Below are 288,358 nucleotides of genomic sequence, written 5' to 3'. Positions count from 1 at the left end.
AAAGAATTGCCCCAAACCTTCTCTTCCAGGGTTGATAATACAAATGGAGTTATAAGCAAAGGATATTATAACAACTTATGTAATACTCTGAATTCAGAGTTGCCTTTGGCAAAATATTCAGGTAGACAAAGCCTGTTTTCTTACCTTGCCTTTCAGTTTTCCACTCATCTCTAAATACCATTCAAATTTGCAGCCATTGTTTGCCAGAAGGGATTGGAAATGCAATCATAGCATGTCGAACGTGGCTTTTGACAATATACTTAAGGACAGCTGTATTTGTATCCCTCAGGAAATACACCACAAGAAGTTGTGTTTGCTAAGCAACTTTCAGCAGTCTGAATGTTGCATGCTGGTAGCTTCTCAGCCTTAGCCTTTTACTGCCACAGTACAATCTTAAACATTAAAAAAGATTAGCGCATAATACAATGGCGCCTGGAGAAAAATGGGCAAGATGTTAGCAGTTTAGAAGACAGTCTCTGGATATGATAATCATTCTCTGTTCTTCCTAAAAGCTCGATGATTTTTCAGAACCTTAATTCAAAACAATATGAATTTAGAAAGTACATTTGAATGAACTGTGATTAGTTTTCAAGTACTTTCACTTCAATTTCAGTTCCTAAATGTCAATCTAAATTCTTAAAGGAGACCTATAGAAACACACCTTGGTTCAGGCCTGAAAAAGAAACTCCTTTTTTTATTTTTGGCAGGAGGTAGATGGGGAGTACCGGGGGTTGAACTCAGGGGCACTCGACCACTGAGCCACATCCCAGTCCTATTTTGTATTTTATTTAGAGAAAGAGTCTCACTGAGTTGCTTAGTGCCTTGCTTGTGCTGAGATTGGCTTTGAACTCGTGATCCTCCTGCCTCAGGCTCCCAAGGCACTGGGATTACAGGATGCACCACCATGCCTGGTGAAAAAGAAACTCTTAATACCAGGGAATCACATTAGACTTTGGATCAATAGCATTAGAATTACTGGGAAATGTCTTTGAGCGGGAAGTCCACCTGCCAACTTCCCGCTCCCACTTTTTGGCTCCATCTGGGCCTCCAGTCTATTGGACAGTGCTGCCTACATCACTAGATAATTGGAGTCAATTGAAGTGGAATGGGCCTAGGCATCTGTGTTTTTTTGGAGTTCCAGATGTTTGTCCATATCTACTGGTGGGGTATATTGACCATTGAGGGGTATTTAATTATTTCAGGCCTATAGTGGAGAGTTGACAGAAAATTATTTGTGAAAGTCAAAATCCTGGCAGAGAAGACAGCACATTCAGATTGGGCAATTGGAAGAAATTAATAAACAGGAAAGTTACAAATTCATGGGTAGGGTATAGGGAAACCTACAGGGGATAGTGTAGTATCCCAAGCTAGCAATAGTAGGGACCCACCACCATGGAGGCCTAGAGGGTCCAAGAGAAGGAGAGGTCATTGGAAGGAATGGGAGTAGCTATATGGAAAAATCCACCAGAGACTTAGGACCTTGGAAAAGGAGATAGTCATTATACATCAATGCATCATTCACAACAGCCAAGAGGCAGAACAATACAAATGTCCATCATTTGGATTAATGAAATGTAGTATACAATAGAATATCATTCAGCCTTAAAATGGATGAAATTCTGATACATGCTATAACATGAACAAACCCTGAAAATACTAGGCTAAGTGAAATTCCACAGACACGGAAGAACTAGCGTATGCTTCTCCTTTTGTGAGGTACACAGAGTAGGCAAAATCAGGGACAGAGAAAGTAGAATAAAGGTTATTAGGAGACAGAGAAGGGTATTGGGGCGTGATGGTTTAATGGGTACAGACTTCTGTCCGGGATGGTAAAAGGTTTGGAAATTGACAGGAATGATGGTTGATGACATTGTGAATATACTAATCACTGAATTAAGCACCCGGAAGTGGTTAAGATGGTAGATGGTATGTATGTTTTACCACCCCCTCCACACAAATGCAGATAAGGGGGACAAAGGAAGTAGCCAACCTATAGTATATTCTTCAGGGAGTAATCTGAGGGATTACAACCCGGTTTCTTCATCCTCACCCCTATTCCTCAACCAGAGTCTCAAATTGATTGAACCCAATTAGAAAGCAAGGGAGTCTTTGTATGCAATTCAGAAGGTCAGCCACCCAGGACACAAAGCAGGGTGGTGGTATTAGTCGGCAACCTCCAGAGGAGCAGAACAAATAGAAGATAGATAGATAGATAGATAGATAGATAGATAGATAGATAATACTATATATAAAAACAAAGATCTAGCTCTCTTGATATTTACATAAAAGAGGATTTATTAGCTCTGGCTCACACAGAAGCGGAATAGTCCAACAATGACCATCTGCAGGATAGAGAGCTGAGAAGCCAGGAGCTACTCAACTCAAGTAACTGGAAGCTTCAGATCAAGAGGGACCAATGATACCAGCCCACATCCAATGCTGAAACCCCGGAAGCTCCCTGGAGAATTGCTGGTGCAAATCCACATTTCAAAGGCTGAAGAATCTGGAGTCTGATGTCTGAGGGTAATGGCGCCAACAAAAAATGCACCTGTTTAAGAAGAGACAAGCGTGTTCACTTGCCAACTTCCCGCTCCCACTTTTTGGCTCCATCTGGGCCTCCAGTCTATTGGACAGTGCTGCCTACATTCAGGGCAGGTCTTCCCCACTCAGTTGACTGATGCACATGCCAATCGTCTCACAGACTCACAGACTCACCTAGAAGTGTGCTTTACCAATTTTTGAGGCATCTCAAAATCTTGCTATGTTTCTAACCAAGATTAACCATCATGGTGGAGAAGATAGGAAAAGATTTGAAAGGATGGCATGGGTCTTGTGTCCCATCATCTCCTCTCTAGAGGAAACTCTGAACCTACGATCTTATTGTCAAAAAGTGCTGGCATATAGCTGGGCGGGGTGGCTTGGGAGGCTGAGGTAGGAGGATTGCAGATTGCAAGACGGCCTCAGTAACTGAGTGAGGCCCTAAGTAACTCAGTAAGACCCTATCTCTAAATAAAATACACAATAGGGCTGGAGATGTGGCTGAGTGGTTAAGTACCCTTGGCTTCAATTCCTGGTACAAAAGAAAAAAGAATAAAAAGCGCTGGTATAAGAAAAGCTGGTGGCAGGTGTTTTTTCCTTACCAAGAAATAGTAGTACACAACCAGTAACCACCGCAGTGTATTTTCCAGTTAACCCAGAGAGTATTTTTTTTTTTTTTTTGTTAAGTGCATGATGTTCATTTATTTACATCTTTTCATCTAAAACTTCACTTCCAGGAATCTGCCTTAAGGATAAGAACCAGAGAAGTAGACTAAAAATTGCATACTAGGATGTTCATTGAAACAAAATGTCTATTCACAAAAAAGAAACAACTAAATGTCCAGCATGTGCAATATGATATTGAGAAAGCAGAGTATGAACTGAATATATGGTAGAATGTCATCTGTGCAAAAGAAGGGTAAAAAGTACACCAAATTAATAGAGCTGTTATCTTTGAATGATTTTTTTCCAAGATTTCTTACTTTTCAACATTTCTTTATTGAACATGATTTACTTAGATAATCAAGAAAAACCAACAAATGCTTTTTAAAACTTCATGTTCACCTCCCATGATAAATATTCCCAACATAGAGACCTGCAGAGTCTGCTCTGCCATTCTGTATAAAGGCATTGATTTACCTGCTGGCTGCCTATTAATTTGAAGGGAAGCAGGGAGGAGAAGGGCAGGCACCTCCCCTGAAGTAGACGGCGTGTGTGGCTGAGGGTGCAGCTTCCTTTGATGGAATATTGCTAAACGACGAAATTCTATCTCCCACAAGAAATTATTTCTGCTGGCTGTGCAAACGTCAGGCTGGAGCCTGCCCTGGGAGAGGCGGCTGCATTACTAAGTATTTGTAAAATCAGCAGAGCCTATGCATGAACGGTCACAGTGGCTGATTTTACAAGCTACTCACGACGGGCGTCTGCACATAGAGAACCGTAGCTCAGAGCGCATTTAACCTATTGTGATTCCTCCTCATTTCATGTTTTGCCATTTTGAAAGGGTGTCGTTTTACCCAAGGGAGAATGCTCTTTGTGTAAAATGGCTTCATAGACATATAAAAGTACAATATGGTAGCCTGACTTTGGTACAATCTTGCTTATCTTTTCTACCTTGTTTTTAACCACTTCTCATTCTGTACTTCTCACATTCTGGGACAGTGGCCTGTCCCCTCAGCAATGCCAGGTGTGTGGGGAAATGTGTTTCCAGAAGGAACTGAGTTCTGGTTTGGAAGCTCTTCACCCCCACCCCACCACAGACATTTAGTCCCGTTTTCCCCAAGGTTTCAGGAGTCCTCTCCAGGAAAGGGACTCCCTTCATGGGTCAAAGGCCCTGCTGACTCTGCTCGGTGCTGGACCTCTATCAGACTGCCTATTAGTGACAATGGCCAAGTCAGTATTTGGTGGCACAGAGGCACCTGTCTTCTGCTGACTTGACATTAGTCACTTCACACAGTCACAGATAGGAAGAGATTTTAACCCACAACAGACTATAAATCCTTCAAATAATTCTTGGTGAAATCCCAAACTTTATTCCATTTCCTGAAGAATCCTTTGCTGTTCGTTTCATCCTTCAGATTATCTTCTGGAGTGGTAATGTTTTAACTAGAGAAATTAATTTTGGCAACGGAAAAATCAACATATCGTTACAAAAAGATATGAGAGTGCTTTAAGTTTTTTTTAAATTATAACATAAAGGAATGAACCATTGAGAATAGGCATTCTCAGTCAATTAGGGTACATACAGCAAAAAGCCCTGGAAGTCTTTTCGAGATACTGCTTGGGCCACATCCCTGAAGGTTCTAAGCTCGCAGGTCTTGGGCGGGTACTGGACATCTGTGCATTGAGAATGCCTCACTGCAGAGCAATTGCATTAGAAAAATTATCAGAAGAAAGGCAATTCTGATAGCATTTTTTCTTTCTTTTTTTAAATTTATTTTTATTGTAAACAAATGGGGTACATGTTGTTTCTGTTTGTACATGGAGTAACAGCATACCATTTGCATGATCATACATTTACATAGAATAATGATGTTTGATTCATTCTGTTATTTTTTCCTTCTCCCCCACCCCTCCCACCCCTCTTTTCCCTCTATACAGTCCCTCCTTCCTCCATTCTTGCCCCCCTCCCACCCCCCATTATGTGTCATCATCCACTTATCAGTGAGATCATTCGTTCTTTGGATTTTTGAGATTGGCTTATCTCACTTAGCATGATAGTCTCCAATTTCATCCATTTGCCCACAAATGCCATAATTTTATTATTCTTTATAGCTGAGTAATATTCCATTGTATATATATACCACAGTTTCTTTATCCATTCATCAATTGAAGGGCATCTAGGTTGGTTCCACAGTCTGGCTATTGTGAATTGAGTAGCTATGAACATTGATGTGGCTGTATCTCTGTAGTATGCTGATTTTAAGTCCTTTGGGTATAGGCCGAGGAGTGGGATAGCTGGGTCAAATGGTGGTTCCATTCCAAGTTTTCTAAGGAATCTCCACACTGCTTTCCAGAGTGGCTGCACTAATTTGCAGCCCTACCAGCAATGTATGAGTGCAAATCTGATAGCATTTTTTCTTTTATACTTGGTCACTGCTACAGTTTGGATCCTGAATCTCCCCCAAAGCCCATGTGTTAAAGGCTTGGTCCCTCACCTCTGCTATTTGCTTGGTGCTATTAGGAGGTCACAGAACTTTTAAGAGGTGGGGCCTACTGGGAGGAGGTTAGGTCACTGGGGACATGCTCTCAAACAGTATATTTGGGCCTCTGGTACTAATGAGGTAAAAGAGGTCTCTTCCACTACCTAGTCCCTACCATGAGGTGATGCCACCGGTCTGAGCACCGTGGACTAAAATCTCTGGAACCAGGAACCAAAATGAATCTTTCCTCTTTTTAAATTGATTATCTCAGGTATTTCATCACAGTGACAGAAAGATGACTAAAACAGTTGCATTTAAATAAGAGTTCTGTTCCAGACTACAGACATTATGATCTGAATGAGGGCTGGGAATGTAGCTCAGTGGTAGAATGCTCGCCTAGGAAGCATGGATGGGGCGCTGGGTTCAGTTCCCAGCACTGAAGACAAGGAAAAAAAAAAAAGATTTGGAGGAGATCCAAGAAGATAGCCACCTTCACATAAAGCAGAATTTGCCTCCTCTGTTAAGTGTCTTTCATATGTAAGCAGCACATTTTCCCCATGATTGTCCAAGTTGTGACTGAGAGCTTTCTGATCTCCAGCCAGAGTGAGAGAGAATTCACATTTCTTCATGACTGGCATGGCATTATTTCTAGAGAGAAATTAAGTGTGAGCCTGAGTAACTTGGCCAAGTGCACAAAAGACAAAAGGCAGACATATCTGAAGATGCCCAGAGTGGCCGAAGCGTGGTTGTATTTGACTCTAAATATAATGCATCTATTCAGAGGAAGGGGAACACTTTTTTTTAAATCAGTATTGAGCTGAAACTTAATTCTTTGATTTTTCTTCAGTCTGACATAGAAGTATCACACCATCAAAGTTATCAAAACGCCATCGGACAGGGCCAGAGAGGTTGGCAAGACTGCCTCTGTTTTTTATGCAAGTGATCAAAGTTAAGAAAAAGAATTGTTAAACCACCATGTCAGGTAGTAAAAGTTCACACCAAGGAAAGTGTTACAATTGAAGACTCATTTCTATATTAACTTAAAAATACAGAGCAGTAATTGTATGTTACTATTACTTCATGGCCACTTATTCCATCATCTGTTTTGAGCCCTTAGAAAAGGTCTTAATAGTGCCCGCTGCGAAGGAGGGGACACAGATTCATTTTCAAGCGGCAATGCTTTCAAAAACAATGACGCTTTGTGAGCGCTCTCCAAATACAAAGTGATCCATACAGAAGAAGTCAGGGATTTATACTCCCTGAAAAAAAAGAGATATTACCAACTTGAATGACCCCTTCAACCTTTCTCAGGTGGTTTGGATTTTCGATCCCCTATCTCATCAGGGTGGGTTATAAGGACAGGCTTCCAAATAATATCCCGGATAAATAATAGTAACAGCTGATAAGACATTCCCTTGAAGATGAGGCTCAGTGAGATTAATTCGTGCACAGAGCACCCTGCAGCTCAGATTCTGAGCACCCCCCCCCCCGCCCTCCCCGCAAAGCCCTCCGCTGTCACCTGGAGGTGTGTAGAAGAACTCTGCAGCATCTGCCTCAGATCTTCCCAGAGGAAGGATTGCTACGCGGCAGAATGATCACATCATTCACACTTGAACTCAATGCGATGAGCACATTTGTTTGTCCTCATTAAGCTCAGTGTTGCAGGCGCTAACTGACGTGCGGAGGCAGCGTGCTGGGGCAAGGCCAGGGAGCCAGGAGCTGGTAGAGTGCCTGGCTCTGTTCAGAGTCCTCCCCCAGACAGGCGCACAGTCTTGGGAACCCAGCTGCTTCTCTGAGATCCTGGGTAACTCCATTACAAGAGGCATTGAGGTAGAGGTTTCCCAGCTGTGATTTCTAAAAGCCCCCCAGGATTCCAGGAAAAGCCCCAGGCCACTTCAGGGGTCAAGAGAAAGTCCAAATAGGGATCAAGACTACAGGCTCTTGTTCCCATTTCAAACAAGGCTTCTCTGATCTGATACTTTATATATACCCAATTCTAAGTAAGACCGATTTTAAAGGTGTAAAAACCACAAGACTAGCTAACCTTCACATTTTTTTAACTTAGAAAAGGGCGAAGGGAAGTGGCTGATCATTTTTCTACCTCAGGGTCAAGCACAGTAGTGGTTCCAGGCATGGACTTGCCCTGAGCTATGTGACTTGGGGCCAGTTTCTTAACTTGGTGCCTCAGTTTCCTCATCTGTAACATGAGAGTAGTAACCATACTGATATCGAAGGTTGTCATGAGAATTAGGCAAATTAAAAGATAAGAAACGCTTAAAACAGCATTTGTACATCAACAAGGGTTCCTTATCACTATTGACCCAAGTCAGCAGTGAGCTTTGGACTGAGCATCATCAATAAAACCACCGAAGTAGACACAGAAGAGCTCCCTGGTTCTGTATAAAGGTGCTTGGGAGCATAATTGGATTTGCTGAAAGTGCCTTTTTCAACATGTGAGTTTCTGATTCACATTTGGGAAGAAAAGCAGAACAGAAGGTGATAAATTCCTTTATGGGAGAGCTTGGCAGGAAAGGCAGATGTAACTGTAAAGTTAATTGGTGACTGGGAGGTGGAACTCCAGGGCAAAGGAGGCTGACGACATGAGCATGTTCCCTTCTCCCTCCCTGGTTTACGGTGATTAATTCATTAGGGATTCTGAAAGACCATTCTTGGGTGGTTGCTGGTCCTGTCTTTGCCCAGACAGGGATGATGTCAGCATGTAGTTTATGGAGTTCTGCAGGCCTCCGGAGGATTCCAGGAGCATATAGAGCTGTCTCCAGGCTGCTTGCCAGCCCTCCCAAAGCTGAATCCCACTAGAATCTTGTGTGTTCCAACTTTCTTATCTCTGTCATGACTTTTTGTTGTTCTCTGTATAAGTACCAGGGTGTAAGAAGCAACCCCCAAAATTCCTTAAGCAAGGGTCATTTTTCTAACCCTCCTAGTCTGCATCTCTGAGAATTCTGCTCCATTTCTTACGCTTTTCTTGCAAGGGATATGGAAAGAGGTAACACACGGGAATATGCTGAGTTTAAGATGCAGAACTTACGCTCGTAAGAGATACCATTATTTTGTGGATCACTAAGAACGAAACAGATATCTGCTAATTAAACTGGAACACAAGCTTTTTTTCTTTGTAATCAGTTTGAAAATGCTCCTTCAGAGTCAGACACAGATTTTTTAAAATTGCATCTCACCCTTATGTATACATAAAAAGAAAAAAAAAATCTAAGGACAGGGTATTCCTAAAACTTTTAAATACGTGGAGTCTGTGTCTTCTTAGTCACTTTTAAACCCAATCTGTTTTTTTTAAATATATTTTTTAGATGTTGATAGAGCTTTATTTTATTCATTTGTTTGTATGCGGTGCTGAGAATCAAACCCAGTGCCTCACACATGCTAGGCAAGCGCTCTACCACTGAGCCGCAACCCCAGCCTCCCAATCTGTCTTTTAACCCAAACAATATCTGGGTCTCTTCATATGCTGCCATCCTTGGTGTCCTCAGCCAGAGGACAATTCAGACAGAGAAGAAGAAAAGGAAGCACATGCTCTGGATGGAAAAGACCCCACTCAGCATGCAGCCTTCTTACCCTCTGTCTCCAGCTCCTCCTTTCCCTCCCTATAAAAGCCTAAAAAGCAAGGCTGACTTCCTGAAGATGAAGTTTGAGAACAATAGCCCCTTCATCTTCTCAGGTTGCTGCTCTTGAGTAAAACTGATCTCCCTCCTCCAACAGTCTCTCCCAAGTATTGGCTTATAAGTGGTGAGTTGCCAGACTTGGGTCTGGAAACAGATACACTGTTAGAAAACATCGTAAGTGACCTGGGAACTCACATGGACAACCAGGCCCACATCTCAGTGAAATAGCTCTGACAGGTTTGGCCTTGTGCCAACAATGGCAGCTTCTTTGTGACTGCCAGTAGGCCAGCAGCAACTGTAAGATGCACCCCAATTGGAGGACCTTATAAGCATCTGAAAAATGTTCAGTGGCTTGCATTTCTAATCCTAGTGACTTGGGAGACTGAGGCAGACCAGCCTGGGCCAATTAGTGAGACCCTGACTCAAGATAAAAAATAAAAAGGGCACGATGTGGCTCAGTGGTAGAGTGTCTCTGGGTTCAGTCTCCATTACTATGTACACACAGAAAATGCTCACCTTTGAAATTGGTAATCAAGGTTTATACTTGTTACTTTAAGAATTCCCAGAAACAGTTTTAAGAGTTATTGAAAAACTCTCACTCATTCTATGAATGAGAAGGTACACAGTTAATTTTGGCCTTTTCCAATAACTTGATCATTCTTCCAAGTAGCACATGCGGGAAAATCAAGAGTCCAGAGGCAAGAGTCAGCCTGCAAAGGAGACAGCTGTTCCATGATGCGTTTTATATTCTCCCCAAGCTTCTTTCTCCTAAATAAGAGTTATTTATTTGTGTGATGGTTGTTATTCCCTTTAAAATACAAATCCCCTTAAAAAGGTCACTCGATGTTCCTCCTTCTTGATTGATGACTTCTCCCTTTGAGAGTGGATTTTACCAGAGATTTATTTAAAGGAGCCAACCTTTTAAAAAGAAAAATCTCAGTCTGTTACAACGGCATAAAACTTAGATTACAAAAGACCATATATTATGTGATTCCATTTCTATGAAATGTTCAGAATAGTCAAATTTGTAAAGACAGAAAGTGGATTAGTGGTTGCCAGGGGCTGTCAGGGGAGCGGGGGTATGTGGAAATGCAGACAACTATTAATGGGCACAAGGTTTCTCTTGAAGAGACAAAGCTATTCTAAAAATTAGATTATGGTGATGGTTGCGCAACCCTGTGAATATACTGAAAACACAATTGTACACTTTTAATGGTGACTTGTACAGCATGTGAATTACATCTCGACAAAGGCACTTTAAAAATATTTAGAATGTGTCATGTGTGTATTAAATAACCTAAACAGAAATTCTTTAACACTTATCCCAGTGATATCTGTTTAATCCAAACCTAGTGAGAATTATTTTGTTCAAGCGACTCAACAGATTCAACAAGCAAAATGCTAGGGGTTGTGACAGATTTGATTCCTCCCTTGAGGAACCTACAATCAAGGAGGAGCAGGGAAGAGAGACTTATGCACAAAAGACTCTCAGGACAGAGGAAACGTTCTGAGAGGCTCTGATGATGCTTCTTGGTGAACTTAGGATTTGTCTCAGTCTTGAAGGCATCAGTCTTCATAGGTGTGGGAAGGTGGGAGCAGGGACAGAAATAGATAACTTTCAAGCTGACAATGGCTTTCATGGAAAGAGATCCCAGTTCAAGTGAATTTATGGGTCTGGCCTCAGAGAGCTGCTTCAGGCAGAGTTTGAGAGTTGGTGAGTCACACAGTGGGAGCGGGAGGAAGCCAGCCAGGGAAGGCCGTGAGAATGAGAGATGATTGTCAGCAGAAGCAGACTACGAAGGGAGGGGAAAGGACCAGGACCCTTGAGCAGGGTTACTCAGCCGGTTGCTAGTACTTATCATGAATTCAAATCTAGTTCCCTCAACTCTGGGCTCAGCTCTCACTCCCCTGGAATGAAGATGCAAGTTCTCCCACGTCGCCCGCGCTGGCTGCCAGTGGTCTCGCGCCACCACAGCCTGGCTCCTAAGAATAAAAACATAGCTAGAAAAAACGAGAGACAAAAGTAAAGAGACAGAGAAGGGGAACTCCCCACTAGTCCTTTCCTTGCTTTTCACCTTATATCAGATATTCTCATGTTTCATTACCATCAGTTCCGTCTGTGCAAAGGAAAAGCCATCAAGGAAGGAACCCTCCCTTTCATCCCTGTTCTCAAGGGGCGCTGCTTACTAGGCTCCGCCCACCCGGAATCTTGATTGCAATTGGCCGTTGAGTCGATGAAGGACCGCTTCCTTTCTTTAACAAAGCCTCTAGGGTTTTTTGAAATCTTCGTGGTTTTTTTTTTTGTGTGTGTGTGTTTTTGTTTGTTTGTTTGTTTGTTTGTTTTTAATACAGGAGATTGAACCCAGGAACGCTTAACCACTGAGTCACATCCCTAGCCACTTTTTATATTTTATTTAGAGACAGGGTCTCACTGAGTTGCTGAGGCTGGCTTTGAAGTCACTATCCTCCTGCCTCAGCCTCCAGAGTCGCTGGGATTACAGGCCTCAGACAATCTTCGCGCTTTATAAAGATCCCACCCCCAAATTAGTAGAGTTTGACTGAGTTGGGTTGGCAACTAACAATATAGTGAACCAAATAGTTAACCTAATCAAAATGCATATGTCTATGCCTATAAAATAAATGAGAAGTTGTGGTATTAACCTTTGACTCCCCTCACTGAGGATTTAATGTGATTCTTAACTGGATTTCACCGAGATTGCAGTGCCTGTATTGACCTCTCAGGATTTTTTTTTGCTTCCCCTTGATGATTCCATTAAGAATCCCTTACTATGCCTCGTGCTGTTCTGCATCCGTGCTTGCTGTCATCAAAATGGTTATTTCCTTGCATGAAGGCTTTTCATTAATTTTCTTTCTCCATCTGCAGTTGCCCAAAGTGCTCTCTTGAAGAGCAGAACCTTCATCAACTGTTTTCTGCCATGGGTCAGATGCTATGAGTGGGTTCAGAAGGCAAGCGGGTCCTCTGTCCATGCCCAGGTTGCCAGTGCCTGCAGCCGCCACCTGTAACCCAGGAAATTCTCTCTCTCTATTGATTCTCTGCTCTGTGCTGAGCTATCCAGGCAAGCTCTCAGGGCAAGAGGATGTTTACAATGTCTGGTTTTAGTACTCCTATAAAACAAACAAAAACAAAACACCTCCTATCCTTCCCAAACATCATGGTTGATGTAATCACTTCGGTTTTACTAGTCAACCTTCTTTTTATGTTTGCAGTGTTGGGAATTGAATCCAGGGTCTCCGGCATGCTAGATAAACACTCTACTTTTTTTTTTTTTTTTTTTTTTGGGGGGGGGGCAGGTACGGGGCTTAACTACTGAACTACATCCCCAGCCCTTTTAAAATATTTGACTTAGAGACAGGGTCTTCACGAGTTGCTTAGAGCTTTGCTGCTAGGGTTGGCTTCGAACTCGAGATCCTCCTGCCTCAGCCTCCCAAACCTCTGGGATTACAGGTGTGCACCACCATGTCCTCCTGTTCAACCCTTTCATATGGAGAACCTATTCAATTTTGAATCTTAGTTTGGGTAGGTATGCTCTCATGGGCCAGTAACATTGCATTTACCAAGTCCAAGAGGTTGGGAGGACCTGCTTCTCTCTCAGTCCAGCTCTCCTTTGCCCTGATTCTGTATTTGAGCTGTTTCCTTCCTTGACCAAGTTGACACATGCTAATTAAATGCCGTAGGCAAAAACATATGCATACATTATGTATGGATTATAATTCAAACAATAAATATTACCGCCTATCTCTGCCTTCATGGTCAATTTGCACACTTATGTTTTTTTACAGAAAATATAGGAAGGCTGGGGAGATAGTTCAGTCGGTAGAGTGCTTGCCTTGTAAGCACAAGGCCCTGGGTTCTATCCCCAGAAAAAATTTTAAAAAAAGGAAGAAAATAAATGAATATTCTAAAATTAACCTTCCAGTTCTATAATGTTGCTTGCTGAACACTCTTTTTCTTTCAAAACATTTGAAACATTTAATAGCTAATTTGCACAATGTGATTTTAAAACTGACTACCAAATTGACAAAATGGAAAGATGGAAGGAATTCAGACCATATCTTTTCCTTCCTTTCTTTTTTTTTTTGTGCAGACAGTCTGTCTCACCCAGGGCCTCCCACTTGCTGGGCAAGTGCTCTACCAGTGAACTACACCCCCAGACCTCAAGCTAGATATTTTTTTAAATGTGTTTCTCATGAACCAGGAATGATCCCAAACTCTTAAGAGAATCCCAGATGTTTGAACATCTTATCTGAACCAGTTTCATGATGATGAAACCCTTTTGTCACTTATTTGATCACATCAAGTGACTTCTTTATTGCTACTGCTAATTGACCAAGAGCAGCCTTGCCCAACACCATTATTGACATTTTCTCTTCTCATAAACAGCAGCAGAGGAGCACTCTGAATTCTTAAGGATGTTCTTGCTCTAATGACTCTTCTCTGACAATTCCCACCAGCACCTGCACTTCTGAACAGGGGAAATGCCAGAGAGGGGGTTTGGTAAGGAGGGTAAATAGGTGGGTACATGAGCTTCAGGGGGAGGTCCGGAGAAGCGTTTGAAACCATGAGAATAGATGAGGTGCCCTAGGCAGAGGACGTTGTGGAAGAAGAGAGGAGAGCGCTGGAAAACTCCATCATTTAAGAACCGTGTTGTGCAGGAGAGGCCAGCAAAGAAGCCTGAGGAGGTACTGCTGAAGAAGCAGGAAGGAAACTAGGGGGATCTGGCAGGCAAGTACACGGGAGGTGGAGATGCTCGCTCCTTTCCAGAGCAGAAATTTGAATGGAATGGTAGAAGTCAAAGCCAAATGGAAGCTTGGTTTTAAATGTTCTTCGGCAGGCATGGCACATGCTTATAATCCCAGTGGCTTGGGAGGCTGAGGCAGGAAGATCACAAGTTCAAAGTCAGCCTCAGCAGCGAGGCCCTAAGCAACTCAATGAGACCCTCTTTCCAAAAAAAATTCTTTTTTTTAAAAAAGAGATTGGGATTTGGCTCAGGGGTCAAGTGCCCCTGGGTTCAATCCTCAATACAAAAAAAAAAAAAAAAAAAAAAAAAAAAAGTTCTGTTTAGTCCAACTGTGTATAAAGGTTAGTTTATAAGTAAAATCCCCCTGATTGCCAGGCATGGTGGCATATGCCTTTAATCCCAGCAACTCATGAGGCCAGCCTGAGCAATTCAGTACCACCCCATCTCGAAATAAAATATGAAGGAGGTTGCAGCTATAGCTTGGTGGTAAAGTGCTTGAATAAGGCCCTGGGTTCAAACCGAGCACCACAAAATAAATAAATAAATGAATCCCACTGACGGTAAAAGTTTCAAAATCCCAAAGTTAAGCAAAATGTCTAATATTCTGTAAGATTCTTCATTCCTGGAAGAAAGATAATAAAAGAATTCATGCAGAACTTGTAACATAAAGGATTTGGCAGCACATATAGTAAATTTCAGTAAACAGATCAAAGAACAGGTTTTTGTACTAGTGGGTGGATTTATTTACCATTAAATATTTCTGCACAAGATGTATGTACACTATAAGTGCATCTATATTTGAACTGTGTGTGTGGGAGGAAGCAATCAAAATGAAGGAGTATTTTTAGAGTTATATTTGCATGTTTTTTTTAAAAAAAATCATGATTATATTGTGGCACTATTATTTTTTTTTTTAAATGAATTGTTATGGTTTGGATCTTAAATGTCTCAAGGACCATGCTTGGTTGCCAGTCTGTGGCACTATTGGGAGGTGGTAGAACCTTTAGAGGTGGGGACTGATTGAAGGAAATTAAGTTACTGGGGGGAATATTGGGACCCCAGCACCTTCTTTCTCGTCTCTTTGCTTCCTAGCTGCTTTGAGGTGGGATACTTTGTTCCACCTAGGTTCCTTGTCCTGTTGTTCTACCTCACTCCAGGCCTGAAAACAACAGAGCCAACCAACCAGGGACTAAAACCTCTGAAACCATGAGCCAAAGTCCATCTTTCCTCCTTATAAGTTGTCAGATATTTTGTCCCAGTAATAGAAACCTAACACATGAATGAAAGGAAAAATTTATTTCATGTGACATGGAAAGAAAGGAACTCCAGTTTTTGTAGTTTCTGCTCAACAGGTGTACATTTTTTGCAGATGAGAAATCCCCAGGGCAGATGGGCCATAAATGTCCTCAGGTCACATGATGAATCAGCATGGGAAGAACAATAATGGGTCCCTCACTATCTTGCATAATTTTTGGGGGGGTGGGTAGTCCTGGGGGTCCCAGGGGTGCTTAACCACTGAACCACATTCCCAGGCCTTTTTAATTTTTTTTTTTTTTTTTGAGACAGGTCTTGCTAAATTACTTTGGGCCTCCCTAACTTACTGAGACTGGCCTTGAACTTGCAATCCTCCTGCCTCAGCCTCCCAAATTGCTGGAATTACCAGCTTGCACCACCACATCTGGCTCTTGTGTAATTCTTTTTGCACTGTTGCAAAATAAGCAATCCTAGTAACTCCAAAATCTATTCCTTACCCCATTCCCTAACTGCTTCCTCACAAAAATGTCAGAGTTGGCCATCAGAGGACTATCACATTTTCTACATAATTTTCCTGTTTGAATTTTACAGGTAAACTTGATTCTGTGGGTCTCTGGGCAGCTGTCCAAGCCCCACCTGAACTAGCTGAGGAAAGACATTAAGGGGCAGTGACCTTAATGTTATCAGCTAAATCTCTGATATTTAATTGCAGACAATTCCTTATTTATGATAGTTTGATGTAATGATTTTCAGCTTTAGAATGGTGTGAAAGTGATGTACCCATTCAGAGGAAACCATATTTGAAATTTTGAATTTTGTTCTTTTTGATACTCTCTGCAGGTGCTGGGCAGAAGCAGGAAGCTAAAGCTATGTGATCAGCAGGGGAAATACCCATGTTCCGCAGCGTGCTCTGTTGCTAAACTGCAACGTTTGGTAGGTTAGGCAGGCTAGGTTATTAAATGCAGTTTTTACATAAGGCTTTTCCAAATTAATGATAGGTTTACAGGGACACGACCTCATTGCCAGTTGAAGGGACATCTGTATTGACCCCCACCACCACCCCTACCCCTCCCATCCCCCAACCCCACCAGCCCAGAGAGAGAATGTGACTAGTTCCTGAGGTCAGAGGTGGGCCTGGAGGAAGGAAGAGAGGAGTGAAGGGAAAGTGGACAGGCGACAGTGGAGAGTCACTGGCCTCTTGGTGTTGGCAAGAGTGGTCTTAGCCTGGTGCTCGTGGAGGGCTCTCTTAAGATCAGTTCTTAATTAATAAGCATTTATTGAATGTTTTGGGTGATCGCTGTGTTTGTTGCTGGGCAGAGTCTTAAAGGAGCTTAATACAATAATCAATGTGAGAGAAAGAACAATGTCCTACCAGGGATTGAACCCAGGGGTGCTTAACCATTGAGCCACATCCCCAGACACCACCACCACCCCATGCCATATATATATATATATATATTTTTTTTTTTTTTCCCGTACTGGGGATTGAACTCTTAACCACTGTGCCACATTCCCAGCCCTTTTTTGTATTTTATTTAGAAACAGGGTCTCACTGAGTTGGTTAGGGCCTCACTAATTTGCTAAGGCTGACTTTGAACTTGTAATCCTCCTGCCTCAGCCTCTCCAGCTGCTGGGATTAGACGTCTGTCACCATGCGCAGCCCTATTTTGATTTCTAATTTGAACTATAGGGTCTGTGCTGCTCTGCTATATGGCCAGTTATATGTCCTTTAGAAATGCAAATCACTCTGAGAAAAAGTAATAAACATTGCCATGGCTCTTGTAGAATTTAGAAAACTCAGACCATGCTTCTCTGAGCCCCATCTAACACCTCTGGCACTCTGTACCCACTCAATTAGAGGAAACTGACAAGAGGAGAGGCCCAGGGCTTTCAGATTCAAACGAGTCTCAAGATCCCTTTCAGTGCTCCAAGATAAAAACTATTCTTAGAATTGCAGATGAGCAAAATCTCCCTCTTTCATACCTAAAAAACTGTTTAGGACAAAAATCTTTCTTTTTGGCTATATTCAAATTATTATTTCTTATCCTTTCTCATTATTATTTGTTTTATTTCAGAACCAGCTACTTCTTACAGTGACATTCACTTATGTTTGAAAGAATATAATCTAAGATCAACCAGGAGGGATGTTATTTGAAAGGATGGTCATTTACTTGCATTAAGACAAGACGTATTTTCAAATGACATGTTCAAAATGGGTGTAGACATCTTAAAGGAACTAGTTCATTATGACATTCTGCATTCCCTTTCAGAATAAGTTGATTTTAAAACTCATTCTCCTTTTCCACGCCATTTCTCAATGCTGCCTTTGCACAAAAGATTCTCAGGATGATGGCGAGAAGAAACATTTTGAATTTAGACAAGATCTTCAAGAAAGAGTAGTGTAAAATAAAGGTGGCATAGTCTAGGGAGAGCTAGATCAAGTCTTTCCAATCCTCATTTTTCTCTTCCATGAAATGGAAGATAGTAAGAGTTCCCATCTCCTGGAGTTATTATAAGCTGTGCAATTGATGGCAGATATTATTACGAGAGTGCTACACTTGAAGCTTAGATAGTGATGTGTTTGGGGGGTTTGAACCCCAGTTGGGACCCTAGAGATAATCCAAATCTTAGGGTCCTGAGATTCAGTGACAAATTCACCATTCAGTGTTCTAGCTTCCAAGGCATGAAAGAAAGTTCAAAGTTTGGTGGGGGGAAAAATAAATCTTTCAGAAGTCTTTTTAAAGAGAACATTCACTTAGTCATTCAGCAAATATTTATTGAAACCTAGTGTGTACCAAGTATTGTCCTACGTGCTGGGAAGTGAGTTAAACAGTGTCAACCCTTGAACTTAGAACGAGTGGAAGGAGATCATGATGAATCAAATAGCCACAGATAAATACTACAACCTAGAATAAAAACTAAAAAGGAAATGTCTGACTTTTTCTTAATCTTAGAGAATAAAACAGATGTCAAAAAATCTTATACTTGGGAAATGCGATTTTGTCATTTCACAATCTCAACCTATTTTGTAATTGGTAGTTCCGACGTTAGTACTTGGACTCACTTGTGTGGAGTTCTTTAAAATAAACTGTACCAATACACGCTGAATTTTCAAGTTGGATTAAAACTTGGAATTGTTAGAATAGCAAACCGATAAGGATCTGAGGCTACGGTGTCACATCATGGCATGCTCTCATCTCCAGGGCCTGGAATCCCTGCACAGCAAGTCTGGGGTGCAGCTGGGCCTGGAGGCCTAAGGACAGCAAGTCAAAGGACAAAGCAGCCGAGGAGTCCTGAGCCAGGAAAGTCTGGGTCAGAGTCGTGACACAAGAGGGACTGGAGGACTAGGTCATGGTCTCCAGAAGGCAAGTCTCCAAGGGGGCCACTTCTACAAGTTGTGGTTTGTAGTCAAAGAATGTATCCAGAAGGTTTTGTCCTGTATGCTCGCCACAAAGCAGGAATTTTCAAACTGTAGGTCATGATCCACATGGGGGTCACCAAATAAATTGTGTGTGTACTAACCAGCATTTTTAAAAATGAAATAGAAAAGGTTCAAATAGAAGATGTAAGTTTGGAGAAGAGGTGAGGTGGTCTGCATTTGGGTGTATATGCTAAGTGGCCCTGTGAGACCCAGAGTCTGTTTGATGGAAGGAATTCCTCAAGGAACATCCTATTCCCTATTTTTCTCTCAATTTCTCTTCTAAATTTAAAGCCTGCTCTCAGGTGAAGTTCAGGGATCAATCTGAAATGTACCCCAAAAGTCCATGTGTTAAAGGCTTAGTCCCCAGTCAAGGCACTGTTGGGAGGTGGTAGAATTTTTAAGAGGTGGGGCCTAGTGGAGGGAAGTTGAGTCATCGAGGGCATACCCTTGGAAGGGACATTGGGACCCTGTCCCCTTCCTTTGTATATCTCTTTGCATCCTGACCACCACAATGAAGTAAACAGCTCTGTTCCACCCCATATTCTTCACCATGATATTCTGCCCACATACCCAAAAGCAAGAACCAACTGACTATAGACTGAAACTGCTAAAACCAGGAACCAAAACAAACCTTTCCTCCTTGTAAGTGCACTCTACCAACTGAGCTATATCGGCAGCTCCCTTGTAAGTTTTTAATCTCAGGTATTTTGTCATAGTAACAGAAAGCTGACCAGCACAGATGGTGTCTAGATGTGAGATTGGCACTGAAAATCAACAATCCCTATGAGATATTCTAAGTAAAGTGAAGGAGATAGAGACAATTCAAGACAGAAATGTAAATCCCACCTCTTGTATGAAAATGGAAAAGGAAATGGATAGGCTGGGATTTCATGTGCTCTCAAGCCTTACATAAAACTTTTGTGTCGTAGAAAATGTGAGTGCTCATAAATTATACTGAGTGGGCTAGCCTTTTTTTTTTTTTTTATGTTCATTGTTGACTACTGTGAGCCCTTAGGTAAGATAATAAATTAGGACCCTCCAAGGACTACCATTTCTTAACCTGGAAATAGAGGAAAGAATACATTGTTGGATTGTTGTGAGGATTATATAATATAAAGTTCATAAAGTGCAAGGTCATTGCTGGCCATTTGATTATCATATTTGTGTCACCATTCCAACAAGCAGTTATAGGACAACCAGATCAGAATTTGCAACTTTTTAAAACACCAGTGTTGGTCATAATATAAATATTTTGGAAAATATTTATAGAATTTATAATTCAAGATGGGGTTTTTAAGAGCTTTTATAAAAGTGGTGCATGAAGTTAGTTGCTTAGACAACTGTGTGAAAACTGTGTCAAAATCAAAGAAAAGGGCTAGAGCTGTGGCTCAGTGGTAGACTGCTTGCCTGGCACGTGTGAAGCCCTGGGTTCAATTCTCAGCACCACATATAAATAAATGAATAAAATAAAGGTCCATCAACATATGAAATATATATATTTTTAAAAAATCAAAGGAAAGGTCAGGCACAGTGGTACACACCTATAATCCCAGTGACTAGGGAGGCTGAGACAGGAGGATTGCAAGTTCAAAGTCAGCCTCTGCAATTTAGTGAGGCCCTAAGCAACTCAAGTGAGACCCTATCTCGTAATAAAATGCAAAATAAAGCTGGGGATGTGGCTCAGTGGTTGAGTGCCCCTGAGTTCAATCCCTGGTACCAAAAAAAAAAAAAAAAAAAAAATCAAAGGAAATACTGCAAACTCAGCTTTAATTCTTGAGTGATTATGAAATCTAATAATTATCCAAGCATTTTTGCTTTTCTTCCTTTCCATTTCTGCTATTTAACCTTCATCTGTTTTATTTAATTTTGGTTTCTCTATTGAGGTTAATGTGAGCAAAGTTTGGAAGAAAGGCTTAAAATATTATAAACATTTTAGATTTAGAGCTGAAACATTCCTTAGGGATTATCAGTCTAATGTTTTCTTTCTTTTTCTTTTTTTCAGGCTGTGGATTGAACCTAGGACTTTGTGCCTGTTAGGCAAGTCCTCTTTCACTGAGCTGCAGCTCTAGCCTTAGTCTGATATTTCCCAAATGTTGTTTATTAAAACAATAACATCACTATTTTGTTATAAGCTTATGTCATTTACCTGATTTTTAAAAAGTTGATTGTTTTTTAAAAACAACTAAATGCCCAATTTGCTTCTAAGCAGTAATATTCTGCGATATTCAGAAACATCACAGGTTTTAATGGACTTAGTAAAACATAACTTAAAACAACTGCCCATGTGCCACTGAAAGTGGCATGGGTGATACACTTGGATAAACACTAATCACATGCATCGCATTTTTTTTCCTTTTGTATTTGGATTAAACCCAGGGGCACTCAACCACTGAGCCACATCCCCAGCACCCACTTTTTTTTTTAGAGACAGGGCCTCGCTGAGTTGCTTTGAACTTGCAATCCTCCTGCCTCAGTCTCCGGCGCCGCTGGGATTACAGGTTTGTGCCACCTCTCCCAAGGTACCCTCAGTTTGCTGATGAAGACACTGAAACCCAGTGGAAGTCATTTGCCATGTCTCTGTATGATTGAAACTCCAGTAAAGGACTTGATGTATTAAAGAGTTTTGTAATTAAAAGCCATCTATGTTGGCTAGGGATATAGCTCAGTGGTAGAATGTGTGCTTAGCATGCACAGGCCCTTGGTTCAACCCTAACAGCCAAAAAATAGTAACAAGAGCTAGAGCGAGAGATCAGAGATAGAGAGAGGGGGTGGGGAAGGGGGAGAGAAGTGAAAAGAAAAAAATCTAGGTATTTTAATTGTACCAACTCTTCATTTTCGGGTTTCCAAGTTTCCTGTGTAGTCCCCAAGATTCAAGAGAGTAGGCCAAATAAGAATTGGCCTTGGTAAAAGAGAAAACACTACATGTATGTAGTCCCTTCCAAAAATATATTGAGGTGGGTCTAAGCACAAAGAACTAGCTTTGGCAATTTTTTTCTCTCATAAAACAACCTGAATAACCACATGTGCTCACCCAAAAGTTGAGAGACATTTACCTTGTTGGTTATGCTGTTTTCGGAGCGTGTTCATACTGACCTGATTAAGGTCAGCAACACCGGCCTCTTCCTGACCCCGCAGGCCTTGTGCATTGAAACCCGAGTGTTAGTTCCTGTTTGCATCATTGTACCTTGTTAGAGAAGGTATTTCTATTCTCTGGGGACTGAACAATAAGCTACTGTATGTTTGGTCTCTAGAGTTCATTTCTTCATGTTTTCATTAGCTTTATTCATAAGATTCTATTAGAGTCAATTGTTAAATAGCTGGAAACATCTCCAACAAAGGACAAAAAGGTTCTTCAATAAAACAAGAACGGCCCATCCCCTGCCCAGGCTTGAAGGACCATAAATTAGTGTAATAAATTGCAGAATATAAGCAAGTAACTTTTCTTCTTACTCTCCTAGGGATCTGGGGTTTGTTAAGTCTGTCTGAAACTAGGTCAGCACCATAGTTAAAACAACAACAACAACAACAACAAAACCTACTAAATATGAGTCAAAGTTTACTGTTTTGAAAAATTATAACCCATCTAAATCATCGTTCAATGTGTTCATTTTGATGGATTCAGATTACCTTGCATAACCTGGAATAATTTTTGTTAAAAGTGTTAATAATAAATGACTCATTTGAGATGTTCCTGTTGAAAAAAGTTCTCTTTCCACTTGTGGAGTTCATGATTAGAACATTCTTCAGTTTGTCATTTGACACAATTTCATTGTGGGACCCCATTTCCTTCGTGCTTTGAAAATCCTAGAATCCCTTTCTCTGTTTTTCAAAGAAAACATTCAAATATAAATCTGTTTTAATTCATTATTAGGAAAAGCTCATTAGCCCCAAAGTGCAAAATTTTAGAATACATCTGGTCATGTAATTTGCAGCCAAGAACACAAAAGCACATACATCACTTAACATTTATTAAGAATTAAGTACTCAGCAGGGGGTAGTCACTAACAAAGACTGAAGCCCATACAGTTCTCCAACCACATGGGAAACCTGGCCATATACATTGGAGCAAGCACCAATCTTTTTGAATTGTACAATTTTAAATAAAGCAACACAGAGGAAAGTATAATAGGTTGAAGAAAGGGGGCATTTTGGGGTAATTATGATGTATTGAAAACACATGCTAGATACTTTCCTTGATACTGACAAATGGGATCAAACCATATTCTCTCAGAGTTCTGCATTGTTTCTTTTTTTTTTTTTTAATTTTTTTTTTTTAGTTGTTGATGGACCTTTATTTTGTATGTGGTGCTGAGGATGGAACCCTGGGCCTCACACATGCTAGGCAAGTGCTCTACCACTGAGCTACAGCCCAGCCCTAGCATTGTGTCTTAATCCTACTTTCTAACAGTCTGAAAACGCATAGGTAAGGAGGAGGTAGGGAAGGGAATGTTGTAAAAAATATTTGTTTTACAGCACCATGTGGGGGCCGTTATCTTGTTTTGAATTAAGTGCTCCCTGAAAGACAGCTGCTCATTGATTCTTTTCTTTTCTTTTTTTCTTTTTTTTTTTTTTTTTTTGGTTCCAGGGATTGAACCCAGGAGTGCTTAACCACTAAGCTACATCCCCAGTCCATTTTATTTTTTACTTCTTTTATTTTTTAGGATTGAACTCACGGGAACTCAACCACTCAACCACACCCCGAGTCCTTTTTGTATTTTATTTAGAGACAGGGTCTCACTGAGTTGTTTAGGGCCTCACTAAATTGCTGAGGCTGACCTTGAACTCACAATCCTCCTGCATGTGCCACTGCACCTGGCTGCTCATTGATTTTTACACACCTGCCCTCTCCCTGCCCTCTGTAATGTTTGCCCATTCTCCCAAAATGCTACAGTAGCTTTTGCTATTCTTTAAATTCTTTAAAACAAATGGCCGACCATCTCTCTAAGGCATTGGAAGAGCATCCCCAGAACAGTTGCAAGTCCCTCTATTACACATCAATGCCCCGCTCACTCCATAAACGTCAGGACAATTTCCCAACTATTTATTTGCTTTTAGCATTTCCCCTGCAAACTCAGAGAGCAACTGCCATTTCCTCTGTACCCTTAACATTAGACTGGAGTGTGCAAAACAGTGAATGATAGAAGAAAAGGACTTCTTTCCTTCTTTATGTCGAAGAACGGTTTTAGGAAACGTGGGACCCTCTAGGCAACCTTGTCCCTGCCTGCCCTGCAGCCCTGCAGAATTCAGTCTTGCTGTGGATGAGGACACACCTACCAGGCTATGCCAGCCCTCGTTGCTTGCATTTAAAAACCAGACGGAAGGATGAGACCTCTGACTTACAACCAAGAGTCATGTTCTGACAGTGCCTTTGTGAATTACACAATTTTAAATAAAGCAACATGGGGACACTGCAATGGAGGGAAGAAAAGGGTGGTTTTTTGGCAATGCAATGTATTGAAAACACATGCCAAATATTTCCCTCAATGCTTGGAATCAAATACTTCTCTCAATGCCTGGGATGAACGCTCTGCTTATCCTTCTGGTCCCTTGGGCTGGGCTGTTTTTCATCTGTTCTTGGGCCCCTCTTGGACCCCATGCTTACTTTTGCCTAGTCAGGACCTTGAGTTTTCAGTAGCTGCTCTGCCCGCTCAGAGACCACACTTTGCCATTTCTTCTAAGTCAGTGGATATGTCCAAGTTTTCTATTGGCTAATACCTTCCTCTCCCTCCTCCATTGCTGGTCTCTCATGTGCTACTAACCTGGGTCAGCCTGGGGCATTGGGTCCTGATTCTCTCTGCCCTCCCCTCCACTCTCTGCAATCTTGCACTGACTCCTGCTCAGTTCCCAAATTCATGAATTAAAGAATTCAAAGGTAGATTCAAAGTCTGGATCAGAATGAGAAAAGAAGAGTCTAATTCTGTGGAAAATGTATTTAGGTAATCGATATCCTTGAAAGAAATCATTTACTTAGAGGAATTGATAGTTCATGCTAATGGGTATTTCTTTGTATTGTATTAGGGAAAGGAAGTATTTAGAACCTTTAATCTAAGGGGAGAAATCAGAAAGGGTGGCAGAGGCCAGAAAACACATTTAGAAGGTTTGGAAAATGAGATCAATAAGAAAGATGAGGCTGTAGGATATTTATTTGTGAGAAGAAATTAATTTGCAGTGCATAACCTCCGTTAAGAAAGGGATACCACGATTTGAGCACTGGATTGGGTTGCTCTTTCATTTCCTGTGTTCTGTAAATATTACGAAGGTACAAAAAATATTAAAGAGCGCATCTTCGTTCTAGCACTTCCTGAGGATAGAAGAGGTGATGACGTAAAACAGCATATCTTGGAGATAAGGAAGAGTTCCTTGCGAGTTGCCAGACCGGTATTTCCCAACACCCTCTGTCCTCGTGTCCTCAGCACGGCCCAGCTCACCGTGTCTGAGGAATAAACCACCAAACCGGTCCGACTCTGGGGCCCAAGCTCTACCTTGAAGAACAGACTCCAAAAACAAAAGGAAAAAAGTCCCTTCTACACACTCGTCCACAGCAGCGGTACTCAGATTGTGACAACGTGGTTTAGGGTCAGCAGGTCCCAGGGCCCGCCCCCTCCTCCAGGCTCCTCCCCTTCCTCGTCCCCGGGGCGGGGCTGGGCGGCCAAGTCGGTGCAGGACAGGCCAGCTCCCCATCCTCATGCGCAACCAGGAATGAATGCATCCAACAAAAAGTGGGGTGTGGAAACTGTGGGGAAGCCCCATTTCCCTACAGGGAGAGGAGAATGAAGCAGATTCACCAAAAGAAGCATAAAAAATGGACGGGCTGGGGCTGGGGCTGGGCTCAGCGGTGGAGCACTTGCCTGGCACGGGTGAGGCACTGAGTTCGATCCTCAGCACCACGTATAAACAAATAAAATAAATGTACCGTGTCCATCTACAACTAAAATACATATTTAAAAAAATAATAAATAATATACAGGCTGCCGATTTTCTGGTTCTTTCTAGATTCTCGCCTGCTTTTCTACCCTTTGACTGCATGGCATACCCCCCATCTTTAGAACCAATCACACTTTTCAACTTAAAGCAACTTGAAATACTTTTCATTGTTTACAACTGAGTCTTAACTAAGAGGCAAAATTGGAAGCAACTCAAATATCCCCAATAATAAAATGATTAAGTAAATTATTGTATGTCAGCATGATTTCATTATTTTTTTATTTTTTATTTTTTATGTGCCAGGGGTGAACCCAGAGCTACATCCCCAGCACTCTTCCCCACCTCTTTCTTTCTTTCTTTCTTTCCTTCCTTCCTTCCTTCCTTTCCTTTCCTTCCTTCCTTCCTTCCTTCCTTCCTTCCTTCCTTCCTTCCTTCCTTCTTTCTTTCTTTCTTTCTTTCTTTCTTTCTTTCTTTCTTTCTTTCTTTCTTTCTTTCTTTCTTTCTTTCTTTCTATCGAAGCAGGGTCTAAGTTGCTTAGAGCCTAGCTAAGTTGCTGAGGCTGACTTTGAACTCAAGACCCTCCTGCCTCAGCCTCCCAAGTAGCTAGGATTACAGGCATATGCCACCGTTCCTGGCATGATTAAATATCTTAAAGGCCAAGTTTCAAATTGTTTACATGAAAAAAATATATACCATCAAGCTATATGAACATATTGTTTGCATACTGCTAAATTGTAGATATAGTCAACAAGGACTGTAAAAGTATAAAAGGTAAATAGTTACTGAGTATATGAACATTTTTAAAACATTATTTATACTTTTTTTTTTTTTTTTTTTTGGTGCTAGAGATCAAACCCAGGGCAAAGCATGTTCTATGTCACTGAACCACATCCCCTACTCCCCAAGATTATCTTTAAAATGAAATTTAGGCCACCGGGGTTTTGAAGTGGGTATTTAATATACCACTTTAAATCTTTCCCAGAATGTTCATTATTCTGATAAAGATATTCCCTACCAGGCCTTCCTCAAAATATAGATGTCATCCTTGAATCCTTCTTTTCTTCCACTCTCCTTGTGTAATCCAACAGCAAGTTCAAATCAGTCAGTTTCACTCAGATCTTTGTTAATAACTGAGTCCAGATGCCATTTTCTCTCACCTAGACTGCCACATGTCTCTGAACCAGTTTCTCCAGTTTCTCTCAGCTTTCTTTTACTCCATTCTCTGCATAACAGCAAGAATGGTTTTAAAATAATGCCCAGAATTGTGACTTCTCCCTATAATTTTCCAATACAAGAAATCTGAGCTTTTTGGAGATTAACGTGATTATAGTTCTGGGGTAAGAATTGTAAAAGCTTAGACTGGAACATCTTGTCATATCAGATAACAGTGAAGGAGTTCAATACTTCTGAGGTTATCTCAAAAGGACTCAGGAGGCAACTTAAAGAGACTCCTATTGGCCCCAAAAAGAATCATTTAAGTGTTATTTAAAAATTGCATGAGATCAAAACAGATCAAAGTGTTTAAATCCTTGCATTAATAATGATGTCCTTTAAAATAAAAAGTTTTGAATGGCAATATTCTTTGAAGGGTATTAATGCCAAAGAATCATATATTTTTTAAACCTTATTAGTGATAGTAGCGAGATTTAGGATACAAAGTCAATATCCAAAGTTTGGTCAGTTTGACTTTCTCATACACCAGCAATCAAATAGAAATTTAAAATGCAATGCCATCAATATTAGCACCAAGAAATGAAAACAAACAAAAACCCTGGGGCATATATTTGATAAAATATATTCAAGACCTATAGAAGAAAACGACAAAACTCTGATGAAAGAAATCAAAGCTATAAGCTAGACCTGGTGTCCTGGGTCTGCAGTTCCAGCTACTCAGGAGGTTGAGGCCAGAAGACCCCTTAAACTCACAAGTTTGTAAACTAACCTGGACAAGAGAGTAAGATCCCTTCTCAAAACAGAAGAAGAGAATGAAAGAAGAAATCAAAGATATAAACAAGTGGATAGATATTCCATACTCATGGATAGAAAGACTCACTGTCAAGATGTAAATTTTTCCTAAGTTGATCTGTAAATTCAATGCAATTCTAATCAAAATCCCACCTAGTTATTTTATGGATATCACAAACTGATCATAAAGTTTACACGTAAAGGATCCTAAGAAGTTCGCTTCTTGTTCTGAAAATTGGTAAGTAAAGGGAAAAAGTGAAGCATCAATAGAAGTAAACCAAATCAGATGAAAACTTTTCAATGGTTTCAAATTATACTTTGGGGTGAGTGCTGTAGATTGAACCTAGGGACACAGTTCTCTGAGCTACACTCCCAGGTTTTTAAAAATTTTAAATTTTGAGACAAGGTCTGGCTGAAGAGCAAGGCTGCCCTCAAATTTGCAATCCTCCCACCCCAGCCTCCCATGGCTGGGATTATAGGCATGTTCCAGAACCCCCGGTTTAAATTACACTTTAAATAAGAGCCAGACACCTTTTCAGGACCTGTAAGGCCATACTCCATCTGACATCTTGCAACCATATTCATCTTATTTCATGCCATTTTAACTCCCTGCTTATGATATCCCAGCTATATAAGTTGTCAAATAGTCTGTGCCTTTTCTTGTCCCAGGCTGGCCCTCTTCACACTTCAGATCTCTGCTTAACTTTTCAAAGGAATCTTCTCTGACCATTTTAGCAGGATATCCTATTTGTTTCCTTCTGAAACTTACCAAAAATGTATTTATTTTGTTTACTTGTTTTTGCTTGTTTCTCCCAGTATACTCTAAGTTCCAAGAGGAAAAAATGCTTTGCTTATGCCGAGGATCTGGTACTCACAGGCACTCGGTAACTGTGGAAAAAGTGAATGACGTCATTCCTCAAGTGGAGACTAGAAGGTTGAAAAAGAGGCGAAATTCAAATCAGCAAGGGAGTTTGTGAGACCTTTGAAAGGGCAAATATACCAAGCTCTGTGTATATGACAGGGTGTGGAGAGAACCTGAAAGGAAGAGAAAGGTGATTTCCAGGAAGAAGGTCACTGTGGAACTGAAGAAACAGCTGTGTTCACCTTAGGCTTTCAGAAATTTTTATGGAGCATCTTGGTCCATTCCTGCTGCTATAACAAAATACCACAAGCTGGATAACTTATATATACAGAAATGTCATCCCCATAGCTGTGGAGGCTGAGGAGTCTAAGATCAAGGTGCAGCAGATTCAATGTCTGGTGAGGGCTGCTTTCTGTTTCCAAGATGGTGCCTCATTGCTGCTTCATCAGCAGGGAATGAACACTGTATTTATTAAAGCACTAATTCCATCCAGAAGGATGCGGCCCTCATGGTCAAATTGCCTCCTGAAGTTCTCACCTGTCAATCCTGTTGCATTGGTAATTAAATTTCAATATGAATTTTAGGAGGGACACAAACATCCAAATCATAGTATGGAATGTCAAGTTTAAAAAAATTGTAAATACCGCTTAATAATGAAATTTGTAGTTTCTGGACCATAGGCCTTTTTACTACCAGGAGACAGTAAATAAATCACCAACACTTTTCATCATGTGCTTGGTTATGGCATCAGGTCAGATAATTCTAACATTTATTATTGCGTCTGATCTTTGATGTGTCTTGATGTGGGCTTATGTTTATGTATAGAAGCTCACCTTGGTTATATTTTGTGCTTTGGCAGGTTTAACAAATGACCCAATGCACGTTGCATTCTTCATGATAGGACATTCTAATGGTCTATCACATTTACTATTCCATTTCTCCCTCTTTCTTTCTTTCCTCATTCTCCATCTCCTCTTGGGTTTTTTGAGGGTAGCAGTTGTAGTTTCTGAAAATTAAGACCAGGCTAACTGAAATCCTTCATAAAGATGCTAGAAAGCTCACTGGATTCCCAAGAGCATATGACCCCCCCCCCCCCCCGTCTGTGTCTTATTGTAGAAAATCTGGAAAACCAAGAAAAGATATAGGAAATTCATACATAATGAATCCTCATCTCCCCAGCTTTATAAACCTATGTTTTTCTCAGGTGCTCAAGATTTCCTAGTTGTAATCTCAGTGTACACACAAGTTTTTAGCCCAAGTTTTTCCTTCATGCTAATACAGACAGCAGATAAGAAACAGCAGGTAAAATAATTTATGATAGACATAAATACTGGTAAGTATAAAAGAGTAGTGTAGAGTGAATAATCAGGGAAGGTCTCACCAGGGGCTCATTTGAGATGAGATCTGCTTGACAAGAAAGAGGCAGCCCTGGTGAAGGTCTGGCTTAGAGCATTTGTCACACATCAGACAAGTACAAGGACCCAGGATGGAAATGACTTTGTTTGAGAAACAGAAAAGTAGCCAGATAAGCAGGGCCTGGCAGGGGTGGGAAAGAGAGTGGGAATCCTGTGTGACCTCATGGGACACAGTTAGATTTCCTTGTGACCTGAGGGCAATGTGAAGCTATTGCCTGACCTAGATTTTTAAGAGTACTCTGGGGGGTGGGGTTGTGGCTCAGTGGTAGAGCCCACCTGAGTTACTGGGTTCATTCCCCAGCACCAGATTAAGTAAGTTAAGTAAATAAATAAATAAAGGTATTGTGTTCATCTGCAACTAAAAATATTTTCAAAGAAAGGGTGCTCAGTCACCAAAAATATGGTACAGAAATAATTTCTGCATGTGTATAGACACAAATACTAAGGAGTGAATCCCCACTGAAATCTATTTAAATATTCTTTACCATGTGTTAGGAATGCTCTTGTAATTACAAGAAGTGTGTGGGGCTTCTAGTAGGGACATCCCTAAAAATTCTGGGAAAGGTCTGTAGGTCAGACATAGGAAATGTATCCTTCCTTTGACCCATTAAGTGACACAAGTCCAACCTGGGCCACGTGCTCACCTGCTGCTAGAGATGAGTGTGGGCCTTCATGACCTAAAGTCCCATAGGAGTCACACAAATTTGGAAAGAAATTCTTCAAAGGGAAGCGATATTTTTATCAAGACAAGATGGTAAGTATGCTGTGCAGAGGAGGAAAACCATCTAAAACAACAGAGGGAATGTAGAACTTTATATTTAGCTGAGTGTGGTGGCGCACACCTGTATTCCCAGCTACTTGGGAGGCCTAGGTAGGAGGATTGCAAGTTCAAGGTCTGCCTGGGTAATTTAGCAAGATGATGTCTCAAAATAAAATAAAAAGGCCTTGGGATATAGCTCAGTGGTAGAGGGTCCCTGGGTTCAAGCCCCAGTACTACTAACAAAGCAAAGCAGAACAACAACAAGATATGAATGTGTATGTGTGTGTGTGTTATACTACCTTCCTTTTTGGGGTTTGATTTGGTTTAGGATTTTGGTGGGGGGTATATTCTATCACATGTATGTTTCCGTGATTCAAAGTTTTTCTGTTTGTTTGTTTTGGGTTTTTTTTTGTTGTTGTTCCAAATGACCACTTGCTGAGTTCTATGCTTTACTGAACCAACTCTTAGTTATTATATAACTTGGTTCTTTTCCATCTTTTATACTCATAAATTATTTTCTATGACTTCCCTAGCGCAAATGGCTTTTTCCATATTTTTTATTCTTTTCATCCCCAGAAAAGCGACTCCTTGATAAAAGGGTATAAGGTATGTTTTTCTTCTTTATGTATTTTTATTGCTTTCTACAAGACTGTTTACCTATAAAATGCCACTAAAAACGCATAAGTTTATCAATTTCTCTGTACTCTGTATGTTATCATCAAAACTTCTACATTTTGCCAAACTTAGTAAGTAAAAATATATCTTTGTAGGGGCTGGGGAGATAGCTCAGTCAGTAGAGTGCTTGCCTTGTAAGCACAAGGCCCTGGGTTCGATCTCCAGTGCCCAATAAAAAAAAAATGTATCTTTGCTTTATTTTTTTTTATTTTTTTAAATTTTTTGGTACTGGGGATTGAACTCAGGGAACTTGACCACTGAACCACATCCCTAACCCTATTTTTTGTATTTTATTTAGAGACAGAGTCTTCCTGAGTTGCTTAGCACCTCGCTTTTTTTTGACGTTGGCTTTGAACTCACCATCATCCTGTCCCAGCTTCTGGAGCTGCTGGGATTACAGGTGTGCGCCACCACACCTGGTTCTTTGCTTTATTTTTTGCTTTTTAAAACCACAACTGAAGGAAACAATTTTTATTTAAAACTAATTGTAGTAGCTCTGGTATGTATGTGTGTGTGCCCTTTGCTCATGCATCTCTGAGGTCTTACTATGTTTTTCTATTTGAACTTTGAAGAGTTATTAGTCCCTTCTCTTAAGTGACTATTTCCTAGTTTACTCTTTGTTTTTTTAATTTTCAAAATTACATCATTCCTATGTTGTTATAACCTTAGAAATACAAAATTTTCCCAGAAGTTCTGAAAATATTTAATGCTATTTTCTTTTAGCTTATCTAAATCTGAATTTTTTTCTTTTCTTCCTCCTCCCCTGCACCTTTTTCTCCTCCCCCTCCTTCTTCTTCATATTCTAATTTTATAATTTACACTGTGATGATATGAATTGATTTTTTTTCCCCAGTTGCTGGCTTTTCATTCCATTATACTTTATGGAATGACCTTTCCTTCCAAATTGATTTGCGATGTGATTTTACAGTGCTGGGGATGGAGCCCAGCGCTTCATGAATGGTAAGCATCTGTCCAACTCTATACCCAGCTCCTGGGCTATGACTTTCCACAGGTTTGGTATACATACTAGAATCCAGTCATAGGCTATTATGTTTTGTTGAGAAGTCTGACAACTTGATTCACATAGCAGTGTCACAACGTTTTAATTAGTATTGCTTTAGAATATGTTTTTGTATCTGATAGAGCTAGCTCCCTACCTTATTTTTCTTTGGAATGTCTATGTTTATTTTCATTTGCTCCTTCTTCCAGAGGAAGATTGGGATAACTTCCAGGTTTTAAAAAATCCTTTTGAACTGTTGACTGGAACTGCATACACTTCATGGGAGGAAACTTCTGGAAAATATTCAAGTGCTAGGATCAGAGGTTCTTGCCATCAAGTAGATCAGCTTCTGGTATCATGTTTTCCTCTTTCCAGTTCACCATTTATCTTTTTGAAATTCATTTGCATGAGGAAGAAACTTGCTGTTCATAGAGCTAATATTTAGAATTTGTATTTTAGGAGACATTCTGTTGTGGCTCATCTCAGAAATGAAGGTAGAACTTAATATATTTTTAACATTTTCTGTGTAGCAAAATATGATCATATACATTACAAAATAAGTGACTTTTTTGGTGGGGGGGTTTGAAATTCCTACACTTTTGGTTGTTCACTTTTAGCCTCAGTATTTGTATCTATGTTTTATCACTTGGGGAAAAAATGACCTAGCCAAAACTTCAGAATGGGAATTTCTTTTGTTTATGAGATGTTTATGAAATTTATTTGAAAATGTGAGGGTCACATGCCACCTAGTTGTCAGCTAACTATCTGATTCACTTAACCATGTATTTATTATTATGGAAAATAGGATCTGAAATTTTTACCTCCTAATCTTCAGTTTTCAACTGCAAGTCCCAAGTTCTAAGAACAGAGTTCCCTGGAGTTGTGCAATGTGTAAGTCCATGAGCTGCAGGGGCAATGACGGACTGCTGAAATTGAAGACAGATCTATATATTTCCAGTCTTCCAAGGTCACAGTGAAGGTTGAATTATACCTTGAAAATATTAGGCGCTTTCCTGGATACCTCCTGGGCAACGTGTACTTTTCCTGGGATGTAAGGAATAATAATGATAATACTTCATACTACTTCTGCTTACATTTATCTCATTTAATCTTTTCTATACCTGTCTGTTGTGAAGGACAGATGTTATTACAACTTTTATATTGTATTAGAGATAAAGTAAATGACACACTGCGTAACTTTACTGACAGGTAAGTAGTAGAACTGTGCCTTTGGACCCCACAATTCTCCTGCCTCATCCTCATTTGAACTCCCTGAATGTCCCTAGTCTGTGGTAGACCAACTCTTTTTTTTTTTTTTTTTTTTTTTTTTTGTATCAAGACTTGAATTTAGGAACACTTAACCCCTGAGACAAATCCCCAGAATGTTTTTATATTTTATTTAGAGACGGGTCTCACTGAGTTGCTTAGGTCCTCGCTAAGTTACTGAGGCTAGCTTTGAACTCTCGATCCTCCTGCCTCAGCCTCCTGAGTTGCTGGGATTCCAGGCGTGCACCACCAAGTCTGGCTAGACCCAACTCTTTAAGAAACTTTGCCCAATGCTTGGAATCTTGTGAAGTGTGTTTGTGTATGTGTGTATTTATCAATCTCCAGTAGGCCATAGCTCCCAATCCCTAAATTCAAGTTTTGACTCTTGTGTGAGGTGGGATTTAGGGAAAATCATATTACTTTTGTTTTGTCATCTTTCTTTACCACCTGATGCATCGCAATTGATGAAGAGATAAAAAAAGCTTAAAATATACACCCAGCCCAGATTTGAGGACTAAAGGAAGTCACAAAAGGTCAGCCAGAGGAGTAGGTGTGGAAGCAGGAAAGGGCAGAACTACCACTCCACCTTTTGGGTGATGAAAAAGATGTCCTGATTGTAAAAATCTGCGTTGGCTTTGTTTTACTTTAAGCACCAGATAACTTTCCTACCATGGCTGCATTTCAACTGTCTATAACTTAGAGATCCTTAGAAGAGTACAGTGTGTGCATTTGCATGTGTGTGTGCATGCCTCTTGTGTGTGTGTGTGATTTGAAGGAGTCCCAGAGTTCTGTCCTCTTTTACAACTCCAGGAGATGACAGTGTGTCTCGTATGACAAAATCAGACATGCATGGGCTTTCTGAAGGCTTCAAGAGTTGCTAATTCCCATATCCATTTATATTCAACATGGACTATTTCACCTTCATTTTTATTGAGATGCTTTCCCAGTTTTTACATCGTTAGCTAAAACTAGAACTTTGTTGTTGTCGTCTCAATCAATGTTATTTAAATTCCTAGTTCATTGTCACACTCTCTAAATTGTTTCTTTTTTCTTCTTTGGCAGGTAAATATTTTCTCTCCTGAAAAATCTTGTGCTCAAGAGAGAAAAGAGCTCTTGCTTGAAGTTCTTAGAATGAGGAGCAGGTTCTTTTCTTTTTATACCATACGTTGCCTCCCGCTCCTTTAGTTGGCACTCAATAGCTTTTATTTATTTATTTACTCTGGGGTGCGGTGCTGGGGATTGAATCCCACTTGCTGAGTAGGCACTGCACCCCTGAGCTACATCCTCAATCCAAAAATAAAATGGATTCTAAAAAACATATTTTCTTGAATCACATTCATTTTTTCATTCATTCAACACATTCATTTATTCACCTAGCTTACAATAGCTCCTATTATATTATCCCGGAATGGAAGGCAGAGGCATAACAAAGCTCCACAGACTTTTTTTTTTTTTAATTAATGGATTTTACTTTTTAGAGCAGTTTAGGTTTACAGAAAAATGAGCAGAAAGTACAGAGAGTTTCCATATATATGCCCCTACCCTTGCCAGCTTCCCCTATTATAATATCATGCATTAGTGGGACACATGTGTTACACTGATGAAACAATACTGATACCTTATTACTAATGAGAGATCATAATCACGTTAGGGTTCAATCTTAGGGTTGTATGTTCCATGGATTTTGATAATATTTTATGACATATATCCACTACTACAATGTGGTATGGAATAGTTTCACTACCTTAAAACCGTGCAGGCACCCTCCCTCTCCTGCCGAATGCATGGCAACTATTGATCTTTTACTGTCTCTGTAGTTTTGTCTTTTCCAGAAGGTCATATAGTTAGAATCCTATATACTCTTTTCAAATTGGCTTCTTTCACTTAATGATATGATACTTTCTCCATGTATTTTTGTGGCTATAGACTTAAAAATTCAACAATATGTATTAAAACACCTACTATGTAACATATAGTGATAGGTGCTAGGTAGATGATACAAACAAGATTGCTATTTTTGATCTAAGCTTCAATATTCAGTATCCAGCAACAATGAATTTCTCAAGGCAATAAGCACTGTAACTGCTGAAGTTCCTTTCTTTCCCTGAGGAAATCACCTCCTTACAAAATCAACCATGAGGAGGCCAATAGCATCCACCACTGATTTGTCACTTTCTAGACTAACCAGTTCTCTCTTCTTAGTGTGACAGGAATGAGCTCTCCTGGTGTACAATGCACATCCTGTTCTAATTCTTGACTGCAGACTTGAAGAAGCGAGAGAAAGGCCACCAGGTTATGGATGTAGATTAGTGGTAGATTGCATGCTTACCATGCCCAAGTTCTGGGTTTTGTTCCCAGCTCGCGCACACACGCACACACACACACAAAGAAAGAAAAAGAAAGAAAGAAAGAGGAAGGCAACTAACCCAAACGTGGTCTCTGTTATACTTTTTAATTTTTTTTTGAGCCAAGAGCATATCTGGATCTTGCTTCCTAGTAAATAACTAACACACCAATTCATTTTTACCTATCATCAGCAATAAACGTCTAAAATTGTAGTTAAATTTTCAGAAGGCAATTTATGAATCATCAATACTGCTGACACAAATAAACATATAAGGCTCCTTCAAGTCACTGGACAACTTCTTCCCCTAAGAGAGGCAGGACATACATGCACCTGATTTCACAGGAGTAACACAAGAAATACAGTTGTAGGCTCTAAAGACGCTTATTCCATCTAAAATATTTCATGTTTTTAAGCTTTTTTTTCTTGTCCATTATTGTTCACTCTTAAGATAGAGCTACAGAGATAGCTCTCCATTATAGTTAATGGCAAATTTTAAGTTTCCAGTGAATGTGGGGCATAATTTACCCGAATATAAAGAGCAAGAATTAAAGCTTTTATATGGGGACTACTTAAGCCATCTGAACTCTGCTTGCGTTTATCTTCTGATAAGACAATAACGTTAAAAATAGAATATAATTTAATTTAATTATACAAACAAAGCAGTGCATAAATCTATTTAGAGTTAGAAACAATACTACTAGAACATGTAAATGTAAGTTACTCCGGGTTTCATTGTTTTTCCCCTTAAATCACTGAGGCTTTCTGTACTATACATGCATTTACGGTCATAAGAACAAAACTGGCTTAGAAAATAGACTACATCGGATGATATCATGATGCCTGAAGAAATGAATTGAATAAATTAAATCTCTGATTAATACACGAACACAATGGAAATACTGAGATCCCTACTCATTGCTGAATACTTTCATAGATTTTATTTTAAAGTCTTAGGCCTACAAAAGAGGACTGTCAAAATGGTTATTAAATCACAAAGAATGTGAACGCCCACAAACAGACAATTCTTTTCATCCAAGCTGCAAGAAAGAAATCTATAACTGAAAGATAAGAAAATGTGGAAAAAGGGCTATATATATTTAATTTTGTATCAAGAATGTGCATCTGTTTATGACAAAAAAATTCTACACCAAGGATAAAAAGGGGAATGATGATTTCAGTTATTCAGGATGATCATTATTGGTATAAAAAAAGCTCATTTTAACCTGAGAAATATTTAAGATAATAGCCCCCTGCTTTGTGGTCTGTCTTCACATGTAGGATGCAGCTGAAATTCTTTGTCTTGAAGACAATTCTTATTCTTTTTAAATACAAACCTGTTAAATACTTTTTTTCTCTATAAGTCTTCTATCCTTAGATGTCTCATTAATCGCTACTGCTGTTTTCATTGCACCTTTTAATGAGGGAAATAATATGTGGAAGGAGCAGAAAATTGTGGTCAAATGAAAGTGTGCCTGTGACTTGCCTAGTTGAGGTGCTGCAGGGGACACAGGATGAGTGAGTTCTTGCATTCAGGCAGTTTCAAAAAGAGCCAGTGCTACTTGGAGCCATAATGGAACTTAAGGCTCAAGAAAAAGAAGGTTAAAGAAAAGAAAAGAAAAGAAAAGAAAATCCTGCCTTTATTTAAAACTTTGATATTTTGTTCATGAATGTGTTTTCATTAATTTCAATTTTAAAAACATTTATTCAAAATACTACATTACATAAAATCAGAAAATGGAGTTATTCAAAAGGTATTGAATATGGTACATTCTGCAATATACATTTTTAGAAGGTGGGGGAATGTTCTGGATGTAAAGCAACTACAGACATAACAACATTCATTGAGTGAAACTTGGTTGGATACTGATTTGAAAATATTTGATTTGGCACTCACCCCCAAACCCCTTTTTGTTTTGGTGACAGGGTCTCACTATGTTGCCCATGCTGCCCTGAACTCCTGGGCTTAAGCAATCCTCCTGTCACCACACAAAGATACCCCCTTAAAGTTTGCATCTTCCCCTGGTCCCAGCCATGGAAATAACAGGAATAGTACGAACCTCAGGTCAAAGTTCTGTGGGGTAAAAAGGAGGGAGACCATGGGTCTTACTGGGGGAGAGTGATGAACAAAGTTTCCAGTAGAAGCCTTAAAGGGTAAATGGGATCTCCATTTGAGATAGGTGAAGGGAGAAGGATGCCCATGTGCAAAGGAGGCATCTCAACACCTCAAGCAGAAAGCACAACTCTGACAAGGGCATCGGCAGTGCAGGATTGAGGTCTCAAAAAGTGGGCATGTTGACGGACCTGGAAATGGGATGTGCACAGGTGGTCATGGGAGGAAACACTGAGAAGAGAGATGTAGACTCTTTTGTGATCTCCCTTTATGGTTAATTCAGGAGGCAAGGGGGAACCCCTGAAAAACCTTTTAATTTTTCCTTTTGGTTTTAAATTATTGCTTTCTTAAGTTCTTTTCAAAATTTTCATAGAAAGTAGTTTAAAACTTAAAAGGCTTGGTGAAATTCCAGTGACTAGAGAGGCTGAGGCAGGAGGATTGAGTTTGAGGCCAGTATTGGTAACTTAGTGACACTGTGTCTCAAAATGAAAAATAAAAGGAACCAGGGATGTGGTTCAGCATCTTAGCACCCCTAGGTTTAATCCCTAGTACCAAAAGAAAAAAGAATAAAACTTAAAAGTTATTGTTTTTAGTGTTTAAGATATATGCTTCTATATGCAGATGAGATATATGCAGATGTGAATGGAGGAGAATATTTTAACATATTTTGAAGCACTTAGGGGTAAAACATCATGTTTTCTGTAATTTATATTTAAATAGTATAGGTTAAATTCAAATAACTAAATATAGCAATCCAGAAACACTTTAACAATGGTTGAATCTGTATGGAAGGTATATGGATACTTATAAAAGTTATTTTCAACTTGTTTATATGTTTGAACTTTTTTACAATGTAAAAAGGAAGGAAACAAGAACAGGAAATTAAAAATTGGGACTGTCTTGGAAAATCTGGGTTATAATCAATCATCAAGTTTTTTTCCTACTTGCTTTTACCTTCTCATTGATATTTTCTTTATAGACAAACTTATTACTTTGCATCTGATTTAGAACAAGCATAAATCTTAAGTGTAAAAATTAATCTGGATCTTCACCTCATACCATATACAAAAATTAATTTAAATTTGATCATAGGCCTATGTGTGAGAGCCAAAGTATAATTTTTTTATTTTTTTATTTTTTTATTTTGGGTACTGGGGATCAAACCCAGTGACTTGCATCTGCTAAGCAACTGCTTTATCATGGAGCTACATCTGCAGCTCTTAAAGTATAAAATTTTTCGAGGAGAATGTCTTAGAAACTGGTCTTGGCAAAGGTTTCTCAAACACACACACACACACACACACACACACACACACACACAAGCATGAACTATAACAAGAAAGAAAGTCAGTAAATTGAACTTCATAAAATTAAAATGCAAATTAAAACCACAATGAGATACCACTATGCATCTGACAGAATGGATGCTGTTAAAAAGGCATCCACAACAAGTATTGGCCAAGAAGCAAAGCAGGTGGAACTCTCTTGTACTGCTAGTGAGAATGTAAAATCATACTTTGAAAAATAGTTGAACCAGTTTCTTAGAAAATTATACTTACCAGATAAACCAGCCATTCAATCTTTAGGTATTTACCCAAGAGAAACTGAAGTAAATGTCCAAACAAAAACTTATCTGCAAATGTTCACAGTAGCTTTATTTGTAATAGTCCCAAACTGGAAACAACCCAAATATCTGTCAACAGATGAATAGATACATACAGTGTGGTATGTCCACACAATAGAACTCGGCAATGAAAAAAGAACAAATTATTGACACAGGAGGGGAAAAGAACCTTCAAAATAATTATACTATGAGAAAGAAGCCAGACAAAGATTTGTCTGATTTTTTTTCCTTATAGAAATGTTTAACTTATACCTCTATGCTTTGGAGGTTAGGTCTAAGAGTTGATTTACTTTTGGCAAGAAAATAAATTCTTCATAAGTCATGCTTTGTACTTCATATCACATCACATAAGGAAGTCAATAGACTGTTCACTGTGTGATGCTAAATTTGATCATTTAGTTTAGGTAGTAATTGCCAGATCGCTCCTCTTTGAACATATCTACTTGTTTCTTTTATAATTACCAAGTAATCTGTGGGCTACACATCAGCCACAAGTGAATATCTGGTTCACCATCCTCTTCATGGTTTTAGCGAGCATCCATTGATAATTCTTTTCTAAATTTATTATTTTGTGAGTTTTTTTAAACAACTTTTTTGGGGGTGGTTTACTGGAAATTGAACCCAGGGGTGCCTAACCACTGAGCCCTTTTTGTGTTTTATTTAGAGGTAGGGTCTGAGTTGCTTAGGGCCTCACTAAGTTGCTGAGGCTGGCTTTGAACTTGCTATCCTCCTGTCTCAGCCTCCCGAGCTGCTGGGGATTACAGGAGTGCACCATTGCGCCTGGCAAAAGCATTCATTTTTTAATTCTGAATTTTTTTCTCAATGAATTAGCTGTTTTCTTCTTAGTCAACTGAGGCCAAACAGTTTTCTTTTCTTTTCTTTTTTCTCTGAAAAGGTTTTGAATGGGACACATTTGATTTCCTTGACAAATTCACGTTCATCCTTCATGGCCCTACTCAATGAACCGCTCTTCTCAAACCCTAGTTTCCTTCTATTTCCTAACTACAGAGTTGTTTTGAACCATATTGCAAACATCCTGGGTTTTTTTTTTTTTTTTATTCACGCATTCATCCAAACACATTTATTGTCTCCATACCATGTTTTAGGCAGGGTTCAAGGCATGGGGATATAGTGGTAAATAAATCAGATGAAGTCACTGGCCTACATGCTAGTCGCTTGTGGGGGGCTAGTATAAGTAAATTAATGTAAATATAATAGCATTTCAAGTAGAAATACACTGCGAAGAAAAAGAAAGCAGCTGAGGAGGAAATGGTAACTAAGGGCATGTGCTATTTTAGAAAGGGAGCCAGGAACATGTACAGCTGACAGCCATCAGTACCCTGCACACAACCCCAGGCACTCTGGGATGTACAAACTAGCCTTACTGGGAGCACTGTCTGTCTGTGGCCTCAGGGCTTCTTTCTATCTATTCATGGAACAGGCCCATGCTGGGGAAACATCCCCCAGCAAGGTCAAATGGAAGTTGAAAGACAGCTATCCCAGCTTCCCTGCCTTCTTGGTTGGGACAACGTTACTGTGTGTTTTGTAAGTCTCTCAGAGGTTCCTGTGAGATTGAGCCCCCTTTGTGTTCAGTGGTAAGCAGGTAGTGAAATATGTCTCTATTGGGTCCTTCCCTTTGTTGTCACACTTCTCTACACTTCTATCAGTTCTTCCTGGTATCACTTTCATAATGTGCAAATATACCACTTGTACTCAAAATCTTAATTTTATAGGAACACAGTCTAAGTCAATAGGTCCAAAAAAGGAGACCCTCAGAATGAGATTCTAGAATTGGATCATCTGCTGATCAGCAAAGACCGATGGCTACAAAATTCAGTTACTGTTGGTAAATGGGGCAGTACCTCTCTGGCATATTGGAACATCACTACTACTAAGAATCTCACCTGTGGTAAATCAGAATAGTATTCAGGTAGAAAAAAGTACATTGGCCAAGAGTAGCTCCTGAACTGAAAGCTATGGGAAACAATGGCCGTTATGAGACTCATGGAGCTGGTTTGTTATTGTTAACTGCTAGAGAAGCCATGAAGAAAGAAAATAACAGGCTCAGGGCAGGAAGCCATTAACACAGAGCCTGGGTCAATGGCCAGAAATCTCCCATGACATCATTAAAAAGGAGTTTCATCTCCTTTACAGAGTTGACTCAGCTGAAAAATAAGACCCCAAATATGACGGTAAGTACAACAGAACTAAAGAGCAGCTTGAATTCACAGCCCAACGGGTTTCTTTTGCTGCAGTCAGTGACCTGGTTAGGAAGGAGAGCAGCCCCGAGAACTCTGACAGGAATATTTGGGTGGATGAGCTTGAAAACGTTAAATCCTCATAATACTCTGAGTCAGAACATTCTAGAATCTTCCCCCTTGTCAGGGGAACAAGATTCCTATTGCTTAGAGATTGCAAAGGCCTCACCTAGGGCAGATGCCTTGCAAGATGATGCTTGTCTGTGTTTCCCTGTCTATCTCCACTGCTTCTAGACCAATAATTACAAGCCTTGTTATGAGCCAAGCAGGGAAATACTGTTACATGAAGAAAGGAATTATTCACCCAAAGCACTGCAGAACCTGGCAAGTATGTACCAACAGGAACTAGGAAATGTGCCTGGAGGCAGATCTTAAAGGTGCTGGATCAGGGAGGGCAGAATATAAGGTTCAATAGGGGACAGTATATTTATACAGGTGTAGTACTTAGTAACTCAGGACTTAATATCCTGGTAGAATGCTAGAACTATCTTATGCATGACAGGAACAGTTCCTTGAAATCTGAAAATAAGGAGATGGAGGTGCTGGAACTTCTTAGAAGAGAGATGAAGAAGGGGTCAAAAAATACAAAGAGGTTAGATGAAGGAATACATTTACTACATGAGAGAACCCATCCGCTAACTATGTTCCCTTGGAGGGCACAGAGGACATTCCCTTCATTAAAATCATAAGGAATGTGCTAGGACATTCTGAGAAGTGCAGAATCACTTGTCCTCTAGATTGAGATGAGTGGTGAGAGATGCCCAGAGTCAATGGGAATAACAGGATTCTAGAGGCCAGGTTGGTGCCACTAGACCACCAGAGGGGGCAATTATGGGTACGGGCTTCAGCCTGAATAAATCTTAGGGACCTAATATTCAGAAGGGAAAAGGTGAGTCACAGAGTCACGAATCATTTAGGTTTTTTAAACATGCAAAATGTAATTGTTATTCTCCAGGCACATAAATTACAGTTTTTTGAATGCACTTAACATTGGAAAATAATTCCTTTTTTTTTTTTTTTGTGGTGCTGGGTATCGAACCCAGGGCCTTGTACTTGCAAGGCAAGCACTCTACTGACTGAGCTATCTCCTCAGCCCCTGGAAAAATAATTTAAAGAAATAGAACCTACCTATGATTCCTCACTGGTTGTGACTTTGTAGAGTAGTGAAGGAATATGGGTATTGGACTTGGCAGCAGGCAGATCCAATTCAAGTCACTTATTGGCTGTAGTAAGTTTAGGGATAGTACTGAGTCTCTAAAGTTTCTCACTAGTAAAATGACTTTGGTAATATCTATCCAGCAGGGTAGAATATGGAGTAAATGATAATTTACCTGAGTCTTCTAGTCAGTGCCGGCTACATATCAAGTATTTATGAAATAATAGTTGCTATTCTATAACTTCGTCCATGTTTCTCCTTTTTTTCCTTTTAGAAAATTTCCATCTTCCTCATTAGACTTTTGATTAAGTTACTTCCTGCAGGCAAAGTATTATGTGGGTAGACTGTGCCTTAATTAAAAAAAAAAAAAAATTAAAGTGAGATTTCAAAATGCCGTTATCTCATTTGACCCTCAATGTCAATCCTTACTTCTTGGCACAGGTTGGAACATGGAAGGAGACCAGTCTTAGTAAATGAATGAATATAATAGCTAAGCGTTATGGGCTTAACTGTGTTCCCCTAAAATTTTTGAGTTGAAGTTCTAACTCCCAATAGCTCAGAATCTTAGAAGAAGTGATAAAATTAAAAGTAGGCTATTAGGGTGGAGTCCTAATCCAAAAAGACTTTATAAGAAGAGGAAGTGACACCAGGGATACACACATGCAAAGGAAAACAGAGAGATGGCGGCCAAGGACAGAGACCTCAGGAGAAACCAACCTGCCAGCACCTTGATCATCTAGTTCTAGTCTCCAGAACTGTGAGAAAATAAATTTCTGTATTGAAGCCACCCAGCCTGTGGTATTTGGCATGGCAACCCTAGAAAACTAATACAGTAGGGCAAGTGTAATTATTACCAGGTTTTCAATGAGGGAAACAGTCTTAGGGGTAAGACTTATGCAGTTATACTAATAGGTAATAGGCAGAATTGGCACTTGAATCTAGGTGCCAAATTCTGGTTCTTTTCACTACCGTCTGCTTCTTTTTAAGTTGTGCTACCTTAAGATATATCAGTCTGTACAAACTTAATTTTTACATTAGATTCCTATTTTCATCAAGATAATATAAGGGCTTGTAAAGAAAATCAAGAGCCACCTGCCCTTTTCCCTCATCTAATATGGCTTCCTTAGAGACAACCACTTTCAATTCTCATGGTTCTTTCCCCTTTGTATTTGCATCTCAATGACACGCCTGGACACACAGTTTTTTATATCAGGACATTATCTATTAATTTCCTGCTCTTAAAAGATGAGTCTCTAATAGTTGTAAGACATATACTCCGAATTTTTTTTTGTTTTAATATCCTTGTATCATATACCATCAATGATACTTTTTTCTTCCATATTGTTTTAGTTTTCTCCAGGTTAAATTCCTTCTTTTACCTTTCTTATTAGGGTCTCCTCAAGTACCATGTGACCCTTGGCTGTTCATTTGCATTTGAGAGAAGCCTGTTCTCTGCCTTACCCTGCATATTTGGTGGCAGCTGGTGACTTGGATTTCTGGAGTTCTCTGGAGTTCCACAGCAGGAATTGGCTTGTTATTGCTGCTTGTTGAACAGAAGTGTAGGTCATGGCTTCTTTTTCTCTAAGTCAGTTATTTTTTTATCCATCTCCTTTCCTGACCTCTCTTCTCTGCTCTCTTTCCTCTCCTGTTCTCTTTGTAATCTCTGTACCTTTTAAATTCCTCCACTGTTATCTTAGGGGTTTTTAGGAGGAAGTAGAAACAAACACAGGTTTCTAATCAGGAGTCTACAATTCTAATTTTGACTTCTCTTGAATTTTTGTTATTAGTCCAAAAATAATCATTACTATCAGCTCAATGCAAATGAATAAAAATATCCCCAGGTAACTATTTTTCCAATTACTTCTGTCAATGTCTCTTTTACTCTGGAAACCTCGGCTTGTACTATTAGCATTAGAGTCGTATAATAGTTCACACGCAAGTATCACTTATGTAAGTCTTTTTTGTGCTTAGAGAAGGATGTTCATGGCATCAGTTTGGTGACATTCCTGTTAAACACGAACATACCAAAATCAAGGATGTTCCACTGGGGAAGGTCAGGTGTGGAGAGTCAGATCCTGGGCAGGATAAGGGGAATTTCTGTATGGACGATGGCTTGGTGAGTAGTGACTGAGCCAGATCAGGGAGAGCAGAGGATCTGTGCAGAGGAGCAGCCTGCCATTGTGTGCCAGACCCCAAGCAGGATGAAGAGGGCGTCCATACTGTGGGTTTCCTGGGGGGTACCTCAGAGCCCAGGATGGGCAAAAGGGGTATGAACAGGTGGGAATATCCTGGTGCAAGGGCAGAGAACACACAGGCCTGAGGAGGGCAGTGGGAGCAAAGCAAGTTTGGTCACATACTAAGGGATTGATCAAATAAATAAATAAATAAATAATAAATAAATAAATAAATGTATTACAGACAATGGGAACCAGGAGTCATAAATATGGAAAGAGAAAAAACTAAAATAAACCCTGTAGCATTGGATTGCAGTTAGAAGTTATCAGTGTGACCTCATGGATTGCAATGTGTCAGTATCCGTATGACGTCAATATCAGAATTAATTGATTTAATTGTGTGTGCGTGTGTTCCCTACTCTGCTGAGAACCTATGAGCTGTGAACTCAAAATACAACCGGTAGATATAGTCATATCATGGCTTCTGAATACTATTTGCCACTTAAAGGAACCAGGGTTTCTTGACCAGGTGTCAGATTTAGCAAAAACAAAACAAAACAAACAAACAAAAAACAAAACAAAACAAAACAAAAAAACCCACAAAAAAACAGCAAGTAGGAAATTATTGCATGAAAATTTATCTATATTAAACATTTATTCATGATTCATCTGTAATTTAATTTAAATGATTATCCTGTTTTATTTGGCAACCATTCCTTGGAGAAATGACTGATTCTAACACTAGGGCAAGTACAAGATGAGCCTGGAACATTTGCTATGAGAAAGAAAGTAAATATTCAAAGGATAGTGGGACAAAATGGTACAGAAGCCACTTTAAAGGGGCTTGCTCTAGCCAAATAGAAGCCGACTTAAGCATCAAATCAAATAGTAACAGTAACAGATTATAACCCATTGAACAAAATAAGAAACCATGCAGATAAAAATAAGAAAATGAAAGTTTTGTGAGACATATTTATCTACATCTGAAGTATCTCTTCGCTAAATACTTACTAATTCCAAAATGAACAAACAAACAAAAAAAGTCACTGCATTTTGGAGTTACTTCATTATGGGGAAACCTGACAGACACCATTTTAAAGGAGGGGTTCAAGTGAGCACCATCAGTAACAGGAGTCAGTTGATGTGGCACAATGTCACTTTGGTGATATTCCTGCCGAATACAAACACAATGAAACTGAGGGATGCTCCACAAAATAACTAGTTGTAATCCTCCAAAGTCAAGGACTAGGGATAAGTTTCAGATAGAAGGATGTTAAAGATTTGTGACAATTAAAAGTAACAGTCTGAAGTAGATCCTTCATTTTTGCTGTAACTGATGTTATTGGATCAATTGATGAAATGTGATAGGGTTTCAGGATTAGATTGTATTAATTATCAATGTTAATCTCTTGATTTTGATGGTTGTATTGTGAAACGTAGGGGAATATTCTACTCATACCCCTTTAGGTTCTTGGTGATGATGGGGTGATATTAGCTTGGCAACCTACTCTCAAGTGGTTCATATAAAGTTATTTGTATCAGATTTGGGACTTGGTTGTAAGTTTCAGATTATTTAAATATGGATAAAAATAATTCTTGCTTTTGGTTTTAAAAGGAAAGGAATATTCAATTATTCTTATACACAGGTCTAAAAAAAAGAGCTTACAATGTCACTAATGAAATGTGTTTTGTGATGATGATGATATAAGAGTCTAAAAGCCAACCATCTGGAGAGCACATATTCATTTATTAAAAATTGCTCCTGAAATTAAATAAAGTCTTTAAATTTCCATGCTCGCGCGTGAGAGAGAGAGAGAGAGAGAGAGAGAGAGAGAGAGAGACAGAGAGGGAGAATTCTACATATTTCTGATATGTATGTGCAAAGTATTGGAAGAAAACTGTTATTTGGAACAAAAACCAATAGTAGCTATTCCTGGGGTTTAAACAAAACAATGACATTTCATTTCTAGGGGAGATGGGTCTTTTGTTTAAAGAAAACCTCATATATCAGAAACTGGTAATTTTCTATTCCACATCTATTCTTCCTGTTTTCCTCATTAACAGAAATTTGACTCACTTTGGGCAATAATGTCCAAATAAAATATTTCTCAGTCTCTCTTAGAGCTGGGCCTGGCCTCAACACACCACTGTATCCATGAGACCTCACCTCAACAGAAATATTCTGAAAGTGTTGGGAAAGAATCAATGTGGTCATGACTCCAGGAGATCAGCAGTATTTGTGACTTGTTAGAAAAAAGACTCGATAATAAAAGTTAACATGACACAGATGGCAGTAAGGATGGCAAAGGAAGAGCAATTGCCTGGGTACCTGATGACATCAACTTTGGACTCCCTCCCAGCTGACTTTTTATTAGAGTGACCAGTTGGATTTTCTGTTATTTGCAACTCTATACGTTATTAAAAGTCTGATGGGCTCATTTTGCAAAATGTGGGAGGCCCAGGAGAGTTGAATTGTTTGCTTAATAAAGTGAAAGGAATCCTGTGTTTAAGATGACTGATCTGGAGCGAAGAGGATGTGGGGTTTAGAGTAGCAAATGCAGGGTGCTCAGGAGACATAATGACAGACATAATCAGTGAGAAATTCCAAGGTTGTACGATTTAGGAGAATTCTATAACATAACTTTATAATTTGCTCATGTCGCTAATTAAAGTCAGCAACAAAGGAATCTGAATTCCTTTTATCATATGATTCACTATCTTAACATCTTTTGCTTTTAGCATTGTAGGTAGGGGAGAAATCACAAACTGATTATTTCATGGGAGGGCTAGATATTAAGCCTGAAAGTGACATACATTACTTCTGCCCATGTTCTATTGGCCAGACTTAGAACTAATAGCAAGGTCCCAGCATAACAGCAAGGGATGCTGGGAAATGTAGTCTACCTTAGCGGCCTGAAAGTGTTAAGAATGAATGCGGGGTGTCATCTACCTATTTTGAATTATTTTTTAAAGATTAAATAAAATAACATTGATAAATGCCATGTTCTTTCCTTCCTTTGAAATCAGCTAAATACAGGAATGGCGTAATGGTAAACTAATGGTGGCAGGTGTTGGTGGTGGGTTACTGTGGCAAATGGCTTCTTTAAAAGGACTTGGGTAAAGGAAATAGTGTGCAGATTCATGTAGAGCTAAACAGAGGCTCTGGTGGCCCAAAAGGTAAGTAGAGAGTAAGACAACTATGAACTTAGGCAGTGCTCTTGAAAGAATTCCTTTCCAGTCAGGACAAATTCAAAGAGTGGAAAGAGGTAATAAGGGTTTTGGCTGGAAGAAAGAGCAAGATCTTGGCGGGCCGGCGATGGGGCTGTGGAATGTTGGGCAGAGAAGGAAGGAAGCAGTGTCTAAAAAAACAAAAACAAAAACAAAAACAAAAAATAGGTTCCCTTTTGAAAATAGGGGAATGCTCAGTATATTTCTGTCTCATCTCAACTACTAAAGTACATTTAAGTTCGTCAAAGATGAGTTAAAAAAACTGCTTGGGAAACTGAGGCAGGAGGATCGCAAGTTCAAAGACAGCCTCAGTAAAAAAAAAAAAAAAAAAAAAAAAAAAAAAAAAAAAAAAAAAAAAAAAAAAAAAAAGGGCTGGGGATGTCTCTTAGTGGTGAAGCTCCGCTGGGTTCAATCCCTGGTACCATAAACAAAACAAAACAAAAAGAAGAGTTAAAAAACTACTGAAGTAGGTAATCTTTCCCTAAAAGTACAAAATTCTTAATAGACATGAAGTACATTTAAAAAATATGTGAGAATCACTTCTAAAAAGTATTGGAGAGTTCAGTTTTAGTTTCTCCAAAAGTATCTAATTTAAATATAATTGAAGAATGCTATGTGAACCTTAGTTGGATCCAGGTTTGGGATGGGTACAAATCATTAAAAATATTTTGGAACACGGGAATTTAAATATGAACTGAATTTAGATAAAGAGTTTTGTTGCTTTTCTTAGGAATGAGTAAAGGTTAGGGTTAGATACAGATATATCCTTTTTCTTAGTACTTCCTGCTGAAGTACCTGGAGAATTGAAGTACCATGATATCTGTAACTTAGTTTCAAACAGTCCAGAAAAGTGTAGAAAACAAATACAGCAAACTGTTAACAATAACTGAATCTAAATGGAATGTGTATAAACATACATTGCACTGCCCTTGCAATATTTTTGTTATTTTAAAAAATTGCCCCAATAAAAATTTGAAAAATAATAAATAGGATTAAGAGTCTCTAGTACATTATTTGCGTATCAAGAGAATAAAAGCAGTAAACTTTTATCTAAAGAACACATTATCAGACAACGTAAATCAAATGATTTCACATAGTGGTGGCTGGGGTCAACTATGGGGCCAAACACGTATTAAGTGTTAGACTGTGAGCTCAGAGATGCAAGGGACACGGTCTGTGTTTTCCTTTCACTACAATATATCCAGCCAAGTGCTCTAAGAAGTAACTGAAACATGTCATTTTGTTGATTGAAGGGTGAGGTGAATGTAAATATTCTATGCTTATGATGTTCTAACTCCTTTACGTTTATATATCTCATTGTCTTTTGGAAGTTAGAACAAAAATATTTGTATAACTGGTAACTTTGACAACTCTTTATTGTTAATTCAGTGACAATTTTGAATTTCAAGTCAGACATTTTAAAGCCTGAAGTTACATCTAAGCCTACTTTAAAATTTTTATAAAGTGCTCGGCATGCCTGTAATCTCAACCACTCAGGAGGCTGAGGCAGGAGGATGGCAGATATGAGACCAACCTTAGCAACTTGGCGAGACCCTGTCTCAAAAATAAAAAGGGTTGGGGATATAGTTTAGTTGTAGAGCCCTTCTGGTTTCAACCACCCCTACCACAAAACAAAACAAACCCCCCCCCCCAAACGAACAAAAACCAAACCAAACCAAACAACAAAAAAAGTTATTTTAAGCCTGTTTTAGTAGATGTTTATTTCAAAAACAGCCAGATTTTATTATGTAAATTACTTATTTGTGACAAAAATCAAGTGGCTTGTATCCTGAAGGAGACTTCTTTGAAGCTTTAGGATTAAATGATTGACAATTACAAGTGGCTCAAAGTTATTATTTTTATTTTCTCTCAAAATCAGTAGTCATCTATCATTCATTTTCAGAATTAAATTTTTTTTTTTTTGGTGGGGGGGAACCTAGATGTTGAGAAAGGCACCACAGGGGCAGTCCCATCACGCTGTAGCTTTCTAGATTGATTTGCTCTTTTATCTCAAAATGTCACTAAATGCTGACATCTGGCTGGCCATGGTGATATACTTCTACAGTTCCAGCTATTTGGGAGACTGAGGCAAGACTGCTTCAGCCTAGGAGTTTGAGGTCAGCCTAGGCAACATAGCACCACCCCATTCCTTAAAAAAAAAAAAAAAAAAAAAAAAAAAAAGAAAGAAGAAAAATCCTAATATCCTCTAACATTTTTGATAGCTTCATGAAATTATTAGGCTTCTGATCACTACATTCAAGGGCTTTTTCTGAAACATTTGACAATACCCACTGTGCTCTTTTGTGAAACCCTTCACAGGTATCCGGGAAGTATAGTGCTACTTTGAAGAGATAATGGGGATAGTGACAATGGCTAGAAGGGAGGAAGGAGAGGGTAGAGAATCCCTATTTTTTCAAAATGTTTTCTCCCACCTAATCCCTTTTTAGCACTATTTTTCATATTACTCTTAAATGGTTTATTTCTTTTATGTCAATCTTAATCTGATCCTAAAGCTGTTAGGCTTAAAACGAAGTAACCTTATTCAATCGAGAATAAGAGGAGTGTGGGGACCGGTGCGATGTGCTACAAACCCTGGGAATTCCTTTACCTTATTCCTCCAGCAGGCTGAGTCAGTGTGATAGAATGGTAAGTGCTGTACTTGAAGACTTAGGGTGGAGTCCAGGCTTCCTATTTACTTGCTTTCCTGACTCTGGGTAAGTCACATAATTTCTCTGGTTCTCAGCTTCTCTAGTTTTAGAACACCACTGGCTCTAAACAAAGAACTGAGAGATAAGAAAATGATAACCAAATATAGTATGTTGGGAAACATTGCCAGACAGTGACATGAATGGTATACATGTGATATTAATGAGTGAAATTTTTAAAAAATCCATGTATTGTAGCAGGAACTTTAGGAGGAAAGAAAAAGCCATTGTGACTTTTATGAAATCAATGAACCCGGGAAATGAAAAAAGTCTGTGGTGGGGAAACAATTTCTTACTTGGTTGACTGTGAGAAAAATACAAAGCACCAAAGACAACAAAGTTCAGTTACACAGCTTCAAGAGAATAAAAATTGCTTTTATATATTCAAGGGCAACTAAAATACAACAAAAATGAAAATTACCCTGAGGGATTCCAGCAATAGTTTAATAGTTGGAAGACAGCATTATTCTGGAAGATAAAGAATAAAAAAAAAAAAAAATAGTCCTAAAGACCTACTTTTAAAAACTTTATAATCACACTCATAAAAGATAATGTAAACTATATTATTCTTATTTTGGAAATAACTTGTCCCAAATTCATTTTGTGGCATTACTTTAATTGAATTTTATTATTTCATTGTGGACTGCCAAAAGAAAATGGAAACTTGGGCATCTTAGAGACTGGGCATTAAAAATAATTATACATTCATAAAAGAGGAATCCAAATGGCTAGTGATATATGAAAAGGTCCTCAACAGCATTAGTAATTGGGGAAATTCAAGTTAAAACCACAATGTGATACTATTCCACACCCATCAGGCTGACAAAACTGAAAAGGCCTGACAATACCAAGTGTTATGAGGTGTGAAGCAATGGAACTCTTACATGGCTAGACTTAGTGTATCACTTTGGAAGACAATGTGCCATTATTCATTCAAGTTTATGATACACACTCCCAAATATAGGCTATACAGAAACTGATACAGATGTGACAAAATACATAAATATATGAGCAATGTTCACCAAAGCATTTCTAACAGCCTTAAATTGAACAACTCAGATGTCCATCAACAATAGAATGTCTAAACAAACTGTCACATATTGCTACAATGTAACAGCGACATGTAGCAACCAAAATGACCAAATTACAACTGTATGAACAACATATGGATTAGAACAATGTTGAACAAATGTAGCAAGTGTAACAGATTACATACTACATTGTTCTATTTACATAAAGTTCCAAAGAAAGGACAAAAGTAAACCATATATTGCTTAGGGATTTATGCCTGTGATAAAACAAAGAAAAGCAAAGAAAATGATTATCACAAAAGTTAGAATAATGGTTATCTCTAGGAGGGAGGAAGAGTTGTGTTCAGAAGGTCATGGGGTGCTGGGGTGTTGGCAATATTTCATTTTTGACCCGATCGATTGCTTACATGGTGCCTTCTTTGAATTGCCTTATGCATTTAAAGTATATTTCACAATAAAATGCTGAAAGTAATTCATATATTTTCCAGAAAGAAAAGAAATTTCTAGATGATTCAGCTCATGCAGTCTTTGACAATAGAAACCACTCATATGGGATAATAAAACACTGATTAGTTTCTCATAAGAGTCACTTTCAGGAGTAGGAGGTATGAACCCTATACAAATATCCTTTTGTTATATTTAACATAGTATGCAGATCTTTATCATAAATTGATGAACCAGGGAAAGAACTGTTACCTGAACTTCAATTTTTTTTTTTTTTTTGAATTAGCTATCTTTTTACTCCTCTGGCTTAACAGGCAATATAAGGAACTAAAGAGATGCAGAGCAAGTTGGAAATGGATGAACTTCCTCCTCTCCGGTGGCCAGTTCCAGCTGTTTCCTTCTCTTTTCAGGCTGGGGGATGAGGTGGGTGGTTCTTGCCCAGTAAGGTTAGTACAGTTGCTGCTTTATAACTAGATGGCTCAGGGGGCTCCTGACTGCCATTCTGTCCCTCAGTACTAAGGTTTGAAGGTAGAACTATTGACTGTGCAAATAGACAAGGCCTTTGAAAAAACCCATGTGGTGCACACTTTTCTGGAAGTGTTGTCTATTGGGTTGTAAAGCTCTGATGTTTATACGCGTTTCATTCAAAGCTCACAAAGCTTAAACCATGAGGTGTTCAGTTTCACAAAATTCCCTTAAATCTGTGTATTTTACTCCTTTAATTTCTATCAGAGGAGCAAAAGCAAGAAATATTTATTTTGCAACCCAATGAGGTCATCATATATTTATCTGATTCCCTGTGAGTCTTATTTGGAAAGACATTGCAGGTGACTGGGTCATGTAAAGATAGTCAAATGCAGGGTAATTAAGGCTGACTCTTGGGCAGTAGGGTCAGGTGCAACTTTTGAGTCTTTCCTCACATTTGTGGCAACCTCCTCCTCCCCACCTTTGTGCCCAGAATTTTAATGAAATGAGCCCTCCTCCCTGGATTGGACGGGGTGGGACGGGAAGTGAGGGGTGGGGAGTGGGATGGGGTAGAGGGGGGTAGGAATGGGAAAGACAGTAGGATGAACTGGACATACCTTTGCTATGTTCATATATGAATAAATGAACAGTGAAACTCCACATCATGTACAAGAATGGGAAGTTATACTCCATGTATGTATGATAGGTCAAAATATATCCTACTGCCATGTATAACTAATAAGAACAAATTTTTAAAAATGAGCCCCCTTCCCATGTTTTCCAGCAGAATTTTAATAAAAATGAGTGCTTGGGCTCTGCATGCTGGTGAGCTGCTGTAATCCTAGTGGCTAGGAAGGCTAAGGCAGGAGAACTGCAAGTTCAGTTAGCCTCAGCAATTTAGGGAGACCCTAAGCAACATAGCAAGACCCTGTCTCAAAATTAAAAAAAATAAAAAGGGCTGGGTATGTGGCTCAGTGGTTAAGAGCCCCTGGATTCAATCCCTAGTACCCAAAACAAAACAAAACAAAACAAAACAAAACAAACACCAACAAAACCGAGTCCTTGGATTTATCCTTTTAGAAGCTTCCTGGATTCACTGTTTGCATATGATGGTGGCAGTAGTGGCAGAAACTCTGGGCTACCTAATTTATAGTACACTTGCTCTCGCCCCGGCCAGTTAGAAAGACTTGTAACATACATCACCACTGCTTCTAGAGAAGGTAGGGTGTGCCAGGGTTCAGCCAGAGCGGTGGAATCTGTTTCCTTTCATATTACTGATGCTTTAATTTCCTTCTCACTCTACTCAGCAGGACAGGTTCAAGATAGAGTTCTGAGAATTCAGGTTCTTTTATCTTAAATTTTCTTTTCCTTGGGAACTACACTTTAAATTTCCCGAGGTTTTAATTGCCTTTACTGCCCAGCAGAATATCTGTAGTTGCATTGTAGTAGTAATATCTGTTTCACAAGGAAATTGCCTTTGACTTCGACCTGAATTCAGGGCAAAATTTCTTAATGACGGTAAGGGACACTGATCAACAACCAAACCAGCTTTCCAAAAGTTCCTAACCAGAAGCAAGAATGATTCTTGAAATAGAGGCACTACTAAATTCTCCCCTTGAAAAAAGTACAAAATCCCTCAACAATCTGCCGAACCTTTCAATCCTCCCTTCCCCCGCCCCGACAATTCGCCTCCTTTTCCACTGAAGACTCAGGTTGTGACACTGTACTCAAGCCGCACCCCACGCCCGTTTCCTTTTGTGGCTGGAGCAGGGAGGGGGGCGGGAGGGAAGGCGAGGAAAGGACGTATTACAGTTCTCACTTGCATCGTCTCCTCTGTGCCACTCGAGAGAGGCATTCATTCATTCATTCATTAAACATTTGCTCGGTCCGACCACACGTTATCCGGTGCTAGGTCTCACCCCACGCTACGGGAAGGGTGGGGCGCTCGCTCCCTCGAGCAGGTGCAAGGATCCGGCTGCAGGACAACTTCTCGACCAGTTCGGTTTTTCCAGGGACCGTCTGGGCCAAATGCCTCACCTTCGGGTGCTGCGCGCCGGAGTCTGGTCGCGCGGGCCTGGGCCTCCTCTTTGCTCCCAAAGGAGCAGTCCCCACCTGCCCTGGAGGAAACCGCTACAGAGCAGGCTCTTCCCGCCGCCCTCGGGTCAGGGGTAAGATCAGGCAGCAGCTTAGGCTCGACTGGGCTCCTCCCCTTCCTCTCCTCAGTTCTGACGCGGTCGTAGAGGCGGTGGCGGCCGCGGCGGCGGCAGCAGCGAGTCCCGCGGCCCGGGGCGCACCCACCCGCTCGCGGATCCTCGACTTCCTCTTCCCTCGAAGCGTCATCAGAGCGCGCCAGAGTCGCCCAGGGCTGGGTGGTAGGACGGGGGGGGAAAAAAAAAAAGGCCAGCGGTGGAAGCCTCAGAGCGGAAAGAAAAGGGCGGGGGGAAGGAGAGCGGTTGCTAGGTGACTTGCGTCATCAGCAGGCGCCGCTCTCCTCCCGCCCCTCTCTCTGGAGTGAGGCGAGAGCCCCGCACAGAGCGAGCGAGACAGCGAGCTGAGCTCGGGCGCTACCGCCACCGCCCGCCGAGAGAGTGAGAGCGAGGGAGCATCCAAGAGACCCAGCCCCCGTGCATTGGCCACCGCCGAGACCCTCCGCCCCAACCTGGGCCAGTGGGAGCCGCGGCCGCCCTTCTCTCCCCCCCTCACCTTCCCGGCCGGCAGCGGCGGCTGCACACGCCGGAGCGGGAGCCAGAGCCAGGAGCCGGAGCCGGAGCCGGAGCCGGAGCCGGCGGCTAGGGGGCAGGGAGGCGGCCACCGCGGGCCGGGACTGGACTGAGTAGCTGCTTCCGCGGTGAGAGGACGCTGAGGAGGGGCTGGGATTTCTGCCTCGTCCGGGGCGTGGGGCGAAGGACCCCCAAGGTGTAGGGAGGGGGGTCCCAGCCGCAGCGACACATGCGGGAGCCGGGAGCGGGGGCGGCGCCGAGCGGAGCCGGCCGGGTCCCCTGCCTCACCGCCGCCTCGGCCACCCTCCCGGGGCCGTAGCATCTCGCCCGGGAGTGTATGAGCCGGGGCCCCAAGCTCGGCAGCCACCCCCCGCCCGGGGGGGCGGGGACCCCAATGTGAAGCGGCGGCTGGGGTGGCGGGGAGAGCAGGACCCGCGCCGCGGTCCCTTCCTTACCGTCCCCCCTCCCCTCAGCCCCCTCGGGGGGTCTTCTCCCTTGGCCAGTCGCCGGCCCCCCGGCTCCTCGGCAGGACTCCGGGAGTTCTTAGAGCCCCCTCCCCCGCCCCAGCCCCGAGGGCGGCGGGGCCGGGGGGGACCCGGGGGGCCGGCCGCAGCCTCCGCCCAGAGGAAACTTTACAAAAACAAAATCGTGACTGTCCCGGGACAAGTGGCCCTGGACGGGCAGAAGCCACAGCCTGAAGAGACCCCAGGAAGAGGAAAAGAGGAGGTGAGCGGGGCCGCCGCCTCCTCTTCCCCGGCAGCGCGGAAGAGACCCGGGTGGCCGCCTGGTTGAGCGACACTAGCACCACTTCTTCTCAGTTGCGCGACGGAGCCTTCCGCAGCTGCTGCCTCAGTCCGAAGGAGGAAGGGAACCAACCCACTTTCTCAGCGCCGGCTCCTCTCTAAAGCGTGAGTGGCCGGGAGAGGGAAATGAGGGCTAGAAAGCGGGAGCATGCTGGCAAGCGCTGGGTTCTGGAGTTTCGCTGATGTTTTCCAGGAGTGCTGGGAGTGTATAGATGACAAGGTTTTAAGGACCTTTATTTCTCGGCAGGGAGAGGATATATGTCTTCAGTGTTTGGTAACCTTTTAACTTGCAGGAGTTGTGCAAGTATACAGGTTGCTCTTAGAGGAGTTCTTATCTCCAGAGTGGATACTTGCACCTTTCTGGCCAGTAATTGGCAAAAGGAAATTGAGGAAGCCCGAGCCTTATGTGCACACAAAGGATATCTCTGTAATATACCTTTTCCTGGTAGACTGGCTGTGATACAGCAGCGCTGCATTTTTTGTTTCTGGGGAATGCTTATGAATTTCCCAGTGGGAACCACTTATTGAATGGACCCTGAAAGTAAAATTTCTTGCCTTTCCTTTAGTCTTCACGAAAGGAAGACTGATTGTCATTTTAGTACCTATTGGTACAGGAGGTTGTTTCCTTCTCATTTCCTGAGTCAATTCCTGTGTGCAAGGACACTGTAACAGATTTCTCTTGCTAAGAAATTCAGAGTTCTTATGAATCACACCTTACTTGGGGAGAGCACCTACTGCATTAACTATTTTATAACAGTTGCATTTTTCCCTTTGCCCAAATGCTTAAAAAAAAAAAAAAAAAAGAAAGAAAGAACTTGGGAGAATGACTTTATCTTTACTTTTCTATCAATTTAGGAGAAACTTTTGATACTTGATTCTTTCCAGAATGACCTTTTCTATTATTTTAAAATTGAAGTCTGTAGAACCTGTGAGTTGTATTTGGTTATCTTCTCAGAGTGTCAAATAAGAGATGCATAAAATAATTAACATTTCATATGTTATATGGACCTTAAAAGTTAAACCTGGAGTGGAATTTTATTTTGTATGGCACAGGCAGTACTAGGCTAAGACCAAGCATTCTGGTCCATCTGCTCAACTAACTGTGGACTTGCTCTCTGGAGCCACTGCTTGAGATGCTTTGTAGGAATGAATGAATGTAAACCTGGGGTTACCTATCCTAATTTCTTGGTTCAGGATCGTGATTAAATGATTTAAAAGTTTCTCAAACTTAATATTTTGATCCTATTTTTTTTCTCTTTTGAAGTAATGAGTTCTGCAAGGTTATTAGCTCTTTATTATGTGATTATTCATTTACTTATCTCAAAGCTGTCTTCTATAAAATTCCAAGACACATTCAGAGTTTGTGTTTTTAGAAATGCTAGAAGAGTCCGAGTTTATCTTTTCCTGGTTTTAAAGATTTTGATTATTCCTTTTTACTATAATCTTTCCCAACTCTGTTTTAGGATAATTTCTTCCATTTCTTTGACCACTTGTCTCCTTTGGAACTTCATCAGTTTTGTTTTTCTTAAGGTGCCTTGTTCTTCTTATGCTTTTTGTAAGGAACCTTAAATTCTTTTATGTTAAATGGGAACTGACATGAAAATATTGAATGGTGGGTGTAAGGTTAGATTTAGAATCAAACAAATACTTTTGGATCTGTTACCTTATTTTGTGACCTTGAGAAAGTTCTGTATTCAGTTTTCCATAATGATGATGAACAGAAATGTAGTCTTGCATAGGCTGATTTTTGGGAAGGAGGGGAAAATGAGCCCCAAACTGCTTACTAATGGTAGCACCTACTTTATTACTTGACTTTAGATTGGTTAAAAATTATAAGCTTTTATTGTATATCTGGATAAAACTGACAAAGTATTAGGGTGTTCCTGTCTTTGAGGTGCTTTTACTTATGAGTGTCAGAGGCAATCAAATACAAATTGCACAAAACTGAAGGAATATGGGAATGGACAATATTAATTAAGACCACTATATGCCAGATACCATGTATAGTACCTTATATCTTCGAATGAATTTGTAGTTTTCATGAAGGAAATGTTGGTTTTGGACTACACAAAACTAATTGGCGTGTCTGAATCAAATCTGGGAGGGTCTCTTTCAGGAAAGAGACAAGATAAGACTTTTGGAATTGGAATGTATAAGGGACAGATCTAGGTATTAAGGACGTGAACTTGATGGCAGTACCTACAGAGGGAGGTTGTTGAATAGGGTTAAGATGAATTTGTTTGTGTAAGTGCATGGTTACAGTGCAAAGAAGCAATTGAGGACAGTGTTCCTGAGAGAGTAGTTTCAGATGGTTGGGGAGAGATTACATTTTAGGCCAAAGGTAGTGTGCCTGGATTAGGATTTTGTTTTTTCTAGGAAACGTTTTTGTATTGTGGTTATGAAGATGCTATGCAGAAGGAGTGAAAAAGATGTAACCAGTGTTTCAGTATGGTATTAGTGATTTGTCATAAGAAAGAATTTGGAAACAGGGCAGTAGACTTTGTTTTGGATGTTAAATTTTGGATTAAGAGTTGGATACTAAGATAATTTCAAGTCAGCAAAATAGTTTACCAGATGATATACCAACAAGATGGAGTTTGGAGTCATTTTCAAAGCATTTAGGTTTCTGAGAGTGCTAATGGAAAGTGAAGAGCTGAAAAATGGGTGTTTTATTTGCGGGGTTGTGGGAGGATCTGTGTTAGAATAAGCAAAGATATAGTAAGAACTGAGAAAGGATGAGGCTGTTCCTGAAAGAGATGTTTTTAAAAGTAGTTGAAAAGAGGAGCAGTCTTTAAATACATGGTTACCAGTTTAGTCCAAAGGTATATGATTCTGTATTTTTGAAACAGCTACAAGTTTTTAGTAGATTTTGTAGGTCCCTTGAGATTATGTTCAGAAGAATACATAGGATATCATGGTTAAGGAACTTATAAAAGAAAGGACAGATATGTTTATTCGAATTCGTGTTTTGAAAGTTTGCCCTGCATTATTATTATTAAGTTTGGTCTTACTACCATGAAATGGGGCTAAAAATAGCTGACAGAGAACCGCTGCTTCCCTTGCTTGCAGTTGGTGTGCGTCTTTGTGTCCCATACAATGGAGGGGATATCCCTGTGTTGGCACAGCGAGTGCTGAAAAATTTTTTTTTAGCCTTTTTATAAAAAACAAACAACTTGGCACTTAAAAATAATCAGACTTCTTTGTCGCTAACATTTGGTGTTGACTTTACCAAAGATTAAGCTAATGAGTAGAAATATATATTCAAACTTTCTTGTGTTCCTTAGTTTTGAATTCAGCACCTTCCAAGAGCTTCTTGGGCTTCTTAAGAGTATCAGTTGGCAGAAACCTCTTGAGAAGAGGTATTTATTTGTACAGGGAGATATGGTGAAAATGATTCTAGGATAAGAGTGTAGGGGTTGAAATATATGCAATGTTCTCCTCTCTCTATCTCCACTTTCCACAGCATTACACATGCAGATGAAACTGATGAGTGGATTTTGTCTATCTATCTATCTACCTATCTATCTTTCTCTCTCTCTCTCTCCTCTCTCTCTCTCTCTCTCTCTCTCTCTCTCTCTCCCCCTCTCTCCCTCTCTCCCTCTTCCTCTCTCCCTCCTTCCCTTTCATGTGGTGTTCTGGTGGTGGGTGTGGAGGTAGGGGTGAATCCAGGATCTTGCATATTCTAGGCAAGTGCTCTGCCACTGAACCACCACCCTAGACCTTTTTAAAATTTTGTTTGGAGACAGGGTCTTTTTAAGTTGCTCAGGCAGTCAGTTTTCAAACCTGAGATCATCCTTCTTTAGCCTCCCCAGTAACTGGGTTTATAGGTGTAGGCCACTACACCCTGTAAAAGACAGCCTTTCATGATTAACATAATTTACTAATAAATACAGAGTGCTTTTACTAATAAAGATGGGACTCTGATAATAGAGTGATAGTTTCCATATACTTTGCTTGTTAACTTTGAGATTAATATGAGATGATTTAGAGACCTCGAAGGGTCTGGTCTTAGCACCAGATGACCCCAAAGTCTATGTGTAGGAGAGCATCAGCCTGCGTCATTGTAGTTTTAACGATGGTTCTTGGAGAAGTCGTGTAGAAGAAGGGTTGGCGAACTTTTTCTTTGCAAAGGGCCAGTTATATTTTAAGTTTTATGGGTCACTCATTCTCTGTCACAGTTTTCAGCTCTGCTCTTGGAGTGAGGAAGCAGCCATAGACAATATGGAAGTGAATGTGTGATTTTGCTCTGATGAAATCTTGTACATAAAAACAAGAAGTAAATTGGATTTGGCCTGTAAGGTTGTACTTTACAGACCCTGGTATACATGACTTCCAGATTTACCAATGTAAGGTCTGAGCTTTACACTGCAGAGCTGGGACTGGGCTATTTTAGGGGATCTCTGTTTTCTAGATGAGATATCCTCCTGGATGTCTTATTCTACATAGTGTCTTACTGTTCAAAGTATGTTTGTCTTCCTAATTATGAAAACTATGGATTAAGGGGCACGTGTGATGCCATCTATAAAGGAATGCAGCTAAAAAGTAGGGTCCTTCTGCATTTTATTCAAAGATGCCATAATTGGCCTGTAATGATATACGGGTTTTGTATCATGGCCTAAGGTATCTGTGAAGAAGCTTATGGGCATGCTTTTGAAAGGTTCTGAAAATAAATTGTAAAGCATTTACTTTGAATATAAAATTAAAAGCATTTATGGTTGGGTTGAATCAGATAAAATATTAGTCAAATTATAAGAACATTAAGGTTTAAAACTTCTATCTCTTAAAGTCTTAATCTCTTGAATGACTAATTCACTGTGTGAAATTATTGGTTCCAGTTATTTTTGCTTTGTTAATTTCAAGTAGTATTATGTCTTAACAAGTCACTTAAATCATTTAAATGTGTACTTTAAACAGCTTTGCTTATATTCTTAAGGATGAATGTATCTTAAATATATTGTGTAGAAAGGACAATTCACTTTAATTTTTACATTGTAGCTAATATAAAAACATTTGTTTCATATGTCAACAAATACCTGTATTGGATGATGGCATATTTTCTCTGGCTTCATAAATCTTATCTTAGGATTCCTCTTTTTATTGCAGGGAAGGAGACTACTATTGCAATAGAGATTTCTTTTTAGTTAGTTTAAAAATCTGTTTTTACTTTACAGTAGTGTAGTCATCCCTTTGTATCTGTGGAGAATTGATTCCAGGACCCCTGTGGATACCAAAATCTGAGGATACCTAAATCCCTTATATAAAGAATTGGTGTTTGTGTATAACTATAAACATCCTTCTATATACTTTTTATTTTATTTTTTGGTACCAGGGATTGAAGCCAGGGATGCTTAACCACTGAGCCATATCCTCAGCCCTTTTCATTTTTTACTTTGAGACAGGGTCTCATTAAGTTACTTAGGCCCTTGCTGAGTTGCTGAGACTGCTTTGAATTTGTGATCCTCCTGCCTCAACCTCCTGAGCCACCTTCTTCTGTATACCTAAATCATCTTTGGATTACTCATAGTACTCAATACAAATGCCATGTAAATAATTGTTTTACTGTATTGTGTAGGGAATAAGAAGAAAAAAGATCTGGACACCTTCAGTACATATGCGCTTTTTTCCCCCCAGATATTTTTCATCTGCATGTAGTCATATCAGCAGATGTGGAACTCACAGATAGGGAGGGCCACTATATTTCTATAGGCATACTTAGAACTTCAATTTCTCTTCTTTCCTTTAAAATATATATATTCTGACAATTTTAGTATACCTTTTGTGTAGTCACTGTAAAGTTGGCTTCCTATTCTTTTGGTGAAAATTATTATCTTGTTCTAAAAATCTTTTAAATTTTTGTCTTTTCAAGTGATTTTATCATTTTCTCAAGCCTGTAGTTGGTCAGCAACTTAAAAAACACAAGGTGTTCATCTGTTATCTGCAAATATTCCAAATTGAAATACTCTATTCAGTGATACTTTCAGTATACCAGGGGGAAATGGATGGTGTATTATCCACCCCCACCTCCCACAGCAGAATTTTTATTATTAATAGATGAGTAAAGTTGCTTTCAAATAATGAACTCTTGATATTAAATTCTTCTATTTTGAGTCTTTTTTTTCCCCATAAAGTAAAAACTAATCTTATACCTTAATGTACTTTTAGGTTTTTATTACTTTCTGATGATACCCATTGATACCTTCATACCTTTCGCATCATGTTTAAATGGAGTGTTATTTCCTAAATGTATATGATATACAATTGGATATATATTTTCTAGTAATTACATTTTTACAAACAAATATATTAAAATTTCATCCTGTTACACCTTCAGATTTGTGAAATATTTGAGGGAACATCTACAGTTTCCACTGGGTATTTCACTTGAATCTTTGAATTGCAACATAATGTAAAACAAATTTTTCTAAAATGTTTCTTTAAAAATTTTGAGCAACATATGATTTCTCTATAACAGTAAGTTAATACAAGAATGTATGAAAATCCATGGAGGTAGTTGAAAAAGAAAAATAAACAAAAATGCACAGGAGACCTTATTGTTTGAATATCTTATCTTTTGTTCTTTCCCCATCAGACCTGAGGGACAGCTAGTGGATCAGTCAGATATTGTGCAGTTTCTGTTGCTATGCTGTGTCGCCTCTGCCCTTTCCAACTGAAATACAGCTACTGGAAATCTGGGTGGCTCTTGAAAGGAGGTAGCACTTTTTTCCTCTGTATTGTGTGTGTGTATGTTTCTGTATCTAGTGTATTTTGCTAGATGCTTTCCTCTGTATGACTGGAATTTAGGAAATATTAAAAGAGTGCAAAATATTTTTAATGTTGCTAGACTTTTCTCTGAAAAGATCGCCATAGAATATGATACTTACTATATTTTCTTCTGGCTCTTTCATTTCACAGTGTCTTGAATGAATTCATTAAAATATAATGACAGTATCATACATGAAGTCTCAAGGCAAATTACGGGCTTTGAAAGAATGCATGTAGTTTATCAGTCTTTTAAGATGGCGTGTTTTTAGGACCATACCTTTGCATCATGTATTAGTCAGCCTAGCATTGCTGTGACCAAAATACCTGACAAGAACAAATTAGAGGAAGAAAAGTTTATTTTGGCTCATGGTTTCGGTGGTCTGCCGACTCTATTACTTTGGGCCGGAGGTGAGGCAGAGCACCATACGTGGAAGAACATGGCAGAGGAAAATGCTCACCTCACGGCCACCAGGAAAAGAGAATGGGGGGAAGTAACTGCAGGGAGGATGCACCCTTCCAGGGCACACCCCCTGTGACCTATGTCCTTCAGCCATGCCCTGCATGTCTACAGTTACCACCCAGTTAGCCCATGCAAACTGGGATGGACTCGTTAGGTTACAACTCTCATAATCCAATGACTTTACCTCTGAGCATTCCTGTGTTAACACAGGAACTTTCAGGCAACACCTCGTATCCAAACTTTAACACATGGCATCCTGTAGGAGTTACTTCACCAAAAATAGTACTCATAACTACCCAGTGGTTGAAAAACATGTGTACCTGGAGTCACCAACAGGTTGCTAATTCATGTCTCGTTTACCTTTATAAAATACATTCATGTTTTCAAGGCAAAAGACAAGCTACTGACCCTATAATTAACATTTTTGTTAAAAGTCTTAAAAACTAGAGTATTGATACAACTGTTGTTGTCTTCATAGAAAGGAAATACTGATTTGAACAAAACTGAACTTTGAATTCATTTCCAAAGACCTCAGTTATGCAGGGACCAGAAAGGAGTCATTTTTAATAATTAGAGATTATTTTTGATAGTGAGTGTGGTTTAAATTGCCCATTTGGAAATATCAGAATATAATTCAGCTTTCAACTCTTTTAAATTGTCCATCTCTTTAACCTTTGAAAATAAAAAACTTTAAAAAAAACATGAAGTCAAATAGAATTTTTAACTGTGTCATTTGTTTTTCAAATTAGGATTGACAATTTTATTTAGGTGATCATTGTTTAACTATTTAATTTTAGTTTTCTTTTTTCATAAAATGATTAGTTTTTTTTTTTTTTTTTAATGTTCCCTGTTTTTGCTTAGTTTTTTTTTCTTAAAACCTGGTACAGTGTTTTATATTCCAAGACAAAGAATAAATGCTTCTTGATTGTTTCTGTATTTGGACAGTATTTCTGTTTTGAGAACAGTTCGGCTATACCTTCATAGTTTGTTTTATTTAATAGAACTGTAGATTTTAAAAATAAGTATTTTAAAATCCATAGGCAAGAAAAAAATGATTGAAATATATTTGTTAGAATTGAAATTGAAATATATTTGTTAGAATATATTTGTTAGAATTGATTATCTTTGTTCTCTAACTTCTTTTAAAGCAAGTTGGTGGAAATGCAGAAACTAGGTTGGTTTATCTGCTAGTGAATCTCTGGTTAGGTGGTTAATTTAATGAATATTCGTTTTTAAAAAATTTCAATATTTTATATATATTTTGTTTGTCACAATTATAGGTAGGTGTCTAAGAATCTTTCCATTTCAGAATTTTAAAAAAGGATTTTATAATTATGAATAGATTACTTAATAGAAGGAGAGAAGAGCCATGTGCTTGATTTCCTTTTGTTTATTTATTATGTATGTAATATCAGAAAGTTATATAGCTAAATATTTGGGTCATTGGTTTTCTTTTGCTTGTTTGGTGGTCTCTTAACTATACTGTGAATTTGCTGATAAAATAAGTGGGGGGATTTTTTTTTTTTTTTTGTACCACAGATTGAACTCAAGGGGCTCTTGATCATTGAGCCACATCCCCAGCCCTATTTTGTATTTTATTTAGAGACATGGTCTCACTGAGTTGCTTAGCACCTCACTTTTGCTGAGACTGGCTTTGAATTCAAAATCCTCCTGGCTCAGTCTCCTGAGCTGCTGGGATTATAGGTGTGCACCACTGCACCCAACCTTTGGGGGGATCTTTTTTATCCTGTGTTACCAAGGTAGAGTCCCCCCCCTCCCCCCATTAGAGAAATATAAAATTTTACTATATAGAAATTTTGAGTAGGAAATATAAAATTTCAAATTTGTTATAAAGGTCATCCAGTAGGAGGGGAGAGACTCTCAGAGCAAAGGAGGGAAGGATGAAGAAGCTGATAACCAGGGAGAATGGCTCCTGAAGTTTTGAGGTCAGTCTTAGTCAGAGGTCACACCCTGTTATTTCTTTAGGTTGTGGACATGGGGTGTTACCACTTGTTATCTACTACCCTTTGAAATGTTGATTATACGATTGATTCTTGTTCATAACTTTTCAACATCTGGATTCTTTAAAACATTGAACTTTGTATGGGATAATCACTGTATCCTAGGGTGGGAAAATTTCCTGTTCTTGATGGGAGAAGGGATGAACAAGGGGTTTTTGATTTATAGTGGAGTTTCTCTTTTGTTTTGTTGACCTTATTTCCCTAGCTTTGCCTTAGAGGGATGTTTCTAATTCTGTTATGGGACATGGTAGCTGAAAGGCAAGCTTTAGAGTTGATAGACCCAGGTTCCACCTCTGCTGCTTTGTGACCTTGGACAAGTTATTTATTTGTGTGTGTTTCCTATAAAACTGGGAGGATAATAATAGTACCTACCTCCCTCATAGGGTAATTAAGAGGATTGAGTGAGATAATGCAGGTAAGCCTTTAGCACAATAACTGGCTTAGCGCTTAGTAAATAGTAGCTGCTGCAATGATAATAAAGAAATATTGTAGTAGTAAGTTACTGTTATTTCTGCAAGGTTGCTGATTTTCTTTTTTTTAAGCTGAAGGCATTTTGTGATCTTTGCTCCTGAATGTGTCTGTATTTTGAATACTGCCCTAATTCAGCTGAAGATATTTACTGAACAATTACTATGCTAGGCATTGATCTGAGTGAACAGAACATAAAAATACCTGCTTGTCTTAAACTTAACACTCTGGTTGACAGAAACAATACACAAAACAAGTCAAAACAGATGTTCTATCACTTAGCTGATGAAATTTGGTTGTTGGACTTTGTATGTTGAAGCTGCTTTTAATCAACTCTACTAGTCTACACTTTAAATCTTTTTTTCTTTGTTTCTGTTGCTATGTTTTAGTGTGTTTGGTGGCAGGAGTCTTATAGTCTCCACCACTTCCTTGACTTACTCCTTACATTGACTGGCTCAAAACTTTCCTTTAGTCCACAAAACTTGTGTTCCATTGTACCCAGAAAGGATACTTCTCCCAAACTTCTCACCTTTGACTCATCCTTTTTTTTTTTTTTTTTAAGTATATATCTAATTTAAAGAGGGGATATTCTAAAAACTTTTCAAGGTGTATTACCTGACTAATCTAGCTGTATACTTTTCCCATTTTGTGTTTCCTTCCCTCTAAGTATTAACAACAGATATTTATCTTTCTTAATCTCCTTAAAATACATTTAACTTAAATTAGGAACCTTTTTAGATTGGGAATCACTTTGCTATTTCTCATTTGAAGAGAAAAAAAAAAAAAATACCTGTCTCCCAGGGATGTTGTGAGATTTCAAAGAGATAAAGCATGAAAAGGTTCTGTAGCCAGACCCTTAACAGATAGTAGTTTCCTTTTCTTTGAGCCACTTTAGTACCGGGCAGTCCGTGCTTAAAGAATGCTTGTTAATTTATCCTGAGTTGAGTTTGGGAGATTTTAAATTTCACTTCCACTCTATGAATAGTTTTAGTTTTTACTTTGAGATAAGATTTGAATATTACTTTTGCAATATCACATGTTAAATGCTAAGATATTAGAATCGGCGTAACAATGCTTAGGAGCAGGAACTCAAGCCACCATTATATGGATTAAAATACAGATTACCATAATTTACTGTGACCTTTGGCAAGCAATTTTTCTGTCTCAGTTTATCTGTAAGATGGGGAAAATAATATCTACTGTGTTAGGATTAAATGAAATGAAAAATGAGAAGCACAGAACAGTGCCTGGTACATAATAATCTATAACTATCCCCAGGTAATATTTGGCAATATTTAGAAATATTTTTGATGGTTACTACTACAGGGAGGAGGAGAAAGGGAAGGATACTACTGGTAGTGAGTAGAGATCAGGTATAAACAATGAGTAGGACAATACCCCAAACAAAGAATTATCTCATCCAAAATTTCAGTAGTGCCAAGATTGTGAAACCCTGTTGTTTGCAGTTAACTCTGTTTCTCATTTGGATATCTTCTTATTGTATAAGGTACTTCATCAGTTAGATTCTGTGAATGCTGATTATTTTCTTTAAAAATTTTTTTTAGTTGTAGGTGAACATAATACCTTTAATTAATTAATTAATTAATTAATTAATTTTTATGTGCTGTTGAGGCTCGAACTTAGTGCCTCAAATGTGCTAGACAAGTCCTGTACCACTGGACCACAACCCTAGTTCATGAATGATAAATTATTGATAATGATAAGTCATGGACATGGATAGGCCATATAACTTTTTGGGGGGGGGGCAGGTACCGGGGATTGAACTCAGGAGCATGCAACCCCAGCCCTATTTTGTATTTTATTTAGAGATACACTGAGTTGCTTAGTGCCTCACTTTAGCTGAGGCTGGTTTTGAACTCTCAGTCCTCCTGCCTCAGACTCTGGGGCTGCTGGGATTATAGGCATGTGCCACTATGCCTGACTGGATAGGCCATATTTAACATTGATTCTTAAAGACATCTGTATAGGAAAATGAATAGATGTCATTTTTTAAAATAGCTTATACTGCAGTTTCTTTAAAAGTAATTTTAAAAGAACTTAACCTTTTATAGAAACTGGGAAAGGGTTCCACATGGATTTTACTAATTAAATTCCTTTGTGTGTGTATTTGTGTATGTGTATGTATGTGGTACTGGGGATTGAACTCAGGGCTTATGCATGGTAGGCAAGCAGTTTACTATTGAGCTATATCTCCATTCCTAATTTAATTTTTTAATTGGCAAACTATTCTTGTAAAAAGTATATCAAGAATAGAGGACTGTGAGATGTGAGTGTTAGAATGTATATTTATAAAGTTAAAGGTACACTGAAAGGAAAAGCAGATAGAAAGGTTAATGGGATCATGAATTGGGGGAACTTTGGATCATTTCTGATCTCTTTCTCTTCCCATGTGTTTTATTACCTACCAAGTCGAGGACTTTTTTTTACTTAGGAACTTGTTTTTCTGTCTACTATTTTTTTTTTTTCTCACTGTTAAATTGAACTTTGTTATTCCCTGTCCATTTCAGGAGTCTTTTAATTGATTTCCTTGCTTCTCTCCTTTCTCTGCATTTCCAGAAGTATTGACTCTTTGCTGGTAGCCTTTCTAGATCCAGTGTACCAGTCAAACCTCCTTCCACTATTCCTGTTTTCTAGGAGAGAGTTGAGCCCTAATGCCCTAAGGCTATAATTGGACTTAACTAAAATTTATCCTCTACATGGTATTATGTGGATAATTGGGGAAACAGTCATTCATATGATTTTCTGTCTTTGGTGGTTCACATGATTTCCTTCATTTGTATTCAAACACTGTTTTCTCCTTGTAGATATAGCACATATATATTTTATAATAATGTGTGTATATGTCTGTATATACTGTCATCCTTCAATATCTGTGGGAGATTGGTTCCACTGGATACCAAAGTCTGTAGATGCTAAAGTCCTTCCTATAAAATGGAGCAGAATTTGCATATAACTCATATATACCCTTCTGAATACTTTCAGATATCTCTAGATTATTTATAGCTAATATAATGTAAATGTTATATAAATAATGGTTATACAATATTGTTCAGGAGTGATAAGAAGAAAAAGTTTGTACATGAAGCAACTTTTTTTTTTAAATTTAGAACTTCTTCTTTCTTTCTTTTTTTTTTTTTTTTTTTTTTTTTTTTTTTGGTGGTTCTGGGAATTGAACCTAGGGGTATACTTCACCACTGGGCCATCCCCATCCATTTTTTAAATTTTATTTTGAGAAGAGGGTCTTGCTAAGTTCCCAGGGTGACCTTGCACTTGTGATCCTTCTGCCTCAGCCTTGAGTTACTGGGATTACAAGCTTGTGCCAAAACCCCTGACCTTTTTTAGAATATTTTTGTTCTGTACTTGGTTGAAACTGAGGATTAGAACCTGTAGATGTGGAATCCACTGATTTGGAGGGCCAAGTATATTGTTCACATATATTTGTCTGTTCACCTTACTCTTTCTTCTGCCTAGAATTTCCTTTTTCTTTCCTCTGGGAAGCATTTAACTCTTAATACTCTACTTAAATATCATCTCCTCAAGGAAGTGTATTTTGGTGATTAAGTGCTATTTTTCCTGTAGTTCCTCAGTAGTATCTCTGATTTTTATTATGCCTAACATCATTATTTGTATATTTCTCTTTTACTGGTCTAGTTCTTTGAGGGAACGGTCATGTCTTATTCATACTTTTAGCAAATACCTCTTCCCCAAAATGGCTAACATTCCCACCTCATAGCAGGCACACGGTATGTGAACTAATAAATGGAAGAAAACAAAACAGAAACTTTTATAATAAACTCTACAGCAGGGGACATTATCTTGTCATCTTTGTTTCCAGGTGCTTACAATAGTGTCCATAGGTGTTCCCCAAATATTTACTGAATGACTTGGAAGTAAATTTCAGTAGTTGATAATTCTCATGTAAACTCTTTTCCTAGATTTTTAGAAAATATATTTCTAGGAGTAACAGCCTAGATATTTTGGTACATCTGTTGTTTTAAGTTGACCTGCTTTTTCTTGTTTTAGTAGTGAGTTTTGTGATCCAATAAATATGTCCTGAAAGATGATTTTGGCTGATTTCTTTTTCACGGGCACATGCTGGTATTTTCTTGGAAAGATGAATGTGTAGTATCATTCTTACATCATTAGGAGCTGTGTTAGTCAGCTTTTCATTGCTGTGATCAAAATACCTTACAAGAACAACTTAGAAGAGGAAAAGTTTATTTTAGTCTCACTGTTTCAGAGGTTTAGTCCTTAGTCGGCTGGCTCCATTGCTCTGGGCCAGAGATGGGGCAGCACATCGTGGTGGAAGGGTGTGCCACTCAGTTCATGGCAACCAGGAAGCAGAGCGCAGGGAGCCAGGGACAAACTATAATCCCCAAGGCATGCCTCCAGTGGTCCAGTATCCAGCAGGTCCCACCTGCCTACAGTTACAACCCAGTAATCTATTCAAATCGTTAATCCAAAAAATGGATTAATTCACTAATTAGGTTACCACTCTCATGATCTAATCACTTCATCCTTTGTATTAACCCAGGAGCTTTTGGGGAACAGCTCATATCCAGATTATTACAGGAGTTATCATTAAGTAAAAATGTTTGCTGACTTGGTGTTCATTATGTAGAAAAAAAAAAAAGAAAGAAAAAGAAAAAAAAGAAAAAAATGTCTTTTTTTCTTCTTTCCCATATTTTGTATAGAACTGTTCCCTACTCAGTTGGTTTCCTTGTAGATGTCTTGCATTTAGTAAATGGTTTTGACATCAGTGCACTATTATTTTTACATGTTCATGAGGAGATTGAGTGGTTGGAACTAAGGAGCGAATGTAGGGGTGCTCTACCCTAAGCTATGTCTATAGCCCCCCTCATTTTTTGAGAGAGGTTTTCACTAAATTGTAGAGGTTGGCCTTGAATTTGTAAACCTCCTGCCTTAGCCTTCTGAGTAACTGGGATTACAGGTGTGTTTCATCACCCCTGGCTCATGAAGAGATTTAAAATAATTTTCATCATTTTGTATCTTAAAAAGATCTAAGTGCTGGGTATGGTGGCACATGCCTGTAATCCCAGCAGTGTGGGAGGCTGAGGTAGGAGGATCTGGAGTTCAAAGCCAGTCTGAGCAAAAGCAAGACCCTGTCTCTAAATAAAATACAAAATTGGGCTAGGGATGTGGCTCAGTGGCTGAGTGCCCCTGAGTTCAATCCCCGGTACTCCAAAAAAAAAATTAAAAAATAAAAAAAGATCTAAGCCTAGTTATTAGCTTTGAAAAAATGTTTTGTTTTGTAAAAGTTATTTCTTCCTGGTTGTATTTTAAATACTATATTCATAAACTATTGTGGTATACTTTTGATTTTTGCTCATAGGCTCTTTAGACACCCCCTGACATTATCTACCACTAGTAACTTTTCTTACAAGTGAATGGTAATGATGCACAGTTTTAGAAACAAATTGTATCAACATTTGAGTGCTTAATATGTGGAAGACACTGTTCTGTGTCCTGTGTATGTATTAATTTATTCACTCCTCACAATAGTTCTGTGAGGTGTTAAATATTCCTATGTTATAGTTGAAGGTTTGGCATAAAGAAGTTAAACACGTTCAAGGCTCCACCTTTAGTTCATAGTGCAACTGGGATTATATCCTGGCAGTCTGTCTCTAGAGCCTTAATCACTGTTTCATACTATCTTTGTCAGTTTATTTTTTATACATTATTTGTAGAACCATGCCAGGCACATGATAGGAACTAGAGAAGTGCTGACTATTTTCAGCAACATTTAATTATGTATTCTATAAGGTTGGCAGAGCATGTAACATTATTTTTTATTTATTAATTTATTCTTACTATTAATTAGGCTCTACACTTTATTTATATTTCTACTTTTAAAAAGATAGCTGAGTTCACTGATGAGATTGTCCAGTATCATATAGTTCTCCTAGCTTTCAAAATTAGCTTTCTCACTTCCCATCCAACTTTATTTCCATTCCCTTAGAAATGTAGATAAGAACTAAAGCAGGTAGCCTGTCTTTCCTTTTCTTTCCTTCTCTGTCTCTGTCATTGGTTTAGAAAGGCAGAAACAAACATACTAAGTTCATACTATTGTTTGTATATCCAATTGGAGGAAGAAATACGATCTTAAAAGTTATAAAGTCTTCAGGCTGGGACATAGCTCAGTTGGTAGAGTGCTTGCCTCACATGCACAAGGTCCTGGGTTCAATCCCCGCACTCCCCCCCCCCCCCCCCCCCCCACCCCCCCCCCCCCCCCCCCCGGCAAAGTTATAAAGTCTTTTTTTATAATCTGTAAAGTTTTGAGAGTAGCATTACTTTACTGTGCTGACTTGGGAAGTTGAACTAATCATTTATAATAATGTGAAATATCAGAAATTGTTTTAATGATAAATATTAGTAGTGTTTAAAAGAAATAATGTAAACCACATTTGCTCAACTCTAAGAAGTCAGCTGTATTAGTTTTCCTTTGTTGCATAGAAAATGACAGCAGATTTAGCTTGCTTATCTTGCAATTTCTTTTAGATTCTGGGCATGGTTTAGCTGGGTCCTTCTTCAGGGTCTCACCAGACTGAACTTGAAGTGTCAGCTGGGGCTGTTGTCTCTTCTGATGATCTGGGTTCTCTTCAAGGCTTACTGGCCATTGGCAGAATTGGTTCCTTCTGGTTGTAGTACTTGTGTCCTTGTTTTCTTTGTAGCTGTTAGACAGTGACCATTCTGAGCTCCCATTTTTGCCATGTGGCCCTCAGTGGTATAGAAATCAGTAAAAGTTAAGGTGATACAAACTTATCATGACCAAATTTGTTTGTGCACAGGAATAGCGACTGGTTTGTGATGTCACAGGGCAGATGGCTGGTGACAAGCACTGTTGCCTTTTTTGTTTGCTTATTCCCTGCTTATTTTCAGCTAACTTTTTTGAGATATAATTTATATAAAATAAACTTCATCTGTTTAAAATGTATGATTTGATGAGTTTTGACAGTTGCTTCTACCTGTGAAATTGCTTCTGCAGTTGAGATATTTTATCACCCTCAAAGGACTCCCTATGCCTCTTCCCAGTTCGTTCCTCCCTGAACCCCTGGCAATCACTCATCTTCTTTTTTTGTAACTATAAATTAGCTTGCATTTTTCTGGTATTTAAGCCGTGAGAAAAAAAGAAAAGATGGGAGACAGGCTATTCTTTATTTTTGTGTTTTCCTCAGATCTCTTGTTCTTGGAGAAAGTTTATTAGACTTTCAGTGTGTGGGTAAATACTTCTTGAGGCTTTTTGAACACAATTCTGGGGTGTTCTTGACTCATGTATGCTTGTGTACCTACTTCACCCATTTTTCTCCTTACTGTCAAGGACTATAAACAGGTAATTTTCAATAAGAAATTCTAAGCTCATTAAAATACTTTCAAAGTGTTAACTGTTTGAAACTGAAAATCACCACAGCCCCTGACAAATCTCAGAATGTACTCATCTCAGTTTTTCTTGTTATGAACTCATATTGCAGTGTAAATTTTAGGAAACACATGAAAGATGTCCCTCTTAGTCACTTCTTATTGTTGTTAATGCTAGTTTTGTGCTGCTTAGTGTGTATAGTGTTTTCCAGGGCATGAAATACTCTGGGAAATCTTCCTGGAGCATAAGAAGAAGGGAACAAAGGTCTCAAGTAAAGTTCCAAAAAGCTCTTTTTACTACCATCCAAAACAACATTGTCCAGTAGAAATGGAATGCAGGCCATATAGCTAAATTTAAATTTCCTAGTAGCTATGTTAAAATAAAAAAGAAACAGGTGACTTTGCTTTTAATATATTTTATTTAATAAGATATATCCAAATATCATTTCAGTGTGAAATCAGTATGTAAAATATGAAAACTTATTGAGATATTTAAAAATTTTATTTTAATACCAAATCCTTGAAATTCTGTTTATTTTATACTTACAGAACATCTCAATTTGAATATAGTCATATTTCAAGTACTCAGTTACCAACAGCTACCATATTGGACAGTGCAGATATAGATTATGAACTATCTTTTGTTTTGTTAAAGACAAAAGCATGTTAATTCCACAGGAAAATTGACTAACTAATGTTTGACTCTCAGTTTAGGGTGTGTCTCAGGATGTGCTATGGTTGAGATACAAAGGTTTTTTTTTTTTTTTTTGATACTGGGGATTAAACTCAGGGGCGCTTAACCAGTGAGCCACATCCCCAGACCTTTTTATATTTTATTTAGAGACAGGGTCTCCTTAGTTGCTTAGGGCTTTGCGAAGTTGCTGAGACTGGCTTTGAACATAGGATACTCCGGCCTCAGCCTACTGAGCTGCTGGGATTACAGGCATGTGCCACCATGCCTGACAAGGTTTTTGATTTTATAAGGATAAATACATTTTTATTATACAAGTAATGTCATTGCTGAAGAGTTGGGAAAGTTTGTGAAAGAGACTACAAATTGTCCTTGCTTCCTCAATTCCAAGTAACCAATGGTAGACATTGGTGAATTTTCTCTTTGTAAATGTTTCATTTAAATCAAAGACAAAACATTCCTTTTTTTGTCTTAATTCCTTCCTCTTCATATTCAGACATTTATTAAGTGTTGTCAGCAGTCTTTTACCTCTTTGCTTATTGAATTTATGTGTTCTTTTTTCCCAGGCTGCATCATCCAACAAGACTCTGTGAATGAGGTTCTCTGGAACACAGTAATTTGAGTGGTGTTTCCTAGCAATAGAAAACATGATGATATTTTTTTACTCATTATTAAACCAGTGTAGTTGCTTGCTAATAACTTTTTTCTGTCTATAATGTTTTATATATCCCTTAACTATTTTTGTTATTGAAATCTACCTCATATAACTGAAAATTTATCCTTCTGAAGTGTACAATTTTATGGTTTTAGTGTATGCACAAAGTTGTGCAGTTATCACCACTAATTCCAGAACATTTCATTACCCCAGAAAGAAACCCATTGCTCATCAGTAGGTCACTCCCCCCTTCTCCACTCGCACCAGCTTCTGGAATCAATAAGCTACTTGGTATCTATATAGACTTTCCTATTCTGGACATTTCATATAAATGGAATCATAGAATATATGGTCTTTTGTGTTTGGTTTCTTTCACATACTATGTTTTTAAGGTTCTTTAGTGTTATAGCATGTATTAATATGTATTAGTTTGTTTCTTTTACTATAAAGAAATACCTATGTCAGTACTTTTTAAGGAAAAGAGAGTTATTTAGTTCATAGTTCTGAAAGCGCAAGGGCATGGCTCTGGCATCAGCGTGGCTGTGGTGAAGACTTTAAGATGGATGGCATCACAGCGGCAGGAGCACATGTGAGGATCTTCCAACCCCTGCCTTTTAAAGGTTCCATACCACTTCTCAATCCTGCCATCCTGCTATCTTTTTTTGGGGGGTGGGTACCAGGGATTGAACAGGGGCACTTAACCAGTGAACCACTTCCCCAACTCTATTTTGTGTTTTATTTAGAGACTGGGTCTCACTGAGTTGCTTAGTGCCTCACTTTGCTGAGTCTGGTTTTGAACTCGTATTGCTCCTGCCTCAACCTCCTGAGCCACTGGGATTATAGGCATACATCACTATGCCTGGCCCTATCCTTCCTTCTTGGTGCTCAGCTTCCCAGCATGTGAAACCTTTGATGACAAACTCAAACCGTATCCAAACCATAGCACAGCTCTTCATTCTTTTTCAGGGCTGAGTAGTATTCCTTTGTATGGAGATGTACCACATTTTCTTTATATATTCATCACTTGATGGACTTTTAGGTTGTTTCCTCCACTTTTTGGCTATTATGTACAATTCCCAGCTTTTGAAATCACCTTAATTCTCCAAGAACATTACTTTTTTCATATCATCTTCCATTTTTATCAAAACTTTCAGTGGTTCCCTATTATCAATATAACATAATAGTTTATATTTGAAGTTTGAAAATGTAGCCTCCAGTTACTTTGTTATCCACTCTTTTATTTTTAAAATATTTTTTAGTTGTCAATGGACCTTTAGTTTACTTATTTATATGTGATTTTGAGAATCAAACCCAGTACTTCACTCATTCTAGTCATGTACTTTGCCACTGAGCTACACCCCAGCCCACTCCTACCCACTCTTATTTTCCACTGTATTGTTCTATATTGTTTATAAAGTGTGTGCTACATAGGAATTATGGAGTATGTGAACAATATTGATAAATTTGTCAATTAATTTCATATGATCTAAAAGTTTTAAAATGAAGTTTTACATTGATAAACCAAGGACCTTATAGTCTGGAGAATTTGAGAAAGGCAGGTATGAGAACAGAGTGAAAAAGAAACATAGTAAAACAAAATTTTTTCTGCATTTGTTTAAAATGTCAAATAGAGAAATATGATTTTCATCTAATGAAAAAATACAAATAAAAAATAAAAAGCTAAATTACTTGAATCTGTCTTTGGTATACAGGCACTCATTTAAATAATTCATTTTCTAGTAGTTTGCTTTTATTGAAGCTTCAGTTTTTTTCCCTTATTTTCTTTTTGACATGTCAGAGATAGTAAAAATGAAATATTGACATGTACTTCCAAAATATTTCCAGAGTGTCTTACACACACACACACACACACACACACACACACACACACACACAGAGTATAGCACCACATAATGTTGGTGGACCCCCATCCCTCTTAAGTGACATGTGCCATTATAGTGATATTTTTATTACATATTACAGAAAAGAGAACATAGTATACTTTTTAGATTCTTATTTCACTGTATGTCTTAGAGATCTTTTAATATTAGCACATGTAAGACTTTCTCTTTTTTTCCACATAAATACATTATTTATTACATGGTGATAGATATGCCATTGTTTTTGAAACTAGGCCCCTATTTTTTTGATACTGATTATTGAACCCAGGGGTGCCTAACAACTGAGCCACACCCTCCCCCTTTTTTTTAAATATTCTGTTTAGAGACAGGGTCTCACTAAGTAGCTAAGGCTGCCTCCTGAGCCGCTGAGATTAGGAGCTAGTCCCCTATTGATAGGCATGATAGGTTGTTTCCAGTCCTACTCTAATATAGTATTGCAGTGAACATATTTGCACATACATGATTTCATATGTATACCCCTATTTATTTCTGCAGGATAATTTCCCAAAAGTGAAATTGGTAGGTCAAAAGACCAGGTTTACTGGGTACAGTGGTGCACACCGATAGTCTCAGCTACTTCAGTGGCTGAGGCAAGAGGATTCCTGAGTCTAAAAGTTTGAGACTTGCTGAGATTGGCTTTGAACTTGCAACCCTCCTTCCTCAGTCTCCCAAGCCCCTGGGATTACAGGTTGTGTCACCACACCCAGCCGAGGAGTGTTTTTCTTAATGACTGTATTTAGTAAAGTCTGCTTTATCTTCATTTTCCCTCCTGATAATGTTAAGCAACACTGTTCTGAGAACTCAGTTTAAATCACAGCTCAGTTGCCTAAACTGGGGTGCAACTTACAAGTCTTGCAAACCACCTGAGGAGGAGGTTCTGCGGTTCTGGGCCTCCTGTGCTGTTTTATAGTAGTAACAAATGGATCCATTGTTGACCTCTGTCACATTCTTCACTGTCCTGTAGGGTGGAATTGGTGTTTTAAATGGGACAACCCACTGAGTGGTGGTCCTAGCTTTGCTAGTGTCCCTCTTCCATCGTGGTGACGTTGTGTGAGAGCTGTGTGTAATTACTGATTTAAAAACAATTCCAGCATTCATCAAGGGAGTAATGCTGCTTCCAGTTGTGAACTACTATCATACAAATTTTGGCAGGAATTATATAAGATTATTTGTGATTTTTGTTGACTTTCCTTATCCCTTCTTCTTTTAGCAGGAAGCAATAATCGTTTTAAGTCTACTTAACCTCAATATCTACTCTAAAACATGTGATTTTGGTTATTATCACCACAATGTCTGGTTCAACAGTAGTTTTTTTCACAGATAACTAATTATTTAATATCATATAAAAATAAGACTATTCTAATGCACCAGCCTTGTTTTATTTAATTGGTAGTTTTACTTTTTTTACAGACTCATAAAAATAGCAAAAGTAGTACAAAGAGTAAATTCCCATACACCCATCACCAGGCTCCCCAAATGTTAGCATCTTATACAATGACAGTAGAGTTACCAAAACCAGGAAATTGATATGGATGTAATACAGTTAACTCCAGGCTTTTTTCAGATTTCTCCAGGTGTCTCACTAATATCCTTTTCTCTGGGGCAGGTTAACATCACTCACATCTTGCATTTTAGTGTGTCTCCTTAGTTTTCTTTAATCTGAAACAATTTCACAGCCTTCCTTTGTGTTTCATGACTATTACACTTTTGAAGAGTATTGGTCAATAATTTTGTAACATATCCCCCTTTAGGTTTGTATGGTGTTTCCACATGTTTCAATTAATGGTCAATATTTTTGGCTAAGAATTCTACAGAAATGGTATCGTGAATCTTGTTAGGAAGTACATGACACTTATCTGTCCAATTCTTGGTGTTATTAACCTTGTTCCTTTGGTTATTAGGTTTGTCTACTGTAGTTGCTTTCTAGCTCTGTAATTAGTAAGCATCCTGTGGGAAGGCTCTTTGTGACAAAGTTAATTATCTTATTCTCATATTTTTACCTCCTAATTTTAAATTTCATTGATGATTCTTACCTGTAATGAATACTGTTGTGTTTTTTTGCTTGGTGATTTTCTGTTTTGATTGTTTTTTCTGCATGTATTGGTTGGCATTCTCCTGTAAGGAAGAATTTTCTATTAGTAGGTACACATTTAATTTTTTATGGGTATCAAAATAAACTCACAATTTTTTTAATATTTATATCTGATGGATTTGGATTCATATTCTATGAATTTTATCCATTAATTTTTGTTTTGGTGCCCTATCCTAAGTTTGACTTTTGGAAGCCTCTTGAAGGAGGCTCTTGGTCATTTTGCCATGTCTCCATTATTTCTTGAGCACTCTCTTTCTAGCAACCCAAGACGTTTTAAACTCCTCTTGTACTTTCTCTGCTCTGGCTTTGAAATCAGCCATTTTACCAAGGAATACTGTTTCATTTTATTGGAGATTGAAGGTGTGTCATGTTCCCCACTCCATCCCCCCAGTATTTGTATCTAAGCATCTCTTAAAAATATCTCTGTAGCTGGCAGTGGTAGCCTATACCTCTCATCCCAGCAAGTATGGAGACTGAGGCAGAAAGATTACAAATTCAAGGGCACCTTGGTGAGACCCTGTTTAAAACTGAAAAGAGCTGGGGATGTAGAACTGAAAAGAAAAGGAAAAAGGATTTGTCTTAAAATCTCTTTAGATGATCTGGACAGAATCCTGTGGAACAGAAATTGGTTTGTAGCCAATAATTCTTGTTGTGGTGGGCTATTTATTTCCCAGCATGTTCATTTTGCACCAGTTAATCCTGGAGGATTTTTTCACAAGTTACATTGGTGTCCTATATGTTGATATTTTTGATATTGATATTTTTCTTTGGTTTTGTTATATATTTGATAATTTAAAAAGCTTTTCCAAGAGCTTCCTTCTAACATTACATGTATTAAAATGTTTATATTCTTCAGTTATTTAGTGTAGTGTTCTTTATTTTTTTCTTAAGAAAAATCTTAACTTTGTCTTAGATTCTCTCAGTTCACTCACATGTGGGAGGTGGGTTGGCCATCTATCCAGAATACATTTTTGTGTAGACTATACACTATCTACAAAAGATTTTAATCCTGTTCTGCCTATTTAGTTTCTAAAGCATGCATTTGCTCTTAATATGCCTTACATTCTAATATCCCAGTATAACATACCTTAGATCTCTGTCTCAAACTGCAGCTTCCAGTTTGCATTTTCTAACAGGTTGAAAAAGAGAAAAATTGTGGTGCATTGTTTCTAACCCAATCAGTTCCTAGTTTGTCTTCACAACGTTGATTTATACAGTCCATTAATTTATCTTGATTTTTATCTGCAAAATACCTTTATCTGTGGTTCTCAAAAGTATGATCCTGTACCATTAAGTAGCATTAAACTTATCATTTTTTTTTAACATGGCTCTTTTAAAGCTAAAAGAAAGTACAAATTTTTCAAATTTTTAATCTAGTGATTTTTGTTATTGTTACGTTTTCCGTATGAGAGGCAGTTGTTAACAACTGACTTAAATGAAGTTTCTTTCACTTTTTGTAAAGTATATTTTTGTAGTATTTCTCATAATTTTTAAACAAAATTTCTGTAATTCAATTTTTTTTGCCATCTCTATGGAAATATGGTTTCCCCCTTCCATTCTTCCCTCCTTCTCTTCCTAAAATCCTAGCCATTTTATAGCTGACCAGAGTTATAAGCCCAGATCTGCAAAAAAATCATCTAAAAATGTTTGTTGGGCATTGAATATTTAATTCTAACATCAGATAACTAATTTTGTTGCTTTTCTTTTGATTATAGAGTATAAACTTATAAAATTATATATTTGTTGAAGATATTGCTTAATATTGTCCACTTTATTATTACAGAATTTTTTCACACAAGAAACAGCTGTTAATTTGCTGTGTCACAGCTAATTGTAATTGTCATTCATTGTAAAATTTGAGACATCCCTCTTCCAGTCTCTCTGCTTTATTGTTCTGGAGGTCATTTTAGTTTTCTCATCTCTACTTGGATGGGTATAATGCCCTCTTTAATTTTAAAGATGTATCCATTCTTCCTTTTTTTTGTCCATTCATTTTAAAAGCACTTTAAAAGCATTTCTAAATTATGTACAAAAAATCCTCAAAAGAAGTTTAAAAATATTTCAGTTTAGTTACCAATTGTGATTTCCGTAGGCATCACTGCAACTTGTGTTATTTGTAACAAAAAAAATCTTCTAGTAAATGCATTACACTATTACATTGAGAGTTGAAAAAAATTCATTCCAACTGAGTGGGTTAATGGTTACTGACAAGATCAGTCTTATTTTTTATGTAATACTAGAAATTTCAATAGTCTGACATCTGTAATAAATGTGTACTGCAGTGGTTACAGTTAAAATATAGTACTATCAAAACAAAACTTTTTAAAATAGACATTTTACACACTTAAGCTTTTAAATTTAGATGTGATAATTAAACAAAAAGTTCAGTTCCTCAAAACCCAGGTATAATCTCATTTAATGGCTCTTGGTTCTTTCATGAATAAGCAATAATGTTTTACCTAGATCTATAGACGTCTCATCAGGTTTATAACAAATCTTTAGATTAGAAAATTCAGTTTCATTTGACATGGACTGTGGAACGATTATTAATAGAACTCAAATGTTTAAAATTCTGAGTTAGATAAGAATAGTTTTTTGTTGTCTGCCTCAATTCTTCTGTGGTTTTAAAGCTAGAGGTGTGTATATCTCAACTAGTTATAACACCAACCTTTTTTCTTTTACTACTTTGCTGTTACTATTTGAGCAAGCTAGGCAGTAACTTCTACATGTTTCTAATTCCCACAGAGATATGCAAATGCTATTTCTAGACTTTACTACCTTCTCAGTCATGACTTGTGAATATAGGGAGATAGATGTCTAACATCTTGTTTTAAAAATCAGAAGAATTAAGTTAAGTTCCCCTGGATTCAATCATCAGTACCTTCCCCCACCCCACCCCCCAAAAAAATTCAGAAGAGTAAGTTCATCAATAAAGAAGAAGATAAGTTTTTTTTGAGAGAATATGTCCACTAGTTTGTTTCTAAAGTGCATTTTGTGGAAGTAGTAGCTAGACAAAGTTCCTTGAAGAAAGGGTTGAAAAAACACTTTATACTTTAATACAGGTCTGTTGAAGATTCACAGTGCACAAATGCACATTAATATGTTACAGGTTCTGAGACATCTTGCATTAAAGAAACTTGGGAAAGCTTGTTCTGCATTTCACAAACTTCTTGGACAATGAATTGTTTTCATTCAAACTTGGCTATCATGAGAAATGCTGCCCTCTAGAGGCATAAAATCAATTGTTCTTAAATTTAAGTACCAAAATGCTGTCTGTGTAGAAGTTGTGAGGATTAATACTAATTACATGGTAACAAAATAACCAAATAGGAAAATATTAATTCTCTAATTTTAAGAAATTTTGGGAAGACAGCAGTATTTAAATACCCACACTTAAAATTAGACTTGTTGTGTTTGTGGCTACTGATGCTCTTTTGAATAAATTTTATAGAAATTATATGGAAAATTATGGACATGTAATACTGCATCTCTGAACTCCATTAGTGCCTCTTGCTGGCAGAGAAACAAACAAAAAAAAGACAATTTCAGTGGAAGTATCTCCTGCCCACAGACAGCAGCAATCCTACTGCTTTTCATAAGTGCTGACTCTGCCCTAAAAGTATCTTATACTACATTGTCAAATTAAGGGTCTTCTGGACCCCTTGGTAGAGAATACTGCAGAAGGAAAAGGGAAGGTGATTACATGGTCACAGGGATTGATCACTGTTCTTTGAAGATGTGTAACAATCTTGCTTAATACAGTTACTATTCAAGGAAAACTCAGTTTCTTTTATACCCCTTTCCTCAGTCTTCACTGGTTCCAGACCTATAGTTGGAGCTGTATTATATCATGCTATACCAATGGATAGTCAAACTGGGAAGAAAAAGATTATATATAATTAAAAAAAGATTTTTGCTGTTGTATCAGGAAAATGTGTAGAGGTTGTTTCTGGCAATGAGTGGGGGGAGGGGAAGAGAGAGATAAAGTGAGAGAGAAGTATGCTTTTGCATTTGCAACTTTATTTATTTTTTCCTTTTTGGGGTGCTGGGGTGGAACCCAGGGCCACATACAATGCTAGGCTAGCACTCTATTGCTGAGCTACGTCTCCAGCCTGCTTTTGTGTTTGGGTGAATGTACTAATATGGTATGATTACCAAAGAGTGAATTTTGCGTTCCAGATCAAGTACCAGGAATGGTTCCAGTTGTTTGCTTCTTTTATCTCAGTATCGTCTTATACTAAATGAGGTTGAATAGGATAGATGGAGTGTATTTATCTTTGTGACTGTTAATCCACCTTCCCTTTTCCTTCTCCAGTATTTTTATACCAAGGGATCCAGAAGACACTTCATTTGCTAAGGTAGTGAGAAATACTTTGAGGGAAGAGCCAGCACTTATGAAAATCAGTAGGCTTGTTGCTGTATGTGATTAGGAGAAGATACTTGCAGTGAAATTGTCTTGTTTTATTTGATTCAGGAAGGGATGGAGGGATTCTAGGGTGACTGTAACTACTATATGCAAAATGGGCATCATTTCCATAAGGTAGCATGATAGCCATGATGATCAGAGATGCACTAACCTGAGTCTTTCATTTAACTGTGGTTAAATGATTTTGGGATCCCTACATCTAAAATAGTTGAGAGCCCCATTTTATTTTTATATAAATAAAAAAAAGTTTGGGTCTTCCAAGTGAAGACTTACCTTACACTACAGTAAGAATGAGTTTGCAATCTTTTGTACCATTTTTAGATCTGAGTCACATTTGTACAATCTGTTAAATTCTTTATGTACCCCCTCTGCCCCTCCATTTTTCATTCCTGTCCCTCTTTGCAGTTCAGTAATAGGTTATAGAAAAAAAAAAAAAAAAACAGGAAGGGGAACATCACTTGACGATGTTGATAAGAAGCTGTGTGCAATAACTGGTGAGACTGATTCTCATTTTCCTATGAAGAACGCACAAGTGGTTTTGTTTGTACAAATTTTGGTTATAATGTGTCATGCTTGAGAATCTTATTTGGAGCTTGAAGTTCAAGACTTGGTCTGTATTTATGTCTGCTCATTTCAAATAGCCTGTCAGTTTGTGGAATCTGTATGTTAGGGGTTCAGTAGAAGTCAGGACTCAGTTTTCTGCATTACTTGGACCTAGGACCAGGCATGTGTTCTAGATTAGATGCATCTGTGTAAAACATAAATTCAGAAGAGAGAAATAAAAAGTAACAGCTCTTGCCTGAAATTGCTTCCTAGTGTGGATGTGGGGTGTTGAGGCATTGAACTTTTTAGAGGTAGCAGTGGCAGAGCCAGTGAGACTTAATTGTCCTTGGCTCAGCCCTCAATTGATCTCAAAAGTGGGATCAATTCAGTGTAGAGAGTGAGGTATTTTTCCTTATTGCCTACACCCAAGCTGATTCTTTCGCTTTTTTTTTTTTTTTTTTTTTTGGTTCTGTGCATTGAACCCAGGGGCACTTAACCACTGAGCCACATCCCCAGCCCTTTTTTGTATTTTATTTAGAAACAGGATCTCTCTGAGTTGCTAAGTGCCTTGCCAAGTTGCTGAGGTTGGCTTTGAACTCATAATCCTCCTGCCTTAGCCTCCTGAGTTGCTAGAATTTCAGGTGTGTGCCACTGCACCTGGATGATTCTTTAGCTTTTTGAGGAGAGTTTTTGAATTATCTAATATATTTAATAAAATATTCATTAATTGAAACCACCTGAAATGGGTTCTGTTGTTTGCAGCTTAGAACCCTGATCAATTTACTAATTTTGCAGATTTTTCATAGTCAAAAGTATTTTATTTTTCTAATATGGTCTAAAATTTATTTAGTACTTAGTACTCAAGTTTTTTCCTTCTTAGAGGTGTACATTTCTTTGTCACCATTTTTTCCTTAGCTAGAACTCCATTTTGTCTTCCTTTTGAATTGCTTTCCTGTTCTTCACTGATCAGTTTGAGCTCCACTCTGTTGTGAAACCTTTCTTATACCATCTCTGCAGCCTGATGGATTCCAGTAGCACTTGTTTAGGTGTTAAGTGCTAGTGTTTTTTTTCTCTCTGTGGGCATCTTAGCTCTCATACTAAATGATAAGCTCCCGGTGAACTGGTACCATCCCTCTGTCCTTTACATTGTCCTGCAGCATGTTTTGCACCTATTCATGTTCAAGGTTCAGTTGAGATTCACAATGATGCCAGGCTGAATCAGCTGAGATAATCGACTAGTTAGACTTGCTTTAGCTTGGTATTACTGAAAAAATTAGTCGGCCACAAGACCCAATTTCCTCCTTCTTCAAGGAGTTTGAGACTTGCCTCTCAGTTTTCATCAGTAGGTAGTTATATTTTCTGAATTACTATCTTCATTATGTTTTTTTTTTTTTTTCCCTTTGACAAAACCCTATTTCTCTCCTACCTTTTTAATTCCTTCCATTGTACCCTGTGGAATTGCTGATCATCTTCAGCAAGATTACTGTTTTTAGTGTCTTTTAGATTTTTATATAATAATGAAATAATTAAAAAAGAAAAAGAGCACATTCATGTAACAGGCACCTTTTACTCAACCACAAGGTCAAGCAGATGTGTTTGCCTCATTTGCTTTTTGCTTTTCTTTTAAAGTTTTCCTTGCCTTATACTTTCCTTCTTCCTTCAGAGGTAGGTCATCCCTCTGTTATTTTATAAGACATTTATTTAAAACATGACCTGAAAAGTTTTTATTTTACATTGTTTTCTAGATGTATTTATTTTGACACTGTAGGTTTAGTTCATCCCTTATAACTGCTGTCTATTTTTCCATGTTGAGTGACGATCAGCTTCATGATGATAGATAATTAGGTTTTATGTTTTGACAAATAATATTGTAATGCTTGTCCATAAGTACTTAGGCAGTGTGTAATTTGAACTAGGGTAGACATCTGAAGACAGAATTGGTGGATCACAGGGTCTATATGCTACTTTATCTTTTTCAGGTATTGCTAAGTCTGGTCTAACGTGGAGGATACTACTTGGTTCCCACCAGCATGTTTACTTGCATCTTTATCAATATTCAATTTTATGTAGCTGTTAATTTTTGCCTGTTTGGAAGATGAGAAATGGAATTTCATTGACTTTGTTTTTGTTACTTTGGGTTCTAGTAAAGTTGAACATCTTTACATGTTTTTTGGTCATTCTGGTTTACTATTCTGAGAATCTTTTCTTTGTGTTCTCTACTGTTTTTCTTTTTCTTTTTTTTTTTTTTTTTTTTCCTGTTGGATTTTGACTTTTGTGTTGATGTGTAGCAGTTCTTATAGTCTGGATATTAATGATTTTGGAAATAGGTATTGCAAATATTATTTTAAATCTGTGTGTTGCTCCTTAAGAGTTTTAGATTTACTGTTTGAGTTTATTTGTAGAGTATTTTGTACCATAGTCTTAATTTGTCTACTTTGATGTAATTACCATGTTATGTTAATTATAACAGTTTTAATATGTTTTGGTATCTAATAAGGTGAATCCTCTCTAGTAATGAATCTTTAGGTCAGCTTGTCAAATTTCACCTCTTTCCCCAAAGAAAATTTAGCAAAAACAAATCCATGTCCTATTGGTATTGTGATTGGAATCTTACTGAATTTAGTGGGGATAAATATCATCTTCATACTCAATAACTATCATCTATTTTTCTATTTAGGTATGTCTTTCATTATAATTGTATACTTTTCTTCACCAAAGTCTTTTTTATATTTACTTTTGTTTCTATTGCAAATAGTGAATTTTTATAAAAATGGAATTTGTAACTGGAAATTACAAACCTATTATGAGAACAAATTGCTGTTTGTGTATTGATTTCATATCCAGTAACCTTGCTGAACTCTGAATTCTAATGATAGATTCTTTTGGATATCCTATGTAGATAATCATGTAATCAGTAAATAATGTTTGTTTTTGTTGCTCCCCAAGCCTGTGCCTTTTTATTTTCCTCATGTCATTGACTTGTCTGGGACTCCTTTACTAAAATCAGTGTTTTCCTGGATCTTGGCTATATGCACATGTTAGTGTGAGAAGGAAGAAAGGTGATCTGAATTTTAAGGGATAAAATTCTCATATCCAGTCCCTGCATAAGCTAAAGGCTAAATATGAAGGTTCTTACTAGGAACCCATTGTAGGGTGGAAACATTACCAATTTGCAATTTTACTGTTTTTTGTTTTTGTTTTTTTCCCCTGTGTTACTGCTACTGACACTTAAAGGTTTCTCTTTCACGGTAGCTGAAAGATTCATTTAAAAGAATGATTTTGATGTCTTTTCTGAATGAAGCTTCTGTGGGAATGCTTTTTAGGTCCTCTCATCTGGTATATTGTTGATATACTGGAAGTGTGGTCATTTATATGTTTTTTAAAATTGAAATCTTATTATATGAAGGAGACCCTTCATATCCTGAACCCTTCTTGCCCTGGGTTGATGTCTTAGAATTTTCTATAACTTAGTGGTGTAAGAGAGCAACCATGGGTGTCTTAAAACTTCATTTTTAAAAAAATCAGCAGTAGTAGTATCATCATATCCTATCTTGTAGATTATTATAAGAATTAAATAAGTTACTACATATATATTCAGAACAGTGTTAGTTATTCATCTCCACCTCTTGTTAGCTGTTTTCTACTGGCTTTCTGATAGATTTTGCTTTATTCTTGGAAGACAGCAGCACGTTGGTCATAATATCCTTGTACATTCCAGATCCTACAATAATTCTCAATAATGTCAGCATTTATAGGGATGACGCACCGACATCCCTAGTCTTATTTCCTTGATCTCTCCAAATCCAGATTTTCTCCTTCAGTCTATCCTGTTAACTCTCCAGGAATTAGAGTGTTAATAACTGTTCTACCTAGTAAGTCATTAATACAAATACCTTGTATCCTTCAAGTTTGCTTATTTTGCTATTCCCATTGTACTTTCAGTATTTAGGCCTCTTCCAATCATCAGCTTTCTCTATATTTTTTAATCTCCTGTTTACTGAGAGTCTTGTCTACTTCTTATCCATATACCAATCTCTCCTCATTTGTATATATTTGTCCCACTTGACTGTCAAAGAAAAATTCCTTTTCTGAATTAACTCAATTATCTGATTCCTTTACTCCTATAATACCTGAATGCTGCAAAGTCACCCAAAACAAGGGAGATATATGTATGTATATTTATGAATTTATGGTCATCACCTACAATTGGATGCTAATATTACTTGGAAGTCAGTTGTATTACTTGTCAGCTGATTCCTTCATTTTCTCTGTGACTGTTTGAATCATTCACTTTGTTTGGACCTCCAGTATGCCCTTTTCTGTGTGCAGAAGACTTTTCCTATTTCTTCCCTGTGAAAATGGTGATAACCAGTGGTACTCCTTAGTTGCCCACTACCTGTCCTACTTTTTCCTACATCTTGTTAAAAATAGAGGTAGTATTGCTTTCTATTAAAGTCTCTTTCCCCCTCCCCCTTGGGTGTGTTATACTGTTGATTGCTCCTTTTTTTTTTTTTTGTATGTTCAGCATTTATACTCATCAGTATTTAAGCATTCTCCATTCCCACTATTAAAAAAACAAAATAATAAGCCTTTCATGGTATTACTTTTTGTACTCTTTACTAGCCAGATGGTTGGAAACATTATTCATTTCCTTTTTCTACCTTTGACTTACCTCTTCAATTATTTAATTCTATCAGAATATTATTATTTTGCTAATGATACCAGTGACTTCTGTGTCAGTAACATTAAGTGGATATTTTTAGACTTGTTCTTATTTTGCCTCTCTATTAGTGTGCTAGGGCTACCATAAAATACCACAGACCGGGTGGCTAAAAAACCAAACACTTATTTTCTCGTAATTCTGGAGTCTGGAAGTCCAAGATCAGGGTATTGGTACATGTAGTTTCTTTTGAGGCCTCTCCTTGGTTTGCAGGAGGTGACTGCCTTCTTTTTGTCTCCTCGCCTGGTCTGAGTGGGCCCCTATGTGTCTGGATTTCCTTTTATAAGGACACAGATCAGATTGGATAATGACCTAGGTGATGAATTTATTCACCTCTTTAAAGGCCCCGTTTTCAGATACAGTCATGTTCTGAGGTACTGGGGATTAGGGCTTCAACATGTGCATTTAAGGGGTGCACAGTTAGACACATAACAACCTCTTAGTAGATTTTAGCATTGTTGAACCCTTACTTCGCAGTTTTGGTTTTTATTCTGCCTCACTGATCTATTCTTCAGCCTTTTTTTTTTTTTAAACCAGTTTCTCTTGCGCTTAGTCATTAAATATAGAAATTTCTTGAGTCATGGTCTTAGTCTGCTTGCTTTTGTTCTTTGTTTTCTCTCCCGAGGCATTCTCACCACTTTGATTTCCAGTTCTGAAGGAATTACATATCTGTTGTCCAGCACTAAGATCCAGATCTATATTATGACTCCACTTGGCTATCCCAGAAGTAGCTCAACCAAAATTAATCCAAATTCCCATCCATGGGATTTGACCCTTAGTCCCATCCTCAGCCTTATCTCATGCTGTCCTTTTTACTCTTTGCTATAGGTACCCTGGCTTCTTAGTCCAAATGTAATGTGTTTTTTGCTCCAGAGCATTTGTTTTTGTCATTTCCTGGGTGGTGATACTCCTTACCCTTCATTTAAAATACTACCCAATTTTTAATACATGCCCAAAATATAAACATTAGTCATACAAATTGAAAGTATAAGATAATCACTAAAAACAGCCAGAAGGGCTAAAATTAAAAGGGCGGGCAAGAACAAATTTTCCATGCAGATACCTAGAACTCTCATAAATTGCTGGTGTGAGTATAAAATGGTAAATTGCTGGTGTGAGTATAAAATGGTAGATTGCTGGTGTGAGTATAAAATGGTAAAGCCTCTCTGGAAAACCTCTGGCATTTTCTTAAGCATATATCTACCTTTGGATCCAGACTTTCTATTCCTAGGTGTTTTCCCAGGAGAAATGTAAACATGTTCACAAAAAGCTTTTTAAAAGAATGTTTATAGTACATTTATTCATAATAGCTAACAACTGGAAGCAACCCAAATGTCTAGTAGTAGGCTAATGGATAAAAATTTTTTGGTGTCAAACTGTGGAATGCTACTTAGTAATAAAAAGGAGCTACTGATGTACACAAAATGACAGATGAATTTCACTGACAGACTCAGCAAAAGAAGCAGAACACAGTGCTGTATGACTCCATTTATATTAAGCTCTAGAACAGACAAAGCTAGTCTATGATTAAAAAAATAAAAATAGCGAGCAGTTATTGCCTTTTTGGTTGTGGAGAATGCTAATGTTCAACTGGAAAGGGGCATAAAAGAGTTTCCTGAAGTGATGGGAATGTTCAGTATCTGACAAGTGTGGGTTACATGGGTTTCTCTATTTGTTTAAGTTGTACTGTTAAGAGGTGTGTATTTTAGGGTATACAGGTTTTATCTTAAAATTATAAGAATAATTGAGTCGGGTAGCAGGAAATGGATGAAATAGATTAAACAAAAATTGCAAAATGGTCAGTGGTTGCTGAAGTTGTGCTATGGGTACCTAGGCATTTATTCTGTTTGTGTTAGAAATTTTCCACATGAAAAGATTTTTTAAATCAGCAAAGTTGTTAAGGCACGTAAATAGCACCTGTGTTCTCATCATCAGCTTAATAAAAAACCCTTCCCTGTGTAATTCTCTTTTCTCATGGACCATACTCTTTTTTTCCCTATTCATCACAATCCTGAATCTCTCTTCATATTAAATCTCTGAGTCCAGAGGTCACTTCCATGACTTTCTTTACTCCAAATACTCACTAGGTTTAAGTGCTGTTGGTATGACCTTTCTTAGAGTTTTCATTACAATCATGACTTGCTTGTTTAGCCACTTAATATCAATTGCTTTGATAGACTGAGTTTTCAGAGGGCAGAGTATGACTAGTCTTGTTGTCTTGATGCCTACACTAATGCATTTATTGAATGATTGTGTTGGTGTAGTTTTTCCAATTAAAGATAATAAAAAATGAAGAGTGATTCTATTATTGTTGACTTTTATTTTTGTGTATGTTAAAAAAATTTTGGATTTCTGATTTTATTGGTATCAGATACAAAAAAGGAGCATTAATACTGTTCATTCGATCTGGGAAATGTGTCTGAAAGACCTGTCAATTTGTTCCCAGTGCTCTTGAGCTTTCTTATGTTGCTTCATTTTTAGAAGTCATTTGATTAAAGGACCCTTTTCTTACTTACAAAGATTATTTGAAAAAGAAAAAGATTCTTTTTCTCATGTATTTTCTTGTCTTTCTCCTTTGCCTATAGTTTTGGTGTTTATCAGGAAAATTATCTTTAAGGGCTTGTTTTTCAAGTTTTTTTGTACTAATGGACAAAAAAAAGTTGAAAATTTAAACCTAATATTTGGAACCATTATTTTATGTATTAATTGACTTCTCTGAATAATACTTGCTTAGAAAATGGTAAACTTAAATTAGTGGTACATAATAGATGTACAGTTATTCTGAGATATGAAATGTGAATCACATTTGAAAATATAGCATTTTTTTTTTTTTAATAGTACTGGGGTTTGAACCCAGGGTTCCTCTCATATTAGGCAAATACACTGAGTTACATCCCTTGCCTGCATGTGCTTTTGAGGTACTTGAATTCCCAACAGCTGTATGTATTCTGAAGTTTTTGAAAATAGGAGTTTTTTTTTTAAGTTAGTTACTTTCAGGCATGCTTTTTCTGAGAAACAGGCCTGAGCACCATATACCTCTTCTTATAACTTTTTAATGACTGCCCATTATCTAGAGTGAAGTCCAGATTTAGAGCAACACAAACATGGCCCTTCATGAACTGACAGACATTTCCTAATAATTCCTTGTATGTATGATATGTTGTTAGATTAGTTAACAATCTCTGAACTTACCATGTGTGGTGTTTGATCCATCTGTCTGTATATATGCCATTCAGTTCCCCTAACCCTTTATTTAGCTTCAAGAGTCTCTTCATGAAAGGTTTTAAAATCCTGTCCTCAACTAATTATATCCTTCAGACTATTTTATTTTGTAGTTAACAGTGCAATAAACTGCATCACAACCATTTTTCTAGATGTCCATTTTACTCCTTAAATTGAGTTGCTTGAGGGCAGGGGTAGTATATTAAGTTTGCAGTATCTTCATGCCTTGTTCACTGTAGTTGATCGATTAGTGCTGATTGTATAAATGAACATTCATGCTTCTCATTTTGAGAATATGAACTAAAGGGTTGTTTCTTCAGTTACTTAATAGAAAATGGCACAGATTTCTACACAGATTGACTCATATAAAAACAGAAAAGAATAATTAAATAAAATAAAAGTAACTATGAACATTTTTCTGTAGTTGGAATAGGTTCTTAAATTACTTAGAATAGAAGGTTAAATTTTTGAATGATAATGTTTTAGTTGTTAAAGTAAATTGCAAGCAGGAAAACTTTTAAGTTCATATTGCAAAAACGGGAAAATTGCAAAGTTAGAGTCTATGAGGTCTCTGATGTTTCATAGGCTAACAAAAGGTTGCTTTATCAGCAGCGTTAATGAACGAATTGCTTTATTGGCTGAGGCATACTGGTAGCTTTGTCAGTCCAAAGAGCTAAGAGTTCTTACTTCGATTCATGATTATGTTAGAGTAGTGAAGTGAAAGCAGTTGACCTTCTCTTAAACAGAAAATAGAAAGTTTTCACAAATGGATTAAAGCATCGTATGGGATGCAGTGAAGAACTAAATTACTACCAAATCGCTTAAAAATTTATGAATTTCCTATCTTTTTGTGTATCAATTTTTCAAATAGTAGGTTTTTCCTCCTTGCGAATCTATTAATTGGTATTTAAAATAATAACCTTATTAGGACATTTTTGTAAAGTAAGGTCAATGTGATTGATAAAACTGAAATATTAGGATTGGCAAGCTTTCAGTTCTCCAAATGGTGTAGATATTAAGAGCAGTAAGAGATGTAGAAATTATTAAACTACAGAAGGTGTAATTTTCCAAATAATTTTCTATTTAAGTAAATGAAATGCATTTTGCTTATTAGAATCATTTTGGAAGTGCTGATTTGTGTCTGTTAATTTACATCAGAGATTAAAGTAGAGGGAATCACTGGGGACCTGCATCTAAATTGAAATTCTTCAAAATGATAATTTTTAAACACCAGGAATTATAGAGCTAAGAGCTATATACTAAGAATTATATAGCAACAATATATTTACAATTTTAAACAAATTTTAGTTGTAGATGGACACAATGCGTTTATTTTATTCATTAATTTTTACGTGGTGCTGAGGATCAAACCCAGTGCCTCATATGTGCTTAGGCAAGCGCTCTACCACTGAGCTACAACCCCAGCCTATGTTTGTAATTTTTAAGTGATGAAAGTATTAAACATAATAAAATACAAGAAAGATTTATATGATGTTCATTTATTCGTATAGCCTAGATTATCAGATATTAACATTGTGCTGTCATTCTTTCATGACACTTTTAAATAAATTAAAAAGTGTGAGATTAATATTAATCTCATTCTTTTGCCTGTCTTCTCGAAGGTAATTACTATGCTGAGGGTATTCTAACTTTTTTATACCTTAATGCACATATATCTATAGAAAGATAGATAGTATTGATTTGACTTTAAAATGTAAATAAATAGTATTTTGTTTACATACTTCTGTAATTTGATCTTCTCACTCCATTTCAAGATTTGATATTGATATTTGTATGTGCTTAAGGTTTGTTTACTTTAACTTCTGTATCATTTGTTTCATTATTTATGATAAGTTTGAATACTTAGTTAAGGTGGTGTTACCTGATTTTTCTTTTGTAGAAGTGTCGTTTTTCTCACTGTAATGAATTATTAATCAGTGTAGAAGTGCCTTGAGACTGAACAAATACTGTTTCTTAACAACCTTTCACTCAGTTATTTTAATATTCATTGTTGATTTTTGCCTGAATCATTGATTACATTGATGCTTGCAAAATGTTGATTTTCTAGTTCTGTTATGCTTTCCACATTTATTAGCTAGCATTCTTCTGTAAAGGAGAGTTTCTACTATGCCTTCTTCATTACCATTGTGGGCTCTTGGATTTTTCTTTTATTTAGTGGGTCAGGCTCCGTTTTTCTTATTTATTTTTTGAATGCTCAAATTGCTAATATTTACCCAGTGGGAGCTCATTCAGTCTGGTTTCTATGTCTCCTTGACATGTTCCATCAATTTTAGAGTACTTATTTGCTTTCTGGTAAACACAATGTTCTATCCTGGTCTGATGCTTTTCCTACCACAGACCTGGTATATTGGCTGTTTCATCCATCGAAGATCCCTCTTCTCCTTAGTGAGGAACAGCATTCGCAAGCAACATCATGGGCATGGATGAGTCCTGTATTACTGTGTATCCTGGCTAATTAGTAGTTCTTTCCATTGGACAGAGCAAGGAAACACACTTTAAAAAGCTGATAATATTTATAATTCTAATCTAGCATCACAGGGTTCTTCTCTTGTTTTCCTGCTTAATATTTATATCTCTTTTCCCATATTGAGGATTCTGGTTACCAGTAACATCATAAGTTTGTTCATTTCCTCTGCCCTGTAAATATAGAGGATAAATACAATGATAAATACAATAAGTAAAAAAAGTTTGTTTATGGAACTCTGACTACATACCTTTGCTAAGCACTCTATGCTCCTAAGTTGCTTCAATTATAATTTTTATGTTACCAGTTTGATAAATAGGTATTTTCATTTGTATTCAGTTTTAGTGCCCTCATTGATGTGCTTAAAATTTTTAGTGTAGTAAAACGGCGACACAGTTAAAAGTCAAAACTCTATAAATAGGCAAACTGAAGAGTGTGTGTTCATTTATTCACTGTCCTTTCTTCCTTTCAGGGTGCTGGGGATTGAACCCAGGGCTTCCTACATGCTAGGCAAGTGTTTGTATCACTGAGTTTCATCCCCATCCCCTTCCTGGGTTTTCCCTTTGTAAAAATAATCATTTTTGTATGTGCATGCATTTATGTTTGTACATATTATTCAGTTCTACTTTTGTACAGACTGGAACATAACTACACGCACATATTCTTTTGCACCTTTTATAATATATCTTGGTATATTTATACCAGTGCATAGTAGTATTCTGCATTCTATTTTTAGCCCTGTAAGGAAGTGTTACAGTTCATCAGACCAGTGTTTAAAATATTTTTTTGGATAGGTAAGTAGTTTCTGATAATTTTTATGTTACGAAAAAATGTCAAATAAAATTGTGTACATATTTTCTCACATCATTAGAGCTATATCTTTAGAGCAAAGTACTAGAAGTGGAATTGTGTTCAAGGTTAAATGAACTTATAGTTTCAGAGATAAATATGTATTGCTGATTTCCCTTCTATAGGAATTGCATTATTTTGCATTCCTACTTGGAATTAAGTGAATGCCTGTTTCTGCACAGACTTTCCAACAAGGTGTGTGGTCAGTCTTTTTGTATTTTTGCAAATGCAAGAGATAAATTCCCAGTGAAATTTTAAATTTGCATTTCTCTCTGAATGAACCTGAGCATCAACTTATTCAGCTTTAGAAAAACATTTCATAGCATTTTTATTTGAATTATGTTGTTAATCTCTAAATGTCTATTACAGATATTCACTTCCTTTTGGAGTACTACTTTACAATGTTTTCTGGATTGTATGTGTGTGGATTTTCATTAGCTGAAGTGTTTTGATTTAGAATTTCTGTGTTTTTACAATAGCTCGTTTTTATTTGTGTGACCTGTGATTTCTGATCATTACCTGGCTCAGTATTATAGTTGTATGTAGATAGGGGCAAGGGATTTGCTTGGTTCAGTTTCTTGTTCAGGAACTCTCCCTTTTTTTGGTATAGTGAAGTGTAAGTTCCTTAATATTCAGGGCTTTTTGGCGGGGGTGAGGGTGGGGGGGAAGCAGAAAAGTGTGGAAGGGACAGGGAATTTTTTTTTTTTTTTTTTTTTTTTTTGCAGAACACTTAATTTCTACCTTTTGCTGCTTCCTCTTCTTCCTCCTTCTTTTTTTTTGGGGGGGGGTACTGGGAATTGAACTCAAGGACACTTGACCACTGAGCTACATTCCCAGCCCTATTTTGTATTTTATTTAGAGATAGGGTCTCACTGAGTCACTTCGCTACTTGCTTTTGTTGAGGCTGTCTTTGGACTCGCCATCCTCCTGCCTCAGCCTCCTGAGCTGCTGGGCTTACAGGAATGTGTCATTGACCTGGCCCACCTCCTTTTTTTAAGAGGAGAAAGTTTATTTGGGGGCCCATGGTTTCAGAGGCCTCAGTTTACAGACTGCTGGCTCCATTTCTTGGGGCTTAAGATAAGGTAAAACAAACATCATGGTTGAAGAGTGGTGGAGGGAAGCAGCTCATGTGATGATCAGGTAGTAGAAAGAGAGACTTCACTCCCAGATACTAAACATATATCCCAAAGGCACACACAATGACCTACCTCCTCCAACCACACCCTACCACCTTCATTTACCATTCAGTGAATCCTGTCAGGGGATTGATTCACTGAATGGGTTAAGGTTCTCATGACCCAATCATTTTCTCCTCTAAACCTTTTTGCATTGTCTCCCTCATGAACTTTTGGGGGACACCTCACTTCCAAACCATAACATTCTACCCTGGCTCCCAAAAGCTCATGACTGTCTCACAATGCAAAATACATTTTGTCCATTTCCAAGAGTCCCCATAGTCTCAACATTCCAAGACTGCCTCAAAGTTCAAGTCCAATGTCTCTCGTGAGGCTCAGGGCAAGCTCACATTGTGAGCTTCTGTAAAAATCAGAAGCAAATGTTTACAGAGTAAACATTTCCATTCAGAAAAATAGGGGCATAGGAAGAAGGGATGGCACCAAAGCAAGACTGAAATCTAGCTGGGCAAACAAGTCCTGTAGCTCTGTGTTCGGCATTTGGGGCACATGGCATCGTGATGTTCTCTCCAAAGGTCTTGTGTGGCTCTGCTGCTGTGGCTTCGTTGGTTGTAGCCCGAGTCACCTTTCTGTAGGCTTGTCTGTCTCTGCTCAATTCCTGCAGCTTTCCTAGGATGATGTCCCATGTTGCTGGCATTTCTAAATCTCGGGGCGGGGGTGGGGAGGCGGTCACCACTGCAGCTTTGGCTTCCTCCTCATATTTCCACAATTTATCCTCTCAGCAGGTGCCCACTCTGACCATGCTGCACTTTGCCTGGCCTCCCAGACCTTCCTTTGAAATCTTGGTGGAAGCCTCCATGACCCTTACTGCATTCCTGCAGAACAGCGCCACATGGTTGATGTCAAGGTCTGCCACCATCTTGAGCAGTAGCCAAGCCACCAGGAACCTTGACTGCAGCAGCCTCTGAGTGCCTGGGTGTCTAAGCATGTTGAAAAATGTTCTAGGCCCCCTTGTGCAAGACGAGTGCCTCACTAGTCTCAAGAGAATTTTTACTTTTGAGTCAGAGATGGATAGGATCTTGCCAATTCTTTAGATGCCCTCAGGCCATCTTTCTTGTAGTCTCTGGGCAAAGTCTTTAGCATTTCTTCAGTGGCAGTACTGTCTTTAACAATTGCAGCCCATTTTACTCCTGCCTTTCAAGACCAAGTTTATCAAATCTTTCTGCTCTGCTTTCTGCTCCTGATTATCACAGTAAATGTGACTAAAAGTCGCCAGCAATATCTATGCCACTGCCTGAATGCTGTGCAGTTTAGAAGTTTCTTTTGCCAGATTAAGAAGTCTGTCACTTTTAAAATCTGCTTCACAGAAGGTGAAGACATGGGCAAAATGCAGACAACTTCTCAGCCAGAACATAACACGAATGGCCTCTAGTGCAGTTGGCAATAGAGTCCTCCTTTTCCTCTAAACCCTTTTGAGCCCTGTTTTCACTATCCACAGTCCTTTTGGCATTCTGGTCTTCTGAGCTCCTACCAGAATCAGCCATTAAGCTCTACTTACTACAATCAAAAGCATTTTCAGCTTGCACTGCTAAACATCTCAAAATTCCTCTTCCAAATTCCAAAAAGCTCCAAAAGCTTCTGAACCACATGGTCACAGAAATGACCTCACTTCTCAGTATCAATTTCTATTTTAGTCAGCTTTTTGGCTGCTGTGACTGAAAGACCTGGCAAGAATAATTTTAAGGAGGAGGAATTTATTTGAGGGCTCAGAGTTCAGGGATCTCAGACGATAGCCAGCCAGCTCCATTCTTCAAAGTGAGGCAGAACATCATGGTGGAAGAGTGTGGCAAAGGGAAGCAGCTCACGGGATGTTCAGGAAGCAGAGAACTTTGACTTCTTTCTTTTGCTTGCTTCTGAGTTTCTAAGGAATGCCTCATCCAAATTATCCCACCGTTTATCACAAGTATTGCTTTCTTAGGACTGCTATCTTTAATTCTGCATACTTAAGGTTCTCTTTTTGTGTTCTTCAGTGGTCAGTGATGTTATCTGTTATCTTAAAACACCTGTTCCGGGTATTTTCCTACTGAGTGTCAGACTTTCACTTTCTGGGGATTATTTTATTTGCATTTCTTTTTAGGCTTCATTTTCCTTTTCTTTCCTGTGTAGTCTCTGTTTGATTTTTTTAGTACTTGATCTATGGAATTTTATTTCCTTCTCCAACTTGTGTCTAACTTGGAATCTGTATCTGTAGTGACCTGTTGGTTACACTGTAGTTTATAGATGGTTTTATTTGCTGTCTTTGTTGAGGCTACCTTTTTTTGGTGAGGCGGGTGTGTAGAAAGATTCAAATTTACATGGGGCTACTATTGTCCAATAGGAAACCAGAATGCAGTCATTTGATTTTTAACTTTGTTTTACCCCTTTTAACAGAGACATTTAAGGTTTTGATGACAGTTACTACTTTTTCCTTATGTTTTTTTCTGTTGTTTAGAATAAAATTTTCTTTATGTTTTATGAGGTTATACTGTCATGTTTAGAGTAATAAAATATACCTCGAAAATCTTAATCTGGAATGGAATGACACATAAATGGTTCCTTTTTCATATATGAAAAAGGATCATGTTTAGTTGAGTGTTATAAAATAGATCTTTTTCAGACCTATAGTGTGATTTAATAAATGGATTAAACAGTAAACCTCTTTTGATGGTTCTCAGTGATAATGAATGGTGCAAGGCGTCTAAATTGAGGTTGTGTTTTTATGTAGCATTGCTTATAGAGAAAAGGTCTTCATTTCTAGCTTTGCTCTGAAATTGTTTGTGATGGGCTAGTTGTGGCAGGGAATTCCCAGTGTAACATAATATATTCCAATCTAGATCCCATTCCACTCTAAGGAAAAGAATAGAAGGATCAGAGCATGATATACTTGAAGTGCATATATACAAATTTCTCCTTTACACCTGGATACTTGGGTTAAGTAAGTTCAGTTGTTTGCTATGATGTAATGCTTTTTAAAAATATCTGTATTTTAGAAAGAGGCATTTTCCATGAGAAAGTAGTTGATAGAGGAATTGTAGGAGTAGAGACTTAGAACTCTTAAGACTATAGAACTGTCCAATCAGGATTTGTTTTCTGTGTTATATTCTCAAATATTTACATTTGGTCAACTTTCTAGTTGTATAATAGGGTTATCTAATGGGAAAGTTTGGAATCTGCTGTGTATTTCTCTTAAAGACAATCTTACCATGGTAAGGTTATATTGATATGTGTTTTTTCTTCTTTAGGCATAAAGTTTGTTAGAATCAGTTCTGGCACCTCAGGAAGTATGTGTATCTAGATTTTCCTCATTTGTAAAGTTATTCTTAAAGGTAAAATAGAAGAAAGAGATCTTGGTAAACAAAACTTATAAAATGAACATTAAAAATGAATGAAACAAGTTAAAAAGATCACTTATTTCAGTTATGAAGGAAGGCACTGTAATTGTTTAGCAGTTATCATAAATGTCCACTCGTTATCATATTTAATATCTAAAAGATCAAACACTATTTTCAATTCCCAATATAAGAGCTGATATTTTGACAGATTCTGTTAAAAATATTAGAACTTTGGTCTTCATGTTGGCTATTTTAGTTGTGTGCTCTTTGTTGCAGGTTTGATGGAGGTATGGGTGGAGAGGTGCCATGTGGTGGTGTGGAGAGTTATATTTATAACTTTTACCTTTTTTTTTTAATGTGGTTATGGTTTGTTTTGATATACGCACTAAACTGGAATGTTGTGAGAAGTATTGTCCCAAGGTATTTTGGCTTTTCATATGCCTCTGTGGATACCTTCTCCGTTTCTCAGTGTCTAGGATACCTTCCCAGAAGTTAATCCAGAGTCTGCTTATCAGGGGCAAGACTTTATTTATATGTCAGCTTGTAATACCTAAAAAGCCTTCCTTGTCCTGAGGGATATAATCAGCACAACTTTGTCTTTCTTTCTCTGCATCTTTAGAATTTTGATTTTTTAAATTGTTCCTACTATGCTTAATTTAACCAGAACCCGTGTTTTATTTTTTCCATTAGTTTAGTTAGGCTTTCTTCTTTTCTTTACATTAATCTGGTGTCATGAGGAAATTTGCATCTGAGCATTTTGTATTTAAAAAAATTGACCTTTGTGAGTAGATTTATTTCATGTGTATCTTTATTTTTTATTTTGTATATTCTATATTTATTATAAGAAAAAATCCTCTACAGAGCTGTAGTAATGCAAAATCAAGTCCAGAAAGAGTTCAGATAATTAAACAGTGAAAAGGAAATTGAACACACACACTCATGTATACACACGCAACAAGAGTTTCTTTTTGACATATCTAAAAAGAGAAACAGATTCTAATCCATTAAAATGGAACAAACTTCTGAGAGAAGAAACATGATAAAGAGCTTCTACAAATTAACAAAAATTAGAAAATGGGTTATGAATAAAGACAACTCAAAGAATACATATGAATCCTTTTATTATATGTAGGTATGCACAAAGAAGTATGAATGAGTATGTTAATTGTAGCATTATTTTGCATAAAAAGTTCAAAGCAGTATGACTGTAGGGAAATGGCTTAGTAAATTGTACATCCGTACTTCAGAATATGAATACACTGATTAAAGAATAAGGTTTTTGTGTTGTGTTTGTTTTGTGTTGGCAAAATCTCCATATAATATTATTAATGAAAATGTAGGGTGGTCTGTAAAGTGTGGTCTCATTCACTCAACAGTGTAGCTCTATTGTTAATGGTATTCTTGAAACCATTTCATGTATTGTATAAGATAAGGAATTTCACTTAATTTTTTACTATTACTAATAATCAAAAGTGTTTTTGTAAGAGAATAAAGACAAATATAGAATAAAAGAAGCCAAAAAAAATCTTTTAATTATCAAATTAGTTGGAATCATGAGTATCTGTATCCATCTATCTTTCCTAGTTTTATCTACCAGAAGTGTTTAAAAGTGTGAACAATCTCAGTAGTGACAATTATACTCAGTATCCATATTTTGATCTTTAAGTACTCTTCTCCAATGAAAGGATCCAAGATTTATGGAAAAATAGATAATTGCAGTTCTTGGGGCCACATAGGAAGCAAGAAAACAGAGGTGCTCAGAAATACATGGGTTACAGTATAAGAACCAACCCAAAAGAATTCCTACTGGTCAAATCTGGAATAACCTGAGCATCTGTAAGGAATGAATACAATTGATAAACGAATTGAAAAAACAGTCCATGATTCCAGAATGACAAAAAGAAAAACAAAAGGAAAGCCCTTCTCTGTAGAATTGAGTAGTGTAAAACTAAAAGAGTATTATAAACTCCAAGAAAGAGTCAGAAACATCAATGGATGCCAAAACCTTTGGGTGAAAAACCACTTGGAACAAGACATATATACACACTAATTATCATCCCACTAATTTTTTGCTATTACAAAGGGGAAAAATGCCTTTATAATAGAGTCTATAACTTGCTACTTGGAACAAGTCATTAGATCTTACAGTGGTAAAACCTGATACCATATTCTTCTTGTGATGTAATGTAGAATGAAGTGACCTTTGCAGTGTTCTTTCCTAGTATGTTTATCCTGAATTCATTTAGACTCCCAAACTTATCTCTTGTTTCTGGGAAATACAGGGAATTGTCAAATCATACTCTGGGAAACAATGAGACAAGTCTAGGATGTGTAAGAAAACTGACTAGGAGTCCTCAGTGTATCAATGTCTTAATAAAAACAAATGTTTGTGTAGGACTATTGTAGGATGGGAGAGACCAAAGAGATGTAAAATCCAAATGTGAGGTATACATTTTGATTTGCTCTTGGTTTTATCTGATTTGCAAGGCTAAAAGAAAAAGATATCTTAGAGGATAGTTGAGAAAACTTGAATACATTACATTTAAAATACAACTTAACAATTGATACCAGGTTATCTTTCTTTTCCTTCCTTCCCTCCTTCCTTTCTTTTGATTAATTGTCTTACCCAGCTGTTTATTACGTTTATTAATAGGCTGTTTTAAAAGATATGTTTCACTACTTAATGTCATCTGTGATAAAATCAGCGTATATAAAACATATTTGTTATTTACATCTCTAAGCAGCAAGTCTCAGTTCATGAAAGATTATGTGTAACTGTCTTCTAAAGTAGCTTGCTTAAAAGGACTTCCACCACCACCAGTACCACATTATAGTGTATTTAATAGGTATATAATTAGATTTACTACTTCTTTATTATTTATTAGATTACTGCTTTTAAGCCTTATTTTAGACCTTTAATTTGAGAATAGCAATCATCAGGTTAACTTCATTAATGTAAGGTTGTTATCTTAGAGAGCATTCTATTTAATTTTTTTTCCAACTTAAGTACGCGTTCAGCAGCAACAACAACAAAAACAAACCCAGTTGTCATGTCTTCAAAGATAAAATGATAATAAACATTTAATGATAAACACATAATGATGCTCAGTAACACTAGTCATTAGAGAAGTAGAAATCAAAACCACAATGAGATACCACTTGGCTATTGTAAAATACGTGAAAAGTAACAAATGTTGGTGAGTGTGTAGAGAAAATTGGAACTTTCATGCCTGACTGATGGGAATGTAGAAAAAGTATAGCTGCTATGGAAAACAGTTCGCCATTTTAATGACCACATCATTTTAGATGTGTTCCTAAAATAATTGAAAGCAGAAATCAAACCAGTGTTCATAGCAACATTACTCACAATGATCAAAAGGTGAGAATAACCCAAATGTCTGTAAACAAATGAAAAGATAAATAAATGTGGTATATATCAATAGTGGGATCTTATTCAGCCATACGAAGAAATGGAATTGTATATCCTACACAGATGAATTTTGAAAACATTATGTTAAGTGAAATAAGCTACATATAAAAGAACAAATGTAGGTGTATAGTACTTATATTTTGAGTATTCATACTCTAGGTGTTTATGTGAGGTACCTAGAGTAGGCAAATTCATAAAGCCAGAGAATAGAGTTTACCAGGGGTTGGGAGGGGAATGGGAAGTTATTGCTTAATGGTATGAAGTTTCTTTTTAGAATGTTGAAAAAGTTCTGGAAATGGATGTGGTGATGGTTGTACAACATTGTGCTTTTATTCAATGCCACTGTATCGTACACTTAAAAATGGTTAAAATGATACATTCTATATTATATATTTTAACAAAGTACTTTTTCAAAGTACTGTTTTTTTAATATTATTGTGAAAAATCTTTCCAGTGTACTGGAAAAAATTTTCTTCACTGATTCCTTGCTTTCTCTTTGAATTTGTATTAAGTCTTATGTGCCAGGTGGTGCATTCCTGTAATCCCAGTGGCTTGGGAGACTGAAGCAGGAGGACCACAAGTTCAAAGCCAACTTCGGCAACTTAGAGAGGCCTTAAGGACTTAGTGTGGCCCTGTCTCAAAATTAAAAGAAAGAGAAAAAAAAAAAAAGGTCTGGGGATGTGGCTCAGTGGTTAAGTACCCCTGGGTTCAATCTCTGATGACCTTCACAACCCCCCAAAACCAAAAAAACCCAAGTCTTGTGCATTTGGAAATGTTACAACTACATAAATGAAAATAATATTAGGAATGATTTTTAAGTGAATATTTTGGTGTAATAGAGGAGAAATCTTATGTAGTCATTCTTTCTATTTCATGTTGTTACACGAAGCTAGATATTTGAATTTGTAGATTTAATAAGAAAAACTTTGTCCTTTTGCTGCTATAGAAACAAATCAAATTTGAAAGTTTGCTTGTTTCTTGAGTTGGAGTCATAGTAAAAGAAGAGATCAACAAGACAAGTTATATAACACTGTAGGTGCTTATTGACCTGATCAAATTTAAGAACACCCTAACGAAGTAAAATTACAAGCAAAACTGGGCAATGCTGTGATGATATTTCAAATATTCAGATTTTAGATATGCAGTGGTTGAGTGTCGGGGGGTTTATTTTATTTTCTTATTTTAATTTTTTCTAGTTTCATATCTCTCAAGCACTTTAATGGTATCTTTTTAGATCATAACTGCAGTTGCATTGAGGCATTTTCATTTGGTTTTATAAGGATTACAGTGCATATGATATTTCAAATATGTATTCAGAGAGGATAAAGGGGAATAGCAAGCATCATTGGTGACAGAGATAATAAGTTTGGTGACTGCTAATATTCTTCCAAATAGCCCTTTTTTTTTTTTGATCTATCTTTTTTCAATATTGATTGTATACCTTTTATTTGGAATTTAGAGTTCCATTATTAAGAACTATGAAGAGTCTGAGATTTTGCACTTTTTTTGCAAGCTTAATAAATTTCTCAGCCACAGTTACATGGATGCTGGTAGAAGACATGGGCCTCCTGAGTTGAAAATGAAGGATAATTTATTATTTATAGCAAGTAATAATAGTGACTAAAAAGTACACATTAGCTATTTGGGGGCCAGGTTCCTGTGCCCCAGTTCCCATATAGCACTGTGAGTAGAGCCATAGGACACATTGTACATTGTGTAACAGGAGAGGAATCCTCAGCTGGAGAACCTGAATGGATTATAAAAGAGGTAAGAATGCTGTTCTTTGCCTTGGAGAGAGGCTGTCCGTTCTTCCAAGGTTGTTTACTAGGAAAATATCCTAAGAAAGATAGTGCAGAGCACAAGGCAGTGAAGTTTCTTATTCCAAAGAGGTACAGAAACTTTGGAGTCCATAGAGAATTGTCTCCTAATGATATTTTCTACTCATTTCTACATTGTCTTGTCTTCTGGCAGAATTCCCCATGAATATGTCCTTCTGATTTGTCTCTTACAGAAGATAGTGAAGTATCCAAATTGTTTGCTACCTTTTAAAATCAGGTTTTTGCTTTTTTATTGTTGAGAGTTCTTACTTGATTCTGGATAAAGTATTTGTCAGATATGGATTGCAAATATAGTTCTTTCAGTCTGTGACCTGTCTTTTCACCTTTGTAAGTCTCTTACAAAGCTAAAGTTTCTAATTTTAATGAAGCTGTCAATTTTTTTCTCTTAAGAATTGTTTTACAAGCTTCGAATTACTGAATGTTATAGATTTTTTCCTTTGTTTTCTTATAGATATTTTATTATTTTTTGTTTTACATTTAGATCTGTGATCTATCTTACATTACTGTTTGTATAAGTTACAAGGTAGAGTTCAAATTCATTATTTTTGCTTATGGATATCCAGTTGTTTTTAACAATGTTTCTTGAAAAGACTATCATCCCTCATTGAATTACCTTCGCACTTTGTCAAAAATCCATTTCTCCTGTTTGTAAGTATCTATTCCTGGATTATAATTCTGCTTATTGAACTACTGTCTGTCGTTTTACTTAATATGTCATTGTCTTGAATAATATAACTCTATAGTCATTACTGAAATTAGTCTTAATTTCCCTAATATTTTTTTTTCATGAATTATTTTGGATATTCTAGTTCCTTTGCTTTTCCATGTAAATTTTAAAATCAGCTTGTTGATAATTAAAAAATAGTTGGTAGTTGTTCCTTTGTATCCACAGGCCCTCATCCATGGATATAACCAATTGCATATCAAAAATATTTTTGAAGAAAAGTTAATCTGTACTGAATGATATACAAAATTTTTTCATATCATTATTCCCTAAACAATAACAGTATAATAATACATTGTATTGGGCATTAAAAGTAATGGAAAGTTATTGGTGCCGCAAATACTTACGTGGAAGAATTGAGCATCTGTGAATTTTGATATCCTTTGGGATTGCACCTGGAACCAAACCCCTCTAATCCTTGTTTACAGAGAGTTGACTGTATTCTGCGGTTTTTCATTGTGTTTTATTCTATATATAAATCAGAAGAGAACTGATATTGTAACAATAGAGAGCCTTTCAATTTGTGAATCTATTTCTCCATTTTTGGGGTCTTTGATTACTTTCCTTAGTTTAATAGTTTTCAGCTTACAGATCCTACACATATTTTATAGATGTATACGTAAGTATTTCTTTTTGATCTGTTGTAAATGCTACTGCATTTAAATTTTTCTCCACATTTTTTGGGGGCATTATAGTTGTACATATTGATGGGATTTGTTGTTACATATTTGTGCGTGCACACTTAAAAAGTTTTGATGTGCTAACTCATTGCTAGTATATAAAAATAAGATGAATTTTGTATATTAATATTCTATCTCGGGGCTGGGGAGATAGCTCAGTCGGTAGAGTGCTTGCCTTGCAAGCACAAGGCCCTGGGTTCGATCCCCAGCACCAAAAAAAAAAAAAAAAAAATTCTATCTCATAACCTGTCAAAAATATATATTAGTTCTAGGAGTTTTTTTCTTTTGGATTTTCTTTGTAGGTAATTGTGACTTGGAATAAAGACATTTTTTAATGTCTTCATTTCCAATTTGTATGCCTTTCATTCATTTCCTTTTCTATTTGCACTTGTGAGGGTTTTCTGATATATACTGACTAGTGGTGAGAAAAAAAATCCTTGTTTTGTTCCTGATCTTTGATTATTAAAAATGTTAACTATAGGTTTATTTAGATGCCCTTTATCAGATTAAAGTTACCTCTTATTCCTGCTTTGCCAAGTGTTTTTAATCAGGAATGGATGTTAGATTTTGTCTAATGCCTCTTCTGCAGCTTGAAATGTGGTTTTTCTTATTTAGATTGTTAATATAGTCTATTACATTGTTTGATTTTCAAATATTGAACCAACTGTTTATTCCTGTGATAAACCATACTTGGTTATGAGCTATTTATTATTAATTTTCTATATTGTTAAAGTATATTTGCTTATATTTTGTTGAGTGTTTTTGAGTATGTTCATGAGGGATATTGTCAGTTGTTTACTTATAATATCATTGTCTCTGCTATTTTGAGTTAAGAACTATTCTCTTTTCTATTTTGGGGAAGAGAATGTTTAATTGATATTTTTTCCTGAATGTTTTGTAGCATTTGCTGTGAAACCATCAGAGCATATTTCCTTTTTGAAATGTTCTTAATTACAAATTTATTTTCATATATGTATATATGTGTATATATGTATAAAATAGGATAATTTTTATATACACATATATATGACAATTCAGATTATGTGTCTTTTCTTGAGTGAGTGTTAGCAGTTTGTATCTTTCAGGATGAAATGAGTCACTTCATCTATTTGTTGTCATAAAGTATTCCTTAATTAATGTTTCTAAGGTCTTCAGTGATAATTCCTGCTTTCAGTCCTTATGTTGACAATTTGTCTTATTTTACTCTTTTGTTTTATGAGTTGGTGGTTAGTCTGACTAGAAGGTTTTCTGTCAATTTTATTGAACTTCCCAAGAACTAGCTTTTTTGTATTTATTCTTTTTTATTTTTTTGCTTTTAGTTCCATTTTAATTCCTTGATTTTTACCTCTTTATTATTGCCTTTCTGCTGTTTGTTTTAAGTTTGTGCTAATCTTGTCTAGTTTCATAAGGTGGGCACTTACTGCTTTGATGCTGTTTTTCTTTTCATTTTCTAACATAAGCATTTAATACTACTAATTTCCCTCTAAGCACTGCTAAGACTGCATCGAAAATATTTTGGTATGTTGTAATTGTTTTTCAGTTAGATAAAAATATTTTTTAATTTCCCTTGACACTTTTTTGATTTATGGGTTGTTTAGATGTGTTGTTGAATTCCTATATTTTTGATTTTTCAGCTTTCTGTTACTCATTTTTAGCTTAGTTTCATTGTAAGCAGATAATATAGTTTGTATTTCATTTCTTTTAAATGAGTTAAGACTTACTTCATTTAGGTGAGTGTTTTATGTATACTTGAAGAGAATTTCCATTCTGTGGTTGGAATAATTTGATTTTGAATGGAAAGAGAAAATGTTTTAATCTTCTTATAAGACTAGACTTTAAATCCTCATCGCTTTGTAGCTAGTGGGGTAATTTCTAAGGTTACTGGGATTTAGAATGCAGTCAACCATTGCTTAATGACGGGATGTGTTCTGAGACATGCAGTAGTAGATGGTTTCATTGTTGTGCAAATGTGATAGTGTGTACTTATACAAACCTAGATGTTAGAGGTCAGTCATTTGATTTGGCCTTTTGGTACAAACACAAAACACACAAGGAGCAGCACAGGAAGCTTTGTTTACACCAACATTACCACAAACCTGATTAACATGTTGTGCTATACCACAAGGCTGCTACAGTGTCATTAGGCAGCAGGAATTTCTTAGCTCCAGTAGTCTTAAGGGACCACCTTTATACACGTGATTTGTTCTTGACCAAAACATTGTAGTGCAGTGTATAGTTGTCTTTTATTAACTTGCATTGTTTCAAATAAATTTCTGTAGGCTCCCCAGCCCCCTGCCATGTTTGTTAAATTGTAGTGATGGATTTGATTTTGTAGAACCCTTCTGTTCTTTAGAATAGTATGCATTAAAATTTGTAGTACAGGATTTAAGAGTGAATATGTTTACTCTTTTCAGTTATTTTAACAGTCTTGTTTTTTTGTTAAGTTAATTTGAATATTGTAACCTTGGAGATTATGTGAGATATTAGGACTCCATAAAGATTTGATTTGTTAAAGAATCTGTTAATTGCAGATATCAAGGTGAGTAGCAGTTTATGTTTCTAGATAAAGCTTATTTTTAGAATTCATCTAGTAGTTTTATTGCAATAAAGCAAGTGATTGGGGTTTGCAGTGACTTAAGGAATATGAATGTGGCAGAAGATGTAAGTCACTGACTTCATAAGAAGTACTTTTGAAAATTTGTAATTGATAAGAACTGTGAGGAATTTAGATATAGTTTTAAGGTTTGTGAAAATGTCAAAGAAAACAGTGAGGGCATAACTCTATAAATATAATTATGTAGAAATGCAGATAAAGTATATTGAACTTTTTTTTTTGGTACTGTTCAGACAATTGGAACAAATCAGATATTTTAAAAATGTACCATGAGTTTACTTTTTAATTTGCTGGTAGTGTCTATGAGAATGTCATCAGAAAGTTGAGGAATTCCTTTCAAATCGAGGTACTGTGTAAGCATTCCTTTGCGGTTCTGTAGCAATCAAGCCAGATGCTTGAGGATAACACTGAGAGCTGTGCCTTCTTTGTTAAAGAGATAGAAATGCTGCATGTGATTTTTTTTTTAAAGTGAAAATTTACATCTTTTACAAAAATTTGTTATGGCATAAGTTTTTAAAAGACATTTGAAGAATATAAGATAGTAAAATTCAATTCTTAAAGTAAACCATTGGTTTGTTTGTTCGGGATTGATTTGTGAAATATTGTTAATTAGACTACTTCAAATGGGTGATGAGTAATTTGAGAAACAGTTTTTAATTATTGTCCCAGGTAATTCAAGATCCGACGTCCATGTAACTGTGTCCTTTAGTGGATACTTGAAAGTTCAGGTAGTACTGAACTCTCTCTATATTGTTTTTTTTCCCCTATAAAGTTAAGAATTTCACCTTTTTACACAAAGAAGCATTTATGACTTTTCTGTGGTATATCTGAATTGCCAGAAAGAACTACTTACTACTCTTGGATTTTGCTTCCATTATTAAGTAAAATTAAGTGTTATTTGGACACAAAGCACCGGCATACCCGTTCTTTGATGGTCTATCTGATAACTGAGATGGCTACTTAGTGATTAATGGACAGGAGTGTACACAGGATAGATACTCTGAAGAAAGGGATGATTCATATCTCAGGAAGAATGGAGTTTGAGATTTCATCATACCCCTCAGTGACTTGCAATTTAAAAATTACAAATTGTTAATTTCTGGAGTTTTCCATTTAATATTTTTAGTGGTTGACCTTGGATAACTGGAACCCTGAAAAGTGAAACAGAGGATAAGGGTGGGAGAGACTATGGTACTTAGAATCTTGACTAGTTGGACTCCCTGCCTTTTTATATTCTTTACCATTGTAACTTCAAAAAACTTAAAATTGAAAACAACAAAAAAAAGCAGTCTCTTAAGAAAATAAATTATGAGCACCATTTAAAGATGCTAGATTTTAAATATTTTATTATTTTAATTTTAAATAATTTGAGTTAACATAAAAATTGTACATGTTTATGGGGTACCATGTTATATTTTGACACACACATGTATATATATTGTGTAATGTTCAAATTAGGTAAGCATATCTGCCTCCTCATTTACCATTTCTTTGTAGGTAGAAGCATTCAAAAATCTTGTTTTAGCTTTTATTAAAAAGTAACAGTACATTTTATTTTTAACTTTACCCTTCTGTGCAATAGCACATCAGAACTTATTTCTGATAACTATAACTTAATACCTGTTAAAGATTCTAGTTTTTAAATAGTATTTATGTGATTATAATTCACAAACAGTCTTCATTAGATTAATTGCTTAATGAACAGGGTACAGTCATTGAAATTACTGTGGTTCTTTTGTTTTCAGGGAAGATTGTTTTGCTTACATCCTTTTAGTCTTCTCTGGTATCTTCATTATTACTAGAATCATAAACTATTATTACTAGAATAATAAACCCATATCTGATTCTGTGGGCTATTTAGATTTGGGATGGGACCTGTTGTCTTGACTTCATTTGGTTACTATTGGCTTCAAAGTAGACTTTTGACCACGAATCACAATCCTAGTCCTTCTATTATTTGTCTCTCTTTTTTTTCTCTTTTAAAGAAATGCATCCTCTGGGGGAAGTTTCCTTCATATTCAGTAAGTTGGTTCTTCTCTTTTAGGAAGATAAGACAAACTTCTCAGAAGGAATTTTCCTCTTTTGTTCTAGGGATTCTCTTATATTAACCCTTGTTCAAAGATTGTCCATGTTGGTCATTTTATCTTATTTGTGGTGAAAATAAATCTTTTATAAACTCGAGAACCTTAAAGATGCATGTTTTGTGCTTGAATGGGGTGTGGAGTTAGACTGATTAAAAAAAAAATTAGTTTGGTGACAGTTTTTCTTTTGTCTGTTTTGTCTGTGTCTCAAGACTAACTGGATTGCTGACCATCTTTATGCAGAAACTTTACAATTTCTGGCTGTTGCATGTTCAGATAGGAGCTCCCTACCAGGCCAGATTCATATAGATAATAGAACCGAAGACTCAGGAAAGTTCTTGTAAAGTTTTGATGAGTTCTACTAAATGAAGTTTCAGGAAAGTTCTTGTAAAGTTTTGATGAGTTCTACTAAATGAAGTTTGACCTTATTAAGGGGTACTAATCTGAGGGGAAACCTAAATTTCTCAGTCTCTGGGAATTATTCAGGGAAATGACCTTTCAGGGCCTTAGACCATCCTCTTCTTCCTGAATTTTGTTATAGACTCCACAGAAACAGCAAAAAATATCCAACAGCTCAAGACACACAGTTTGTTGTGAGTAATAAGTCACATATCCTTATTCAGATCTAATAAAAGATTAATCAAATTATCTAATTTAGGCAGAAGAAGTTGGTTAGATTAAAAAGAAACAGTGATTAGGTAAATATAATGAAAAGGTAGATAAAAATAAATGGAACTTTTTATATTTTTAATAAAGGTACCATTATAAATATCAACAAGAAATTTTATGTATGTAAGAAGACTTATTTGCAAGGCTTTTTTTAAAAATAGAGAGTAAAGAACATTTTCCTTGAAAAGGTATGGTTTAAAAAAATCTAGGCTTTTCTTCATTTTTTTTTTTTAATTAGTCAAAGAACTTTATTAACCTTTGTTTCAAGCATTATTACCAGGCTTTTTCAGCTTAATTAGCTGCACAGAATAATTTGGGTATAAATGAAATATGAAAAGAACTGCAATGTCCAAGGGGCTTGGGCTTAAAAATATTAGAGTACTATATTTTATAGGATTCATAAACAAAACAGTTTTAAAAAGCATTTGTAGTATAAAATAGCAGCTCCCAGGAACTTCTTCAAGTTTTATCTTCTTCCAAAGTTGATTCAATCAGTTTGCCTCATTCTTAGAAGTTTCCTTAAAATCCTACACAAGTTCTGAAGCAACCACCTGCCCCACACCCCACCCCAATCATCTCCCTACCCCTTGGCAGCAAGTGGTGCTTTTCCATTCATAGATTGTTTGGACAGTGCTCCAGCCAGTCTCCTTAAACTAGTCAGACTGTCTGCACCAAGCTGGTTTAAGATGCTGGTAGCATTTCTGACAGCTGCTTATCTTAGCATGGCCTGTATGTAGTATGAAGGTGTTTGCTGCCAGAGATGCCTGAAATTGAAGGCTGTTAAAGTGGATGACTGTTCCTTGGTTTGTAAACATATTCATCTCTTTTATACCAGAGGTGATACTGTTTACTCCTAACTTCTTTTCGGAGAACTGAAGTTGTTGTTTTTTAATCATCTGCTTTAGCTGTTCTACGAACCATCTTCCTTCTGCAAGCAGTACCTTTCCAACCAACGTGTATGTGTGCCAGCATTTTGGCGAGTTCTTTAATCTTGTCAGAGCCAAAATGGGGACCATGTGGTGTACCAGGGTTGATACTCAGGGATGTGTTAGGCAGCCACCTAAGATTATGCTCACATGTAGGGACTTAAGATGGGACTTAAGATGGCAGATAAAGGGAGACTAGAAGCAACCAAAAATTCTAATATTTTCTGAACAATAGATCTAGTAAGTTTGCTTTAAAGTTTTTATGAGTGCCTGGCTTGTCTGTTTGCTTTTGAAAACAGTGAACGAGCTAGCTATTAATGATTTAAAAATACTTTTGCAAAATTACATATTTGTAAATTTATCTTGAGTTTGTTTAGGACAAGCATTAGCAAAATATATACAGTTTTCTGTACTGTTACAGGTTGAACATCTCCAGTTGGAAAATCTGAAATCTGAAATGTTAGAGCATTTGGATTTTGGATTTTGGTGTTAGGGATGTTCATGTGGTAAAGTCGATGTAGATATTTCACAATCTGAAAAACTTGAAATCTGAAATGCTTTTGGTCCCAAGCATTTCAGACAGTGGGCAACTCAACCAGTGATAGAGAATCATAAGGAATCCTTTGTTGGTAAAATTTATATGTACATTGAAACTGGTTTTAAACTTACTAGTACAAAATGACCAGCCATATTTAAATTATCTTTGTGTACTCAATAGAAATAAATTGGAATACACCGTTAAGAAATTTTAGATTTTCAAATTAATGAGTTACATATTATTAGTATGATGGCCTAAAGTTATTGAGAAGTAATTTTTGATCTGTTTTTTTTTAATTTTGAAAACATTGAAGTAAAAAACATTGAAGTATTATTTACATATAGAAAAGTATAGGTGAACTTTTCTATGTTGATGTACTTTTACAAAGTGAACACACTTTTTTAACCCCAACCCAGATCAAGATATCAACTCCTCAGAAGTCTCCCTGTGTCCTGTCCCAGTCAATAATTCCTTCACAAGAAAGGTAATTAATTACTCTTCTGACTTCATAAACAGAAATAAATTTGGTTTGTTTTTGAATTTTATATGAATAGATCAGACAGTATGTGGGTTTTTAAAGTTTATTTTTACACTGGCTTCTTTGACATTGAGTTTTTGACATGTATCGTGTTTTGTTGCATTTTCATTGTAGTTCAGGATTTCATTGTATGAATACACTGTGGTTTTTTCTCCATCCTAATGCTGATGGATGTTTGGATTATATATAGTTTTGGGTTCTTACAGATAAGGCTGATGTGATAATTCTTGAACATATCTTTTTGTGAACATGTCTAACTGGGAGTGGTATTGCTTAGTCTTTGGGAATGTATATTTTCACCTTTAGTGGATACTTCCAAACAGTTTTCTCTGTTTGATCTATTTTATATTTCTGCTTTAGTTTATGAGAATGCAAGTTGCTGCATATTGTTCCTACAGTTGTTATTCTGAGGTTTTTAGATAAAAAAAAATTGTGGGTGATAGTACGTATCATTGTGAGATTATAATTCGTATTTTCCTAATGATCACTGATATTTATCACTTTTTCTCATCAGTTTTTGAGGTGCTGTTTGATCTTTAGGGATCTTAATAATGTTTGTGTTTTTGTTCTTTTCTTTATCTTGGTAGAAAGGATTGAACCCAGGACCTTGTGCTAAGCAAGCACCTCACCTTTAAGCTACATCCCCAGCCCTTGGGTCTTTTTCTTGTTGATTTGAAATTGTTATAATATATTTTGGATGAGTTCTTTGTTGGACATGTATATTGCTGATATTTTATCTACTCTGTAGCTTATATATATATAAATATATATATGTATTTTTTTTTAGTTGTCAATTGACCTTTATTTTATTTATTTATATGTGGTGCTGAGAATTGAACTCAGTGCTTCACACATGCTAGGCAAGTGTTCTACCACTGAGCTACAACCCCAGCCCCTGTAGCTTGTTATTTTTATTTTTTAAAAAAGATACTTCTTAATTGTAATGAAATCCAGTTTGTTTTTCTGTGTTAAGAAATCCTTGCCCAACTCAGTTGTAACAGTGTTTTCTTGTCATCATTTAACAGCTTTAAAATGTTATGTTTAGCTCTCTAATACACCTTTTTCTTTCTCCTTTGTCCATTGTCTGTGGATGAATATTAATTTGATAGATTTTGTTTTTAGCAGAAGTAGTCATAGGAAATCTATCAGGCTTACCCATAAGAAAACATTTTTATATGTGGTATTGCAGTTTCTAGTATGGCAACATTTTCTATTAGTTAAGATAGATGATTTTTATTCCAGTGATTCTTTCAAAGGAAATTTTAAACAGATTTTTTTCCTGACTCTGAAAGAGGCAGTTTTATTTCATAACATTATGTTCTGCCTTACTTGCTATGTTTTGTTTTTGAGGAGACATAATGGTGGTTTAAAAACATTGGGATGTGGAGTCAAATGCAACTGCTGTATTTAAGCAGATGACATAGTCTATGAGGCATGAAGTGTTTAGAAAAAAGTATGTTCAGTTCAGAGTAAAGTGTTTGGCAAACACTAAGGACTCTGTGCATATTTTGTAGTACATTTATTCTTGAATTTTTGAGCTTGAAACTTGATAGGAAGGATTTATATTCAAAGTTTATTATGAAATTATTTACAGCTAACTTTTATAATAGTAAAATTCATTTGCCGGTTTACATGTTTCTTTTTATTACGGATAAAATACTTTATTATTGGATTTTAAAATTCTTCCTCATGTTAATTTTTTAATAAAAAGAGAATGAGTTTGTAATATATTTTATCATTTCATTGGTTCTGCTTTATAGGCCTTATAGTTACATTGTGTAGGTGTTACTTAAAAGATCGTAGCTAGGTACCAGAATAATGTGACAGTGTATATTTATTGTCAGAAAGAATTGAACTTATGACTGCCACTCTAAGAAGTTGTTAGTATACTGTTGCCTTGCTCTATTAATTATTCATGTCTTATTTGTGATAGAGCTCGTTCTTTCTGTGTTCTACAAATGCTGCCAATGTCTTGATGATTTATTAGCTCTTCCATATATTACATATAAAATTTAAATTATTTTTAAGATCATGAAAAATTTGTGTATAAAAATTTTATTATATGCTAAAGATTCAGCATATGCTTTGGGTTTTAAAGTGCTATACATAAAGAAATAACCCTTATCTTAAATGGAATTCTTGGGTAGATTTTAGAGTAGGTATAACTCTGAAGTTGAAAAATTATTTCTCATTTATTTATTTTTTTTATTTAGGGAATTTCTACCATCAGCAAGATTTTTAAAAGACTGTCTAAGTAGTTGGTAAGTATTGAACTCAGTGTTAAATACTTTGAATTTTAGTTACATTTATGCATGCAATAACAGGACATTTATAATAACCAATGTTAAATTATAATTATAAATTATATTTCTTTTAATTTTTAACTGGGTTCTAGAATTTTTTCTCTTTATACCTTATGAATAAAATGGGATTTTCCCTACTTGAGATTTTGTAGTATTTTTCTATTAGTTGCCAAAACTTGTGTGGATTTCTTCTTTTGCCATCCATTGTTTGATTCCTCCATATATTAGGTCCTGTATACTGCAGCATTCCAGCCTTTACCTGTGGTCAGGTCTTATGTTGTTTCCTATCTAGATTATCCTAATTTCTTTGTTCCAGGATTAAAATATGAAAAATTTTGTGGTGCCTATAATAAAGAATCTCATAAATTTAGGATTTTATTAGATGAAGCTTTTACTTTTTAATTTTTTCGTAAAGATTGGTTAGTTAATCTCAGAAAGTTTTATTTTAACTAAAAGTGTTTTAGATTTATGTGCTGTGATTATATAGACATAACCATGTGTTAATCTTGATAGATTTTTAAGTGATTAAATATATTTCAAAGATAGAGAAAAATGCTGAGACATTGGATAATCTGTGTCATAATACAGTTGGTGTGTGTTTTTTTTTAATACAGTCAAAAGATTTTTAGAGATAAATAGGTTTATTTAACTGAAGGAGATTTCATGTGTACATGAAGAAATATTTAATAAGTGCAGGTTTCTTTTATTATACCTTTTAATGTGTTTGAAATAATACATATTTGATCAAATGCTGTTTCCAAAACCATAGTAATCATCGTGGATGCTTAACTATTCAACAATTATACTATTATGTTTACTATGTATTTATAAGCTAGGTATAACATTTTTAAGAACAAATGATGTTGTTAAAGTGTTAAGCAGATTTCTACTACTTTAAATGTAGTAACTGATTTCTGGGCATGTATTAAGTATAAAAGTAACTTACGGTCAATTCTCCCTGTTGATGCATATATTTGAGTGAGAGGGAACCAATTTCTTTTGAATTATACAACTTATGACTCACATTTCATCTTTGCAACTTTATTTTGAATGACTTTTTTGAGATACAGTTCACATGCTAGAAAATTCTTTCTTGAGTTTACAGTTGGTGATAGTTTCATATATTCAGACTTGTACAGTCTACTATATAAGGTTAGGATATTTTCCTCACTCTTGTTATGCCCTTATACCTCACACCTCCCAGCTCTAGGTAACACTCAGTAGACTTTCTGTTTTCATGAACACTTTAGCACCATAAAATATTTATCCTTGTGTCTGACTCCTTTCACTTAGCAAAATATTTTCAGGTTGTAGCATGTGTCAGTATTTTATTCACTTTTATGACTGAATAATATTCCATTATATATACACCACATTTTGTTTATCCATTCATCAGTTGATATATTGGCTATTAGGAATGCTTCTTTGAATATTATTGTGTAAGTTTTTGTATGGATATATTTTTATTTGTGAACATATATTAAGGGAGGCTTTATTTAAAAAAAATGCAGCAGCTACAATGTGAAAAAAACTAAGCAAAATCAGTTGTTGCATACTGTAAAGGAGATGTCATTTGCAGGTTGAATCCAGACATACTTAATAGAACTGTACAAAACCAATCCAAATAGCCCTTTGATACATATAAATGGGTTGGATTTTTCCAAGTAATGTAGTTTTTTTTTGTGTGTATGTGTATGTAACTCTTTGAGGATCTGTCAAAATGACTGTTTTATTTTATACTCCTACCAAGTGTGTAGTTTCTCCACATCCTCAAAGGCAACTATATTTTAGTCATCCTGGTTGGTGGAAAGTAGTATCTCTGAGTTTCAATTTTCATTTCTATGATTAATGATAGGTATCATTTCATATACTTTTGAACTATTAGTTTGTCTTCTTGGGAGAAATATATGTTCAAATTTTTTGCCCAGTTAAAACTGGGTTGTCTTTTTAATGTTGAATTATAAATGTTCTTTATATGTTCTAGGTTCTAGACCCTTACCAGATATATGATTTGCAAATCTTATTGTATGGATTATCTCTTTACTTTCTTGATGGTGTCATGAAGTCCAGAAGTTTTAAAAAGTTTGATTAAGTTCAGTTTATCTGTTTTTTTTCTTTTGTTGCTTGTACATTTGGTGTCATATTACAAATTTATTTTAAATAAATATTCATTGATAGTCTAGGACTATGACAAGGGTTTAATTATCACAGGGCTATAAAAAAGCATTGGCATTTCCTGTGTTTGACAACCAAAGCCCAAAGGAAGCAATTATTCTTGTATTTGTGCTTCAGTTCCTCAACTAATTATTTTCAGCAAAATCTTATGTTTGATCCCATGTGTTACAGTGAAAATATTATTTTTGTGTGATTTGTTTATGAATATTAGTGTTGTGAATTCATGTTTAGTTTTTTGAATTGGTGAAAGGAAGGGCCTTCTTTAATAATTTATCACATCAATTATAGCATATTTGATTTCATACCTTAATAAATCATTGCCTTTTAAATTAAGATTCTTTTTATCTTTTCTGTGACCAGAGAATAGGATTTTAGTTTTATTGATTTTAATTTTGTGCAGATTATGTATAGGAAAAAGTATTTCAAATTTTTGTAATTCTAGATATGGAATAAATAAAAATTTCCTCTGAATTATTAAGTACATATGTTCTTATTTTTTGGTACTGGTGATTGAACCCAGGGTTACTTAACCACTGAGTCACATCCCCTTTTTATTTTTTTTTATTTTTAAGATAGGGTTTTGCTAAGGTGCTCAAGGCCTTGTTAAGTTGCTGAGGCTGGCATTGAAACATGGGATCCTCCTGCCTCAGCCTCGGAGATGTTCGGATTGGTGCGCACCATTGTGCCCAGCTTAAGTACATATCTTTAAAATTTTTATAAGACCAGTTTAATTTCTTATTCTGATTATCATGTGACTTTTGCTCTTGAATGAGAAATGAACCACATGAAATTTGTGTTTGCTTCTTTTTTGACTGAGTACATTTCTTTCTCGCATATGGATTGGGTGGCAAAAAAACTGGTTTGAGGTACCAGAAGATAGAACATGGGACTGACCAAACTAAAGTTTAACTAAACTTTAGGAGAGAAACCCTGAAAGCAAGATAATGTCAGAGGAAGTGAGCCATACATTCGAGTATAAGTTCTACCCAGTTATGTGAGATGAGGTAGCACCCAAGGTTTTAGGCCATTAAAAAAAAAAAAAAAAAAAAAGGCAGAAAGTAGAATGCAGAAGAACTAAGCAAAATCAATTGTTGCACTCTACAAGGGAAGCATAGTTTGCCATATGAAATCAAAACCAAAACCCAGTGGCCCTTTGAAAGAATTTAACAAAATTTGGAGTTGCTGTTATTTACAATGTCTTTTCTACCAAAAGTTACTAGACATTAAAAAGAAATTGGAAATTTGACCCACTTTCTTTAAGGAGAAATTTATTGGTAGAAACTAAACCTGGCTAGATGTTGGATTTAGTAGGTAAAGACTTTAAAGTAACACTAAGTGTAATCATAAGAAGTCCTGTGTTCAAAGAATTAAAGAAAAATAGTTTTAATGAAAAACAGGGAATCTCACCAGATACTATAAAGAAGAAGCAAAAGAGAACTTTCAGGGTGAGAAAATTAGTATCTTTCTGAATATTTCTATTCATGTCCTTTCTACATTTACGTATACAAACTGTTCTAGGTTAAATAGGATATAAGTTTTAGATTAGACATCCTGACTCTTCAATGATAAATACTAAACATGTATTTATGACATAGTATTTTTTTCACATGTGACCATAATACCATTTTTACACCTATGAAAATTAGCCTTAATTTGACAAAATCTAATACAAAGGTCCATTTTCAATTTTTCCTACTTATTTCCAAAAGTCTTTTGTAATTCAAACCTCCAAACTCTGCCCTTTCTGCTCAACCCAAGACCCCATCAGGATTACTAATTGCATTTGATTATCATGGTTTTCTAATCTCACTTAATTTGAAACATTCCCTCGCCTTTATTTTGTATTTTCAAAGAGTCAGGCAGTAACTTTGTAGAAAATCCTACATTCGGGCTTTTTAAAAAGATTTCCTTTTGATCAATTCAGATTAAACATTTTTTGAACAAGATTATATTGCAGGTGATAATGTTTTGTTTTCATTGTATCACATTAGGATTCAGATACTACCAATTTGGCTCATTATTTTTTATTTTTTATTTTATTGGCTTATTTTTGATGTTAAGTTTGATCATTTGTTTTAGATAATGATAGATTTCTCTGTAGTAAAGATTCTTTGTGTAATCTGAGGGTGACACTTTGATACTATGTGAATGTAATTTTCCTGCCAAATTTTCACCTAACGTCTTTAGCATCTATTGACAGTTCTTGCTCAAATCATTTATTACACTGAGCATTAATGTTTATTTAAAAACACTAATTGAAAAAATGCTCATGTGGTACTTCGAATTTTAAAGTGTTATATAGACATTACCAGTATATTAACTTGTGCTGTTATTTATTTATTTATTTTTTTTTTGAGAACTTTTCCTCCTTTTTCTTGTAAGTGTATTGTCAGTGCCCTCCTGAAAAGAGTACCTGGAGGACACCTCTTAGTTGGACAATTTGGATTTATTGCTGTTTGCACCAAAGGCGAATAGATTCAGTGGGAAATGGTAGGGTGTCTCAGTAAGACCATGTTCAAAAGGACTTAAAGAATTTTAGCTTTGGTCAGTGATTTTGGTGATGGTCCAAGGTAGCAGGGTTTGAGTACTGTCAGAAGGTAGGAACAATTTTATGATTTCATATCTCAATAAATCTTATATATAGAAGAGCTGAATACAGTGAGACTAAAGCATCAATTATTAAAGAAGCAGCAGTTAAACTCTCTGATTGTTTTGTATTGTGATTTGCCATGGAAGATTGGCTACTTACTAGTTTAATTCACAGTTACATATAGGACATTCTTATTTTTGCTTTGGGGGATTTTTGACTTTTCCGAGCCCATTTGTTACAGAAATTAACAATCTTATTCTTATGTAATTAAAGCCTAATAATGAAATAGAATAAGTTCAGGATAGTAAAACAATATAAAAATTTTTTTGATATAACTATGTCAACAATTAAGCATATACTTTGCTTTTAAAAAAGTAGGAAATCATTACCATAGCCTTTTTTTTTTTTTTTTTTGATACCTTAAGGTTTAAGGTTTTCAATATGAATTTTAATTCTTATACAGTGATGTCATTGGGAAGAGTTTACAGTTTAAATATCTCTGACTTTTAGATACACACATGTTAGTGTCCTCAGGTATTTCTTCCCTAAATCCCTCCATCCCCCATACCTATTAAAACTTTATTATTCTTCATTTTACATATGGAAGAAGGTATCTCCCTCCCCCACCATACCTATTATAGTCCATGAGCAGCCAGTAGAGGTTGTTAAAGCATTGCTTTCTGTAGTTTGTAGTACAAAGAAAATTGATGCATTTTTATAATAGCGATTATGCTTTTCCAAACTGTACTTTCTACCATGCTCCATCCCTCTGGTTTATAATTATGAATATTACGGTAGTTGGCCTGCATTATGACTCCTCATTGATCACCAATGTGAATGAATTAACTACTGTTTATAAAAGGAGACTGGGGGATGGATTACTGAGTTTTCTCTTAGTGTGTTTTGACTATCATCGCTAATTTGGATATAGTACTGTAATATAGTAGTCCCTGCTTACCAGTGGGGATACATTTTAAAACTCATTCCTTACCCACCTGCCATGGATGCCTGAAATTGTAGATAGTACTGATCCCTATATATGTTTTTCTATACATAGGTATTAGTTTTCCATTGCTATGACAATTAATACCTGAGATAAATCAGTTTAAAGAGAAAAAGGTTTATTTTTTGCTTACAGTTTGAGAGGTTTCAGTCCATGGTCACTTGGCTCCATTGTTTTTGGACCATGGTGAGGCAGAATATCATGGTGGGGAACCATTTCCCCTTTGGTGGCCAGGAAGAAAAAAAAAGGGAAGAGGCTGGTGTCCCATTTACCCCTCCGTCCACACCCTCAATGACTTCACTTTCTTCCATTAGGCTCCAGCTTCTTAAGTTTCCACCACCTCCCAGTAGTGCCACAGTCTGAGAACCACACCTCCAACATGGGCCTTTGGGGTACACTCCAGATCCACTCTATAGCAACGCACATACCTATAATAAAATTTAATTTACAAATTAAGTACGGTAAGATATTGGCAATAACTTACTATAGATTGTAGCAACCTCAGCATATACTTTACTTGTTCCTTATAAATTTGAGAACTTTCACCTTTCCAATTGAAGGAAGCACTTTTTTGCTTCTCTTTGGCATATCTGAATTGCCATCATTAATACTCTTGCATTTTGTTTCCCTTATTAAGTAAAATAAGGGTAACTTGGCCACAAGCTCTGGGATACTGATACTTTGACCATTGATCTGTGACCAAGGTGATTACAAGTCGCCTTGTCAGTTAGTATATATAGTGTGGATGTGCTGAACAAATGAATGATTCACTTCCTGGATGGAAGAGGGCAGGACAGAGATTTCATCATGATAGAACATCATTCAATGTAAAATTTATGCATTGTTTATTTCTGGAATTTTCCATTTAGTATTTTCATAATGTGGTTGACCCAGGGGTAACTGAAGCCTTGGAAAGCAAAACTGAAGATACGGAGAAAATACTGTACTTTTAATTGCCCAAAAGAGGTGGCATAATTACACATTATCTTTCTAAGGCAAGAACTAGTGTGAAAATGGACTCTCTTTACTGAACTACCTTGATTGGAAAAGTGGAAGTTTTAATGGTTTTAAAAATTTGATGGTATCCATGTCATCCTTACTGTTTGATTATGTTTGTTCTAACAGTAATGATCGATTGAATGCTGATTTAGGTATTACAGTCATACTGTAGTTTTAATCTGAACTAGCTATACTGTTTTTGACTAGCAGCTTATATAAAACCACTCTCCTAGTCAGGGCTTCTCATCCCCTCATTTGCGGCCATTTCACTACTTTGGAGTGAACGTACAGATAGGAAGTCACTGGACCATAATTTTCACTAGTTGATATCAATTGGGCAGTATTGTAATTGTAGCTATTTAGCTGTGTTAGGGTTGTATTTGTTTATTTATTTATTTTTGGTACTGGGGATTGAACTCAGGGGCACTCAACCACTGGAGCCACATCCCCAGCCCTATTTTATTTTATATTTTGTTTAGAGACTGGGTCTCACTGCGTTACTTAATGCCTCGGTTTTATTGAGTCTGGCTTTGAACTTGTGGTTCTCCTGCCTCCGCCTCCCTAGCCACTGGGATTACAGGTTGTTTTGGTTTTGTTTTCAGATATTCCACAAAGGGGGAAGATTGAATTGCTTATCTGGCATAGTAAACTGAGTACAGCTGGGTTGGTTCATCCTTAACAAGCTCCACTTCCTCCTCCCTACTCTAGTTTTTTTTTTGGTCTAGCTTTTTGTCATATCTATACTTCAAGTGTTCTTCCCAGTTATAAAATTAGTTCACTCTGTGTCTCCCCACATTCCTGGTATTGAGGACTGAACTCAGGACCTTGAGCATGCTAGGCAAATGTTCTACCAGTGAGCTATATTCCCCCAACACTTATAAGTTCACTCTTAATAGAGCTGTTTTAGAATGGAATTCCCTGTGTGTCACACTATTTGATTCTCTGAAAGTAGAGATGGGATTGTGGTAGCAATGCAGCATGGTATGATTATGTTCTCATTTTTATTTAAGTAAATGGTTGTATATGACATGACTTGCCTAATATAATATTGCTTACTGAGAAGAGTCTGTCTTTCCTGGAGTTTATATGTGTTTACTTCTTAATAGTGTCTCTGCTATATGCTGGATCATGGACAGCTGAGCCATTCTTTTTAGTCACCTAAGTGATTACATATCTTCTACCTCTTGAGAGTTCAGAATGTCAAAATTTGGCAAGTGAAATTTTTAATTAGATTGTCTTTTAGAGGGAAAAAGTAGATATACCAGTAAAGTTTATTTTTGACCCCCTTGTCAACCTGCTTAGAAATAAGAATATTTAAAATATCAAATTGTAAGTTTCCTGAACTTTTGGTCTCTTTTTTTATAGGCATGGAGAGGATAGGGGTGGAGGAAAAAATCCACTAGAACGGAGTACTATTCAATTTCTTTATCTTTTATCTGGGAATCCTAAAATCTACAGTATTGTTGTCTAACAGTTTTTATCTTTTAAGTGTATTTTAGATTTTTTACTTCATTTATCTCCAGATTGTTTATTAGGAGTCTTCCAGAACAATAGGTTTCAGATTTTAATTTCTCTGCCTCATATTCATCTTCTAAGTTTTTAATTTAAAAATGTTGAGATGTAATTAACACATAATTTGATGACTTACATATGTGCTCATGAAACCATCATTAAATTCAAAGTAATAAATGTGTAAATTACCCCTGAAAGCCTTTTTGTAACTTTGTAATGTTGCCTTTTCCCCCTTCCCAGGCAACCTTAACTTGCTTTCTGTCACTGTAAATTTTTTTTTCTAGAAAATTATGTAAGTAGAATCAGATAATGTGTCTCTTTCTTTGCCTGCCTTATTTCCTCCAGCTTAATAAATCTGAGGTTCATCAGTATTTTTTGCATGAACTATTAATACTTTATTTCTTTTTGTTGAGGATTAGTATTTTTTTTTTTTAAAGATATATCACTTTTTTTTTATTTTTTTTAACCTGTTTTCATTTACCTGTTGCTACACGGGGTTGTTTACAGTTTTTGGCTATTGTGGATAAAGAGGCTGCAAATATTAGCACGTATGTGGACATGTGTTTTCATTTCTCCTGAGTGGAATGATAGAGTAATATAGTAGGTATATGTTTGCCTTTATAAGAAACCAGCAAACTTTTCCAAAGTGGTTGTGTCACTTTACATTCCTGCTAGCAGTGTGTGAGCATTCCAGTCACTCAGCATCCTCAGAACATTTGTTATGGTCAGTCATTTTAATTTCATGTGTTTTAGTGGTTGGGTAATGGCATCCCATTGTGGCATTATTCTCATTTTCCTAATAAATAAAGATGTTGTACATCTCTACCTATGTGTATTTGCTATTCCTGTGCCTTCTTTTGTTGAAGCATTTTCTCAAGTATTTTTCTTAAAATTGTTTTGGGTTGTCACTGAGGTGTGAGCATACTTTATATATTCTAGATACAAGCCCTTTAGATAACTGTTTGCAAGTTTTTCCAAGTTTGTGACTTGCCTTTTCATTTTTTTTAACCAGTGTGTTTTGAAGTTTGGAAGTCTTTTAGAGTTTTCATGAAGTCCAGTTTATACTTTTTCTTTTATATTTTGTGCTTTTAGTATTGTACTTTGGTAGAGTGAATAGTGTCCCCTGAAAGATGTTCACATCCTAATTTCTAAAAACTGTGTATTTTACCTTACATGGGTGAAGGAGCTCTGCATACATGATTAAATTAAGGACTTGGGATGGGGTGGTTATCCTGCATTATCCAAGCAAGCCCGGTGTAATCAGAGTCTTCATAAGTAAGTAAAAAGGTGAAGGCAGAGAAGAGATGGGAGACTGATGCAGAGGTTGGAATGATGTGCTTTTGAAGGGGAAGGAAGGGACCAAGAAATAAGGAATTCAGATCTCTTTCTAAGCCCTAGACAAGGCAAAAAACAGATGAACTTTGAACCTCTGGAAAGAATACTGGTCTGCCGACACCTTGATTTTTGTCTCAGTGAAACTGGTTTTGGATTTTTGGCCTCAAGAACCGTGTAAGATAATAAATTTGCTATCCTGTGCCACCAAGTTTGTGGTAATTGGTTATAGCAGCCAAAGAAAGCTAATTTTAGATTTTGGTACCTGTATGTGGAGCACTGATGTAACAAATGCCTAAAAATGTGGAGTGGCTTTGAAATTGGGTAATGTTTTTTTTTTTTTTTTTGCGGTGCTGGGGATGGGTTTTGAGGAACATGAAAGAGAAAGCCTAGATTGCCTTGCATTTACTGTTGGTAGAAAAACAGATGTTAAAGATTTTGCTGGTGACCCTCAGAAGAGAGAGGGGCACAGTAGGGAAAAACCATATCATTTTAGAGGATACTGAAATCATCAGAAAACACTGTTGGAAGAAACAAGGATGTTAAAGACTCTGATGATGAGGACCCAGAAGAAAGTAAGAAGCATGGTCAAGAAATTTTGTATTTTCTCAGAGAATACCCAAATTCTTATTAATAGAATGTTTGTGGGAGTGTGAATGTTAAAGTTGTGGTCACTGTTGAGGGCCACACCTGGCCTGCATATATTTATTCTTAAAATTCTTTATCACTAAAGACTTTTTGCAGCTTTCTTTTATATAAATGTATATGTAAGAAAGTAAAGAAAATAAGGAATATGTTACTGGAAACTGGAGTTAAGGAGATCCTTGTTAGATACAAAAAGCTTACCTAAATTCTGTTCTATATTAACTGTATTCTGTCTTACCTTGGTATGAAACATTAACAATTTATATAAAAAATATAACTGTTACATTAATTAAAACTACTTTATGCAAGTACAGAATAGAACAGCAAGTTTATATACAAATTACTTTCTTACATATCCATTTATACAAAAGAAAACTGCAAAAAGTCTTTAGTGATAAAGGATTTTAAGAATTTATATAAGTTAAGTTAATGTTTCAATAAAATATCAGTTTCTTTGGAGTGAACATCTTGGGAGACTGTACATATTTATGCATTTTTTTTTTTTTGGTACTGGGTATTGGAACCTAGAGGCACTTAACCACTGAGCCACATCCCCAGCCCTTTTTTATATTTTATCTTGCTGAGTTAATTGGACCCTCCCCAAATTGCTAAGGCTGGCTTTGAATTGATTCTGCTACCTCAGCCTCCCAAGCCATTGGGATGACAGTTGTACACCACCACACCTGGCCTGCATATATTTATTCTTAAAATTCTTTATCGCTAAAGGCTTTTTGCAGTTTTCTTTTGTATAAATTAATATGTAAGAAAGTAATTTGCCTTAAAATTCTGGATTTCCTTTTTCATTTAAAAATTTTGATTTTATAACTAAAATGGTTATTTGCAAAAACACATATATTGGTTTCATTTAGATATACATATTATTGAAGAAAATTATTTTTGAAGTAGAGGTGCACTGTTAGAATAATTTTAAATGGTGACTTTTTAATGGGTGATATTAGTGGATGCAACTTTTTTCTTCTGGATTCTGGATTTTGTTTGCTTGGTTTTGAGAAGAAGATATGTAAAAGTAATGATAACTATTTTGAATCATCATTAAGTTGAAATTCAGTGTTGAAATTTAAAGTAAAATTTAATGCTATTTAGTGTGGACTTCCTAAATATTATAGTTCCCTCTTCTGTCTTTTCTGAGCTACTGCACCACATTAGTTTTTTCAGATTTTTTTTAGCAAGTGTTTCAAAATTACTAGTAGACTTAAATTCTTGTTTGTTTCTCTGGAATTAGAATTCCTGTATCTGTTAATTATAATATTTCTGATGAGGTTAGAATTTGGAAAATTGATTATCAAAAGTTATTTGTAGGAAATATGGGAGATTGGACTACAAGATAAGTGACAGAGTGAACAACCACACAGACAGTTGCACAATGTCAGATACCTAACATGATTTACCAAAGTCAGTGGCATAGGGGGATTAAGGACCAACTGATTGCTTTTAAGTAAGATTTAAGATACATAGTAACCTTATGCAAAGAGGGCTTCTTTGGATTCTGTTTAGATCAAGTTAAGTAGAAAAGACATTTTTGAGACATTGTGGAAAAGAATATTGACTTACTTGTTAAGATCGAGAAAGTACAGTTAATTTGATGAGTGTATATAGTGATTTTGTGAGTATGAAAGGCACTGGCCAAATTAATGATCCATAATGATGCGTAAGGAATTTAGTTTAAAATACCTTAAAAAAGAATAAAAGATAAAGCAGTATTGGTACTGTCTTGAGTAAGTATTGATCATAGGTGATAGGTATTTATATAAACAAGGGTTCATTGTACTCTTCTATTTGCATGTATTTGAAATTTTTCATTTAAAAAATTTAAATTTCCATTTACTGACACACATGTTTTTGCTGGCATTACTCTCTTAATATTTACAAAATGTTCTTAAAATTAAAAAAAATTTACATTTCTGTTAGGGAAACGAGACTTCCTAGTCATTCATCCTTCCTCCTATATTTTTTCTCCTTGGCAGTTGGCACCATCTATTTTAGTAAATATTTGTTTCATTTGTTATGTATTTTCTCCCATGGAATATAAGTTCAGTGAACCTAAGAGTTTTTTTGGTCTCTCTTGTATGTTGCTGTATCTTCATTACTCATCCCTACTTAGCACATGGGAGATACTTAAATATTTGAATAATGAATGAATGAATGAATGAATGGGAATTATAAGTCTAGAACATTGAGGACTTGGGGTTTGGCCAAGAAGAGCCTCTTTGGGAATTAACTTTTATGGCACTTAAAAGGGGAAAATGTAGGCTAATACATAATAATTCAGAGGACAAGATAACATCTGTCCTTTTTTTTTTTTTAACTATACAGTCTTAATATATCAATATCAAGCACCCAACATATTCTTAGCAACAGCAATTACTATAGTAATTATTATATTGCACTTTCCCTAATTGTCTTTCATATATATAATTTTTGTTTGTTTTGTTTTTGGAGATAGGATCTTCCTATATTTTCCTGGCTGACCTCCAACTTCTAGGCTCTAGTGATTCTCTGGCCTTAGTCCTTCTGAGACTTTAGGTGTGCGCCACCACACCTGGTGCTTGCCTATATTCTTAAATGTGTGTATGTATTGTGTGCTTTCTCCTTAGCGTATTTATCACTGAAGACAATCCTTTTTTGGAGACGTATTCACTTAAAGTTTATTTCTTCTCTGGAAAAAAATTACTTAAGACTAATGGTTATATTGTCAAGAAGAGTTCAGAAACTTTATAATTTCTTTTAATATAAAACATCACCTCACATTTTCCTTTTTCCTTACAATGGATTTTCATTCTTCAGTGGGTAAGTGAGTTTTTTTTTTTTAAATATTACTCTATGGAAATCAGAATTTTTGGTTATCTACTACTTTAAAAAAATAGATGTTAGCAGTTTTGGGAAATACATCTGATAATAATTGGGCTCATGTATTTAAAATGACAGTGAAAATTCAGAAACATTTTATATTTGATATCCTAAAATGAGTATGTCATTTTTACAACTGAAACTGTAAGCCTTGATTTAAGAAAAAATGTGTGCAAACATTTCTAGTGAATCTCAATTTGTTTTGGTCTCAGGACACATTTAAATTCTTTCAAAACTTCTGAAGACCCCAAGGAGCTTTTTAAAATCATGGGTCATATCTCTTAATATTTACCCTATTAGAAAAATAAACCTAAAATGTTTAAAATGTATTCATTTATTAGATTCATTGAAAAATAACAACTAATTTCATGTTAATACAATTAACATGTCTTTTGGGGGAAAATAGCCACATTTTCCTGAAACAAACAAAAAAATTAATGAAAAGAATGGCATTCTTTTTCATTTCTGCAAATGAATTTAAAGTTTAGCTTAGTGAAAGACATTTGGATTCTCATTTACTTCTGTGTTCAAAGAGGTAGGATATTATTTGTCAGGTAGTCTGAGTAAAACTTCACTGTATGTATACTTCTAAAATAGTAAAAAACTAAGAGACATCTCATTATTATAAAAATAGTTTGATCTCATAGATTCCATATAAGGGTCTCAGGAATCCTCAGGTTCCACATTTTTGAGAATTGTTGGAGTCTTTTCTCACTGGGAAGACAATATGTGTCACTGTATGTGACAGTATATGGTTATTTTTAAATGAAAGAATAATTGTTTTTTAAAAATACAATAGTATCAGTCAGATAAGGTTTTACAAGTTTTTGACAATTAGAATTACTTGCAGTTAAGGGAGGAAGTAACTTTAAAATGCCATTTTTTTATTGAAGAAATAGCACGATACTTAATTATCATTAATGAACAAATATTAATGTCTCTCCTTTTATACATATCTATGGCTAAATTTAAATATTAACTACTTTCTTGGTAAACAATATCATGCTGCTTTTCAGATAACTTTTAAAGGTTCATCTTTGTTGGTTTGCTTTCTATCTATATAGAGAATCAATAGTACATAAAATTAGCTGACATGGAAGGAAAATGATAAATAATGAAAATAGCTGTTATTGCTTACAATCTAATTTGGTTAGAAGTAATCTAAGAGCCAAGGAATATTGGTGGGGGTGGTAAGGAAGATGAAGCATTGCAAGTCAAAGTGTTTCAGAAGCATTCTGTACTTCTGGATATTTTATTTTATTTCATGGTTTTGTTCAGAAACAGTAGTGATGCTGAGGAACTAGTAAAGTAACTTATTTTCATTAAGAGGAATATGCATTAACCAATGTTTAATTGATACTTGTCTGTTAATACTAGACAATGATTTATTTATGGACTTTTGTTAATTATAAAATTCATAAAAATCTCACGCTATTATAGGCATGTTGTACATTCATTGGAAATATAAATTGTGTCAGATTTTAATACCTGGTACCTTATTTTACATCAGCATGATGTGTTAATTTTTTCATTACCTCTTTCAGCTTCCCCATCTCACACATTTGCTAAAGGAGTGCATCAGCAGCAATAGGACCTTTTCCCCTAATGTGTCTGACATGTATCTGAGATTATGTAGAGCAGAGCTATGGCTAGATTTTAGAAGTTCTTTTGTTAAATCATATAAGAAACTTAAACTGATAGTATTTCATGTTTTCCATATAATGTGCTCTTTCGATGAATAGCTTGTGTAGCAACAGCACAGGAAAGGCAGACTTCTTGGCAATACCAGCTCAATTGCATCTGCAGATGAGGATTTAAAATTCTGTGCAGCAGACAGTACCTCCAGCAGGCGAGTAAAAGGTTACTGCATTATTTTGCTTGTTTGTTTTCATAGCTTTTATCTACAAAAGGTTTTTTTTTTTTTTTTTTTTTTTAAATCAGTGTGAAGTGCATGCCTGTTTTTAGATATTTTGGAAGAATTGATTTAAGTATAATATGAATATCAAAAGGGCAGTGCAAGGTGAAGGCAGAGGCAATACTGGCTCTTCTAGCTTTAAAACAGGGAAGACACTGAGTATGAGACACACACAAATGAGGGAGCTTTCAATGCCACAAAAAATATGAAGTTTTAAAAAATACATTTTAATTGGAGATGTTTTATTACATTTTCTTGACCATCTTCCCCCAAAAAGGTGTTGTTAATAAGAATTGGCAAGTCACTGGTCTGTAACTGTTCATTAAGTTATGATTATTTGAGATGGTGAAATATTTGTAGTAATGTCATATTCTTGTTGTGGATTATAATTACATGGTGTAAATTATATTGGGAAAGGTAGAATGCTTAAATATAAAAGATAATAGAAATTGACTAGCATTCTTAATTCTGTGTCTTATGTTTTTGAATGGTTTGTGGTATTAAAAAAAAAATCTAATGAAATGCAAATAACCAAATGGGAGAAGATTCAGTATCAAAACGGATTCTTGATGGCTTTTTTTTAACTTATTTTCAATACCTATCTAAATAACCACATGTCTTTTTCTTCTTATTAAAACTCTTTTAACATTTATAAGGACTTTCTTGGGTTATCTTGCTGTTTTTTTTTTATCATTATCTGCACTGATATTTTTGCTATAGAATTTTATTGCTCATTACTTCTCAAGTCTAAGCACAGTATTCAGAAGGAGTTTTTTTACCCTGCATCTTACTCAACCACCTTCCTGTCCTCTCCCACCTACCCTCAAAGATTAGCTACTTTGTGTTAGCTACTACCTGAATTTTGTTTGCTAAGAAGATACTTAGGCCTATGTTTCTGTTTCTTACTCAATTTTATATTGAATAATAAGACTGAAAACAATTCTGTAAATTAATCTATAGTATAAAAATAAAATCAGTTGATTTTTCTTACTGTGAATATTTGGCAGGCTTCTTGAATTGTAGTCATAAAAGGTCAGCAGTTCTGATTGGTAAGTTAAAGAATCCGTCCAGTAATTTGCTCCCTGTTGTTTCTCAAAGCAATGCTGCAGCAGTTCTTTTCCAGATATTGAGCGGTTCTTGTGTGGGGACAGCAAGGGGTGGGGCTCATTCCTGTTGGTTGTTGAAATAGTATGCATTTACAGAGGGAACAGGTTGGATAGGCTGAGCCGAAGGAGTAGGCAAACAGATCTAAACTGATGGAAGACAGAGTGGTTAGTATAATTTTAGGATGTCTTATCTTGAGTTTGTTCCTTTGTTAAGTACTTGGGCTTTAATATAAAACAGTTTGAAATATTAAAGCACCTTACCTTCTTTCTGAAGAGTAGCCAGGAGACTTCTGTTTCTAATATCCAGTTTTTCTTGGCGATGAGTTTGTGGCTGGTATTATCTGTGGGGAAGCTGTTGTTTTATTCTTTTTTAGCAGTGTTTCTTTCAGCTGGAGAGCTGCAGAATGAAGCAGTTAGCCAATTTTGACTGTATACGGGACATTACCAGTTCTGATTTTTTAAGTCAAATTCTCATCTAATGAGCAAGTCAATGTGTGGCTGTGGCTGCAGCATTATTTCTTCTTTAATGAAGAGGTTGAGCCGTTCGACCTGCTGCTCCGATCTGTTTTCTTGTAGCCATACATCAGACCAGTTGCAGAGATTATCCATCGAATGTCCCAGACAACCAAAGGTAACTACATAGATTTATTTAAAATAAAAATATACAATTAAAATGGCTGCATTATAACTAAGGCCAAATGATTAAAAAGAAAAGACCAATTAAAGATGTTCTTAGCAGTTTTCTTGACCTTGCAGTAGCTATCCAATATCATTTTGTCATCATCAGATTGTGTAGCAATGGAAATGCACTGCAGTAATTGATTTTGTAATAGGATCAGGTGATTTACTAGCTGCACTGACAACCACTTGCTTGCTTGCTCTGAGCTGTGGAGCACTCTAATGGATGTTGTGATTGCAGCCTAGAGTTGATGTGAGACTGCTGGTCACTTAAAGCAGCAGCAGCATTTATTTTTGAAATCAGAAAAGTTAAGTTTTTGTCTCTCATTTTCTTTTTTGCTTTGCTTTAAGTTTTGGGTAACTTTAGTAATTTCATAATTAATTTGAGTGCCCTCATGAAATTTCAGAAATTATATTTCACTCATCAATTCATAAAAAGTTCATTGGTATGATTAGCCTTGAATAGAATAAAACTTAGTCTCTCCGTTCCCTATTTCTAGCTTAGCATCAACATATGTATCAACATACTCTGGTATTGATCATGAGAGCACGTGTCTAAAATATAAGAATTTATATTAACTATCCTGGGTTAAGTGAAGTAGAATATCCTTGCCATTTATCAATTTCATCAGTTTCAAACTCTAACTATAATTACGGTAAATGCCTGATCTAGCGAGTTTGCTAGAAAATTATTTTGTACCCTTTTTTTGGTCTTTTGCTCTCAGTGATTTCATGGATACAACAACATTAAGAAATCTGAGCTGTATCATTTCTAAAAGATACTGATGAATAACTAGTAGCTATTTTAAAGTAATGTTTAAGGATATAGAAAATTAAAAACTATATAGGATAATGTAATATCAAAATTATAAATTTTACAGTGATTATATTTTAATGTTTTTGTTTTTATCTTCTATGCTTTTAAAACAACTTATTGATCACAAATGTAGAAGTATAGTACTAATTGTGTCTATAGAATAGAATTGCTGTGGTAGAAAGAAGTAAGACTCAGGTGCTAAGACCTTGCCTACAGTAAGCTGTATTAGGGAAGCAAATATCATCTCTTCCCCTTCCTCCTTCCTGCATAACACCTCTGTTTCTCTGACTAGTATATATTAAAAATGTTTTGTACAGAACCAGATGCATACAAATACAGATTTCTCTGTCATTTCCTATTTATGTTCTTGCCATAAGGCACTCTTTCCTAACCATATGCAAAAACACAAAATAATTAAAGTTAATTATTTGCCATAATAGAACCAAGCATAACATTGCCATTATATTAGAGTCAAACCACCATGTGAAGAGGAGGGTGTCTTTCCTTTTATGATGTAATCAAATACTTGGCCTTAATATTTCTTGAAAGATTCGTTTCATACTTTTTCCTGAATTCAGATACTTAAAAAGTTAATTGCCAAAGATGGTAATTTAAAACTAGATTTGTAATCATTTACTATTTAGTAGGCAACTTTTTGTCCCCCCTCCACAATACCCTAAAAACAAAACTTCTGTGACCACTGATAACGGGAACATAAGAATGTTAATATCATTTGAGATTTGATCAAGGGTACATTACCTTTATGTGAAAGTGATGGACTATTCACAAATTAATCACTGATATGAGTTTTGCTGGAGTGGAGTGGCTGGATCTACCTGAAGGTGTTTTTTTTTTTTTTTTTTTTTTTTTTGGCCATGGATTGAGCTAATAGGAAGAGAGACAGAAAATACCAGTGTATGTTGATTACATTTAAAAAAAGAATGATTATAAAAGATGATGCTATGATCACTCTCTCTAATTAGACAGTATTTTGTGTAAGGTAACTGAGTAGTATGCTTTGTGAATTCTGCCCCAGTGGAGCTGCCTTTTATAAAGAGCCATGAATCAAGCATTTAAAGCCTGGATTTAATCAGGATGTGCCACTAAATTGTTTGATGATCTTGATCAAATTACGAATGAACATTTTAAGGTCTCTTAAACAAACTCTTAAAATGACCATTAGGAAGAAATCAGTTTACCCTTACCAGTGTGAAGTAGTTAAAATAATTGACCTGGAAGGTATAGAAGTTGAAATTAAGTGGAAAGCTGAAATTTCTTAAAGAATCAGGTTATAGGTGATGTTGATGTCTCCTTCTCATCTTTCATATCTTTTTGGGGGTGGCAAGGATGCATATTTTATCTTTTTCTTTTCTCCTGTGCTGAGGATTGAACCCAGGGCCTTGAACATTTAGACAAGTGCTGTACCCTTGAGGCCTTGAGGCATACCCCAAGTCATGTTTTACCTTTTTGATTTTAAGTAGTCTATAAATAGAATAGTTATCCTAGAAATTGTCTTAATGATTAAAAGAACAGACCAGGGATTAAATTCTGGCATTGGTGCTTATTCATATGACAGTGTTCTAAAGACAATTTTATTAAAGAGTTCATTCAGTACCTAGCATGTTTTTAAGTAATCATTTTTCTAAAAAAAAAAAAAAAAAAAGTAGGCCATTGTTATCAAAGCTCTGTCTGTATGTGTATTAGATAAGCTATGTGTAGTTCCCTTTTTTGCTGAGCCAGAGTTTTGTGGGTTGGTTGAATTAGGTGCTTCCTGATTCAGTGATGGTCTTGTAATAATAATTATAACATCTTTATTGACCCCTTACTTTGAACCAGGTGCTCTGCTAAGCATTTCTGTGTTAATTATCTCTTTCATGAGAAAGGTATCCTTAATTATTATTTATAAATATAAGAACATTGAGACTCAGAGAAGGTTTTGCTAGGGAATAGCAGAACCAGTATTAAAACTTTTGCTTTAAAAGACTTTTGTTCCCAAAATTGTGGGTAGAATGCTGTACGTGGATGTACTTTTTCACGTGTTCGCAATTTCAGTTAAACTGTGACTGTAGAAATGAAGCAAAATGCTGGTCTGAAGACATATCGTTAGCTAATTTTTGTATTTTGAATAAGAAGAGATATGTTTACTTCTTACTCAGCAGTAACTTATCTGTTAATAGTTACTCATGTAAATGAAGCATGCTTTTTTTCTGGAGTAGTTTTTCTCAAAGTATAGTTCATGAATCACTTGCATCTGTATCACTCAGGATGTTGGTTAAACGTACAAATTTACTTCAGGACCCATGGACAGAATCACTGGAATGGGATCCCAGGTTCTTCATTTTAATTAAGCTTCCCCACGGCTCTTATATATACCAGTTTGAGAACAACTGGTATTGATAATTCGTTCTTGGCTTACTTATATACATGTTGTCTGTCAGCTTTTCTTTCCTTAAGAATTGGTTTACAAACAAAGGATAATTTTTAACAATTCTTCATATTGTTAAAAATAAGTAGTCACATGAATGAATGAGCAATCTCATATACTAATGATTAAATGTCAGTTGGTTCTTCTGAGGTAGTGATTTTAGGAATATGTGTATGTAGTATTAAAAGTGTCCATAAACCTTGAGTCAGTAACCCTACCTTTAGGGATGTATCCTAAGGAAATAATCAGAGATTCACAGAAAGATTGAGACCCAGTGATGGTCACACCAGTATCAATTATAATGGTGAAAACTGGAAACAATTTAATTTCAAACCTCAGAGAAAGAGTGAAGTTATTTATTGTATTCATTTGTTTGGACTACTATCCAGCCTTAAATCACCATATTGGGAAGATTATTACAGACATAAGAAAATGCTCATGATGTTTGTAAAAATTTCTTCAAAAGAAGAATGTAAAGTTGTGGTAATACTATATGCATTCAGTACATACAGAATTAGGTTAAACCATATGAAATTGTCATTTTTGTAGGTCAGGAGTGGTTGAACATCAGCATTTTTATTATAAAAATATGGCACCAGTTTTAAAAGATTGTATTAACATTGTAGAGGAAGAGACTGAAAGGCTATAGAGCAAATTTATGAAGTGATATGTCTGTATGGTGAGAGTATAGATAACTTAAAATTCTTCATGTCTTTATTTTCATATTTTCTAAGTCTTAGATTTGACCTTGGTATTAGGAGAAAATAAGTCTCTAACAAAATCAGTTACTAGAAACAGTTGGAAAGCTTCTGTGACACCATCAAGTAAAATTTTGGTAATCTTTTAAGGAAGCATAAAAACCTGTCAGTTACTGATTTTCTTAACTCTTATTCGATATATGTATATTGAACATATACACCTGTGTTAAACAACTTTGTGTTGCTGTAACAGTTACCTGAGATAAACAGTTTAAAAACAGGAAAAGTTTATTTTGGCTTTTAATTTCAGTTCATCATTGGTTAACCCTAGCTTTGGGGCCTCTAGTGAGGTAGTATATCATGGCAGGGGAGCACATGGGTGGAGCAGAGCTCTCTCCTCATGGCAGGCAATGAGAGGAGGGGCCAAGGTCCCAATAGCTTCTTGAGTGCACTTTCCAATGACCTAACTTCCTTTCTCTAGGCCCTACCTACTGAAGATTCCACAGCTCCCAACAGCACAACAGGCTGGCATCCAAGCCCAGCTACTTGGGAGGTGAAGGCAGAAGGATCGTAAAATCAAGGCTAGTCTGGAAAACTTAGCAAGAACTTATGAAACTTAAAAGGTCTAGGAATGTAACTTGGTGGTAAAACGTTTACTCTGGGTTCAAACTCCAGTCTCACCAAAAGGGGTCGGGGGGTAGGGGTGGAGGGGGGAGAAAGGCCTTGAAATGAGGTATTTGGTAAAAACCTAAACCCACTTCTTAGTATGATCTGAGGGAAATCTCATAATAGTTTCAATGTCTCCTCAACTCTAAAGTGAAGTTAATAATCTAATCAATGTTTTAGGTGAAGTTTAAAACAGATAATAAATATAAAGCACCAAATACCTGGTATATGTTAGATTTGTCCAGACCATGGTAGATATTACTCTTAAACCATATTTTTAAAATTAAAATACTAAAGCCTACTAAGGTGGGGGGAAAATACCTTCCTTTCAGATAAACTTGGTAATTTTTAAACTAAGTGTGACATATAAATTACTAATTTAAGTCTTCTTGATGTTATAAATTAAATTACAACTGAGATTTAAAACAACACATCTAAAGGGAGTTTTTTTGGCTTAAAGTGACTGTCCAACTGATTCTTGCATATACTTGGTAGTCTTTAAGAACCCAGTGATTAAAAAGAAAAACCAAGACAATACAAAACAAAACCTTTTATTTAGTGTTTTTCTTTTCTTTTACCACGTGTTTTCCATTGCAGATTTAAATCCGGTCAAAATTTGGTGTAGGTAAAGGTATTGTTATGGTTTGGATGTTAAATGCTCCCTCAGTGACCCAAATGTTAAAGGCTGCTTGGCAGCCTGTGGTGCTGTTGGAAGGTGGTGGACCCTTCAGTAGGTGGGGCCTAGAGAAAGGAAGTTAAGTCATTGGAAAATGCACTCAAGAGTGATTAAGCCACCAAGTTTTTAGAAAAGATCTAGGGGTAGACAAAATCAGAATAACTCATTGTATTAGTTTTAGAAATGGTAGTAATCGATTTTTTTCTCAAACAGGAGAGAAGGAAGGAGGGATAAAGAAACAAAAGCTTTGAGATTGACATGTCTGAAATTGTCAAGTACATACTTCTGAAAGCTTTAGTCATCTTAATAAAATATTCATTTAGTAGTATTCTTACATCTTATTCTATGTAAGACTGTAGTTTTGATACTTATTTTCTGTTTCATCAGTGTAAATTGTTCTTGATCAGTGTTTTTATTCTTTTTACTTCAATATGATGGATATATTTGCCACTTCTGCATTTAAAGTTTTATGTAGAACAGACAAGTTTTATAGTGAAAGTTTTGGGGAACAAATCATATAAATTTAGACAATGAAGAAAAACAGTTTCAGAGCTGATTCTGACCTTTCAGTAATTTCCCAAGCCAGAATTTGATTCAGAATGTTAGAGTAATGAACATGAATTGCCAAAGAGGATTGAAAGTGATATGAATGGTTAAGGTCCAAATGACATTCTGAATAAAGCAGATAGGATGTAATTTGGGGCAGGGAAATGGGTATGGAATGCTTAGATTACATCTGTATACTAAATTGGTATACTTGTTTTGTTTCAGGATATTTTCTTCCCTTTTCTGTGAACACCATCTATGTTGTTCCTCCCATTTTTAAAGTGGTTAAACTTGTTCTGATATTTCTAAAGTGGTGTTTTGATATTTCAGGATGCATCTGTTTAGAGCATTATAAAAAGTGCTTTAAAAATACCTTAATGTAGGGACTGGGGTTGTGGCTCAGTAGTAGAGCATTTGCCTAGCATGCTTGAGGTCCTGGGTTTGATCCTCAGCACCACATAAAAATAAAAGTATTGTGTCCATTTACAATTAAAACAACAACAAAAATGCCTTAATGTAGAACAAAATTTCAGGTACAGAGTTTAATAATTTAATTTTTAATAACTTACAACCAAAATTAAATTTTGATTAGGGCTTCACATTCTCTGTTTTAGAATCATCTTAGATACATGTTGCAAACAGAGATTTAGAGTTACTTTAGGTAGAAGGGATTGAAGGGAGGGGAGGGGATATGGGAATAGGAAGGATAGTAGAATGAATCAGACATTATTACCCTGTATACATATATAACTGTAGGACCGGTGGAATTCTACATCATGTATAACCAGAAGAATGAGAAATTGTACTCCATTATATATGATATATCAAAGTGCATTTTACTGTCATGTATTACTAATTAGAACAAATTAAAAAAAATTTTTAAATTTAAAAATAAATACTGAAGCCAGTTTTTATTGTTCGATTTAGTTAAGAAATGTATTCTCTGTGACCAGGGTAAGTATGTGTTACTTTCTCCTTAATAATTTGAGATTTTCATAAAGAAAATGACTATGCTATAAATTAAAAAGATTGCTCTTACAGGAAAAACCTGACCTGCTGTGGTGTCACATGCCTGTAATGCCAGCGGTTTGGGAGGGTGAGGCATGAGATTTCAAGCTTGAGACCAGCCTGGGCAATTTAGCAAGACCCTCTCTGAAATTAAAATAAAAAGGGCCAGGTGTGGTGGCGTGTGCCTATAATCCCAGAGTCTCTGGAAGCTGAGGCAGGAAGCTTGCAAGTTCAAAGCCAGCCTCATCAAATTAGCAAGGCCCTAAGCAACTAAGGGAGACCCTGTCTGTAAATTTAAAAATACAAAAAAGGCCTGGGGATGTGGTTCAGTGGTTAAGCACCCCTGAGTTCAATCCTTGGTACCAAAAAAAAAAAAAGATAAAGAAAAAGGCTGAGGAGTTTAGCTCAGTGGTAGAGTGCCTGGGTTCAATTAGTATTGCTAAATAAATAGTTAAAAAAAAAAAAAAAGGAAAGACCTGTTTTTATTCTAATGGTCGTTATCCTCTTTGTGGCATTATTATAACATTAAAGAAACAGATTCAATATTATTTTTAAAAATACATAGTATGTACCAGAATTTAAACTTAATTTGGTGTAACTGATCACATACAATATTACAATATCTATTTTTACATGTTATTGCATAGTTTTGTTCTTAACTCCAGCCCCTTTTATTAGTGTTTCTTAAGACAAAAATAGATAATAATTTAGATTGACCGGAAATAATTTTTAAGTGTGTAGCAGCAATGAAGCTTAATCTCTTAATGTGGATTTGATTTACCTCATTACAAAAGGCAAATACTAATGAAGTAAAACTTGATCTGAAAAAAGCAGGTGATGACTCTGGACTTCTTTGAATACTGTAATGCAGACCACTCAGTTACAAAGCAATGTATATGCCTCTGAAAAACCCCTAGATTCTGAAAAATCAGTCCCTAAAAATAGGGACAAACCACTCAGAAGCCTGTGCAACCTTGTACTCTGTGTTCTAATATACTCAGTAAGCATTCTAATAGAAATATTAATACATTTAAACCTTTGCAACCAACATCAGTTAGTTCTAAGTCCTGGAATTTGTTTTCTTCTTTGACATTCATTTCTACTTAGGATCAATTTGTCAGAATTCATAAATGGATTCAGAATGTAGTCTTTCATTCCACCACCCCTTTAAAAAATAAATATGAGGAAAATATTTTCACAGCTTCTTTATCTCTACCTGCAGCCTCATCAGGTGGTTTAATAATGTTGAAAGCCTAGTGGTTTGAAGCTATTAACCAGTCCCTTCTATAGAATTTCAGCTTATTTCTTAAGATCATCATATATTGATAAGGCTCTGAGTGAGAAAGCTTATCTGATGGCTTTAAAACATCCCTGTGCAAGGAAAAATTGTGGGTCAGAGTGACTTTTACATTATGCTGACCTCATCTCTAGTGATGCACAAATGAACTAATTCACTCTAAAGAAACATGTCTTACAGGGAATAGACTGTATTCTCTCCCAGTCCCATTGTTTTGTGGTTGACTCTTCACATATTGAACTATACTTGTGTATTTTCTTGTTTATTCTTTCCTTCTATGTTATTATTTTCAAGAATCCCTCCCATGTGATGGAGGAAGTGATGGTTGGTGGAATTGGTTTACCAGCACTAGTCATTCCTTACATTTACTTGTATAGCTTTGTGTTTTATAGGCTGTATGGGTTATCTCTTTTTGTTGTTGTTAGTATTATTGTGTATTTCTTGTTTCTTTTTTGTAGTGCTAGAGATCATACCTATTGCTTCCACACATGCCAGGCAAGCACTTTCTACTGAGCTCCATCACAGTCCAGCTTACTGTGTATTTCAAATAGTGTAGGTATTCATTTAGGTATTATCATTTCCACCTAGTAAAAGAAAGGGCTTTGCAGTTATGCAAACTTGTAACTAAATCAAATTTATATTACAGTTGTGGTTTTGTGAGTGTTATACTGATTATTTGGTACACTTTTTTTTAAAGCTTTCCCCCCCTATTCTTATTGGTGCATTATAATTGTATGTAATGGTGAGATTCCTTGTTGCATATTTGTACATGCACATAGTATAATAATGTAATTTGGTCAGATCCATATGACAAGATGATCATAACCTTGATACAGCATAAATATGTGTTCCATTTTATGTGTAATCATTTCTTAGTATTCCTTCTTTCTTTCCCCTCCTCCCTTTTCCTAGTCCCTTTCCTCTACGCTACTGATCTCCCTTCATGATAGGATTCTTTTGAAACTAAGAGGCAATTTATACTCTTCTTTTTTAGCCATTTTGGTGTGTGCAATTGATTCACTTCCTCACCATGTCTTTCCATAATACTTTTAGGATCAGTTGAGTTCTGACCAAGAAACAAAAGCAAAATCATCCCATTCCCTAGTGAATTAGAATGAAAACTGTTAATAAAATAAGGTATAACTCCAAGAGGAGACATTGGAGGAGAACCAAGATGAGTCTGTAAGGATCACATATGAAATGGCATCCATATTTATGCTGTATCAGGGTTAAGATCATCTTGTCATATCAAGCTGAAAATATCACCACTACTTGGATAGTTGAGAACATTTAGTGGGATTGTGGACTTCCTTTAGTTACAAAGATGCTATAGTACTGGTTTTGGTTGGTTTGGTAACAAATGTGTGACACATTTAGAGAAAAAAAGAAAATTTATATAAAACAGTATAGTGATTGGAACACAATGCATGTTCAATCAATAAATGTTCCTTCCTTTTTTAATGATGAAAGTGAATTGTTCAAAGTGAACTGTAAGTCACAGGTCAGATTCACTGACTAACATATTCCTGTCTTCAGTTGTATATGGAAAAAAAAAAGAAACCAAACCTGACTATAGGTTCAGAAACGGAACAATAAAGATATATGCATAAATTCATGAATGCACACATGCATGCAGAGTCTCTTACTGATTTAAGGTTAGTTGATAAGTTTCATTTGTTCATATTCTTTCTACTCAGATATTGATGGTGATGATGATAAAAGATTGGTAGGGAATCTCTCCACTTGATGGAAATTCTTATTCTCATTAGACTACTGCCACTTTAGGGTGAAGAATGCTGTACTTAAGATTGTGTCAGCAGTTTAATTCATACCTGTTTGCAGTTTTCCAGTAGACTATAAGAAAAGCTTTCCTAGCTTAGTTATAACACTGAGGCATTGACAAATTCATTTGTTTGCTTTTTAAAAAACATGATCTAGTATTCCTATATACTTACATAGTTATCTTACTTTTTAATGAAATAAAAAATGTTGTATTTATATAGTAAAAGCGGTAGTTTGGCACTTTATAGTTTGAATTTGATTAGCTTTTTTGACAGCAGAAGAAATTCCAAAAATCCCAGTGGTTGGGCAGCTGTGGCTTGCTTCCTAGTGTGCAAGTGAATTACTGTGTTGAACACTGGTAGTGGGACAGTGGAATGAAGAATTGTATAGAAGTAGACAAACTGACTTCAAGGTATGTGTTGAATTCCCAAATTTGTTGAGTTTGTCAAACTGGGCAACTGTTATATAGCTACAGGAGCCATGAGTGTGAATATTCTACTAGTTACTGTTAGAATCATTAAGACAGGCATAATATACTTGGTCAGTTTCTCTCTCCCTCCCTGCTTTATTTTGATGTGAAACTTATTTTGACAACTTGTAATGAAAATGGTCATCAAAAGAAGTCCAAATGGCACTGGCCCTGCTGGCTAATGTTGCTGAAGGAGTTTTTATTTCATTGGCAGATCTTATCTATAATGTTTTGATTTTTTTAAGAGTAAAATGTTTTATTTTTACAAAAAATTTGTACCTTCTATATTGATAATACAGTCTTAAACTACCACATCCCTCAAACATAGGAATTTCCAGCTGTCCCGGACACTCCTCCAAGTGCCCTGCTTCAATCATAATCCTTTCCTCCAAGTAACTTCAGGTTATTCTTAAAGTAATTACTTCCTGTGTTTATGATTTTATAAGCTAAGTAAGTCCTTCTGGATACTACATATTAGTTTTTAATCTTGACCTTCGGTTTTTTCTTCTTCTTCTTCTTCTTCTTTTTTTTGGTATTGGGAATTGAACCTAGGAGTGCTTAACCGTGGACCACATCTCTAACCCTTTATATTTTTCTTTTGAGACAGGGTCTTGCTAAGTTTCTGAGGCTGGCCTCAGACTTGCGATCCTCCTGCCTTAGCAACCTGAGTCACAGGGATTATAGGCAGATGTTTGCTACTCCTGGCAGTTTTGAGCATTTTTAAAGAGTTTTTATTTCTTTTAAGTCTTTCTTAATTTATGGGTGGTATACTTTCTCTCCTTTTCTTTTTCTTAATATTTATGTTTGACATAGCTTTTCATACTCTAGACTTGGCTGCACACTCATAATGCTGTTCAACATATGAAGTTTATCAGTCCTCTTTATTTCTGGCAAATTGGCAGCTGGTTCCAGAGGATTTATTAGATTTGGTTGGATCACTTTGTCTAAGGGGTGATGGCTTATTTTGTAGGAATCACCTAGTGTCAAGTTTTCCTCCTTTGGGATTTTAGCAGCTATTGATACTTAGTGCCTCCATCTATTAATTTATTGGAGGTTGCAAAATGATGGTGTGCTCTCATTTCTTTTTTGTCTAACAGGAGTAATTTTATAAAGAAATGCTTCCCCTTGTTTGCCATTTTATTTCTTAGTAGTATAGCTCATTTAGAAAAGGTAGTGATGTTACATTACTCTATCATGCACCATTTGAGATTAGACTAATTGATAGCTGAAACCCTACAAATTTTCAGAGTTGATTAAACAACTATAATTTTTAAAATTTTAGATTGGAGAAATAAAAACTTGCTAAATATATCACTAAAAACTTGCTAAATATATCACGAGTACAGATTTTCCCCAGTAATATCCCACAGTGGTACTCAAATGCTCATCAGAGGTAAAGCTTATAAATGATTCTTTACCATTGGAACTTTTGTACAGTAGTAAACTATACAGCAGTGAGAATGAAAATCAGCCAGTTAAAAAGAACAGTATAGGTCAATTTTATATACACAATGAAACCAACAATAAAACCAACAATAAAAGACCTCCAGACAGACAAACAAAAAACAAACCCAGACCCTACAGTATCAACTGTACTGTTCTATTTGTACATGGTTCAAAAACAGGCAAAACTAACCTCTGGTGTTGAAACTCAACTGTGGCGGTCTTCATTGTGTGTGTGTGCTGAGGGGTGGACAAATGACAAGGGCTAATTCCTAGGAGTTGCTGGAGGAGGTTCTAGAATAGCAATAATGTTCTATTCTTTGATCCTGGTACAGTTACTTTCCACATGTCTATTACATTCCAATAAAAAAGTAAAAAAGTGAACACAATGGTTTCCAGATTTTTGTTGAGGGGTATCTTGGCTGTCCACAGAATTACTTAAGAACCTCTTATTAAAAATGGACTTTGAGATTCAGTGGTGAGGCCCAGATTATTGCATTTTAATGTTTCCCACCTACAATGATTTCAACATGGTCCATGGAACATTATTTTGTGAATAAGACTTTTGAAAAAAAAGCATTTCTTTGAAATTATGACTAATATGGCAATCAGTATTTATTTATTTATTTTTTAATTATTAAATTTTTTTGTTTTTACAGACTGCATTTTGATTCATTGTACACAAATGGGGTACAACTTTTCATTTCTATGGTCGTACACAATGTAGATTCACACCATTGGTGTAATCATACATATACATAGAGTAATACTGTCTGTTTCATTCTATCTTTCTGTCCCCCACCCCCTCCCACCCCATCTGGAAGAGTCAGTATTTATTAAACTTAATAAGATGATGTGTATTACATGAAACATTCAAAATACAGAATAATTCAATAGCTTAGAACTCTATTTTGTAATTAAGTCTTATTCAAAAGTATCAGATTCTTAGGTCCTTTTAACTTTTGTCACTAAACAGGAAGTACCCTGCTTTCCACCCCCTTTTTTAAAGCTCAGTGGAGAAGTAAAATCTTGTTCTGTTTCTCAACACTATGCTGGGGTTGCTTGGTATTTTGCTTTTAGAAGAAAGCTTGAGGAATTTCAGATTTGTATCACAACTAAATTGCAGATCACTACATATCATAGGTCTGTAGGGTCAAACCTCAAATATTAAAGCTGACAATATTAAGGATCTAGAATATTAAAAGTTAGTTATTAGGCAAATTATGCAACATTGTCAACATCAAATGAATGTCATGCACTCAAAATTGATTTCTTTTCTGAATTTTTAAAAAAAGCTAATATTCATTGACTTCACAGGTCACTGATGCTGACATCAATTGACTGTGACTAAGAAACACCTAAGAGTCTCATTTAAAAAATGCAGATTTTGATTAGATAGATCAGAAGTGGGACCCAGGATTCTGTATTTCTAACAAACTCTCAGGGGATGCCAGTAACTGCTGGTTGAAGACCAGAATTTGAATGGCATGTTTCTCTCCACCGTCTTCTCCCCACCGCCTTCTCCCCACCGCCTTCTCCCCACTGCCATTACTGCTGAAATCATCTGTCTGGTGCATAGATATGACAGTGTCAGCTCCCTGATTGTATAACCCTTTGGTGATTTTTAGTCTCAAGTTCATCTTCTTTAGCAGAACATACAAAGATTTTCAGAAGTTGTATTCTACCTGTCTTGAGGCTTATCTCATTCTATCAGTTTAATTTCCAGCAATTCTATACCCACAATTCAAGTCCACTAGAAGCAGACCTCCCATATATTCTAAGTCTCAATTATTCATATTTATATTTTTTCTACTCCGTCCCAACTTTCCACAAGCTGTCCCTTGCACAAAGCTCTATGTAGCGATAAAATCCTTAGTGACTTTAGTTTTTTTTTTCCTTCCACATTTTTTTTATTGATGCATTATAGTTGTACATATTTGTAGGATTTGTTATTACAGAGATAGTATGTTAAAGTAGTAATGTGGTGGTAGTGTTCAACTAGCTGAAGCAAACTTGATTTTTCTCTGAAGCAATGTAAATTCAACCTAAGGTTCAAAGTTTTTCTATAGATAAAACTCTTAAGGAACAATATAGCTTGAGAGACATGAATAAAAGAGAAAAAGAGGTTCAGAGCTGTGGTAAATAGAATAAAAGATCTATTGTGCATCTAATTTGAGTTCCAAAAAGAGAAGAGTGGGGAAGAGTCAATATTTCAACAGATAATTACTATATGCATTTCCTAGAACTGTTATATGCCAGTTATCAGATCCAGAAAGCTCCATCACTTTCAATCAGGATACATAAAAATAAGTACACAGTCAGACACAACATATTGTAGCTATAGAATAGTCAGGTAAAAGAAAATATTTTAAAGACAACAGGAGAGTAAAGATGGTTAACCTAAAGAGGAACTGCAATTAGGTATTTTCTGAATTTTGACTGGCAGTAGTGGAAGCCAGTGACAGAGGAATAGGAACTTCAGTTTGCTAAGAAAAACTGTCAGCCACATTTTTATACCCAGTGAAGCTATCTTTCAAGAGAGGAGGCAAAAAAAGAAAAAAAAAAAAAAAAAAAACTATTTGAGGGGAAACAAAGTTGTGATAATTATATATTATTTCTAGGAGAATTCATGCTTTTATCCTAACAGTTTGGACAACTGGCAGACCCCTTAAGTAACTTCTGCCACCCATATCAGACATGTCAAAGAGTGATCTTACCTTCCTGCTAGATTACCAGAGCCAAAGAATGATAGCATCTGTGTAAATGACAGGAATTCTCTACTTTGTAAAGCACTTCCCTTTGTATTGGGTAAATCTTCTATTAACTTTTCAATATTTTATATTCTAATGAATTAAGAAATGTCACCATATGTAGTACATGCTATAGGTTTCTGGTAAAAATTTTCTCTGTATATTAATAAAAAATTGTATCATTCAAAAATTTTAAGTATTACCCTCTATTGTAAAGGACAGCTCCTTATTTTGAAAAGTTAGCTTAAATTTTTAACTTTGTTAACTTTAAAATTAACTTAAAACAGAAGTCTCAAAAGAGGTAGCAATAGTTTTTGGATCTTCCCTAATCACTACCTACAAACAAGCAATAAGACACCAAAACCGAAAACCCACTGGCAACATTTACACATGAGAGTATTTGTTCCCAGAACCCCAAAATACAAGTAGACAAATCCTGCTTGGTGTCAGTGTCTTAGCAGGAAAAAGCAAAGGGAAACAATGGGATCAGACTTGACAACAGGAGAACTCCCCAAAACTGGCTGCTTGGCAGTTGAAACTGGTAGGTCTTTTGCCTGCTCCAGTAATGTACAAATGTAATGGGACCTCAGCAGGAATCATAGGGGCAAGAATATTCTAGTGTATGTGAACTATCAAGGCTGACCTGCCAGGGCCCTCTTCCATAACAGGGCCTTATGGTAAGGAGACGCTGAGAGTGGAAAAACAGAGCCCAAGAGGAAGGGTCAGATGAAAGTTGGGGAGAATAGAGTCAAGAAATCTCAGAAAGCAAGTTGCCATGCTTATTTTTAATACTGTGTACAGAAGAATAAGGAGCTTCATAAAATAACACTTTACATTAATAGACCCACTGCATACAGAGCCAGGAAGCCTCAAGATATAATGTATGCTGAGACCACATCTGGAAGCTGTTTAGTTTTAGTGCTTTACTTCCACAGGAGCAGTCTTTGAAAAAATCAAAAAAGGATGATGAGGAGTTTGAAGTCATGTCATGGGAGAAATGATTTAATTAAGCTGGGTGGTTGTGCTTGAAAAATAAGCTACATAATATTAGGATTAAGTTTCAGTTGTGTAGCAGCCAGAGAAATAGAAACCTCAAGTAGGAAGATTTTGCCTTAGTAAAGGAAGAACTTTGCAAATATAAAATTGACCAAAAAATATAATATACTGCTCATATAGTGGAGGCTGCTGATTACTAAAGGTATTTATGTAGAGGTTCCATTCTCATCAGAAGAACAAGCATTTATGAACTGCTGCTGTGTCTCAAGTGCCAAAGTATTTGACATATATTAAATCAGCTAAATTTGAAGTAAATTATTCATATGGTATGCTCATGACCTAGTTAAGAGAACTTGGGAGCCTGTGACCTGGCTTCCAATTCATTCCTGCAATTTTGATTTTTTAAATGTTTTTGTTGTGCTTTTTTGCTGTGTTGGGGATTGCGTTCAGAGCCTTGCCGTGTTGTGTGAGTGCTCTACCAGCTAGAGCTAGATTCCCCAGCCCTCACTTTTGCCATTTATTAGCTGTTGTGACCTTGGGCAGGGCACTTAAATCTCCAGAATCAATTCTAAAGCTATAAAATAAGGGGACTAGATGAAAATACCTCTGAAGGCTTCCAATTGAAGAGTGTTATTTGTCTTTGTATGCCTCCTAACTCTCCTGATTTCCTAGAGTAGCAGTTTTCAGACTGTTAGACTGAGAACCCCCAAAGTATTATGTGAGTTCTATCTATTGATAATTATTGTACTAGAAATTAAAATTGAGTAAATTTTTAAAAAGTATGCATGATACTGTTAATCACCAGAGCAGCAGCATCTTCACAAGGTATATAGCTGATATACACTTGGGAGAGAATAAGAATGGATAAGCCAGTACTATTTTGGTGTTATGAAAATAGGTTTGACCTCTCAGACCTTCTGGAAAATCTTAGCAACTCCTACGGGTTCCCAGTCCACACTTTAAGAATCACTGACCCTGTTCCTAATCTTTGAAAGGTTGAAGAATAGTTTTCTTATCACCTAAAAAGAGTTGAAGCTGTATTCTTTCTTATGTTTTTGGTTTGGAAGATAACTATTGTGCTGTGTTAAGAGCACTTTGTAACTAGAAAGCAAGAGTGATTAGAGTATGCATATAAGTTTTTGGGTGGGGTGCTGGTACAAATTACCGAGACTGTTTAGTCCTAAAGTGAATGAGTTTAGGACAAACCTTGTTCGGTTTCTTTTACTTTCCTGAAGGGAACCTAAAGTCTTTTATTTTATTTATTTATTTTTTGAGTTTGGCCATGGCCCAGATCCACTGTCCATAACCCTAATCTAAGGAAATGCAATGTTTAAAGATCTGAGAAAGAGTGGCCCCTATTTTAAACGGGGGCTTTTCTGTGAAAGGGGTGATAAGAGTGGTGTCCTGTAACTGTCACTTGTGCCTTTTGTTTTCTCTTGCTCTATTTCAAAATACTCATTTACTCCATGCTGGACTGGGAGACAGCTTAGTGGAATGGTTCAGAAATATTTGAGTTTCAGCCATAGGTCTGAACCTTACTAACTGTAAATCTTTAGGCAGGTGACCTTCATCTGACCTTGTTTACTATTTTGTGAACTGTAAATAATGATCTCAGAATTCTGGATTAAATGAATATGCAGTAGGTAGCATAGTGCTGGGGTGGGCGCTCTGTAAATGGTTGCTGATTAAATGAATGCAGTGGAAGCATCTTTGCTAATTTGAATATAAAACCAGCTTCATACCTGTAAGGTTTTCTGCTCATATTTTGGTTTCTATAACTTGAATAGCTGAGTTATTATAGAAAAATGAAAGCATATTTTGTGGCTTTCTTCTTCTTATAATTATTTTGAGTTAGTACTCAGATTTTGTCTAGCAAGAGGAATAACCTCAGAATGAAGGAAACCTAGCCAGAAATTTGAAGATATAAGAAATAGCTTTTTCAACAAATCTGAAAAATCAGTGGTTTTGGAGAGCATTGACCACCATTATTGTCTTCCTATTTATTCGAATGACTGAGTTTAGTGGGAAAATTCATCAGCAGCCCTCATTGTGATAAGGAATTCGAGTTGTGACCAACCCACAATGCTTCCTCTTAGTTTTAGGATGAGTACACAACACAGCATTGTTTGTACTGAGATTGAGGGTATTTTGAAGTTTGAGAGTGTTTTACAACTACTGCCTTGTTAAGTTTGTCCAGAAATACTGTTCTGTAACCTGAAAAATCTAAAAAATTTCTTGTGTGAAAGATTATAGATCATTACATAAGGGATCTAGTTTACTGGTTTTAATCATTTATGACAGTGTTGCTTTATTTCTGCACAAATAGAGAAGATCTTTATAAGAAAATCCTAATGTTTCTCCCATTTGAAAGATAATAGTGTTCAGTCTATACTTAAAATGAAAAAAAGAAGAGTTTTAAGTGGACTCTAATATTTCTGGGTGTCAGATCTAATGTTCAGATGGTTTGTTTGGATTTTTCTGGCAGAGTCAGTACCATAGTATTGACATATGAGGACATCACTGGGTAGAGATGGAACCATACTAGAATGAAATTCATTTTGCTTGGTTTCTACTGTAATTATATAACTTTAAGAAATTTTCTCATCCATATACCTTACAAGGGTCTAGAAAGGGTGGATATTTTTTCTCATAATTTAAAAAATGAGTATCTTTAAGGTCACTATGCTCTTACATATTTTGGATGTGTGCTTATATCTTTGGTCAATATTGTATCCCTAGTGCTTGGCACTTGATGAAGTTTAAGTATTTCTCTTTTTCAATTCAAATGTATGTTTTCTGAAACCATGCTGTGTGCATTGCAGTTGAGCAGTGTCTTCCTCAATATGTCTGCTCTGCCTTCTTGCCAAGATTTGAATAGGAAGATGGAATGATTGTTTCTGAGGGTCTAACGGTGAAATAGTGATTTTTCTGGCATATTCATCTAAATGAGGTAATTGTTTTGCTTCAGAGAGCAAGAAGAGAAATCCATGCAGGACCTTTTGAAATGAAGAAGAGATAAAGTAAAAGCAGCATGGATTTACCTGAGTTCTAATTGTATGCTTAACTAAATGAAATTGCCCAGAAACCTGTAGTCATTGGTTCTTTAGCTAATGACTTCAAGGTGTTTTTTCTAGTGCAGTTGCTTATATGGTCCTTTCATATTCTTCAGTCAAAATTTGCTCTACCTGCTAGGGAACATTTCGCCGTGAATTGTGTGCTGATTCTTCGATACCAGGAACTGTGGATTTGGGGAAAACCATCACCGTACCTGGTGAAGTGGAAAAATCACTATTCTGGGTTTTTGTCCTGTTTTCTGATATGAGCTTATCTGCTATTAGAGTAGGGAAATTCCTACTAATGAGGCCAGAGCAAAGAAGCAAAGCCTTTTCAACCTGTAACAGGCTCATAGTGGGAGAATCAAAAGCGGCAGAGGAATTTTTGTATGAACTTCAATTAACATATATTTTTAAATCGAGTAGAATGCACAGATGAGTTTTGAAAAACATGTACATATATGTAACCAGCACCTCAATCAAGACATAGAATATGTCTTTCATTCTAAAAATTTCCCTCTCATGCCTAGTTTCATTCATTCCCTACTACATTAAGACAACTACTGTTCTGATTTCTGTGATTGTTAGATTAGTTTTGTGGGTTTTTAAACATATAAATGGAATCTTGCAGTGTTATTATTTTTGACAGCCATGTTGTTCATGTATCAGGAATTCATTTCTAAATTTCTATTCTATGAAATACTAAAATTTTATTTGTCCATTCTTCTCTTAATGAGTATTTGAGTTGCTTTTAGTTTGGCCATCCTGAATAAAGCTGCTTGTACTAGCCAATTCGTGGACATTTCTCCTGAGTAAATACATAGAAATGTACGTGCTAGTTCATAGGGTAAGTGTGTTTTTGTAAGAGACTACCAAATGGTTTCTATGGTGTTGGTACTGTTCACCTTGCTCCCCCAAACCAAGTATAAGAGTTTTAGTTGCTTCCTGTTTTCACCAACATTTGGTGGTATTTGGTTTTAATTTTAGCAGTTCTTATTGATGGAAGGTAGCATTGCCTTGTGGTTTGAATTTGCATCTCCCTGATGGCAATGCTGTTGAACACCTTTTTATCAAGCCTTCTTTAAATCTTTTTAATCAACTGGGTTAGTCTTCTACTTACCTTTTCACTCAAATAAAATTTGAATGACTAGTTACCCTGAAGTCATGGTGACAGCAATATTCTGCCTGAGATCTGGAGGAGATCTATTTGTTCAGTCACGGGATTTTTTTTCTAGTAGAGTTCAGTTTTGAACTAGCACAAACAAATAAATATCCATAACAATTTAAGACAGACATTTATATTTTCGTGTTGTAAAAATCTTTGCTTTAGTTTATAGTCTGTGAGAAAGGATAGCAAGATTTTTTTTAGGCTGTGGAAAAGTTAACCCCTGAATTTTATGTGTTATTTGTTGGTTAATATATTTATAAACTAGAACAAGTTCTGGGTATATGGACAGTAATAATGTGATATGCACAGTTGAGTATCACTTCCTGAATGTGGAAAGTGCCTCGTATTTATTAGCTTTGTATATGCATGGATATATCCCTGCATTTTAAAGTGTAGCATTATAATATATTTTTGATATGTGGGGTCAGTTAACATCAGAAAGAAGGGGAAAAGCAAACTTGGTTTTAATGTTCTTCATGGAGTTTTAAGGTAAGATATTTGCAATAGCAAATGTTCACTTTTGTAGCTAACTACTTCTTGTATGTGAAAAAGGTAATTCATAATATTTTAATTAAGTCTGTCCTTTATGTGTTAGCTTATCCCTTTGTCAACCTGGTAGTTACTGCATTACTTTCTTTTACTATGTTCCCTGACTTTCTCCTGAATGAACATGATTTGCTGGCATTTTAATAAGGGGAATGAAGAGATCCTTTCTTTAATACCTGTGCTGGTCAAGTTTAGTAGTTCTGTGACAAAAGAGTAGAAGGCCGAGGAAGGGGCTTACTTTGCCAATAGGGTTAGTAAAGGATGGGCAGAGGAATATGTCAAGGAGGTCAAAGGACCCAAAGATCATTTAAAGATACAGACATATGAGAGCATATACCACATTGGGAGAATACAACTACATAAGTTTTGTTGAGTAACATACAATTGTGGACAAACTGGTGTGTTCAGATAGAGGCTGAGAATAGATTGGGAATCACTTGTGTAGTGTGTTTTGGAATTCAGGTTTTATGCTACAGGACTATGGCTTCTTCAGAAGTTCCCTAATCACTCATTTGCTACTTCTCTCTGCTCCTCCTTCTCCCTCCTTCCCCCTTTAACTGTTTAATATTTTGCTTTCATTTCAGCAAAGAGCTCAGCTTGTGAAAAGTTGGAAACCACTCTTGGTGTTGACATTTCATGTTCTGATCATTGTATAGAGTGACAGGAGAAGGAAGAAAGATGCTATTTAAAAAGTTCAGGCAAGAGACAGATCGTATTTGCTTAATTAAACATTACTAGTGAAGAGGGATTGGTTTTAGACATCCTCAAGGTAGGCTTAGCAGAAGTCAGTGATGATATGAGTGGTTTCTTAGTTTTTAATCTTAAAAATAAAAAAAAAATCATATTTACTTTTTCAATGTAAATTCCCCTTTTCCCCTGTCTTTCAGTATTGGGGATTGAACCCATATCTTTGCACCTGCTAGGCAAACACTGTACCACTGAGCTAATCCCCAGCCCTCAGTTTACAAATGTACTTGTTGTCTATCCTTATTTCTTGCTGTCCCAGTAATTCTGGGTCAAACACAAGATAAGCAAATCATGCAAATTTTATTTCCAACTGAAATGAGACCATTTCGGTATGAGCTGATTCTTGATGTTGGTTAAATTAAAAAAAAAATCACTCATATGTATGAGAAGTTTGGAACTGCAGCATAATGTTTGTGTTTACCTATTAATTGCAGGATATTCTTTTCTTCACAGAAATCTAGAACTTGTAAAACTCATCTTAAAATGTCTGACACTGCCGCTCTTCTATTTTCTTAAGTCAAACATTCATAATTAGAACATTTGAAAGAGGATCATCCCTTGCCCAGTTATACACACTATTCAGCTTTGTTCTACGGTTTCTCTAGGTGGTTTTTATCTAATAGGAATCTTCGCTCTGAAACCCATGCAGCAGTAGAAACATTCAAGATTTCCTTGGTGACATAACATTTTTCAAAAGCTCATTTTTTAAAATCTAAGAATCTTATCCCCTGAAGTAAGAGCAACCATCCTTACCTTACAGAGACTGAAAAATAAGTCTCAAGAAGGTAGTTTTTTCATCTGTTCATTATCTTCTAGGTGTTTGACGGAATCTTGCGTACTATTTTCTTAAATAGGACCTTTTCAGCTTCATTACCCTGTTCAAAACTTTTCTTCAGCCTAACCGCTGGATTTCTTTGGGTGGTAGATGTTCTTGAGTGGAATGAGATTTGTTTAATGAAGTTTATTTTTTTTGAAGCATCTCTCAGAAATTCTTAAAAATTTTCCCAATGGGAGGGGGTGGGGGAAGGAAAGAGTAGAATGAAACAGAAAGTATTACCCTACGTATATGTGTGATTACATGAATGGTGTGAGTCTACATTGTGTACAACCATAGAAATGAAAACTTGTACCCCATTTGTATACAATGAATCAAAGTCTGTAAAAATAAAAATTTAAATTAAAAAAAAATTGCAGTGGCAGAGAAACAAGGGCTATATTCAAAGCATAAAGTGCACCACTGTTGTATTTCCACATCTTGAAAACAGGAATTATTTGCCTGTTTTCAAAAAAAAATTTTTTTTTGCCCCAGGAATTTACCAGTCCCTCTACACAGATATCTTCTGTGTCAGTATGGGTACTCCAAGAAACAGATGTCAAGACAAAATTTAATGTGCAGGGATCCCCTGCCCTCACTTCCTTCTACGGTTGCCTGTTGGAGTAGTCCCAGTCTGATACTTTCACCATGCTCATGAGTTTGCTGGGAGAAGCCCAGAGGCAGCATGGCCAGCTGTGGCTATTGCCATGAATTCCAAGGTACAATAGCAAGAGACTGTCGAGCCGTGGTGTTCCTTATTGCAGGTGATGTCGAAGGGATATCTGAGCTGAGCACTTACTGTGGCCACCACACCCTTCTTATCCCACTCAGACCTCAATGCTATTTTCTGCATGTGGGCATCTTTCTTACCCTGCCCATATTTAACATCCTACTCCACCCAGATGGATGTTCTTATTCTGTTCTGCCTGTGACCTGCTGGGCTTCTCCACTGTGTGGATCACTCCTTATTCTTCTCAGCCTCAGCTGCTGACCACTTACTTTCTGCCCCACCACATAGGCTCTGTTCACTCTGTGTAAATTGACTCCCCAATTTTGGACCACCGTTCTGTCTCACACACATTTTTCTAATTTGCTTGCCTTTACCTAATTGGCTTTGGGACTAACTTGTGGGAGAGGAGGAGGAAAAGACATTCAAGTTTCTTACATCTTAGAATATGGTTCCATTCACTGAAATAGAGAAAATAGGAGTACCTGAGAACAAATTTGGGACCTCAGAGGTGTGTGTGTAGGTTGTGGGGGTAAAAGGTTGAGTGTACCAACCAGATTACCTTCAAATAAGTGATAGACTCAGCAGAGGAGTCTAACTGGAGATCGTAGAAGTGAGTGATAATCTTCTATGTGATCGTTGAAATCCTGGGTTTCAAAGAAACTGCAGGGAAGGAAGAAGCTAGCAGTGAAGAGCAATAGGGCTGGCTGCCTGAGGGAGATGGTGTGGATAATGCCAAGAGAATCTAAGAAACTGGAGAGTTGTAAAGAAGAAGGGAGTGAGTGTCCCATAGTGTAAAAACTACAAAAACAGTGGAAGAGCCACTGGATTTAACCACCAGCTTAAAATTGAGTTATAATGAAATAAGTCCAGATCTTTTTTTTTTTTTTTTGTACCAGGGATTGAACCCAGGGGCACTCAATCACATCCCTAGCCCTTTTCATGGTCTACTTTGAGACAGGGTCTTGCTTAGTTTCTTAGAGCCTCACTAAGTTGCTTAGGCTAGCCTTGAACTTGGATCCTCCAGCCTCTGCCTCCCGAGCTGCTGGGATTACAAGCATGCACCACCGTGCCTGGCACCTAATTGTTTTTAATAGCCTGTGCTAAAAACAAGAAACTTGATAAAGTAGAAAAATTATTTTTATGACTTAGTAGATTATTTATAAATAAATGGTAAGGTATTAGGATTTATACCCTAATTCATTTCAAAAGTACCATAGGTGACTTGTTTAACGCAGAGTACAACTTTTCCCCTCACTGCAGTGCTGGTGATGGAACCCAGGACCTGGCATGTACTTGGTAAGCAAGTGCTCTACTGCTGATGACATCCTCAGCCTCTAGATTACAGCTTTTTAAAAAATGTGTTTTAAATAATTGATATTGTGTTCGTGATATGGCTTTAAGTTCTTCCATGAGGAAGACATGCTCAGTGCATTGCTGGCTTAATAAGTATTAAGTAATTATTTACTCATGAAGCAAATGTTTTGAGTCTCTACTGAGTTGGACATTTTTTTGTGGGTGTTAAAGATAGCAGTGGCAAAAATGAAAGTCCCTTTCCTGAAGGAGCTTAAATTCTAGCTGGGGAAGGCAGATAATAATATAAACAAATTATTTATTTTGGGGTGGATAGATAGTAGGCACTTATTAAACCACAGGTCCTGTTTTAGTGCTTTTATATACTTAGAACTATGGGGAAGAGTAAAGCAGGACGAGGGGAGAAGGGAATGTGGTGGCGGAGGTATGGTTCTAAGTGTGTGATTAGGGAACATGGCATTGATGAGGGAACCTCTGAGCAGAGTTAGGTAATGGAAAGAACCATGTAGATTCCTGGGGGTGGGGGAAGGACGTTCAGACAGGACAATTTAGAGCATGTGCTTTGAGGTTGCAACATACTTTGCTCTTAGAAAAGAACAAGGAGAGAAAGGGTGGAGCAAAGTGAGAAGGAGAAAGTAGAAGATAAGAGCTGAGAGTGGTGGGACATGTGTAGGTTATAGAGGGTCCACAGGCTACTGACGACATTGGCTTTTTCTTGGTAAATTTGAGCAGTGGAGTGATAAGATATGACTTACTGTAAATCTGTTTCAGGTACTTAACTGCTTATTAGCTTGACCACAATAATCAATCAATAAATTATTAATTCGGGGTATAGAAAGTTCAAAATGAAGAGGGATGATACAAAGTGGCACTCCTACTTAGTAGGAAGTCTTTCAGGAGTCAGTAAAAATCCTAAATTGCTTGAGTTATGTAACCCCAAACTTTGAGTTATTCTTCCTGATGATAGTAGAGTTTGGCTTATTTTTCTTATCGTCTGTGTTCTAAAGATTCTTAACTGCCTCTGTAGCTCAAATCTAATACATCATACCTGCTGTGTGACTTCTGAAAGTGCTAATATTGCACTGTCATTTGGATGCCTTAGTAAGTTACTTAAATCCTTGTTTCATTAGTGTAAACAGTATTCCTGAATGTCTGCTATGAGTTAGCCTTTGCCTTGGAAGTTTTCTTGAGGTTCATAACCCTAGTTCAACTGAAGATAAGCTCTCAGAACTTCATGTTTGCTCACATACTATGCTCACATTTATTCCTTAAGCATCCTAAAATAAGCAGTTCATATGTTGCGAGGGAAACATCTTCCGAAAAGCAAGGCTCGTGAGAAACTAGTTGCAAAGTTAGTGAGAAGCTGTTTTGACACACACACACACACACACACACACACACACACACACACACACACACACTCAAACACACACACACACGGATGCTAGGTCTGAAGTGTCACTAAATCAACAAGGGGTAGTGAACAAGGGATAGTGGCTATAAGTTACCCTGCATTTTTTTAGGACTTCTGAAAAGTCATAGAGTAGGTCTTGTTTCTCTGTTTATCCTTGTTTTTAAATTTTATTGAAGCACAAAATTGGTCTAATACTTCTCTTTTTTCTGGAATGAAGCCGACCGTAAGCATCTTGTTTTAGGCATTTTGAAGTCAGGACCTCTTTGGATTTCCAATACTGTGAAAGACACTGCCAAAAGATGTTTTTCTCTTTACTTACTCAAGGAGAAATAATGTCCCTTTCCCTTTTCTTTTTCTACTGATTGCATATGTAAAGTTCAACTTTATTTTATTTGAGCTATCTGAACTTTTTGTTTCAAAAATTTAGTGATGAATATCTATATTGGAGCTTTTAATTCTCTGATCATTTGTCCTTTGTTAGATTAGCAGAACCGTAACAGTAGTGCTGCTTTTCTTCACAGCTGTCTCAGAGTGCTGTGTGAATCTGGCATTGCAAGCAGTGCTCCATCTGGGGGATTTAGATGAAGTATTACGATCCACCCCAGTTATCCACAAATTTGCAGATTTGCCTGCTTAGTTTATAGCATTCAAGTCAGTGTTTGTGGCACTTTCACTGTCATTTATGGACATGTACATGATAGAAAATATGATCCACCTGACATGCATATTTCCAGCAAGGAAAGAGGTCACAGGATGCTGCTCTGCCTCCTTGTTTTAGCTCTCATACTATAAACAGTGTCCTTTCCGTGGTCTGTACTGGTACATTTTCTCTACTTTTGTGCTTTTTGATGGTGATTGTGCTCCTTAAAATGACCCCCAGGCATACTGCTGAATTACTGCTTAATGTTTCTAAGCTCAAGCAGGCAGTGATGTGTACCATATGGGGAAAATAATGTGTGTTAGGTAAACTTCATTTAGTCTTGAGTTATAATGCCATTTACTGTGAGTTCAATGTTAATGAGTCCGTAATGTATATTAAATAAGATGTCTTTAATCACAAACACACATAAAAAAGGTTATGCATTGATTGGTTGATGAAAATGTGACCAGAGGCTTGTGGGACCTGTATTTTTCTCTAGAAGGAATGGTTCAGTATTTGCTGATTTAGTGATTGCAGCAACTTCATAGAACAAAATTACCGTGAATAATGAGAATTAACTGTAATTAATTAAGCATGGTGTTTTGTAGTCTTGAGGTATAGGAAACATCTTGTAATTCCCTCCCTATGAAACTATTATTTTTGGTATCTTTAAATATTTGTATGTAACTGTGTAATGTAAAATCTAATTTTCCTGGATGTTCTGGTCAGAAATGGTTAAATTACATTGGTTAATATTTAAAGAGAGGCTGGGGATATAGTTCAGTAGTGGAACACCTAGCATACATGAGGCCAAAGCCCTGGGCTTAATCCCCAGTTTACCATCTGCTCCCCCCCAGTAAAGTAAAGAAACATTTCTTACATTTAAAGACATTTTTTTTGGGTAGTGCTGGAGGTTGAGTAAAGAGACATTAAAGAAGGCAGTATCAATGTTAGAGAATAGTGTTCTTTTAGGATTTTTATCATGTTGTTTTCCTAGATTGAGGTACACAAAAGAAGATTCAGTGTCAGGTTCTTGTGTGTGTGTTGCTTGAAGCTAGTTGTAGCTAACTAACTTGAGAGATTCACTTGAGCTCTTCTAGCCTCATTTGCCTTGAGTGTGAAGTTTCAATTTAAAAATTCTATGGTTTTTTTTTTTTATCAGTATTATTCCTGAACTTGAGTCATTTCCATTCTCATCATATCCAATTGCCAAAGAAATAGTACAATTTAATGTCAAAATGGGTTTGCCATCAGATTTTATTTTACTGAACTCAAGTTGTCTCATTAGTTATTGATAAAAACATAAGTTATATATTTGGTATACTCAATATTAGGTACTTCTGTTGGTAAGAAGAACTGAAAGAACAACCTTGATTTTTTGTTGAATTTTAGGATATAGGATTCTGTTTATTGATATTTGTGTTTTTTATGTTCTAAATCACACAAAAAGTTTTTTCTAAAAACAAGATCATCATTAGAGTTTTAAAAGAAAAAAAAACCACTTGCACTTTGGACAAAACTATTAGCTTTATCAAAGTTTCGAGTTTTAGATCATGAATGCTTAATTATTTTTTAATGTGCCTAATATGTTGACATTATTTTAGGTAACCTTGAACATGTCCATAAAAATACCAACAAAGGATGAAGTTTAGGAATGAATATAATGAAAAGATGCTATGTCAAATTTTAGAACCCCTGTTAAAAAGATATAAAAATAATCATGATATGGTTAAAAGTAATAGTTAAAGCATCTATACTACTACTGCTTAAAAAGCAACTTAAAGTTAAAGCATCTATACTACTACTGCTTAAAAAGCAACTTAAAGTTAAAGCATCTATACTACTACTGCCTAAAAAGCAACTTCTTTTGAAGTATTATTATCTAGTCTTCATGTAGTTTTAAAAAATCATACTGTGATTATGTAATTACCTGATTTTTTTTCCCCCTTAGCATTACATAATTTAAACATCCATGTTTTCACAGATTTTTATTAATGTCATGTTTAGGGATTATACTGTGTCCCATCTCATGGATTCTTTTGTTTTGAACATCTGAGTTTTTATTTATATTCTTTATATTTATTTTTTTCTCTATTTTTTTCTTTTGCGGATAGAGCTGCAATAAGTATCCTTTGTATAATTTTTTTTTTTTTTTTTTTTTTTTTTTTTTTTTCTGTTTTAGGATTACTACATTAGGATAGATTGCCAGAAGTGGAGTTACTGGGTCAGAGGGTATGAACTTAAGACCTTTTTTCCTTTTTTTTTTTTTTAATAAAGTTTTTTTGTTTATTTGTTACCCAGTTGATTGAATTCATTGTGAAAAATGAAAATCATAAAGATCAAATTTGTTGCCTGTCAGAACCCTGAGACAAGATTCTGTGACCAGAGAAGTTTGGGAAATTCCTAGGTTACAAAGCTTTTCGACTTGATTTACCTCTGCATTTTCTGAACTTGACTGAGCACTGAATAGTTTTTTGTGATGTACTTCATAACATTTTGTGGAAGTTTTACACAGGCTATGATTCATGAACTACTGATCTAAAATTTAAAATCATTTTTTTGGTTAAATTATATTTTATTAGTCAAAACAAATTATAAAGCTTCGAGCTAAGAATTATTAAAAAGAAAGATGTTAAAATAATGCTGGTTGCTATATGATTTGGGGAAGTCTCATAACTTTTATAATTTGAACTCTGTATGCCTTGGGGGCGTCAAATACTTTTTACAATCTTTAATGATATTTAGCATATAGATACATATAGCATGAACTTGGAAGATAATATGAATATAAAAACTTAATTTTTCCTCCCATTTTTCCTTGCAGAATGTGAAAACCTTTTCATCTTCTGATAGTCTAGCCAAGGTTCAAGAAGTAGCAAGCTGGCTTTTGGAAATGAATCAGGAACTGCTCTCTGTGGGCAGCAAAAGACGACGAACTGGAGGCTCTCTGAGAGGTAACCCTTCCTCAAGCCAGGCAGATGAGGAACAGATGAACCGGGTGGTAGAGGAGGAACAGCAGCAGCAGCAGCAGCAGCAGCAGCAGCAGCAGCAGCAACTAAGACAACAAGAGGAGGAGCACACTGCAAGGAATGGCGAAGTTGTTGGAGCAGAACCTAGACCTGGAGACCAAAATGACTCCCAGCAAGGACAAGTGGAAGAAAACAATAATCGATTTATTTCAGTAGATGAGGACTCCTCAGGAAATCAAGAGGAACAAGAGGAAGATGAAGAACACGCTGGTGAACAAGAGGAGGAGGATGAAGAAGAGGAGGAAATGGACCAGGAGAGTGATGATTTTGATCAGTCTGATGACAGTAGCAGAGAAGATGAACATACACATAGTAACAGTGTCACAAACTCCAGTAGTAGTATTGTGGACCTGCCCATTCACCAACTCTCCTCCCCATTCTATACAAAGACAACAAAAGTGAGTATGATTAATGTTAACCTGAAACATTTTACAACTCTATTTTAATCGAAGTGAAATTTTCGTCATGTTTTTGTATTGCAAATTAATCTTCAAAATGTAATAATAAAATGATTTAATTTTTGTTTTACAGAAGTCATTAGAAAGTATTACAAATAGAAATGCTAATAATGGGACAATCTTATCACAAATGGGGGAATGGTGATTCATTCTGTCACTTGAAAAATTATTAACATCAAATTTTCTTCTAAAATTTTCCCCAGCACAGGGATTAGCAGATTGTGTGGGGTGTAGAAAGTTGGGGTGAAATATAATTTTTTTCTAAGTTAAGTAATGAAGAAGTGTTTTTTGTTTGTTTTTTAAATAAAAGACAGCTGGATGGTATGGGCTGTGTATCCACAAGTGTTATCCTAAGGCATGTTACTGGAAGTTGCCTCAAATTAGTTATTTTTTTTTTATTAACATTGGAAAATTAGGTAGCTTTTGCATTGCTATGACAAAATACCTGACAAGAACTAATTAGAGGAGGAAAAATTTATTTGGGGTCATGGTTTCAGAAGTCTCTTGTACGTAGGTGGCCAAATCCATTGCTCTGGGTCCAAGTTGAGGCAGCACATCTTGGTGGAGGAGTCCAGAGCTGGAAAGCTGCTGAGCTCATGGGGAAGTCAGGAAGCCCAGAGAGAGGAGGGAGAGGGAAGCGTCCCCACCTGTAGGGTGCTTGCCTCCAGTGACCCATCTCCTCCAGAAATACCCCACCTGACTACAGTTACCACTCAGTTCATTCAAACTAAGATGGTCTGATTAGGTTACAGCTCTTATAAATCCCGTCATTTCACCTCTGAATATTCCTGCATTAACAAGAGCTTTGGAGGATACATTGTATCCAAACCATAACAAATAGAAATCATAAATACCTATGTATAATGGGCATCTGAGATTTAGTTTGAAATGGAACATTTTACTTTGAATAATAGCTTAACTCATTTTGCAAAATCATAATGTCTGTAGTAGTTCATCTTCTTAATCCTATTTGTCTATTTATAAATTTCACAGTGAATCATTGATGTAGATAATAAACAATATACAAACATAACATCACTTCCTTTGACCTAATTTGACCTGGAATGAGGTATCTCACACACTTGGATTAAAACTGGAATTGCTAAATCATTTTTGTTTCAGCTTGTAAAACTTAAGGTCTTTTTAAAGCACATTTGTCCCTAACTTCCATGGCCTATCCACAAGTTGGATTTTATTTAGCTGGTAATCTTCTAAGAAGAAAGTGATATCAAGTAGCAGTTTCATCCACTTTACCATCCATGTCTCAAGAAGTTGAATAGTAGCTTTTATCTCAGTCAGGTGGCTCTGCCACTAAAAACTGCAGCTCTGCTTTGTTAGTAAGGCTCAGGTCTTACCTACTGCTATCCCCCCAGCTTCGGCCACCTGTTCTTCCTCCTCTTTCTCATCCTCCTCCTCTTTTGCCTCCTTAACCACCGCCTCTCTCACCTCCTCCTCCTCCTCCTCCTCCTCTTCATCTTCTAATCTGTTTATCTATTTTATTTCCATTAGAAAAATATTATCTACATAAAATTTTGGTTCACTTTCTTCTCTTTTACCTCTGCCATTTAAGTTCGACTGTTTTGCCCAAGTAAAAGCAGAATCACATATCCAATTTGAGAGCTGAATATTTCCTATCATTAAGTTAAAAGGATTTAATAAATTTGCTCTTTATTATTTTTCAGGAACAATAACTCATCTTTCCTACATATTTTTTTCCTTGTGCTTTTATTTACTTGAGTGACTGTGTAATGAGTATCTCTTCTCCCACATTCAGCAATGAGTGTACCTAAGTGTAATTTGTATCATCAGTAATTGGATTCATTATCTAATATTCAATTCATGTCAGATCCCTCCATGATATGGTGTTCCCATGATAACTTGAGATATTTTAGTCACACGTACACTTTCCAGCATCCCTTGTGAAAATCACGATATTAACTTAAAGACACAATGAGACCAACACTGTGCCTACTTACAGACATACTGTATACTGTTGTGAGAGGTCTTTGGACAGCTACTGCTTCAGTCTCAACCCAGCCTTCTTGGGTAAATCAGCAACCTGGTAAGCAGAAAAATTACTCTTGAAATACTGTTTGTAGATTGCATTGACAGTATTGAAATAATTTATGTCAGCCGTCCAAATAGTTGCTTTGAGTGCTTTTGTGAAATCACAGTCTGTAGCTTTAAGAGTTTCACCTACGTTTTTAAGAGCTTGTTTAGCTTCTGCTGCTACCCATCCTAGTATAAACTGTCTGCTCGAAGAGTCCATGTTTATCTGTCCAGAGATGTAAATGGTCCTGTTGACTAACAGTGCTTGCCTGTGGTCTCTGGGCCTTTCACAGTGCTGATCACCTTTTTGATCAGGGCTGATGTGTCTAGTCCTTCTTTCTCATGCCCCTCCTGTAGAAGAAACCCTTAAACCACACCTGCCACTTCTTATCCAACGACTGACCAGCGTCAGGCAGGCTGCTGGAAGGTCCAGCCGTGGGCAAGCTCACTGGGCCGGTTACAGGTCTTCTGCCACTCCCTCAAGTTTAACTATATCAAAAGAGGAAGCTTATGTCTCCCTTTTTCTGAAAATTCAGTCAGAGGAATGAGTGTTTTGTACTTAAGATGCAATGTGTTTTCTTATTTAAGAAAGAAGTTTTATCAAAATTAAGCCCTGATAGACAATATGAAGTATTGCAGATTTGTTATACTTTAAAAAAAAAAAAAAAAAAAAAAACTAGCTAAGCAAAACGTCTTTTTTTTTTTTCCCCAAAAGGAAAAGCTACCATAACATTCTATGGAAAAACTTCTAGTACACAGATTTGACAGAGGCTTTGTCCTTTCTTTACTTTAAGGATGAAGCCATAAACAGAACTTTAGGTATATCTAATATAGTCATACCGTTACCTCTTAAGTACACCCAGTTTATGGCATGTTTTCCTCCTTGTGATTCTGAGTCACACACACAAAATTACTTTGTTGTACCTACAAATGACAGCAGGGATGGATGTGTACATTTGTTCATGTAAACGTGTATATATGTATATTCATATACCTTGGATATATTGTTTATCATGAAGTCATTTGTCTTCATAAGTCTGACATAAAGACTGTAAAGCTGTTGAATCGCCAATACAGCAATACCCTTCTACAGAGTAGAATTTCAGAGACCAAAATCAGTCTAAATGTTTTTCTTTTTGTCCATTCATGAAAGTCTTTAAGTTCATTTCCAGACTGTTTCTTCAACATTTTAAAAAGTCACCTATTACTGCATTGCTTTAGAAGAAAATGTCAGTCATCCATGTACCTAATTTTAAAAATTTAGTAAATAGGGAGAAACTCTCACTAGTTCAAGTACTTTATTTGAGAAGGTCTTTAAATTGCTTCTAACACTTTAGCATAACAGATCGCAAACAGAGAAATCGACAGCTTCTCCCACCAGCCCCTTACTCGCTCTATTGATCACTAAAAGCATAAACAATTTTGTAGACATTACCTTAGATCACAGTTTCATTCAGTTCTTATTAAACATTGACTTTTGAGTAGAGGCTCTAAGATCATTTTTAAAAGACCCATTTTAAAACGTTAATATAGAATTAACCTTTTATGGTTTTATTCAGCATGCTTTTTAAATTTTATATTTTGTCAGTCTCCTAAACAAACCCCAGGTATGGCTAGGTTTATTTATACATCATTCCTGAATGTTTAACATTTGCATATGATATTAGTAAGAAAAACAACTTTTAGTTTCTTCCTTGCCTTGATTTATTCTTTGAATGTTGAAAACTGTTGGAACTCTGAGGGCAATCCCTCTTCCCTCCATCACTACACCTTGTTTTTATGGGAACCTATGGCAGACAATATTATTTGAAATATTAGAGTGTTAGAAATTTCATAGTGTAGTGTCCTAATGTTAAGTCAGGGATAGTGGTGGTCAGGAATTGCTGTTTGTTAAACTCATGTGGTGTCCAAGATCCCACAACTGAATAAACTGAGGTTGCAGAGAGGCCAAGTGATTCACCCCAAATCACACCTTAACTGGCAGCTTTTAATGCTGATCTGTCCAATTTCAAAAACAACCGTTTTCCTTTCCATGTATTATGCTGCCCCCTATGGTAGAATTTTTCAAATACTACTAAAGAAGATTTTCAACAGAGCTATAAATCGAAGGTTCTAGACTCTGAAATAGCACAGCTTTCTAATATGTCACATTTCTGATATTCAGAATTAGCCTTTAGAAAGTAGAAAGAACTCAGTTAAGTATTTTTCTTTGTGGTATTTAACAAAGCATTGTGGAAGATATGGGACGCTGAGGCTAAAGTTGTAACAGGAAGAAATGAAAGTATAAAAAAGAAATTCGAGACAGGATTACACAGGTCACTTTCTAGGGGCCATCAGCAGTGCTTCTTAACCAGGGATTGGTTGTGTACTGACTGTTTCTCTTAATTTGACTAGTTTTCCTGTAAATTCTAGAGTCAGCTTGCTTCTCCACGTATGAATGATATCTTTTCAGTTTTAACTCTGTTAACAATGTTATTGTATTTTTTAAAAAATTCTTGCTTTCTGAGGAGATGTTCGGCTCATTTGACATGCTTTTCACAAAGTATCAACTTATTTTCTTTCTTTTTCATGTTTTACTAATATGAAAAGCACACAAGATTACCATTAGCCAAGTCTTGTATCTGCCTGATCTTTTCATGAAAAGAAGCATATTTGAGAACTAATTCCTGATGCTTTCATATTTGTCTTGGTGCCTTGCATCTGTGACTTCATTCCTTACCTAAATTTTATTATTTATTTTCCTGTAGCCTGACTGTTACATTATTCTTGGTAACTAAGCAGTTCCTTTGTCCTGTTTTAATATGTGTGTGTGTGTGTGTATATATATATATATATATATATATATATATATATATATTTATATATATATTTTTTTAATTTATATATATATTAAAAGAAATAGTGTGTTGAGTGTACTGAAATCTTTCTTGTCTTTAGGTTCTAAATATTAGAGGAATTAGGCATAGGTATCAGGGGATCAAAACAGCAGTTTTGTTCTGGATCACCATCCTCCAACTACCCCCTAGAATCAGAACTGCTAGGAAATTTCACTGGATGATGTGGCTAACATCTGAAACCTAATGGAGTTCTAAGTTCCACTCTGTTGTGGAGCTCTAGAGAACAATAACCTCCTCTGAAATTCTCTGGCATAATCTACTTGGAAGATAGGATATAGGTTTAGAGATGCTCAGAGGGTAAAGAGTACTGTTTAAAGTGGTCATCTTGATTATATCCACTAGTAAACATGGCCCGTGAGTAGCCATGTCTCCTGCTTTCATGAAGGAAAACTAGAAACATCAACTCTGTCTAGTTTAATTGAATTTTAAACCTTTGTGAGAATGGTGGAAATGGGAAAGGAGCTCAGTGGATGAGTTTCTCCCTAACATAGTAGAGTGATAACTCTTAAGATCTGAGCTTGAATTCTCATTATGCCACTTATTACATGACCATATGTGTATAATCTCATTGAACCCCTTTCTCTCTCTGTAAAATAAGACTATAATGTCTACTTCTCAGAGTTTTTGTCAGGATTAAGCGAAATGAAATATGAAATATGCAAAACAAGCAGTGTTGCAACTGGGAATCACAGGTACTTTATAAATACAAGCCTGTGACCCCATTTTGTTTACTTGTGCTGTGCCTCACCCATGACCCCTCAAAATATACTTCATTCTCAACAACAGATAATAATCTGTGTTTTTTCATGACCATTAGAGTTTAGTCATCATATCACCCTCTAGTGGAAAAATGATATAAATGAAAAAATAAGTATTTTTAAAAAAGATGTACAGGAGAATTGGGAGCATACTGTAATTTATTTATTTCTGTAAAAATAAAAATATGACATAAGTTTCCAAGCAGATGCCATTCACAGGTCTTCCCAGTTGATAAATATGTACCATTCCTTTAATTAAAATATGTCAGTTTCTCCAAACTTGTAATTTTTTAGCTCAAACTTTTGTACATTTAAATGCTTTCTAAATCTTAAATTTGGATACCAAAATGAATTTTAGCTTACAATAAATTTCTATTAAATTTCTATTAGTGCAATTTTAAAAAAATAGCATTTTAAAATAATTTTAAAATAATAGCTCTAAGTGTTGGTCATGTTTAAATCTGTAACTGATCCACTGCAAGTAATTAAATATTATTTTGATTATGAGTTTTCATTTTAAACTGAAGAATACTCTTCCCACAGAATGGAGGATTTAAAAACTTTATGTACTTTTTACAGATGATAAACTTCTCTGAAGTATCCCCAAAATGTTTCTGAAGCAGATGGGTTCCTCTGTGTAGTTATAATGACCTGATATTTTTTTAATGCTGTTTTTAGGTGGTAGGGAAGTTGGGATGAAGGAAAAGGAAAAAGGTGTGTATCATGATAGGTTCCAGTTTTGCTTTGGTAGATAACTCAAAACTTATGTCTCGAGCTCCCATGTTCACTCTGGCTTTATTTCTGCACTTCTGTCCATTAGATAGCATCTCCTGTGTGGTCCACTGAAAACTGAAACCATTTTTTTTTTTCTTCTCATGTTTTCTTATCTTTGTTAATGTACCAGTTTTCTGGTTACTTGGTGGAAAAATGGCTTGACTTTTTCTTATCATTTTAAATACTCCTTTTCTTTTACTCCAGCCACTTGGAAGATAAAAATTGAAGGGTCAGGTTTTAAAATGTTAGAGCATCTTTCCTTAGATTTCTACTTGTACTTGGCTGTAATGCCATGTTTTTGACAATGAGCTGGCAATATGAATGTTTGAATTAATTTCTTAAAAAATGAATTTTTAGTTCTATATTAATTGGTAACTTCAGTGTAAACATATAGTTAGATCCATATGTAGACATTTTTTTAAGTCCTCCAAAATTTTACCGTAGTTGTTTTCCATCCAATTTTATCTTGGTGCCTCTCCATTTGCTTTGAATGGCATCCCATCCCCCACATCCTATCAGCTAGCAGAACCTTTAAAACCCAGCTGAAATTCCATCTGCATTGACCCCTTGTTATCACCCAGAATTTATAGTTTCAATTAGATTTCACTCCTGGTGTTACATTTGGTTTGGACAGATGCCCTAAAAGTCCTGAGTTTTGCCTAATTCATCCCTCTTTCCCCCAGCTCCTACCAACCACTGATCTTTTTACTCTTTTTATTTTTTTAAACCTTAAAGTGTTCCTTTTATTAAAATGTCATATGGTTGCAATCATACAGTGTGTAGCCTTTTCAGACTGGCTTCTTTCACTTAGTCAAATGCATTTAAGTTTCCTGCATGTCTTTTCATTATTTGATAGCTCATTTCCTATTAGTCCTGAGTCAGTTTTCCTTTATCTTGATGTTCCATGGTTTATCTGCTCACATGCTGAAGGACATCTTGGTTGCTTTAAGTTTTGTCAGTCTTGAACAAAATTGCTGTGAATATCCATACACAGACTTTTAAGTTTTCAACAATGACAAGGAGTGCAGTTACTGGGTTGTATGGTGACAGTATGTTTTATAAGAAACTGCCAAACTGTCTTCCAGTGATTATATCATTTTATGTTCCCACCAGCAGTGGATCAGAGTTCTTGTTGCTCCACATCCTCTCTAGTGTTTGGTGGCATCAGTTTTGAATTTCAGCTGTTCTAATAGGTCTGTGGTATCATGTTGTTTTAATTTGCGGTTTCCTAAATGACGCGTGAGGGTAAACATCTTTTTGTATATTTAACATCTATTTATCTTCTTTGGCAAAGGGTCTGTTCAGGTTTTGCCTATTTTTTAATCAGTTTTTTTTTCCCACTGTTGAGTTTTAATAATTTTTTTTTGTATTTTGGATGAATTATTAGATAGATGTATCTTTTGCGAATATTTTGTCCTAGTTCATAACTTGTTTTCTCATTCTCTTGATGGTGTTTCACAAAGCCATATATCCAAGATCATCTAGGTTTTTGCCTATGTTATCTTCTAGGAGATTTATGGTTTTTCCTCTTTACATTTAGGCCTGTGATCCATTTTGAGTTCATTTTTGTAAGGGTATAAGGTCTGGGTTCTGTTGTTGTTGTTTTATTTTGTTTTGTTTCCATGTGGATGTCCAGTTGTTCCAGACAATGATGTGGAAAACTGTCCTTTCTTCATTGTATTGCCTTTGCTCTTTTTTCAAAGATCAGTTGACTACATTTATGTTGATCTCTTTGGGATTTTTATTCTGTTCCATTTTTTTCTAATGCCACACTGTCATGATTACTGTAGCTTTATAGTAAGTCTAGAATTTGAATGGTGTCAGTCTTTCATATTAGTTCTTCACTAATGTATTGACTTCTAGGTCTTTTGCCTTTCCATATAAACTTCAGGAATATTATTCTTGTTCCTACCTCTATAGGAACATGGACTATATCTCAATTTATGTAATTCTTCTTTGGAATCTTTTACTATAATTTTATAGTTTCTGTTATACATGTCATGTACATATTTTGTTCATACTTGAATATTTCATTTTTGCAGGTATTAGCATAAACAGTACTGTATTTCTCATTTCACGTTCTACTTAGGAAAGCAAATTCACTTTTGTATATTAACCTCATATCCTACAACTTTTCTATAATTGCTTTTTTGGTGGGGGTGGGTACCGGTGATTGAACTCAGAGACATTCAACCTCTAAGTCACAGCCCCAGCTCTATTTTGTATTTTATTTAGAGGCAGAGTCTCTATATAAGGCTTAGTGTGCCTTGCTTTTGCTGAGGCTGGCTTTGAACTTGTGATCCTCCTGCCTTAGCCTCCTGAGCTGCTGGGATTACAGGCATGTGCCATCACGCCCAGCTATAATTGCTTATTTTTGACTTCTGGTTTTTTACATAGAGGATTATGTTTTCTGTAAATAGAATATTATTTATCAATTATCTTTCCTTCTTGTTCTTATCTTACTACATTAGCTGGGACTTCTAATATGATGTTGAAAAGCAGTGGTGATAGGGGACAGTCTTGCCTTCTTCCTGATCTTAATTCCTCATAAAGTATGATTTTAATTGTAATTATTATATATATAGTCTTTAGCAAATTGAGGAAGTGTTCTTCTATTCCTAGTTTACTGAGAGCCTGTCTTGCCTTTTATTTTTTTAAATATAATGTTATATGTGTGACAGATAAAAATAATTTAAAACCCTCTTGTATTCTTCAGTTTTCTTCTGTATTACCCTCTACCTCAGCAACATGACTTTACTGAGCATTAGAGGAATTCAGAGCATCTTTCTACCTTCGTTTAAGCTTTTTCTCTTTTAAATGTCTTCCTTACCCTATAGCCTCTGACTTATTTTCTGTCCTTAAGATTCATTTCATATCTCACTTGCTTTAACAATTTTTTCACAGAACTCTGAACAAAATTCTGTACCTTCATTAGCTCTTTGTAACCTATTGAGCAGTTAGTTACAGTGTGCCTTGTTTTACTTATTTAAGTGATCAGTCATGTGTTGTTTAACAGCAGAAAGATGTTCTGAGAAATGGAGAATCTTCTGCAATATGATTTCTACAGTTTTAACTTGGAATATTAAGTGAGGTTTTAGCAAATGAATAACAAAGACGGCAGTAAAATTTACAGCTTGCTTTTGTATCAGTTCCCCCTTCTTCCAAAACTCCCCAGATACAAACAATAAATATAAATATGTATAAATATACTTCTAAAACCTATAACAAGTTCATATGAAATTAGTGTTTCACCAACTTTAAACAGTAGTATTAATTTTAAAGTCATTTCAGCAGTGATTGCAGCCCTAGAACCTTAGTGAGACTCTTTTCTGTTCATGGGTTCACCTTTTACTTTTACTCTTGTCTTAAAAATCTCATTTTTATCTTTGACTTCCCTTCTGCAGGCACATTTTCATGTGTTTAAAATGTGTTTGGTTGCTATAATTAATCTCATGTATAAATTGAATATAATAAGGAAATGATCAAGCTGGATGACTTATAGACAGACTACAGAGAAGAAAATGGTGTTTAAGGAATATAGTATTTAAGTACTTAACTTGTAGATGTGACACTATTCTTTTAGTTTTATTCTTTCTTTGGAACTTGCATTCAGTACTGCTTAATTCTTAGTTGAATTGCTATTTTTTTCATTTAGTATTGGGATTTTTTATGAGAAAAAAATTTTAGAATTTTTTTTACTGAATATTCTAAATATGAATGGTAATTCAAAAGGAAGCACAATAATATGAAACCACTGATGATACAAACTATTTAGGTTTGTCTAGAAGTCATATTGGTATATTTAATATACTTAATAAATTAAAGAAAATATTGTTTTATTATGAAATATATATAGGCATATAATTACCTAAGAATTTCTCTCTTTCTTTACTGAACACTAGAGGGCCATATAGTACCTTATTGCTATTGACAGGGCTGCTTTTCATGTATTTAATATGTGCTTGTTTCTCTTTTACTTTGTGTTCGTGTTGTACCTTTTGGAGTTAATATTTAGAATAGTTATGTGCTTTTTTCACATAATATGTCAGATACTTTGGGTTTTTGATTTCGCTCTTTTAGTAAGCAACTAGCATATTTTCATTTTACTATTTAATAAAAAAGTGATGAAAGTGAATCTTGGGATAAATGTACACACGTGTTCCAACTTACTGTGCTTGGGACTATGAGTATTCTTTATAAAATTTTCTCAAGGACTGAGCAGTACCCACCTGAAGTCTCAACAACACAGGAGGCTGAGGCAGGAGGATTGCACGATTAAGGCCAATCTCAGCAATTTAGTGAGACTCTGTCTCAAAAAATAATTAAAAAGAAAGGGGCCTGGAGTTGTGACTCAGTGATAGAGCGCTTGCCTAGCATGTGTGAGGCACTGGATTCAATTCTCAGCACTATATGTAAATAAATAAACTAAATAAAGGTTCATTAACAACTAGAAAAATATATAAAAAACAAAAAGAAAGGGACTAGGAGGTAGCTCATTGGTAAAGTGCCCTTGGTTTTAATTCCCAGTACCCCCCCCCCCCAAAAAAAATATTGAGGGTTGCAGGGAGGGAGAGAAAGGAAGGAAAGAAGAATTTCCTCAAGGATCTGTGTCTAAATGATGCATAAAAGCAAATGGCCTCCCATTGTTAGGGAGGTGCTCTGGGCTTTCTAAACATACATGTTGAGAAAATAATGATCTCTCCACAAGAGTTTTTCTTGTTCAAATTTCCTCATGTGTTAGCATAAAAGGCAATATTGTAGGGTATAACTACCCAATTATTCTAAATAAGGAATATATGAATAGCTGATATAATCTTCCTCAATTTGCTTTGGTTTTTTGGGCTAAAGAAATGAAAAGTATAATCTTCAGACCCTAAACAAGTAGTGAATATGTGGAGAGGGCCATGAACAGCCAATAAGGCTGCTCCAGCTCTTGTAAACTGCCCAAGACATGCCCTCCCTAAAGGATGTTAAATAATCAGTTAAAAGAATACAAAGAAAAGCATGGGACTGGGCTCCACAAAACTGACAGAGCTGCTCTCCACCCGTAGACTACTCTTTTGATAGCTTCTTGAGAGAACGTTCAAAATCTAAAGTAGACCCTGGCTAAATTTTTCTTTTTTCCTTCAGTTTACTTGAGAGCGCATTTCTTATTATCAATTTCTATATTATGTTTTTTGGGGAAAATAAGGACATTTCTCATTAGTTATGTTTCTACTCCCTTTTTGTGAAGTAAGATTAGTCTGGTGAACTCAGAGGAAACTTCCTGTGCTTACACACAGGAAAACATGAAAAGGATCATGTGAAAGGAGGAACAGTGATCCATTTAAAGACTTAACCTCCTGTTTTGAGTTTCTTCTCATTTTATTTGTCAATTTTGATAAATTACTTCTTTAAATTAGTTAACTAAGGAAGTGATAAAACTTTGATCTTTAGTTCTAAGTTTGAGACCTGTCCTCTTGAATGTTGATGAACTTCTTTTCAATTTACGGTTATTGCTATGATAAACAGTATTTTTTTAAATGAAAAAGTTATGTTTCATATGCCTTAGTTGTGTGTTTATTACTTTTCTATATCATTACCATTGTCTGTAGCTGTATTTATTACTGTAGTTAGGCAAAATAACGTGAGCTTAGGTAATAAAATTTTGAGCTTGAATTCTGGTCTTTTTGCTTAGGTAATGAAATGAGTTATTGATAACATAATCTAATTGGTGAATGTTAAGCTCTTTATTGATTGATTGTACTGGGGATTGAACCCACTCTACCACTAAGCTACATTCCCCATCCCTTTTTATTTTTTATTTTGAGACAGGATCTCAGTAAATTGCCCAGGCTACCCTCTCACTTTTGAGTCTCCTGACTTCCTGGAATCACAGACCTGTATCATCATGCCCAACTCAATGTTCAACTCTTAAATTGTTAGGAATGTAAAACTTGTAAAAAGTGGGATTAATATCTGGATATATTGAGAAACACCTGTACTGCCCTTTTATGAACTCTTTTTTAGATGCTATTGACAAATGGAAGACATCAAAATATTGTCTTTTTAACAGTTTTTTTACATGTAAATTTTACCTTGTTAAAATTTGATTCACTTTTAACACTATTGAGCATTCAAAGAATTGCCATTATTCTTCTAAAAAGGTGCCCTGATTTAATACGAGTTTTTGTAGGGTTGAGAAAGGATGATGTTGGGGACATATTGCTATATTTAATATGTTCATTGTAAGAGGCATGTACTTTTAAAAGGTTAATAGGGAGGGCACAAGTGCAGAGAATTAAGGGTATGTGGTATTTTGTAAAGATCTGAGATCCCTTTAATTTGCCCCAAAATCAAAAGGTTGGGAGAACCAGGTTCTTATGAGTAGTAGTAGTAGAGATGTTTCTAGAACACCATACTCTTGTATTGTAACTACTTTCCATCAGTGGTTCTTTGACTGCATTGAAATGATTTTCAAGCAGAAAAATCCCCTTTTCCATATCATAGTTATGTGAGGCACAAACACTAATAAAGTACAAAAGATCAAAACACCTGAAGAGGCTATGGGCCAGAGAGGTAATATAAATGAATGAAGTGAACTAAACATAAGACCTAAGGAGCCAAAGCTTCTCTTTACGGTGAGGAGCTGAAATGATGATCTTGATATTACTGTGATTTTTAAAATTTGTCAGTCACTAGTATTCCAGATTTTTAGATGATATTTCTCAATTTTTTTATGCTTTTTTACAAAAGCATTTCTGTGGGTTTGTTTGACCTGTGGACTATCATGTGTGGAAAGAGTGGACTATTTATCACTCCCTGAAAAATCAAAATAGTTTGCATTCCATACTGATCCATAAATGACAAGTGGTAGAAATGCAGCATATACATAACACACTGAGTACCTTAGTGAGTAAGGTAGGGACTTTTTCTTATGAATTCAGTATATTAGTTTTAGGTGTTAAATTGCCAAATAGATCTTTTTAAAAAGAAGTCTATATCCCAGCTTCCACAAGGAATTTGAGTTGGCCTACATGTACAAGTAACACATATCATAAAATGATAAAACTGTATGAAAATTAGCACCAGGGAAAATAGTAGAGTACAAAGACAAGGCCATGAGAAAGATAGGAATGAGTTATGATGAGTTGGGGTAAGCTGGTAGTAGGATACAGATTGGCCACTTGTGAGGGCCCACCCCAGTATTCTTCAAAGTATGACCCTGGACCATTTGCATCAGAAACATGTGAAGGGCTAATTTAAAATGCAGGTTGTTAGATTACACTCCAAAGCTTTCTAACCAAACTCTAGGTGGGAATGTATGCTACATGATTCTCATGTAGATTAAAGTTTGCAAAACATTGGCTAATAATTTGGTGGCTACTTCCTTGTGATAAAATTAAGAGGACAATATGCTGAGTTCTCTGAGAGAGGAGTAAATATGTCACACACATACACACTTTGAAGCCCACATACAAACACATACCTGCTTCCCGATGTTGTATTTGAAGTATTTTTCACATCTGCCCCCATGAATGAGTGATTCAGTAGTTCATATCATCGATAGCATATCTATAACAAATGCACTCGTGCTTATGAACAGTGGTAGTTAGTGTGATCTCTGAAGTGACACTGGGGTTTTCAAGTACCAGCTCTCTCACTCAATGACACTTTGACCTGGGGCAAACTGTTAACTTATAGAGTTAACTTAGGAATGGTAGTAGTACCTACCACATAGTGTTACTGAGAGATTCAGTGAGATAATTTTGCAAAGTACTCAGGAAAATGACTGGCAGGTAATAAGTACTTAATAAAAGTTAGCTATTTCATAAGGTTAATTATTGCAGTGTTATAAGATAATGCTAAAACTAGTTTAACTATCTAGTTCAGTCTGGATGATAAACTGTGGAAAATATTTTTAGTTTTGAGGATACTCTCCTAGGTATGGGTTGAAACTATTCCACTGACTTGTCCAAATTATTATGAATTTTAGCATAGAGTTCAGCTATTTGATATTGTAAGTTTTGTTAGCAGTGTGAAGCACTCTTGTTGATTGACAGGTGTTTTCCCATAATGGATTGTTAATGCTGAACCTAGAAGGAATTTGTAAAAGACTAAAAGAAAACTTCAGTAATCTTGGGGCTCTGAGTCACTACATGAAAATGTTCAGAAGAGATGAAAATGCAGGTTCTGTTCTGTGATGATAATTGGTATCCTTGAGCTGAATGGCTGGAACTAAAATAAATGGAGGGAATAGATCTTCTTTGGCACAGCTGTAGAAATCCTAGAATTACCGCTTGATACTACAGAAAATATCTAAGTTTCTCACAGTGAAGAAAGAGATGATTATAAACAAATGAAACAATAGTTTTAGGAAGGTCGAAACGGTCTCCATTTAGGATGTATTGTAGAGAGCACTCTTCGTAAACTGTTGCATAGTTACTGACTGTATCTGACATAGAAAATTAACTTGATTCCTCCTAATGGTCAGTATTGTTGTCAGGGTTGCATTTTGCCTGTAAACTGTAACCTCTCATTATAGGAAATATAGGCAGAGGAGTGATGTTTGTTTTCATAGATCACTAGAAAAAAAAGTGTCTACATTTTTTTTGTACTTTTTTTTCCCTAGAAAAAAGCCTGCTTTATTCAACTATGTCTTGTCCTTCTGTCATGTGGTCTCTTGCTGATGTAGATTTTAAAGGTAGCTTTCTGCTTTAGAAATTGCAGTTGCAGGCAGGACATGATGGTGAGCACCTATAATCCCAGCAGCTCGAAAGACTGAGGCAGGAGGATGGAGAGTTCAAAGCCAGCCTCAGCAACTGAGCAAGGCCCTAAGCACGTGAGCGAGACACTGTCTCAAAATAAAAAAATAAAAAGGGCTGGGGATGTGGCTCAATGGTTAAGCACCCTTACGTTCATTTGCTGGTACAAAAAAAAGAAGAAGAAAAGAAATAGCAGTTGCTTTCAGGAGATGCGCTACTTTCAAAGTGAGAATGCTTTAATTTTTTGTGTTCTGGTCTGTCTTAAATGGTAGTTTCTGACTATTAAAATCTGATGCAAATGGGGACTGTGAGTATGACAAAGTTCCTGGTAAATTTGGGAAGTACCAGGAGTTACTCATTTGCTACAGATGTTGGTTCTATTTGTCTACAGTATAAATTTAATTTTCTAGAATGAATTGTTTGTACTAACCAATATGATTTCATCTGTCTTAGAGTTCAATGAGTGAGAATTTTAAAGACACTCAAGTACATCTGTACTGCTTATTAAAGTTTTAATTTGGAGTTTATTTCTCATCATGTCATTCTCTTAACTTGGTATAGAAAAGAAGATTAAAACTGTAAGACAGTTATTCTATATCAGTTAGATATCACTCATTTTTCTTTGTGTGTGTGGTATTGGGGATTAAACCCAGAGACTTTCTCCCTCTGAACCATACCCTAGCTCTTTTTATTTTATTTATTTAGCAAGACAGGGGTCTTGCTAAATTACCCAGACTGGCCTTGAACTTGCTAGGATGGATATTAATTATCTTTTATTTCATCTTTTTTAGATTTTTTTTTTTTTTTTGCTGCTTTACTCCAGAAGGGAATAGAACAGTGGTTACAAATTGGTGTTTCATATGGTATTTGTTTTAACACATTAAAATTTTTTGCCAACATTTAGAAGTGGAAAGTTCATATATAAAAATATTGATTTTTTTTTTTTTCACCGTCTTTTGAAACTATGAAATATCTGACCTTACTAGGCCCATGTGATTACATGACAAATCCATTGCTCCTTTTGAGTGGACTTTCCAGGTCTTTAACCTGACCCATTTTCTCTCTTTTATTTTATTGCCTGATCCTCTATAGTCATTTTAGTTTGTATGAAATAAAGACAAAAATGCACATCATTGGGTGTCCGGGGTTGTAGCTCGGTGGTAGAGTACTTGCCTGGCACATGTGATACACTGAGTTCAATCCTCAGCACCACGTAAAAATAAATAAATAAAATAAAGGTATTATAAAATAAAGGTATTGTGTCCATCTACAACAAAACACACACACACATACACACATTTGTATGAAAGGATAAATCTAAAAAGAAAAACAATTGTAGGAGATTTTCAAATGAGTTAATTTTTAAATTTTTTTCTCTGTCTTATATCAGGCTGGTTTGAATGTAAATTCATGCCGAAGTACTCTGTAATATATGTTGAAGTTTTGATTTGAATTAGTGAGAGACATGCTAAATGCATCATTTCCAGTGGATGTTGTCAAGATTGGAAATTGTCACCAAAACTTTTGCCACCCTTAAAATAGCTACTCACCTTTTCAAGAGGATCATTTGTCCTTCCCATTTATTGTTAAATTTTGAAGTAACACTCCACTAGAATCATAGGTATTATATTACAGCAAACCAATGTTCTTGAAGCTCCTAGTTTTACAAGATGTTTCAGTTATCTGTCTCCACCTAACAAACCACTTCACAGCTTTGTGGCTTGTAACAAACAAAAATTATTTATTAATGCTCATTGTTCCTGTAGATTAGTACTGTAAGTGCTCACCTGGGCATTGCTAATTCAGAGTTGCAGTCAGATTGTTTCTAGAGGTGAAATAGCAGGAGTCTAGAATAGGTGAGGGGTGACCAAGAATCTTTTCTCGTCATGTCGTCTCAGAATTGACTGTTCCATATGTCTTCTTTTTACTGGGACTAGTTTGTGCTTCTTCACTGCATAGTGGCTCCAGGCAGGGGTACTAATTACTTCAACAGCACATCAGAGCTGCCACACATTCCAGCAAGGTGGAGGCTGAATCCCTGCCCTACCCGGCCCCGCTGGGGTTAGAACCCAGGGTCACTCCACCAGTGAGCTACAGCCTTCTATCTCCCCAGCACCCGCTTTTTTTGAGACAGGGTCTTGCTGAGTTGCTACTCTGACCCTCTCTTTCTTCAGCCTCCAGAGTCACTGAATCTCTTTTTTAGGACTTAGCATGGAAATTCAAATGTCACTTTTACCATCACTAGTAGTTGAAACAGTCACAAAAGTCTAACCATTTCTTAAGACCTCTACCTCTCAGTGGAAGGAGTGTCATAGTCACATTGTAAGAAGAGCAGGCAAGATGGAAGACAGTTTTGTGACCATCTTTGAGAATACACTTTTCTATAGGCTGTTATAATATTTTTGTTTTTATTCCTGTTTTTCTCCCCATTTGGACTTCATAAAAATTAGGCATCTTAAGACAGATTCTATATATAATATACAAATGTCTTCTGCAATGCTTTCTTTCAATTATCTACAGCTTAGCTATCTGGCAGATTTACATATCCAAAACAGAAACAAGTCTCCACACATCTAGTTAGGAAATTTCACAGCTTCCTTTTTACTAGGTTAGTACTGAACTTTCTCTATAACATATATTCTGTTGCAAAGAATGAGTTTAGGAATTAGACCTACTGGGATTAAAGTCTCAATGCAATTGCCTGACAGCTGTGTTACCTTGGACAAAATTTTAAACCTTTGTGAGCCTTAGTTGGTCTATTTAAGATAATGATACTTGTCTCGTGATGATGATTAAATGAAATTGAACACAACTACTGGGAACTCTGCAAGTGTTTAAAACTCCCTCTTATCATTGTCCCAATCTGAAATGAGACAAGTATTTTCTAAGCCTTTTGCAGCTGCATGCTTCCATTATATCTCCTGTTAATCCCTGATAGTCTCTTGGTATCCCTAGACAACTTCTTTTTCATCCCCAAATCTTTCTATTTCAGGCATTCTCCAGAATTACAGGAATTGAGTTTTTGTTTGTTCATTTTTAATCTTTCTTGAACCAGTTAGTGTTTTATTTACTGGAGAGAATGAAGATTAAACTTCAGCTTATAACATTAAGGTTGATGTTTATCAATGTATTTTGTATATAATTTCAACAGTGTCAGAGGCCAGTGGTATCACCTGTCAGCCCATCCAGGAATGAGGCCTTAAATGTGTATTTTCTATACCTTTATTCTAAAAGTATTTTCTGTATTTAAAGTAATCCTATACTTAAATTCTATGAGGTACTTTTAATGAATATTAATAAATCTTATGTGCTTTCATGGTATTTTGGTGAAAATAAATTGTACTATGTCTTGCTCAAAATAATTGGTTTGTATTTATAATTGCATCAGAAACTCAACAGTGTAGGAAATGGTTATCTCCTTTACCATGTTACTTTCTTAAATTGTCAGTGCTGTCAGTTTACATTTTAATAAATTTAGATTTTTATTTTTCATACGAAAAATCCTTATAATGTGTTGAATGTCAATTTGGTGAGCTTCCTGAATTATAGCTTAGTTTTAGTTTCATTTTTTTAAAGCTGTACCACAAAATCCCCTGTATTACTTACTTTTAACTTATTGATAAATCTTAAAAGAGGTACTACTATTATGTCCTTATATATGACTTACTGACCTGTAATCATCTTTAGAATTTTTACAGGGGATATGAATAATTAACAAGTAATATTTATTTGTTTGTATCAGAGATTGAACCCAGAGCCACATTCCCAGTCCTTTTTAAATTTTTAAAAAATTTTGAGACAGTGTCTTGTTAAGTTGATTAGGGCCTCACTAATTTGCTGAGACTGACTTTCGATCCCCCTGCCTAAGCCTCCTGAGCCACTGGAATTTCAGGCGTGTGCCACCACACAAGGCAATAAGTAATATTTACTTTAACTGAAAGATTAATGAACTATTTCTTTGTTTTGGCTTGTTCATAAAAGTAATTTAAATGATGAACCTTAAAAAACTAATATTAAAGAAGTTTTTATCTTACACTTACATTTTGAGAATTGTGAAAAATTAAGTTGCTTTAGACCACTTACTCCATCATCACAAGAGGTTTTTGCATGTCTAAAATACCATTAATTACTATGTCATTTTTGCCATAGTTGTCTTAAAGGTATAACTATAATAATCATCAGCTAAATTCTTGTTGAGCAGCTGTGTAAGGCCAGTTTAGCAACTGGGGTGACCCAAGGCAGACTGTAAGAATTAAAGTTAATCATGAGGTGAATTATGTTATAGTCATTGAAGACTTCATGCTAGGAATGTCTGAAATACTTACAAAATTTAATCTGATAGTTAAATTTTTGTTTTATCTGAAATATTTCTTTAAATGCCTAATGAAAGAATGAGAAAAAGTATCATTTTAAAGTTAACAGCTAAAGTTCTTATCCATAAATATAGGAATAAAATCTGAAGTTTGCTTATTAAAAAAAATCAAATATACTTTGTCACTGTTTATATTACTGTGGTAAGTGGGAGAGAAAATAAAAATATACAAATTACTGTAGTATAATGTGGAATCAGAAAAGCTGTTGATCATGTTTTTAAATTATCATGCCTATAAATTTCTTCCACTAATTTTTTTCTCAGTATACAACACAAACACATAGATTGATAACACATGCATGATGCCTCTTTTTAGAAGATATACACAAATGAATCAAAGCATTGAATTTTATTTGAATGAAGTTTGTAAGACTAACTGTACTATTCACTCAATTGTAATAAAGAAATGATCATCAAGTTGACAACACATTACAAGAAGACTGTGTACATACCTGATACTATGAGAGTCTAATATACTCTTGAAACTGTAAGGAACTTTTAGTCATCTGGCCCAGGCTCCTCACTGTAGAAATCTGAAGTCTGAAATGAGGGCCTTGCCTAAGGTTTCCAGTTAATGGTAGAGCAGGAACTAAATTTAAAATGCACCCAGTATTCTTTGTGCGTTGGTGAGTTTACCTGGGTTATAAACTCCAGGTAATTGGGCTGGAAGTTGGTTGCTGACAAACAATAGTTTAGTCAAAGGATAATTTGGTTGTAAGTTAGTTAATAAATATCCAAGTAAATATATAAGTAGTTATTGGTTTTTTTAAATCTTAGAGGTTTTGGTGTGTTATGGATTGGTTTTTTGACAGCTTTAAGCTGGTCATTTTTTAACTTGAGTTTATTTTCTCTATTTTATTTTAATTTATAACTGATTTGCAGCTAGTTACTTAGAAATAATTGGGCATCTCCGGACATTATAAATGTCGAGTAATCAGATCTTGTGTGTACACTGGACAGTTGGAATACTTGATGTAGTACAGTTGGAATACTTGATGTATCCTGGTGGTCTAACATTTTTATTTTGAAAACATTGCATATACATTTATGTACATATACATTTATGTACATATACATAGAATGCTTGTATTTTGTGAAGCATATATGTATATGCTGTTTCAGAACCAAGCTTATTTCTCTTAAGTAGTTAGGGGCTGCCCTTGGTTTCCAGATAAAATCAGCAGAAAAGCAAAATAATATATTGTGATCCTTTAAATGTTTATATAAACGTGATGTCTCAATAACATCATAATTGAAAGTTGTAATGTTTATTATTGAGACTTTGAACATGTAAAGATCTTTAGATGTTTTTTAGGAATCATTTTTAAATGATCTTAATTTTTATAAAATGTTTTGTTCACTTGATTTATGCTTGTTATGACTGTTAAAAATTTAAAGACAATACCATAAATTTAAATTTTTCTTTCACAAAAACCTAATTAATTGTATTTATTTCTCTGCAGTTGAAGTAATGGTATATTGCTTGTTGGATTTCATCTACAGGTATTGCTAGCACAAGCTTGATGGGTCATTTATCGTTAAACAGAGAACTTAATTTCTTGATTTATGATTGTTTTCCTTTTGTTGCTGCATTTTCATATGTGAATTGCAAGGTGCTAGGAAAGACTGAAAACTGGTTCAGCACAGAAAAGTAATCTTATTCTATATCTCTAAATAATTGAGAATGCTTGCTAATACCATGTTCTCTATTAGAAGAATTTGATTCTGATTTATTTTCATTTAGTAGTAGTGTAATTTTTTGGCATCTGAAATATTCTGTTTCTATGAAAGTCTTGATGCTTCAATTCACAGAATCAGTGAAGAACATTGAGGTAAGGGGACTTATGTGAGTATTCTCCCTGTCAAAGGTTTTGAGGTGAGACTCTGAAAACTATTGATATAAAATCATTTGTTCCTCCAGCTGGATGTGATGGCACATGACTGTAGTTCTAGCTACTCTGCTGGCTGAGGTGGGAGGATCACTTGAACTGAGTCTGGGTTAGCTAACAAGACCCTGTCTCAAAAACAAAACAAATATCATTTGTGCTTGAGGGTAAACTTAGGTCTTCCAAGTGATTTGTTTTAACTGATTCAAGAATAATTTCTGAAAAATGGAAAAATGTTTTTGCATCTCTCATGCTGTGGTCTTTGGTTGGGAGCAGTTGAATTCTAGCCTTCTGTGTAATACTGAATGAAAGAAGAAGAAGACAACCGTGGAAGTCTAGAATAAATTGCCAAAACAGCGTTTTTGATGTTAAAAGAGAAATGGAGCCAGGCACACTGCACACCTGTAATCCCAGTGACTTGGAAGACTGAGGCAGAAGAATCAATGCCAGCCTCAGCAACTTTGCAAGAAAAAAAAATTTTTTTAAAAAGACTGGGGATGTGGTTCAATAGTTAAATACCTCTGGGTTCAATTCCTGATACCAAAACAAAACAAAACAAAACAAACAAACAAAAAAGAATTAGAGTAAGTGAATCTGGATCTGAATACCATACATATGATCCTTTGTTATATGTAACATTCATATATGGTAGTTTTTTGCCTATGCAGACTTTTAGAAGACAGATCAGAAAGTGATGCATGGGCAAAATAAATTACCTTATATAGAGACGTTCTCAGAAACAGAGCTTCCTAGTTTTGAACTCTTCTTGAATGGTATTGTTGAGCTGGCCTCTTAAAATGCCAAGATACCACAGTTAAGATATTATAGCTTCATTTCTTAGTTGAAATTATTGAAAGAATTAATAGAAATATTTCTGAAAGTGATGATATTGTTTTAAAATATACTCCAAAGTTATTTTGGATGGATTTTAGAATCCCTGCTTTCTTTCCTAGTTATTTTAGAAATCGATATGTAATTGACAAAGCTCCATGTGATTTTTTTTTTTTTTCCTGATTTCAGGAATTGAACCCAGGTGCACTTAGCAACTGAATTACATCCCCAACCCTTTTATTTTTATTTTTTTTATTTTGAGACAGAGTCTTGCTGTGTTGCTGAGGGCCTCACTAAATTGCTGAGGCTGGCTTTGAACTTGGGTTCTTCTTGCCTCAGCCTCCCGAGTTGCTGGGATTATATGTGCACCGCCATGCTTGGCTCTCCGATTTTTGGTCCTAATAATAGTAGCAGTAGTAATCATAATAAAGGACTTACTAGATGTGAGGCATTGTACTGTATGCCTGCACTAACTCATATAATCCTTGCACATGGTCATGAGGTATATACTATGTAGGTAAAATTGAGGCACAAAGGGATTAATTTAAGGTCGTTTCTGGTAGAGCCAGGGTTTACACTAAGGCAGTTTGACTCCAGAGTCCATGCTCCCACCTGCTACTGCTGCTTTATTATTTGTGATATCATCTTAAAAAGAGCTTGTCTGTTTTTAAGAGTCTGGAAGTAAAGCAGGAGTTAATAGTGGTGATTATAATTAAGAGTATCTTAAATATTTTTAAAAGTAGAATTGAGACTAAGGCTGTCTTTTCTTAGACCCATGGGACTATCTGCATTGTAAAGTATTAGCAGTTGGGGCTCTCATATATATCATTTATGATTTTCCCCATCGACTAGGGTCTTCTATATTTAAATCCTTAAAGTTTTGTTGTTTTGCACATGTCCATACATTACTTTAGAAGTACTGTTACTTGAAGTTCTCCCAAAAATATGAGACTTGTATATACATTTGAAAGTTAGTAGTCACTTTGCTCAATCACTAAAAAATGACTTTTAAAAATGATGTACTCCATGTCATATAAATATGTCAAAATACACTCTACTGTCTTTTGTAACTAAAAAGAACAAATAGAAAATAAATAAACAAAGATGCAGAATTCCATTTAGTGTTGTTTGCTGCAGTGCAGTGCTCTCTACTGACCAGTTGAGGGCAGCTATTTACCAATTAAAAAAGTTGAATTAGAATGCCACCACTTTGTGCTCACCGAAACTTGATATCTAGTATAAAAGTCTTCATTTTTACTCTTGCTTTGTTTCTATTATCATCATAAATAGTTTCCTGAAAATGGGATGTCTAGTTTTACTTCATAGTAATTTTCACCCCTTAAGACACAGGGGAATGGAAACCATTGAAGTTTGTTTTAATTTTCCCAAACTTTTTTTTCTCCCTTAGGATTGGACTCCAAAGATAATAGTGATCTGGGTTATCTTTAAAGTATATGCCTGTAAATACATTTAACTTCAAAGTTCTTTGAGAGATTTTAAAAATAATAGTAAAAATTTATAACTTTCAGTTTGCTATCTATCTTCAGTGAATTAAGTGAAAGATAAGTCAGAGCTGATCTGTTTTATTAGTTTTTCTACAAAAATGAATATTAAACTTATGGAATGTAGTGGCATTTTTTTCTCATTGGCCTTTCACATAGTTTATATCTTTATGATTCAGAAAAAGGAATTTGGGAGGAGATGAATGAATTGATTTAAAAGATTATAACTAATAGGATTTTTTGAGAATAAAAAAATCTCAGTTTATGTGAAACTATGTTGTAATACTAACAAAGCAGATGGTGATAGTAACTAGGAGGAGGATTATTCCTTGGGAACTACTTTTAACAAAGGGAATTTTAAAATGAGAAACAAGGTTATATTATTACCAAAAAAAATAGTTTTATATTAGGAAATGAAGTGAACATCAGAGGAGATGCTGACACTAGAATGAGGCTGTTCTGAGAAGTAGCAGTAGTCTGGTAGGACTGTAGACTCAGTTGTCTTGAATATCAGTCTTGTTTTTCCCCCTACCTTATCAATTTATAGATTTCCATTTCTTCATATTATCTCTTTCTCTTCCAACCCTGGACCTCTGTTGGGATTTTTTTTGTGTGTGTGATGATTATATTAGCAGTCATTTACTTCTAAAATTTAAGATACTTTGTAGTTGTGGTTAAATACCTATAATATACAATTTAATATTTTAGCCATGTTTAAGTGTACAGTTCAGTGACATTAAATTCATTCATAATATTGTACGACTGTTACCACTTTTCATCTCCAGAACTTTCTCATTTCCTTCACTGAAATTCTGTACTACTTATACACTGACTCCCATGTTCCCCTTACCCCTGGCCCTGGCAACCACTCTCTGCTTCCTTTGTATGAGTGTACTATTCTAAGAACCTCGTGTAAGTGGAATCACACAATATGCATCCTTTTTTTGACTTACTTTACTTATTATAATGTCTTCAAGGTTCATCCATATTGTAACATGGTCAGAGTTTCCTTCTTTTTAAAAGCTAAATATATATTCCATTGTATGTATATATTGTACTTTGTTTATCCATTCATCAGTTGATGTTTGGAGAGGTTGCTTCCACCTTTCAGTTTTTGTGAAAAATGCTGCTTTCAGCAGGGATGTACAGATATCTATTCAAGTCCATGTTTTAAATTCTTTTGGATATATGTCCAGAAATGGAGATGCTGGATAATTTTGTATTTAATTTTTTGAGGAGCTTTCATACCATTTCCATGGCAGCTGCATCGTTTTACAGTTCCTCCAGTGATGTATAAAGGTTCCAATTTCTCACTTCCTAGCCATCAGGTTTTTTTTCTTCTTTATAAAAATAATATGCATTCTAGTAGATTCAAAGTGATAGCTCATTGTGTTTTTGATTTGCATTTTCTTAATAGTGATGGTGAGCATCTTTCCATGTGCCTGTTGGCCATGCATATGTATGTCTTCTTTGGGGGAAATTTACTTTTGTATAACTAAAATTATCAACTTTGCCAGTGACTTTGCATTTTTAACTATATTTTAAATTGTGATATAAGAGAGAGGTCTTCTGTAACAGCATAGCATGGCATCAGGGTAGGACTGGGATTATTTCTTGTGTATGGGTATCTTCCCAGAAACCCACTTTATATTCAGTAAGATAGAGCTCTCCAAAGGAAAGAAAGAAATCACCCATTTCTTCTAGTCTCCTTTGTAATTCTTTCCCCATCATATTCTAACCTCCCACAATAAAGTTCCATTAAAGGAGGAGGAGAGATAAGTGAGATGACGGGCTATTGGAAGGAAAAAAATAGAAGGAGAGAACGACTAATTCACTGAACATTGTGAACAGATAGTTCACATTTATTGTCTACTACCTATTAGGACTTATATATTCCTATGTTGAGCTTTTTTCATATCTTTTTAACAGTCTAGTTCATAGACTTGAATATAGAAGGAAGTATAAGGATTAATTAATACATAAGTGGCTAATTTAGGAAAGTATTTGAGATAATATGGGAATGATTAATTTGGGCTCATTTGAGGAGTTGTCTTCTCCAAACTTTGTTGTAGTCATTGGGGAGCCACTGAAAGTCTTGAGGAATAGTTTTGTGTGTGTGTGTTTTTTTTTTTTTAAACCACATTTCTTCTTCTGTGTTTTAGGAAGATTTAGCTGCCCATGTTATGTTGCAGAAATTAGGCACTATGGATTTTCAGTGGATTAGCTACTTACTATCCATTTTACTGTAGAGCCATATACTGCATGGTATTTCAGTAAGTGATAAAGTGCCCCCTGTATGGAGGTAGTCCCAAAACTTATCACGTAGTGACATCACAGCTGTCTTAGTTTGTATTAGTACACCCTGTGGTGTTCACCCAATGTTGGAATCACGAAACAGCACATTTCTTAGTGCATATCCCTGTTGTTAAGTGGCATATGACTGTGATTACTTGCCATCATAGTTTGCTTTATAAGTAATCTTTTAATATATCTGTAATAAACCATGGGACTATTTTACTTTCAAGTAAAATCAATGAGTTTTTCAAAATCATAGAGATTGAAATGAAATTGACCAAATGTCTGTAGGAAGATTAATCTGAAGCATTATTAATAGTTAGAGCTAGAGTGTTTTTACAGTTAGTGAGTGTAAGATAAAGAATGGCATGTAGAAAAAGAACATGCCCAAGACGAACACTTGAAAATAGTGCTCACTGCAGTATATCAAAGATAGAACACACTTATGTGTTATATTTTTTAGCATGCATAAACTCCTCCTTAAATTTGAAACAATTCAAAGCATTCCCTAAGTATTAATGCTGATATTTGGATAAGGAAGACTCGATAAGATATCCAAGAGAGGATACAATGTTTTATTGTTTTTATTGTTTTATTAAAAAATAACTACTTAATTTCTCTAGGAAAAACCTAGTTAGTTGGAGAAATATTAAAAGGGGCTCCACAGCACAGCCCTGCTTTTGGTTGTATTCATGTTACTGACTTTGTATGGGAGGTTCACCAGCTGTTTGACTGGCAGGAGCAGGAGCTTTCACTTCAGTAGTTTATAATTCCTGGCTATTCTAGGATAGTTTGCACTTCACCAAGCCTCAGACAGGTCAGGACATTTGGTAGGAGAAGGTTGAAAGACAAAAGCAGCAGGCCTTGGGTTCTCAGCCTTTTAAAACTACTATTAAATATATATATATATATATTTTTTTTTTTAATTTGGTGGTTAGAGTTTTTAGTAATGTGCCTGTATTACATGTAGAGAGTATTCATCAACCAAGAGGAGTTTTAAAATGTCAAAACCGGGAAAAGCTACTCTAAACCATGGCTTGGTTCCTGTTGATCTTAAAAGTGCAAAAGAGCCTCTACCACATCAAACTGTGATGAAGATCTTTAGCATTAGCATCATTGCCCAAGGCCTCCCCTTTTGTCGAAGACGGGTAAGTCTTAAATGTTTGAAAAATATGAATGTTTATTTAAATGACGTACTTCTGCTTCCTTTATGAAGAAATGCTTCAAATTTCAATTGATGTTTCTAACTAAAATGAACAATGTATTGTGTAAACAGTGAAAACATATAAATGATAGTTTTATAATCTTATAAAGAACCTAGAAGACAGGATTACCTAATCCACCTTTTTGTCATTTATTTTTCATGAGATTATTATCTTGTAAACTTACTTGAAATTGGTAATGTGAAACGAAAAGTTTTGAAAAATGTTAACAAATATTAAAAACCAGATTTGTGTTTTGTTTTTGCATGAAAAACAAAACACTGGTGCTATTCTTTTTATACCTGGGAAATTTAGTATTGAGCTCAATTAAAGAGCATTCCAGGGCCTTAGGTTTCTTTGGCCCTTTAAAATGGATTATTTTTAAATTGCTGATTCTTATATTAAAAGTAACTTATAGAGACATTACTTTTTGCTGTTATATGAAAAAATAGCATGCTATCGTGTAGCAGTTATGGTATGGTATACACACAGACCACACTGAACTAATAAACATGTATAATTAAGTTATGATCTAGTGGATATTTTTCAGAGGGGAATACTTCTCCCCCCCACACTACACTTTGAAATGTTAAAATTTGTTGGTATATTTTGAGTTAGTTGGTATTCAATTATTATACTAGATATCTACTCAGATTTCAGTTATTTACTAGGGATTTACCAGGTCTAAATATTTTAGATCTAAAATATATCTGTGTTCCTTAACACGTTAAACCAACATACACACAAAACATCTCTCCTTGGAATTAAGTGTGTGTGTGTGTGTGTGTGTGTGTGTGTAAAATCAAAGCTGTTAGTATCCTGACTCCCCTCCATCCCTGTTTTTAAATATTAAAGGGGAAACACTTGTAAACAAGTAGAATAATCCATAACACTGGAAAAATATTTTTCCTCCTTGTAAAGAGACTCTTCTATGTAGTGTGACTTAAATAATCTTTGTAAAAATACATTTTCTAATTAGCTTAGTTCTTTTTAAGTGGTTTCTATTTCAACTCCAACAAGTAGCAGCCATGTTGGAAAACATTTTGAGTGAAATTATAATGTAATATAATTTAAATATTGAAAATAGGATATGAATAATACTTTAACCCCTCTCGTTTCTTTTCTTCTTTACTGTGTCTTCAGAAAGTGCTGTTTTTATTTTGTCGTCTTTTACCTCGTCAGTTTTATAGCTTTTGCTGAGTGAGGTCACTGCTCTGATTTAAGCATTTTATACATAGTCCTCTGACAGCTTTAATGCCATTTTTTAATACTTCTGTGAAAGAAAATACCAATACAAATAAATTTAAAATGTGAGGAATTAAGATATTAACAGTCAATTTTGTTCTATTTTTGTTGAATATTTCTAATAAAATTAAGTACAATATGTGGGAAATTATTATGTCTGCCTTTGTCTTCTACCTCTGTCTACCTCTTTTTTCTTTGCATGTAATAGACAGTACCTGTAAAGGGCATAGGAGGAGATTCTATAAGAAAAATTAATAGAGAACTGCAGCACTCTCTCTGAGGGTTTCCTAGGGTCACTATTCAATTTGGCTTTTCTAGGTTACTGTGTTACATTGAATTATATCTTGCTGTTGTAATAACAGCATAGAACTAAATATGAAAATAAAATTCCTCCTAAAAAGTTTCTAAAAAGTTTTAAAAGATATTTAAAAAGCAAAATTAAAATGTTTAATATTTGCCTGCCTGCCAATAGTTTCCTATTGCATAACTCATTGACACTACCAGAAGTATTAGAGGGATTATGAAACTATATCCTCACTCCTTTTTACAACTGGTTAATTTAGTTAACTTTAAGTTCATTTACATTTTCTGTTACATAATTTACTAACTTTCCCTTGGTAAAGTTTATGATATGCATTTTTAAAGTATTTTTCTATATCAGAGATTTAAAAAAGACTTGATGTGATACATAAGCTTATTTGTGCCTAACATTAGATATATTTAGCTTCTTTCAAGCAGATTACTATGCATTTTGACAACAAAGTACACAAAGCAGATTGCCTATATTTTGCAGCCTACTTTTTTTTCTTACAAGTAGTGAGCTGAATGGAATGTATAGTTAGTACCTATAAGACTATATGTAGTCTTGATCTAATTTGAAAAACATGGTATTATCCCTCTATCCATCATAAGTTCGGAGGCAGTTAATATTTGCATGGTCAGTTAATGTTTTACGTGCACATGCAATAATAGTTTGAATATTGTGGAAAAGCCTTAAAATTAGTAGTCATAACTACAACTTCAACCTCTTCAAATTTTTCAGGAAATTTGTTTACTTTGACTATTAAGTGTAATACTGGTAGTTTAATTTATTATTATATATATTTTTCTGGCTATTATCTGAAATATAAACATTGATTTTAATACTAACAACAGTAAATAAATAGCAATATAGCTAGTAATTGGTCACCCTTAAAATGTTTTTTAGTGTTGAGGTACTCATAATTTATTTGTATTTGCTAAGATTTATCATAATACCAGATGGAGTACTTGTTTAAAAAGTTAAGTATCACCACTATTTTTACTATCAGAAAAAGTTGGGATTGAAACTTGTAACTTAAAAAATCTGATCATCCTTTGGGGGAAGAAAAGTTTCATATAATCCAAAAAATATTTGGAAAGTTATTTTATTTTTCCCTTGAAACTGTTAAACCTTTAATTATGATAATACTATATTTCTTAAATCCTAATGTGCATCGTTTTTCACATTTGAAACTTGGCTGAATTAAGGATGCATCTTGATGGAAATTTGTATTTTCTGACTTTTTTTTCTTTGTAGTACAGAAAACTGATGATGCATTTTATGAATCTACATCATGTACAACCATAGAAACAAAATGATGTACCCCATTTGTGTACAATGAATCAAAATGCAGTCTGTAAAAAATTTAAAAATAAATAATTAAAAATAATATGTTGACAGAAAAATCACTTAATGCTTAAATCTTGGTTTTTTTTTTTTCACTCATTTTGTTTTAGTTTAGAGTACTTTTAAACTTTTAGAATGTTTTATTTATTCTTCAATGTTTGTGTTTTGGTAGAGAGTTCCCATGACATTCAATTGTTGATTTATTGTAGGACTTTATAATATACCTGGTTGACTATATTAGACTGTAGAGAGATAATTGTTTTTAGAGTGCCTCATATATTTTTGGGTTTGTGTAGCTTGGGCATCAGCAACATGGAAGACTAAGAAAATGGGGTAGAGCTCTGGTGGGAAGAGTAGGGTGTGGATGTGGGACAAGGACTTGTGTATCTGAAACCCAGGAACTCAGGTGGTAGTGAAATATGTAACTGGGATTTCTGGAAGTTTCAAACAGTTTTATAGTGATTACAAATATAAAAAGTTCTATCAAGTTGCAACCACATAGCTCAAGTAGCTATAGACTATACTTAAACAAATGGGCATGACTTGTGTTTGATGAAACTTGACTTAGAAAAATAGTGAAAATAGGTTTTTTACTATTACATTGGTACTCCAGTAAATCTTGGGTCTTTGGCTTATGTATGAGTTTATGCATCTGGCAAAGTTTTAAAATAGGATTGCTGGAACTTTTAAGCCATTCATTCTTTCAAAAAATCTTCATCCCCTCCTCAGATTCTTTAGTAGTGATGTGATAAAGAATTTTATCTGTGTGTGTTTAATCACTGGAAACTTAACATGGTGCTTTTTATTATTTCTTTTTAAAATGTATAGTATTAGTTTAATAATTCTATAAATGATTGCTATTATTTCAAGAGAACCTACTACATATTCTAGGCATTTTTTCAGCCTTTTTAAAATTGAATCATTTGATTTTTGGTACTAGGGATTAAACCCAGGGCCACTTAACCACTAAGCCACATCCCCAGCCCTTTTTATACTTTATTTTGAGATAGGGTCTTGCTAAGTTTCTTAGGGCCTCGGCCAGTTGCTGAGACTGGCTTTGAACTCGACAATCCTCCTGCCTCAGCCTCTTGAGCTGCTGGGCTTAAAGGCTTGTACCACTGCTCCTGGCCTCATTTGATTCTTCAGTGCTTTCAGTGTTTGTTAGTACTGTAAGTTAAGTGTTCTCTGTACTCACTCAGTAGATGAGAAAACTGAAGTTTAAACAAGTTAACTCCCAATTTTTATGGTAAATAGTAAAAGTGGTATTTAATCTCAGGACTAATACTGCAGATACTAGCCATTCTTTCTACTGTTTTGTGACCTATTTACATTTTTTTCATATGATTTCAATACTTTTACACTACTAATATATTATTTTAGAGGGTAGGCCTGTGAACCCCCTGTTGTCATTATTTCTATGGGGAAATAATGTCCAAGTTTCAAACAATGTACCTGCAAATAATGTTTGATCACACAACCCATTTATAAATTTAGAATTTCTTGTGTGATTTCTTTCAAGTTATTTCTTTAAAAAGTTGTCCTACACATTATGGCTATAATTTTAGCCATTTAAAAATTAGATATGTTCAGACCTTATGCTCGCATATGATACATCTTTCTGTAAGCTGAGGGATGATACCTTAGGGCTTGTATTTGGCAGAAAATAACTGAAAACAGGGTGTCTTAACAGATCATCTTTAAATGGCATCGTACCAGTACCATTCTCATCCACATTTTCAATTAGTGCTTTTGACAGTAATGGCAAAAACAACATAGCACCTCTCTTAGCCATTCTACATTGGATGGAGGTTTTTCTTCATTGTTGAGTATTGATAGCAGGTAAGACCATATACAAAATTTCAATTTCCTCATTGAGACATAATTAATTTATTATTTTATATGAAAAATCTTTTGTACATAGTTTTAATCTGTTTTGATCCTTTAGTAGACTACTGACTTTTCAGCAAAGGTCTGCCAGAATTATTAAACTGTATTGATTTGTTTCAGAAAGTAATGTTTCTAATTATTTATTTTATAATAAAATTTTAATTTATATGAAGATTTTATATATACTCCAAAAAATGAACCTTCATAAGCTGTATTGATAAAAATAAATTTAGAAGTTATTACCCTTCCAAATGACTTTATAGTGAATTTTTTCCCTTCAGTATTTAATCTTTTACTTCTTTCTATAAAAATAGGACATGCTTAATATATAAAACCAAAAAATATTTTTCTTTGTAGTTTCCAAAATGACTAGTAATTCCACCACTAGGAAATAACTGCAATAGTAATTTTAAGTATTTTAATGATTTTTAAATTAAATTGACATTTTAATCCATCTTTAATATACTGTTAGTGTTTCCCCATGACTGTAGGTATTTAAAAGTGTATAATCTGTCATATGAATGTACCTTAATTTTCCTGGTGGTGTTGATTTGGATATTGAGCTGCTCTGAACATTTTTATGTATAAATCTTTAATATCACTATGCACAGATTTCTGGCAGTGGAATTGTTGGGTCAAGGGATGGGAATCCCTTTGGATTCCTGATAAGTATTGCTAAATTCTTTTCCAGAAAAAATATTCCTATTCAAAAACACACACGTGAGGACCTTTTAATGTTAAAACACAAAACATATTTTAAGCAAATTGATTCCTACCATAGCAAAATTTTGTGGAGTCACTTGGTTAATACTGTATCATTGTACTTAATGTTTATTCTAGGTTTTCCATCAAATGAATTATTTTCACTTTGAGGAAGTAACTATATGTTACTCTTTCCTTACACTTAAGTCTTCATGAGGTAGATGTATAAGTAGATGAAAAAAATTATCTGTTTATGGTGATTTTCATTTTCATTCTTATGGAAAATAATATTTGCCATAGACTTGTCACCTATATTATTTTCAACTATAAATTTCTTCTCTCATGGTTTTAAAGCTGAGATGTATATTTTTAATCTAAATAAAATGACCCTTGTGTATTATTTTATAATTGATTATTGATTCTGCATATTATTTTTCCCTTTTAGTCTTCTTATACCTTGTCTCAATTTTTGTCACATTATAGATTGTACTTTTACGTTTCTGAATTTTAGTGAGATAAGTTTACAGTACAAATAGCAGCTTTTCTCAGAGTATATTGCTATTAATAATCTCAACTATAAGAGTACTTATCATGCTAGCAGGCACAGCTGCCAGAAATACTTGCCTCTTTCTTATTTAGCACTATTACTTGGTCTGACATTTCTGTCATAGCTTTGTCAATTAGCCACAGTCCAGGTTAACCTTTTTAATTTTTAAAAATTCTAGTCTAGCCATCATTAATCTTCATTTAAAGTGAGTTTTAGCAAGTTCGCTCTTCTAAAATGTCTTGTGCCTAAAAGGGATTGCATGAAACTCAACATCTATTTCATGGAATGCTTAGCCAAGTAAAAATATGTGGATATCTAAACATACAGAAATATAAGACTTTTGTAAGCTAGTATCATGCTCCTCTTCCCTATACTAGTGTATTTAGAGTCTACCAGTTACATTCATGCCTCTGGCTCTGCACGTCCTTCCCATGTCTTCACAGTTGGTATAGCCTGCCTCTCTGCCGAAACCTTCCTCCTGACACTGACTTCAGCCAGGGTTGTCCTCAACCGTTGTGGTGAAATAGACTGTACTTGTTGCCTGTATCTGTGGCGCTTAGGCATATTCGGACTCCTCAGTGTTGTTATATGACAACTTCGTATAGATATTTTTGTATGCTCAGGTTATAAACCCTTAGAATTCAGAAGTTATCTTTATTATCTCTTTGTGCTCTCAAGTGATATGCAGGAGAACATACAAATATTTGTATAACTCATTCATTGAAGTATCTGTTAAAACTTGGAAAATTCTTTAAGGGGTTTTTGTACTATAAGAATATGGCATGTTTTTGTTTACTAAATGTTTTTAAATGACTGTGCAGCTGTGATTTTGAATATTTCATTTTCTAAATTTAACTAAACTCAGATACAGTTTGACACTTAATTTTAAAAGTAATTACTACTTACCAATTTTGGAAATGAGGGAGAAACATACTATGGTATAGTCATTTAGGAGATATTTTTGAGAATCTACAGTGGCTAGAAAAATGTCATCAAATTCTGAAAAAGAAAAAAATTACAGCACTTTGAAGAGAAGGAAGAATAAAGTGGTGGTAGGAACAGATCCAGAAAGTGATTTGAGTAGGCTATCTGATCTTTTTTTATTTTGTAATATAATTTTATTATTTTTTTTTTTTGGTAGCAGGGATTGAACCCAGAGCGACTTAACCACCGAGCCACATCCCCAGCCCTTTTTATTTTTCACTTTGAGATAGGGTCTTGCTAAGTTGCTGAGACTGACTTTGAACTTGTGATCCTCCTGCCTCAGCTTCCTGAGCCACTGGAATTACAGACGTGCACCACTGTACCCAGCCATTTTATAATTTTTGAAAAAACAAAAATGTTTCTTCCTAAGCTCCTGTTTCACAGAAATATATCCCACTGGAATGTGGAAGATATGGACATTTACAAAGTATTATGGGAGGAGAAGAGGGCACCCAGGTCTCAATGTGCAAATGGTTTAGGAAAGGCTTCTCTGTAACTTTGATTCAAAGCAAGAAGATGTTTGGTAACCAGATTCTCATAGGAGTGTTAGAGGGAATATATATCATTGCCATATCTTGCTTTTCACAGTTATTACATTGCTGCAAACTATTCACTTGTATCTTGTCGTTGATTTGTTATATTAATGTCAGCCAAAAAATACTGAGTACCTGGAATAGAATTGAGAATTTTTCTAGAACCTGTGTACTTAACCAAACTAGAGAGACAAAAGTCATGTCCTCATGGAGCTTAGATTCTAGTTTAAGGAGACAGAAAATACTCTTGCTATTGCGGATGTTTTGATGACACTAAGTTAATAGAATAGAGTCTAATTTGGTTTGTAGGGGAGGCACTACTATCAGTACTTTCCGTCTTTGAAATAGCCCTTATGAATCAGGTTGTATTATATTATCCCTATTTTACGGATAAGGAATCTGCAACATAGGAAGGATTAATAACTGGTCCCACAGCCAGTAAGTGATGTGGCTTATCTGGAATAAGTGACATACTTATTTGGAATGAAGACTTACTGAGTAAACAGATGGTTTCTAGATGTTTTAAGGGTTAACTTTTGCCATGTAGTCCTGGGATTTAAGTATGTATTCTCATTTCCTCCCACAGTTTATTATAATCTCAGTACCTAATTACTGATAACCATGCTTTCTAGGCATTTTTTGTTTTAGTATTGGGTGTGCTTCCGTTATCCAATATGAACACAAAGCAAATTAGCACATGATCTGTAGATCTACGACTATGCTGGGAAACAACTTCTATGACTTACTGTCCCTTTTGTTAATAGATAACAATTTGTATAAATGGTTCAGTAATTGTTTTGTTTTGTTTTTGAGGTACTGAAGGTTGAACCCAGGGCCTTACACCTGCTAGGCAGGTACTGAACTACATCCCCAGTCCACAAATTGTTTAGTATTTTTAATATCACAGGAATTCTATTTAAATTTGTAGCTTATGTTTTACAGAAAGTAACTGCATATTAAGACTTATAGTATGTAAGACAGATGAAAAATACGCTAAAAATAAACCTGGAACCAAGCTCCTGGCAAAGTAAACAACTGTAATAAATCCACAGTCCCTTGTCCACAGACCAGAAATCTAACAAGCTGTGAAAACTAAAAGTTTTAGAATAAAGGTAGCAAAACCTAACTAATACTGAGACAGTCTCTTTATTTATCTGAATATTTGTATATTTTGCTGCAGAAATATTAGTTTATAATATACTGGAATATATTAGCTTCCCAAAATTTCTGAATTTAACGATACAGTTGCTTCAGAATTGTGAAACTAACTTCATAGACCTTTGAGCTTTACAACTGTGTTCCACATATAAAAATAATTTTGAAATATCAAAGTAGTCTAAATTTTATCTTAAATCTCTGTGTACATGCACATTTAATGCCTTAACACATATAAATGTGTACTTAAATTTTATTAACCTAAATATGGGCAACGCCATGTAACATAATTTTAAATGTTATTTTTCATTGATGAAGATCTTACAGATTTATACTTTGAACGAGGAAAGAAAATCCCAACCACATTTTTAAATTCTCCCAGTATTTCCATGAGACGTGAGTGCCACTAAATTAATTTTTATCAACTAATACATATTAGGCATGCTGCCTCTCTGGGCTGCTGCTATTACAAAGATGAATAAGGTGGGGCACCTTCCCTTCAGGAGGTCAGAGATGTCTTCCTGTCTTGGAGAGACCTGTCTCATTGCCCTCTTTCCATGGTCATATATCAAAACCAGAGAAACATGGGTTCATTCATTCATGCATTCAACAAATAAGCCAGGCACAGTCTAGGCACTTATATACATTAGTGGACAAAACAGGAAAAAATAATCTAACCTTATACGTAACCACATATTAGTGACCCTGAGAAGTCTGCCTAGACCTGAGGCAGCACGTTCAGTTTGTGCCAGCATATAGTATGTCACCAAGCCTCTTTATTAAACTGTACACCTTTATTTCTAAATTAGTTGGTGATAATTTGTTACAGTTTCTTCAAAAGTCTATGTAGATAACTACTTATATGTGCATAGATACACTTTACCTGATTTGGTAGGATTATGTTGGTAACCTTATTGAAATGTATTATCTGCTAGTTTTCAAATAATGCTGGATCTAGTATCTGGCACAGAATATTATTTTGATGTTATAAAAGAATATATATGATTCAATCTTACTCTTTATTTTTCATGATCTTGTAAGAAAACTTTCTTCCACCATCTTTAATACCCTGTCAGGCACACCTTAGTGATTTTTTTTCTTTTGGCAGGGGGAGGGGGAATTGTTCCTTGGTCAGAATTGTAGTTCTTGCCAGGTTCAGTGGCCCACATCTGTAATTCCAGTGACTCAGGAGGCTGAGACAGGAGGATTTCAAGTTTGAGGTCAGCCTCAGCAACTTAGTGAGGCCCTGTCTCAAAATAAAAAGTATAAAGAGCTAGCAAGGACTCATAGGACTACCATTTGTAGTAAAGCCCATGGTTTTGTAAATGTTAGGAGTTACAGTTCAGTTACCTCCTTTCACAGCTACCTGTTGATGCAGCACCTCTCTTCATTTATATAGTGTTTTATTCCTAAAATGTAAAAGATAGCATAATTCATGTGAGGTTTCAAAGTAAATTTGATGCTAGTTTAATAAGTTGTCTCTTGTGACTACGTAATGTTTCTCAATGAAAGCATCCATATATGTATGAACTATGAAAATTTAAGTAGAGAGGGAAAACATTCAGCAGTGTTTCTTGAACATTAATACTGTTTTTATAATTATGTTTTCCTTATATGGATACTTTTTGGAGCTACTGAACAACAAAATGGCAGACTTTTCTCATCAGGACAGTGGTCATTTCTCAAGCCTGCACATCCTATTGCATTGCATTGTTTGCATATTTATTTTTATTTGAAGGATAGACTATTTCAAAGTAGCCATTTGTAGTAGCAAATGGAAATGTAGGTAATGCCTGAGAGCATTGCATGGATTCACCATACATCTGAGGTACTGAGGTAAATAGTTGAAACATGATTTATAGTGGAATTTCATATGTTCATTCTTTAGATATTTACTTACCACTAAATCAAGACTTTGAAATTGAACCTCCTTCCTTAAATAAATCTAGGCATAAAGAAATCATGACAGATATTGGCATATATTGATCCCAGAAGCGCATAGTTAGCTAATGTTTTTGTTTTTCATTATTTTATGATATCCTCATTTGGATTATAATGAAATCTGTTTTGAGAGGGGAAAGTATGGTAATTTTGGATGAAATTCTCTTAATTTTGTTTTCTCCTTTAGTAATCTTACATATGAAAATTAAAAGTTGTTAATTATTCCTATATTTATTTGCATTTTTCATGTGTAGGTGATTCAAAATAGTTCATGTGTGAACCATTGAAGCTTAAATAGCTTTTCAATAATCCACAGAAATCTCAGCATTATTATTTAGGTTTTAAAATGTCATTGTTACTACTAGTATGAACATGTAGGGGCAGTATAGTACTGTTTCTGTAAATCTTGTCTGAATTTGTGGCTTTTTAAAATCTCTGTTACTGTTAAAGTTTGCTCTTCTCTGAGAAAATATCTTTTTAAAGGACAGTTAGTACTATTTCATTAAGTTCAATTCAGGTACTCATGTGACAAAACTCATGGCTTTGGTTTCTATTTGAAATCAAGAAATATGTTGTTAGTTAAAAGAAAAAATGCATTTTTATAGTCAGACAATAAAAATGAGAATAAATGAATTCATGAAAATATTCAAAATACTAAGATTTGAGCAGTTTTGCTCTTATTCTGTTTCAGCCTTTCAAAATGAATGCCTAGAGAAATTTTTTTAGTGGGTCATAATTCCTCCACATGACAAGTGAATGAAACAGATTACTAAACAGTCTTATTTTAAGATTCTTTAATTGGTAAATACTATTTTTTATATCAAAACAGTTAAAGTTATTACAGATTTTAATACGAAATTTGGTAACATTTCTCCTTGACTCACACTTAAAAGAAAACTGAACAGTTTATCTCTTCATCTGTTAATTTGCTGTGATCAACACCTCCTATAATCCAAGTGCTACTTTAGGTATTTGCAGTACAAAAAGGAACAAAATAGACCCAAATGCTCACCCTTGTGGAGTTTATATTAGACGAGCAGAGTACCTAAGAGCATGGATGATAGAGCTCTTTAGATTCGGTTATAGGTTCCTTGTTCTACAACTTACTAAGCCTCATCTGTAAAATGCATGACACCAAATTTGAATACTCAGTTTTCTTAAACAGCTTCCTTAGTGACTGTTAATCTCTAAATGGAAAGATACTACACATGAAAAGTTAATGTGTTTTAGTTTTACTTATGTAGATTCATTCAGTGTGGCTTTCATATATGTAAAAAATTAACTCCATTATGTCTTCCTAAATGAAGAAAATGATATGTGACATCTTGATATTTTGTTTGGAGATTCTCATATGTTCAGAATAGAAATGTGCTGGCTTCAAAGGCCATTAAATTAGAATTTTAAAAAGTGCTGTATAAAGGGCTGGGGAGTGGTTCAGTGGTAGAGTGCTTGTCTAGTACATGTGAGGCACTGGGTTCGATCCTCAGCACCCCATATAAATAAATGAATAAAATAAAAGTCTGTAACATCTCAATATATATATATATAAATTTTAAAAGGGCTGTATAATAATTAAAACTTAATAATTATAATAATTAAAAAATTTATTGATTTGCATCTTATATTAGCTGCTATGATGTCTACTAATTCCATTATATTTTTAAGTTCTGACACCTTTTCTTTCTCTTATTAACCCCCAAAATTTGGTAATTAAGAAATGGAACATACTTGTTAACATCTTTGGAAATTGTCTTGACAAAATGGCATTCATTACTATATAAGAATTGAGACTTAAGACATTTAAAGAACTGATCCACAGATTTTAACAAAAGTACTTAGAAATTTAGACCTTTTTTGGTACCCTGTGCTCTCTTGGTTCTGTTTTTCAGTCATGTGGAAACCCCGTGCTTAACCCTCAGTGTATGAACCCCTTCCCCCCACAGATGCCCCTCAAATACAGTTCTCCCCCACCTCTGTTTAATAGCTTATCAGCGATGTTCAGCGGCACTGCTTCCTTGAGGGGGAGAGTTGCTCTGCTGTTTTCATATAGCTTTGTTATCATGCAGTATTTTTCAGCTGCTCATGCTCATTACCATACAGCTGGTATGTAGAGAGGAGAAGGAAGCAGGCAGAAGTTGTACTGGCTACAAGAATAAGAAGCTCTCTTGCAGATGGGGTGCTGGCAGATGGGGCATGTGTTTGAACAGGTTTTACTAATAACAGAGTACATTAAAAATCATTCTGAGAAAGTCGAAGGTCAGTGCCATGAATTCAGAGCATGAGAGGTTGCTCAGCTTTTTGCAGACCTTTTTAGAATATTCATTTATTCTAATACAAAAAAATTATAAATGACAAGCCACAACCTACTCCAAAAATATGTGATGAATTTTTTTCTTTTTCTTTTTAACGTAACTTACAAAACATTAATACTGTTGGCTAGTGTCTTTCATCAATTTGCACTGTCATGATCTTTTAATAAAAAAGTCTATATGATTTGAGAAAATATAATAATATTCTTCAGTTTAAATATATAATATTAGCATATTTATTAGAAGATGAAACCAAAGATTCAAAAAGCTATGTGTATAGTGTTGACCCTGTTGAAGATTAAGTTGAGATATGTTCTATCGGTGCTCAAAGTTAGAGTGAATGATATGCCCAGAAATGTTATCTGTTGTTACTGTTATTCCTTGCTGATTTTTCATACTCACAAAACCTAAGTGAGATATAATTGAAATAACTGTGAATATTTTTTTTTTAAAAAGCGTTTCAGTGGGCTCTTAGTTCTTTTGACCCTTTTTTATTTAACTTTGTCCTGAATGTCTCTTAAGTATTCACTCCTTTACATCTTTGTTCCCACCTAGCTAGTCCAGGCCACCATTATCTCTTGCCTGGTCTAGTGGAATAGCTTCCTTACATGTCGTCTCTCCATATCCAGTTTCACTTTCTTTCAGTTTTCAATATTAAATTCAGAATAATTTTTCAAGAAATATTGATTACATCTTTTCCTTGACTAACATTCAGGGTTAGCTTTTCATTGCTCATATATAAAGATTGAGATATTTGGAGGCCTTTCATATTCTAGCCCTTACCTACTTACTGTAGGCCTCATCTTGTACCCGCCGTAGTGCGCCCCACCCACCCCCAGCTCAGTTCTCCTTTGGGAGAAAAGATGTCTCTGACTCTTAGACTGGGTTCAAACTTTTACATTATGCAGTATTTTAATATTTGGTAGTACTTACACAGTTGCACTGTAGCTTTATTTTGTTTTCATTGTCTTTGTTCCTCCTATAGTATAAACTCCAGCCCTGAAACTGAGAACATATTTAGTTTAGCTAATATATAATAGTCAACCAAATAAACATTATGTTGAATGAATTAGTGTCTATAGGAGATTAACATAACCATATAAATCTACATTGGTTGTAATTAGGAATAAAGATAGAAATAGCTGGGACAGTAAAATACAGGATAGATTCACAGAGATATTCATATAGTAACACTAATGTGTTCTGCCAGGAAGTGATAACCCCATGTGGTTTATTATAGATAGACTGACTCTTAGAAAAAGATCTTAGGAAATTAAGAAACAGGGCCAAAGCGATTACCACCTTACCTATTTTGTATGTACCTATGTGGAAAGTCCTGTGAGTATGTGTGTGTTACTTAGTTGATAAGTGACACAGTTTTAGTCTGTGTATGAAATTAAAATGTTTGAAGTCCCACAGAAATATAGACCCTTTCAAGTGTACTTGGGTTGGAGTAATCAACAAAGAACATTTAAAAGCAGTTTCTTCAGTAAGTGTTATGATATATAATTTCTGTCAGTTTCCTGTAGGGTTCAGATCATTTTGGTTAAAAATGTAGCTTCTTTGAAAAAAAGCATTTCAGAGGAAATCTTTTGGACTATTCTGTTCCTAGTTTTCATTGTTTCATTTTTTAGAAAAATAAAGCGAGGGACCATGAAGGACTGAGGGTAGAAGGTTAAAGTTCTCAGAGCTGGGTAGAAGCAGCAGACCCCATGAGCTATGAGCACATTTCACTGAACTTTCTTCCACTCTGCCCACTCTCTGCCTACTGATACCTACCACCATTAATACATCAAAGATCACAGGAGCAATTCTGAGCCAAGGAGGCATCGGCAGTAGTGGAACAACTCTTTGTCAGGTTGCTTTGTCAGAAGCAAAGGTGTCAGAGCACATATTAGTTGCCTGGTTTGTCTCTTTTCTGTGACTGCAGTGGTGGAAGAACAGATTTCATCTGCACATCACGCATTTGCATACTGAAATAACTCAGAAAATGTCATAGACTTTTTAAACTGCCATTATCTCTTGCCTTGTATGTGAAGAACCCTATTTTGTTTTCTATAAACTGGAGACCACGATCTGACCATGTTCAACTGCCTTAATTAATAGTTGTATGACCTTGAGGAAGTTAATTCTCTATGCTTCTTTTCTCATCTCTAAAATAGGTATAATAATAGTACCTCCTTCACAAGGTTGTTACACAGCTTCTCTGAGTCAAAGCAAGTGAAGCACTGCAGAGTACCTGACTAACGTTACAGAAAGTGCTATTTCCTATAGAATTCATTTTCCTAAGAAAACATTCTTTTTAAAAAAGTAGTTGCTTATTCCAAGTTGAATTAAGTTTATGGCATCTTTGACAGAGAGCACTGAAGGAGCACTAGACAGTTTAAAATCGAGTGTTTCTTTTTCCTTTTCTTCTGGTTTCAAACATTACCATGTGCATTTCCTGAAAAGACTTCTCTTATTCTTTCTAGCATGATGTATTGTCATATGAATAATTCCATTTATTAATTACCCAGTTTGTAATTTTTTATTAACTTTTCTTTCCTCTTGAATGCTAAATTTTGTATTATTTTTGCTTAATGCCTATTTTTTACTGATAGACCTAAATAAAAATAATAATAATATTTGAATCACTGCTTAGTCCCTCCCCCTTTCTTTATTGTTTAGAAAGTAGAGAACCCTTGTATCACTTGGAGAATTCATTTAAACTGATAATATTAATGATGGAATTTGGGGTTAAAAGGTTACCACTATAAATTGTTCTCACAATGATTACCTTTTCCTGTGCTACCTGTGTATAACACATATAGTGCGTGTCATAAAATTAAAATTTTTGAAATAAAAAGTTTGGTGGGGGTAAGTTACATATTGTGATAAAAAAATCTGTTTCTTAAAATTGTTAATAAAAATCAGATGAATAAAAATATCTTAAGAAATATCATTTAATTTTAATCTTTGCTGCTCATGTTGTGATCAAGATAATTAACATGTCTTCATTTATCATCCCCTGAAAAATATTCAAAGTTTATCTTAAAGTGCATTTTGTCTCTTGATAGAATAATTTTAAAAGGATGGCTTCAAGTGAAGAAGGCAGTGATCTTTATCTTAAGGGCTAAAAAGCCCCATGATTTTATGATAGACTAAAGTTTGACGTCTTTTTGCTAGTTTTGAATTTGTATTCCTGGTAATTTTAACTATTTCTCATAGTTTTTTTTTTTTTTTTTTTTTTTTTTTTTTGCTGTGAAATTCTGAACACAGACTCATAAAGTTTATTTCAAAAAAATTTTTAAGATTTAGTTTGTAAAAGTAAATCGCCATATAGCAGCTCTCAATAGTTCAGCTGCATGCCCTCGTACATACCCAGAGCTCTTTTTAAAGTTGTGATGCAGGTTGTTTAGTAGTGATTGTTGTCATTACATACCATGCCTTCACGTGGCTTTCAGGAGACTCATGATACCATTCTTGCAGAAAGAACTTTTGAGAGTCCTGTATCAAATGAGACAAACTTTTCAAAGTTAATTTTTAGACATTTAGAGGCCTCAAGTATTTGTTGATAAATATTTTTAGAATTATGTGCCAAAATAGTTTTTATTTTAATGAAGATGATGAATTTGTACAATTTGTACATAAAACAGTTCTATTACAGAAATTTTGAGAAGATACCAAAGTGCTTCTAACCATTAGTCTTATGTGGTTTACTACAAATAAAACACTATTATTTGTCAAACACCTTTTTAATAGTTATTTTGAAACTATTTCCAAGATAGGCAAAACTACATCAAATCTGCTTATGACCCATCTATTACTTCTTTGTATTCAAATTTTATTTATTGAATCTTCATTCTTTTGGGATCTGGAAAGATAGGGGTTCCATGTAAGCATTATGTTAGTCATATAATTATTGAGTTTTTCATAGCAAAGAATGTAGTTTGTCAAATTATATATACAGTAATTCCTTTAAAATGTAAATTCATGTTTCTAAAATGAATATGTAGAATCTTCATTTTCAAACATAGTAAGGGCATGATTACTGGGTTTTTTTTCCTACTCACTTGACAGCTATCTCAGACACTTGAACACTTAAAGAGCAAATGAGAATTTGATAAAAGATCACTGTGTACATTTTCTGGAGCAAGAACCCAGTGTTACTTTTGTTTCTTACCAATCTAGCTCTAGTACAGAGCAAATGTTCAGTGGATGGTTTTGAGTAAGTGAATAAGTTTGAATCTACAAACTCTGATTCATAAATCAAGTTCTAAAAGATTGGTTAAAGTTTTCCTTGTTATTTGGAATTCTTTTGGAAAATTAATAAGATGCCTGAGATGATAAGAACCGCCTTTATTTTTCAAGGTTTAAGAAGTTTGAGTCTGGACTTGATGTATTTTCATCCACATGTTGGTAATGGAACATAGGTATCAAAATTTGTGAGCCCACTAATAGAAGATTACAGAATATTTTAGATTAAGGAAATCTGGATGACTGGGTGGTTGTACCTAAGGGTAGTATTAAACTTCACTTGAAAGCTTTTTCCCACCTTTAAGATTCTGTGATTACTTTCTGGGTTCTTTTATGGTCATAGAGAAACATTTTATAAAGAGTCTTTTCAACTCCAATAACTAAGGGTAACCACATCTTTCACTGTAGTAGATTTTGCTACAATAAAGTTGGCAGATACATAGATAGTCTGTAGAGATCTGAGCCCAGTCTCTCTTTCTCAAAAAGAGTAAATTATCAAATGGAAAAAAATAAAACATAGAAAGTGGAAGAGCAAGAAAATAGAGCAATGATATGGTAGATACTTCTTCATTCTCTTAGAATTGAGTTCCTAGATATAAAGAACTTAGGATGATGTGTGGCACATGGTACATGGAAATTAAGGGTTACCCGCTATTCCAGTTCTCTTCGTCTTCTAATTTTAGGGGACTTTCGGGGGACAGGTTTGAGAGGTAGTTTTGAGATTGGAAGTAATGAAGGAAATGAAACAGTCACTGCTATTTGGAAGATTGAAAGGAGGTCAAATACTTTTGCATATTCTTTTCTCTGCATGTATTTTCAGCAAGTGAGAATTGCTTTGGAGTATTCTTCAACTTTGTGTACATTTTGAGAATATTAAAAATAATATGGGCAAAGATTATGCAGAGAAATTGTGTCATGTTAAATTACTCCCATTTAGATATCTTCTGATTACTTCACATTGCACTTCCAAACTCTTAGCCACGATCTGCAAGACCCTGTGTGATCTGGCCTGGGTTTACCTGTCCGACTTCATCTTTTACCTGTCACTTCACCCCAGCCAGACTAATGCAATCATTTTTGCTTAAAAGTTGCCACCTGGGAAATGCCATTAAAAATTAGCCATACTTTTCTACTACCCTAACTACTCACTACTTTTACAGCACCGTGTTTCTTCTTTCTCTTAGAACTTACATTATGAAAAATTACTTTTTTAGTTTACCTACTATATCTCCCCATTTCTGGAATGTAAGCTATATGAGGGTATAGAAGTCATCTCCATTGTTCACCACACTATACCAAGTAACTGGGAAAGTTGCCAATACATAATCGCTCAAAATGTTAAATTTGTTTATGGATAAGTTATTAAAGAAACTCTTATTAATCCATGTAGATGACCACTGCTTTTCTCCCCCACCCAAAAGACTATTATTGAATCTCATATACTTTATAGTTTACTATAGCCCTTGTAGTTCTGGATGTGATGAAGGTGTTTTCTACAACTTAAAAAAAAAAAAAAAAGCTCTATAGGAAAGTCTGTTTTTTTAGAATGAGACTTTGAGTCTTGGTGCTGTAGGGCAGAGATATGGGGAGAGAGGGTGAAAGTGGAACAAGATGAAAATTTTCCAAGCAAGTCATAACATTTTTTAATAGCAGAGGTCACATTGTTGGTGAGAATCAATGAATCATGTCCCCACCTACTTTCCTGAGTTACATTTTTTACTCTTTTTCAAATTTTTCTGAGGGTGTAAGGTTTTAATGAATGTTTAAGAATTTCTCTGCACCATTCCACTGTATTCTAGAAAGCAGCTTGCTTGTATGTATGATTTTTGGTACGAGTGCCTATTGAAACAGAAGGACCTTTTATTAATGAATGTTTGTAACCAAAATAAAATGTCAACAGTCTTTATACCCACACAGTAAAGTTCTCTTTGTACAGAAAGATACATAGAGCTCTAAAATGGAAAGATGAGTCATGATAAGAGGCACTTTTGAAGAAACCATTACTAATAAGTTAAAGAACAATGATGTCTCACACAAATGTTTTAGATGTAAATGTAAAATGTTTAAATTGGGAGATAGAGCACCACATAGGTTATTCTGCAAGGAACCTTGTAAGACCAGTGACTATTAGAAGTATTATAGACATTATTACTTCTAGAAGTTGATAATAGTGGTATTTCCACATACATCTCAGGTCTACAGATGGTAATTTCTTTCTTCCTCTTCAGTGTCTACAAAACTTTCATCTTTTCAACTCAGAATATATCTTTTATGAAATCTTCAAACTATTTAAGTAATTTCTCCATTTTCTGACCTATTCCACCCAATTTGATGATTGGTATTTAGTCTAATATTATTCTTTATTAATTTCTTGTGCTTGCTGTTGAAGTTTAAGTATCTTGGGAGGAAAGGTATTGCAGTGTTTTTGTTTGTCTTCATTGTGTTTTGTGCAGGTTGGGAAATAGCATATGATTTTTTTTTTTAAGCAATCTGATTTATTAGCTCAACAAATAGAAATTAGTTGATCTTGGGGACCAGAGACCAGAGTTCTGAGTACAGTTGACTGTTTAATCCTGAGAAGGCATTTCATTTTCTACTTCTCCTTTGTCATCTGTTAATAACAGCTACTATCTATTTGTTCATACAGTGCATTCATTATGCCCTTGGTGATTCTAGGGCAGGTGGATAATGTTGGTAGTATCACCATTACCAACTTCAAATAAGAGAAAACTGGAACTCATAAAGTCCAGTAGCTGACTGAGGGGTTACATTCTTAATAATGGAAAAGCTAGTGTTTAAACTTAAGTTTCTCTGATTACAATGCTTATGTACTTCCCATACACAAAGAAGAATTAGATTAGATGATTTTCAGGCTCACTCCATGGCTTATGGCTTCCTGCTATAAATGTTTTTTGTTGATTCAGTAAGTACCACTTTTTTCCCTCGTCTTTATTCTTTTTTCAAAACTTTTGTCACAACTAATAGCTACTAAATTAATTCCAGAATTTTTAAAAGCCCCTGAAATGAATACAATATCAATTTGCAGGCCTAAGAAAATTTTTTCTCAAGTCGGGTAGATATATTTGAACATCACAGACAACTCCAGTAAATATGGAATTGGGTAAAGTAGAAGAATGAGTAGGGTTCTAGGCCTTACATTGAAGGAAAGTTGATTTCATTCTCTATCCATGTTAATTCTTTCCTGGGTAATATTTGTTATTTTATGTTTATTGAAAGCCTTTTTGTGTTTTCCCATGATATTTTCCTTATTTTACTGAAAGTATTACCATAAAAAATTCACAACAAAATTTTAAAGGAAAGTTTTGCAGATGAATTCAAGATACTTATAGTTTATTTTGGCTTTGAAGCATGAGATATAAAGATTAAATGCCTCCCAGATATATCAGGGTAACGTGCTCACTTTGTTGTCAAATTATTGTGCTGCTAATGGGTCCCCATAAAAAAAGTAATGTAAAGAATGTTGACAGCTCTATAGAAATATATATTTTAGTAGAGCAAATTAAAAAACACATCTTTATTATTTACTTCTGTGGCTGTAGTAAATAGAACTCTTAACTTGCATTATTGTGTGCAAATTCTGTATGTATATTTATATATTTGTAAATACATTGGTGCATATGTTTTACTCTTTGAATAACATTGTATTTGAATTTGTGTGAAATCATCAGGGACTGCATCTTTGCAAAGAGAGTTTTAAATAGCTTAAAATTTAAGAAAAAAGAATTATTTTTACAATTATACTTACCTTAAAATTTTTTTTAAAAAATAGCCTGAGCTATGATATATTGATTTGTACTTTGATTTACTGAGGTTAGAATTTATTGTATTATAAACATCCTCCCCCCAAAGTAAATTTATTTTAAGCAAAGCTAAATTATGTATTGCACTTTTGGTGTTTGGAGTTTGTTTTCTTATGTATTAGTATTACAATACTTGTTTACCTAGGTGGCAATATTGAATTAGGTGTGGTTCATTTTGTTTCATTTTATACTTTTAATTTTTTATTAACTAATTTCATTTGGAGTTTTGAGAGTCAGATGTGTGTATACATTACCCTGTTCTGTGTCTTAATTGACTATAAATTTAATATAGGAAGAAAATGTCTCAAATTATATACTATCCTGTGTCTGACACATAATAGGAGCTGGCTAAATCTTATTGAATGAATAAATGTAGGAAATACTGATCAATATTGTCGCCCTACTTACATTATTGAAAATGTAGATGCTGAGCATGGGTACTATTTTAATTAATAATACCTGTAAAAGAACAGGTTTATTAACTTGCCAATTTTAGTTACGAGCCTTTTAATGAGAACTTACGTCCCACAAAGTTAATGACAGTGGAGTTAGTGGAGTTTCACAAAGTTTGTTTCAGCCTCAACATGCTTGACATTCCTTTCTTTGATGTTGAAATTTTGAACTGTCTCTAATCTAAATTCTGTGCTTAGGGCAAGACAGCTAACTGTGGTAGGTGGTTTCCTATTCCTTTTCAGAGTAAAGAGTGTTGTCATGATGATGATAAAATCACTGACATAGGAATATAAACACATTCTCTTACTATTATAAAATGGAAATGTATTTTAAATGTCAGCAAGTTAATGAAAAGCACCAATAGTATTCATAATATCAGCAACTAATTATAACAACAATTGGTAAACTTACTACTGATTATTTTAATCTTATGTATATTTAAATATATGTACTTGTTAATGTATATTACACTTATTAAATAATGCTGTGGTTGCTATTGTTTGCTTGTATAGCCAATTATTAAAAACTTTTTGTTTTACATCATTTTTCTGAATGCTATACAAGTAAAATTGAGCAAGATGTGAACCTTCAAGGAGTATTATAGGAGATAAAAATGTGTAAAAATAATGACAATGAGCTATGATAAGTGCAATACTAAGCTATGTATGTATAAGATGAAAATAATAAACTCTGAGAGTCAAGGAAAAAGAAAGTACTCTATTAATTACTTCCTTTGTGTTGACACTTTTTTTGCATACTTGAGTTACATGATTCACTGAAGACTTTTTATTTTTCTATTTATGTGTAGATTATTTTTGTCTCTGTTCATAACAACTTGCCTTCTAACAAACTTAGTTATCCCAACCATTTGCTCAGAAAGAGCCATTTCTCATGTACTAATTCAAGGGTTCATTGTTTTACTGTCCTTATCCCCCCCCACTTGAATTCTGGGGCAGTACATTTGCATATCTTTGCTTTTGCACTATTTTTCCCCTCAGGTTACCACTATCATCCATTCTTCCTCACCTAGCTCAATGAAATTGTGATGAGATAAACATTGGTTCTGAATTGGCAGATGGACTGTATTCTAGGACCTTGTCATGTGTCATTTCCCTTGCTAATGGATTTTCAATAATGTTTATCAGTCAATGCAAGAAATCATTTTTTTTATAGAATGGGAAAAATTATTACCTAGCTGAAATTATGTGAAAATTTAGTTTATTGTAATGAAATATATTTAATTCTTTGACACATGTAAGTTTTTTCTTAGCTAAAATGGTTGACTAGCCAAACTTTTCAGTGAACTGACATAATGTTTTTAGCATAAGGTATAAAATACTTCTTTTTTTAAGTACTTATATAATATATGGACTGATGTAAGGTTAAATATTTCTGTTTACCACTGGGGTAATAAAGACATAGATAGCAACACAAAGGGTTTTTTGTATCATATTACTAAAAAATCTGAATAAAGTTTTAAACATCTAGATGTTTGCCAAGGCTGCCAGAAATAGGGATTTGAGAATGATTTCATTTGCATTTTCATGTAAGATTCTGATGGCAGTATATTTTTCATTGACAGTACTCAAGAAAATGTTGAAAATAATTTTTATTCTACTACTTTGAAATCCAGTTAGAAGCTTAGTTGACTAACTTTGTTTGGCAAATTCTTTTTCACATTTAAATTAAAATCGTGAACAAAATATAAAGAGAATTGTTTAAATATGTGGGAAAATAATGCTTTTATTAGTAGTTAAAAGCATATACATTTCTCACTTAAAGAATAAACATATTAATAAAAATCATTCCCAATTGGGAACCTTGGTAGATGGAGGATATAAAAACTTCTCAATGTGTAGTTTTTTTGTACATATCATTTTAAATTTTGATCCATGTAAATGTTTTAACCTATTCAAAAACAATATAAATATGTATACCTACATATAAGCAAACTTGCATGGAGAACAGATTTTCCTGCGTCTTCATAGACATAAGTAGAAGCCATGTAATCACAAGAACATTCCTTTGAAGATACAAAATCAAGAGAGATTTTCTTTTTAGATACCCTAGGTTTTGAGACTATATTCCTTACTTTATTAAAGTTGGTGTCTGTTCCTAACCTGGTAGACTTTGAAATGATTAGTTCAACTGGAGATAGAACATGATTTCATTTGAGTCAAAGTGTTTACTGTTAGATCAGTGGAGTTCTGTAGTCTTATGACAAGTTACCATGGACAAATTCTAGAGGAAATTTCACTGGTGTTCATTGTACACTTTTCTTCAGGTAGCCCTGGACAGGAGGTCCAGGAAAATCATCAATCATCTTCTTCCTTTTTTCCTTTCCTAAATCATGAATGTTCTAAAGCCTCTAATAAAAAGGGTTTATGAGTCTATTCCTAACAATTAGGCTATTTTTTTTTTTTTGCTTTGAGAAAGAGATTTCAATTAAAAACTAATTTCCTTTTGAAGTGAGCTAATTGTTTATTTAGAAAACTAACTTCTGAGTATGTGTATATATTGTTTCTGAGGGAAAGAATTAATTTAAGAGCCAAGTGGATTTTTTAAAAGATAGTAGTAGGATACAATTTCCAAGAGAAGATCTAAGTGTACATCTTCATAAAGTTTTATATTCTTTAATGTTTTAGTAATAGAGGTAAACATTTTGTTTTTAAATCATGATATAATTTTATTCAGTATTTGGAATCATTTTAATAAGGAAAGTAATTTACTATCATAGCAGAGTATTAAAGTTTATTAAGTCCAAATAGTTTATTCTTTTTTTCTGAAGAAACTTTCTAAGTACTTTAAATAACTACAGGCACACAGGTTACTTGTAATGAAGAACACTAATGGGAAGGGTAGGAGTTAATTAACTAGACCCTTAATAATGGCCCTTTCTAGTCCAAAGAATCTTATAATTGCCTCCAAAGCTAGTTGTGTTGCAAGTTGCAAGATGAAATATCTAGATTGTAGTAGTCATTCTAAGAAAGATGTTGCCTTCAGGCAAACTTTGGCACTTTTATTATTATGTAAAATGCCTTTTTAATGATAAACAATGTACAGAGTCAGAATAATTTTAGGGAGAAGTTGAGTGTCTCCTCTTTGCTCAAGATTAAATTAGTAAATGTGAAGCCTCTCCAATGAGCACAGCTTTTGCTCCCTTTGAAGAAAGTAGCCTTTCAGACAAACTTTATATACTTAGGTAGTACTAATTTGTCTTAAAAAGATATTCTCATGATTATTGAGAACTGGTAAAGTGTGTGGTAATTTTCTTGAAAATTCTCTTTTAAAAAATGAAATGGGAAAGCGTAGGGAATATTTTCATGAAATCTTAATAGAAGAGACTTGCAACTTGAAATGGAACTTATATTACATAATTTCTGCAAATGCTATGTGCACCAAACTGGTTTACCTTATTGTCAGTTCTCCCAAAGAATATTTAATTTTTCCCCTTGGGATTGCCCATTTTGTACCCATCCAAGCTCCTTGAAAAATCTGATCAGTCTGTGCCAGGACTACAGTAGAATGACAGTTAATGAAAATAGCCTGCCTTGCCTCTGCTGGGGCAGGGGTGGTGGGGGGAGCTGTATGAAAATATATTTCATTTTCAAAATGTTTCTGGAAGGACTTATTTATGGAAATGTTGCTTGTTATTTAAAACTCTTCAAAAATGCAGGTTTCACAAAATACAAAAAATAATCTCCTGAAAGTTTGAAAGGGAAGAGGGGGCTGTCGTGTGGGGGCGGTCTCTGTGCTGCCCACATCCTCCCTCTGTTCAGTGCGTTGTGTGCTTACGGGTTCCCTGGAGCGGATCACCATATAATTGATGTGCAGTCTGCATTGCTGAATCCTGGACTGCACCATTCTGTGTTCAAGGGAAGATGTAATCTGATCCCTCTGCTGCTGAGGGAGGAATCTGTTCAGTCAAGGCTTTGACAGGGCATAGTCTCCTCCAATAATCTTCTCCGTTCTCTCTCATTATTCCCTCGAGTTCTTCTCAGTCAAGCTGCATGTATGTATGTGTGTCCCGAGAAGCGGTTTGATACTGAGCTGCATTTGCCTTTACTGTGGAGTTTTGTTGCCGGTTCTGCTCCCTAATCTTCCTTTTCTGACGTGCCTGAGCATGTCCACATTAGAATCTGTGACATACCTACCTGAAAAAGGTTTATATTGTCAGAGACTGCCAAGCAGCCGGACACACGGGGGCACAGAATCACTGAAGGGGAAAAATACAGAAAATATGGGTTTCTACGGCACATTAAAAATGATTTTTTACAAAGTAAGTAATCTGTTTTCTTCCTGTGCTGTGTGATTGTGTGTGTGTGTGTGCCTGCCTGAGAAGGAAAATCTGTATCATCAGAGATGGCTGCAGTATCCTCTAATTTTGGTGGGTGGCTGGATGTCTGGTATTCTGTTTTATTTCATGAATGTAAGCGAATAATGGAAAGACAACGTGAGCTGGGAGAAGCTTCGTATTTAAAATAAAATGTATATTTGAATCTGAGAGATTTTCACTAAAAATACATTCAGACTTTAGAAATGTGGCTCCGTTAAATGCTGACCTGGAAATACTCTATCCTTAGTTGGTTTTTAGTGAACCTTTTGCCTTCAATTTTTTCTATACATTATATACATATTTTTATTTTTTCATTAGGTGACTCAATGAATAGAATCACTGGACTATTTGGGATTTATATTTATAGAGATCATATTTACTTTCTGTTCCCCTCAAAAAATCGCAGAATTAATTTTTGGTTCTAAAGTCAGTATTTTCTGTAAACAGTACAATATTTAAGAGACTTTTATGGTCACTGAGAAGGTGCTTTATTTTATAAAATAATTTAAAAATAAAATTATTCCTCAGTGATTCCTTCATACATATTTTGGGGCATTTTTATTCTCTGAAGAATTTCTAAGATGGAAATAAAGTTTGCTTTTAGTGGCAAATGGTATTTGCACCAATATATTTACAAGATATCCTGGGAAGTTTTGAAACCAGTATTGCAAACTTAATTAGAATGAATATTAGAGTTTCTCACAGTATTTATGAAGATAATCTGTGAAAGTTATCAAAAAACTTGATTTTTAAGGTAATCTGTACTGACCGACCTTCCCGATTATGGATTCATTTGCAAATATATGTATGTGTGTGTGTGTGTGTGTGTGTGTGTGTATACATATATCTATAAATTATATGCATGGAAGCACGTGGCTGCTTATATGTTATAGCTTTTATATTGTTTACTTTTTAATACAATTATTTAGAAAACGAAAATAATGGATTTTGAGAGAAATCCCTTTAAAGCAATGTAATGAGAAAGAAACTTCTGAAGGGAAGAAACTAGACCAATTCTATTTTTTTTCCAGGAGGTATTTCATGAACTAAGGTATAAATTGTATATAAGCTGGTTGTACCCTTACCTCTTGCCCCCAATATTATAAGATCATCCTGTATTGACTAGAAGACTTTCTTCATGATAAAACAAAATCTTTATTATCTGGTGTGACTCAGAAAGATTTTTAGAGTCTCTTTGGTTCTCTTTAGTATTTATACTGTATCATGTTGAGTTATGGTGTTCCTATGAGGCAATAGGTAGGAAACTAAGGCTACTGCAAAATAAGGGTTTTTACCTACTATCAAAATTAGTACAGTTACGCATCACTCTAGGCTACCCCCAACAACTTGTAGTAATACAGTAATTAATGAGTGGATGCAAATCTGAAAGAAGTTGTCAAATTAGAAAAAAGTTGAATCTTATTGAATCTTATTTTCTAGTTCTAAAATAAACATATGGTCATATGACCCCAGTTAACCGATAGTAAAGTATAAAAAATATTTCAGTATTGACATTGACAAAATGCAATCCTAAATAAATAGTTTAATGGCATAATGAAACACCTAAAAATGTAAATGTTGGGTGTATCTTATAAAAAGCATAATTTATCCTCCTCAAAGCTTTTTGTTGTTGTTTCAAGTTAGCATATTTGTCCCGACTGTCAGTAGAGCTCTACTCTGTATATATAGCAATCGATGACTTTTTTCTTCAGCTTCAATATGTCATCTCCATATTTTTCTGATTGTGGAGTTACTTTTTTACTGACCTTATTACCCATATAAATTACTTTATGCTTTATTATGATCTGTATTTAAGATTATTTTATTTCCAGTGCTTTCTTTACCCTTTTATAATGATATGGGTGTTTAAAATTCAGTTTTCATTTTCATTTCTGGTTTTGAAATTTTGAATTTTGTTTGTTATTTCTTAATAAATGTTTTTAAGGAAAAATGAAGCTCAGTGAGGAAGGCGTGTTAAATGTGGTTCTTTTCTGTATGTATTATCATGAGATTTCCCCCCTTATATTGGTTACCTAACTGAAAAACATGGAAAGCATTACTTCCAAAGACTACGTATGATGAATGTCATTTTTTAAATCACCATACACTGTTCTCTGGACAAAAATATCAGGGGGGGATGTATCTTTCTAGTTTGTAAGTGTAAAACAAAATAGAACAAATGGAAGAAACTGTGAAACACTTATTTTCTGTATTAATTGACTGCCTAATTTCCATTATATGCATATGAAAATTTTAAGAATTTTTTAATATTAACATGCTAACTCAATACTTGATAGTTGGAGATGTGATTTTTTTTTTTAATGTATCTTATTTGTTTTACCTTATAGATGAAAAGAAAGTTGGACCATGGTTCCGAGGTCCGCTCCTTTTCTTTGGGAAAGAAACCATGCAAAGTCTCAGAATATACAAGGTAATATTAAATATAGTAATTAATTCTCTTGTGGTTCTCATAATTTTTAGAGTTGATGATTCTGAAAGTATCTCTTTTAGTTTATTCTCATAGAATAATAATATTAACAGTTCTACTGACTTTTTAACATACTTGAAAGTTACTAAAAATTGGGAAATACATCATTTTAAATAGGAGGAAGAACTACCACCATAGTTTATATTTTGTTATTAATACATTAAAGTAAGATGTGAGTAGTTCTCTTGTGAGCAAAATTTAAAAATCACAATTTTTAAGGAATTCTGAAATGTAAATGATAAAATATGAATATGAGCAAATGTATCTTGTTACTATAGCAACAGCTGTTCTAAGAAGGATATTTATATTCACAAAATTGGAGATAAATTTATTAGCAATGAACGAAACATCCCAGTTACTGAATCTTACTTCATGAAATTAATGTGTTAGAAATTCCCTTTTATTAGCTTGGTAGGTCTTATGTTTTAACACATACATTTCTACACCAGTAGAATAGTTTCCATAACAACTAAATACAATTGTAGTCTTGTTTCCTGCTTCAGTCCATCATTTTTGGATTTTGCATCAGTATACAACTTTTCCCACTCTCACGCTAATTAAGCCAACTTAAGCACAATATCTATTATCCAGCCAATTAAAAATGGCTTTGGACGTCACTTGGAATGCTGTATTTTTAAAATTTAAATGACAAAAGTATCGTAAGGGCTCTTTTTTAACTTTTTTTTTTTTTTTTTTTGGTATAATTGTCACTTCAAATAACTGATTGGAAGATAGCAACCCCAAGAACTTCTTGGTTATAATACAGTTCCTTCTTTTTTCTCAAAGTATTTTGAGTTATTTTTGTTCTATAAGATGCAGTGAAAGTAACACTGCCCAGATACAAGGCTTTTTAAACATTGAACTTATTACAAATTTTCTCTCTCTCTCTCTTTTAATCTTTAGAGAAACAATTTATTCTTATTTCATTCAGTTATGGAAAATATTTCTTTCAGATGCTCTTTTATAAAATTTCATAATAATTAGAATAATTTTACATATAAAATACTGGAGAGATGATACAAAGGGTAAAATAAAACTGTCTCTTAGTTATTCAGGAGCTTCATTTCTGTGTGATTTTTCTTACGTTGACTGTCCCCCTCCCTCTGACTCCTAGCCTTTTGACAATTTTACTGTGTTTTGGCACTTCCACCAGAGGGTGTGGAGGGATAGAGAGACAAGTAAAACTATTCACTTCATTTTGCTTCTAACATTGATAAAGTATTTCTTGAATGAGAAAGTTGAATTGAACGTTAAGCTAATTGTAAATGCTCTTTTATAAATGTATAGATTTCAGTAAGCCATATCATTTTGGTCTTCTATTACTATGGCTGATACTAGGACAAAGGTATTAAATTGTTCAGTTGTTTCCAAGGCAGCTTATCAAAAATGAGTGTTGAATTTTTATCATAGAACACATAAAATTTATCTTTAATTGTTCACTTTTTTATTGAGAAAGCAACTGCCTCTTGAAAAAAATTTGCTAACACAGAATTAGACCCAATGGCATATTTCATATTTATTTCCATGTCTTTTTTTGGAGACTTTTGTCAGTTACTAATGTATGTATTTGATGTTTTGTGGTATTTTTTACAGATAATAAGATGAAACTCATTTTCCTTTTTTTTTTTTTTTGGGTCTTGGAAAATTTAAGTTATAAGCACATCCTATTTTATTTTGGAGACAAAACTGAATTTACCTTTGAATTCGAAAAAAAGAGGATTTGATTGAATATTAGAGGTTAACTTAAATGTGTGTTAAAAGATTTAAAGAGGGCAGGTATGAAGATTTTTCTGTAAAATATAGCGATTCAAATATATTTCTTATCAAAAAATGAGATTCAGGGGCTGGGGAGATAACTCAGTTGGCAAGCACAAGACGCTGGGTTCAATTCCCAGCACCGCTTAAAAAAAAAAAAAAGAAAAAAAGAGAGGAAAACATTGCAGAAGTTGTGTCATTAAGTAATTTATCAGAGCTTGATACACAACCAGTGTATGTGTTCTTTGGATTTAAAAAACTATTACAACTCAAGAAATTAAGGATCATTCTATAAATATAATTTTGTTAACTAAACCTTCCTCTCCTTTTTTTTATAATATCTCTAAAATAGAAATGCTGAATATTTACTTTGAGTTTAAATAATTTAATTGAATACAGAAATTAAAAATACAGTTTAATATATTAACAACATACTTATGTTCTTCCTGCTAATAGTCATTTTTAGGAGTGTTAGATAGTTTGAGAGCTGTGTCATCTGGTCTTAACCGCTTTCATTTTACTAGTTGCAGAATTTAATTTCAGATTTGTTTGGTTTTTTAATTGTCTCAAAGTTAAAATTATTGGATTATTGGATAAGAATGTTTCAATGATTTCATTTTATTTAATTTTGCCTGTAAGTTCTTGACACCTAATTTGAATAACTCCATACCTAATCAAATCTGATTCTTATCAACTATCTAGACTAAGCTTTATAAATAACAATTAAGAATTAGATAGCAATAGCTTAATAGTATAAATAATTATGAAGGCATCTAAGCAAACTTTAAGGAATTGTGTGACTAGTGATATCCAAAACATTTGAATATTTTGTTTATACACTGGAGTTTTTAAAATCAATCATAGTTCCATACTTCTTTTTATAAAGAAAATTTTAACTTTATGTCACTGAAGACTAGCCTTAGAAGAGCAGCCTTATGAAATATTTGATTGATTTGATTGATTGTGGCTGGGTATTAAACCCAGAGCCCCATGCATACTGAGCTCATGTTCTACCTCAGAGCTACACTCCCAGACCTAAGGAAATATTTTACCATTATTTGTATGTATCTGTGACTTGCAGTTTTGCCATAGAGATTCTGTCATTTGGTTGCAGTTAGCATTGCTGGGATAATAACAGGTGGTTATGTAGGAGGGAGGAAACTTACTCCAAGAATAGCAAAATGGGTTTTGTGTATTCATGTTCTCTGGGAATAAGCAAATAAAAGGAATAATTGGACTGATGTTTGAAATATGCCCAGGCCGTCATTCTTATTATTAAATAAGAATTCATTATTTTCAAGAAATATGTATCTTTGCTTTTACTCTTTTTATATGTGTGTGTGTGTATGTGTGGGTATATATATATATATATATATATTTTTTTTTTTTTTCCCCCCCGTAGTACCACTGGGCTTGTGCCATGTTCAGCAACACCAACAACTTTCGGGGACCTGAGAGCAGCCAATGGCCAAGGGCAACAACGACGTCGGATTACATCTGTCCAGCCACCTACAGGCCTCCAGGAATGGCTAAAAATGTTTCAGGTGACATATGTACACACACTACTTGAAATGCTTTACTTACTACTACAAAAAATAAGGGGTTGTTCATCCATAAAAAAGAATTAAGTTACATGTAACTCCATAAAAGAGCCTCAGAAACATACTAAGTAAAGGAAACTGGACACAAAGGGCCACATGTTGATTCTGTTGATTCTGTTTATATGAAATATCCAGAATAGGCAAACGCATAGAGGCAGAAAGTAGATCAGTGGTGGTCAGGCAGTGAGGGGAGGGGATGGTGGAGACCACCTGGTAACAGGTGCAGGGCTTCTTTGGGTGGTGGAAGTGTTGTGGAACTGCAAAGTAGTGATGGTACACGTCAAGGTGGGTGTGCTGGGAACCACCAAGTGTGCATTTTGAAACTGTGAATCTTATGTGACATATATCTCAATAAAATGCTATAAAAATAAGGGAGCTCATTTTAAGTTCTAAGTGTAGTAATTGAGAAAGTCTAATGCTTATTTTCTGGTGTACATGTGCATTTTTATTGATTGTTAAGCAGTAAGACCATTTTTTTTTCTTATTTAGGTTTGGGTTTGGAGTTGTTGAATGTACTCTTAATTTTTAAACTGTGTTGCTTATATATTAGGCATTTAAATTAATTTAAGAACTCCAGTAGTCATTGGAGATAACTCATCTGTCACTACAACCCCAGTAGAGTTGATGGACGAATCTTCTTCTTATCAGTGACCTATTTGTATGTGGCTCTTAGCATGCTCAAATTCCAAATAATATCTTTTACTAGTATTTAAATTATTTGAATATTTACTGGGCCAATTGGTTACAACCAAACCTTGAATGTTGTGAATTTTATAACTTAAGATAGTGATATTAAATTGATTTATCTCTTCTTCCTGTGAGATAATACATATGAATCAAGTGTTTTGCAAAATAGTTGGCATGGATTAAGCACTTGCTTAATTATTCTTTGCAAACAATAAATAGAAATGATGTGAAGATCTGATATTTTCTACCATGCTAATGTGAAAATGAATATATTTTACTACCTCTGGCTGCTTGAATTGTTGGGTACATAATGAATGCATAAGAAAATAATAGTTGGAAAACATTTCATTTGACTTCATTTTACTTCATTTGGTATTTCAAACTTTTAAGATGTCCTCTTAGGTAAATCCTACTATTTCAAATACCTAGGCAAAAACAAAATAAATGTCTCTCTTTTTTTTTTTTTTTTCCGTCTAGGCATGGAAAACTCACTTGAAGCAATGTTGCTTTAAGTGGATTTTAAAATTTGTGTTCTACCCTCCAGGCGATTTCAGATACACTAGGATAACCCATTTGAGGAGAGGTGGTAATTGCAAGTTTAGAGCCCTAATATTCAACAGTGTTCACCTTCTCCCCTAGTTGAGACAACAATGTCTGAAGACACTTACTTTTGGTTGTTACAACTGAGGGGGTAGATGGGCCGCTACTGGCATCTAGGGATAAAGTGCCCCTAGGTTCAATCCCTAGTACTAAAGAAAAAACAACAAAAACCTGAAAAAACAAGTTATGAACCCACTGCAATTACACAGTGCCTTTGTATTTTTTTAAGTTTTCCTAGTCATTTGTTGATGAAACTTACCATTTCTGCAAAAATTATTCCTACCCATGCCCTCCCCCTACATTGTTATACCTCAGGTTCAGGTTTTTTAAATTTTTATTTTTTCCCATGGCCTCAGAATTCTAAGTATTTTATTTGTCCCATTCTTGTAAGGGAAATTTACCTATCAATAAGAGGTGCAAATAAAACTCAAGACATTTATATATTCTTAAAGGAATATTTAAAGATTCCTATTATCTCTGATTAAGCCAGGAGACAAGCGTGTAGGTGTGCGTTGCTGTGCTTGTAGGCACATGTCAGTTTGCAGCACAGTACTGGGGAGGAATGCAGAGCTGATTTCTCACAGTTTTGTCCTGGGGATTGAACTGAGGGATGCGTCACTGTTAAGCTATATCCCCAGTCCTTTTGAGTTTTATATTTTCAGGCTGAGTTTTATATTTTAGTTGCGGAAGGTCTAAGTTGCCAAGGCTGGCCTTAAACTTTCAATCCTCTTGCCTCAGCCTCCACAGTTGCTAGGATTATAGGTGTGCCCCGCTGCATCCTGCCTGATTCATATCATTTTTCAAGAATATACTAATATGAATGAAAATTACACAATTAGGTCTTGTCATCATTATAGACAACTTCTGATTGTATGTGAAAACATTTATTTCTTCTCAGAAGGTTATTTAGAGTAAGATTTATTTTCATGTGATAAGGCCCATTTTTTTCCCAGTGTTTTAAAGTACCAAAATATTCTTTGCAAATCAGTTAGGATATTTGCCAGTTTTAAGGGAACTCTAATACTGATCTGTAGTTAGGGGTGTTTATGCTTTATTTTGCAGTAAGGGTATTTTAGTGAGTCCTTCATAGAATGTTTGTTCAGTTACCTCATGCTTTCCTTTATCAAAGCTCCAAATGTTACCACTTGCTATATTTCATCAAATCTGAGTCTCCATAGATCCCAATTTCAGAAACATTATTTGTAAAAACCAAAACCAAAAACCGTTTCTTAGAATCAATGAGACTCGATAAACTAAAGACGGTTGCCAGCTTTTGGTCCTGCAAAACCTTTTGATCGTTTTTTCATATGAGAAGAAGGTACAGTGAAGAAAACCTGCTTTTAATTAACATGGAATTATCCCTGAAGATATGGAACCGTAATTTTTTCAGATAAATATTCTTTAGCAAACAAATATATAGCAATAAAAGATCAATTTGACAGGTAGATCGGGACCTTAATCTTCTGAGTACCATGTGTGTCTTATGACACACCCAGAGCTTCATTGTCATAGATTGCCCCCGTTTTTAGGCTGGTGCCAAAGAAACTAGAAATGAATCACTTACCTAAAAGCTTACAATGCATTAGTGCCTAACTCGTAAGCAGATATAATTTCATAGTAAAGTGGGGGAGTCATGAATTGACCTATTTGGTACAGTTGAGGGATAATTAAACTGGCGTGATTTCTACAGTTATGCTGTGGGGGCATTTAATGATGACTTTTCTGTTGCATAACAAGCAAAATGGGAGATCTTGTCCCCTTACTGTCCTCCTATTGCTCCTAAGGTAGTGATACAGCATTGTTTTGGTCCAGCTCCATCTAGTCTGACAAAGTACTCTGTACTCAATTTGTAAATTGAATGAGAACAATGATACACCGTTTTGGATAAAAGGAAATTAAAACAGAATGCTACTACAAAATAGAAGTGCAAATTAAAGACAAAAAATTTATAAAAACAAATTTTGTACCATTTGAATTTTCAGTAGTCATGGATTCTACTTTTTTGTGCAACCAAATTGATGCTTCAGATTGTTAATTTTGAGGGAGAGAGTTGATCTTTTTTTTGTTTGTTTGTTTATGTTCTTTGGGTGTTAATATATGGTTTCTCACTTGAAATGTTTAGACTAGGTAAAGACACTAATAGCAAGAACATTCTTTTTTGGTAACATTTATGTTCCGAGGCATCCTGAAAGAAGCATGTATGACCTAGATGGAAAGCTCTTCATTCCAATTTTGGCTTTGCCTCTTAATAAGTGGGTAATTTTATTGATGTTATGTAACCACTCTTCCCTTTATATTCATAGTCCATAAAACAAATACAACACTATGAATTTGTCAAAAGGAAGAAAACATGTAGGTATATTTAAAGCTATCCTTGGAAATATAATGGAGACCATTAATGTTAGCTCTCTCCACTGGTCAAGATACAGCCTTTGTGGGCCTCAGTCTCCATGGTCTTAAAAGGGGCTGTCAAAAATACTAACTTCACATATTATCATGAAGATCAAAGAAATTACATGGAAGAACTTTAATGTTGTACTAATGTGCTTAGTTTCACAGTATTTTAATCAAAGCATATTTGCATTAAACCTATAAATGTCTTTTGAAAAGATGTTATACTCAAAATAATAAAATGAGAAAATATAAAATACTTCTGTTTTGATATTTAAATTGGAGTCGAATCTACTAAATTGAAGGATTTAATCAAGTTTCATGCTAACATAGAAACTGTACATATCTTCTGACTTATTCTATAAATCTTGTTTGCTTATCAACAGAAGATTAAAACCTACAGTATAGTGCCCAAAAAGGCTAAGTTCATTATTACTTTGAAACTGTATTAATTATAATATGAGAAACCTTGTTAAACCTTATGTGGATGAGTTGAAGAAAATCGTGTATTTGGCCAGAGAAGACTAAGGGAGAATTTTATATGTCTTTAATATTTGAAAGACTTTTGCATAAAAGTACAAAGAGGCTGATTCTTGGTTTCTTCAGAAAATAAAACCTGTATTATGTTCTCTGGGTCAGATTTTGATGTTAAGTAGAACTTAAAAATTAGAACTAATCCCATAGTGGAATGGTGGAAGCATTACAGAAGTGAGTTATTTCCCACATGCAATTCAGGCACAGTATTACCCATGGTCGTACAATATTGGACCTGACTGGGGCATTGAGGATCACCTAGACCAGAGGTTCCCAGTGTTGGTTTATGAATCACCTACACCAACACTGGATGAGTTGCTTGTTTAGAAAAATAAAATATCCTCAACTATATCTTGACCACTGAATCAGATCCTCAGATGGTAGGTTGTGGGACTATGTGATTCCTATACCCCGTGGTCAGTTTGGGGAGACTGGAGTCTCTGAGACTCCATCTACTTCCACGGTGAGTTTACACACAGTGAGTTTACACAGTGAGGCTCCTGGTTACATTTCACTGCCCCTTCTACTCTTCTGTTACTACCTATGTGCTCCAGTTCCTGAAATAAAATGACACTTTCATGGGGAAATTTTCAAATTTGCATTTGCAGTTTTGCCCACAAAATAAATTTGCTTCTCTTGATCCTTTCTAAGTCTGGAATGTTTTTCCTATCCCCTTTAATATGCTCCCACATAACTTCACCATGAAAGACCAAAAGAGGTGATTTTTTTTCCTTTTCCAGGAGGACCACTTTTTAGACAAAAGCAAAGATAAAAAATTACCAGTTATTCAACAGTTTGCAGATAAACTAAGGCCCAAAGAAGTTAAATTGTAACCTGTTAGTGACAGCGTTGCTTAAGTTTAGTTTCCTAATCCTAAGTAAAATGTTCTTTCCACTATTCCTCGTTAAAAGGTTGTTGTAGGTTTTGTTCTTTTTGTATTAATATGGTCATTAACTGCAATGTTTTCAAGTTAGTACATACTTCCCTTGCTGCTCAATCATGTACAAAATTTGAAACTAGTTTTGGAAAAAGACAGCAAGCAAGTTCTAGTGTTAACCATCAAATATAAAGAAAAGAAGCACTCTATAGAGAGTTTTGAGATAGCATTGGTATAGTACTCCCTTGCTCTTTGGGGATTCATTCATCTATTCTACAAATATTTACTGAATGCCTATTTTGCACTCACCCCTACTTTGGGTCTGGGTTACAACAGTGAATAAAACAGACAAAAATTGCCTTTTCATGGGACTTAGGTTCTTGTCAGGAGGACTTGGATTGAACTGGTTTCAGATTTTAAACAGTTGTCCAGGGAGGGCAGAGAGGGAGGGACGATGGGAAGAAGGCAAGCAGGCCACCTTGTAGGTATCTGGAGTAGAACGTGACAGGGAATAGCAAGTGAAAAGGCTTCTGAAGCAGAGCATGCCTGGAGTGTTTGAGGCCTAGAAAGAATGTGTGGACAGAAAAGGGTAAATAAGAGGGAAAGGAGTAGGAAATTAGAACCTCGTGGGCCAACCAACCAAAGACTTTGGTTTTTATTTAACTGAAGTGGAAGCCAGTAGATGGTTTTAAGCAGAGAAGTGACTTTAGCAATATCACTGAGTACCAATAGAAGAAGGAGGGCAAAGGTAGGAAGCCAGGAGTCCAGTCAGGTGGTGTACGACAATCCAGGCGAGAGGTACTAGTGGCTTAGACCATGTAATAATGATCAGATGAAGGTCATGCTTTGATGTGTGAGGCCACAGAATTCATTTGGGTCGGAGCCATCTGTTGGTGAGAGAGAGAGGAGTCAGGGATGAGTCTAATTTTTGACCTGAGCGAGTTGTAGAACAGAATTGTGTTTTACTGAAACGAGCAAGACTATGGAAGTGGAGATTTAGAGAAAGATGGAGGAGCAAATCTCACTTACTATATAGTTATAGCTTATGTTCCTAATCCTTGTCCGTGATATACTTTTTAATAAAATAGCTCAAAGTAACATCTACTGAATGTGTATGTAATTTAAATTGAGACAGAATTTTAATTTCATTTGACTCTTGTTAAATCAAATATTCTTTCAAATCAAAATTAAAATATTATTCAAAATGCTGTTTGGAGTCTTAGAGACATTTTGCTATCCAGGCATAATTTTTTTTCATGGACTTTCTCTTAAATATATAGAAATTTCTGACACAGTTTCAAACATTTACCCAAGAACTGAATTATTTATCATCTATTCTGGTTTATTTTTCCATTCTACACCTTATCTGTTACAAGATTTGATAAAAGATATTTCTCTCCTACATACTTTGTATTGATACTGGTTTTTGTTCTTTTTAAAAAGTCATCAGTAATTTGTTAACTGAAAAAATACATTGAATATGTATGATTTATTACCTGAAATTAGATATTATATAGTATTTATTAATGCAATTCATACCTGTATAGCATGTAAAGTAGTAAATACATTGAAAGTTTTTTCACTTTTTAGTGTAGAAATTTACATGGAATATCTTGGTTGTTAAATCAAAATTTAACACGAACACACCCAAAAATATTTTTAAAGCAGGCGTTCATATAGATGAAGATTAAGAAGTTTATTCTAACATTATTCTGCTATCAAATACCTTCATTAAAGCCACATTTTAATTAAGTCAGCATACTTATCCATCACCCCAGCTGGGCATGTCCTTATAGTAGCAGTGTCTACAAACCTCTATGATGTAGATGGAGAGGGAAAACACATTATGAAAAACCACTTCAAATCCTGTGAGGGATGTAAATCAATAAGTTAGTGAGTTTATACTATGGATGCTAAGTAGTCATAGATGACTAGAGAGTCATCAGATTGTCAAATAGGTAAGTTTTGAGTCAGGGCTTAAGATTATATGAGGGAAACCAACATATATTGACCATGTGTGTGCATACACATGTATGTGGTGTTTTACATTTTAATTGTAAATTCTCATTCCAACCAAAAAGTATGTAAGGTGAATACTTGATGAATGTTCCAAATATATATGTCGAAATAAAAAAGAAAAAATAAAGACACAATTTATCAGAGCCTGTGGTTCCTTATATTAGGTGGTAAAATGGAATATATTATAGAAATAACTAAATACTATTGAAATTTTTCATAGTATTTACCATAATCTGTACTTAATGATAGGAAAGAAGAGATGAGGTTCATTGTAAATTCTCAAAGGGTAAATACTTTTAAAAATGCTTTAGGATATATTCTGAGTAAGGCTTCTTGTATGCTTAAGGTATCTCAGTTTTCAGCTATTATGTATTTCAAATGCAACAAAATCCAAGTTTCCTTTTCTGAGCAAGAAATGGAGTATAAAATTGTAGATCTTTCTAGCTCCAAACCTCACTTATTATTCTCTATTCACCCCATTCTGAAATGGACGTAATAATTCGCAGAGCTACTTACATAAGCATAGACTTACAGAAACAGAGGCCCAACCAAGGGTGTTTTTTCACTTATGTATTTTGAGGTTATTTAAATGTTTTCCATGATTATTTTGAAATTTCAACATTTTAAATTATTTACATGGTTTTTAAATTTTTCTATACGAATACTGGCTTTCTGTGCAGGTGCTCCTCACTGGGGGGAATTTTTTTTTCCCCAAATAATCTCCTGTTGTCCTTCTTTGAGTATAATTATATGTTTTTGTTTTTCTATAGTATAGTATTTTACTTCTTATACTCTTGATCTTTGCTTATATTTTGATTTTAATACTAAATTAGCTGCTGTTTTCTATTATTTGCTGTTTTTACCTGAAATTATTTTCATAAGACAAATCAAAGCCCTTTTATTTGTGAAAAGGACTTTTCAGATATGCCGGATATCCAGTTACTAATTTTTCTCTAAATGATGCTGTTAGTCTCCTCTTAGGTGAGTGTCTTATGAAAACCATCAAATTTTATGATGCCCATTTGAAAGAATATAGAGAAAGAAAAATCAAAATTCCCTATTTACTCAGTTACCCAAATTGATGTTTCTGGAATAAAATTTTGGCATGTCAATGGTATCATAGTTGTAGATGAACAAATAACTGTCATAATAATGTAATACAAAAAATATTTTCTCATGACTGTTTTAAAGCTTTGACAATATAAAAAATAGTAAACTTGAGACTGAATCATATATATCACATCAGTGAATTCTGGAGAAAATGTCGTAGAAGCAGCCACTTTGTAACCTACATTGCTTACCTCATTCAAGTATGGTTGTGTGTGGATGTGTGTTTTTCCTTTATGAGTTTCTAACTTGGACCATCTGTTGAAATAATAAAAATTTCTAATTCCTCTTTGATAGAGCTGGAGTGGACCAGAGAAACTGCTTGCTTTAGATGAACTCATTGATAGTTGTGAACCAACGCAAGTGAAACATATGATGCAAGTGATAGAACCCCAGTTTCAAAGAGACTTTATTTCCTTGCTCCCTAAAGAGGTAAGGATGATCAGTTACAATGGTCAGTGGGTGCTATTTAATATGTCACTCAGCAGCTGCCACCTTTAAATATTGAAATACTAATCGTGGTATTGCATTTTCAGTTTAATTTCTTAATTTGTGGTTAAGAGGGCCATCAGTTGGTAAACTGCCATGACTTAATAATGTAATTATCAAATTAAAGTATCCTTAAGAACTAAGTTACTTCTTTCTACAACTTGATTAAGTCAGATGTGTGAGAATAATCATTGCGTTTCATTCATTTGATTATTTCTTTACCAAGATTTTTTTCCTGTTATTTGAAGCCTAAACTTTAGTTTTCTTGGTATGTTCATTATTTATAGTGTGGATTTTTCTAAAGTTCTGATTTTATTAAAACAACAATACTTTTTCTTATTTTGTCATTTATCTATCTTAAGTCCCTTCAAGACCAATAGTTTTAGAATGCTATTGATTTGTGGCTCTCTGTACTTAGATTATATAATTATTTTTAAATATATAGAATTCCACATATATATCTTTTTCTACTACTCATCCTCCTCTCTGCCTCTATTGCTCATACACAGACACACACACAGACACACACACACACACACACACACACACATACTTCCCATACCAATTCTTTTTTTTTTTTTTGGCGGTGCTGGGAATTGAACCCAGGGCCTTGTGCTTGCAAGGCAAGTACTCTACCAACTGAACTATATCCCCAACCCCAATTACATTCTTAATAGCACTTTCTGGAATTATTTGTGCCGATTTCTTTTTTGGGTTTTAGGGTAAACTGACATTTGATCATAGATTGATTATGATCATATGGGCACTCTCAACTGAATAGGGTATAGCAGATAATAGTGCTTGTTATTGATGTAGATTTCATAATTTCATCTTTGTCAGCAAACAAATAATATAACATTAAATAATTGATGTCCCCATGATTTATATTTGCACAAATCATCATGCTACTAATTATATGTCCACCCAGAAGACAATTTAAAATGCTAATAAACCATTGTAGATTATCCTGAAACTTCAAATTTGAACAGAAAAGAAGTTGATTTCTTTTTCAGATAATCTTTCTAAAATACCCTAATGATATTAAAGAGTGACAATTATAATTTCACATTGCATATGAATAAAATAATGTTATATTTAACATATGAAACTAAGCATCTCTTCAGGTAAAAGCAAAATTGATACAACATCAATTTCCTCAAATGTGTTTTCTTTGGAGTTGTTTTTTTTTTTAAATGACATTGTCCCAGAAAAAAATTTTTAGTATTGGTAGTTCTTTCTAAACTGAATCCTCTGAATAGATTTGGCTTATAAAAGTGACTTAAGCTCTCTCTGCATCTAGAAAGGCATTAATAATAGGAGACACTTTCATAAGTATTTGACTGGAAGTAAGTTTATTCACCTTTGATATATTTTTTTCTGGTTTCTTTTGATATCCTCCTTACTTTTGAGGGTAGTATTTTTGTTAAAATGCAGTTTTTGGAGTCTAGTTTGTTCCCTTATCTCTGAGAATGGATAGGGTTTTTATTTGTTTTGCTTTGCTTTATTTTCATTTCTATAGTAACTTCTTAATACACAGAAATGTGATTTAAACTCAATAGAATTTGAAAGTATTTTAAAGAGTTCAAGAACTTAGCACAAATTGTCAATATCAAGGGTAAATCCAGTAAAGATTCTCTTGGCTTAAGTGTTCTTCTAAAGGTTGCCTGAGGAAAAAGAAGTGAAGCTAGATAGGAGAATAAGAGAAAACCCTAGCTTATGTCCTTTTGTTTTCAACTACCAGAATATTTCCTAGTTTGAAAAACGCATTATTTCATACATAAAAATAATGCCATAGATCTGTCCTCAAGAAAAGTACCTTTATCTTACCCAGAGAATCCGCATTATCATTATTTAAAACATTACCTTTGTGTCAGGAGATGGACTTATAGTATTTTTTTATAATTATTTAAGAAGATCTCAAAGCTATTTACCAACATTTACTTACTAATCTGAAAAACCTTGACAAAAATGGCACTAGTGTCATCAGAGAAGCTTGTGTTAAGTAGCAGTCTCTTTATTTTATGAGTAAATAACCAAAGGAATCATAGTGACATAGTAGATAATCTAGAAAAAAACCTGATATTCTTGATGTGGATTAGACAACGTTTTCTTTGTTCTCTTAAATTTTTTTTTTCCTTGACTAGTTCAGTGCACTGAAATATAGCAAGACTGGGAAAGTATTAGCCACCTGATAAGTATAAAATTGTGGTCTGTTTCCCCTAATAAGGACCCTATCTTAGTCAGTTCTAACTACTGTAGAAAGTACTACAGATTGGTCATCTTACAAACAGAAATTTATTTCTCACAGTACTGAAGGCTAGGAAGTCCAAGATCAGGGCACCTGCATGGTTGAGTTCTGGTGAGGGCCCTCTTCCAGGTTGTAGATTTCTGTCTTCTCATTGCATCTTCATATGGTGTAGCTGAAAGAGAGTAAGAGAGTTCTCTGGGTCCATTTTCTAGGGTACTGATTTCATTCCTGAGGATTGCATTGTCATGACATCCAAAAAGGCCCCACTTCCTAAAACCATCACATTGGCAATTAGGATTTCAACATGAATTTGAGGGGACACAAATGTTCAGACCCATTTCATAGCCCTATATGACAAAACCTTGCTTCCTTTGAAGAATTGGTACACTTTCCATAATACACAGAATCTTATAACTAATAGCTGTTCCCTCTTTACTTGGCAGTTTAATTCAAAACCCACATAAGACATTGTTGCTAGCATATTCGTGATCTAGTTTTTCCCTAGTTTAAACTTCTTTGCTGATTTATGTTTTTCCTGGCTTTTTGTTCATAGTTTTCTGTTTTGCCTTGAGTATTTTATGCATTAGCTATATGTTTCAATGGAACTAGTATGTAAATTGACAAACATTTAAAAAGTATAAGTTCAAGTAGAGTTGGAGCCTCTGATACTTTAAAAGACAGCATTGTCAAGTTACCTATTACACTAGCACTTCAGTTTTCTTTAGCACCTGAGTGTTGCTTTGCCTTTTTCTACTACATGCAGACACTGGACTTGATGAAAAGAAGGAAATTTTTCCTTTTGATTTGGAGAGGTACTTTTGAAACCTCACCTGTTCTCGATTTCTTGTTTCCTCATTCCTAGCCTTTAAGATGACTCAAATGTTTCTATAAATTACCTGATTTCTACTTCAGTCCAATAACTAAAGCAAAGAATAGACTTTTTCATGTGAACCATTATCATATCTTAGGCATTAATCAGCATCTCTTTTGTACAAGTATCTTTGTGCTGGACAATCTCTATATTGAACTGCAATTTCACATAGATAAATAATACAGTAACATCACGTTACTGTTACAGTGAAATTAAGAAAACTTACCTAGGCTTTGATTGATGGGTAATTTCAGAATTAAGTGGCTTATAGAGTACCCATTAAAGAAATAAAATGTTGAGAGATGTATACTTGTATACATAGGTTATTGAATATAATCATGATCTTTAAATGACTGCGTATGTGTAAGTAAGAATGGTCTTCTGATAGACAAAATCAATTAATTCAAGAAAAGTGTTTCACTTTCATTCATCAATAGTAACATTAAGCTGAGTACTGGCTAGTTGGAGTGCTTTGTATGTAGAATGTACTTAATAAGTATGTGGTTAGAAGTGAATTCCACATATACAGAATCATTGGGAAGCATTGATTTAAATCATGTAATTCTCATTTAGCTTTGAAAAATAATTCAAATTGTACTTTTACTTTCTATGTAATCTTTGGCACTTTAAGTGGTAGTTTGACTTAATTTCTTGCCATTTAGTTTATGAAAACTAGACTTTGGATAAATTTTCATTCTAATATCACAATATAAATTTGTGTGTTATATGTGAGGCTACTTGAATATGCATGGTCAGAGATTATCACTCCACTCCACTTCTTTTCCTTCCTTTTTCTTTACTTGAAGTGACTTCACACAATGAAGAAAAAACAAACAAACAAACAAAAAAACAAAAAACGATGGTTTGCAAATATTATAAACAAAATTTTAAATCAATAGTATTCCAAAGAACTAGCTCAAGTATACAACTCTATGGGGCCCATCAAGAAAATCCCCATAAGCAATATAAAGTAATCAGAACCCAATTACTTTTATATGTCTGTGGAGTGACTTAATAATTGTCTTATTTTGTCATTTATAGTCAAGCGTGTAAATGTTTTAGAAGTTTATCATTGTGATAAATACTTTGATGTGATGAAGAATCACTAATGTGATAACTGCCTATCAGGAATTATCTAAAATCATGTAGAAATCTCATTTCTTACCAGACTATCAGAAAGGCCCTTAGGTTCTGTCTTCAGTGAACTTACATTGTAGTGGGGAGAGAACATGAGTATAAATAATCAAGTAAAAATTACTATGGTGAGGTTCACAGGGAGAAGGCAGGAACAGAGACAGGTTTAATCATCATTGTATAAAGAGATAAACAGTGCAGTGAAGTTCATAAAAGCCAAGAGATGCTTTTGTTTCTAATCTAGTTTATATTTGTTAAAATTGAAGGTACTGTTGATCATAATCTTATAAATTATAATGTAGAATTACATTACACTTATATCTAAGTGTTTTGTCCTGTGGAGAATAACTAACCTTTAGTTCTATGATTTTTTGAAAAATGTGAGTATACTTTATGCTTTCTTCCATTCTATAGCTGGCACTTTATGTGCTTTCATTCCTGGAACCCAAAGACCTGCTACAAGCAGCTCAGACGTGTCGCTACTGGAGAATTTTGGCTGAAGACAACCTTCTCTGGAGAGAGAAATGCAGAGAAGAGGGTAAGGTTCAAAATTACGCAGAGAATATGCTTATGCTTTGAAAAAGCAAAGAGGGCTGGGGATATAGCTCAGTGGGTAGACTGCTTGCCTTGCATGCACAAGGCCCTGGGTTCAATCCCCAGCACCATGGAGGGGCGGGGGGGAAGAGCTGTGAAAAAGCAAAGAAATTCTGAGAACAAGTAGACAAGAACAAGTTTCTGTGCAGCTATAATAAAGTGGTGGATAAATGAACAAAGGGAACTTTGGTAGCCTGTGGGTCTTCATTTACTTTTGCTTATTTGAGTTCAAAGTGAAAGAATCAAGATAAGGATGATTTAAAGGCAATCTAAAAATTATATTATCAGTTAAATACCCAGCATTGAGTATTTTATTCTTGAACACCTCCTGTGAGCTAGACATTCTTAAATGCTGAGGATATAGAAGTATCTTGCCTTTTTTTTTTCTTATCTTGGAGCTTATATTCTTGGAACCTGTTTAAAATAAGAAAATCTGTTTTAGTAGAAGAGTGGGCATCATCCACATTAAAGGGAATATTTTTCCCCAGCAGCCTTCTAGAAAATCATTTTGACAAAAATATGTAAAAATATCATTTGCCTCTGAGAAGCAAAATTTTTGTGAGAGACTCATAGAGGTAACCGGTAACTGTATGGGAGACTCCCTGACTGTGTAGTCAAGGGGAACATTGATGGTTAGTCCAGGTTAACAATGCTTTGATTTCTAATCCTGATTCTACCAGAACCTTGTCTGGGTCTTGGATTAATCAATGAAACTATTCTCCTTATGTGTCCACATATATTAAGGTAGGATTAGTCAACCCTACCTCGCCTCTCAATCATGTTTTAAGTTTTACCCCATTGTGTACTGTGAATCAAAATGCAGTCTGTAAAAATAAAATTTTTTAAAAATTGCATAGATGGGCACAGTGGCACATACCTGTATTCCCGGTGGCTCAGGAGGCTGAGGCAGGAGGATTGAGAGTTCAAAACCAGCCTCAGCAACAGCGAGGTGCTAAGGAATGCAGTAAGACCCTGTCTCTAAATAAAATACAAAATAGTGCTGGGGATGTGGCTCAGCGGTTGAGTGCCCCTGAGTTCAATCCCTAGTACTCCCCAAATATAAATAAATAAATTGCATAATGTATACATAATAAAATGTGTCATTTTAACCTTTTTTCATTGTACAGTTTAATGCTCTTAAGTATATTGGCATTTGTGTGCAGCAGTCACTATCCATCTCTGGAGTTGCTTCATCTTGTCTAGCTGAATCTTGGTACCCATTGAACATTAACTCCTATTCCTCCTTTCCTGGCACCTGACAAACACTTTGTCTTTATAAATCTGATTAGTTTAGGTACCTTAGGTAAAAAGCATACAATATTTGTCCTTTTGTAATTGCCTTATTTCATATGATATAATTTCTTTGAGGTTCACTCATGTGTCAGAATTTCCTTCTTTTTTAAGGTTGAATAATAGCCCATGTGTGTGTATGCCACATCGTTTGTCCATTCATCTGTCAATGGACACTTGCATTGCTTCCACCTTTTGGCTCTTCTATTCAAGTCTGTGCTTTTAATTATTTTGGGTTTATACCCATTAGTAGAATTACTAAATCATATGTTACTTGTATGTTTAATTTTTTAAAGCAACTATCATATTATTTTCCACAGCAGTTGCACCATTTTATATTCACACAAGCAGTATACAAGCATTCCAGTTTCTACACATCCTCACCAACTTTTCCTAAAATCATTCTGAGAAAAAAATGAAATACTGAATACAAAAATATGCCAGATAGAACACAAACTCTACATTATTTTTGCATACCTTAATAACAGTTAGGAACTGGACAGTGTCCTGCATTTCTCTTGTTTTGAGCATAGAGGAAACTGAGATATTGTAATATGTGAACTTTGCGTTATTGATAAAGAGAATTATTCTCTTGGAATTCTTTGATACTTTAGGGATTGATGAACCATTGCACATCAAGAGAAGAAAAGTAATAAAACCAGGTTTCATACACAGTCCATGGAAAAGTGCATACATCAGACAGCACAGAATTGATACAAACTGGAGGCGAGGAGAACTCAAATCTCCTAAGGTAACTGAACTCTTCCACAGAAACTGCTACTCTGTAGTGTAATACCTAATGTATTGTTTTACTTCTTGGTGAGCAGTACAGCTTCACACATATCTTCTGGGGAAAGAAAACTGTTTTAAAATAACTGGAAGTATAATTGACCATATTCCTTTATTGCTAATTTCTCTAATCTGACAATTTACTTACTTAAAAGATGTTTGTTAAAATTAGATGAATTGTCTTTCTGTCTTATGTAAATGAAAATTTCCGAATATCACTTTGAATTTTATTGTGTCATACGTTCTTCCTCAGAATTTGCCAGCCCCCTATGACCATGCTCCAAACATGATTTTTTTTAAGGAGCTGGATTTTGATTTTTGGTGACTTTTCCATGTTGTATTTTTATAAATTGAAGCATAATTCTGATTTTCTGTATATTTCTATATAACTTTGTGTTTTAAATATGTAAGAACGATAAAAATGTTAAAATTCTTAGATACATTTTTATAATGGAAAAAAAACAATTTGGGGAGATTCTATCATATTAACATGTGTACACCATAGTAGGTTTCTTTGCTTTAATTTGAAAAAGTTGATGACTATTACTATTGTCTTTCTAGTTAGTAGGTGCTTTCTTTTATTCTTGTGTATTAAAGTTGCAAAAATAAGATGTATTTTTTTGTTGTTTAAACAGGTAAAATAGATGATTATAAAATGTGTTTGTGTTGGAACCATCTTTATAAGGTCTTGACTCAGTATCTTAATAGTAGAGGTTTCAATTATACAAATAATAGAATATGAAAATAATAAAATGTTTAATGATTGATTCATTATTTAGGAAGGTTAATGCTCTATATTGTGTGTAGGTTTTAATTTTAGAACTAGATAATGTTATTGTTCCCATTTATGGCTTCATGTGTCTTTTCACCAGTATTTTAAAGAACATAATATGATGGTGTATTTCTGATTTGTACATCTATTTGATAGGTGCTGAAAGGACACGATGATCATGTGATCACATGCTTACAGTTTTGTGGTAACCGAATAGTTAGTGGTTCTGACGACAACACTTTAAAAGTTTGGTCAGCAGTTACAGGCAAAGTAAGTTTACTTTTTTCTACACCTCATAAATTTACCATTGTGTTTATATTTTCACAAGGGTCAACCAGTAAAACAAGGATCCTATTTTGATCCTAACTTAGCCCCCCATAATTATGAAAGTCTCCCCAGCATAATGATAGTGATGTTTCCCATGACAGGGATATCATTATTTTTCTTCATTTAAATAGTTTGTCTATTTTTCTGACTGGTATTTTCAGATTTTTCAGATGTGTTTTATCTTTTTCTTAGCTCCATTTTTCCCACCTTTCCCATCAAGTTTTACTTCATAACATTTTATTGTCTTTCAAGAGCATGATTGAGGGATAATTTGTTTTTCCTTGTAAACAGTTTTGTTGATAAGTTGCCTATAATTTAGAAGTTAAGTTTATCTTGCTCATCCAAGGTTTTCTCAGCCCCTTGTGATGCGGAAGTTAAGCAGAGTAGGTATTTAAATATGGGTTTGGAGAAAAAAACCCAAGCAATAGCTTAACTTCATGTAATATTATACTTTAATGATTCTCTAGTGAATATTTATTGTCATCATCTAAAGGAGAATATTTTCATGAATTAAGTAATTGGCCACCTAAAAAGTAACAGAAGAGAGTGTGAAAAAAAATCCATGTTTTGCAAAATGTCTTTTACCATATTGCTTCTTGGACAAGAATCTTATAAATATTCCAAGTCAGATGTTAAAATTTTTTAAAGCAGCTTCATATTTCCATGGTGTAATATTAGTTTTGGATTTATTTCAGGGTTCTAATGTCTGTCTTTACTTGTCTAGAAGTAGCTTGGCTAGCTCATAACTACTGCCTTGGGGCATATTCAGATAAAATGTGGTATGTAGCCACACCCAACGCTGTTGGCTTTCATTCATTGAATCTATTCCCATGGAAGAAACCAGGTTGCAATTTTAGTATTATTTCATCAAGGAGGCCAGGCTGGAGCTATCACACTTCGCTTTCATCTCAGATGTTTGCTTCCTGTTACATCATATGTTTTATATTGTATGATTCTTATCATATGTTTCATATCATGGTTGCTTTCTACATATTTGTTTCTCAGTTTGTGTGTGCATATTTAAGTATGTAATTCTATTGAATAAATAAAGCAATAATTACTAGTGAGGTCATATTGTATGATGAGTTAAATATATTTCTGATGGCTTTATCAGATTGATAAATAATACAGATTTTAATGAGCTATTATAATAGCATTTAAATTGCTTTCCTTTCCCCCCAAATTAACCACCGTAAGTGTTTTTCCAGTGTCTGAGAACGTTAGTGGGACATACAGGTGGAGTATGGTCATCACAGATGAGAGACAATATCATCATTAGTGGATCCACGGATCGAACTCTCAAAGTGTGGAATGCAGAGACTGGGGAATGCATACACACCCTGTATGGGCACACTTCCACTGTGCGCTGCATGCATCTCCACGAGAAGAGGTAAAGGGACAATCCAGCGTGTTTGGAACTTTTTCCTCTGTCACTTGGGAATTTGCTACCTTTCTGTGTAGTGATACCAAGATTGTGATAATGAGCTCAATTGATACCAATGATTGTGATAATGTGATAAATTAGACTTTGAGAAAGCCATAACATCTTGGCTTAAAACTAGGGGTTCATTGTTCAAATTCCTCCTTCATTGGATAGCATCATGGGCTTCCTCCTTGAGACTCTACTCCCTAATCCCTTTTCTTATTCTTTGATGATTCATCATCTTCAAACAAAAATTGTTTTCTCTTTGGATATTCATATTTTGCAGATGGAACAAATTCAGTCTCTTAGCTTTCAGTTTAAATCTCTGAATCTTTTTAATTATCCACTCACCTTAACCTCACTCCATTATCTCCTAAATCAAGACAAATCTGAGACCTGTGGGTAATTCTCTCATTTCCCGTCATCAGAACGCAGCCATAGTTTTCACATGTGGTCCTCCCCTCTTTTCTGCAGCTTACAGGGAGCTTTCCTATAATCCCAGTAGCATCATTGTGCTCTTCTTACGTCTTTGGGAACCTATGATTGCTACCGAGTAAAGGAGGAAATCCTCAATGCACTCTTCATAATGCGTTCAGCCAAACCCAGCTGCTTTCCTTTTCCTCCTTGGCTCTTGCTCTCTTTTCTTCTTTTTCCTGCAACACCTCCTGTTGACATGTCTTATATCCCTGTGAAGCAAATGTGTTTTTTAATTTATTTTTTAATTGGAGCATCATAGTTATACATAAAAGTGGAATTCATTGTGATGTATTTATACATGCACATAACATAGTTTGGTCAATTCATTTCTTAGTTCTTCCTCTTTCCCCTGCCCCTCTATGCCCTTCTACTACTCCACTGTTCTCCCTTCCATTTTCATGAGATCTCCTTTCTTTTCTTTTTAATTCCTTATTTCTCTCTAGCTTTGGCATGTGTGAGAAAGAACTTTTGACCCTTTACTTTCTGAGTCTGACTTATTTCATTCACCATGATCTTCTCCAGTTCTGTCCTTTTACCAGTAAACGACTTAATTCCATTCTTTATGACTGAGTAAACTGCTTTGTGTATGTATACTACATTTTCTTTGACCAATCATCATTTGAAGGACATTTGAATTGTGCTGCTGAAAATATTTGTATGCACATATCATTATAGTATGCTGACTTTAGCTCTTTTGGATAAATATCAAGAAGTGGTCTAGCTGGGTCATATGGTGGGTCTATTCCTAGTCTTTTGAGGAATCTCTATAATGCTTCTTCAGGGAAAATTGCAAGCAAATGTATTTTCTGGAACTGTGTGCATATGTGTTTTCTACTTCATTTGTCAAAAAACAAAACAAAAAAATCTCCTGAAGGGTCATTAAAGTGAATTCATTGCAGTCTTCACTAGTATTTCCCCCCCAGTGCTGGGGATTGAACCCAGGGCCTTGCACATGCTAGGCAAGTACTAAAAACCATTGAGCTACATCCCCAGCCCTGAATCCACTGCAGTCTTTACCTTATATTCTATCCATAGCATCTTCTTTCCTAAGAACCATTACAGTAAGTAGACTTGGCCCTAGATTTGAATATATTTTGGGCTTTCCCACGTCCCATTCCAATCAGTAACTCAATACTGTGTTTCTGTATCAAGGTTATACATAGGATTTCTCGTGAAAACAGGTGTTCCTGCTGAAAAAAAGAAAAGAACTTAAAAAACACTGACTTCATCTGTCATGTTTTCTGATGTTACTAAAATTTTTAAAAATTTTTCTTCTGTTTATCCCTCTACAGAGTCGTTAGCGGTTCTCGAGATGCCACCCTTAGGGTTTGGGATATTGAGACAGGCCAGTGTTTACATGTCTTGATGGGTCATGTAGCAGCAGTCCGCTGCGTGCAGTATGATGGCAGGAGGGTTGTTAGTGGAGCGTATGATTTTATGGTGAAGGTGTGGGATCCAGAGACTGAGACCTGTCTACACACGTTGCAGGGGCATACAAATAGAGTCTATTCATTACAGGTAAGAGATCTTATCTCCCCGTCCTTTAGATGCTCTACTGATGAGTCATAAGATTGTTTTACTTAGATAATCACTGTCAAATTGCTGATCCAATACAGTCCAAAAAAGGTGAATCCAATTAATCTGCCATTTACATGTACTTCAAAATTGGCATGAAGAAACCACAAATTTAAAACTAATGCAAATGTTTTAATGGTTTCCATTTCTGTGCTCCATTCTCCCTCTAAAATACAAATGTTTGTCGTGGAACTTGATACTTGGGGGCTCTAAGTTTTGCTGTATTAATTAACCTGGAGTTTAATAAACTCCTTAGCAGAGGATTAATTTGGGCAAAAACTGTCCCTTTGCCTTGATAGTTAAAAGTTGATGGACCATGTAATTGTGATTACATTCCCATTCAAAGTAGAAGGGGAGCCTGCCAGTATAAAGCTACTCCACTGTCCCAGGGCCACTGATTTGCAGTCATAAAGAAGTAACTTTGACTAACCTGATTTTTTTGTTTGTTTACATTTGAACCTGACATCCATGAATAGGTTGTCAAATTACAAGATCACTAACTTGACTAATAGTTTTAGTTCCTGAAAGGCAGCATTTTCAATTACAAGTATTTTCAATTGCTTAAAAAATTTATTTACCAGTCGCCACCCATTAATGATAAGCAAATTAGTACATAATCCCAGTGCTGACATTGCTGTTCTGTTCTTAAGATATTCGTTTCTTAACTGATTAGGATACTGTCTCCATCATGAAATACTGATATATGGTAAAGATGTTTGTTAAAATTAGAAAAGATGATGATTTGTATGCTTTGTGATATGCTCAGGACCTGGTGTAGCTAGGAAGCTGGAGAAGAAATGCTGTATAGCTTACTGTTGTTATCAAAATGCCAACTCTTCTAATTCCAGATATAATTATATTTTGGCGTATTTCCTAATTAGTTTTAGGTTCTTGTAAATGAAACTTTTATTTTACATGCAGTTTTTAATGGAACTTACTTTTGACCATCATGCAAGTTACCTCTAACCCTTTTCATGATTCAGGTACTGATCAGCACCCTCTTTATTATAAGCCATGTCATTAGTTGCAACTTCCTATGGGGAAGTAAAATGCAGAAGGCAGTCCTCATTGAATCATCCGTGGTATATAACTACTAAGTGGGACTTGATGATCCGAAAATAATGTTCATTTTAGGCATTTTGTGTCCTTTGTAAGTTGTTCCTGCATCTCCTTTGAAGCTACTGGGCATAAAATATGAGCATTTCTGATAGAAGTGTCTCAGAACATGCCATGTATCCTTTCTTGATGATGTGCACTTCACCATAACCACTTGGTCCTAGTGCCCTGTTTTGTTCCTGGCCTTGCATGTTGCCCATGCTGTCCCCTCCTCCCCTACCAGGATTTAGGTCAATAATTGATAGGAAGCATATCCATTTGTCTGCTGCTCCTAATAAGCTGTGTCTGTTGTAGTTTGATGGCATCCATGTGGTGAGTGGATCTCTTGATACATCGATCCGAGTTTGGGATGTGGAGACAGGGAACTGCATTCACACATTAACAGGGCACCAGTCGTTAACAAGTGGAATGGAACTCAAGGACAATATTCTTGTCTCTGGGAATGCAGATTCTACAGTTAAAATCTGGGATATCAAAACAGGACAGTGTTTACAAACATTGCAAGGTAAGTATTGGCTACGCACCTTTAATTGTGTTCATTAAAAGGTGATTGCTACTCATGCAGAAATGCTTACTTCAGATATGTTTATGAGCATGTTCACTCTCACACAACTAGGCAACCTTGAAAAGGTGTTTTAAATTGTTTTACTATAAAATGGTTTAATTACTTCATACATGTTCACTTGACTCAACCTAACCTTAAAGAACAGTGAGAAGGAAGAAAGATCTTGGCTATCTCATAGAAGCAACATACTCGTTTTATTTTTTGAGTGATCATTTTATTTTGAATTTAAACATCTTTGATAGAAAATTGCTTTGACTTCCACTTAGCCATTTGCTAAACTGGAATGGAATGGAATAATAGTTCCCACTGAGATGGACAGATACATGTGAGAATTGTTAATATCATATGAGGGAGCAATGCTAACTTCTTCATGATGAATGTGTGTGTGTGTGCGCGCGCGCGCGTGCGTGCACGCTCGTTGGCTGGCTGGTTTTACCTCTTCCTCAGAGATTGGTCATAGCGTCTATTTAGTTTTCACCTTTGGTCAGTTCCGAGTAGTGATAAATCTGTTAGACTCACTTGTCCCTCAGCAGAACATACGAAGCTGCAGTGTCTACATCATTGCCAGCGAATGCTCATGTTCATGCAGCCAGAAAATAAAATGTGTGCCTGGTAGCTAACCAGGCTTCCTGGAAGACAGACTCTTGAAAGTTAATGTTTCAGTTACAAATAGCTACCAGATTTTCTTACATCCATGCTGATCCTAAAATACTCAGAACAAGGTTTCTAAATATGTAACATTTTCAATGTTGCATTTATTGTATATTCTAATGTAGAAGCCTACAAATTACAATGTAACTAACCCATAACCTTGATTTCTAACCAGCAATCAAATTCCTTTGGTTTTGTCTAGGTCCCAACAAGCATCAGAGTGCTGTGACCTGTTTACAGTTCAACAAGAACTTTGTAATTACCAGCTCAGATGATGGAACTGTAAAACTATGGGACTTGAAAACGGGTGAATTTATTCGAAACCTAGTCACATTGGAGAGTGGGGGGAGTGGGGGAGTTGTGTGGCGGATCAGAGCCTCCAACACAAAGCTGGTGTGTGCAGTCGGGAGTCGGAACGGGACTGAAGAAACCAAGCTGCTGGTGCTGGACTTCGATGTGGACATGAAGTGAAGAGCAGAGAGGATGAATTTTGTGTAGACGATATACTCCCTTCTCTTATCCCCTGCGCAAAAAAAACAAAAATCAAAAAAACAAAAACAAAACAAAAAAGAAAAAGAAAAAAAGAAAGAAAGAGAGAAAAGAAAAAGAAAAAAACAGAAAAAAAGAAAAAAGAGAAAATGAAAAAAAAAAAAAAATCCCTTGTACTCAGTGGTGCAGGATGTTGGCTTGGGGCAACAGATTGAAAAGACCTACAGACTAGGAAGGAAAAGAGGAAGAGAAGACAAACCATAACTGACAAGAGAGGCGTCTGCTGTCTCATCACATAAAAGGCTTCACTTCTGACTGAGGGCAGCTTTGCAAAACGAGACTTTCTAAAAACCAGGTGCAATTATTTCTTTATTTTCTTCTCCAGTGGTCGTTGGGCAGTGTTAATGCTGAAACATCGTTACCGATTCTGCTCGCTTGTTCTTTTGCCACTGTCACCTAGAAAGGAGCTGCAATAATATCAAAACAAGTACTGGTTGACTTTCTAATCAGAGAGCATCTACAACAACCACAACAAAAGATTCTCCAGTGGAAAAGCTAGGAAAAAAAAGAAAAAAGAAAAAAATTACTGTGAATTGTTTTTGTACAGTTATCATGAGAAGTTTTTTTTTTTATTTTATTTTATTTTTATTTTTATTTTTTTTTTTTGCCAACCATTGCCAATGTCAATCAATCACAGTATTAGCCTCTGTTAATCTATTTACTGTTGCTTCCATATTCACTCTTCAATGCATATGTTGCTCAAAGGTGGCAAGTTGTCCTGGGTTCTGTGAGTCCTGAGATGGATTTAATTCTTGATGCTGGTGCTAGAAGTAGGTCTTCAAATATGGGATTGTTGTCCCACCCCTGTACTGTACTCCCAGTGGCCAAACTTATTTATGCTGCTAAATGAAAGAAAGAAAAAAAGCAAATTATTTTTTTTTATTTTTTTTCTGCTGTGACGTTTTAGTCCCAGACTGAATTCCAAATTTGCTCTAGTTTGGTTACAGAAAAAAGACTTTTTGCCACTGAAACTTGAACCATCTGTGCCTCTAAGAGGCTGAGAATGGAAGAGTTTCAGATAATAAAGAGTGAAGTTTGCCTGCAAGTAAAGAATCGAGAGTGTGTGCAAAGCTTATTTTCTTTTATCTGGGCAAAATTAAAACACATTCCTTGGAACAGAGCTGTTACCGCCTGTTCTACGGAGAAACTTTTCTTTTTGAGGGCTGTGGTGAATGGATGAACGTACATGAGAAAACTGACAGAATATTTTAAAAATTGAAATAAAGTTGCTGGTCAGTCTTAGTGTTTTACAGTATTTGGGAAAACAACTGTTACAGTTTTATTGCTCTGAGTAACTGACAAAAAAGGAACGATTCAGTCTCTAGTGAAGGCGTCACACGCAAACCCGCGCGGTGAGTGACGAGTCAGAAGGTTCGCCTCATTCTCCAGGAGCCACGACTCAAGCTGAACTGTGAAAGTGGTTTAACACTGTATCCTAGGTGGTCTTTTTTCCTCCTCCTGTTTATTTTTGTTGTTGTTGTTGTTTTATTTATAGTCTGATTTAAAACAATCAGATTCAAGTTGGTTAATTTTAGTTATGTAACAACCTGACATGATGGAGGAAAACAACCTTTAAAGGGATTGTGTCTTTGATTTGATTCACTTAGAAATTTTATTTTCTTATAACTTAAGTGCAATAAAATGTGTTTTTTCATGTTAGTATGCCTGATTTTTCCACCAAGGTAATACTATTTTATAAATATTTAGGCTCTGTCTGATATTTAGAACAGCACAATCTTAGTTTCTTCTCATTCCCTATATTGCGACACAGAAATGATTACTTCAAGCCTGTTTTAAGTAGCTGAAGTAAGGGTAAGGTACTACAAATGAAATCTGATTTATCTCCCTCAGTTATACAGGGGGACACTCCACTGCGCTTCTCTCTGTGGTATATGAATATGGTTCCCTCAGAGTCATAAAGCTTTTCTGATAGTTACAACTAGATGCTGTATAAATAATAAGTTCATTTGAAAACTACCCTCGCATTTGGTGCTTACCAGGTGCTTGCTATGCGTGCTCTCCCTCAAGTTCCCAATATGACCTGCATTTTAAAGAGGAGCCCAAAACCCTGCAGTTTTGCAGCTGAGTCCAGTTAGGTGATTTGTTAGTCGTTTAACCAGCAGAACACCAGGAGTCACACCATGTTCGTAAGAACTGAATGCCTGATGTCCTCTAAAAAATTTTCCAAACTAAAGTAAGGTTTGGGGGTCATGTCATTTTTATGATACTTTCAGTTATTGAAACTATGTAGCTCTAAGTATATTTAGTACCTCAAATTTTCAGGAGATACTCAATATACATACAGGATAATCTCAACTATCCAGGTCATAGACAAAAATCTCAACATTGTAATAGTGGACTCTCATTAGAATGAGTTTCTCACAATCATAAAGTCTGCCTCACTCACCCAACGATACTAAACAGCACATCTGGTAGGGGGACCCAGGACTCTGCATTTGAACAAGCTCACCGGGAGCATTAGGAACACTGCACTTGGAATACAGCCTTAGTACCTGTGTCCTGGTGCTTTTGGTGTATTGGGCCTCAGCAGATTGCAAACACAAGAACAGAAGGGAGAAGGGATGATACAACAGAAGATTGGAAAACAACTTGATCAAAAGCAAGGCGGAAGTCATGGCGGTCAGCGGGGGCTGCCCTACCTGCTGCAGGGAAAACCAGGCTCAACCCTGAGCCATGGTTGCTGTTCCCCTTGACAAATTGGCAGAAGCTTTAATTCTATTTGATGGTCCTTGAAACTGCTTGATTTTTCATAATACCATATAAACGAGGCTTAACTCTAATATAATTGAAAAATCTATTTTTTAAACATTATAGAAAACAGAATGAGTTGACAGACTTCATAGACAAATAGGCCTGAGTTCAAGTAGGCCCAGTTCTAATACCGTCCTGTTCCTGGGATTTTCATCAGGTTTCTCACCTTGTCATGTAAAATGGAAAAGATCCCCGCCTCAAGGTTAATGTGCAGATTAAATGAGATGTTATAAAGCATGCTAGCACTTAAAACTGATGGCATTTAAAACTCTGCAAATGGTAGCAACTATTAAATAGACCCAGAGGGAGAATCGTGGAATGTTTGTGACTCATTCAGGTATAAAAAATTAGCATATACATAGATATATATACACATATGTAGGCACATGTGGTATTTATATGTATTATGTATATAAAACTATATGTACCATACATCTATAGCAGTTTACATTCTTTTAAGTGAATCACATAGAGTCTCATTAAGTCTTATGGAAACTTTGTGAGAGAGACTGGTACCAAGCACCTAACAGTGATATGGTATATACTCTGATATTCAATAATGTTGTTTTAGGAATATGTGAATAATCTGTATTATAGTGAATTTGTTCCTAAACCTTATTCTAAAGAAATTTAAGTATTATAATTTTAGTAAAAGAACGAAAGGTCATTAAGGCAACTCCATATTGTGACTTCCATGAAGAAATTTACTTCCTTATATAGCTGTACGTTTTAAAATCTTCATAATAGAATACAGATAGTCCCCACACATAAGTGTTAAAAGTTCCCAAAGACTAAGCATTGCCTGAAACTAAAGCAAAATTGGTACACAAAAGTAACCCATAAAGGTCCATAGCAGGTGCTCAGTGAATACTGTTAACAGCAAAGGGAGTGTGCTTACCTTATTTCTTGTTGGAATTGTTCATAATCTTGACACTTTGAAACCCCCTTACTGAGATTCAGTTGTCACAGCTGTTTCATTTATTTGTAACAGCTAGTATCCTCCAAATTATTACTATTTCAACCTATTTAATTTCAAAAAAATAATTGACTTTTGTTTTTATTTATTTGTTTATAGTATTGGGGATTGAGCCCAGGAGTGCTCTACCCCTGAGCTACATCTACAGCCCCTTTTACTTTTTATTTTGAGACAAACTTGCGATCTTCCTGCTTCAGCCTCCCAAGTGACTGGGATTACAAGCAGGTGCCACCTTGCCTGGCAGTAACTGACATTTAATTATTTATATTTAGTATTTTAAGCCATTTTCTCTATCCCTTTCAAGCTAGTCAGTTAAAAAGTCTTGTGTTTCTCCGAATTGATTTGAGATTGTGATCAAACAACATAATAGACCTCCATATTCCTCTTCTCCCTGAAGTGAATGGGGGTCAAGGGTGGCTTCCCAGATCCTGCTTTGCTCTGCTTCTGTAGACCCTTCTCCTGGAGGCACATCATGAGACCTTGTCTCTGCCCCTGTAACTCCTGTGTGAAAACCAGAAGCACCCAGCCTGCCCCTTTGCAGAGGGGAATAGATTCACATTCCTTTTCCTTTTTTTCCCCGATTGATCCCCTCTGGGTGGTGGAAATTTTCTGACAACCCCTCAATCAACAGCTCCCCCCAGACAAAGTTTTATTCACTTGCTTTCTCTTAGTCATCCCTTACCCCCAGTGAAAGTCAGGGTTGCAACCCGTACTCCCTCGGGTTCATCAGTCAATGAAGGATCCAACCCTGTCATCCTGCAGCAGCTGGAGGAGAACCCCCTGCGTGGAGAGCCATTTCTGTAATCCTACTCACAGTAGCAGGGGCTCAGTGCCGCTGAGGGACAAATGGATCTGAATGAATGTTTCTGACACAGGTGGTTTCAAAGTTCCTGCCTTGCTGGATTCTGAGGATTGTGTGTGTGTTCATATGCTTCCAAATTCAAGAATATTTAGAAACTAGGACTACGTCTTTTGTTCTCAGTGAGTCATAATCACAACATCATTTCCTATGCCTTTCTTTTCTTCATGCCTCAAAAGAAAAAAAAAAAAAAAAAAGGAATGGGCTGTATAAGGGGAGCCGGGTGGCAGGAGGGGACTTTGCAGTGCTTTTCCATGGTAGACCAGTGGCCCCTGTGTCTGCAGAGGGCTTTGTGTGTGTGTTCACGCAATGTTCCTGGAATCCCATATGAAGCAACCATATGGCGATTTGAAAAGCTGGTGTGCAATTTTTTGATTTTGGCATTTTCTACTGCCCAGGAGACAGATATTAAGTTAGATCTAAAGTGGCTGCACCCAGTCCCTTTCTTGGGAGCGCCTAGTTGTTGCTTTGAATTGCAAACAAACAGCATGGTCTGGCACTGTTGCCTAGCCAACATGTCTCATTATCCATTCCATTAATACTGGTGATGCCCAAATGAGTGAGATTCTTGCCAGCTTGGTCCCTCTGCCACCTTCTCTCTTTAGGTGGATGAAGCAAAAAAATATCAAAAGGTAATTTCAAAGGTTCTTTGGGGAAAGGAAAAGCACCAAGAGCTGAAAGGACTCCCAATGTACCTTTCCCCAAAGTGTGAAGTATAAATAAATTCTAGATCTAGTTCCTAGGAAGACTCATTGCTGAGACGAAAGCTTGGCGACTTCCCAATTTGCAATTGAGTATAAAAATAGCAGAGTTTCTATTTCAGATGATCTGATTCTCCCCAGGATTCCTGAGGACAAGGAACCACTGAGTGGACATTTTGATGTTTCGTTCTTTCCTTTGGAATATCTGGTGGCAAAACCTGTGCAGGCTGCTTATCTTTGGGTTTGGTTTTGCCTCAGCAGTCATGCTCTGCAAAGAAGTTATTTTGGAATCACTTGCATATCAAGGTTCAAATATAATAGACTGCAAAAAAAAAATGTATTGCCAATTTCCCCTTTTTCCAAGATGTTCGTAGATTATAAAAGAGACATCATTAAACCACGCCTCAAGATAAGGTTACACGCCAGACTTCCAACTTAGATTGCTGCAGCCCATTAAGACTTCCTCAAACCCCTTATACCTTACTAAATGTAATCAGAAAGAGAGCGAGCCTTTCAATTTGAAGATGCTCTGCACTCCCATAAAGGAAGTTTGAATAGCTTAACTACATCCAGGAAGGACATAATATGGAGTAAAGATACAGGGTGGATCAAGGTTTGGGGGACCTGAAGCTTACAAACTTAAAACCCACAAAATTAGATCCAAAGTGAACACTTTGAATAACAAAGATCATAAATTACTGAAGCCTTGGAAATGCAGGTTCTTTTGAGATTTTACTAAGCAAAATGACCAGATTTGCTTACTAGAAATACTTCAGATTGTAGCCTTCCCAGCGCTTCCCTGTTCTACAGGGATCTGGTAAGGAACCCTAAAGCTTGGCTTCCTCAGTTTCAGTCCCATCGTCTATAAAAAGGGTGATGTGTTAAGAGGACCACATGAGACAATGTATGGCAGGCACTTCTCATAGCACCCAGGACCTAAAGGATTGTAGTCATTACCATAATAGAGCTAGCTGTCATCCTGTACTTGGTAATACTTAGTATCATTCTAAGCATTTTAAATTATTACTCATTTAATCTCAGCTGTCTAATGATGTACTACTATTACATATGATCCCATTTTACTGATAAGGAAAATGAGGCAGAGATGTCAAGAACTGGCTCAAGAACACAGAAGAAGAGGGGGAGAAGGAGAAGGAGAACTGAGAGAAATTGGGATTCAAACCTGGGCATTGAGTCTCCAGAGTCCAAGCTCGAAACCACTATTACGTGTTGATTCACAACTGCCTGCAAATAAGGGGACATTTAGTGTCCTGTAGGTCATCCCAGAATATGTTGGAGTCCTCAGTCTCAGGCTTTCAACCTGGAAGCCACCGAAGCAAGCAAGGGCCTGGTTTTCAACGGGGGAGGCCTAAAGAATCCGTATGTGGCCAATTCCTGGTATGGTTTGGCTGTGAACCTCCTGTCACTCTTCGCAGTTGTAGAAACGAGAGTGAGCTGCCTAAGAGAGAAATATTTACTCCAGGAGATCCCCTAATAGTAAGAATATAGGATAAGTGGGTAAAATCGTGTATTATTAAAAGAATGTCTGTTTCCAGATCATTCAGAGGGGGAAAAAGCTATTTTTACAGAAGGTAAATTCTTTAGTTATATAAAAAAAAATTTTAAATAAATTAACCATCAATACACTTGTGTTTCAAAGTCAACCAGATGAATGAAGGAGCAGAAACTTCTGCAGTTTATTATAGTCAGGAGGAGAGACAGGGCCATGTAGAATGAAGGACAGATACATGGTAAATCCTCAATAAATGCTAGCAGCCATTATTATTGGAATGAGAAAGGGTTGAGTTCAATTCCATTTCAGCCACTTGTGTGACTTGAAAGGTTTTTAAATGTTTCTGAACCTCTTTCATCATCTGTAAAAGGGAAAGTGACATTTGTGACTATTATGTAAGATCACTTACAGCACCCTGTACAGTGAATGGCAAATCCTGTGTCCCATGCATAGTGACCGTCTTCATCATCATCGGCACCACATGAGTATACTGATGGCTGTGTTTCATGCCACCATTTCAAACTGAATCTGGCAGAGGTGATCTGAAAGCCTTCCCAAACACAGTGCCAAGACTGCCTCCCAAATGTGCCAGGAACCTGAGAACAACCTCAGGTCCTGTGAGAAAGGAAGAGACGACTGGATCTAAAACGATACATCATCTTTTCAAATAACTTATTTAAATAAAATAGAGGGATTAAAAAGGCATAACCCCAGAAGAAGAGCAGGAAGAATTAAATAGACGACGTAGTTCATCAACCCTGGGTCTTTACCCAGGAAGGCAGATGCAGGAGTGGATTGCTCCAGGTTACAGAAGCTAAAATCCAAAGTGCCCAGAAGAACGGGATCCCAAGGAAAAGTGAGCTCAGGGTTATGACACGGGACACATGCAGTGGCTGGACCCCCACTTCCCTTTCTCATCTTGCAGCCAGGGGACCACCTGGGCACTGTGCACTGCCCCCGCCCCAACACACACATCCAAACTGGGTACATAGCCACAGCTCGAAACAGAGGCAGAGGTTAAGCTGCAGTCTCTCCTAGAATGCCAACCATCAGGCATATGCCAGAATATTCTTCCCTATAGAAGTGAACAGCTCAAGAGAAAACCTTGCTGCATGCTGGCATTGAGCAGAGAGGCACTGGCATTGGGATTGGCATGTGCAGAATTCCTCCAATGAAACTGTGGTCCTCCCCCAGCCACCAAAGAAGAAGCTCTTTATTCAGTGAACCCCAAAGATGAAATAAATTGTGAAAAAGAACTAGCATTAACACCCTCAGAAAGGCAAGGTCCTTTATTTTGTCATTTAGAGCAGGATGCAGCTGTTTTCTTTTTGGAGGGATCAGTACTGGGGATGGAACCCAGGGCCTCACACATGTAGGCAAATATTCCATCACCGAGGTGCATCTCCAGCCCCAGGATGCAACTTTAAAAAGAGCTTGTGGAAACTAAAATATGATAGAAATTTTACAGAGAAAGAAAATCCTTTAGTGTAAAACAAAAATTGAAGAAGACGAGCAAAAATGAGAGGAAAAGTGGAAATTAGACAAAATATAAAAGAGGAGCAGTCTGGGGCATCTAATATCCAAACAACAGGTATTTCAGAAAATGAAATAGAAAAATAAATAAGAATAAATTATTCAAAAAATAATCCAAGAAAAATAAGCAAAATCAGGAGACAGAAAAGCCCTTGATTGGAAGGTTCACTCAGATACCGTTGAAGAAGTGAATGGAAAAATCCACCCATGATGTGGTTCATCATTAATGAAATCTTCAGGAACACAAGGACTAAAGAGAAACTCCTAAACTCTTGAGGAGAGAAAAATCAGTGCTGGGAATAATAGAAAGGGAGAGGAAAAATCGGAATTTTTCACTTCTCAATGGCAACATCAGATGCTAGAAGACAAGGTCTTCATACTTCTCCAGGCAAATTATTTTCAATTTAGGATGTAACATCCAGCCAAACTGTCAAGCAAGTGAGAGGGAGAATAGAGATATTTTCAGCTGTGGAAGGACTCAAGGCACTGTACCTTCAGAAACTCCTTCTTACGTAAGAGTGGTCCAACAAACCAGCAAAAACAGGTCACACAGAAAAGAGGGATGTCAGTCCAGGAGAGTTCTGGAATGCTGACAGATGGTTATTTGGACTGAGAACCATGGGTTGAGGAATGAGCAGCGAGGGCCATGGGAGGAAGGTCCCAAGAGTTCAAAAGGATAGACTGGACCATCTCACCATCATGATAGAGTATTTAGAGAAAACATGCTTCCCAGGGTTCAGACGTTCCCGTGATACGTTTAGAAAATAGTAAGAGTCCAATGGATAAAAAGCTGTGTAGTGGATAAAAATGAGGCAATTATTAATTCAAAGATGTATGGTGAAAGGCATAATCACAATATTTGAGAACAATATTTAAGTAACTATGAATATGTAAATACTGACCAATGATTTTGAAAATCATTATATCCAAACAACAGGTATTTCAGAAAATGAAATAGAAAAATAAATTTTTCTATTTCAGAATGGAAGGAAAGTTTTAATTTCTCATCTACCATAATTAGAAGTTATCAAATAAAAAACTAAGGAATGAGAGATAATCATATAGAGATAAAAAATAGATACCAGAAGAGCTGGCTAGAAGGATTTTAAAAATATTTTCTCCAATGACTGGAGTAAAAGGGAAGGGGCATCACACTTTAATATACTTTGGTTTTGGGGCATTACTTTGCTCAAAATATGTTATTTAAAGCAAAGCCAAGGAAGTCAATAAGGCAGACTTCAGAAATAGTGACGTTTCCTCAGCCACACTAGTCAGGCTCCAGAAGGCACCCACCTAACTAGTCATGTGTTATCTGTTCTTGTGTCACAAAGAGGGGCCTAGTCATGCTTGCCGAGGAGTTTTGTAGCAAAGCAGAGATTGAGATGGAAGCTCTGTGGGAACAAATTACCTCAGTTCTCTAGTCTCTGGCACAATAATAATCCTAAACTGCTGTAGTTCAGACCTGGGATGTCACCCAAAGGTCCATGAATGTTTGTGCTTTAGCTTGGCCCTATGGTAAGGTGGTGGGACTTTTAGGAGGTGGGCCTAGTAGAAGGAGTTGGGTCAGAGTCATTGGGGGCATGCTTTTGAAGAGGATTAGTGTGACCCCAACCTCTTCCTGACTCTCTCTTTTCCCCTCTCATGAGATGAGGGCTTCCTCCACCATATACTCCTGCCATGATGCTCTGCCTCATCACAGGCCCAAAAGCAATGGACTAACCAACCATGGACTGAAACCAGGAGTCAAATTATACCTTTCCTTCTTATAAGTTGCTTATCTCAGGTATTTTGTCACAGTGACAGTCGACCAACACAGAAGTCTCCCAAGTGGCTGAGATGACAGGTGGGCACCCAGCAGACTTGCTGCTTATGGAGCCTCAAGGTCATAGCCTCCTTCTCCCTTCCCCAGACTGTTTTGCCATCACCTCTTTCTTAACACTGGAGTTTATTTCCAAATTCTCCCACCTGGTATTTTAGGTGTTTTATCTACTTGGAAATACTTCTCAGCAAAAGGAAAATGACTCAGCTTTTTGGAAAGTGAAGTTTAGGGTCGATCTTTTGGAGCTTTATTTTTCTCTTAAAATTCTAGACCAAAAATTCAAAAAGGCCAGAGCAGGGCTCCTAGAAAAGTAGAAACCACCAGCTGGAAGGACTTGGGTGGGCCTGTGTTGGGTTCTGCTACCTGAACTCCTTGGGCAAGTGTGCAATTCCCCCGAGTCCAAAGTCCCCTTTGTTCCTGGTGAGTGCACAGTGTGAATTAGTCTGGGTGGACAGGGTTTGCTGTCACCCAGGACTACTCCTGACCCCACCTGAAACAATTATAAGTATCGAACATGAAATCTTCATCTGCCCCAGTTGTTCTCCTCGAAGGTTCTAGATCCAGTGTCAGCCGCAGGTCTCACGACCTGGCTTGGGATGCTCACTGCTGTCAGTGAGCTCTCTCTGTCAGGCTAACTCCTAAGGTCTAAATGACAGACAGATGGCTGCCACCTGATCCTTTTGGATACATTCTAGGTTGCCAAAAAGCCCTGAAACCACAGGCATTCCATGTCTCTGTGGTTTGTGGCTTTCAGTCCCTTTGCCATGGGTTCTCCCTTTGTGTAGGTTTCACTGTGGCTTCTGCTTGGTGACCCAGACTCTTATCCAGCAAGATTCCTTCAGGTTTCAAAATAACTACAGAGGTTTTTTTTGTTGTTGTTGTTGTTGTTGTTTTCGGTTTTTTTGTCGTGCTGTAGATGGAACCCAGGGCCTCACACATGTAGGGAAAAGCTTCACCACTGACCTATGCCCCAGCCTGAAATTTTTCATCTTTTAAGAACACTTACCATCGCTTGTCAACTGAAATTCTGACACCGACTATGGAAGTGGCAGTTTCCTACTTTTCATTTTTTACTCTTTCCCATGTTTTCTTTCATTGGTGCATCATATTCACATATAATGGTGGGATTCGTCCTTACAGTACATGCACATGATAGAGCAATCTAATTTGACCAATATAGCTCCCTGTATTTCTCCTTTCCAACTTCTTAATTTTCATCAGTGACGATTCATAAATGTATCCTCAATGATAATTTAAGTATGTATGAACAGATCAGGCCTCTAGTCAATTGCTACCTCCAGTAAAAAAAAAAAAAAAAAAAAGAAGCTCAGGTTTTGATTTAACTAAATAACTAGGTTTCATAATCAGGACTCCATGAAAGAATCTCTTCAGCGTTGATTTGCTGCTTCTGGACCTTGGCCCAAGTACCCACACACATGTGCCTTGTTGGAAAAGAAATCCCAAGAACACTCTGATATTTCCTCTTGTCTGAGAATTCATGTCTCCTACTTTGCTGAGTATAATTCTTTAAAAGTCATAGATTGATTGATTCTGGTACTGCTTTCCCAAAGTTCCCCACCCCACTTCAAACACACACACACACACACACACACACACACACACACACGCCCTCCATCTGCAGGGCCCCAACCTACACACATACCACTTTTTCTATTTCCGCTCAGCTAAGGAGTCGTTGCAATGGGGAAAATAAATTAGATCTAAATTAGACTGAGATTCAGAGTCCTGGAAGCGTGACTACCGATGAACACTTCTGGTTGTTTTATGTCTCCACTGCCTAGGGGGTGGCCTCCCACATCAGGAACCCACCACACGGTTAATCAGTGCACAGAAGGGAAATCAGGAGAGAGATCCAAATCTGCTCGGAGAGATAGACTCTTCCCCCAAATTGTGTCCACCTCCAAGGGGGAAAAAATCACTTACCTACAGAATATTCTCAAACTGTTAGAAATATCTTCATTCTTTTCCCTTACTTGTACTGGAGAAATCCAAATTAGAAAAAAATCCTATTTAAGATAATCAACAGAGGAGAACAACAGACCAACTTGGGCTAATATCAGTAGCAGGGAAGACCAATTAACAAATTCATGAATTGTGCTGTTTACACTTCTATTCCTAAGGTTAATTATGCGATCAAGTAATAGCTTTTGCCTTGATTAGAGGGCCCTTAGGAAATAAAAGTGTGTTTCCTCTTTACAAGTATGTTTGCATTTCAGTCCTGCGGTGGAGCACAGGAAGTGGGCTCAGCACGCACCTCCACGCACACAGCCGTCAACGCAAAGGTCTTCATTCAACACCTCCAGCCTCCGTGTGTCAGCAGAAGCATAAATCACGCATGGTAACGCCCCCCAACACATTCATCTCTCTCTGGACCATTTATAGTGTCCATTCTTTCTAGATGTTGTAGACTTTTCCCCTTGTTTCCTATTGGTAACCACCGGTAAAATTAGTTCCCTGGCCCTAAAATATATGGCCAGGAAAAAAAAAAATCACCCATATCTCAGGGGGTACACTCAGCGAGGTTGTTTGTCCCAGAACCCAGAACTTGCTAACAATGAATGCTCACATTTTGTGAAGGATTATTCCATGCCAAGGAACCTCATGGGAATTAATTCATGTTGTTTTCATAATAAGTCTGTGTGGTGGATGTTATTATCATACTCTCTCCTTTACAGGTGAGGAAGTTATGGCAGGTAAATTGCCCAGGTTCAGAGCAGCCAGCAAAGCCAGGGTTTGAACCCAGTATGGCTCCAGCAGCTACTCATTTAACCACGGTGTACTGTGGCTTCTCTCTTCAGGACCCAGGCATAAGGTGTTAGGGAAGAGTATTTCAAAAAATGGAGAAGGAACACCGAGAAGGTACATTGTGCCATTTGTAATCTTCAAGTGATTTGCAAAAGTTACCTATTTTGCCTGCAGTCACTTCTGAGTTGTTAAGCCCAAAGTAATCTGACAGGAAATTGCTTTCTTTGAGGTTTGCTGAATGCATTATGGAGATACAACCAGAACCTTCCCTGTGTTGGCTCACCCATGCCTTGCCGGGAGATCTGGGCTGGCACACACCAGGCACTCAGTGAGTGCTTGCTGAGGCTGGTTCTCCTCATGGCCACACGCCTCGCTGGACACAAATCTTGACCGATGACGTGGATAAATCAAGAGATCATTTGTTGACTTTAAAGAAGAGTCACCACAGAATCTTCTGGATGGAGATGAATATACCAAATTCATTTCATATCCTTCTTTTTACAAAAGTGTCAACTGAAAATGACATGTGGTCATTGTGTGCTCAAGGCTTTGGGGTCAAAGTTAAATCCAATTCAGACTCTGCCCTTGACAGCTAGGTGGCCTCCCGTAAATCACTTAGTCTCTTGCACCTCAGTGGTCTCTGTGTAAAGGAATATCTACCTCAGTTTTTGAAGAAGATGAAATCAGATAATCAAGGTAAAGGGCCTGGTTCCCGACTACTCAAAGTGTGGTCCATGGACCAGCTGCTGTGCTGGTCCTCACCTGAGAGTTCCTCAGAAATGCAGAGACAGAACCTGTAGTTAATCCTCCAGGTTGTTCTTTCAAATGGTCCTTCATCTCAAATATGGAAGTTCGAGAAGTCATGATAACTGAAACACATCATGACCATGAGTTGTAACTATAGAAACAGATTTCTGCCATCAATGACCTCAGCAGCATCATTAGGAGTAAAGTGTTAAAGCAAAGAGACCTTGGAAATGAGCCACAAGGTCTCTGCTGGACCCCATCCCCTGCTTTCATTGACCCTCAGTTGCTAAATTGTCAGGGATGAAGGGGAAAATAGGTGAAGAAAGTAACTGAGCCTTTTGGGGGAAAACTGTTGGGAAAACCAAAGTCAGGGGGAAGAACAACCATGAACTTTACAGCTTTTGCTTTGAACAATGATGGAAGCTATACCTAAACTAGGAAAGGCTTTTGGTTTTCTTGCAGCACAATCCAAGTCTCCTGCCAGATCAAGGCTTTTGAGTGTACAGTTATTGCTCCAAAGTGATTCACAGGCTTGAAAGAGCCACTCTCTTCTAGAAGTCTGTTTAGAATGCAGAGGGCTTGAAGATTAGTGCTGGGAGTAAGAGCATTTGACTGCCTAAGTGTTCAATCTCCCAGGTACTTAGATATTTCGCAGCGAGAACCCATGTTCATTAAACTGTAAGCAAATTAGAGTTCAAGCCAAAGATATAAAGGAAGACATAATTAGTGTACGGCAGCCATCCGCCACGTCGGACTTCTCATAGGTGAGAAGTCCTATACCTCAGCATTAGTTTCCTGCACAAAAGAAAATCACACAGCTGCTTTCTGCAGGCTGCAGATGCTGTGCTCTATTGCACTCGATTTACAATGAAATGAAGCAGAAGTCTGCAAGACTGCATTAAAGCTTTAATTTTCCTTTTGGGTTTTACCTCCATTTTATCTATTTAGAAGAATCCAGAACGGTTTGATAAATAGAGCATTTTGCTAGCCAATAAATAAAAAAGCTACTTTTCCCGAGTGGATGTTCAAGTGCTGTTGCACAGAAACTTCCTGGGTGTTCCGAGTGTAGGAGGGCACGCCATTTTTCAGCAAAATTGATTTGGAGGTGAAACATCGCTCACTGTCCCCCAAATCCAGCAGCCAGGAAGTCATATGGTTTTCAGTGACTTTTTTTTTTCTTTTTTGATACTGGGAATTGAACTCAGGTACACTTAACAACTGAGTCACATCCCAACCCTTTTTTTAGTATTTTATTTAGAGACAGGATCTAGCTGAGTTGCTTAGGGACTTGCTAAGTTGCTGAGGCTGGACTCGAATTCGCAATCCTCCTTCCTCAGCCTCCCCAACCACTGGGATTACAGGCATGCGCCACAGCGTCCGGCTTCTTAGTGACTTTTGGCCCATTGGTGGCTGCCTTATTACTGGACCTGGGTTCCATAAAAAACCTTTACCACTCAAAGGAACTGAGCTTCTAGAGGAGGATGAATCCCATTAGACATATTACAGACAGATTGCAGCCACAGGAGGGGATTTGTAAGGAATGACAGTCCCATCCACCCCACCCCCGGAAACTTTATTTGTAGGCAGCTGAACCAGAAATTCCAAAGGAGCCAAGTTTGAGTTTTGAAAACTGCCACAAACCTGGTTCCACACTCCCCCCACTCCACTCCAGGCTTCCTGAGTTAAAAGTTGGAGTGAGCTTGGAAGGATCTTGGGGAAGGAAGGCCCTGCCTTGGATCTGGATCTGAAAGGCAGTGGTAGAGTCACCAAGGCAGGATTCCAATTCCTTTGCTCTGCAGAGCGAGTGAGGGTTCCCTGTGTCTAGACTGGAAAAGAATCTGCAGAAGCAACAACCAGAGACCTGAGAGAGGAGTAGTGACGTGGAGCTTCCTGGAGGGGCTGAGCCCAGAATTTGCAAGAGGACTGGGGAGCCAGGGTGCCCGGGGTAGACTCGCCTCCAGCAGTCGCGGGGTCTGACTTTGGAGAGGGAGGCTGCAGCTGGCTGGGCCCTGTTTTGCGAGACCGGAAATACCACAATCAATAATAACAGGCACCTCTTGGCAAGCCAATTTTCGATGCTCCAGCAGGCCTGAGAAATGGGTGAGTTTAATTAGGGTGTTGCCAATGAGCAAGCAGAGGCTTAAGTGCATTTACCTAAAGTCACTCAAACAGATGGTGGTGGACATTGGAGCCTGGTCGCCACCAGAAAAGTAAAGCCTGCCCTCCTCTTTGTGCAGTTCCAGAAAGATGTGGAAGCTGGGAAATGGGTCAGGCTCAAGGAGGAACACGGGAAGTGGCTTCTGAGGGAGGCAATAGAGGGCCCAGAAAAATGGAGCATGTGGGGATTCGGGAAAGTAGGGGAGGAATTAAGAGAAAGAAACTTCCCAGGATGGAGGGAGGAGGCGTGCTAGGGACCAGAGGAAGCTCACACAAGCCCTGGTCAGTGAGGAGTGAGGCTCTGCACACCCACTCCCCACCTTGAGTCAAGAGCCTTCAAAACCCTCCTGGAGCCTCGTGAATGCGTATCACAGCGTCAACAGAACGTGGAGAGACACGGCAAAGTCTGCTCCAAAGCCATCTGTAAACTGGGAATTCTTCCATCATAGAGCCTGGGGCTGGGGTGGCCACTGGCCTGGGGGCAACGCCTCAGCTTGGGCCCAAGACCCTTCCCACGGATTTCTCCTCCCCAGAGGACAGTGGAGGACAGTGCCCAGGGCTATGCTCTCAAAGCGGTAGGAGCAGTCCTGGTGCCAGGCTCTGAGTACATGCCTCCACGTTCCAAAGAGGGGGCTGGGAATGAAAGGTGTTGGGGTCATCCTAAGGGAGCCTGGTCACACAACTACCTGCCACCTGGGCCTCTCTGCTGAAATGCACCACGAAGTATACTTTGTCTTATAAAATGTACACGTGAATGTAAATACTCTTCCCACTGACTTATGGATACCCGGCACTGAAACTTTGAAATCAGCTGTTGGAAAAGTGATTGGGAGGCAGGGCAGGGTATAAAATAAAGAAATAGAGGAAACTAAAAGAAAAGTCCTTTCTCCTGACTCTATAAAATCGTTATTCATTTATTTTTGTACTGGGGATTATACTCAGGGGACTCTACCACTGAGCTACATCCTCAGTTCTTTTTTATTTTGATTTTGGAGACAGGGTCTTGCTAAGTTGGTGAGACTGCCTTGAACTTGAGATCCTTCTGCCTCAACCTCCTGAGTCACTAGGATCATAGGGGTGTACCACCGGGCCTGGCTAAAAGAATCGCTTAGAAAATCCCGACAGCAGCAATACACCTGCTGCTCTGGCTGGAACGGAAACAGCTAGAACACAGGCCCATTTCCTGGGCCTGGTCCATCAGTGCCCAGCCTCATCATTCACCAGCATCTCTGAAAGGCCCTTTGTGTGACAGATGAGGATGTCAATTTGTTGTCCTAAGGACAGGCACGCAGTTGATGATTAGTTTTGTAAAAGAAACCAGTTCTTACAGGTCGATGACCAGGGATGCGGATTAAATGAAACAGACCCAGAAGAATAGAGGCAGGGTACAGAGTCAAGTCCCAACCAGGAAGGACAATTAAGGGAACCACGCTAAGTCTGTAGCCTGGAGCCCTTGGTTGGGACCAGCAGGGATACTAGGAAGGAGTGAAGGCCCAGGAACCCAAGGGTCGCCATGGGCTGCAGAGATGGAAACAGGACAGCAGAGGCCTTGGACATAAAGATACCAAATGTTCTGATATTCCAGGACTGTCCCAATTCCTTACTATTCTTTTCAATAACGATGTATTGGCTTTTCTGCCCTAATGTCTTATACACATTGCTAAAAAAAATGGCATGCTAAAAAATAATATGGCTTTGGGGAAAAATTGAGTCAGAGCAGTCCATAAACATCTGTGGAACTTGGTAACCAAAGCACTAGCAGAAAACAATTGCAGCCCTAATAAAATATGAGCCTGGTTACGTCTCTCCTGGCATTGCCACTGGGCACCGCCTGCAATAATTCTTGGCAGGCTTTAAGCCCATCTCCAGAGTCCTCACCTCCTCCATCTAAACGTGGGTCCCAGCACCCATCCAATTCCTCCAGAGAGAAGTTCCAGAAAAATTAAAACTCTGACTCAGGGTGTAGGCTTCTAGATTAATGTCATTAACTTCGGGGGACATATAATCAAGCTTCCAGATCTAATTCTAGTTTATAAGAAATATTGAAGATAGATGAGCATCTTAAATGGCACCATGAAGAGACAATTAGTCAAATCCAGGGTAAACCTGCTTTGAACAACCCAACTGTAAAAATGCTTTTTAAAAAATAAACAGTCAGGGAAAATTAAGCCCTGGCTTGTAATCGGTGATATTCAGGAATTAGTGCTCATTTCGTGGGGTGTGATAGTGAGTGATATTATATTTATGTTTTAAAAATCTTAATCTGTTGGAGATGAAAATAAAAAGATGAGGTAGACATGACTGAAAATGCTAGCTGCTGTTAGACCTAAGGAATAGGTACCTAAGATTTTTTTATCCTTTGTGTATGGTTTAAATTTTTTTGTAATTAAAAAATAGGATCTTATTTTGCATTCCCATAAAGTAAGGAAGGACCAAACCAACAACAACAACAACGATGACACTAAACAAACAAATGAACATAAATCCCTGTGATTGTCAACTGAAAGAGTTCCCCATGGACCAAACCATACAATTTGAGCCCCAAACAACAAACCAGATGGTATTAGCTTATCACTAAAAGTATAAAGTAAGCATCCATAAGTCCATTCTGATGTAAATAAATGATCAAATGAGGAGAAGAACAAATCCTCCACATGAAGTAATTTATATAGATGCTCTTCCTTCAAGAAGGTTGTGTTTGTCAGCTTTCCATCACTATAATGAAACACCTGAGACAACTTATTAAGAGAAAAGGTTAGCTGGATGTGCTAGTGCACTCCTGTAATCCCAACAACTCAGGAGACTGAGACAGTAGGATTGTGAGTTTCAGGCCAACCTCAGCAACTTAGCGAGACTATCACAAAAGAAAAAATAAAAAGGGCTGGGGATGTGACTCAGTGGTAAAGCATCCCTGGGTTCAATCCCCAGAGAGAGAGAGGGGTGGGAGGTGAGGGGGGGGGTGTTTCTTTTGGCTTGTGGTTTTGGAGGCTCCAGTTCATGATCCATTGGCTCTGTTGCTTTGGGCCTGTGGTGAGGCAGCACATCATGGTAATTCGAAGTGGCAGAGTAAAATCATTCACCTCATGAGCCAGGTAGCAAAGAGAGAAAGGAAAAAAACTAGGTTTCCATGTCCCCTTTAATGCCCTAACTTCCTCTCATTAGGCCCCACCTCTTAAAGGGTCCTCTACCTCTCAACAGAACCACCCTGAGAGTCAAACCTTTTACCCATGGGCAGCATTAAACATCCAAACTGTAGCAGAGGTGGAGCAGATTTCCCCACTCCTTAACCCTGGAATGCATGTAGGAACTTCCTTCCAGAGAGTCAAACATGGAGAAGGAGGGGAGAAGTCAGAAACCTCACAAGTGACGAAACCCGAGGCACACTACCCCAGGCCAGTGATCAAGGCCCTCCTCCAGAGGTGTGAGTCATGTCAACAGTATGTACCCTTGACAGGTGACCCAAAGGGCATTTTGTCTCTGTTATCTTCTCCCCAAATCTGATAACCACAACCAAATCATGAGAAGAACATCAGACAGATCCCAGTAGAGGGATCCTAAAAATACCTGACCAGTCCTCCACAAAACTGCCCAACTCATCAAAATCAAAGGAAGTCTGAGAAACTGTCACATCCAAGAGGCGCCCAAGGAGACATACCAACTGAAGGGGAGGGGTCCTTGGATGAGATTCTGGGGTAGAAAAAGACATTAGATTTTAAAAAAACTGAATAAAACTTGAACTTAATTAATCATAATGTATCATTTTGGGGTCATTAATTGTGACAAATGCACTATACAAATGTCAGCTGTTACTAATAGCAGACGTTGGATGTGGGGACTCTATTATTCTGACAATTTTTATGTACATCTAAATTTATGGAAAAATTTACTTTAAATCTAAACCTGTTCTGAAAAATATTTTTTTAAAAAAAGGAGCAGACGCATTGGCAAAAAATTCATCCCCCGCCCCCGCATTATCTTTTGATTTAAAGAAATGTCTCAGAACACTAGGAGACAAAGGGGTTCGGCTAGGGGCCGGTGGAGTGGGATGTGGCGGGCCGGCAGGATGGAGCTAACTCACAGGCTCCCCATTTGTCCATTCCTGGCCTTTCCCACCCTCTGACCTCAGCAGGGCTAGAAACACCATTTACTCCCACGTTCTTTTGCCCGTGACTTCCTTGTTTGTTGCTTTTTATTTTATTTTATTTTTGGTACTGGGGATTGAGCTTAGGGGCACTCGACCACTGAGCCACATCCCCAGCCCTATTTTGTGTTTTATTTAGAAACAGGATCTCACTGAGTTGCTTAGTGCCTTGCTGTTGCTGAGACTGGCTTTGAACTCGAGATCCTCCTGCCTCAGCCTCCTGAGCTGCTGGGATTACAGGCATGTGCCACTATGCCCAGCCGTTGCTTTGTTTTTTAATAACAACTTTATTGAGATACAATTCACCTAACAAAAATGTTCTCCCTTTATACAAGTCCATTGTGTTTAACGTATACACGGAGCTGCATGACCATCACCACTGTTTACTTTGAGAACATTTTTATCACCCCAAAAGGAGTACTATACCTATTAGCAATCACTCCACCTAACCTACACCTTGGTAACCACCACTGTTTTCTATCTCTATGGATTTGACTATAGCTATGGTTTCAAAGCCTCCACCAAAACTCAAGTTGGATTTAATCCTCACTGTGCAATTTTAAGAGGAGGGGGAAGGCAGGACCTTTAAGAAGCAATGGGGCATGAGGGTACTGCTTCCATGGATGGATTAATTCATTCATGGATTAATGGATTAGCAGATTAATTGCATTAGTGGCTTTGTTATTAAAGCCACGTGTCCTGGCTTGCTTACTCTGATACTCTCTGCCATGTCATGACCCAACAGGAAGGCCCTAGATGTCAAGTTGATGTCACCACTATGCTCTTGGATCTCCTGAAGGATGAGCTAAATAAACTTCTTTTCATTACAAATTCCCCAGTCTATGGTATTCAGTTACAGCAACAGAAGATAAATTAAGACTACTATTCTCTATATTTCCTATCCATGGACTCATAAAGTATGTGATCTTTTGTGAATTCTTTCACTTAGTTTATTTTTAAAGGTCTATTCATGGTATAAAATATATCAGATTCAGTTCCTTTTAATATGGCTGAATAGTACTCCATTGCATGTATATACCGCATTTTATTTATTCATTCATTCATTGATGGACATGTAAATTGTTTCCATTTGAGAGCTATTATAAATAACACTGCTATGAACACTCATGTACAAGTTTTGTATATTTCCACTTTTTTGGATATACATCTATGAATGAAATTGTAGGTCATTATTTTTTTCAAAATACTTTTAGTTGTAGATGGACACAATACCTTTGCTTTATTTATTCATGTTTATGTGGTGCTGAGGATCGAACTCAGTGTCTCACACGTGCTAGGCAAACGCTGTAACACTGAGCCACAACCCCAGTCCCATGGGTCATTATTTGACTTTAAATTTTTTTTTGTTTTTTTAGGTTGCATTGTAATTATTTATAATAGTGGAATTCATTATGCTACATTTGCACATGCATATAATTTGTAAATTAACATTTAAGTTTTTGAGTTAACATTTAATTTTTTGAAGAATTGCCAATCTGTTTTCCAAAGTGCTCTGCACCATTTTCTAATCCTACCAGGAATTCTAATTTCTAATTTCTAATTTCTCCACATCTTCACCAGTAGCTGTTATTATTTGTCTTTTTTATTTTAGTCATCCTAGTGGGTGTGAAGTCAGGTATTTCATTGCGATTTGATTTGCATTTTCCTAAAGATTACTGACCAGCTTTTCACATGCTTATTGGGTTTTTGTCTTCTTTTTTCTTTGTACTGGGGATTGAACTCAGGGGTGCTTTATCACTGAGCTACATCCTCAGCCCTTTTCATTGTTATTTTGAGACAGAGTCTTGCTAAGTTGTTGAGGCTGGTCTTGAACTTGTGATCCTGCTGCTTCAGCCTCCCAAGTCTCTGGGAGTACAGGCCTATGCTCCCATACTTGGCTTGTTTGTCTTCTTTATAGGAACATCTGTTCAAATTCTTTGCCCATTTTAAAACTAAATTGTTTTTATTGTTGAGCTACAGGAGTTGTTTATATATTCCAAAAACAAGTCCTTTGTCAGTTATAATTTGCAAATATTTTCCCCCATTTTGTGGGTGATCTTTTCACTTTTTCGTGCAGTCTTTTGAAGCAGAAATGTTTTAAAGTTTTTAATTTAGACAAGGTCCAATTTACCTTTTCCATCTCTCCCCCCACCTTCTTTCTTTCCTCCTTCCATTTCCTCTTTCCTTCCCTTTTATTTTTATCTTTTGTTCTTTTGCTTTCACATCTGAGAAACCATTGTTTAACCCAGGCCATGAAGATTTGCTCTTATGTTTTTATTTAAGATTTCTGTAGTTAGTTCTTACATGACCTACAATCCATTTTGAGATAATTGTTGTGTATGGTGTGAGGTAGGGATCCCGCTTCCTTCTTTGCTTGTGGATATGCAGCTGTCCCAGCGTCATTTGTTGAAAGGATCATTCTTGTTTGGGTTGAACTACCTTTTTGCTCTTATTGACAAACAACTGACTATAAATGTAAGAACTTTTTTCTACTTCCTTATTTTTTAATAGCCATTTTTTTCTTATTACAAAAGAGATATTTGTCCATTGCAGAAGTTTTGGAACATATGACAAGCAACAAAGAAGACTATTATAAAATGCTATTATCTCCAGAGGAAAACCAGGTTTTTGAAGCTATCATTTTGAATTATTTTTTCTTGAACATAATAAAATCTGGGATGGGTTTGGAGGTGCTCTGACAGTTCACATATCTTAAAAGCTCCAGAGGTGATCCTCATGTGTAGCTGTGGCTGAGGACCACACTGGCTGCACTGCTCTGGAGATGAGGGCTGTGCAGGTGTGCTAGGGTGTAGGTGGACGCAGGCCAGCGTCCCAACAGCTGGATTAGCAGCAGGCTGGTCAGGGTACACGGAGTGCAGAATGATCTCCCTCCTGCCCACCCCCCTCACCCCATCCTTAACAGAGAAGCACGCCCGCCTTGATCCCGTCCCTCTGTCTGTTTCACCACCCCTTCTGCCTCTCTGTTTCATTTTTTCCCTACGGTTCTCCCTTTTCTAAATCTCAACTTCACAGTCCTCCAAGAGCAGGCCTGACGGGCTCAGTGATTCATGATTCATTACTGTGCAGCAATGTGGAGTCCTCTTGATCTAGATCGCTGGGAACAACCACATAGTTTATCTTGAGACCCTCTGGAGAGTGGAAGTGAAGACTAATGATTTGGTTGAAGTAACAGAGACAAACTGGCACTGACCTAGGCAGATGGGGATGGATGGTCACCCACTATGGGTCACTGATGTTCCTTAGGTTTATTCCAGCATTTTCCTAAGTGTGCCCTGTGGGAAATACCACAGAGTAAATCCCTCTCTTCCCACCTCTCTCTTGGTAGTTTACCAGGTGCATTTATTTGCTTATCAAAGGTGCAGAGAGGAAATCTGAGTGCTTTGTTGAACATTTTCACACTTGACGGCTGTGTCTTTTCCTTATGTGTTTTGCAGATTCCTTTCCCACATGATTCCTTCCAAGGACCCCCAGCTCTGGCCAATGAGGGCATCCCCTCCCCTTGGATGAAATGATTAGCTCAGGGATAGTCACATGGTAGAGTTTGGGACAATGAGAGCATTAATCTGAGAATTTGCAAAAATGCTACGGACACTTTTCTCTTTCCTTCTCTTGGAGAAGTAAGGTAAAAATGTAATCACTATAGCCATAAAGTAAAATGAGCCTAGAAGGGCCATCAGCCTCCTGGAGGGCAGAAATCCTCTGCACCTGGCTCCATCCAAAGGGGATCATGAAGGAGAAAGGGCTCCAGCAGGTCTCATTCTAGCAGGGATTATTGATGGCCACTGTCCTTGTCAATTGCCAACTCAGAGATTATTCAAAAGAAAAAACAGAGGGAGAGATAAAGCACTTCCGCAGAAAGAAACCAGGTCCTCGGTGACATCCTTCAACGAGGGGATGGTGGCTCAACTGAACCTAGCCCTGCCTTTGGGTGATCAGCCCATTAAATACATTTTGTTTCTAAACCTGGTTGATTTGTGTTCTCTTTCACTTGCAGGAAAAACAAAAAACAAAGCAAAACAAAAAAAACCCAAAACAAACCAACACAGTTTCCAGAAAAGCTGATTCTGTCTCAGTTTTCTAGAGTACAGACCAGGGCCCTGGGGTCAGGGGCAAGTGTCCCATGGCACAAATGCTAGTGAGGGTGGATGAACACTTAGGAGAGGGCCGTGGTCACAGCGGCTGTATGAACTTGCCAGTGTTTTACTTGACAATAAAGCACAATTTCCTGTGTCCCCAAATACACTTCCGTGAAGCAATTTAGGACCTCTGCGTGGTTTTCTGTTATATTTATTATCCACTTTTACTTTGGCAACCTCCTATTTTTGGTTCTTTCTAAAGTCATATTAGTGATGCTTGGATGAACATGTGGTACATAAATAATTACAGACATGGCTGACTACTGCCTATGACTAGTTCACAGAAGTGAATCGCTGGCTCGAAGGGGAGGACATGGTCTGGAAGCTTCACCCAGCCATTGCCAAGTGGCCCTCCAGGCACGATGCATCAGCTCACACCCTGAGATGCGCTCGGGGCCATTGCGACATCTCTGCCAATGGACAGCAAACGAGAGGCTCATTGTTTTATATGCTGTTCCTTCATTATTAATCGGCTGTCATGGACTTTTATAGGTTATTTCCAGACAGTCTAAGAATCTAAGGAAGGCCTACGAAGAAGGCTGATGAACAAATCCATGGAGTAACCACAGCCCCAAAGCCCCTGCACCCCAAAGCTCACACCGCGGGAAGAGCCCTGGGCAACTGGGCCCAGGTGAGGCAGGAAGGAGGCAGGGAACACAGGGGGGCAGAAAGGGGACAAGCAGGGTCCATCCGCATCAGCTGGAACCCTCCTTTATGTTTGCATGTGGCCCTCGCTGCTCGGCCACTGCCACTGATTTTTAAAATGGACATGTTTCTTTCTCTTCCTTGCTCCCTGCTCCTCCCTAATCTCTCCCCGTCCCTAATCTCAGGGGAAACAGGATGACCTTTCTACCCCGTCCTAGGCAGAGCTATCTGTCCTATGCACACCACCACAGGAACAAGTAATCCAGACTTTGGGGACGGCACCAGAAGATCTCAGAATGACCATCTCCCAAATGAACAAGTGAATCACAACTCCAGCGGAGACCTTGTGGAAGGTAGCCTTTGAGTCACCTCTTGTTTTTAATGTTGTCTTAATTAGTTATACATATCAGTAGAATGCACTTCAATACATCATACATAATGGAGTATAATTTATCTTTCTTCTGGTTACACATGGTATAGAATCCCTGGTCATATAGTTATAAAAGTCTGATTCGTTCTACTTTCCTTCCTACCCCCACACCCTCTCTCTTCCCTTCACTTCCCTCTACCTAGTCTAAAGTAACTCTATTCTTCCCTAGTCCCCCTGTCCCCATTGGGAATTAGCATCCATGTGTCAGAGAAAACATTTAGCTTTTGGTTTTTGGGGATTGGTTTATTTCATTTAGCATGATATTCTCCAGTTCCATCCATTTACCAGCAAATGTCATAATTTCATTCTTCTTTCAGGCTAATATTCAATTTTTTTTTTAAATCCATTCATCGGTTGAAGGGCACCTAGGTTGGTTCTATAGCTTAGCTATTGTGAATTGAGCTGCTATAAACATTGATGTGGTTGCATCACTGTAGTATGCTGATTTAAGTCCTTTGGGTATAAACTGAGGAGTGGGATAGCTGGGTCAATTGGTGGTTCCATTCCTAGTTTTCAGAGGGATCTCCATACTGCTTTCCAGAGTGGTTGCACCAATTTGCATTCCCACCAGTAATGTCTGAGTGTACCATTTTCCCCACATCCTTGCTAACATTTAATGTTGTTTGCATTCTTGATAATTGCCATTCTGACTGGGGTAAGATGAAATCTTAGAGTAGTTTTGACTTGCAGCTCTAATTGCTGGAGATGTTGAACATTTTTTCCTACATTTGCTGATCGAGTGTCTTTCTTCTTTTGTGAAGTGTCTGTTCAGTTCCTTAGCCCATTTATTGATTGGTTTTACTTTTTTTTTTGGTGTTAGGTTTTTTGAGTTCTTTATATATCCTGGAGATGTGCTCCATCTGATGTGAGTGTGGTAAAGATTTCCTCCCACTCTTGTAGGCTCTCTCTTCACATAATTGATTGTTTCCTTTGCTGAGAAGCAGCTTTTTAGTTTGAACCCATCCCATTTATTGATTCTTGGTTTTACTTCTTGGGCTTCAGGAGTCTTGTTAAGGAGGTCAGGTCCTAGGCCCACATGGTGAGGATTTGGGCCTCCTTTTTCTTCTATTAGGTGCATTCACCTCTATAAAAGCCCCTGTTCCTGCTGAGGGGCAGAGTCACAGCCTTTGGGACAGGAGTCCCCTGTGTTTCTCCTTTGTTAGCAAAGCAATAAACCTTCTTTTTCCTTTTCTCAAAACCGTGTCCTCGTTATTGGATTGGCACGGGGGACGAGGACTGAGCTTTCGGCAACACTTACACTGTGAGACAAGGACAGGAAGGGAGAATAAGGGAAGAGAGAAACTCAGTCCTTTATAGAGGAAGGAACCCCGTTCAGGGTTTGTTCCACAAAGTCCTTAAACCTAGTCCCTCACCCCCAGGGTCTTCACTCCACACCAAAGGCTGGAAGCAGATGAGGGCCTGTGGACTGAGGCAAAGGGGCCATGGGCAGTGGAAGACACGGCCTCCTGGGAGGCCTCAGAGGGGAGGCCCTCCATTCTCGGCCCTGCCACCCCTCAACTTGAACTTGGGGCCTTCCTCCTTTTGTCCCTCTTGGGTTAAAGGTCAGTTTTCATTTCCAAAATAAAATTATTACCTCCTTTTCATCTCTGGTCTGAACAATGGATCCGGGGACCTTGCCAACACCCGTTTTCTACGGACTCCTCTACCCTGGTCTACAGAGTCACCCTGTGTCACTGCTTGCCTGAGGGTTTGGGCTCTCCCTGCAACCCACCCTAAAAGCCCTGGGATTTATATTGATGTTAAGGACACATTTTCTGACTACAAAATATACAAGTAAAGAATCAATAAAAATTGCACAAAATTCTACCTCCAGAGATAACTGCTATCAACACGACACTCTCCATATTTGGTGGTTTCCTTGGCATAGATAAATATGTAATCTCTTCACAATGTGATTCTAAAGGAACCTTCTTCTCGACTCCTCCCCCCTCCCTGTCCTGGACTCATTTGCTCCACATAAAATGTGTGCCGCAGACTAATGAGCTTATTGGAAAAAGGGAGAAAAACAGATCGCTTTAGAAATTCTCAGTGCTAAACATGAAGGAAATTACTACCTTAACATGCATTTCAAAGGGTTTCTTTTGTACAAATATGACCTGTCAGAAGGCCCCTGCTTCCTAAGCTTTCAGGAGGTTATTGTAAAAGAGATTCTTTCTTTCTTTAACAATCATAAATGGAAAATAAGATTCGGGTTGGGGAGTCCCAGGGGCTGAGCAATTGATGGGATAATGAGACACAAACAGAAGCAGACAGAGAGGGAGCTGAGCAGAGGGTCTCTCCTTGTTGGAAGCAAGCTGGGAGGTTTCCAGACAGGCTCAGGAGGCCAGCACCAGAACGGCCATGGGGTCCAGGTGCCATACTTGTTCTGGAAATTTCTTTGACACTGCCTGCTGTGCCCGCCTCCCCCATGGGGGCCCCAGGGGTAACGGCTGCTGAAGAACTGCTGTAGACCAGGGTGCCCCACTTCCTGACCCCATTTGCCAGTAGGTATTTCCTTAGTAGGAAAAGCTCCACCTCTGAAGCCCAGGAATGGCAGCCGGGCTCCTCTAACTTGATTAGATTCCTTTACAAAGAATGATAAGGTTGTTATCCTTATAAAAACACCGGGGTTCTTACTCAGCTACTTAACCCATCCTCCAGCTCTCATGGGGGATACTTTAGAGTTCTCCACGTGTGGGCCCCACCCAGCAGCAGGGGTTTGTCCGGAAATGCAGATTGTGGCGTCTCCTCAGACCTGCTGAATCAGGAAGTCGGAAAATGCTGGGTGGGCCCTGCTGCCTGCCATTCTCACTCACGGGGAGGTTTGGTGACTGCTGCTGGGGTGGTGGGGACACACACAGGGGAACGCGCAGGCGCTCACACACACTGCACACGCATGTGCACACACACGCACACCCACTGGGGGTGACTGAGGAGGCCAAAGGTGTCCTAATGCAGGCTCATTTGGGGAAGACTTGGACAAGGACTGCTGAGTAACCTCTGTCCCAAGGATCCACGTGCACATCCTGAGTCCAGTGGCAAGAACAAGGGCAGTCTTTTTGGGGGGGGCGGGTGAGAGGTGTACCAGGGATTGAACTCAGGGACACTCAACCACTGAGCCTCATCCCCAGCCCTATTTTATATTTTATTTAGGGACAGGGTCTCACTGAGTTACTTAGTGCGTCACTTTTGCTGAGGCTGGCTTTGAACTCATGATCCTCCAGCCTCGGCCTCCTGAGCGGCTGGGATTTCACCACGCCCAGCTGCAAGTGCAGTCTTAATAGACTTGTCTTTATAAAACCCGCCTGCCTCCGAGCCCTTGCTCCCTCTCCCCCTTCTCCCTCGTCCCCCACTGCATGTTCCTCCTTTAAAAAAGTCTCTTTTTTGCCCCGGGAATTCCCTTAATGACTAAAATGGGCCTCCTTTCAGGGGTCTGCCCTCACTCCCTCCCACAAAGCCGGCCCTGCTCCCTCTGTGGGAACACTTCCTCTTCTGAACCAGCACAGCATTTTGTACAACTCGTGTTCGAAGCCCTGGGGGCCTCAGGAGAGCGAGGTCCAGAGTCCAAGCTGTTACATTTTGCACGCCCCCCCGACCCCCCAGAGTGCCAATCATCAGAACGTCAAGTTTTACAAAAGACAGAAAGGTTGGTGGCACACAACAGCAATCCAGCGACTGGGGAAATGGAGGCAGGAAAAGGTTGAGGCCAGCCTTAGTCCTTGAGCAAGACCCTGCCTCAAAATTTTAAAGAGGCCTGGGATGTGGCTCAGAGGTGGAGCAGCCCTGGATTCTATTCTTGGTACCAGAAAAGAAAGGGGAGACCTGGGAGAGAAACAACTTATTCATGAGCTGTCCAGGTGTGCAGGTGGGAGAACAAGTCTCGAATCCTCCTCTGCAGAGGCGGTTCCGGGGTGATTATGGGCTGAGGCTGCGGAAGGATGATTGGAGGGCAGGGAGGACCGGGTGATCTTTGCACGTGAAATCAAGCTTGCTCCGTAGTTACCATCAAGCCCTGCACCTCAGTTATCAGCGCTGCTAAAATCGGTGGCTTTTAAAGTCAACCAAAGCAAGATACTAAGAGTGGATGAAGTGGAACATCCAGAGGGTTTATTCAGGTTTCCCCTTGGTATCGAAGGCACCTTTGCCACCCCCATCAGGGCCTGCCACAGGAGAACCCCATGAGCACCCCAATACAGGGGCAGAAGGTCAGAACTCAGGGAGGGGCCAGGCCTCTGGCTCCTGGTAGAGAGCTTGCCTCGAACCCACAAGGGCCTGGCTTCAAAATGGCTGCAGAAGACTGGAGGGAAGGAGAAGGGAAAGCCAGGCCCCTTTCAGTCATTAAGGGAAATAAATCAGCAAGTAAATGGTGACATGATCAACCAAGACAGATTGGCCCCCTGGTTTCCAGTTTCAAGATGGATTATCACATTAATGTTACACTTCTTTGAGATGAACCGATCTCTTCCCAGCGAGCACTCAATAAAACGCCCCTGAGGAACAGAGCGTGGGAGCAAAGTCTCCATGGAGCTGGGATGGCAGAAGGTAGAGCCACCCGCACAAAACCCCTCTCTAAGGCTCCCAGTCTCCCAGTCTCAGAGACGCTCATTGCTGTTGTCTTTTTTGCTTCCGGTGCCGTTGCCCCTTGTGTGGTTAACAGTGAGCTCTTTGATTTCCACCCTTCGACCAACCCTAAGCAGCAAGGTCCCTCCTGATTTCCAGCCTTCTCTGACAACTTCGCCCTTCACTTCAGGACTGTCGTTGTTCGAAGGTCACCTCTGGATCCCCGGAATCTGGAAAGATCTTTCTTGTTCCAGCCTCTGCCTCACCCTCCTGCTTTGCGTTGACCTAGTTCAAAAACAGAACGTTCAAAGCGTCTTACGCAGATGGTTTGTGAAAGGTCACCTCAGCTGATTCCCTCCTGGTGCCTCAATGGTCCCGGTCCTTCCTGGTTCTGTCCATCTGCAGCGGCCATTGATGCAGAACCAGTGAAAACAGCACAAAATGTAGTTATTGCCCCAGCAGATTAAGGAAGAGGCCGGGCCAGCTGCGGTTGCAGATCCCCCTGTACCTAGATGGGAGCAGAGCCCTGGGGGATCTTGGGAGCAACAGTGTTGGGAGCTGGATCCCTGCCCTGGGTGAGACCACTGCCCTGGCATTTGCTATCTGTATGGCACTGACTTGTCACTTCCTCTCCCCGGGGCTCACTGTCCCTTACTTATAAAATTCCTCCTTTATAGGGTTGTGAGAGTGGAGTGAGAAAAATCAAAGCAGGCACTTGACAGAGTGTCTAGCACACAGTAAATGCTCAATAAAATGCAGGCATTAGCTAATAATTATAATGACAGTAGTGGACTTCCAATGTGCTGATCAGCCCATCAAACTGACATTCCGCCTGGGGTCCAGGGCTACTCCTGCTGTCATTGTTCATGTCCTTTGCTGCCAGTTCCCACTCCCTAACCTGCTCCTGTCACACAGAGCTGAAGCCCAGAACACAGCTAAGCTGCTGGGATCATCCCACCGTGCTCCTCCCTGTCCATTTGTTGGGGCTGATCTCCTCACAGGATAGCCTGCCACAACTTAAGAACAGGAACTGTCTTTGAGTCCTATGTCCTCATTCTCAATAAGTCTTTGCTGAATGAAAGAATGAATGAATGAATGAAAAATGACCTTCGTCCTGGCTCTCTAACTCCTTGCTGGGTCAACCCTTGCTCTGGGCTGCTGGTCCCCCTGGGAGAGAGGCTTCCTTCTCTCCCCGTCTCAGTTTTCCACCTGGACCCCTCAGGCCCCTCCCTTCCAGGAAGAGCAGAGCCCAAGCTGAGGCTCAGTAGTGACAGAGGATCGATATGCTTCCTTTGCTACTGAAAAACCTCCAATAATGGGATAAATCTGCGCCATTTAGGGCTGTAACCCCGAGCCTGTCTTTCCCAAATCTAACTTCACACAGAAGCGAAAACTTTTATATAAACATCCTTTGATTTCAAACATTATCAATCAATATCAATATGCATTTAAGAGCCTGAGATATGTGGCTAGCATTTTACTATTTGCTGAGGGTGAGAAAGAAGGATTTATTATTCTGAATGTAAAGTAGTAAAGTAGTTTTCCTTAAAAAATTATAAAACACAGCATCCGTTGCCGCTGTTTGTGTTGCTAGCGACCCCGGTTCCCTCAGGCATGCAAACTTCATCTCTGGGAAGGGAGGCAGGGTGGGGGTGTCAGAAGGTGTCAGAGTGGGAGGTGTAATAACTCACTCATTGTTGGTGACATTTTCCTAGCAACTCAAGTCAATAAACGTGATACAGCATTTTGGTAAGAAATAGGTACATAGGTACAAATTAACGCAACAAAATCTAAATTTAGACTTGTGATTAACTCATGTTTAACTCTGGTTTTCTTTTTCACTTTAAGACAAATATTTACCCCTTTCCACATTGGTTGGGCCAAGTTCCAGGCCCTTGGACTTCCCACAGTGTTACTGATGCATGGAACAGAGGTGCTGTCAAGCTACCTCCCAGGGTGGTCCGGAGGGGCGCAGAGGGGGACTCAGACCCAGGGCCTTCTGGGCGTTGTGTAGTGAGGCCTTGCAGAGATCGGAATGGAGTTCAGGAAATGGAAGGATCCAGTCCAACTCCCCCGGGGGCTGGGTTCTCACTGCCTTTCTTGGAGGAGTTTGTTGGTCCCCACTCTCTCGGAGACTCAGCCCCCATGTGCTTTGCTTCTATTACTCCTGTCATTTCTATCCCTGCACCTCGTAGATTTTGTGTCTTCTGTTTATAGATACCTTGGGTTCTCTTATGGCCTTCTTGGCTCCTGTACATGATGTGCAGTTGAAATTTTCTGTTTCTAATTTCATTAATCAATCCATGAATTCTCTCACTTCCCCCTCAGTTCAATCCCAAGAGAGAATCAGGTTTCTTTGGTTGTTCACCATTATCTCAGTGTAGGATACATTGACTCCTTGTCAACTCAGAGGTCACTGGCTGGCCTACAGATTAGCTGTCCTCAGGCCAGTGCCCATTTGGACAGCTAGGGTAAGGGCAGAAGTCACACCAGGGAGAAGACAATATGGCCGCCATGGGCATCCCCTGTGTTAGTTGGCTTTTCATTACTGTAACATAACAAGTATCTGAGATAGTCAGCTTATAGATAGAAAGGGTTTATTTTGGCTCACAGTTTTTGAGGTTCAGTCCATGGTTGGTTGACCCCATTGTTTTTGGGCCTGAGGTGAGGCACAGCATCATGGCAGGAGCGAGTGAGGGAGGAAACTACTTACCTCATAGCAGTTGGGGGTCAAAGAGTAAAAGGAAGAGGCTGGGGTCCCCATATCCCCTTCAAGGGTATGCCCCCAAAGACCTAACTTCCTCCCACTAAGCCCCACCTCTTAACATTCCACTACCTCCGGATAGCACCACAGGCTTGGGGGTGGGGGGGTCCAAGCCCCGAACACATTCTTTTGGGATTCACTTGTCCAAATCTTACTAACCCTTAAGAATGTCATCATGATTCTCATAATAACTACCCTTGGCCTTCTAGAAAAATTCTTGCAGCTCTTCTCCTTCTTATCTGGATTGTAAACTCCATCAGAACAAGAAATGGGTCTTACTGCTCACAACTGTGCCCTCAGAATATAGCATAAATATTTGTTGTTTCTCAAAACTATTCAACAATCTTTTGAATGTTGAATGTCGTGGGAATGTTTTCTCTGCACTTTGCACAGCCCAATGGAAGAGATTAATTACCACGATGGCTCCATGATGCTAGTTAACATTCTCTGTAATCCCCAGGCTTCAGGGTATACATCAGTCACGTCATTCCTACTTTTTGCTGTTGTTGTTTATTTAATCGCTGTGGTAGGCAGTGGTCTTCTCTCGCAGCCCAAAGTCTTTTAAACAGCTACTCCATATTCTGATTTCCCCCCATGGTATACATCTCGAATTCCCGTCAAAGAATGTCTACATTTTCCAGCCTCTTGTGCTAGGGTGCAGATGGTGATTTATAGTCTGCCAGTCAGACACACTCATGCGGGACTTGGATTCAGGTCTGAGCTTCATGGGAAAAGAAGTAGGACATGGGCCATTCATTTTGCTGGCTTGGATGATGGCAGATGTGATGTGGCTAGGGAACCGGCCATGGTGGTGATAGCCTTCCTGATTCAGAGGTTCCTGTCTGGCAAAGACAACTTGTCTTTGGCAGGTTATTTTGGGGGACTCCTGGAAGCTCAGGCTAAGCCTGTTTCTTCCCAGTGATTTTGTAAGACATTTATAAACCTTAATCAATCCCCTTCTGATTAGCTACAGTGGATCATATTGTCCACAGCCGAGCACCTTGACCAACACCCGCATTTCTTCTCTCAGACTGAACTTCACAAAGGCAGGAATCATACTCCGTCTTTTATGTGTACCACTTAGAACAGGGTGTGGCACATGGTAGGTTCTCCATCAATGTTTATGGAAGATGTGGATTCCCGCGTTTGACATCTGTGTTTGTTTAGGTGTATATGACTCTTCCAACTAGCTAATATTTTTAATACAAAACTGTTCTTTTGAGAAATCTAAAATAAATCTGCTTATACAGATCATCGCCATACCAGCAACTGTGTTGGGCACTGTGTCCGTCAAGTTTAACTAGACCTCATTCTTCCCTCTGAGGGACAGGGGGCTTTGTCATCTTACTATTGAAATATGCTTTGTAGTGGGACAGAAAGCAAGTGCAATGGCATTTGGTCGCCCCGAGATGAGGTTGGCGCGATCTCAGACTGCTGTTGTGGTATTTCCACAGTACTCCTCGTTTAACCAGAGCAACTTTGGTGATTGGTACTGATGGGGAGAAAACAGCTTTAGCCACCTTAAAGAAACTCATTAGACAAATAATAGACATGGAGCTTTAGAACATTTCCCTCGGAATGTGGCAGAATCTGATGTTCTGGGAATGTCTTCCCAACACCATGGTGAGGCAGACCTGAAAGGCCTGATGTGGAAAGATCTGGGAATCCACCAGGTTCTCCAGGGTGCCCCGCCGAGCAGACCTTTCCTAGAACCATCTCCGTGCTGGGAACAGACTCCTCATCCGGCCATTGGATTAATGCAAAGCACCACCCGGAGCAGAGCTGCTCTTCCTGAAACCTTTCTTTAAGCTAGAAATGTCATTAAGTGTTTCATTTCCACAGGGTTTCCCTGTTGGGACACAGGATTTGTATAAAATCAGAGCCATATGCACTTGAGGTGGCAATGAAGGAAAGAGAGTATAGCCAGTCGAGTTGAAAGCAGAAAAGAGTCAGCATACTCTGCTGAGAAACCTTGGACAGTTTTTATGTCTGTTTTCTCTGTTGCCTTGTAAATTGGTTTTCTTTTCCCTTGACTTTCCTGGAATCCTGTTCTTGTCATTCCCTTCTTGCCAGGCGCTGGTGCGGTGGGGGATGTGTGTGTGGGTGGGTGGGTGTTCCCTGTATTATCTCATTTAATCCTCTCTGGTGGCAGCCTAATCCAATGTTACAGGTGAGAAAACTGCTCAGAGGCAGTAAGGAAAGGCACAGCGTGAGGTGAGGATTCACTCTCCAGGTCTGCCCCAAATACTGCTGCTCCACAATCACCCAAGATGAAGGAACATAAAGGTTGCTTCCAGAAACTTCCTCTTGCTCTCTTTAGTACCTGAAGGGACTCAAAATCTTTAGTGGGTTCATCCTGTTTCAAAATCCGGTCCCTTTCTGCTCATTTTCAGTGGCCAAGCCCCAGAGTACAAAGTCTGCTCATTCTGTTTTTAGGCTCATCCCAGTTTCCTAAACTCATTCCGAAATGGTGAATCACATTTCCCCTATTAGGTCTGTCTTATGGTGTGAACAGGCAAGTGTGTGAGAGAGAGGGAATTCCCACCATGTGGCTTCCAGAACACAACTTTAGGTGTGCACGGCCAGTGGTAGCTCATGACTCTGTGGCACTTTTTTGTATTTTTACGCGTAAAGATCTCGTGACTCTATTACCTGTATTTAAGCCTTACCAGCAAGCTGTGAAGCAGGTCTTAATATCATTTTACACATAAGAAAAATCAAGGCTCACACAGGATGGGCCAGGCGCTGTGTTGACATCTCTCCAAGTGGCAGGGTTGAAGTGGCAGCTGCTAAGTTCAGGCATGGCTGGATCCAGGGGAATCGTCCACCATCACAGTGGCTCCCTGGGCTCAGGTAGGAGAAAGACCCACCAGGGTGTCGGACCATTAAACACGGGCCCTGGAAAGCGGCACTGGATTTCCCATGGAAGCAGAACTCTTCAAAACAGGCCTCAATTAAGTTTCTAGAGGCAGGAATGTTCCTTACAGTGGGTTTTCAAAGACACAAAAGCAACCAAATGGCTGCTCAGTTGAGCAAGCCGAAGAACAAAGTAGACTCTCACCTTTTAGATCTTGCTTTTTGCTTATTTCCAGGCGCTTCCTTGACAGACCGGTGTTTGGGGGGCTAGTGGTCCTAACATGCTCTGGCACTCCAAGCCTCCCAGCTCTGGGGAGAAGAGAGGTCTTCACCTGCAGGTAGATAATCCTCCCGGCTCCTTGGCTAATTGCTGCAGATCTTCCCACTGTCTGCAAATGGCAGATGACAAAAGTCCCAAAGAAACTTCTGACGGCTGCATTTGTCTGTATCGAGGGAAATTAAAATACCCACATTTGCATGCTCCGAAGTTTGAGACTTCATTTGCATATTGTATTGATTCCTCCTTACCCTGCTCTCCGCCCCCCCGCTCCCCCCCACACATATAGTTTTCTGCTCAAAGAGGGAAAAGGCATCAATCTGTCAGCACTCACCTGCATAACCAAGTGAACACTCAGCCTGGTGGGAAACCCCAGGGAGGAAAAAGAGGATTGTGAAACCCCGAGACGGTCGTTCGTTTTATGGCTTACTCTAAAGCCTTTCTATTTACTAGATTCAAAATTTGCCCAGTAAAATCAGTCTTATAATCATAAGCATCCAGCTTGATTTAAGGAGGAGAGAGTTTATTTCATTATCTTGGGATTGTTCCCTGGTATTTTAGGCAGACAGTTTCTGAACAGGGCTTTGGTAGATGGGGAGAAATATTTCCACACATACAGATGCTCACATATGTGTGTGCATGTAAGTGCCTTCATGTATATGCTGGGGAAAGGAGAACCACCAGTCTCCTTTGATTACCCTGTCTAGTGTTGGGAATTTCCTTCTTGGGTAATTCAGGACTTGATTCTTAGGAACAAGCAACAGAAAACCCAATTTAAAATAGTTTCAGGACTGGGGAGATAGCTCAGTCGGTAGAGTGCTTGCCTTGCAAGCACAAGGCACTGGGTTCGATCCCCAGCACCCCCCAAAAAAAATAGTTTCAAAAGAATAAAATGAAAGGTTGGCATGATTTAATTCATTTAACTGGAAAGTCTAAAAGTAGTGAAGCATCAGGCATGGCTGGATCCAGGGGAATCATGCCAAGTCATCAAGACTCGGACTCCTTTCTTCATCTTTTCATGTTGATCGCATTCTCAACCAGTCTGGCTTTATTTGTTTCCAGGAGATCCCAGGTTATGACTTCCCAACTTGACAGCTTCAGGGAAAGGAGAGTCCCTTTATCAGTAGTTTTAGTAAAAAGTCCTGGGTTGGTTCTGATGGGATCAGCTTGGTTCGTCTCTGAACCAGGCACTGTGGCCAAGGAGATAGAGCATGTAACAAGGTCAGGTCTGCACCCACTCCTAAAGCTCAGCATGGAGTCGGCCCTGCTTTCGCTGTGGCCTGAGCATAGGGTAGGGATATGCTCCCCAAACAAAATACAAACTCCGCCAACAGAAGGGGGACAGACACTGGGTAGGCCACGCCCCCCAATGTCCACTCCCTTTACAGATTCCTCAGGATAGGCTTCAAGACTGCTTCCATTTCCTCTGATTTAGTACCACTCTTTTCGGTGAACAAATTTTTCTAAGATAGGAATACTACAGGAAGAGAAGACCATCTGGAACGCTGCCCCACCTCCCTAGCTGAGCCATCCTAGTCCTTTGCCTGATCTATTTAGTCTTTGACTGACATAATAGACTAGAATGCTATTAAAATTTTTGCTATGTGGTCACGTGTCACAGGACTTAGCACACACACCCAGATGAGTGAGTGGATGTAAAACTGGTGGATTGCATCACTGCCAATTTCTTGGCTGAAATAGTGTTCTATAATTATGCAAATGTCATCATCCGGGAAGCTGAGTGAGGGTCCATAGGATCTGTTTGTATTCTTACATTGCATGTGAACCTAAAATCATCTCAAAATAAAATGTTTAAAAAGAAATGCATTGCCCTTTCCAGGGAAAAATTCATATTTCCCAACTCCACTTATGGCCTACTTGGTCACCAGCCTTGCTTTGGCCTATGAAATGCCAACAACTGCTGAACTAAAGCTTCTGAGTGAGGTCATGGTTCACTGAGTTCTGATTTCCTCTGCTGTAGTGACAGGCAATGAACGGTGCAGATACTGGTGGCTGGAGGTCAGCCTGTCTCTTGGAGAAAAGCACAAATGGCTGACAATCGGCTCACGGTGTGAACATGAACACAATTTTTGTGTTCGTTATTGCAGCAACCTTGCCAGGGTACTTCTCAGATCCTGTAGTGCTTTTGAAGCATCTGAAGACCTGGTTAAAGCTTCGTATTTCTGAGCCTGGCCCCAGAAATTTTGATTCAGAAACTTTGGAGCAGGGCCTAAGAATCTGCATTTTGAACAAGTTTCCATGTTGGGCTGCTGTCACTCATGTGAGGCCCTCACTTTGAGCAGCACTGACCCAACCTGCCACTGACCTTCTCAGCTGACAAACCTCTGATCCCTTCCCACGTTGTTCTTGTCCCTGCTATCTCAGAGCCTAGAACTGGGCCTAGATCAGGGCCAGGGACTCAATGAATTCGTTGAGTTAATATGTTGTCTGGCGTTGTTGATAGAACCTAATCTACCAGCTCAAGTAGAAAGATTACCTCTCTAGCCTTAAAGTTCCAGTAAAATGATTGCGGTCTTTAACAGTAAGCTTATTTTTCCTGATTACAAAATAAGTAAATGTTTATTATAGAAAAATTTATTTTCAAATACAAAAGGAAAAACCAACTCATAATCTAGCTACTCAGAGAAAGATACTATTAAAATTCATATATCTCTGCTAGAATGTGGGTCTGGAATGTTTCCCCATGGCCACTCGGTAAAAGTTCGGCCCCCAGCTTGGTGCTATTTGGAGGCTGTGGAGACTTCTGGAGGCAGGGCCTGATGGAGGGGCTGTCAGTCACTGTGAACGTGCCTTTGAAGGGGGACGGTGGGACCCCCCTCCTTCCAATCTCTCTCCTGGCCTTCCCAGCACCGTGAGATGAACGGCTTTGCTCTCCCATGTTCTCCCACCAGAATGCTCTGCCTTGCCACAAGACCAAAAGCAAGGGGGCCCACTGACCACGAATGAAAGCCTCCAAAGCCGTCAGTCAAACAAGCCTTTTCTCCTTATGAAATGAATATTTCCAGTATTTACTACAGTGACAGAAAGCTGACTGACATGGTATCCTCCATGTTTTTGTTTACTGTTACCTAATCATATCACACTGGGATCACGGGGTACATACTTCTTTATGAGTTGCTGTGTTACTAACATGTGGTGTGTATTTCTCCTGTCATTCAGTCACATTCTGCATTCTCTTGTTTCTTTGCGGCACAGGGTCAGGCTGTGGGGCACAAAGCGCTGCCCAGTTTTGAAGCAGCTTTGGGCATCAGCAGCCCAAGTTCAGCCCTGGTTCGTTCAGACCTCTTGCTTCCCTTTACCCACAATGACGTGCTTCCAGTCATTTCCCGTCTGCATTCAAAATCCTGCCCAAGGATTTTGCTTGGCGCCGGGCACTTGTGTTCCTTGCTGTGTTCATGTTTGATGCCTAAAGAGTCAGTACGCATGCCTCCCAGGCCCTTGCCCCTGGATTACCTAGAGCTGACTTTCCAACAGCACCTGAGGGACTTCTGCTAGTGCGTACCCCAGGCTGCTCTCCCGGGCCCGCGCTCCTTCTCTCCAGCGCACACCATCGGACATCATGGCTCGCTAGCGCACAGTCAAGGTCCAAACCACTAGGAGTCCCCGCGGCCTCGGTCGGAGCCTCAGAAGAGGAGCAGACAGGAGCAGCACGCAGACACCAAGACAGTTGTCCGGGAGCTGTGCGATGGAGACAGGTTGCCACTGGAAGTCCAGCAAGACACGCGGAGGCAAGTAAGTTTTTCTGAGCACCTACTACGTGCCAGGACTCAGGAGAAGGGCTTCTACAATCTGTAATCTTCACACTTCTCACATGAGCTAGTTTTTAGTTTTTATATTTTATAGATGAACTAAAAGTTGATAAGATACAATTTGTGCAACCTAAAGAAAGGAGAGGAAAATCTTGTTTCATTTTCAGGGTTCATTAAATTAGGCAAATGAAAGAAGGAATATTAACAAGAGGATAGACTGAAGGGCTAACGCTTTCCAGCCCAGAAGATCTGAGAAATGTCATGTTCAGGGACAGTCCCATGAGAGAGAAGCTTGTGCTTGACAGTGGAGTGGCCCCTCAAGACCCCCAGATCCATCTTGTAATGGAGAAGGCCACTGATACACCCAAGATGGCCAGCATGGGTAGGGCGGGTAGGCCCTCGGCCTCCAGAGCTAGGTTCCAACTCTCATCTTGTGAACTCTGCATCTTTCAGAAAGTCATGTCAACTCCACCTCAGTTTCCTCATCTATTCAGGAAAGAATGATAGAAACAGCACCCACATTAGGGGTTTGTTAAGCATTGAAAGAAAAAAGAATATAAAGTAGCTTGAAAAGTGCCTCATGCCATAGTAAGGTTCCGATGACTTTAGCTATTAAAATAATTAGGAGTCTTATTTTACAGTCCAGAAGGGGTAAATGTAGATGGAAAGAAATCTTACATTTGCAGAGTGCTAAACTTCTTAGCTCAAAAGGTGGTACAAACTGAAAATACAAATAGACTAAAAAAGGGTTAGATCATGAGTGGGTAACCTTTTCTCTACCATAAGCCCATGACACATAGAGGGAAAAAAAATCCATTTCTGGCCCCATGTAAGTCAAAGAAGCCATCACAGGCTGTGAAAGGAATTCAATTAGTCACCGGTTGCCATGCCGATGCAAACATCACCCTTCCACCTACTCCACCATCAACACATTGGAATAAGTAACAATGATAATAGCATGCACTAAAAATGCTATTTTTAAAAAAGTTAAATGTACTTCTGTCAAAAGTCTAGTTTTCAGAAATAATTGCTGTAGGCCAGATAAAGATTTGCATAGCATCCCTAAAATGGGTTGAGTACCATCACAGAAGAGAAATTTGTAGAGTATCAAGGGACTCATAGGGTTTTGAATTTTTTTGTTGGGGGAAAGGAGGGGGTGAGAAGGGAAAGTCCCCTAATATTCCAAGATTAACCAAAATACCTATTTGGGATGTTAGAAATTGAGCTCCGTATGGGGACGGCATCATCCCCAGTTCGACACTGGGGTCCTCATACCCTGAAGTTTGGGCTGATCCCCGTGGTTTTCATCATGTTGTCTTTTTTGGGGGGGGAGGGATTGAACCCAGGGCCTTGTGCTTGCGAGGCAGGCACTCTACCAACTGAGCTATCTCCCCAGCCCATGTTGTCTTTGTTATTACTTGATAGCTACAATTTGCTGATATGTATTAGAAAAAAAATTAAAAACTTTAGTCTAAGAATTTAGCTTCTCAAGCTGGGCCTAGTGGTGTACCCTGTAATCCCAGCAGCTCAGGAGGTTGAGGCAGGAGGATCACAAGTTCAAAGCCAGTCTCAGCAACTTAGTGAGGCCCTGAGCAGCTCAGCGGACCCTGTCTCTAAATAAAATATTTTTTAAAAAGGACTGGGGATATGGCTCAGTGGTTAAGCACCCCTGGGTTCAATTCCAGTACCCCCACCCCCCAAAAAAGAATTTAGCTTGTTAAAATCAATACTGAGAGAACCATTACTGAAAAACAATAAGACTTATAATAGCAAAAATAAAAACAAAAAATAGAAATAGCCTAAATATTCAAATTAAATCATTGTGCATCCATATACTAGAATATGATGAGCTATTAAAAATGAGGTTGTCAAAGAGCGTTTGATGATGCGGGAACACAGTATGTCTTGTTGAGTGAAGCAAGCGGGTAACAGAGCAGGGGACTTGGTGAAATCCAAATTTGATGTATGCAATTTTATGCAAATATATGCAAAGGAAAAACTAGTAGTGTGTTACTCTAAAATGTTAATAATGGTTATTTCTGGATGATAGGTTTACAGGTGGCTTTTGTTTTTCTTTTGTGTCTTTCTATATCTTCAAAAACCACTTAGGATGATTGTACATTTTCTCTGTAATGAGAAAAAAAATATCCAATCAATGTTAATCACAGAGAATTGAGGGTCTCTCTGTTATTCACAGGGAACTGAGGGACACTCTGTGTCCACGGCGGATGAGAGGGGAAGATTCTGAAGGTCTGCACTTGGGTCATTTGTGGCCAGTCCCCTGTCTTCCCCTGAGTGCCCATGGTCACATCTGAGGGGGCCAAGCAGGACAACTAAAGTCAAGCCTGAGATGACCTGGGCTCCCCAAGGATTTGTCCAGCTCCCTGAAGAAGCATTTTGCACACCCCAATCTTGACCACACCCAGTCCCATTATTAGTAGTGTTTTGGTGCCTCCATTTTGGTCCTTGAGGTGAACTCAGATGTGAGCCAAATGACCAGTTGACTTTCTTAATGGAAGTTTGAAAGGGAAGATCATCATTGGGCTTATGGATGATCCACATATATTTTTAAGACCAATCAAAACCTCCACCATCTTGTCGCCCTCTCTCCCACAACCCCTGCCCCAGCCTCCAGCCCCCAAGGAGCACCACAGGAAGGAAAAAAAAAAACAAAAAAAAAACAGAGAAGATGTATTCCTAGGAGCAAATGTCAATCATTGTTTTAAGAATTCCCTGCAGCCAGGCGTGGTGATGCACACCCATAACCACAAACTCTGGAGGCTGAAGCAGGAGGATCAGAAGTTCAAGGTCAGTCTGGGCAACTTAGGGAGATCCTGTCTCAAAATTAAAAAAATAAGATAAAAAGAACTGGGGATGTGGTTCAGTTGTAGAGCATCCTGGGGTTCAATACCCAGCACCAAGAAAACAGCAATAACAACAACAAAACAGCTGTATTGATGAGAAAAGTGAATCTAAGAGACAGACATTTCTGTTTCTGCAATATTTCTAAGTTCAGCCCTTCAGCCACTTGCCCCAAATCTCCTGGAATGAAGATGCAGATTCCTGGGTGCCACTACAAGCTTAATGAATCAGCATCTCTGGGAACGGGAGATACGCAGTTCTAGGCAACGCGGAACTGGAGAATCGTTTTCCAAGAATGTCCAAGTGTTTGGACTCAGCAATGTGCAGAGGGATGCCCCGTCTGAACTGGCCATTCTACTTTTGTGCACTCATCTCTAGGAAGCAAACTCCACCATTTATTGAGAGTCTGTTGTGTGATGGACGCACTCCTGTTGCTTTATACACTTCATTCAGCTAATCCTCTCAACCACCTTACTGGGAGTTATTAATTTTCCCGGTGAAACTGAGAACAAGAGGTTTTCTTGGGTTTCACAAAAGAGCCCTTGTATACATACTTGACCATGTAGCTAGCCATAACTTCTTGCATGTGCACAGTGCAAGGCCAAATGTGAATTCAGCCCAGGTTAGCTTGTGCTAGGCTTGCTCCCAGCATTCTTAATTGGACTCTGGTGAAGGGCAGTGCCTAAGCAGCCATGTCTTCACCACGTGGCCCCTCTCTGGACTCTTGCCTTCCCATCACTACACCTAACTGCTCAGCATGTGTCAGTGATAGCTGATTGTCCCCCACTTAGCTGCCTAGCAAAGATGACATTTTCTAGGGTCCTGAGAAACCAGGCTTAGTCCTGTGGATAAATTCTGACCATGGAAATGGAGGTGATGCCTTCCCTCTGTCAAGGAAAAAAAATCAAAATGGAGTAGAACTGGTTTGAGGTGTTTAAAATGGAGTCAGGAGGCCATTGTTAACCACATCTCAGATATGTCTGTAGCTGAACCTTTGAATTGGGCCAATCTTTTGGACTGGATCAAACCAGTTTTCCTGGAACAGTGTTTGTTAACCTCTGCTGACCTTCTGTACAATGGACATGTCTGCCCAAATACCCAGACACTGAGACTGCATCCAATCCCTTTCTTACATGACAGGTTAGCTTTTGCCAGCACCAATCATAGTTCCCGACTAGCAAATGACGTAATTTCCAAACCCCTTTTGCTGTTTAAAGGTATAAATGCAGCCGTCATATTGTGAAACCCCCTAGAACATTTTCAAAATTGCTTGAATCTGTGTGTCCTGGATTGCAATCCTAATCAGCCCCCAAATAATGTAACGTTCTTTGTTTGGGGCTACATTGATTTTCCTCAGTCGCCATGTTCATCCTGCTCCTGCAGTGAGGATGTGGTGTTGAGCTACAAGGACCACACAGGTAGTCATCACCCTCAGCAGGACAGAGAGATAGTGGAAGAAGCCCTGATCGCCAACACCTTTGCCAGAGAGG

General features: G+C 36.7%; 1 protein-coding gene and 2 pseudogenes across 7 annotated transcripts; 2 read left to right on the top strand and 1 right to left on the bottom strand.

The window, feature by feature from the left end:
- Nucleotides 1-55,594: 55,594 nt before the first annotated feature.
- Fbxw7 (F-box and WD repeat domain containing 7) lies at nucleotides 55,595-246,222 on the top strand. 7 transcript variants are annotated; one of them, XM_047566553.1, is made up of 14 exons: nucleotides 55,595-56,788; nucleotides 113,797-113,864; nucleotides 116,132-116,179; nucleotides 161,865-162,467; nucleotides 217,983-218,065; nucleotides 221,280-221,421; nucleotides 229,991-230,125; nucleotides 234,850-234,973; nucleotides 236,934-237,070; nucleotides 238,037-238,150; nucleotides 239,416-239,597; nucleotides 241,400-241,625; nucleotides 243,093-243,303; nucleotides 244,217-246,222. In XM_047566553.1, exons 4-14 carry the CDS (start codon nucleotides 161,934-161,936, stop codon nucleotides 244,483-244,485), a joined length of 2,157 nt encoding a protein of 718 aa, XP_047422509.1. In that variant the 5' UTR covers nucleotides 55,595-56,788; nucleotides 113,797-113,864; nucleotides 116,132-116,179; nucleotides 161,865-161,933; the 3' UTR covers nucleotides 244,486-246,222. The 7 variants fall into 7 exon arrangements, with proteins under 7 accessions (XP_047422509.1, XP_047422506.1, XP_047422510.1 ...); XM_047566550.1 differs by lacking the exon at nucleotides 113,797-113,864; XM_047566554.1 differs by lacking the exons at nucleotides 113,797-113,864; nucleotides 116,132-116,179.
- On the top strand, nucleotides 142,208-142,363 carry LOC124994517 (60S ribosomal protein L39-like; annotated as a pseudogene).
- On the bottom strand, nucleotides 164,462-179,329 carry LOC124994778 (2-iminobutanoate/2-iminopropanoate deaminase-like; annotated as a pseudogene).
- Nucleotides 246,223-288,358: the final 42,136 nt, after the last annotated feature.

This window comes from Sciurus carolinensis, chromosome 10, assembly GCF_902686445.1.
Source record: "Sciurus carolinensis chromosome 10, mSciCar1.2, whole genome shotgun sequence".
NCBI classification, from domain to species: Eukaryota; Metazoa; Chordata; class Mammalia; order Rodentia; family Sciuridae; genus Sciurus; species Sciurus carolinensis.
The sequence above is the reverse complement of the archived record's forward strand: the minus strand, read 5'-3'. Positions and strand labels throughout refer to the sequence as shown.

What these genes read in the sequence shown, in the direction of transcription:
- Fbxw7 (XM_047566554.1), top strand. Translation starts at nt 161,934, where the DNA reads ATGAATCAGGAACTGCTCTCTGTGGGCAGCAAAAGACGACGAACTGGA. An exon ending in AAAGTCTCAGAATATACAAG is followed by an intron (nt 218,066 to 221,279) that starts GTAATATTAAAT and finishes TCCCCCCCGTAG; the next exon opens with TACCACTGGGCTTGTGCCAT. An exon ending in ATGCATCTCCACGAGAAGAG is followed by an intron (nt 239,598 to 241,399) that starts GTAAAGGGACAA and finishes ATCCCTCTACAG; the next exon opens with AGTCGTTAGCGGTTCTCGAG.